Below are 243,793 nucleotides of genomic sequence, written 5' to 3'. Positions count from 1 at the left end.
CGGCTTGGATCTGGTGTTGCTGTGGCTCTGGTGTTGGCCCGTGGCTACAGCTCTCATTAGACCCCTAGCCTGGGAACCTCCATATACCGTGTGTGCAGCCCTAAAAAGACAAAAGACAAAAACAAAACAAAACAAAACACCCCAAAACCAAAAAAAAAACCCACCCCAGTATAGCAAATCCTTAAAAAACAAAATATGCAATACCATATGATCTACTAATTGCCTGACCTTTATGCCAGTGAAATGAAGATGTGTGTTCACACAAAAATCTGTATGAATGTTCATAATGCTCATAGAAGATTTATTTGTAATAGCCAAAAATTGGGAAAAATGCAGCTGTCCATCAATGGGTAAATGGTTAAACAAACTATGGTCCATCCATAGTGTGGAATACTGCAGTAATAAAAAGGAAAACTGTCAACACACACAATATTATGGAGGAATTTCCAGAGAATTATGCTCAGCAAGAAAATCCATCTCAGTTTACACAGTATAAATGATTCCATTTGTATAAAATTCTTAAAATGACAAAAATATAGAAATAGAGAAAGAATTAGTGGTTGGCAGGGGTTAAAGGAGGGGGTTGAGGGCAGAAGGAAGGTGAGTATGGATATAAAAGAACAGGAGGGATCCTGGTGGTACTGGGATGTCTTGCATCTTGACAGCATCAATGTTAAAAGCATGGTTGTCACTATGGAAAACAGTATGGAGGTTCCTCAGAAAATTAAATATAGAACTACTATAAGATCCAGCAATCTCACTCCTGGGCATAAATCCAGACAAAACTACAATTCAAAAAGATACACATGCATGCGTGTGTTCACTGCAGCACTATTCACAACAGCCAAGACATGGAAACAACCTAAATGTCCATCAGCAGATGATTGCTAATCCAATCCAAGAAGATGTGGTACATACATACAATAGAAAACTACTCAGCCATAAAAAAGAACAAAATAAAGCCATTTGCAGCAACCTTGACGCAACTAGAAATTCTCCTGCTAAGTGAAGTAAGTCAGAAAGAGAAAGACAAATACCATATGATATCACCTATATGTGGAGTCTAAAATATGGCACAAATGAACCTATTTACAAAACAGAAATAGACTCACAGACATGAAGAGCAGACTTGTGGTTGCCAGGGAGCAATGGAGAGGGGGGCGGCGTGAGATGGATTGGGAATTTGGGGTTAGGAGATGCAAACTATTACATTTAGAACGGATAAGCAATGGGGTCCTGCTGTATAGCACAGGGAACTATATCCAATCTCTTGTGATAGAACATGATGGAAGATGATATGAGAAGAGTGTGTATATATGTGTGACTGGTTCCCTTTGCTGTACAGCAGAAACTGACATATTGTAAATCAGCTATACTTATTAAAAAGACTTAAAAAAATCCTTGTGACATGGTGTTAAAGTTTTCAAGATGTTATCACTGGGGAAATCTTGACAATGATCTCATGACAAAAAAGTTTAGCTTAATTTTAAAAAGCACATACTAGGTGACCGTATAGACATGAAGTTTAAAGGCAAACTAATTCAGAGATATCAGAAATCAGAACAGCCATCACCCCTAGCAGGAAGGGACTGACTGGGAGGAACAGGAGGGATCTTCTGGGGGATGATGGGATCGTTGGCCTGTTTTGCTTTGGGCAATGATCACTGGTACAAACACATGCATAGAAATGTACTGAGCTATTGGAGTTCCTGTTGTGGCTCAGTGGAAATGAATATCACTAGCATCCATGAGGACCCAGGTTTGATCCCTGGCCTTGCTCAGCAGGTTAAGGATCTGGCATTGCCAGGAGCTGTGGTGTAGGTTGCAAGTGTGGCTTGAATTCTGAGTTGCTGTGGCTGTGGTATAGGCCAGCAGCTGCAGCTCCAATTCAATCCCTAGCCTGGGAACCTCCATATGCCGCAGGTGTGGCCCTAAAAAGACAAAAATAAAATTTTAAAGAAAGAAATGTATTGAGCTATTTACTTACGGTTTGTGTACTTTAAGTCACACGATCACATGCACAAACACACACATGCACACACACAGCAAACTGTCAGTCCCACAAATTCTGTCTATACAGTTATGTCTCAAAAAAATTCAGTTGTAAAGACCTTTCATTCCAATAGTCTAAGAAGGTCTAATATTCTTTGGATATGATTTGCTACTGAGATGATGATCATAATTTATTTCATTAAAACACTGGTGATCTTTTACCCTTTAGTGTTAAAGAGAATGCCTGGATTTAAAAAGATATGTAGATAGTAACAGGCAGAATAATATTTTGTTCTTTGTGGTTTGTAATATTTGTAGTATTTTTTGCTAGGCAGTGATCACAATGGGCCACTTTGCCAACCCAAAGGCATAACCACTTTGTTCAGCAAGTGTCCCATTAAAAATAGCCCCGTGCCTCCCTCCCACTGCTAAGGCCTGGCATATGGTGGCCACAGGACTCCCTCTGGGGCCTGACTCTGAGCTGCCACAGTGCACTAGAGCCGACCCAGCATCCCTGTCCCCCTGGAGCCCACTGAGCAGCACCATCCCTGGGGATCCAGGAGGAAGGACACACCTCGGGGAGCGTGAACTTCCTATGCCTAGACTTGGGGGTCTTGGCTCAAATGCCATCCTCTCACATTTGTTTCAACTCCAAGATCTCAGCAAACAGATGAAAAATAAAACCTTCATGGTGGGCTGAGCAAAAAGTCACCAACCCAGGGGGGTAAATTCAAAAAAGAAAGTAAAAAGGAATCAAATCAAGAGAGATGAGAGTGGTCGTGAGGAGAGATGACCCACTGCCAGAAGAAGCAGGCAGAAGCGCCCCCGGGAGCTCTCGGCAGGCTCGGGTCCTGGGTTTGTTCCTAACGCAGGGTCTTGAACCTAAACGCTTCGCTTTCTTCAGTCCACCTGGACAAGGTTGATTTTGCTTCTCTGAGGCCAGGACGCAACAGCTCTTCCCTTTGCTCCGATTTCAGTTCATCAAGAAGTGGGGGGACTTTAGCTGTTCTCACCAGGACAGATGCAGCCCCGGCAGTGAGTTGAGACTCTGACAATTCAGAACATTCTCTTACCCCTCTTCTGACCCAGGGGAGGCCTCTCCTTCAGTCTCTCCCTCAGCCATCTCTGCGAATCAATTGTGACCGACTGAAATAAAAGGCCTAACACAAAAAATCAGGCAAATATGTTTAATTTTTTAAAATAACTGATGGCAAAATAAAATATTTACATCACATCATACTGTGTAAACATGTAACGTCTCTGTACAAAGAAATATACATGCAAAAAAATGTAAAAATTTAACTGAAATAATAAAAGAAACAATACACAAATAAAAGTTGTGAGGTTACGAATACACATCCAGTTTTGAATCCAATTTCTCTTAAAAAGTTTCTGTACAATTTTACAAGAAACAAACAAAAACCCAACAAAAGAATAAATAAAATATATTGGAAGCTGCAAAGCTTAACTACGGCCAGTTTATGGCTGAAGACCCAGGTGTCTGGCTGGCTTGGGAAGCGGGCTTTTTTTTTTTTTTTTTTTTTTTTAAGTGTATTTCACACAACAAAGGTAAAAAGACAAGAAAAATTCAAGCGTGCCCAGAAACCCAGCGTCATTTGTTGAAGGCCTCCCACACCAGCGTGGTTTCTGCCACAGTGCTGCAGACGCCGACGCTGCAGTGTCTTGAGACAGCGAGTGCTTAATTGGCTTGTGTTTCTTACCAAAAGCTCAAAATCCAGCCATTTTTTTTTTTGTACAGAAAGTTGAATGTCAAAAAAGTCTAAAAAGTAGGAAATGTCCAGACTGATTTTGGGAAAAAAAAAAATAATACTTTGGCATTCTGAATAATAGCATAATAAAATTTAAAACATTACCCTATTATCCAGTTTTAGATTCAGAGTATGAAATCACTTTTTACAGTCCTCAAAACTGACAAATTTCACGAAGAGTTCAGTGTCCTTGAACTGATGGCACAGAGCTACGACCCCCCCCACCCCGCCCCCAACACACGCACAAAACCATAAAGCTCACCGTACGAAGTATGTGCTTTTTCTATATATTTATTACAGGTACAACAGAGGTCTTCATAAATAGTTGCATAAAATGTTAAAGCCACAACATTGCACATGATATGAAATAAAACCAAAAAACCCCCAGTGAGTGCATTTACAGTATTTTCATCTGACTGTATACCGCTCAACAATCTGATGGACGGCTTGGGGGGTGGGCTGTGGGGGAGGGGGGCGGGACCCGACCCGATGTCCTGCTTGGTGGCCGGGCACACCCCTCTGACCCCCAAAAGGAAGCCCCCGGGCGGTGGTCGGGAGTGGGAAGGAAGGCAGTGGGGATCCAGACCGAAGGCAGGACCAGTCTTATGTACAAGTAAGGCCTACATTTCATCAGAGCAAAATGATTCATTCTATTTTTTATGCAGAAGTTTGAGGTTGAATGAACGTTTCCGAAGCCTGGTCTGGCATCCCTGAGCGAGGCAGGCAGACCAGGCGGCTGGAAAAGCTCAGAGCCAGGTGGACCCACGCTCCTGGCGAGGCCTCTGGGACGGCCGTCCCACTGCTCGGGGCTCCTCCCCAGAGGGTCCAGTATATCTGTCTTGTTCGTTGACACCAGTGGTTGAACATAGGCATTTCGTTTCCTTGAATAAATCTTGGAAAATGTGAAATTTGCAAAATTCTATTCATGTTCATTTAAAAAAGTTTTTTATTTTTATTTTTTATTTTTTGCAGAAACCTGAATAAAAGACTGTGACACAGCAATGCTGTCTCCGCCCTCGCAGAGTGTTCGAGAAGGTCCCCCACCCCAGCATGGCTTGCAGCCCGAGTCCCAGGCACTGCCGAGCTCAGCTCACTCGGAATGCAGTTTCACACGATCAACTACGGCAGCTGATCAGTTATGTTGGTTTGTGTTTCTCTTCGGAAGTCAAATTAACAGCTGATTGGCAGGTGAAAGAGAATGAGAAAGAACTTCAAGATAGGTCAAACTCGAGGCAAAAGCCTGCTTTGTAAGAAGTTTTTGATGCTACGGATAGGTCGAACATCGTTCTGGTGTTTGCGCCGCTCAATGAAGGAGGTCAGTCTGGATGTGTCGAGGACGCCTGAACCTTTGCCATGGCCGTGGCCATGGCCCGCCTGCAGCCACTGCTCCTGGAGGGCCAGCGCAGCCGAGGGCCGCTTGGCGGGGTCCTCGTGGAGGAGGAAACACACGAAGTCCTTGGCCCTCTGGCTCACTCCTTGGAAGTAGTCATCTGGGAAACTAAAGTCTAGTCGGCAAATGTTCAGGCAGGTCTCTTCCACACTGTCGTCCAGGAAGGGGGACACGCCGCTAAGAAGCACATAGGCCAGCACTCCAACGCTCCACGTGTCCGAGGTCAGGGAGACCGGGTTCCCCAGGATGATTTCGGGGGCTGCAAATTCGGGGTTCCCCAGCAACTGGTGGATGTGGTAGGTCGTGTTGAGTTGGACAGCATCTCCAAAGTCGGCCAGCTTGATGGTTGGCTTGGCTGAACTCTGATCCACGAGGATGTTTTCGGGCTAAGAGACAGGACAAGACAGCTGTCATTCCCGGCCACCTCCATCTTAAAGCTGAAGCCTGATGCTCACCAGGAAATCTGCGAGGTTGAGGGCAGCCAACCATCCACGGGCAAGAGAGGACGAAGCCCTCAGGAGGAGGACAAAGCGCCAACACAGACGAGAGGCTGCCTGGCTTGGCACCGGCTAGGCCTCTTGGGGACTCGTGCGCAGCTGCTGTGTGAAACTATGAGGAGTTCCAGGCCAGGGTTTATCCTCCCTCCTGTCACCAAGAGCAATGCTCCCTTCCTGCCTCAGTCATGCTGCCCCAGCCCCACACCCACCCAGCAGAACTCAGAGGACCTTTCTGAAATTGCAAGAAACGTCCCAAGACCGCCAATGTTTATCTGGTACTTTATTGCTTGTGTAGGTCACTAAAGGCCAACTCCTCAAAAGAGGGATTAGAAGTCAGTGCTCCCATCCCCCACCCTGTGCTTGTCCCCTGGTGTCCCCATCCCCTGGTGTCACTGTCCCCTGGCGGCCCCTGGTGTCACTGTTCCCTGGTATCTCCTGGCCTGGATGCAGAGGACAGGCTGGGAGCTGGCCCCAGGTCCCGTGTGGCCATGCCAGGGTCAGACATGTGGCTCCCTACCCCCGGGGCCCCCCTCACCTTTAGGTCCAGGTGTGCTATCCTGCAGTTGTGAAGGTATCGGACACCTTCTAGAACCTCCCCCAGATATGCCCTGATCTTCCCTTCCGTGAGGTTTCCCCATCGCACCACACAGTCCAGGAGCCGTCCCTGGTCAGCCCTGCAAAGGAGACAATGTGCGACCCCATTACGGTGCCAGTCAGTCATTTTAGAGCCCTTTCCTGCGACACACACGTCACACCTGTGTTCCATATCAATGTCCCATCAGCATCTGGGGATCACACCTCTACCTGGAGGCACATTGGGATCAGAAGGGTGATTTCTTTTTAACCTCATCACGGGAGGTGCAAGCAGGGAACAAAACATCTGGGCCCTCAGAGGGAACTGGGAGGTGGGGCAGGTGCACCAGGCAACCCCCACCACCCCAGCAGGCTCTGGCCCAGACCCTGCCCCCCTCCCCGAAGTGAGCAAAGGACCTGGGAAGCTTCTGGGCAGTGCCTGGCACACAGCAGGTGCTCTGCTGGTATCTGCTGGAGGGGGAGTAAGGTGACAGCACCGCCCAGAGCCTTAGTCTCCTCATCTGGAGGATGGGCAACGTGAAGCCAAATGACTGAATGCAAATAAAGACACAGACAATATAGTGAGGCCTTCATGTTGGACTCCGAGTCTTCCTACTGTGAAATTATCTGTAACATTCAAAAGGTGCTTACACAGAGTGGTCCTCTACGAGGGCCTAAATGCTGTCAACTCACTTCGTCCTCATGAAAACCTGGAAAGACTGTTTTATTGTCCTGCTTTATAGATGTGGACACTGAGGCCCAGAGTAGGTGTGTAACTTTCCCACCCTCTGTAAGTGAAGGATCGAGCTGCAATGAGCTCACCTGGCCCTGGCCTCTCTCAACACTGGGCTAAGCTGCTCTTTCGCAAAACAGAATTTTATAAGAAGATCAGCTACTTGTCTGGTTATGGTGAGGGATCCAGGAGAATTTGGTAGTAAGTTCTTCATTGTGAAAATAAATCCTATCAACAGTATGATGAGACCAAACCTTTTAGCTTCTCAGTGAAAAGGAATGACAGCTGAATGCTTTGAAAATTTAAACCAGAAACCGAGGTCTTGTAGATTTCCTACAAGGATTCTAGGACTCTTTTTTCCCAGTTGAAATTCCCTGGGGAAGATGAGCGGTGGCTCTTAGTGGTCAAGTTTCTAGAGCCAGAAAGCCCCCTCTCAGGGTCAGGTCTCTGCCTGGACATCATTCCAGCCCCACAACAGCCCCTCGAGTAGCTGACATTCTACAGGAGCCACAGTTGAACATTGAGCCCCAAGTCCACTGACCTACCCCTGGGACACGCTGACCAGCCTCCCCCAGAAGGGCCCGCCTGCTCCCTGCGCTGTCCCACAGCTCAGCACATCTTAGAGACAGGGCTGAACAGGACCCCCCCAAACATCCCTCCCTGGGGCTCGGGGCAGGGTGGGTTTGGACCTGGCACCACACGGGCCCTCTGGCAGCAGCACCTGGAAAGGCTGTGGGGTGGAGGCGCTTAAAATTCTGTAAGAATATGGCTAATAGAAAGTCACAGAAAGGGCCTCTGGGGAATCCCTGCAGGTGAAGAGCCCACAGTCCTCCTGAACATGCCTCCGTGGCTCTGAGGCTGGCCCTCCCGCCTGGTCTGCTCTTCCCACAACAAGGTGTTGAGAACTAGGAAACGGTGCAAAACGTCCTGCTTTGGTCAATGGAACTGAAGTTGTAAATCAAAATAAATATGTAAAATGATTCCCCCTAAAAAGGAGGAACGGAAATTTAAACAAAGCTGGATGCCGAGATGTTTCAGAGACGGAATATTCTAAGGCAGGGTTTCCCCACCCCGTGTACTGATTCTTTGGGCAAATGATTCTGTTTCAGGCCATCCTGTGGCCTGCGGGATGTAGAGCCGTGACCACCAAAAAGCCTGCAGACGTTGCCAAGTGTCCCCTGGGGGGCAAAACTGCCCAGGGCTGAGGACCCCTACTCTCAGTTCAGGTGTTTCATATGCCTTATCTTTAAATGACTGAAACATTTATTGAGATGGCACACAGTGCCTGTAAGTGCCACAAGGACCAGGGGGGCTGTGCTGGTGGGACCCACACTTGCAGAGAGTGCTCTTTAGGTCGGGTGTTCCCTGCCCTCCCATTGTAATCACCTTTGGGGGACAAGATGGGCCCGGGGCAGAGCCGTATCCCAGAGCACTAGATATGAGCAGATATTAGTCAGCCCTCGCAAGTACCTACCAGCCCACTCACCCGTCCCTGAGCAGACACACGGCATCAGCTCAGCCTGAGATCGAGAGCAGGGGCCTGGCCTCCTGGGACCTTAGGGAACCAGGTGGCATCTCCAGGTTGGCTGAGGCCCTGAGGGAGCCTGGGTGGTGGGGGCGTTCCAATGCTTGGTTTGTGCTTGTCAGGCAGCTCAAAGTCCATATTGCCCACTACCATTGCTGGGAAGCTCCCAAACTGTGGCCTGATCGTTCTGTGATCCTAAAATCCCAGTTTCTATCCCTCTTACAGAATAAACAGCAAGACCCCTGGGAGTTGAGGTTGGAAAGAGGAGAGCAGCCAGCGTGTACATACATTTCCAAAACCAGGACGTAGCTGGTGGGGGTCTCGAAGGTGTCTAGGAGGCCAATAAGCAGCGGGTGCTGGAGGTTCTGCAGGATTCCAAGCTCGTGGGTGACCTGGTCACGCTTCATCAGCTTCTTGTTCACAAACTTAGTGGCCACTGCTCGTTTGGTGCCTTTCTGATCACATTTCTTAACGACAGAGAATCTGCCCCTGGAAGATGGGAGGGGGGTGAAGAGTGTTTTCAGAGGCCTCCGTGTGTGTCACAGAGAAGGCTGCTACTACCCTAAATGAATTGGATCCTTGGCAGCTTCTCTGGCTGGCGCCCCCCGCCCCCAGCCCATAGTGGAGGGGCGCTGCGATGCCCCTAGGAAGCCTGCCAGCATGTGTGACTGTCTCTCCCCCTGCTGGAGGCAGACTGGGTAAGGGAAGGCCATGAGACTTCCTCCAACCTCTGAACGAGGTGGCAGTGCCACCCTGAGGCTTCCCAGGCAGCTCCCACCTCTGTTCTCGTGGCAAACCTTCCTCGTGTGAAAAAGCTTGAAGGGACTATGCGGTGGCTCCTGATTACCACCCCCTAACCCCTATTTTGGATGGGAGTGTGTATTGCCTTACAGCCTCTGCCTTGCTGTTGTAGGATGTGTGTTGGGGGCGCTGGTAACTCATCTTTAGCTTGTGGTCTCTGGAGCTGCACCTGAGGAGCCTCAGTGCATCTTGACTGGATCCGGTAACAAGGCCCTGGACCTTGAGTCCGAGGCTGTTGCCATCTGGGGATGAGATGGGGGCTGGGGAATGTGAGTCTGTGGCCGGGGGTGGTGGGGGTGGGAAGGGGCGCAGACTGGTGGTTTGAAGATGGATGCAGCACTCGCTCCTCCTCCAGGACAAGGGGAGTTGTTTCCCTCCTGGAATCTGGGCTGGTTCTCCCACAGAATATGGGAAAAGAGGGGCTGTTAACGCTGAAGTTGAGCCCCGAGTGGCTGCAGCTTCTGCTTTCACTCCCCTGGGACGCTTCTGCCACCCCAGGAGGAAGCCCAGGGTGAAAGTCCACATGGAGATAGACCTGGGACCCAGGCCAGGCCACAGACATGCAGGAGAGGTGTGAGGGTGCCAGTGGACCGAGCCCAGGCGGGACTACCAAAATAACCGCCCATCAGTCGCATGTTGCAAGAAGTGACATTCCATGGCTGCTCTGGACAGCAGGGCTGTGCAAGGATCCCTGGAGCCAGGCGGCCCAGGAAGGGCTGCTGGAATGCATGAGGCTGCTGCTGGGGCTCTTGGAAAATTTTTAAAAGTGACAAGCTCAGCTGTCATGCTTCTGACCTCCTCCTTGCCACACTGGACATAACACCAGGTGTGGGTGAGTGCCGTGGGGGCCGGGGGGAGGTGCCTGGGTGACTGAGGGCTCTGAGCCCTGGCTTCCTCTAGAAGGAAACAGTCCCTCTGCTGAAGCCCCCTTAGTGTGTGGGTGCCCTCGGAATCTCCAGGAACAGCTGACACCTGAAGGACACATCCAGCCTCTCTCGACTGGGTTCGGGAGGAGAACTATGTCTCATGGGAAATGGTCTGGGTGACACCTGCCTGGATGCCCTTAGGGACAGGCTGTGACCTGTGCTGCCCTGGGTGCACAGCAGCTCGCACAGCAGCTCACACATCACGTCACTGCTGGGCCCACTGCCTTTAGCCTTAATTCTCTCTTGGAACCAGCATGAGAAACACCTGCCTTACTATGTTCAATGTAGCAAGTACAGGCTACATTCCAGACGGAGCACAGCTAACTTCCGTCTGCTAGTGAAATCCACCTTTAAGTTCCTCCGAGAGGCCATACAGAGCAATGTCTCTCGCTCTGTGGTCTGCAGAGGGGCTCCGGGTTTATAACTGTACCTGCCAAGTTCAGCCACTTCGCTGTAGAAGCAGTCAAAGTTGTCTCTCCAGGTCACAATGATGCCATCACTCCCTGGACCTGCAGGAAGAGCAGCATCTCTCTGAACCCCTCGGGGAAGGAGACCAGAGCCCCGCGCTGGCCCACGCGGCAGTCGCCTGGGGCTGCTGAGCATCTGAACTACGGCTTGTGGGAACGGAGGTGCACCAGAGGTGTAAAACCCACACCCCACGTTGGGACTTCTTCCATTCAGGAGCTGTGATCCAAAAATCAGACTGCTTCCTTTCTGTGACTTAATGAGGTTGAAACACAGGGATGAGGACACATGGGACAAAAGTTCTAAAACAGTTCCATTTACTGTTTACACACAAGGCGTGCCTGGACTCAGTTCACTTTGCAGTTTATTTATTTATTTTTCTTAGTTTTTAAAAGTTTATTTTAGCTCTTCAATTTTTACTCTTGGAAGCAGTTTCCTATACCTGGTGCAGCTGGAGGATCCATGAAAAACCTCAGCTGCCCTGGATTGCACAGCTGGGCTCCTGTGAAATGGTAGCTGGAAACTCAATTGGTATGTGTTGCTCTCTAAGCACCTTCACAAGTCAATTCCAACTATGGGAAATTCTAAAAGGCCCCAGATACGGGTTCTGTCTCCAGCAGCTCCAGGTTTAGCTGAGGAGTGAGATCAGGCCTTGCTGGCTGGGCATGGACAGAGCAAGGGCTTCAGTCCCACCAGGGTGGGCTTGTGTTCATGGAAAGGACAGGAGGACACAACTTGCGGCAGGGCTGTTAGGGTCTAGGACGGGCACAGAGCCTGCATGGGCCACACACACACTCCTTCCCTTTCTTTTTATTCTATTTTACCTGCCAGAACTTAGAACAGTTTCTCTTAAGGCTGAGGCATCAACTGAATGATAGGACAAGTGAGAAGTTGGATATAAAAATGTGTTTTGAGTTCTTGTTGTGGCTCAGTGGGTTAAGAACCTGGCATTGCTGCAAGCTGTGGTGTAGGCCGAAGGTGTCGCTTGGATCCAGTGTTGCTGTGGTTGTGGTACAGGCTGGCAGCTGCAACTCCAATATGACCCCTAGCCTGGGAATGTCCATATGCCGTGGGGGCGGCCCTAAAAAGAAAAAAAAAAAAATTGTTTTGAGTTCTAGGAGCATAGAACGTCTTGTTCCCACTGGAGGCGCACACCAGGGAACCATGTGCTCAGTGGCCGTAGGCAGAGGCCTTTGCTTTGAGGCTTCCCTGCCTCGCGGTCACTCGCCCAGGAGCCCCAGAGGCTGGTCTGCTCCTTGCAGCCCCCGAGTGACTTGTCATGTACCTCAGGCCACAGGGAATGTGGGTGGGGTTTGGGGTGCAGCTTACCTAGAACCCTCAGACTGGCTGAGGACGAGGCTGAGCCCATGTCGTTCACTGCGATGCACGTGTAGATGCCGTCGTCTTCCGTGGTCACGCCAACAATCTTCAGAGCGGCCTCTCCCAAGTCACTGCATGGAGGAGGGCATGCACGGCGTTCAGAAACACTCGGCTCCCCCCTGCTAGCCCCCAACTCCTCTCCTTCTGGGTCACAGGGAATTAGGGGCTCAAGTGCTGATGGGCAACTTCAAGAGGGATTTTAATCCTAGCTGCACACCCCAGGCATGACACGTTCCCTCACAGCAGGTGTCCCAGGTCTGGAGGTGACCCAGGATCGACCGCCGGTCCCAGTGGAAAAGGGGCATGCTCACTGACAGTGAAACCAACCCCCAAGGGGGGCTCCCTCACCTGTAGGAGATGCTGTAGTGGCCATCGTTGTTCAAGGTGTTGTGTTCAGGGCCCTTCCAGGTGATGGAGGCCTTGGGGCGGCCGCAAACCCGACATCTAAGAACAACGGTCTCCCCGGTCTCACACGTGACCTCACTCAAGGGAATGACGAATTCTGGGGGAACTGCGTGAAAAAAGAGTAACGTCGGTCGCTTGGCCTCCTTCCTGCACCCACCAACCTACCCTAACAAATGAATGAGAAGCTGCCCAGGCCCAAAGCTCCAGAAAACCCACGTCCACAGGCTACAGGAGTGTCCCGAAACTCCACTGACCTATCCTCTAAAAGCCTAGAGAAAAAAGACCAGAACTCACCGTCATATATGTAGTTGGGATTGAGAAGCTGAAATGGAAAAAGCACACAGCTATTATTCAGACACATGAGCTCTTTTGAGATTTGCTGATTTTATTCAGGGCTACCATTACTGTTGAATGATGAGAGGAAACACAACTTGGCTTGCCTGGGAATCCTTCAAAATCGACCACATTCCCATTGCCTTTGAATGCCCTGGAAAGCTTTGCGTCACACAAATACAGGAGAGTTTTTTCTTTTTACCCCCAGGACAAAAACTTAAACTCAGAGAAGTCCCTTTTTCTCATTCTATGGGCTGAGTCCAGTGGCCCCTGGAAACCCTGCTTTTGCAGAAGGGCCAGGGCCCTCTGATTCCCTTCAGGAGATACCTTCTTTTTCTCGAGGCAAAACCCACGCAGATTTAAGGCAATCTGATTGCAGGAGCAAAGCCGACTGGGGCACCCACGGAGGGAATTTGCTGCAGCCAGTGTACCTGTGTCTCGGTCTCTGATCACTTCCGCTGTGGTCTGAACCACAGCTGCTCTGAGCTTCATCTGCTACTGAGGATCTAGTCTCTGCTTCCTGTGGGAACCTAACAGGGTTCTTTGCAAGCCACGCATGTGCCCGCTGAGGTGTACACCTGTATACCTGGTATCTCAGAATATACATGCAAACCTGGGCCACGCCATCAGGCGAGCCCTGGACAAAGCCCCATGGGTCTGCTCCAGGGTAGGGGGGGAGGATCCCTGCCAGGCAAGGCCAGGCACCAGGTCCACGCCTCCTCTTGGGCCAGTACCAGCACCCCTGCCACTGCTCCCCAAGGGGCATAGGAACGCAGATTCTGGAGACACCCACGCTCACCTTCACAGATACCTTGTTGCTGAGGCCTTCCCGGGACTTGCGATAACCGTTCTCTAACTTGCCTTCCCGTTTGCCGTCTTTATCTTTTTTCTCAGATTTTTTCCTTAAACGGAGTGCTGTGTGCCAAGATGTTGACTTCCTAGGGGGAAATGACCCATTGTTAGTATTCTGCCCTCCCAGTGGTCAGCAGATGATGCCTGAAAACATCAGCGAGAAGCTGACTGATACTCCTTTAGCAATAGTTATCTCTGCTAAGGAAAACTTTTTTGCCATAACTCAATAACCAGAGATAAAGCCAACAGTTCTTCTACCAAATTTTAAGGATTAAAATAGAAAAGTGTCTGTGATGGTTTACTTTTATGCATCAACTTGACTGGACCTCAATATTTGGTCAAACATCATTCTGGGTGTTTCTGGATGAGAGTGACATTTTAGTTGATAGAGTAAAGCAGACTGCCCTCCACGGTGTGGTGGGCCTCAACCAATCAGTTGAAGGCCTCAGTGGAATAACAACAACAAAAGACTGGCCTCCCTGAGCAAGAGAGAATTTTCCTACAGGCTACCTTTAGACTTTATCTGCACCACTGGCTCTCTTGGAGCTCCAGACTGCTAGTCCACAGTGCAGATCTGGACTTGTCAGTCTGCACAATTGAATGAGCCAAATTGTTATAATAACCCAACCCCCCACCCTTCCCCTGCCCCCTCCCCACACCCTATTGGTTCTATTTCTCTGGAAAACTCTAATACAAGGCCAAAGAATATTCTTGAGAAAACAAAGTATAAAATGGGATTCTTGTACAATGTATAAGAATAAAATAGTTCCTGTATTAAGGAGGAACAGAAAAAAGGACTATCATGGAAGATAAGACCTTTGTAGCCTGAACTCAAGCCTGGATGCCCATGGGTGCAAGCTCTGAGCCCAGAGATAGTGGGCTAGAAGCAGTGCTGGAATGCTGCCCAGTCTGGGCTGCAAACCCAGCCCAGTATACTGCCGTGCTTGGGGAGGAACACAGCCACTGTCATGCCTTTGAGCCTGGTTTTTGGGGCTGAAGCTTTTGGAGGCTTAAAGATCACCATTTTGCAATGGTCCATTCCCAGGAGCCATCGGCTGGCTTCTCCCATAGCCAGAGAGATTCAGGGAAGGGCAGAGTTTGAAACCAGCACCTGAACTTAGTTTTCTTTAAAATAATGTCTAAGGCAGCAAAGTTCGTTTCAAGTGTTTCAACTGAAGTGACCTAGTAGGTATAAAGCATAATGGTAGTGGCACCACATCTATCTTTGGCTGCCGCTTACGGAATGAGCATCTTCATGGACGCACCCTCATGACGCCCAATCAGGGGTGTGGGGGCCTTGTAAAGTCCTCACCCTTCACCCCCAAACCTCTGGGAACTAAAATATCGTTGGCCTCTATCTAGTAGCTTAAAAAAGCCACATGTGTGCAAATACTTTTCTCTTATTAAAAGAACCCCTCAGAACAAACAGATGGAAGGCTACCTCATCTTCACTAAGGGACTCACCATGTACTTATGGACAAGCTTGTTTGACAGGCTTTACCCTCCAGAGCCTCTGCACTTCATTTGGGCTCGGCCCCCGCCCCGCATGGTGGCCCCAGTGGGCACTCACTTGAGAGTCCCATCGGGGTTCTCCACAATGACTGCACTGGTGTGCCCCAGGACGAAGCCCGGAATCCAGCCCTCAGCTGCGGGGCACTGGTCAGTGGCGGCTCGGAACACCAGAAACATGTTCTGTTGATTGCTGGCCAGAATTTGAACGACCTCTCCTTGATAGACGTTTATCTCATCCTCCTTCACTGCCGTGTAATCGTGTGTCACCAACATGGTGGAGATGTTGCTACTGCTGCTACTTTCACTCTGTAGAGGGAGAGATGAACAAAAAGGCAGAGGGGAACTGAAACAAGATCTGATGACAGGAAACTGCTTGGCAGCCTGTGCCATGGCATGGCGGCCCAGGGCAGGGCTCACCAGAACCCTGCACCCTTCCTCCACACTCTCTGGCTAACTTGGTGCCCCTTTTTCCATAACTGACAAATCAGGATTTCTCTAGGAAGCAATTTAGTAGCAATCTAGAAAAAAAAAAAAACAAAAAACAAAAAACCAAACAATCATGGTGATGGTGACACTTTACTTTGGAAGCATGATTATTTCGGTCTCATCATCCACGCACCAGCAAAAGCAACAGCTCATCCTCACACTGGCACCATGCCCATGCTGGGTTCTATCCATGTCGCAGTAATGTCAATGTGACCATCTCTCCCATGTTAAAAGGTATCATTAAATTAAAAAGCCGCAGAGAGTAGCTCTTTCAGTCCACCGATGATAGGTCAGATCATGGAGAAGTCCCCAAATCTGCCAGATAAAATGTTCATTGAGAACGCAGATGCCAGAATCACGTTGAGCTGCTGGCATCCTAATTTATTTCCACATGTTTGCCTTGTAGAAGAAGAATGAGCGATCGCTGAAACATCAATAAACTACTGCTCTGCTCTCAGGGACCTGCTCTGCCTCCTTCACGTGTTCCTTGGTGGAAGGCCCTCTTGTGAGCCTGTGTGATTCCAGAGTCGCGAAGGTGCTGCTGCATGGGGGCAGCCCTGGCATGAGAAAGCCTATCTTGCCCTTATCCTGGGGTCACGGTGCCACCCGATCTCCGTGGGTCACTGCTGTGTCTTTAGTGTCCATCACAGGGAATGAAATGTAGCAGGCACTCACTGCCTGTTCAGGAACTCAGTCAATGAGGAAAGATTGCAAAATTAAAACAATCATCATTTCTCAAGGCCACCTACCAGGCCCACAAGCTGAGTGGTGATAGCGGCTGAGGCAATGACATACAAATGATAGTACTTGTCCCAAGCTGTCGTTCACCGATGGACCCCCTTGTTCCAGAGGAGGAGGAGGAAGCTGAGACCACTGCCAATTCTGAGTTACATCCTGCCCGGTCCCCCTTCTCAATTGCCGGGATGTGGAAATGGCGTCAGGCACCCTGTTCCTGTCAGCTTGTTCTCAGAGGCTCTCAGCGAAGACGCCTGGACGTTCGCAGATTCCCAGTACTCCCAGGACACTAGCCTCCTCTGGGCTCTCAGACGCCTGGGGCAAGACTTGGGTTGTTGGTGTGACTGTCAGGAGGCTTGCTACACTCCTGTCAGCTCTGAGCTACTGAGTTGGCATCAGGACACACTGGAGCAGATGGCCAGCCACCGTCAAAGAGCCCGAGTGCTGGGAATTGCAGGGGCCCGGGCTGGGACTCTGGGCCTACAGTGGATGTTGAAGTTAAATACAGTGGAGTGCTGGTGCTTGTTCCTGTGCCAGCTGAGGACTCTGGTGTGTGTTCCCACCCCTTGTGGGTGCCCACGCTGCCCACGTCAGGCTTTGCACGCTCATTCATGCAATTTTACCCCTTTAGCATGTATTTTAGTATTGTGACTATAGAGCAACACCCAATAGTTTTGAGACTATAAAGCCACATTTGCTAGAAAACATAAACAAAAACCAACGGCTGTGGCATGGCTGTTTTGGGTAATATAGCATATATATAATAAAGAAAATCAGTCTCATAATTTGAATATTTTGCCACAATAATAGCAGCTATTGGTAGTTTCTGGAAACCTCCTATGTACCGGTCTTAGGCATTTAAAAAATCTCTCATTTAATGCCAGTGGGTAGAGGTTAAAAATTTGCACAGGCCACCGGGCCTCTGCAAGAAAGGTGGGCTGTACTTTTATTGCTGCCCGGGTGTGTGGGTGGGTGCAGGGAGGCCGTGTGTCCACGGGTGGGGCTGGCACAGTCACTGTCTGGGTTGATCCACAATCACTCCACTCTTGCTCTCAGCAGAACTTTCTAGAAGGTGCCCATTAAAGGAGGAAGAAGGACCTGGGATGTGGGTTAGGCACACCTTCTTGGCCGTGACCGCAGACAACTTCAAGGAAGCAGACAAGGAGGAAGGAGGCCGCTGCTGGCCCTCCCGGGGGGTGGCATCAGGTAGGGCAGCAGTTCTTTTTAAATGAAATACTCAAGAGCTCTACAGATGGTTTCCGAGGCCCATCCTAAGCCTCCAGTGGTCTTCCCAGGCCTCCAGGGCATTTCTTTAAGGCATTGGGATTCATCTAAAACACTGGCAATTCCCCTTGACAGGTTACCTACCACATAAGAAACAGTGAGAGGAAGAAATAAGAGGCAACTTTTGCAATCTAAAACCTGCCAAAATGTGTGGTGCCCACAATGGTGCTAGTCTCTGGGGAGATCCAGGCAGGGGCGCTGGCTGTGTACTCACAGGAGACCAGCACCGGCTCTGTGCTGGGGCAGGTCAGGTGTTCCTTCTGGAACACAGATTCCAAGAGCTCCTTGGGGGCTTAAAGGGAAACCGTCCATCCAGGTTGGGATGGGGTCACGGGCCGCTGCCTGACCGATCTTGGAGCGTTCAGCTAGGTGCTGGCAGGCACGGGATCATGGGGCCTCGCATCTTCCTTCAGCTGAACCCGCATTCTAATGCTTACCTGTACACCTAGCATTTCAGAACTAACAGGAGGTGTGGGTTCAGGCTACTCTGCAAGACACAGTAAGGCACCGTGGTGATGACGACGACGACGACACTGGCCAGAGCCACTGCAGAGAATGCCTGCCCTGACCACTTACTTTTGAGAATAAGACTCAAGGGTAAATAAATGTACCAAGACTTTTTTCTTGATTTCTTCCTCAATTAGATATAAAGGTTGAGGTTAACAAAATACATAAAAAACAGGAGGAGAGAATAAGGACAAGTCAACCCAAACAAGACATTATCAGAAGTCCAGAGGAAAGAGAGAGACATGCAAAAGCCAAATTTCTTTCTTTTTCTTTTTTTGTATAAAGAGAGACACAGACCCTTTTAGGGAAATGTATTTAAAAATTTATAAATCGATCAAACATACACTCATTAGAACAGTTCTATCCCCTCACACATGCCTTTAGGAAGGTGTTATGGGTCAGATCATCTGCCGGGCAGGAGAGTGAGGAAGCCACAGGATGGGGTAAAAACCGACCACAGCAACCCTTCTGCTGAGAACACCACAGTGCCAGGCGATGCCCCACAGCACCCGCAGCCCGCACTGCGCCCCCTGCTGGCCAGAACGCGGACGCTCCGAATCCAGCCTGCCTGCGCCTCCGCTCCCAGCCGCCGGCAGAGCCCAACATCCAGAGGCCCTAAAGCAGTCTCTCTCTTCCACAGTGAAACTTGGGGGGCAGGGGGACAAATATTTCCACTGGAGAGATTCCTTCCCCCTATTTGGTCAGCTTTGTTTGCTTTGAGTTGCTGGTGGAAATTTCTTGAGGGATTTTTTTTTTCAGCAGATGAGTCAAAAACGCTGCCAAGATTAATTTAAGGCATAAAAGAGCACAACCAAGCGATGAGCAGAAAGCTTAGAGTGGACAGGTTTCAGTTTACACAGGAGGCAGAGAGCAGGGACACTGACCCCTCCAAAAAGAGTGTGTGAGGAAGGCAGGGGCGTGAGAGGAAGTTCCAAGATAGTCTGCTGGTCGGAAAATGAAAAACGCTTAAAGACGCTGCATTCGGAAGGTTAAGGATCTGCTTTGCCATATTAAGGAGACACAAAGCAAGGAGCGAGTTAGTAGAGCCGAGAGCACGCCGTCCGCCGGAGCAGGAAGGGTTAGCAGGCGTCCCGCGTGTCCGCGTGGTCAGTGAGAGAGGCCGGAGGAGCGGATGACTGTGGCGCAACAGCCCAGAGACCGGATTAGTACGAGGACAGCGGCGACGACGCGGGAGGTTTAGAAGAGCCGCGGGACAGAGGCAGTGGGGCGGGCGGGCGGAGGCGGCTGGGCGCTCTTACCCCGTTGCTCTGGGTGGACTGCACGGACTGCTCGCTGGCCGAGGAGCACGTGCTCATGCGGTCCGTGTCCTTGCCGGGGGCCGCGTGGCGGTGCGCCTGCCGCTGGAGGGAGTCACTGTCCCCCGGGAAGGTGAAGGAGCCCGGCCGGCTGGCGGGGGAGGCAGGGATGGAGCTCCAGAAGGAGCCCCCCTTCTGCAGGGGGCTGCTGGGGGGCAAGGGCTCCTTGCCGAACGGAGAGGGGAACGCGGTGGCCAGAGGAGAGTTCAGAGGTGAGATGGCCCCGGGCCTGGGCTTGCCCAGCGGCAGGGAGCCCAGGCTGCTCCGTGAGCGGCTGTCGTCTGGGGCTGCCGGCGCCTCCTTGGTGGCTCCATCCTGATGGGCACCCGCAGCACTCCTGGAGGACTTCCGGGGGCTCTCCATCACCTTCATCTTGGGGATCGGTTCCGTTTCTGGCTCAGGACCTTCGGGCTCTCCGCTGGCTGGGGGCCTGCCCGGCTGGCCAGGGCCGGCCTCCGGGGCAGGGCTGCTGCTGGGAGGAGGCAGTGACCGGCCGGGAGTGGACATACCTGACATCTTGTCTGCCTCTGCCTGGCTCGAAGCTGCAGAGGAGACCAGCACGGGGGAGTGGTGTCTGACAGGCTGGGGGATCCGGGAGGGTCTGCTCCTGCTCGAGGTGGGGAGGCCGCTGCAGCTGCTGGGGCCGCTGCTGTGGTTGCTGCTGCTGCCGCCACTACTGGGGGCCCCGCCGCCGCCGCCCCCGCCCCCGCTGCCGCCGCCTCCGCTGTGGTTCCTCTGATATTCGATTGGTGATGTCAAGGCTGTAAGACACGTGTGACACAGAAAAGATTCAGTTAGGGTGCCGAGGAAAGTACCCTCACAGGGGCGAAAGGAAAAGGGCAGGATTAATGGAAGGGACGCGCTGGCTTCATACCCCAAGGTCAAGTCACAAGGTGTCCACCAGCTTCCCATCACCATGACTTAGAAACACCCACCCACGCACCCATCCTCCAGGCAGCCTGCTGACACCATCCACTGAGAAAGGAAAAGAAGAGGTCTTAACTATTACTCTCCTGTTCCTGCAGGAGTTAAACTGGCTCTCTCAAGTGCTGTCTGCACTGGGGAGGGGTGGGGGTTGGGGGAAGGGAGAAAAAATTCAAGGTGAAGGAGGAGGAGGGCGGAGGAGACATTTACTGCCCAGGAGCCGGCAGCATAGCCTTAGTGTCCCCGCTAAGTGAAATCAGTGGAATCAGCTGGGAGCAGCCTAGGCGAATCGCCAGGGTCAACCAGAGGCCCAGCACTGCTAGGGGAGGTTCATCTGAGACTCCACAGGTATCGGCTGGCTCCCTCCATGCTGAAATGTAGTCCAGACGCTGCAGAGGTCTTTAAACCAGAGAGCGGTTAGGCAAAGAAGAATCTGGTTAGGGGTGTTACCATACTCGGAGGTGGTGTTACAGGAAACCACCCTGCCCCTGCAGACAGGGCACCAAAGACAGGGAAGGGACTGAGCTCCACAAACCCTGTGGGTCATGAAGCTGCCCCCTCTCTGGGCTTTCGAGATTTACTTACCTCATCATCTGCAGGGAAATGCAGTAAACATGCCAAATAAGATATATGGGGACGCTAACATAGATTCTTAAAAGACTAAAACCTTCTCGACATACAACAATCAGATATAGCCCCTTCCTGCCCAGGTGGCGGCAGGCGTGTAAGGAGAATTCTGGAGTCACATGATACTGGAGAAACCCAGTGATGGCCGTGGCTTCTTAAGAGGACTAAGGGGAGAGCAAGGAGGGGCAGCAGGCCCAGAGCCTGTTCCCTTCCTGACTTCCTTCAACCCTGGGGACAGGTATCATCGTTATCTAGACTCAGTGTCTGGGAAACTGGAACAGCATGGCCCTCTCATGCTTGCAATTTGGGAGGCAGTTCATTTTATTTTAAAGAAGATGGTAAAAATTTAGAGATAGTACTTGCGAGGGACTAGCGTTCAATGCAGCACTTAAGAACCACACATTTAAATCTGTATTTAGACCTGTAGCTGCTCAGTCATGGGAGCAAAACTTTTCTCTGCATGCGTGGGAACCTCCCCATCCCCCACTGCACATGTAAGAAATGACCCGTCTACAGTTGGGACAGGAGCTTGGAGTTGCCACTTGGCCAAAAATGCCTTGTGACCTTGATTTTTCATTAAGTGCCTGTGCTCCTGGCTCGCAAATGTCACTCATGGTGTGGAGGTAGTTTTATCTGAGATAACAGCGTCCTACTGGACCAGGGCACAGACACAGAACATGGACAAGGAAAAGGCACTAAATGAGAATTTAGCTTCTCGCTGAATGCTCGACCCTCTTCAGTGGTCACCAAATTCAAATCAGAGCCGAAGTCAGTGGTCACAAAGAGGAGCAAGCAGGGATACAAAGAGTTGGAGTAACGGTCTGCAACATGAGGTAAGAGTGGTCGGTCTCCTTTCGGAGCAGACCTTTCCCCTGGGATGTCTGGCACCTTCCTGCTGTCCTGCGTTGGTTGCACTGTATTCTTAGTGTATTTCTCCTCCAGAATCACTCATGACATGGAAGTGGGAAGGGAAAAAGGGGTTTGTTTTTAATGAGGAGGGCAGTGTAGTGTGCAGGGTAGTCAAACACAAATTTTAAAGTTACACACAAGAATGTCTCCAACATTTCTGACTAATTCCATCTTCTGCCTCAGTCTTTCTAGTGCATTTCTGTCCCAAGACAGCACCCTGAGCAACATATGGCCGGAGAGACTCTGGGACAGAAAGAACAGTCTGGTTGTGAGGGGCACATGGCCAAGAGCCAAATGGCCTGCTCGGAGTCCAGACTCTGCCACAAACCACTTGTGGGATTTTGAGCAAATGACTATCCCTTTGTGCCTCAGTTTCCTTATCTGTAAAATGGGGATAACAGGAGCACTTGCCCTTAGGGTCACTGTGAAGATGAAATGAAGCAATTTCAAATCCACAGTAAGTGCTCGGTTAAGTCCTGTCATTATTATTCACAGGTCATAGGAGAGAGACGAGAAACCGCAATATGTACATCAGGGAAAGAAAGCCCAGAAATAGAACACACACATTACCATTTAAAAAATTGCGCTGGTTTTCTAAAATTTGGTTGATTTCATGGATCCATGTTTGCCGAACACTTGGACTGGATGAATGCAAGATGAAGGTCTCCACCACGTCACCTGTCCTCGATGTCAGAGCAAATTTGCAGGGATCATTTTCCACATTTTCCTCCAGGCAGAGGCAACTCACCTTGAAAAAAAAATTAAAGCACTATTCACAACGGCCAAAAGGTAGAAGCAGCCAAGTGTCTATCATCAGATGAATGGACAGTCCTATGTACACAACGGACTATTATTTGGCTTTGCAAAGGAAGGACACTCTGTCACAGGATACAACATAGGCGAGCCTGGAGGACATGAGGCTATGTGAGATGAGCCAGTCATAAAAAGACAAGCACTGTTACGATTCCACTTAGATGTGGTACTGGAGCAGTCAAATTCATAGAGACAGAAAGTTAAAGGGTGGCTGCAGGGCTGGGGAGATGGAGGGGGTTAGTGTTTAATGCGGGTGGAGTTTTAGTTCTGTAAGATATCCTGGAGATGGAGCACAACGGTGTGAATGTATTTAATGTCAGTGGGCTGTATACTGAAAAATGGTTCAAGACAGTAAATTTTCTGTTACTGCATTTTATGTTTATTTTTTGTTGTTGTTGTTTTTTGGTCTTTTTGCCTTTTCTAGGGCCGCTCCTGCGGCATATGGATGTTTTCTAGGATAGGGGTCTAATCGGAACTGTAGCCGCTGGCCTACGCCAGAGCCACAGCAACGCGGGATCCGAGCCTCGTCTGTGAACTACACCACAGCTCACGGCAATCCTGGATCCTCAACCCACTGAGGAAGGCCAGGGATCGAGCCCGCAACCTCATGGTTCCTAGTTGGATTCGTTAACCACTGAGCCACGACGGGAACTCCTGTTAATGTATTTTACCACACACACACACACACACACACACACACACACAACCCCAAAAAACAAAACCTTAAAGCACATTTATTCCCACTGGTCAAGTGCAAAGTAAAGTTTCTTCAAGGTCAAAATAGAAACCACTACTTTTTGGTTGAGCTGCCATTACTGCCTCAGAAATCATGATCTTGAAGCTTTGTATTGACTCTTTTAACTCAGGCTTTTAACTCATGTATGTGGAGTTTACCAGGAGCTTAACTAGCAGCTTACATAATTAATTACAAATGTTAATCTGCTGGAACCTCAGGCCTCCTCTATCTCACCCTTGGCTGGTCCCCTTTACAGGACTCAGGGCCATCTGCAAGGATTTCATTTGTCTTTTTCTTCTATCAGAGAGCAAGCTACCCCAGGGCACAGACTGCCTGCCTTGATCATGCCTACCTCCAGCCTCAGGCCGGAAATCTCCTTATTGCCTTATTGCCGAGAAGAGAAGACCGTGGTAAGCTATCTTCTCCAAATCTGTGCCTCTGAACTTAAGTAATTTTATGCACTCTTAGAGCAGGTGGAGCACAAACACTAACCAAGAAAGGTCTTCTCACCATGGTGAAAATGCTGCAGCCCCACAGAAACACGAGCAAGAATCAGTCACCGGGAACTGAGACATTAGATGGACGGCGTGAATTTAAAGATTCTGAAATGTATTCGAAAATTCTTGACATATTTAATAAACATAAGACCAGAACATGTCATCATTCAGTGGAAAGAATTTATCAGTGTAACGGGTCCTTGCGTTAGCACGTGAGAAAACACGCAAACACAAGCTACCTTGATACTGTTCTTAAACAGGAATCCCGGCATGGAGAAGCCCTTTTTTTTATCGAGTGGCTCGCTGAAAATGACGATCTGCTCGAAGAGGAACACCCGCCTTTCTTTGCATCGAGGCAGAAGCCCTGCGTCTTGGTCCGTGACCAAGAATGTGTCCTGCAAGAGCAGCTTGCCCTGGGCCACGATTTTACCCTGGAACACGGCAAAGAGGGTGAAGGGACAGGAGAAGAAAACATTGCATTTTAAGCGAAGACATAGGAAGTTCTGTTTTATTAACTTTCCTCCCACAGAATATATTTTTCTTGTATTAATTTGTGGAATATAAAATTTCTTTTTCTTTTTTGCTTTGTAGGGCCACACCTGTGGCACATGGAAGTTCCCAGGCTAGGGGTCACATCGAAGCTTCAGCTGCTGGCCTACACTACAGCCATAGCACCATGGGGATCTGAGCCTCGTCTGCGACCTACACCATAGCTCATGGCAATGCCAGATTCGCAACCCGCTGAGTGGGGCCAGGGATTGAACCTGCCTCCTTTATGGATATTTGGCAGGTTTGTTTCTGCTGCTGAGCCACACCAGGAATTCCCCAAAGTTTCTTTCATTATTATGAATCCATGACCCCAAACAGAAACATCATCTGCATAAAATTCTTGCCAACCTTTGTGTAAATCACTGGCCTCAGTTACAATCAAAGATGGAAAGTGGATCTAAGCATCTAGCTCAGTGAAAGAGCACTTTCTCAAGGTGTTCGCCAGCACCCCTGTGAACCCAGTTACAAAGGTACAGAAACCTGGGTTTCCAGAAGTTCTCAGGAGGGTCCATGTGTGCTTTTTTGAGATCTACAGCACCAGCTTATTAAACCCGAATTCTAGCAAAACAGCAGGCAAGACAAGTAAAAATTTCTCCTGTCTTTTTTTTTCTTGGCTGTGCCCATGGCTTACAAAAGTTCCTAGGTCAGGGATCAAATCTGTGTCACAACAGTAACCACATTCACAGTGACAATGCCAGATCCTTAATCTGCTAGGCCACATGGAGAACTCCCTCTCTTGTCTTCTTTACTCAGTAGTCAAATTGGGAAAAAAAAAAAAAAAAAGGATTCTAGTTCTAAATATCTTTAGGATATTGTAGGTAATATATAATCTGAGGAGTCTGGCAACTCATAGCAAGTCTAGAAACTAATGATGGGCATAGTGGCCCTGGGGTTGAGCCCCAGGGATGACAGATGGACAGGTCTCTGCTCCCCACTGCAGGCTGGGGGAGGAAACTCCGCTCCTGCAGCAGCAGAGGGCCCAAGGGACAAAGCAGAGTCCTGCCTCTTTCCAGTATGAGGGGCTGGGCTTTGAGCAGAGGAATGTCCCCCCCAAAAGCCAATCAAATGCACCAAAAGAGGTTGAAAGAAAACATCAGTCAGGCTGAAGTAAAGTGAGAGAAGGCAGAAACCCAAGCCAAAAGGTGGAGATAAAGAATTCGAGCGACAAGAAAGTGATGGCAGTCAGAGGTGAGTTCAAAGGAGAACAACCGCATTACGTCAAATCCTTGCAGCCGCCCGACGTTCATCATGTCGTTGCAGCGCTTGGGGACGATGCACATGACCTCCACGGCTCTCTGCAGGGCGGGGGTGGGGGTGGGGAGAGCAGAATGAACACTCAGTTCCCAGGGGGACACTGGGTTGCTTCCCCTTGTGCACCTCCTCCTTCTGTTCCCCCTGCTCCCTGCCCACCAGTGCGGATGAGGAGATGGGCTGTCACCCGGTGCCACCACCCCTCCCAGGGACAGGCTGCTGGGAAAGAGCCCGGAGAGCCGGGGCAGACCTGGGCAGGCTGAGGGGTACAAGTACCTCTAGTTCTGATGTATCCAGGCTGGCTTTTTTGGAGTACTTGAGGAAATCCTGCGAGGGAAATGGAGAGAAGGCCGTGACAAAGCTGATGGTCACAAAAGCAGTAATCACCCCATTTTTCTGGCTGTGCCCATGGCAATCAGAAGTTCCCAGGTCAGGGGCTGAACTTAGACCACAGCAGGGACCAAACCCACAGAAGAGACAATGCCGGATACTTCACCTTAACCTGCTAAGCCACCAGGGAACTCCAGCAGTAACATTTTTTTCCTTTTTTTCTTTTGCTTTTTAGGGCTGTACCTGCGGCATATGGAGGCTAGAGGTCGAATTAGAGTTGTAGCCACCAGCCACAGCCACAGCAACTTGGGATCCAAGCTGCATCTGCGACCTACACGGCAGCTAATTGCAAGGCCGATCCCCAACTGGCTGAGTGAGGTCAGGGATTGAACCTGCATCCTCATGGATACTACTCTGATGCTCCATGACAGAAACTCCCCAGCAATAACCTTTTTGATCACACATGACATGCCAGGCCCTGGCTAAGTGCTGGAGTCCTATTTCCTCATTTTTTTCTTCCTAGCAACATGAAGAAAGACCAAATCTATCAGTGCAGGTCGTCATTCCTATTTCAGTCCGAGATATTCTCTCATCTCTCTTTACATCCAGGTTCTAAGTTTTACACATGAAGGAACAAAATACATCTACCAGTCACTTTTCTCATGGAGAACGCTGTGACTCTACCTTCAGTTGTGCTTATGAATTTGAATCAATCACAGGCTACTGCTGAGCCAAAAGAGAGGAACGGGCAGGGATTAAACATCTAATTCAATCTGAATCTCCAGAAAGACTAGAAAAATATGTAAGGTGGACAGAGCCCAAGAAAGCACATTAGTATCTGAAGATCTATGGTGGGAAAAAAGCCCACTTTCACTGACATTTTGCTTCAGAACCTGATGTAAAGGAAAAAGTGATAACACAGTGTAAGGCATCTTATTAAATTTTGAAAAATGTTCTCAAAAATATTTAAAAATCAGAAATAACAACACTGACTCATGTTTTTTTTTTTTACAGAAAAGGCTCCTGTCACCTGCTGAACCCTTCTGTGCCCACGTGAGTACCAGCCTCCCACCAAATGCATTCCTGCGGCCAGCTGTGCACCCGGCCAGCCCCACCTTCAGCAGCAACTGGTATTTCATGATTCTCTGAACCGGTTTGATCAGCAAATCTGTGAGTTGCAGCCTGTGGCCGAGGCGCTGCTTTAAGTCCTGCGGTTTCAAGGGGAGAAAACAGGATCTTATGTGTTGTCTTTTGAAGGGCAATTGTTCAGTCCCTGAAACTGTCAGAAATGCTAACTACACCACAGCAGAAGTGAGGAGAAAAGAGGCCACACTGCACACAACCAGCCAGGCTGTGCCATCGCCCAGAGGGTTCAAGTCTTGACACCCGAAATTTTGCGAGCTGCTGTTCAAAACAGTCAAAATAAATAAGCATTTTCATGTTTGCTAAAAAAAAGAAAGCCTTTCAATTGCTTTCTTTTACTCATACAAATATTTTGTTTCTAGTCGAAAAGTTTAGCCATGAATTACTCTGAATGTGCAACGGGCTTAAGTACGAATTGATTTAAAAAACCCCTTACTTTAACCGTGACCCTAGTGCTCATTTTGCTAAGGGATCTGATCATAGCTTGAATCCACATTCATTCCTCTGGTTTATAGAAAATAAATATACTTATAGAAGCTAATTTCCTGAGGATTGCTTAAATCTCCTGGGAAACAAATGCTATTTCAATTTTTGAAAATCAACTGTAATGAAAGATGGGGAAATACTTTGTTTCTCACGTAGGTCTTACCTCAAAAAAGGTATCAATGTATTCTGAGACAATGTGCTCAGACTTTGGTTTATTTTGACAATAAACTATGTACATGTGCAACCTTCTCTCCTGGAACAAAAGGCAGACAGATGGGTTAGAACATGAGCACATGCACATGTCAGCTCATTCATAAAGGAACTTTTCTCAAAATGAAATCGTGTGGTTTAGGCTCCTGGGAGCACATTCCTGATTCCTGAGGTAGGTAAACATTTTGCTTCGTGCCAGTCCTTTGTTATCATTCCCTCAGGTAAAGCGCCCCCTACGCCATGGTGGACAAATGCCAAGACAGTGAAAGGACACAGCTCTTAACATGAGACTAAGACTCACTCCCCTGCTTCAAGCCCTGCCAATGGTCCCAGGAAGCCTGGCTCTTTTCAGTAGGTTAGAAAAAGCTCTTTAGTCTCAAATACTGAAAGCAGGGAAAAGAAGACAGCGAGGCATCCCTTCTCGTGGTGATCTTCAAAGTGTGGGGCCAACCCTGGGGTCAAAATGACACTAAGCTGCCAGCTGTCCATTTTGTTGAGCCACCATTCGCACTGACGTGCAAAACTGGAGGTGGGAGAAACTGCTGGCTGGCATCCTGGCAAGTGTCCTTCACCACCACACATGCCAGTTTCACCTAAGAATGGCCTTGAAGTAATAAAAATTCATTCTTCATTTTATCAAAACTCAACCACGGAGCAGACATCCTTTTTAAAAAGTTCAAATGTGACAAAATGGACATCCTCATGAGGCTGCTGCCGCATATAAGAGTGGCTGGGGCAAAGCACTAGTGTGGCTGAGCCACGAGCTGAACCGACTGCCTCTTTTACTTGAAAGAATGATGTTCACAAGCTATAATTATTTGCATGTGGGTATCTGGCAGACATTCTCCTGAACACAAACAAAAGAAGCCTCTCGTTTCAAGGCAAACAACTGGCAATGTCTCTTCATAATGAAAATTCGAGCTTTCAGGCAAAAATGGACAATTTTGGAAAACATGGATCTGTCCTCTCGAATGTGACAATACAAAAGACTCTTCCTTTTGCTCTTTAGGGCCACACTCACAGCATATGGAAGTTCCCTGGCTAAGGGTCGAATCAGAGCTGCAGCTGCCGGTCTACACAATAGCCACAGCAACATGGGATCTGAGTTGCCTCTATAACCTACACCCCAGTTCACAGCAATGCCAAATCCTTAATCCACTGAGCAAGGGCAGGGATCAAACCTGCGTCCTCATGGACGCTGGTCAGGTTTGTTACTGCTGTGCCACAATGGCAACTCCCTAAAGACTTTTCTGAAGAGATGCTAAGTGATGTAAACACATCCGATTTTTTGATACTGTTTATTGAAGTGTTTTAACACCTGGCAGATCTTTCTGAATCAGTGAACCAGTATTTTCCAGCAGACTAATGCAGGAAGCCACGAGCGGGTGCCAGGGTGAAAGAGCCTTTAAGGCGAGACAGTTCAATGGCTTTTAGTGCAAGAGTGAGAGAGAAGTTCACTAATGTGTTTTCAGATTCATGTTGTAACTAATTTTTCAGAAATGATCATTTGTTGAGTTTTGGTGTAGCACCTAACAAAATTATCTAAAATTGCCTGAAAAGGCTATTAAAATACTCATCCCTTTCCAACCAAATATCTGTGTGAGGATGGATTTTTTTTCCCACAAATTTTAACTAAAACAAAAAAACAAAAAACAAAAAACGTATCACAGAGAGTTCAATACAAAAATAGATATAAAAATGCATCCGTCTTCTATTAAGCCAGACATTAAGGAGATTTGCAAAAATAGAAAAGCTTTGATCACTGATTTGCTTAAAATACAATTAATTTTTCCTAAAAAAATCCCCAACAAACTTGACCACTATATGCTTATTTTATATATAAACATATATTTGGCTACTACATTAAACCCACTGCACTTCTAGGTACATCATCATCTGCACCAGATGCTTCTTTGCCCACAGACATCCCCAAATATTCCTGCTTCTGGTCTGATTCTGGTCCCCTTCTGACCATCCTGTACTATTCATGAGCTAAAGAGCCAACTGGGGCCAGGTGACCAGCAAAGCAGATCACTGACACGTAAGAGGAACAGGGGGATGTGAATTCCAACTCACTGACACTGTCTTAATATAAGCACTTCTGTAAACTATAAGCAAGTTCTTCTTTAATCTGACAAACCAATTTACTAAATATGACAATACAGAACAGATTATAAATAATGCTATTGTACTTACATGTTTAACAAAAAGGGATCCTAGTTTTTCCGGATCTTCAAGGCACTTCTCCAGCTCTCCTAAAAAAAAGCTGAAATGAGAGGAGAAATATCAGAACCATTTCCAACTTGGCCTTCTAATTAGAAGGCTGAGGTTGAAAAGAAAATCATGGACTTGGAGAAGAGACTTGTGGTTGCCTGATGGGAGGGGGAGGGAGTGGGAGGGATCGGGAGCTTGGGCTTATCAGACACAACCTAGAATAGATTTACAAGGAGATCCCACTGAATAGCATTGAGAACTATGTCTAGATACTCATGTTACAACAGAACAAAGGGTGGGGAAAAACTGTAATTGTAATGTATACATGTAAGGATAACCTGACCCCCTTGCTGTACAGTGGGAAAATAAAATTAAAAAAAAAAAAAAAAAAAGAAATGCAATAAAGGACAATTATTCAAAAAAAAAAAAAAAGAAGGCTGAGGTTTATATTTTAAAAATAGTCTGTTTTGACACGAGCAATTGGGCAATGTCAAGTACATGCACATTGAAAACATTTTGTTAGGAGAGAAAAAGAGTCACAGTTTTAAAAGGCAGTGCAGAGTGAGACACCCCTTGATTGGCCAACTTCCCTTCCTTTGGATAATCAACATTTTGGTCTCACTTTTTTAAAATGACACAAACAATAATATCTCGGCTGAATACAGGGTAAAAAAAAAAATAAACGTTTTAAAGCAATTCATCATTTTTCTCTCTAAAAACTTGGTTAACGTACCTGTGAATTTCATATTCTTTCCATGGTCATTTTTAAGAGGCTTGAATTGGGTCATAACAGAGAGAAAATGCTGAACATTTACCTCTGCCAGCTTAATAAAGTTTTCTCAAATATTGCTAAAATCAACTTCTAGGTTACAAATATTAGGTCCCATTAAGATCGAAGTTAGGTATAACAAGAGAAACAAAAGAGCTGTGGACAATTTGCTCTTGACTTCTGGGCCGTAGCTGTTATTAAGATGCATGTTCACCTGTATTATCACTTACATATGCTGATATTTGTATCTAGCATTTTACTGCCCTGCAGACTAGCAGAACACTGAGTGCTGTGTTGAACTGTCTTACATTTGGGGATTCAATGCCCCCTAGTTCTGCACACACCTAGTCAGATGCCTTACCTCTGGGGCCGTTTCTCTATCTGGCCATCCTAGGAGCACTGCTCGGTTGGCCCTTCCCTGAAAGACCAGCCTGGAGAGCAGATGACTAGATAATAGCACCAAATGCCCCTTTTTAAAATTGGTTTCGCCAAAGATTAGGACAGGTGTGGCAAGGTACTGGGACCAAATCTGATTTCCATGGGCAATCATGCCTACTTTCCCCATTAGCACTGACTTGAAACAACTCTAACAGTAATTGGTATTTATTAAAGAAGTGGCTGTGATTCTAATCAGAAACACTTACTGAGGCTAACTCTGCCGACATTGTTCTAAGAGCTTTATATGTATTAACTTGTCACAAAAATCCCATGAGGTGGGTAACCCAGGCTGTGCAGATGAAGGATGGAGGCAAAGAGGAAGAGGAAGGCAATGCCCCAGGGTCAGGGCCAGGTCAAGAAGCCAGGAGTCAGGCTGGGAGCCCATGCTCCCTGCCACCCCTACACGGGCCCCTGGGTGGACCAGTGGGAAGAAGGTAAGAGACTTGTTTGGGCCATGAAGTGCAGCCTGAAGTCCTCAGTACAGCAGCAGTGCCTTCACACCAGCTACCCCATGAGGCTACGCAGTCATGAAATGACGTGGATCAACACTCATCCTTTATCATCCGCCTGACGGGATGCAGGACACAGCACCAAGCATGCTATGGATTTTACGTACTCTCTGTGCCAGTCATAAATCTGATGGATGTTGCCAAACACGATCTTATCTTTCCCTTTCATGTCATCAGGAACACCATCTTCTTTCATAAGTGCCATGTAGCCCTGAAATTAAACATTGAACAGGTCTGAATCAAGTAATGGCTTATGGACTCACAGCCATAAAGGATAACACAGACATAGGCGCTGTCTTGAAAACCAATTCTTTATGCAAGAACAAAAATCCTGTGTGAAATGTGTCCTTAACTGCCCCTTGAAATGTAGTTACATCCACTGCCATGATTTTTCTCTCCCTGAACTGTTTCGTCTTCACAGATCAAGACTCCTCTAAGGGAATGGAAAGTTTAAATAAATGCAAATGGTTTCATAAAACAAATCATCTTCTCAGCTTGTAAATATTAAATATTTGGCCAGGGCATTTTCCTCTGTTCTCAGTATTGATCTTACATAAACAGATTTTCTTTTCTTTTTGAATTATTTATATAATTTGCTAAATAAGGATTAGCAGTATATTTTTCACAAGTTGATTCTTTCTTTTTTTTTTTTTGGTCTTTTTAGGGCCTTACCTGCAGCAAATGAATGTTCCAGGGCTAGGGGTTGAATCAGTGGAGCTGCAGCTGTTGGCCTACACCATAGCCACAGCAACTCGGGATCCGAGCTGTGTCTGAACTACACCACAGCTCACAACAACGCCAGATCCTTAACCCACTGAGCGAGGCTGGGGACCAAACCTGTGTCCTCATGGATGCTAGTCAGATTCATTTCCACTGAGCCATGATGAGAACTCCCAAAAGTTGATTCTTAACAGCAGCTGATTAACTATGCTGCTAAAATGTGGTTTAAAACTTCTATATAACTTAAATGGGATTCAGCCTGTACAAGAGCCTCTGAGGCTTTCAAGTTACTGTTAGTAATGATGACAGACAAAACAGGAATATTTAATCTTTCATGTTATACAGTTAACTATAATAGCCATCACTTCTAATGGAACATGCACCCCAAAAAGCTGCCCCATACATATTTGTAAAATGTAAAGTGAAACAAAGTGTAAGTGATCACATTTCATATGATAAAAATAGCTTTTTGCTGAGTTAAGTGCATTACTATAATGATCCTAATGGCAGGGACAAGCCTAGAGATGGCCCTTGATTTAGTATGAAAGGCGGCGATTTTGCTATGGGTACAAAGTGTGTGGCAACTTCTGGTCAATGAAAGTGGTGACACACTTACTCTGTGAAAACTACAAGCCAATCGCCCAGGGTAGCAGCCACAGACCAAGCTGTGAACCAGGTGGACTCAGGAGGTAACTGAGTCCACAGCTGGCCACCTGCCTTTTCAGCCAATGATGTCCCTGTTTCCATGGTGATACTCACTCTTATCAAATAGTTAAAGGCAAGATTTGCATATACTACATTCGATGGCTGGAAATAATATTCACAAACTTAATTATGAAAGAAGAGAGTACGTCAAGATGCACCATGCAAAAAAGAAGCCTTGAAAAGTAAATACAGATGAAGACAACTGGCTACATTTCATTTTTCAGAAATATTTTGTTGGTCGTTGTTATTTGTGTTTTGTTTTGGTCAAAAATGTTTTTAAAGCTTTTGAGGAGATATCGGCATTCAACTGTCCAGTAAAATACCCCTCTGACAACTCTGAGGGCTGGTGTGGGTTATTTCATCTCTGAAAACACACACCTCAACCACACAACCGAGGTCCCGCACGTAGTCACGCTCTGTCTCCACTAATTCTTGCAAGACGTAGCTGAAAAAAGCGAGAGAAAAGAGTGTTTACGATCCACACCAAGGAATTTCCTAAATGAATTCTTTTGCACGTTGTTTTTGTCAGGTTGGGGGACAGTGAAGTAACCTAGCAAATGTGTACAACTGGGTCTCCAATTCTTTTTATTTTTTAAATAGTTTTTTTTTTTTTTATTAGAGCATTTTGGACTTCTGTGAAAGTCCAAATGGATCGTTGTATCAAGGAAGCCACAGCCCACAGGAATGGGGTCCCCATGAAGATTATTATTATTATTATTACTATTTTGCATTTTATGGCATATGGAGGTTCCCAGGCTAGGGGTTGAATCAGAGCTACAGCTGCCAGCCTACACCACAGCCACAGCAACATGGGATCCGAACCTCATCTGCGACCTACACCACAGCTCACGGCAACGCCGGATCGTTAACCCACTGAGTGAGGTCAGGGATTCAATCCACATCCTCACGGACACCATGCCAGGTTCTTAACCTGCTGAGCCACAAGGGAACTCTTGAGTATTCGATTCTTTTACGTCTCCGATCACTTACAGGTTCATGCGGTGACCACGGCAGCCATGGGGGTCACAAGACATCTCGAATTTGGGGTGAACTCACACCACTGAACTTACCATAAGTACAATGACCAAGAGAAGTTTAGACACGGCCATGTTGTAAAGGCGTGACATTAAAGGAGGCAAATTTTTGGCTTCTGTTTTAATGCTTAAGTCATTCTAAGCTTCCCTGGACATACAAAAAAGATTTAACTCAGGTGTTTAAAGCCTTGGCTCTGTCTGATCACATCAGTTGGAAGTATTTCTTTTTGAAAGTTTGGTAACTGTTTAAGGCTGCTTCAATAGGAGACAACTACTTGATCAGTTGCAGCAAACAACTTCAATTAGCCTGAAATAGGTTCATGTCTTGGTCTGTTTGTTCATTCATTCAACCAACACTGACCAGGCCCCTCCTACCACCCCCCATCACTCTAGCTGTCTGGATATATCACTCAATAAACCACATCTCTGTACTCATGCTGCTGGTAAGTTCTTCCTCTTCTCCAAATGCAATTTTAAAACTGTAGTATTTTCCAGGGCTTTTTAAATTGAAACTGAAAAACTACCATTAAGGTATGTTTAAAAAATATTCAAGTTTTGGGGACTGTATTTAATTTTACAGTTGCCTTCTTTTTCTTCACAACCATGTATATAAATAGAAAGTATAGCAGTTTCTCACTAAAGTGACAGGAGATATTCTTGTATATTCTTATTTACAAATGAGGTATAATCCACAAATGCAACAATAAAAGCCGTGTTCTGGCTCACTGTGCCCCCCCGAGGTTCTGAGTACTTTGCAAACATGGGTGCAGCTGCTCAGTGGAGACCCCGGGTCTCATCCTGGCCTTGACTCGAGAGAAATCCCAGTCACAGCCCTGAAGATGACAAAGCTGGGAGGGAAGCCACCAAACAATGACAATGAGAACGTTTCTGCCTTACTGCCGTCTCTTTAAAGAGCTGGATTTCCTTTCTTCCATCTCATCAATGGGCGAGGAGGATGAGAGGAGGGAGTTGTCTGAAGGGTTGAAGGAGGGGCTGCTGCTGTCTCCCTGGTCCACGAGGAGGGAGCTGGGACGATCCTCCAGGGCCTGGAAGAAGCCAGAGCATTGGTCACACCTCCTGCCTACACAGCCTGTGAGGCTGAAATCAGGACAAGAAAATCTCATGAGGCAGAAAATACAGAAAGCCTGATGGTAACACTAGAGAATCTGCCTTTGTGAAATCACACAGTATTTAACAATCCCCCCCCTCCACCCCGCAGCATTAATTTAAACATTGAGTAAGGGGAGCTGCACAGAAGAGGGAAGTTAGAATGAAGAGGACAGTGAATTCATATACGTTAATATGTTCTGTTCCTGGTTACTCAATAATTAGAAACAACTGGTTTATATCCCAGTGCTGCACCCATTTCAAATCTAGCTGTTTTCTTTCCAACTATATTCCTGCCACGTGAAAGTGTGACCATTTCAGAAGCATGTGGAGTCGCTTCAATCAGGTCTGTGAACCCCAACTCACCGCCTAAAGTCCTTGTCTGTGAACTATGTAGCATCAGTAACCCGTATTTTATTTTTAACAAACTTGATGTGCTTCTTGATTGCCCATGAAGCGCTGACGTATACTTCAGTGCACACAAATCACCCAGCTAAAATCAACCTCGAGGCCTGTGACCCTCGAAACTTTCTTCTTCCATAGGAAGTGGTGGCCCTGCTTGCCTCAGTTACTTACCCAAAGCACTAGCCCCACTGGTTTCTGCAGGTGATAATTTTCATTGCTGGATTCCCTGTAGAACCTCCAACAAAGCTTTTTTGATCGATAAATCTGTGAGCTGAACTTTTTTTTTCTTTTTTGGCCACTCTGCAGCATATGGAGTCCCCTGGCCAGGGATGAGATCTGAGCCACAGTTGTAACATATGCCACAGCTGTGGGAGTGCCAGATCCTTTAATCCACTGTGCCAGGCTGGGGACTGAACCTGCATCCTGGTGCTGACAAAGACACTGTGGATCTCATTGAGCCACAGTGAGAATATTGATGACTTTTCTCTCTGGGTCGGTGTGACAATGAATAGCAACTAATTACTGTCTAATTGGTAATATCTTATTAATTTTCTAATTAATTTATAATTGGTAATATTTTACTAATTTTCTTTCTGGATTCATAAAGCTCCTGGGGGTGTAAGTATAGTTTGTTTTTTTTTTAGTTGATTTACAATGCTGTGTTAGTTTCAGGTGTACAGCAAGGCAATTCAATTACACACACACACACACATTCCTTTTCAGATTCTTTACCAGTATAGGTTATTACAAGATATTGAATATAGTTCCCCGTACTATACAGTAGGTCCTTGTTTATCTATTATTCCACATATAAGTGGGATGGTATTTGTCTTTTTCTGACTTATTTCACTTAGCATGATCATTTCTATGTCCATCCATGTTGTGGCAAATGGCATTATTTCACTCTTTTTCTATGGCTGAGTCGTATTCCATTGTATATGTGCACCACATCTTCCTTATCCATTCATCTGTTGATGGATATTTTAAGGTGCTTCCATGTCTTGGCTATTGTGAATAGTGCTGCTGTGAACCCTGGGGTGCATGCATCTTTCTGAATTAGAATTTTCTTCTTTTCCAGATATACACCCAGCAGGATTGCTGGATCATGTGGTAACTATTTTCAGTTTTTAAAGGAACCTCCATACTCTTCCCCACAGAGAATATACCAATTTACTATCCCACCAGCAGTGTAGGAAGGTCCCATTTTCTCCACACCCTTTCCAGCATTTATTTGTAGGCTTTTTGATGATGGCCATTCTGACCAGTGTGAGATGATACCTCATTGCCGTTTCGACTTACATTTCTCTAATAATTAGTGATGTCAAGTATCTTTTCATGTGCCTGTTGGTCATCTGTATGTCTTCTATGGAGAAATGTCCATTTAGTTCTTATGCCTACTTTTTTCCTTGGAGTGTTTGTTTTTTTGATATTGAGCTGTAAGACAAATATTGAACTACAGACTAAATATTGTCTCCTTTGGATATAAATCTCATTGGTCACATCATTTGCAAATAGGTAACAGTTTGAAATTTTCCAAAGCACCCCAGCTGGACATATAAAGATGATCAAGAGGTATATTAGCGACTGAACTGGGAAAATGTGACTTATCTTCAAACAAAAAAACTCCACACAAACTAAAAGAACACTTAATATTTCCTATCACATGAAAACCTCTAACACTTGTCCTATGTCCGTCCCCCTTAAGAGTAACAGGCTGAAGCTGAAGTCATCACTAAGCATGGCTTTGAGGACAAAGTCTGTTCATACTATCTGTTTACTCAAGCCATGGAGCTGTGGAAACACACCAACTGCTGCTCTCACTTATGCAAGTCAGTTAAGGCCCAGGGCTGGATGGGAGACGGCATTCCTGCTTTCAAGTCGATGGCTCTTGGCCTCTAGTGGAAGCACACTCTTCCTGGTAGCAGCACAGCCTGGTTCATGCGTGTAGGTCTTAGAGGCCTTAGGCAGGAGGCTGAAGTCTGGAGGATGAGGAGAGGAAGCATCAGAGCTGCCTCCTGCCCAGATGTGCAAGGAAACAGATGAAGCTTGTGAGATTTAATTAGTCACTGGAACAGTGAGAAAAAAAGAGAAAAGGCTCCAGATGGTCCCTGATGGGCGGCGGGGGGGGCGCACTGGACTTCCCTGACGCCTGGGAGGCCCCTGCAGGCCACAGTCGCACCTGTGCCATCCACTCCCACCTGCCCAGCCACCTTTTCCACAAACCCTGAGTGAACAGGCATGAAGCTGCCCCAGAACCAGCATCTCTGGGATTTGGATGAACTGTCTGTGAAACCCTCGGGGTTCCTTGGGGTTTTGTGGGTAGGTTCTTGTCCACTTTCCTTGTTTCTTAAATGAAGACAGAATATCTGTTCAGGCCTATCTCTTCTGAGGTCCGTTTTGGTAAATTATAGTTTCTTAAGAAGCTGCCCATTTCATCCAGGTTTTCAAACTTACTTACAAAGAGATGAACAAAATAATGCATCATGATTGTCTGAATTCCCTTCGTTTCTTTCCCTTATAATTTCTTATTCTGTGAATTTATTTATCTCTTTCCCTTATAATTTCTTATTTTGTGCTTTCTGTTTTCTTTAGGAAGTTATCTGATGTCTATAAATTTCGAAAGAACAAACTTTTGGTTTTATTTATTATTCTACTATTTTTCTGTTTTCCAACTCATTAACTTCTGCTTTAATCTCTGACTTATTCTTTCTGCTTTTAAAAAAATTGTTGTTCTTCCAATATCTTGAGTGAGATGTTTATTCATGGTCCTTCTTTCTTGTACCTCCCTTTACATTCAGATCAGATCAGAGAAGAAAACCCCAGAGTCAGATTCATTTACCGTGGCTGTTGCTGTTACTGCTTGAGGCCGGTGCTCAGGTAGCCGGCACCTTTCAACACTGACCAGGAATGTGGGGAGAAGGAGCCTTGCAATCCAGGGACACGGGCACAGGGCAGCTGATCCTTTTTGGACGGAACCCTTGGTTTCAGGGTGAGGAGCTTCAGCCCCCTGAACACAGGCTGCACGACAGGAGAACTCACTCTCCCCCGCCGCCCCCCACCCCGGCCCAGGGCGCACACTGCTTCTGCTGGGCCACAATTCAGCCTACAGACCCCATGTTTGAAGGCACAACAGCTTGAGGTCGCCAGCAGGAAAACGGACTGAGGACCCACAGCACATGGTGAGCCCTGTGGGAGGAACCCAGAGTCAAGGGGAGCAGGACGCTAACATGTTTGACTAGAGGTTCGATCCACACAGAGTAGAGTGGCTGTCCTTGGAGAGCATTAGTGACAGGACCAAGGCAGAGTTAGGTTTCCCTTGCACCAGGAAAAGAGCGCAGGATCTAGACATCGTTCCATAGAGAATGAAGACGAGATAAATACCCCCCATGAAAGGCCGTGATAGGGTTCTGCAATGGGGAGGGAAGGCACGAGGGAAGGCCCGTGGATGGAACCTGGCTGGCGCCTTACAAACAGACCCCGTCTATAACCCCACCTTGCGGCTGGAAGCCAGGCTCGGAGAGGCAGGAGCCATCAGCAGCAGAGTGTGAGCCCCCACCTATCCGATTCCAAAATATCTGACGCCCCTTCCACTCTGCCGGGAGCTTTAGGCCTGTTCACTTCAGAAGAGATGTAAGTGAGGAGAAATAACTCAGTTTCAGCAGATAAAGTTTAATTCTCTAGAACGCAAGGCGGGGAATAAGCCAGTAAAGAGCCGAAAAGAGACCAGCCATAGAACTCCTCTCCATTTGAACTCATTACACATGAACCTTGGCCCACTTACAGAGGGATCCATTCAAACAGAGGCAGAATAATGACCAGCAGGTGGACAAGGTGTTGTCTTGTAACATCCCTTGGGAAAACTATGTCAAATGTTAGACAAGAGTGATTGTAATGATGATATAAGTGATGTGTATAAATGGCTGTTAATATGCTTAAGGATGCTTGAAAACTCATTGGATATAATTTAGGCATTTTTTAGGACATTAACCAACCTGTCTCTCAAAGAGATAGCCAGGATATGGTTTAGCTCAGTTCATGCTATGATCCCCAAATGGTGACCAATGGAGTCAAGGTGATTTATCCACCAGGTTCTGGAGGCCTTCCTGTCAACGTCGTGCTAACCGCAAAGCCCACCATGTCCTTCTCAGACCACAGGACAGAACCCCACTGGGGGGGATTCAGGGCAACACCTCTGGATCTAAATTGTGGATATAATTCCCCTTTGACCTACTCAGCCAGCCTCATCAGAAGCTGCTTAGGGGCAGGAGAAGAAACTGGAGTTACGTCTACGGTATCCAGTTAATACTGGCTTTGGAAGATAAATTCCTGACTTTAAAGAAGTTGCACTAACCTCTGAATAATGCAGGGCTTGGGTCGCTGACCCCTGATACCTGGTTCCTCGCTATCTGTGGTTGCACTAGACTGCAGATTGTAGTACTACCATGTTTACTACTGGAGACAACCTGTGAATAAGTGGACCTGAGAAATTCAAACCCATGTCGTTAAAGGGGCCACTGTATACTCTTCAATCTAGAAATTCCAGTGCTGGAAATTTACTCTACAGACAGAATCATACACATATAATAAACACGGATGTTTATGCTAGTGAAAACTGAAAACAATATATTATTATGGAATTCATTTAAATAAATTTTAGTAAAAATTTATCTCTGCTTTTACTAGCTGGTCAAATTCTTAAACATTCTGTGTGCCTCAGTTTACTCATCTGTAAAATGAAAGTACAACAGCATGTGCCTACCTCACAGGGCTGCTGCGGGGAGTATATGCAAAGAAAATGCCTGGAGGGAAACATCAAACTGTTACCAGTGCTGACCCCTGGAGAACGGAATGGGAGAGAGGCTTTTACTTTAGGAGGGGGTGACTTTTAGAAGATGCAGTGGGTAGGAGGATATACGAGTTGAAAAAGTTGTCACCATCACTAGTTTTTCTATCTCATAGGAAAATGAAAGAAACACAGAAATTTATTGCTCTGAATCAGTTAGAAACACTGCATACCTGTGTAACTTCAAAGAATCAACTTCTGATTTGGGGCTTTTGTTAAATGAATCCAAGTTAACCAAGTGTCAATAGAGAGGTCACTAAAAAAAGCTGTTACAACGAGAACCTCACTCTCTCATACACTGCAAATGCCCATGAGAAGCCTCAGCGACAGCAAAAGAGACTCCCAGTGGTATCTGTGAGACCCCCTGAGCCTGGGCACACCTTCAGACAAGACTGGAACTGACCACACTGACAAGACGGTGTCAGCATTGCAGACAATGTGGGTGTAGGAAAGGACCGACCTTGGCACCTGGGAGGTCCCTCTAAGCCCTTGGAATGTCCTGCCTGATGAAGTTTCTGTTTACCTGGGGGTCTTGGGCTAAGACGCTAACAGTGTGACTTCTGGTGGGGGCTCTGGGCCATATGTTACCTTGATCTCTGGAAGGGCAGGGAACAAGGGTGAGCTGCACGAATAAGCAGGCCATCTTGTGTGGGTGATCAAACCCAAATAAAAACTCTGAACACCAAGAGTGGGGGGTTGTCCCTGGTTGGCCGAGTCCCGCACGTGCCATCACACACTGTGAGATGCCAGAAAGGTTGGCATAGCCAGCACTCCTCCCCTGGGAGAGGACATGGCGGCTGGCACCTGGAACCCTCCCGGAGCTGCCCCTGCACCTCTTTCCTGGCTCATTTTCACCTGCCTCCTTTCCTGGTCATGAACTGCAAGTGTGTTCAGTGACTGAATCAACCAATGACTCAAACTGAAGGTGGTTGGGGACGGCCCCAAACTTGTGGCTGGTCAGAAGGGACGGCCGAACTCCATCATGGGGACCAGAGCCACAGGGGGATGAGGGCATGCCACCTGCAGGGGCAGCATCCCGGCCTCAGGCCAAGCCTCGGGGAAGCCTTACCATCTTGCTCTTCACGAGTTCCTCGATGGCACTGACGAGCTCGGCTGCACTGGGCGTCTCGGAGCTGGTGGGGCGGACTAGTAACCGTGAAGAGGCCTAGGGAGAAGTTGAGAGACAGAGGGGGGAGGGGAGTGCCCCCTGTTAGTCACTGCCCGGACAGAAAATTCTCCTGCAAGCGCTGTCTCTTTTAAAAGTAATTCCAGACAAAAAGACCACAAGTTTGTCTTTGTTTGCATTTATTTAAAGCCATCTTTTTAAATGTACAATATGCTGACATGAAATAGTGAATAAGACCTGTCTGGGAGACATGTGGAAAGCAGACAAAGTCTGTTTTTAATCCGCAGCCATGTACCATCAGAATGTTTTTCAAAGAGGTGGACGGGCGCGGGAAAATCCTAACTTTTGCAACTGCTGGCCAGGCTACTGGCTACGGAGGAGAAGACGGAGAATCTGATCAACAGAAGAATGAGAGGCTGAGGGGGCCAATGAGCGACCCCTTTAAATAATCAGGAAACGGGGCCAACGAGTGACCCCTTTAAATAATCAGGAAACAAAACAGGAGACTAAAAATGGCTTTACTGTGTGGATGGGGCTAAAAGAAAGAAACAAGGAAAGGAAAGGAACCGGGAGCACTGACCAGACAGGGAAGAGGGGGACAAGCTCACCATTTTCTGTGCCATCCATTTCCCCAATGATTAGTGCAGAGGACAGGAGATCTGTGGGCTCACAAGCTATCAGATGCCATTTACGGCTAGAGTCAGGGTGTACAAGGTGGACAGGTAAGGAGTCTGGGGAAGGGGCTACTGAGTTCAACTTTCAGTAATTAGCAAACACGCTGTGTTTGCAGATTACTTGCCCCGTCAATTTGCTGGAAACTAGAAGAGGGGTGTAATATGAACCTTGCTTCATATTAAGGACAGCAGAGACGCATGCGACACACGGCTAGCTGTCCTAACGATGCAGACAGATACGGGTTTACGCGTTTACAACGAGGCTTTTACAATGTGGATCCAGATATGCACTTGGCAAAACAAATGTTGGCTTGGTCTAATGACAGCTGGAAGATGAGGTGAGGAAAACAAGGAAAAAAATTCAAATGGAGAGGTAAGGAAACTGAGCCAGAACAGACACAGAACACAAATCAACATAATGCTGCAGTGAAAGTTTACAGAAAGAGAAAACAGAACAAAACAAAATATTAGTCACAAGATAATATACTCTCTGGGAACATCACTATAGATTTTTGTAAAAGAAGAATTTCTATGGATAATACCCAATGAGGTAACACAATAACCAATAAATGATTTTAGCAAACAGAGAAATACAGTACAATCCACTCTTTAAATGGAGAAAAATACCCTCTTATTCACTAGTCCACCAGACCTGGCACCTCACTTTTGGCTAACCATCCAAATCAACAGATACCAGTTTTCTGCTTTAAAAACGGAGTTCCCGCTGTGGTGCAGTGGTTAACGAATCCGACTAGGAACCATGAGGTGGCAGGTTGGATCCCTGGCCTTGCTCAGTAGGTTAAGGATTTGGCGTTGCCGTGAGCTGTGGTGTAGGTTGCAGATGCGGCTTGGATCCCGAGTTGCTGTGGCTCTGGCGTAGGCCGGTGGCTACGGCTCCGATTCAACCTGGGAATCTCCATATGCTGTGGGAGCAATCCTAGAAAAGGCAAAAAGACCAAAAAAAAAAAAAATGCTACAAAGCAACCAAGGATCGGTCAGAGCTCTGCTTCCTGGTGGTTCTGCTCTGGGCAGTGGGGTCTGAGCCCTCAGATGCCCCCACTAAACTCCAGACTTGAACCAAGCTGCCTCCTGCTGCCAAGTCCCATGGCACCCTACTGTGTATTAGGGTCCCGGAGGAGGAGGCAGGGATCTAGAAAGAAGGGGCCTTAGCTGAAGACTAACGTGTGAGGTGCCTCGGCCTCATGGCAGGTCAGTCAGTGGGCCGGGCCGGACACCAGGTCATGATGCATGGGCCATCCAAGAAGCGATCCTGTTATAGCGCTGAGGAGGGAGTCAGGGAAGGTAAAAGGGTAAGAAGGGGAAAAAACTGATGGAAACATCTGTTTTATTCAGAAAACTTAGTTTCTGCCAAAAAAAAAAGAAAAAAAAAATCAGCAGTAATGACTTCATAGCATGGTTTTCAACACCTGCCAGTTTGGAGAAGCAGGATGGGCTGGAATGCGAGAAGATGTGCAAGCCACAGTTATCAGGTTTCCTTCTTGATATTTTAGGGTTATAGCATGGAATGTACAAAATAATTTTAGATTCTGTAAGAACTCAAAAAAACCCCCAGGAAACAAACACTAAGATTTCCTTAGTATAAACCCTCCTCAGACATTCAAAGAGGAGATTCACGGCTTTGGACTAAACTCCTGCACTGTGACAACTATTCCTACTCCAGTTTGATCCAAATGTTTGCCATGTTGGAAAAAGGAACTGGACAGCCATACAGTCTCATCTGAAAACAACACCTGTATGCACAAACACCCAACAGAGAGAAGCTGATGGGCTTGTGTGCATCTCGGACGTAATCACGCAGGCAGTATGTGACTGCTCTGTCATTTCAGGGACCCTGGTCAGTACAGGCGGAGAAATTAAACTGACTTTAAAAGTAGCTGTGACTAAAAGCATCCATAAGAAATGCACTGAACATGTTTATAAGAGCACATGTGTGGGAGACTCCGGCATATTCCTACAGCTTAGTTTAAATGGCCTTTGTTAGCCATACTTTTGGGGTGAAAACGGACAGGATTCCGCCGGGAAAAATTGACACATTTCCAGGCACCTTTTCAAAGCCCGGAGGTTACTCTCTAGGTCCGGCAGTGAGGCTGGTGTACAGCAGCTTCCACAAGGCCCCCTCACCTTGTCATCCTGCGAGTCCGGCTGCAGCAGGCTGTGCTGCTGGATGGCCATGGGCGGGGGCAGGGGCACGGCATCCGCCCCCTCCTCCCCTTCTTCCTCTCCACAGCTCTGCATGCCCGATGACGAGGATTTGGAGAGCGTGCCACTGCTCAGGCCCTCATTCCGGCCTCTCTGAAATCAGACCGACATTTGCCTGTTAGAACCCAGGCCCTGGCTGTGATTTCAGGTCACAGAAACCGAGCCCTCAGGGGTTAAATGGAAAAGCACGGCCAGGATTTCTAAACTAAGAGCAGAAATCAGGCTCCTTCCAACCCTGATGGGAGGTTTCATTCCTTCCTGCAGCCTGACTCCCCTGCTTGTCAATTTGGATGAGGAAAGGACCACTGATGGTGACTTCTAAAGGGCCAATGTTAACTGCTGGGCTCTGAACACATCTCATCTTTAAGAAGCCAATTTTAAAGAAGTTCAAAAATTTGTGCCATCCATAACCCCTCAGTTCCTCTGGTCCCCTATCATTTTACTTTTGGCACTCTGCTCGAATAAAATTCACTGAAATAATGAGGGGCATAAAGAAAAATACAATTCAAGGTGCATTTTAAGAATCTGAATTAGGTATCCATTAATTGCCCTCTGTTCTTACTTTTAGAAAAAAAGATTTCCGTTTTATTTCTAAGAGGCCACAGTCTACCAAAGAGATAGACAAGGATATAAAGAAATTATACACTCCTGTAAAAACCTGCAACAAAACCATGCCCAGGAAAAAAGCAGCAGAACCCCCCTAATCTGTAGAATAAGTTAAATGATACAAATCTTGTCCTCTCTCTGCCTTTTTCTTTTTGAGTCTGTGAGGGAATAGACAGGGTGGAGGGCAAGTTATAAACTCTAAAGGCCCATCACTGACACCACATTTTGCTGAAGGCCCATCTTGGGAATCATGAAGGAACTGCCCTCTAAAAAAGGAAATTAAAAATAACTCCCTGCTGATCTACATACGTTTATCTCTGATAACATGGGCATGATCCAGTGTTTGCTACTGGGTTAACAAAGTCAATTAACTGGGTATTTTAACTCAGGATAAGATATAAGTATGAATGTGAGGCAGGGGTGGGGTGGAAACAACTGGAGGATGCAAACATTCCTCCAGAACTTCCAAGTCTAAAACTGATGCTTTTGGGGAGTTCCCTGGTGGTCTAGTGATTAGTATTCAGCACTTTCATTGTTGCCCAGGTTCAGTCCCTGGTCTAAGACTTGAGATCCCACATCAAGCTGCTGTATGCCATGGCCAAAAAAAATAAAAAAAAATAAAAAAAAATAAAATTGGTGCTTTCCTTGCAAAATGCAGCCACCATGGTTGAGTGCTAATCTCAGGGACTGCTTAAATCTTTTGTGGCACGGTAGCACCCCTGGCTTTGTCTGTGATGGAGGTGGAGGGGGGCTGAGGCAGCAGGGCTTTGCTTCCTCCTGGTACAGGCAGGGAGCGTCCACACCTTCGGAGGGGCTCTGATTTCTTGATCAGAAGCCACACGTGGGTCCCAGATGCTAGCGGGCTGCTAGGGGCACTGAGCGGGGCTCTGACCAGGTCCTTTCCAGGAACTTAGGGGAAACAACCATGCGTGTATCTGCTGTTCCCACAACTTGGAGAGGGGCTGCCAGAGGCGCTGGGGGCCTGACCTCTTCTACCGTCTCGTCCTGTGGGGTGGCTGCACTGTCGTCCGAGTCCTTCTGTGAGCCGGCATCAGCGCTCTTGCGGACCTCCCTGCTCTTCTTGTGCTTGTGCGCCAGCTTCTTCACGTGCCCATCGGCCTTGCCGCTGCTCAGCCGCCGCACAGGGCTCGTCAACCACTTGCGAAGGGTGTTGCCGGGGCGCTTGGGGCCCGGGGAGCTCTGCGCCCCCATCATGTGGGGCTGGAGGGAGGCCACGGAGGCGGGTGGGCTGGCATCGTTGCTGGAGACGGACAACGAGTCTGTGGGGAAAGAGAAGCAAGTGTGACAGATGACCCTGAAGCTCCCGTGGTCCCAGTCGGTCCCTCTGGGCCAGCAAGCATCAGTACTGCCCAACTGAAAGCCAAGTTCAGTGGTTGACAGCTGGGAGCTCTACAAAGCTCTGCCCTGGGGGGTGGGGAGAAAATGCCCTTATCCTCACTCATCGATGTCTCATTGAGTCCTGCCAGACATGATTTTTCTCCAGAATTACTGCCCCCTCCAAAAATTCCAAGTCAACAACCCCATCATTACTGTACAGACTCAAAATGACACCATCACTTAAAATATGACAGACATTGTAGGACAGAATGGTTACATTATTCTTTTCTCTCCTTTTTTTCTAGGGCCACACCCATGGCATATGGAGGTTCCCAGGCTAGGGATCTAATTGGAGCTATAGCTGCCGGCCTACACCACAGATACGACGCCAGATCTGAGCCATGTCTGCGACCTACACCACAGCTCACAGCAATGCTGGATCCTTAACCCACTGAGAGAGGCCAGGGATCGAACCCACAATCTTATGGTTCCTAGTCGGATTTGTTTCCACTGCGCCATGACGGGAACTCCTTCACGCATTTTCTTGATAGACAAAAACCAAGAAAGAATGGCTTAAAGAAGAACTTAAAGGAAATTAAAAACCAATCCTGTTGGGTAAATATGTTGGTTTGACTCACTCCCAATGAATATAAGTACCACTACTTAATAAATAAATACACATACAGGCATACCTTAGGGATATCGTGGGTTTAGTTCCAGACACTGCCATAAAGCGCATCACACACGAATTTTTTTGGTTTCCCAGAGCATACAAAAGTTATGTTTTGCAATGAGATCCTGCTGTATAGCACTGGGAGCTATATCTAGTCACTTATGATGGAGCATGATAATGTGAGCAAAAAGAATGTATACATGCATATGTGACTGGGTCACCTTGCTGTACAGTAGCAAATTGACAGAACACTATAAATGCTATAATGGACAAAAATCATTATTAAAAAATAAATAAATAAAAGTTATGTTTCCACTATACTGTGGTCTAGTAAACGTCCAGTAGCATTGTCTAAAAAAAGTACATACCTTAATTAAAAATATTTCATTGCTAAATAATGGTACCCATCATCTGAGCCTTTGGCAAGGTGTAATCTTTTTCCTGATGGAGGGTTTGAAAAAAAGGCAAGAATCACAAAATGTGACACAGACACAAAGTGAGCAAATGTCACTGGAAAACTAGTGCCAACAGACTTGCTTGATGCAGAGCTCCCCCAAACCTTCAGTTAGTTAAACTGCATTAAATTAGTTAAAATGCGTTATTTGTGAGGTGCAAAAAAATCAAAGTGCACTACAATGAGGTATGCGTGTGTGCATGAATGCGTGTGTCTAAGTCAGTATAAATGTGACCTGGTCTGGTATTATGACACACGGCACCATTCTGGAAAGTTGAATGCCAAGGGCAAGGTTGGTAGCTGTGGGAAGTACAGCTGGATGGCTCACTGGGAGACGTGGCCCACAGCCCCTTATTCCCAGTCATTCTCTGGAACAACCCAGCATGTGGAGTCTTTGTCCTCAGCCTCAGCAAAGTTACCACACACCACCATCAATTAACAAAACAATACAATGTTTAATGAAATGTGTGAAGAGGAGACGTCTTCCTCAAATAACCAAAATGTTATTTGAAAATATATCCAAAGGAATCTTTTCACTAGATTTCAAAAACTAAGTATAGGCAACACTAAGATAATTTGTCTAGTGAAAAAGGGAGATACTTAAACACTCGGGTAACAGCCAACACTCAGCAGATCTGTGGAGCCACATGAGCTGTTACTTTACAAACGGAGGAGCAGTGAGGAGGCCCCACAGTGAAATGAAGTAAAACACCTCCCTGTAGGAAATGGAAGGAGGAAGAACATTCACTATGCTTGTGAGTTTCTTAAACCTTTTGAAGTCTTAAAAATAAATTAAAATTAATCTCTGAGAAGATTGAACAGACACCTGTCTTCGCTGTATTTACCTCTGTGGCACTGAGACCATTACGTGCCGCAGTTGAAAAGCAAAGGGGCTGATTCTTCCCAATCCTGTGATTATGTGCACAGGAGTCAACAGCAGCTTCCCACTCGCATTCCAGACGTCGGGGCTAGACGGCGGAGAGCCGTGTGACTGTGGCCCCAGCCCTTCCTTGGCCCAGACCTCGCAAGGGGAGAGGGCATAATCTTCCATAAACAGATGATGTGTTTCCAGCGGGATGGCTCATTCTTAAAAACCTAGACTTTCTCAGAGGCAGACTTTGGCTCAAAACTCATCAATATAGCATTCTGTTCAAGAGTAGCTGCCCTGCCCCGTGTGTGTGTGTGTGTGTGTGTGTGTGTGTGTTTTACAGAAGAGTTATTAAAATGTTCCCATGCCAGCCTCGTTTTCCTCAGGTACCGTCTGGATGATTTAGGAGAATGAAACCATTAAGTTATCGACATCCATGTGTAAGAGCTTCATGAGACTTTCTCAGGTCCTGACCTAGGACAAAGGGCAGATGACACCGACACGGTGACATGCTTCCAACCCCTTATGCAGTGACAGCAGGAAGGACAACAGGAAGAGGAGGGTTTGGATAACCTACGTGCCAGATAATTCATTCCGTTAAAGTTTTTCTAAGGATTAGCTATTAGCAAGACACTGCGCTGGCCACTACAGGTGACACGTTCCATACTCTGCTGGGACTCAGAGCCAAGTCCTGTACTTGCCACTGGACACAGGTGAATAAACCTACACTCTTCACCCAGGAGACCCTCTGTGCAGTGTTTTCAATGATTATATCCACATAACCATCACTGAGGCAAGACTGGGGCACTTCATGCTATGAGTACAAACCCTGGCAGAGGTCGAGAAGGAGGGCGATCCAGTGGAGGGACCAGGAAGGCTTTGAGGAGGAGGCGGTGCTGAAGCTGGCCTTTGAGCGAGCTGGGCCTGAATCACGCATGACGAGCTCACAAGGTCATCAGCTCCAGGAGGGCAGGGGCCTCACCTATCTGGTCACCTGGGGCATATCCAAGGCTCAGCATACAGTAGGGCGTCTATTAAGCATCTACTGGAAACACAGAAATCTCAGCCCAAAGAAACAGGGCTAGCTGATCCACAGCCCTGTTCTAGGGACAGGCCCTTCCTGAATGTTCGTGCACTCAGCCAAGTAACTGCACGAGACAAAGAGCCGTGGAGGTGGCCAGCCATTCCGGACCAGCCAACGCCAGGGGCAGGCCCAACAGCTCAGCTGTGCCTCAGATGAGCTAAGAGAGGTGGGAAGAAGACAGAGGCCGACTCACTTTCATAAAACTATGGCACCTTCAGGTCTTACAGTTCATCAGCAGATACTCATACCTTAGAGATGATGGAGACACTGCCTGAGCCAACAAATGAGACTTCTGTGCGTTTTTGTGCCTATGGCTGAGGACTTGGGGGGAAATCTGGCCCTGGAGCAACGCAGCACTAGGATGAGTCCTAAGTGAAGAGGGCGCCCACCAGGAGATCTGGCCGGTCTCTGTGTCCATCGAAACTCGTGGGGTGACAGAGATGTGAGAGCTCCTGGAGGGGAGAGCTGTGGGCAGGCTCCCTACACACAGACCTCTCCCGCGTCAGCAGACCCAGAGGCCACAGGAGGCACGGGGCAGGGGACTGCAGACCATCACTGACAACTTGTAGGACCTGGCTGGCTTAAAAGGATGATTCTTGGGGCATCTCCAGCCTTGCTTAGGAAAGGAGCCAATGGTTGTAAAAATGGTTCAGGTGAAAGAAATTAGAGACACCATTTCTTAGCTTCTCTCTGTGGGCTCTGCTGCATAGGATCTGGTTCTCTGCACTTTGAGAAGTAAATTCAAGAGAGACTGTTTTTTTCCATTCATCTGTCAATGGACATTTAGGTGTCCATCATGTCTTGGTTATTGTAAACAGTGTTGCAACGGACACTGGGGTACATTATCTTTTTTTTTTTTTTTTTATTTTCCCACTGTACAGCTAGGGGGGGAGGTCGTATCTTTTTGAATTAGAGTTTTCTCCAGATACATGCCCAGGAGTGGGAATGAAGGATCATATGGCAACTCTATTTTCAGTTTTTTTAGGAATCGCCATACTGTTTTCCATAGTGGCTGCATCAATTTATTATTTCTGCCAATGGATAAAGACGATGTGGTGTACATACATAAAACACATATACACAATGGAATATTACTCAGCCGTACATAAGAATGAAATAAATGCCATTTGCAGCAATGTGGATGGGCCTCAAGATTATCATATTAGGAGAAGTAACAAGATAAAGACAAATATCATATCATAGCACTCTATGCGGAATCTTTAAAAAAAAAGATACAAGTGAACTTATTTACAAAACAGAAATAGACCCACAGACAGAGAAAACAAACTTAAGGTTGCCGAAGGGGAAAGGGGGGATAAATTAGGAGTTTGGGATTAATACACACACTATTACATATACAATAGATAAACAAGGACCTGTTATATAGCACAGGGAACTAGACTCAATATTTTGTAATAACCTGTAAAAAATGGAATGTGAAGAAGAATGTATATATATGTGTATACATGTAAAACTGAATCACTGAACTGTATACCTGAAACTAATACCATGGAAACCAACTATACTTCAATTTAAAAAAATTTAAATTAAAAAAAAACCTTTTTTTTCCCTCAGCTGGCAGGTCAAGTATTATAAACACAGCCATGGCTTGACCAGTCCAGCCCAGACCCAGGACAGAGGCAGAGCTGTCCAAGGTCAGAACTCAATAGTGTGGCAGACGAATTGCAGTGCTGAGCCAATAGTGATTCCCTTCTTGAGCTGCCATTTATTGTTACTTCAGTGACATTATATCATTTTACTGGAATATTTATGACTTAGAAATATGCTGGCAGCAATTACAAACTAAGAAGGAAATTAGGTCAATTTTTACATTTTTATCTTGAAAAACAATTTCATTTCAGAAGTCTGAAGATGTACAGGGAAAATTTCACCTGTTCCTAAGATTAGCAAATATTTCGTCTTGGGCAGATCTGATATATTAGACACAAGTGGGGGTGATTAGCAATGAAAAAAAAAAAATAACCAAAACCCAAAGCAAACAAATTCTTTCTTTCTAGTTTGATTTTAACAATGATACTCAGTTCTTCACACTGTTTGACACTTTCGATAAAAACAATAAGCTGTATTTTCTTTGCAACACAAACTCATTTTGTCCAAATCAACGGATCTTAACAGTCCATTTACATGCTTTTAAATGGATTGTGACATAATGCATATATCGGTAATTTCAAAACACTTAAAAATTATATAAACTTATATCGATCCTTAATAGGATGAAATGAAGTGCCTGCTATTATTTTCAGTTCTCTGAAGAACAGACTTTGACCACAGCTCTGATGCAAATTTTAAATTACACACTATGTCCAATGGCATCTAGCAGGATTACGGTCCCCAACGTGACCAGGCCTAAGTAAACGTAAACATTAAAGAGCTTTAGATGGTCTCCTTGGGAAGCTCCTAAATTACTGGTCTGCACAAGGTGGCTTCCCTAGCTGAGCTCCAATGGCCATGATGCTGTGTCTGAAGTGTGTGGTCTGGGCAGGCCCCTTCCTCTAACGCCCCCTCTGCTCAGGCGGACCATGAGTGGTGAAGGCCAAGGACAAGAGTAACCTGGGGCGGAGGCCCATGGCCTGGGCTCTCCATCTCCCTTCCAGGACAGCACCACTTCCAGTGGGGTGACTGTCAGGAAGGAAGCCACCATGACCACAGACTCCAGGCTGCACGTGGGTGGGCGCTGGGTCTTGCTGTTTACAGCTCTGTACCCAGCTGGCACATCCTTAGAACTTAATAAGTGTATGCTGAATAAATAATGAATGGGTGAGGGTGAGTATTTCCCAGGCTGAGCTCACTGCCTGACAGCTTACACCATCCCCCAAGAATGGTGACGTGCTGACCTGGTGTTGTGTTCCCATCAGTTCTGCGATGAGCTGTAAGTTGCATCTAATTTTCATCCGGTTCGTGAGTTTGTGAATTGTGGGTGGTGACTCAGAGTAGATCGAAGCTGCTTCTGTCCTGGCCTGAGCTATGCGTTGCTTTCTGGCCAGGCAGAGCAGGGCCCAGGAGTGCTTGGTGAGGGTAGGCAGCACACATGCAGCCCCCCACACGTGTGGGGTGGGCAAGGGGGCAGAAAGAGGGTTTTTCACAGAACTGGCCAGAGAAATAGGATGGAAAACTCATTTGTCACTCAAAGAAACTGCGCTGTTCCTGTTTCCATCTTCAGTTACTGTCTCCTGTCTCTAGCCTCCCCTTCAACTCCGACTTTCTCAGAAGAAAAAAGGACTCAACACCCAGTACCGTTGCCTTTCCAGCCAGTCACCCTCTTCCACATCTACGGGGATGCCCGGGCTACATCACACCTTCTCGGGGATGTGCCTTCCTCTTTCCAGCCTGGGGAGGCACCACTGACTCCAGGTCCAGGTGAAGATCAATAAAGGGCATCAGAAGGAACTCCGGACCTGTCAAAGGGGCCAAGTTTGAGCCTGGCTCTTCCCCTCAACAGCCGTGACCCCAGGCCAACATTCTGGCATCTCAGTTTTTTCATCTCACACGGCAATAATAAGACTACATGAAGTCACGAAGATGAATGGGCTTTGCAAACTGTAAAGTGCCATTTACAAACCGATGGCTGAGGCAACCTGGGTAGTACAGAATTTACCAGATTATACAAACTGTGAGCACCCAGACCATGGGGATTTGTTTTTACCGTTCTGTAATCACAGGCCTAGCATGGCATCCAGGACTTACTCCAATCATTTGTAGATGCGTGATGGCTGAGTGAGGCAAACTAGATGAATCACTTCATTCTGCTTCCATTTTAAAAAATAACTTGTCTCTTAGTAAGAGGACAAAAGGAACTGCAGCATAGACACTACCAGCACGCCCCAGTCATTAAAAACGATGCTCATGTGTGCACCAGAGAAAGCCACGCGTGAGTTGCCTGAAGCCCTAAGAGAGGAAAGCAAAGTTTCTCTCTTCTTATTTTGAAGGGGAAAACAACCTCTCAGAGATGGTTCTTTGCTGAAGTCAGAGTTCACCCAAAGTCCATGCTAGATTTCTTCTGAAAATAAAGAAAAAAGCTAAAGAAAGGAGGGAAAGTGGGAGCCTGACCCTTAGCCCCACACAGCCAAGTTTCATCACGTGAACACACACAGCTCTGAACCGCTGGGAGAAGGGAAGTCGGCTTCTAGTCCCAGTCTCTAAAACTTGAGACATCTGTGATTAATAAAGCCCCCCTTTTTTAAGTGTAAAAAAAAAAAGAGGAACAGGGACCATATCCTGCAAGCTGCAGACTGAGAAAAGGATCACATTTCATATTAACCCTCTCCTCATTCTCACAATGGAAGAAGGCTTGAAGTTTCTAGAGTCCCAGAGTAAAGCCTGGAGTGCTGAGGATATTGACACTGAATTGAAAATGCCAGCCCTGAGTTCGAATGTGCTTCACCAACATCCATGCGGTTCCTTGCAGGCCTCTCGCATGGCCCCAGTTCAGTCCCAGCAGCATGTGGGCTCCAGGCGGGCATGAGCAGCCGCTGCTCTGCTCAGGCTGGATCTCTTTCCCTTCAAGCGAGTGCCTCATAGGTTAATGGTCACCCAAAAGCAATGGGGCAAGGGTTCTAGCCTATCCTCCTGATAGTCTCCTGATAGTGAACTGACTGTGACCCCTTACCAGGGAAAAATGCACAGAAGTGGTCTTTGTAAACATGTAGCCTAACATAAACACGAGGCAGTACTCACATTTTTGCACAGAAAAAGAAACTGCAGAAGACAAGGAAGAAAACAGGATGAAGTGGAGCAGCGAGATAGACAAGGATCCATCTGGAAGGGGAACACCCTGGGCCAAGGGCAGGAGGAAAGACCTTTGGGGACAGTAACGCCGGACCTCCTTGGACGGCTGGTGCTGCGCCCTCAGAGGGCCACTGCGTATCTGCTGCGACAGGCGCCCCCACTCCTGAGCCTCAGCCAAATGCGACCATGTGGGGCCAAGGCCAATGGCCTGTCACGTCCGAGGAGGCAATGACCACCATGCAGAGGCCCACATTCAGCCCTGGGAGCCTGTCCAACAAGCGGCTATCTCTCATTTCAACCCCTCCACAGAGGCTCCCAGAACCATTTTAGCGTTTAGTTAAAACTAACTCAACATTAACTTTAAAGAAGGATATTCCCATCTCTCTGTCCATTGTAGGTGTTCAAAAGTATCTGTCAAATGAACCCCGTGGAGATATCCTGATACAAACTCCAACCAGGGGAAGCTGAGCTGGGCACACTCCCAAACCAAAGTGCTCATGTACAATTCTGGTTGTGTGGACGTACAGAAATTTATTTAGTGGTCATTGCTAAGTGTGAGAGAGGAGTAATTCAAGGACACTATGGAGCAGCTGCTACCAATGTTTGAAAACAATTCCCTCAGACTGTTTTAGACCAGGCTGGGCAGGTCTCAATCAGGTACACCTGGCCTAGGGCGGGTTCTCAAACTCTGTCAAGAATTCAGTGCAGCAAATCACGTTTTTTATTTAGGAAATTCTTCCACTGTACTAGGAAGGTTGTTGTGTACTCGTGGAAATCAGATCTGCAGGTTACTTACAGCACAAAGAGAGGAAGTTGTTAGCTTATGATTGCTGACTAGATTGGTTAAACTCTTCTAGAGCAAAAATTTCTGGGTCAATGATTGTCATCTATCTCTATAGTTTTTTTTGTTTTTGTTTTTTTGCACCCATAGCATACGGAAGTTCCCAGGCTAGGGGCTGAATCAGAATCAGAGCTGTACCTGCCAGCCTATGCCACAGCCATAGCAACTTGGGCATCTGAGTCGCGTCTGTGACCTGCACAGCAGGTCATGGCAAGGTGGGATCCTTAACCCACTGAGCGAGGCCAGGGATTGAACCCGCATCCTCATGGATACCAGGTGGGTTCGTTACCTCTGAGGCATGATGGGAACTCCCTACTGCCACACTTTTCAAACTGGATTTTAACTCCCCGCTTTTGGAATCAAGGTAACTTTTTTAAGGGGGGAATAATAATTTAAAAAACAATGAGACATTAGAAATGTTCCTGAAGATCACAAAAAGTGAGCTCACTCTAAATTGTTCTTCCAGATGCATTTCTTGGGATCTCATCTTCCTTTCGTCTTACACAGTGATTACAATCCCCTGGGGAGGCGAATGTATTGATTTAAGACAATGGGGAGCAAGATGAAGCTGGGGTACCACTCGGAGAATGTTAGGTAACGAAGAGGAAACTGACTGCCAGGTGATATGTTTAGACTTTCGGTGGGTCAGGATACAAGAGGCAGTCTTTTTATAACTGTTTTCTGAATTTAAATCTCTTATACTTGGAAGTATCTGAAAACTTTTCTGGTAGACCCCTCATTTCTTATGCCAGTTGCCTCACTTAAGTTTGTGAGATTCCACGGTAATTAATTTGTTGCCTGGCACAAAGATGCAGCTGGGGCAGAGACACAGGCTTAGACTGGACTCGGCCTCTTCATTGAGTTACCTGCTTCTCTGCGCACACCTAGGTTCAGGTGGGCCAGGGCTTCCATCCAGGTTGTCACTTCATGGCAGATGTGTGTTAACACAGGAAATAATTTTTTGTTGTTGTTGCTTTTTGAGGACCCCCCCCACCCCCCCAGCATATGGAGGTTCCCAGGCTAGGGGTCAAACTGGAGCTGTCGCCGCGAGCCTGCACCACAGCCACAGCAACGTCAGACCCTTAACCGACTGAGCAAGGCCAGGGATTGAACCTGCGTCCTCATGGATGCTAGTCAGATTTGTTTCCATTGAGCCATGACAGGAATGCCCATTTTATTTATTTTTTTGTTAGAAGCTGAGCATGGAGGGGGATGGTAATGATTGAAAATGTGGCACAAAAGTATTAAAAGCTAGTTTTACATACTTCATTATTTAGTGCAATGGGTCCTCAATGCAAAAAATGTGAACTTTGTCTTTGCTTTCAGATATGAAGTGAGCACAGGAAACATGATGGAGAAAGATAAATTCCCCAGCTTAAAAAAAAAAAAAATCCTAGATTTAACCAGAGGTCCGGCATAGCGGGGCCATGGCTCATGCTGTAATGAGGAACACATGGTCTCTGCTGCCTGAGAAAATGCACATAAATGACCCACACATTCACTGTTCCCTGGGCAGCCCCTTCCAGGAAACCACACTCACAGGCCACCTCCCGGGCCCCCTGAATGGAAGACATGCAATGGAATCACCAGCAACAATTAAAACAGACTTAACTGGAAACAACTGGACTCAGAAGCGGCTGCTCTATCTTTTTCTTTGGGAAGGTTAAAAGCACATGTATGCTGCTCACAGAGGGCCACTGCTCTGTTCAGAGTGCTAGTCTGAGGGAGTCCTGTCACAGACAAGGTCTCCTACCAGCACCTAATGTGAGAGGCACACGAAATACAAGGCTTATAAACCTCTAACCAAACCCAACACGAAAACAGAAGTTGCTCCGGCATTTTGCTCTTTGAATCTCTCGGGCTCTCCAAATGCTGTTTATTCTTAGTGTGACTTTTCTGAAAACACCTAAAACATTACATTGTCTTTGGAAAATGTGGCTTTGTCAACAAAGGCAAAACTTCAAGCACTGTTTTTCTTCTCAAACTCACTCTTCTGAGGCAAAATGCTAACCGGTCAGAATTTCTGGTCAAATCCTCTCTCATTTTAAAGGTCTTTCTCCACTAGAAAGAACCTTACCACTTCAACTTCCCAAAAGGAAATGTGAAGAAATTCAATAAAGATAAAAGCAGATGGCATAATCCTTTGTTTGGCTAATCAGATGAACAGGATATCACATATTACCAAAGTGGAAACCTGAAAACACCCCAGAAATGAAATGATGAGGCAAGAGTCATTATTGATAGTGGATAATGGAAAGGACGGGTTAGTCTGGGTTAATGTAAAGGAATTTAATACAAATCTAGTAAACCTGAGTTATCACACCCAGAATAAAACTGGACCTGGCTCCTCTGTTGGACCAGGGATGCTCCAGGTACTAGTTACTAGGTCTGTGGCTGGTGACCATTTACAACCGGGTTGTTGGCTCCCAGGAAGAGATGAATGTGGGAGCTGCCATGCCCGATGACAAAACATTGAGAGGGCAACAAAGGCAGAAGGCCTCGCACGGCTGTGGTGTGACCTACCTGACTGATACCCCTCCCAGGGGTAGGACAGGGAGGAGCCAGGACCTGGGTCACCTGCTGACCCAGAGCAGACATCCTTGCACGGTTAAAATCACGCTGTCATAAAATGCAGAAAGTTCTTTTTTTTTTCTGCCAGGGCTTTCTCCTAATGGGATCCTTCTCTATTTGGCTTTTGTTTGAGAGTTTCCAGCCCATGTTTCTGTCTCCTTGGAATGACAGGCCATTTTCTCTGTTTTGTTTTTTTTTTTGTTTTTTAATGGGATCTAGCCCTTGAAATACTTTTTTTTTTTTTTTTTTTTTTGGAGATGAACAGCAGGCTTTTCCTGCAACTGAAAATCTATGCTGTCACAAAAGTGAAAAGAAAAACCCCATGGGGCCATCTTGCCAGTGAGGGCAGGGAGGGGCTTTGAGCTCAGCCCCGACTTTTACACAGGGACAAAAGCAGATGTTTCAGGATATCCTTGCTGGATGAAAGAAAGATGCTTTTCCAGAACATTGCATAAAATGACACCAGAAGCACAGACACAAATCTTGAGAGTTGCAGATATCAACCTTCCCCCAGGTCTCCTGACACTCTCCCAGCCCAGCTCCCACACCCCTAATGGACGGGCTCTGTCTGACGGGGAGAGTCTGAAGGGCCACAGGCCAGTTAGCATCATCCTCCAGTGGCAAGTTCTCCAGCCAGCGAGTAACACCATGGCTTTACTCCACGTGGAGTCCTGGGCAGCAGAAATGACAGAGGACACCACCCTGACCACCAGTGAGGGTGGAGGCGGGGGGGCGGGGGAGGAGGGAAGATTGCCCTTTGACTGACACCTCACCTGGCACCACGTTCCCTTCCTCCAAGATTAAACAAATGGCATCACGGAGTTCCCGTCGTGGCGCAGTGGTTAACGAATCCGACTAGGAACCATGAGGTTGTGGGTTCGGTCCCTGCCCTTGCTCAGTGGGTTAATGATCCGGCGTTGCCGTGAGCTGTGGTGTAGGTCGCAGACGGGGCTCGGATCCCACGTTGCTGTGGCTCTGGCATAGGCTGGAGGCTACAGCTCTGATTGGACCCCTAGCCTGGGAACGTCCATATGCCGAGGGAGCGGCCCAAGAAACAGCAAAAAGACAAAAAAAAAAAAAAAAAAAAAAAAAATATGGCATCAGGCCAAGCCTAGGCTGCTTCTTAGGTAGATGCATGAGAGGGCGCTGCACTGACCCCAGAGCCACCTGGGCACCGGGCACCACCACGCAGGCAATTAATGACGTCTGCTGCTCTTGTCTGGGTCTACTTAACTGCTTAGAAACCAGAAAAACTCCTAGATGTTCCTCTGTCTGGCTTTTTCAGAGGCTGAGATCCTCTGTGTTCCCCCCAGGGGCCTAATGGCTGTGCTTTTCAAATATATCACTTACACAAAGAAAAACTCTTAAAAAAGTCTGTGTCTTTCTCAGATTACTTAGTATTTCGTATACTGCTGACTTAGGGATAATGTAGTTTTCTGTGATAAAATGGTGGCTTCTTAATTCTTCATTTGGCAAAGCTATTTCCAAGGCAACAGAGTATTTATTATTGCCCCCAAATAATCACCTTTTAAGGGAACAGAAGGTGACTTTGGGGAAAAGAAGCAATCCCACAGTGCCTGCACAACACTCCCTCCACCTCATCCTGGCTCTTAGACGGTCTGACACTGCCAAGGAACACGAATGTTTAACTCGGGCAAGATCGCTCCTAACACCAAACACAACGTGTTGGTGAAGTGGAAGATTTAATCTTCTTTGAAGGAGGCTGACACTGGGAACCATATTCTTCATGGTGGATATTGATGCTTTTGGTTATCATCCTCATCTTTTTGAAAAAAATAAAATATCTTGGGCTATTCTTAAAGAGAGTACCAAAGGTTTTTTTTTTTAAGGGACAGTGGGTAGATTTTCTAACTTGAACACATCTCTAAATGAAGCCAGGGATGAGCAAAAACATTCCCGCGCAAAATGGTTTAAAAGAACATTCTACAGTTAGTGGTTTAAATCTCCTGACTGATTTATTTCAGGTGGTGACAGATTTCTCTCCATTCATATATAAATGTGTCATTATTTTTAATTAAGATCAGATCCAGAATGCCAAATGCAAGTCTTTCTCCTACATTCCAGAAAATGCATGAACTGCCTAAGAACGTATCTAACCAAAACATGCCATAAACCACGAAACTTATAAATGTTTTCTTAGACCCACATAACTCATTCATAGAGCTCTACGCTCATTTTTATGGAGCATTAGGAAACAAAAACTGGCCTTGGAATGTTCTGCAATCAGTCTGCCAAGTACTATCACTCTTCACGTCATCTGCCCGGCAGGTTAGCTGAAGTTTCAGTCTCAGGGGACAGAATATTAGTTTAGAAAGAATTGCAGCTGTGGAGAATAAGGAAATGGACGGTTCCATCCACCCAACCCCACCCCCCAGAGCACAAAGCAAGTATCTAGTATGCTATAACCTAGGGTCTGTGGTTGTTCAGTTCAAAGATCAAAGAACCAAAAGTCCTAACCAAGCAGGAATTCCTTTCACAATTTATTCTAGTAACACCTTCACCAAAAGCAAAATGCTGCTCTAACTAAAGCTAGGCACTTGAAAAATGGGATTAAAATATTCAATGTTAACCACATAATTATGGCTTTTTGTCCAATTGTGTGTGTGTACATCCTACATTCACAATCTACTTTTGAGCACACAGCGGGTTAAGGGTTTGCAGTCCCATAACCTTATCTCATGTGATTTTATATCTTGCCCCCTCACTCCCCTACAAGAACTGAAAGCCATTTAATTTTCTTTTTCGAAGGATTATTTCAGAATTTGAGGACCGCCTTCTTTTCAGGATATCACAAATGAACGCAACAGCAACAGATAACACAAAAAGAAAAGAGGGTGGGGGCAACTGTTTTTGGAGTGATGCTCGCATCCAACAAGGGAGGTGAAACCTGCACCTACGATGGGGCTCGGGAGGAGCGAGCAGGTGAGGCCAGGCCGGGGCAGCTTTCAGAGCATCCCCCGAATGCCTCATCCAGAGGTTGTCCTGTTAGCATATCCTCCCCAGGCGGGGGTTGTTCAAGCAGCTGGTAACCAGTGAGAAGGAAGGAAGGGAGGCCTGGAGTTATTCCAGGAAGGAACAAAGCGGCTCAGGGACAAAGGGAATGAAAAGAACGCCTCTGCTATGAACGCCAATTATCAGCACAAATCCTGTCCCTGGCTTTAATTGGTGCCCCTGTGATAGAGCAGCACTGCCACAGAGCAGGAGGGAAGCAGCGACAGGAGGAAACAGCCTCACAGGCGGCGGGGCGGGGGCGGGGGTGGAGCGGGGCTGGGGAAGCGCTGGGTGCCCGCTTTCTTTACAGCCCAGAGACACAAAGGGAAAAACCTCCAATTTGCAGTTCTGCGTCATAATGAGTACGTTCCATTCTGGTTATTAAAGACTCTTATTCAACTTCACATGCGCTTCTGGCCATTGGGCCACTTCTTAAAATAATCCATCAGCATTAAGAGATAAAAGAGGAAGGGGCGGGGAGGTTGTCTGAGGGTGGTGGACTTGGTATCAGATGTGTCTCAGGGGCTGCGTCCTTAGACAGAAGAATAACGCCTCTGGTCCTTCCGAAACAGGACCACTTTCACGACAGTGTGAATTGTTATTTCTGCTAACAGGAAGTAACAATAGTTATTTCCTTTTACTGTGCATTTGAGAAAACGGACAGTGGACAGGACTGAGATGTTATCTTAGAGTCAAATTTGAAAAGCATAAATAAAAGAGGCAGCATTTTTCGTAGAAAAAGACTAAAAACATGTCTAAACATTAGCGCTAGCTGCCTATGAGCATCATATGCCCCCTTCCCCCTGCTGCTCCATATGTCTGAATTTTCCTTTTTTTTTTTTTTAAGAAGAGCAACTGGCATACAGTTTCAGAGAAACAGTATATTTTGGGCTGGTACCCTCTGTTCATGTTTGTGTGGTTTTATGTGAGAACCGTAAAAACTGATGAGGAGCATCTGGGCTGTGGCTCCTGGGCCCACCCTCTCCAGTCCTGCGAGGCAGGGAGGGGAAGTGGAGGAGCCTCAGAGGACCAATTCTGAATTCCAAGGCTCGTTACCCAGCTCCCAGGCTGGGTTTGCAGGCTCACTCACCCTACCACCCCCAACCCCGGCCAACTGGAGCACCTGGAGGAAATTCTTCAGTATAAAAAGCAGTCAATTTGTGTTCCCCATGAAGCCTGGCTGGAAGAATGCACTTAGAAAGAGCACACACCAACGGAGGAGACTGCAGCTGAGGAGGAGGAGGAGGCCTAGTCCTTGTCCAGAGAAAGGAAAAGGATTCCAGAACGGGGCAAGGTCATTTGTTCTGGAGGCTCCTAACCTGGGACCTTCAGGGCACTTGGAGGGAACGTCTCAGCTGATGGTTTTTAATACTAACTTAGACTTTAATAATAACTTCAAAAAGTTTAGTATTTCAAAAAAATTTTTTTGGCCACAACTGCAGCATGTGGAAGTTCTCAGGCCAGGGATCAAACCTTTGTCACAGCAGTGACGGGAGCCACAGCAGTGACACAGCCAGATCCTTAGCCTGCTGAGCCACCAGGGAATGCCAATATTTTAGAATGTTTATATTCATCCAAAAATAAGGCTCAATCACTTAAAGTTTCTTTGCTTTCTGGATGGAAATATATATAATGTGCATGTGCAGCGGGTAACACTGTTCCTACCCCCAAAAGAATTGTCATCATAAGCTTATAGGGACAATTACATTTTTGAGTAGTCAAAAGTGAGAAAATGAATTCAAATTATTTTCATAACTGTGGTTTGGTTAAAAGGAAAAAAAATCCCTTTAATGTGGTTTTGGAGAGAATCATGATCATTGCAGCAACAGGCATACACTTTTTTTTTTTTTTTTTTTTTTTTTTTTTCCCAGGAGAGGAAACTGCAGTTGAGCAGCAAGATTAACAGGATCTGGCTCACTGGCAAGGGAGCCAGGAGAGAGTACACTGGTGGTCTGACCTGCAGCCACATGCTACTCCCAGTGTGTTAGCAGCATACCTAGTCCTAAACTCTGGATTCATTTAAAGACTTAAAGAGCAAAAAAGATCTGAGCTAAAATTTAGTTTGCATAGTAACTTGTGTGAAATAGTCTTTGTCGCTGAAACAAGAGGAGGCGGGGCAGAGGGCTTCCGTGCTTTCATTTACTCCCACGAGACACAGCCTGTGCTGTGCGCTGGCACCCCAGAGGTGAGGTGTGCCCCAGTGTGAACTGGGCCGCATGCTTTTAGAACAGGTTCACCTTCCTAGATTTCGTCTTTGAAAGATTTTTCCTTTAATTTATAAAAACTAAATGTATATTAGTGAGAATCCACGTTCCTCATCAAAAAAGAACAAAGACGACTTGCAGAGAAGGGGGTTCGGGAAGGATGTTGGGGCACATGGCTCACTGCAGATCTGGGTCTGTTTAATGTTCGGGAGGACCACTGCCTTCGTCAGGGGAACAGGCACAGCTCTGCAGTGAACCTCAGGGCCCTACACAAGGGCACACTGCTTTCAGAAGACCAATGCCACAGTTCCACCATCGTCTCAGAATAAATGGGCTCTCCCACTGGAAGTCTCTTGAAAGTTAATTTATGGTTCTTCTTGACCTTACCTTCTCTTGAGTTCTTTTCCTAACAACTGCTCAGCAGTAAACCTCTCAGGGCTTATGGCTATGTGAGTTATTGCAAATGGCAACATCTGCAAATAAAATTCCAAGCAAGACTAATTCACATTTGGAAAAAGGGAATGGAATGCCCCACTGAATATGTCAGAATGCAGAAAAACTGCCTTTTCCCAAGGCACTGCAACAAGTGAAGCCACAGATCGCTGTGGGTATAAAGAAAGGCTTTGCAATCACTCTATGTCTTACTGGGTATTTAAAAGTTACTTTGGGATTCATTTCTTGGATATTATTTAGAATCATTTTCTCTTTCCAATCTGATGCACTCACATCTATCAACTGAATAAGGGGAATCAGGATATATTAAACTATCACTCTGATATGATATTCAGGAAACTAGGAATTACTCTGAAGGTCTGGAAAGAGATGGATGGTCATATTTCTCCAGGAAAAAAAAAATCAAAATAGAGTTTTGCTTTCCTTTGTCTATTCTTTCCTGTGAATAGAAGAGGGTTTTTTTTTTTCTGTGAAAATTCCAGTGGACATCTACTTTTTCCAAATTTGTGTTAGCTTGAAAATTTTTTGTGATAACTTGGATAACATCACCTGGAGTTTCCATTATTGAGAATTACCAGAAGAAAAATACATCTAGAGGGAAACCAAAAGTATAATAAATAGCATAATGATCCTCCTGTCTTCAAAAAGCTAGTTTAACAACACCCCTTCGGAAGAATTCCTGAGGACCTAAGATACTGCGAGGATTCAAAATTCCCTCCATATGAGGAATGCCATGTCTTCTTAAAATCCGTTTCTTCTCAGCAAACTTGTTGATTAAAATATTTTGGCCTACACTTTGGGGCTGTTTATGATGCTCTGTAAAGGGTTCTCTACTGCTACTCCCATTTTTTTGCGGCCGTGCCAATGGCAGTAGAAGTTCCCTGGGCCAGGGATAGAATTCACGCCACAGCAGTGACAATACCAGATCCTTAACCTGATGTGCCATGAGAGAAGTCCTGTTACTGCCAATTTACGCACCAAGAAATGAAGTTCAGAGAGAGAAGGTGAGATTTCCTTGAGACTCAGAGCTACTGGGTGGCTGAGACTTTAAATTCGACCTTTGATATGAACAGTTGTCCTTTTCACTGCACAGATCTTATTATTTTCCATAAAGAGATCTTACATCATCCCCCTCTACCCCTCAGTGCAGCATTCCTAGTGTACAGCATCGCCAATGAGCCTGCCTAGCTTGGACCCCTCCAGAAATGGAGGCCATTTCTGAACAACTTAATTAACATAAATTGGTAAAAGTTATGGTCAGTGACTTTAAAATGCTCTGATAGCATTTTTATGAACAAAAAACATGAGTAGTATCAAAAATGACATTTACACCAACAAACTCAATATTCACACAGCCAATACTTACTTCATTTGGGGCCCATTAATCAGTGATAATTGAGTCGTTTTCCTTTGGCATTCTATAAACAAACACGTAAACTGGGCCACGGCTCCTTCAGATGTTGAAAGCACCTTCTCCCTAGTCCTTGGATCCCCCCTCCTTTGGTGGGTGATAGGTTCTTCCACCTCAACCGTTGTCCACTGAGCTCACAGTTCCCTGGAAGTGCCAGAAGTTCTTGCCACCCCTGGGCTGGTCTGCTTGCTGCCACTTCTAGGTGCACAGTGAGTAACAGTGGGTGAGAGAGTGAGGAAAACACTAAGAGCACGCCAGGCCAGGACCCAAGTTTTAGTAGAAGCCATTCCTGGCTGGTATGTGGGAGACAGCCTGTGAGAAACTCATTCCAATGGCTCTACAGTCTAGACAGATGTCGAAGGTTACGGCTGGAAAGCTAGTCTCCTCTGGAGTGATGTAGGACTGGGCTTCTGTGGGACCCACAGACCCAATTCCCTCCGTAGCTTCCTTCTTCTGTATCCTTTTCCTCAAAGTGGAGTTTATCTACTTCTCCAATGACCTTTGCAGAAATCATGTTTTCTCCTCTTGACTGCAGTTCTACGTATAGAACAGAGCCTGGTACACATACTCCTCTGAAATGGTCTGGGGTTACCGGGAGACCTCTTCCTGCACAGAACTTTACATTATATCATACAGCTGTGGTTCCTAGAGAATCTAAAAATACATGCAGGATACCTGAATAGTCTGAAAAACCCTAGACAAAATTAAACCTGAAACAAACGACCGTAAGAAGGGAATTTGCTGCACAGATTACTTGAGACTGTTTAGATGCCATTTACAAGAAAAGGGGATAGTCCAAAGCAATCCCCAGATACTAAGAATACCTTACAGCCGAGCACTCAGTCAACACATCACTGCTCAGAGCCTAGATCCCCTTTCCCAAAAGTCCCCGCAACCCCTCTCACAAGCCCCTCTCACAGAGAACCCACTTCAACGGTAAAGCACAAAACCTTCCTGTTGGTGTTGGCAAAGCCCACAACCATCACTCCAGCAGCTGCCTGGAAGGACACAGCCCAGGGAGAGTGGGCCGGGGCACTGCGGGGGTGGGTACCTAGGTCCAGGATCCAGTACTTGCAGGTGCTGGGCTCCCCGCTGCTGCGGTAGGCTGCGCTGACGGCCGAAAGCGAGTCCAGAGGATCGACGGGCTTAATTCCGTTAGGCATGGTGCGGCTGACTCCGGCTGGGGGCTCAGAACCCTGGCCTCTCTCGGCCTGCAGGCAGCCCCAGCCGTGCTCAGGGCAGGCTGGTGGGGAAAGCAGGCAGGCACGGCAGGGACCGCAGCCCCAGGGCTACCACGCTCCGCCTGGCTGCAGCGCTGCCTCCCTCGAGGCGGGTTCACATGTGGGAATGTCCAGACGGCCTGGATTGCTTTCTACCACAGTGACTCTAATTGGAGCTCAAGAAAATTCTGAAGGCGTGCTGGGAGCCAGATGTTTCTACTCTCCTCTGCGGGCCAGAGCTGCGATTTCCTGACTCAGGGAGATGTCAAGTGACGCCGCCCTCCCCTCCCCGGCTTTCTGACTTGGGCTTTGTGTGCCTCTGGATGGAGGGCTTCTCAGAGACATACAACAAACAGTGCCTCCTGATGTGACTTGATAACAAAAAGAAACGTAATGTGGTCTGCAGCCAACTGGTTACATCACTGAGCTGCAATGCTGTTCCTTGCTTATTAAAAACATATCTTCACTCTTCCTTACAAGCAGCAGTCAGAAGAGGGAAAAGAAATAGCCTTACTTGTGATCTGTAACGGCATTTTTAGCAAAGCATCTTAAACACTTATTTTTGTTCTTTTCAGAAACCGGCTATTTCCCGTAGCCTACATAAATTCTTGCTCTTTATTTGAAAGTTTCCATGTGTTTTCTCCCATCTCATGCAGCACAATGGCTTCTTGGGAGAATATACACTGTTTAACAACCACAAAGTCTGACCTTTCAAACTTCTATGGTAAGTGGGCACACTCGCTCCCTTGCCTGTTAAATCAGGGAGCACATGCAGTGTTCGCCAAACTACACTGATGGCCCAGCTAGTGCTTTGAGGCAGTCGCCTGGAATATTCTTTACATACCTTAAAACTGTAATGTGGCCTTAAGTTACCTAAACATTTTCAGAAGGGGGGGTGTGTGTGATTTGTTAAGCCTACATTTACTTTAACAAAATCATGCCCTATCTTCTTGAGTTCTTCCTAATAATAATTCTCATTTCTGCTTTATCTAATCTGATAGCATAAATGATGTTATTTAAATGGTGTCTCTTTAATTCCCTAGTTAAAAAAATAAAGTTAAACTTGGGTTCTCCCCTTCCCCTGCTCACATTTACTGCAAAGTAAATTTTAAAAATTCTCCAAGTAAAAAATGTGCAAATACAACAGACCTCTAGTTTCCTTCTCAGTTTAAGACAATTAAGAACTATAAAGAAAAGAAGAGTAAATCCAGGGCGCCCAAAGGAAGCTGTCTCTGGCACTGTAATAACTCCCTAAACCAAACTGCTACAAAGTGGGATTTGGCATTTATAGGCCCACAATAGGCCTCATATTTTTCTTAAAAGACCAAAAGCAAATCACAAGGTTGTTTTCCTAATAAATGGTCTCGTGATAGGTCCAGATGGTATACTTATGCCAGGACCAAGCAAGAGGCAGAATTCTGCACAGAGCACTTTTTATGCAAGAAAAGAAAACTTTATTACTGAATGAATAACTAACCTCTCTTGACGGCTAAAAAAAAAGCAGTAAAAATTATGTCCTAGAGGAAATCAAGTTAATTGACATTCTAGGGTTTCATTTACTACAATCTTTATTAAATATTTTACTTTGTCCCTTTCCAAAAATATAGACTGCCAAGCAAGGGTCATTAATTAAAAATTTTTTTTCAAAGCTGTCAAGGAAATTAATTACTTTATGTGTAATATATGTTCTCTATACAAGAGCAAGGGATGATGGTTAAAAATGAATGCAATAATTTTGGCTAAGATATATGAGAAATTTCCCCAGTGACTGCCCTCTTCAAATTTCAAGTGCACATCTGTCAGAGAAACACAGCATAGCAGGAACAAAGGAAGGAAGGAGCTTTTCCCATTCCCTCCTTCCTTACATTCATGGAAGTGTGATATTACAAAGAGTTACTATGTAATGTGGCACTTCATAAAAAAAAAAATAGGAAAGATAAATTATATCAAGTAAAGGCACCACTTGGCCCCCACCTGGAAGGGGAGGTGATCTACCCCTGGACAGACAAACATGGAACCACACAGAAGTGCTACTGTCAGTAAGTGAAAGGGATGGGGGAGAGAGGTTGAGGAAAAGGGAAAAGGAAGCAAATCCAGACAATTGGCAAGTTCAGGTGAGACAGACCCAAGGGTGACCTCAGCTGACCTTGGCAGGCAAAGTGTGTGGGAACCATGGCCCTGAGGGTGGGACGCAGCAGGTGGTGAGAAGGGAGGCTGGTGACTCAGGTAACCTGAGAGGCCGTAAAAGGCGATAGTGAGCCGGGACCAGAAAGGAAGCCACTGAGCAGCTCCATAATGGGTGGAAGAGTCTATCCACAGTGTGGGAATGCTATTCAGTTGAAAAAGCAGTCAGGAAACTGTGACAACAGTGCAAGACCCGGGACAGGAACAGAGTAGTGAGCTCAGTCTAGGACAGATGGGGACAGATGGAGGTGAGCGCTGCAAAGGCAGACAGACAGACCTGCAAACTGATTAAATGTGGTGGGTTAAAGACAAACCTTTCAGGCATTCGGCCAAACAGGAGATATGCAATGTAGAAATTAAAAAGTGAATACTGTGAAGGAAAACAAGAAAGTCTGTTTTTTTGGGGGTATGTGTGGTATTTTTGAGATTTCCATTTGATGGATGACAGAATTAAAAGCATCACAGAGAAAAAAGAAGATGCACTGCTGAAGACAGGGCTTTGAAGGACATTACTCCGTATTTGTCCATGAGGCCCAAAGGCAAGGGCCACTGGAAAGAAAGATAAGATGTGTCCATATGTAGGAAAATTGCTTGCTGATTCTTAGAACCACGGTTATGTTTCACAGACCTCAAAATAAGTAATTAAGGTCAATTAGGACTGGGGGTGAGTCCTCAAAATGCAAGGTAAACACAGTAGCAAATGAACCGAGCTGTTTCACCAGGGAAAACATGAACACACTGAAGAGGGTGGGGAAGAAAAGAGCTCCCTAAGGGACTTTGAAAAACAGTATTTTGAGAGCATGCTGTAAAACCAAAGGCAAAGAGAATCCGAAGTTAGTGTCACGGGTTGGCAGTGAGAAAAGGTGAAGGTGAGTCTATCACAGCCAAATCATTTTAGGCAAAGAAGATACTTCACTTCCAAAGAGGCGAACAATGGGCCTCTAGACTAGGGTTGAACAAATAAGTCAATGTATTTTGGATAATGAGATGCAGATGTCTCACTGTCAGAGTAAGAAAGGGAGGGGAAGGGGCCAGCAGGAATGCTGTGTTGTTGGACAGGAGTCTTGGAGGTTTCCACGTGATATGAACTCATGTTTCTTTATATATATATTTGCATATACATGCATATACATGGAGAGAGAGGGAGACACGACTAACACATACGTGTCCACTGAGAAGACCTGAAAGAAACAGCTGATCCAGGGCTGTGGCTGGGAAAACACAAGATGAGCTGGGAGCATCGTGTATTGCTAGAAAGCAAGGAAGCGCTCCAAAAATGATGCAGGTGTGTCCAGAGTACACAGAAGCCAACGTGAAGGTGTTCCTAAAGGCCAAAGCTGGGTATTGGATAATGACTTCTAGAATAAAATAAATACCCATGACTCCATACTGATATAAATAATTGAACAAATCAATGAGGCAGAGGGACTGCTCTTCTTGACAGAATTCTAATCGACAAATTTAAAGGGAATGAGGAAACCAGAAAAATCACCGCTAGGCAAACTCCATAGTAAGTTTCGTTTTGGGCAAGATGCACGGATGGATGCTGAAATGAATGGGTAATGGCAACAGGAGAAAGAGGATATTCACCTAGTTTGAAAACCTCTCCCACAGGTATTTATTAACTGCAAAGAGAAAAACCCTAACTTCACAGTGGGGAGGTGTGCAGACACGACCTGAATTAGGAGACTGAGGTCACCACCAGCAGCAGCAGTGAGACACTGAAAGGATGCACTGAGAAGGGCAGAGCGCCATTTCTGCGGGATTCTTGCCCAAAAGGGGTAAGCTCCATTTCATCAGGGGAAAATGTCAGATAAACCCTAAGTGCGGGACATCTTACAAAATAAAAGAGACAATACCTCAAAAGTGTCAAGTTCATGAGAAACCAAAGAAAGTGGAGGAACTATCACAGATGGAAGAAAAGCTAAATAAATATGATATGGGTCCTAACTGGATCCTGAGCTGAAGAAAGACAGTAAAGCAAAATCCAAACTCAGATCTGTAGCCTGGTTAACAGTGCTGTCGTGGGGCTGGTTTTCTGGTTTTGGACAGTGAAACAGGATCATGAGACACGTCACATCGGGGGACTCAGGCAAAGGGGGTACAGGAATTCTCAGAGCTATTTCTGCCACTTTTCTGCAAGTCTGAAATGATCTCAAAATAAAGAGCTTTTAGAAATAAAAAAATTTTTTTTTTTGGTCTTTCTGCTATTTCTTGGTCTTGCGCCGCTCCCGCGGCATATGGAGATTCCCAGGCTAGGGGTCCAATCGGAGCTGTAGCCACCGGCCTACACCACAGCCACAGCAACGTGGGATCCGAGCCGCGTCTGTAACCTACACCACAGCTCACGGCAACGCCGGATCGTTAACCCACTGAGCAAGGGCAGGGATCGAACCCGCAACCTCATGGTTCCTAGTCGGATTCGTTAACCACTGCGCCACAACGGGAACTCCTAGAAATAAAAATTTGAGTGTTAAGTTATATAAATGTAAATAGCTAAAGAAATTGAAGGTGTGAAAAAAGTTGCCAGAGAAATATAGGCAAAGTCAGAGAACTCCTGTGGGGAAAAAATATATTAGGCAAATTAATGACCTGTGAATAAAGTGATCTTTGATTTACCGAGAAAATCTACTGAATAAATGGAAAATCATTCTTTGTACAATTCTGGGAAAAATTAGGATACCCAATCTCATTCTCAAGAAAATAAAGGTATTTTTATTTTATTTATTTAAGTTTTTATTTAAATAAAGGTATTTTTATTTTGAAAAGAAATATGGCCCCTTCATTACTTTTCATGTGAGTTTCCCTTGTGATAATATTCCTCAAATATTTAAAAGAGAACTTCAGCTTTCAAGTGCTCGTTATTAATCTGTTCAGAAACCATGAGACAAGGTCATTTTTGCCTAGGGAGGTCTCAAACCGCCCCCAACCAAAATCAACAAACTACCACGCCTGTAAAAAAGGTCCATATACAAATGGTGCTTCACTAAATCAGGGCCAAAAACATACTTAAAGATATCTGAAAAACTAAAATTCGGATGAGCTGAAGAGACCTCATGTCTTTCTATTAAGATTACAGCACTTTTTAGAGAGGAAACAAACATGAATAATTAGGCAGTTAACGTGGGAAGGAAGGGTCCTCAAAAGCCAAAGATAGGATCCCTAAAACAACAGCAGGTACATTTGGGACAACTAGAAGGATTCTTATTTATAATTTCCTCTGAAAAATCAAGTGTTTCCTTGAGATGTGAAAACCCACCAAGGATCCTGATACCTTTCAGGAAATCCTGAGCCTGAGGAGATGTGGGATGCAGGTGGAGCAGAGCCTGGAGCTCGGGAGCATCCTCTGGCTTCTGCGGTCAGTGACTGGTCCTGCACCCCGACCCTGGCGCCGGGTCCATGGTGCTTCCCTCAGCACAGCTGCACTGCCGCGATGGGCTTTCTCAGGTTCCATGCACAAAGATGCTCCTGTTCAGAGGATGCTATGCCCTGAAGATAACGCCTCCCGCTCTGGAGGGGGTGGACGGGATGACTGAACCCCGTGTCTGAGGGCCCCATTCAGCACATTATTTCCTGCTGCTTTCTAGCGCAGTTGCCAATCCACAAAAGCACCTTTATTGGGGCCTTCGAGTTCTTCATCTGGGTGCCAAAAATTCGATAGGCTTCTTTTCATTGCTTTACTTACTATCTTTTCACACACGATGGGAGTTTTTCTCTCGACTTGAACAAAACCAACATTCAGGGACTCCTTTTTCCCACTTCACTTTAACCCACTATGTGACCTTCTCTGTTTCCACCAGCATGCGGATTATTTGCGGAATGGCAATACGAGATGGTAACCCCACAAGAGTGCTCCCTAAAAAACTGACAAAAACAATAGTGTTCAAAAAATTAGAGCAATGTTGCCAACTCCTGGCAGCCAATAACATGCCTTTCTTTTAAGCTCCAGAGAGCAAAGATTCAGGCTACAGAATAACCCTGGGTGGGGTCTGAGAATGGAAGGCCCAGAAGGAGGCTTATTTCCTCAGCTGTTCCTAGGAAGAGGAAGGGGGCAGATTTTGATCTTTTTTTTTTTTTTTTTTTTTTTTTTTTAGGTGGAGAGGGAGCAAAAACTTTTACTCCTGGATGCAAATTGATATAAAAAAATTATTCCCACTCTTGTGACTGGTTCTTGCATTTACTTACTCACAGCAAGCCCACTGAGGGTCAAGTTCTGAGCTTAACTCAGGGAGGAGGGAGAGGAGGGAAGCGGCCCCAGGAGAAGAAGAAAGGACAAACTTCCATTAAGGTGGCTTCTTTGGGCAGTGGAAGGCAACTGGAATTATCATAGAACTGAAATCGGAGGGTTGAAAACGGACCCTTCTCAGGGAAAGCGACTCCTGGGGTTTGGAGGGGAGGGGAGGTCTTAGGAACAAGCTCAGTTCCAGAAAGACAAATGGTCTTGAGTGTGGTGGACCTGGGAGACAGGTTCTGAATCAGCTCTTCCAAAAACGATGGCTGGCCTGTGACCACTGAGATGTCCCTTGAGGTTACAGCATCCACCTGGACCAAAGGCTCCTTCCAACTTGAATGGAGAGCAGGAGGCACTGTAGTTAAGAACTTGAGCCCCAAAGGCTGACTGCTGCTTTTAAAATCCCATTTTCCGTCACCTACTAAGCTTGGTCAAGTTAATTTTTCCTGCCTCCATTGTCTTATTATAAAATAGGGATGATAAGCGCACATCTGCCATCAAGTTTCTGGAGGATTTAACACACAGAAAGGCAGCACTGTGCCTGGCAGAGGGCGAGCCCTCAACATATCTCATCTGTTATTACTGCTAATCTTCTGAGGCTCCAACAGTCTCTTCGCTATAGGCTGCCTGTGCCCCTCTAAATTCTTAGGTTCGAGTCCTAACCTCCAGCAACAAAGAATGCGACCAGGTTTAGAGACAGGTCTTGACAAGATGATGAGGCTAAAATGAAGCTGTGAGGGTGGGTCCTAATATAATCTGACTGGTGCCCATCTGGACACACAGAAACACCAGGGAAGCACACAGCAGAAGGATGGTATGAAGACAGGCAAGAAGGGGGCCGTCTGCAAGCCAAAGGGGCAGGCCTCGGAAGAAACCGACCCTGCGACGCCCGGGTCTTGGGCCTCGAGCCTCCAGGAATATGAAGAAGCAAATGTCTGCTGTTTGAGCCACTCTGTCTGTGGTATTTGTCACAGCAGCCCCAAGATGACTAATGCACCCTCTGCCCCCGTCTGACGACAATCTGCCCCATAATCTGGGACTGAAGTGGTCTCATTATTTTTGAGACAGTAGGAAGCTAATCTGTTTCTAAGAACGGAACTTAGATAGATATTCTTTTCTTCCAGTAAATTTCAAGTTCTACAGACTCAGGAGAAGGGGCGGGGAGGGAAAGGATGCAAATGAACACACAGGGCTTCATTACAACGGAAAGGAGAAGAGAGCTCCAGAGCCACCTCGCAACACAGCCAAGGCGAGTGAGCCTGGTTACCGTTGTCCTGTAGGTCTGAAAGGGCCCTGCAGACAATAAACACACTAGGTCTGCTGTCCTGAGCTTGGCTGGAAAAGTTTCGGGGAAACCATGACCCCCTTGAATAGTCAGCTTGTGGAATGACTGAAATGTGCCAAGTATCCAGCCACCGCTGGTCAGTCCCCATTACAAGGCTGAAGCACCAAAGCATCTCAGAAGATTCCGGGGCAGAACCTGCTCTGGTCCATGCAGAACCCCAGGAAGGACCCCTCTCCTGGACAGAGCTGGTTGTGGGGTGAGAGTTCAAAGGTCAGCCTCCTTAACCCGCTCACCTATCTCTAGCCTCCCACACTCTTCCTTCCCCTCCAAAATCCTCTCAAGCATCAGTAAAGAAGGGAAGTAGGTTGGGAGAATGTTAGAAAGTTATTTTTTAAAATTCATTGTGAAATGTTCATGATTAGAAACTGAATCCTTCAGAAAGTACAGAGATTACCTGGGGACTTGAAAGCCCATTATGAAAACCACAGAAGGCACTGTCTCACGAGCATGTTTGTCACAGGTGACGGTGTGGTTTGGATTCATAAGCAGCCTTGCATGGACGGATGGCCAAACGGCGGAACCACAAAAAGCTATTTTTATACACACCGAGGAAAGTCACTCATTCTTTGGAAAGTACCACCATTCTACATTTAGTGTCTAACTCTTATCCTGCACCCCTCTGAATGGATCTGCAATAAAATTCGGACGTCAGTGAAATGTTATTATGGTTTCAACCCATCAATGCCACTCGTAGAATTCATACAGAAGGGCTTGCCTGTGAATGAAACGACATACACAGAATGATCGGCAGTGGCCCTGTTTACAACAGCAGCGGCTGGAAGTAACCCCTGGGCCCTCAGCTAGTTACGTACCGAAGCCCCACGCACATGGGAAGTTCTGAGTGTCTGTAAAAAACGATGAAGCACGCACCTCGATAAGGACTGAAGTTGTTCCCAAAAGGTATGGCAGTGACAAAGCCAGGGGCAAAGTACTCTACCTTTCACAGAAGAAAACGGAAGAGGAGTGGACACACGTTTGTATGTGCCTAACACAGTATCAGATGTAGACGCTGGGGACAAATAAAAACAATGATCGATATGTGGCCCACGGGACTGTGGAAACCAGACTTCTCAGTGTACACCTTTCTAGTTTTACTTTTGAACCACGTGAAATATCTAAAAATAAGTTTTAAATTTTGGTGTTTCTCCCCTTCTTTAGAAAAGAAGTTTGGGAACATGGGGTTGATGAAACTGCATGCAAAAGTGTTGTACTTATATGTACTTTCTTTGGGAATGGGTGCCGCTGTTTTCATCACAATTGATCAGAGACACGTGACTCAAAAGCTTCAGGGCCGGTTGCTTCAGGATGAGCCAGGGTCTTTGAAGGCATTTTCCCTTCTTGCTGTTTGCACCTCAGCTATCAGAATCTCCAGTCAAATCTTCTGAAATTCTGACTGCTGATGGGAAAGTTAGCTCCAGGCACACAAAACAGTCACAAAGTCATCTTGTGCTTCTCGGAACACAGAAAGGAATCTAGAGGCAAACACCCTTTAGTTTTTTTGGTACACACGTCTCCATGGGTGCTTAAGTGCTGTTTTATCAGGGGTCTTCAGAGCCACGACCTAGTAGAAACTATAATGATACAAGTGCCAACGGACTGAAATTTTAAGGGGGTCCCCTCCGTGTACAGCATTTATTTTCAAAATATGTAACGAAAACCAGCACGCTGTACTTTTAAACGACCTCTTACCGAACACATCATCTCCCTGTAATTTTTTCACAGCTTCTGCAGGAGCTAATTAGAGTGAATAAATTTAAAGAGAAACCCTGGTTTGTCTAATAAACCCCAAAGTCTGGTGTGTCGGGAAGGAGGCAGTTAACCTCCTTCTGTGGAACTGCCGGGTCCACAGAGCTTAGGCAGCCGCCACTCCTGCCCGGCCGTGAGTCACCCTGAACAAGACACACTCAGTTTTCTGGGCGAGCCCTGCGCGCCTGGCGACATCCCCTTCCCTCAACACTGTGTCAGGACCGCTGGAAGCAAGTGTGGGAAGGCGGCTTTCTCATTCACTGTTCACGGCTTTGCTATAGCTATAATTCTGTGATCATTAGGATGGATGGTGTCAATACCCGCTCATGGCTTTTTTCCTCTTTCAATAAACACTTTAATGTAAAGTTGGAATGTGAAAACACCTCCAGTGCGAAGCATGCAGCAGAGTCCTGGCCCACTGGTGCGGCTCCGTAATTACATGCTGCACAGAAGGTGCTCCTTAATCACAGGTCTCGGGAGGCTCACCGAGCCCTGGATCCACGGGGCTCAGGAGAGGGACTAAGTCTTTGTTCTTGGTGAAACACCCCATTCCTCAGGTTTTCTTCCCACAGGGATTTACATTAGACTGAAAAGTGCTCTTTTCCAAGGTAATTTTTTTTTAAAAAAGGTACATAGATCTTCCACTATATATTATTATTATTATTTATTATTTTTTTTTCCTTTTTGAAGGATGTGTGGGCAGATACAGGTTCCAGCATCTTGCACTGGTGTGCCTGGGGTCGGTCTATTTTCCAATTAACAGAGGCAATCCAGCACTAAGCAAATGTCTCAATACACCAGAATCAATATATTCAAATAAGATGTTTAACATTAGTAAGGCCCTTTTAATGCCTTACATTTTCCAAAAACATATTAGGTTGTTTAAAGCTCATGAAGCAGGAGACCATAGAGGCAGGAGACCTAGATTAATTCTTAGGGCAGCGGGCTGCAGGATCTGGGAAAGACGACATCTGGGTTGAACAATTTGAACCAAACCATCCCTGGTACCCGTGGGGAAACGTGAGAGGCCTGGGACCAGGAGCTCTGTCCTTGGATTCCCACAGAGTCTGCAGCGCTCTGCCCTCTGGGTGGGATGGGGCTCGGGGAGAGTGGAGGCCGGGTTCCTTGCCTGCTGTTGGGGGTTGGGGGGCGCTGTGCTGGGACTGGGAAGATGGTGGGGGAGGGGAGGGGAATCATAGTAACTGCCTGTATACTGAGCAGGGCCACTGCTGTCAAGTTCCCCTGAGCTGGGGCCCAGCTGAACCAGACGATGCACACAGGCTGGCGACAGGCAGCGAGGCCTGCGTCTGGGGTTCTAGGAGAGGACGCACTGGTGGCCTTCTGAGCCCTGCCCTCTCACTACTCGCAAACCTCTGCTAAGTCCTGTCACTTGGTCAATCTCTACAGCACGGGGCTGAGGGATGTGGGAACCGAGGGGTGAACAGTGGTGGGAGTGGGCCTGGCGGTGGACAGGAGGCTGAAGAAAGAGGCAGGTGGAGAAATGCCCCAGACGGAAGGCAACAGGGGCTCAGATACGCTGCAACTCAGGCCTTACGGGAAACATCCTCATTGGATGTCACACAGTGGCTGTGCCAGGGGTCCTAGGGAATCGGATGTGGAGCGAACCCCCCTAGGCCCTGGATCCGGGCTCACTCATTCAAAGAAACCATGAGTGATTCTGAGGAGTGACCCCTGTTGAGGATGCTGTGCCCCCTTCTGAGGACTCAGAGTAATGGCCCAGTGAATCCAACTGCCTAAGGTGCGTACCTTTAAAGGAAAAAACAGAGCAGAACCAGGCTAAGCAGATTATGACGACCCGTACTCATTTGCCATGAATAACTCTGCAGAGACAGCCCCCCACCCCAGGCCTGATTTAAAGCCCCCTGGGGCCCCCTCCTCTCCACCGCAGTGGTGGGAGGAGGCTCCCTGGCCCTCGTCAACCCTGCTGTTTAAACCTGTGTTACCTGTAATTCCTCTGTCACAGCTGGAAGCTTAGCACTAGACCTGCACCCACTGCTCCTATTAAAATGTTTTCAAGTACTCTGAACGAGTTCCTTGTGTGTCTTTAGCGGTCCCTGTAGTTCATCTCCTGGTGACTTTCTCAGCTGACCCCGAGGTAACATTTTTGTTGAAATACTTGTTAATTGCACCCTCGCCGCCACAGACTCATTGAATTCGTTCATTTTTGTTTTCCCCTGTGGGATTTTTCACTTTTCCATTTGGTGAGAAGGGACAGGAGTACCAGGGAGGGGCGAGGGAGAACCCCCCCACCCCATTACTGCAGGACCACCCCAGGGGGAGACAGGCTATGCAGGTGCTCACTGTGCGTCTCCGTGCAAGTCTTGTAGGACATGTTAGAAACTGGGATCTTACTCTATGAGCAACAGGAGATCAGGAAGAAATGTAAGCACGACTGGATTTGTGTTTTTGCTGCAGTAAGAGGCTGGAGACACAGTGGGAAAGAGGCAATGGTGGTGACAGAAAAAAGAGAATATATTTGAAATGTACCGTTTAGATAAAAGTAGCAAAATGTGGTGGGCATGTTCAAAAGGTAAAAATAGAACTATCACCTGATCCCACAATTTCACCGCTGGGTACACTCACCAAAGCACGGAGAGCAGGAATGTGAAGAGAGATTTACCGGCATTATTCGCAGTGGCCCAGAGTGGGGAGCAGCCCCTGTGTCCACCATCAGATGAATGGACACGGAATGTAATCCACCCATATGCTGGACTATTAGCCTTGCAAGGGCAGGACATTTTGTTAGGTGACACAAAAAGACAAATACTGTGTGATTCTGCTCATGAGGTGCTGAGAGCAGTCAAGCTCATACAGACAGAAGGGGAGTGGTGGGTGCCAGGGGCTGGTGTCCAAGGGGGAAGAGTCTCAGCTGGGCGGATGGGGAGCTGAGGGTGGGGGTGGGGTGATGGGAGCCTGAGGATGTGAACGCGCCTAAAGCCACTGAAGTGAGCACTTGGAAACAGTTAAGGTGGTGAGTTTATGTTTTGTGTGCATCATCACAGTTAGAATCACTCGGAGGCAGTGAAGACAGCGTCAAGTGTGTTGGCTGTCTTCTAGGGGAATCAGTGGGGCCACTTGCATTTACTTCTGGGAGGTGCTGGGAGAGGGATTCTGAATACAAAAGGTTTGAAGAAGCTGGTAGGACTGTCCAGCAGAGAGTCAAATATCCAGGCAGAGAGATGGGTGGATAGGAAAACCTTGGCAGAGAGATATGAGAGAGGCAAGAAGGCAGCCCTGGGCAGAGCCCAAGAAAAACCTACCTTTCGGGAAGTTTCTTATGAAAATCCCTCAATTTCTTAATTTTAACTTGGGCTAAAGGAAATGCCCCATTTCATTGATAACAATCACGTATCACCACATATATGAGAGACAATTACTGGGTCTTCTGAAACCTGATTTAAAAAAAAAAAAATTACAGGAGTTCCCGTTGTGGCGCAGTGGTTAACGAATCTGACTAGGAACCATGAGGTTGCGGGTTTGGTCCCTGCCCTTGCTCAGTGGGTTAAGGATCTGGCGTTGCCGTGAGCTGTGGTGTAGGTTGCAGACGCGGCTCAGATCCCACGTTGCTGTGGCTCTGGCATAGGCCGGAGGCTACAGCTCCGATGTGCCGCAGGAGCGGCACAAGAAACAGCAAAAAAAATTACATAATTTTTTATCTTATATATTTTTTAGGGCTGTACCTGCAGCATATGGAAGTTCCCAGGCTAAGGGTCAAATAGCAAAAAGACCACCTGCCACTTCAATGGGGGTTTTAACATAAGGAAAAGGGGGAGGTCAGAAACTGGCCATCATCAGACAGGTCTCAAAAGAAATATAACTTTAGACCGACAGAGCTGGCGAGGACATCAGAGATCAACACACTCCCACCCTAACTCAGGTCCAAGGCTGGAGGGCCACCAAGGCAGAGATGGAGTCCGAACCCAGGTCCTCCTGACACAAAGCCCAGACCCTGCCTGTTCAACACATCACCTCTTCTAAAGGCTCCGACCCTCACCATGGAAGGACTTCTCTTAAAGCTGAATTTCAGCAAAAAGCAATTTCGTGGGGGCTGAAAGCAATGTTCCAAATTCAACTCAAACTGGGCCGGGCGGTGTCAGCTAGGTGACAGGCAGTGCCATGACAGTCACATGGGCAGGTTTTCAGGTGTGAGCCCAGTGAAGGACATCTGGAAGTCTAGTGACGGACTCTCGTCTTAGTCTTCAGAAAGGGAACATGGTCAAAAAGCTGCCGTGATGCACTGCAGGCACGCATCCTGCACAAACCTGGGATCTACCTGCCCAGGTTACTGGCTGAGACAACCCTACTGCTACTCAGCATCCTCTATCCTGCCACCCGGCTAGGCTCTGCTGCTCAGTGGCTTACCACCTCAACGCTGGAGCTAAACACTATCACAGACGGTGGTTCTGCTCATGAAGGAAGGGCACAGCTGACCTACGAGGCCTCAGGTAGGTAGCATCAAAAAGGCAATGTGGCGAATCGGAAATATAAACATTTCTGATATTTCTTTTCTATTTACTTGCTGTGACCAAGGCTGAGTAAATGAACAGCACAGGGACAGCTTTCCAGGTTGAGACAGTAGGACAAAAAGACCCTCAGATTTTCTAAGAGATTAAAGATAATTCCATGACCCTGAATCAGCACCAACTGATCATCACACACATGGGCAGGGGTGGGGCCAATGCCTCTCGAGCTGGCTAGGCAGTGGACTCGCTGGGCACAGACCCCAGAGGCTCAGATGTGGTGGGAGGTGGTATGAAGCATGAACACAGGTGAGCTGGGTGGACCTGCGACCCGCTGATTCCTCATTCTGCTGATGTGCCTGCTGTGTGGGCGCCAGCTGTGGCCGTGATGCCGTGAGGGAGGATGGCAGCAGCCAGAGCGGGACGCCAAGGCTGCCTACCTACAGACACTGCCCGGCGGCCACCCTCCCACACAGGCCTTTCCCAAGAAATGGAAAGCGCTTTTCAACTGAATAATGTTCACACTGGAATCTAGTTTCAGACACAAAGATATCCCCCCTTGAAGAACAAACTGTGTGGCTATGCTTCTTGTTCATTCAAATTTGTTGTATTTCCATCCTCTCCCACATCACCCAGGGACACAGAGCACGATAAAGGAAGCCCCATGGTCACAAGCTGCACATATTCTCACTGTCCAGCAGACTCCCAGCTCCAGCCACGCTTCAGACCAAGTGACCGTGCAGAACACACGGACCCTTCCCGGCTGACCTGCGTATTTATACTCACAGCCACACTGCGATTCTTAAATACCTTATCATTCACAATCAAATACCTAGACATTTAATCTCAGTAGGCACTTTTTTTTTTTTTTTGCATTTGAAATTTAAGGAAATTTAAGTTGTCTGGATTGGGGAGTTATGGGAAAACAAAATGGATGCACTAAGGCTGAGAAAATTTTGCAGCTGGAGATTAGTAAACATACCTGCTCCTTCTCCTGGAAAGTTGGAGAAGCAAGAATCACAGACCTCTAAGAAACCAGCCTTAGAGATCGAGACTGAATGACCAGACAGCTCCGTGATGTCCCTGTGTTTTGAAGCGTGTGAACAGCAAGACAGCTGCTTTGTGACTTTTCAGGAGGCCCAGAGAGCCATGGACGTCCAGTTTGGGGAGGCAGACTGTACCTCACTCCTCCTTGCAGGATCCTGCAGCCCAGCATGGCTCTCAGAACGAAGAGCGCTCAGAATGAGATGCCGGGTGGCAGATGCATGAGAGGTACAAGTGACAAGCACCGACAGCCCAGCACACACCAGGACATGAACAATCACAATGCAGGCACTGCTCCTCACTCCAGGGCGGGAAGGAGGCCATGGGGCTGAGTGGGAGCCCAAGGGGATCCCTTGCTCCCCTAGGCAGCTGCGGCCTTTTGTCCTGCAGTCGCCGTGGCTTGTTCCGGGTCCTTGTTCCTTGTAGCCCCAACTATCTAATGACAAGTCTTCTCAGATGGAGACCCTGATCACCTAATTTCCAGAGCGTGGACATAGACAGAGGCTTGTTAAAGAGCCCAAACGTGCATCCTCCCTTCCCCATCCACTGCCCAAGTCCTAACTCTGCAGATAATCTCAATTCTCCTGGGAAAAAGAAAAATTTGGAAAAGGAGGAAAAACGGATAAGGTTGCAATCCTTCATCTACCGACTATCAGTTCACAGCAGGTTTCAGGCAACGAAGAAACACCTTCTCAGCAAAGCAAAGGGTTTGGGTAGGGCAGGAGTAATGTCTCAGGTGCTAGAATATCAGAGAGAAGAAGACTCAGAACAGAACGGTACTGAACCAAAAAAAAAAAAAAAAAAAAAAAAGCACAAACCCAACCTCCATAGGAAGTTTTTAGGACAAAGTCAAGTGTGATACATTAACTCACGGTTCTTTCCTGTTGGCTAGCCTGCAATTGTGAACACCAGGTAGCAAAGAACACACCACGGGAAAGGCATATATGAAAAGGCATCTTTCAGAACAAACGTTATTTGTGGCCTAAGTACACCAGGACTCCTCTGTAGATAATAGATGAACTTGGTGGGAAAAAAAAAAGTAATACTTTCTTTTCTACTCAGACTCAAGGACTTAGATATATTATGCAACTTTGGAAGTGCTCTGGTGACAGGTTAGTGGGGAGCCTGGCACAGCCCTCTCCCTGAACTCAAGTGCCACATCATGGCAAATGTGGCTCGGCTGTGGGCCCAAACCTGAAAATTCTCTTTCTCTGTGGGTCCTTGGAGGACTCACAGCCTAATTCCTCCAGCTCCTCATCGAGGTGACGCTAAAGTCATACTTAGGCCCCGAGGGATCTGGAACATGGCTGGGCCTGTAATCACCAAGCTGAGCTGATCACCAGCTGTATCCTGTGCAGCCTCCTTTAGCTCAGGCAGTGACTATCCCTCAGCAGGCAGAGGATGGGCTCCAGGACTTGGCAGGATGAATGTGAGGAGGGCAAGTATGACAAACGGAGGGAGCAATTGGAATGTTCCAGAATTATTAAGAAAGAACTAGAAAATGGCAGTACACTGATGTTCTCTCAGGATGGGTAAACAAACTACAGGCCCACAAACCTAGAAGAATCAGCCATTTGTAGGCGGCTGAGAAATGAGGACTGTGATGTAGTTGGTTCAAAGCATGTGAACTCTATCCAGTGTGCATTTTTCTAGAAGCTAAAGACCAATGTTTCTGTGAAGGTCCTAAAGCCTCGAATGAGCTCATCATTAAGATGGAAGATTAAACCAGCAATGTCCAATGGACACAGTACCAGCTACATATGGAATTAAACATTTTCAAGTAGCCACAATTTAAGTAATAAAAAGCAACAGGTGAAATTAATTTTACTCATTCACTTTGTTTAACCACACTATAAGATATATGATCATTTCAGTATATAATGACTATAAAATAGTCATACATCCTTTTTTCAAACTAGTGTGTACAGCAATGCTCCATAGTAACGTTAGTCCAGCAGCTATCATGCTGCACATTCAGGATAAACGAACTCTCGAGACTCTTGCCAAGAGCCCATGACAGAGCCATTGAGACACATGCGGAAAAGCAAAATTGCTACACTGGCCTTTCTCTAAAGGGTCCCCAAACAACGCCTAATGTTGTCTTGTTCAAATGCCCTGTTATTTCAGTTGAAAAGCACTTCTTTCGAAAGCCACCTCTCTTGTCACAGGCGCAGACCCCTGACACTGAGGCCTCCGCCAGCTTCTCGTTGGGCGGGGGGTGTTGGTCCCATCTGTATTCCTTCTCTTAGGAGTCTAGGAAGACTCAGACGCTTTACACAGTTTGTAGATGCTGTGGCTAAACTCTCAGGGCCTGTGTGCTAGACCATCCAGTGTTTAACACTGACCAAATAAAGAACCCACAATATGAAATCCTGGTTGGGGAGAGCTGAATATGGTCTCTCCACACACACATACCTGTTGTCCACATCACCTGGAGGACAAGGGTACCTTCTCTGTCTTCTCCATTTATGAATGTCTCTGGCCCTAAAAGAAACGCCCCCTTCTCCTTCTCTAACCTGCTATGTTACTACACTGTCCTGGGAAACCAGGTGATGCTTCATTATTTCTGAATGATAGGTGAAATCTTCACTCCACCTCAGCTCCTGGTGGGTCAAAAGGGCCCAGAGACACAGCGATAAAGGACTGGGGCCCAAGTGACAAGGAAGGATTGCACCTATTACAACTCAGCAAAGGTGGGGGACGGAAACACCAGTGTCATTCCAGGAGAACCGGCACTGCCATCCACGCTCCGCCAACTCCTACCTTTGTGGTTGAAGATGCCCTCCATTTCCATGCTGCTCCTAGAGTGGGCGATGCACAGAGAGCCACAGGGCACCAGGCCTTCTGCGGCGGGGGACCGGTCAGTGGTGCGCACCAGACACCAGTCAGGCTTGTCGTGGGGCCTCTCCAAGACTTCCACGGTCTGGCCGCGGCGGATGGTCAGCTCGGTGCTGTTGCAGGCTGTGAAGTCGTGGATCACCACTGTCAGCTCACAGCCGCCGGAGAGCTGGAAAGGGAGAGGGGACAGGTCAGCAAGCCCAAGCCATCGGCCCTCGGCAGGTGAGGCTGGCGACTGGGCCGGGAACCTCCTTCCACCCCGCAGCTGGGTCAGAGCACCGGGTACCAGTTGGGCAAAGGCTCTCACATTTCACTGCCCCTCAATTTAATGTCCTTTTGGAATCACACAAATAGTTATTTACCCTTTCACACTGTAGCATATAATTACGATTTTCTGCATGTGACACTCTCAGAACTTGATGGTTTTTCAAATATTTTCATGCCTGAGAGGTATCTCCCTTCTCAAAAAGTGCCATATACAGGTGATCCTTGGACAATGTGGGGGTCAGGGGTGCTGATTCCCTGCACAGTCAAAAATCTGCATGTAACTCTTGACTCCCCCCAGACTTAACTACTCGTAGCCTACAGTCCACCAGAGGCCTGGTCCATAACATGAACAGGTGATCAACGCATATTTTGTGTGTCATATGTATTAGGTACTGTATTCTTACAATAGAGCACACCAGAAAAAAGAAAACATTATTAAGGAAATCATGAGGAAGAGAAAATACACTTACAGTACATATGTGTATTTATCAAAAAAGCATGAATCAGTGGCCCTGTGCAGTTTACATTTGTGTTTGTTCAAAGCTCATGCTCACTTTAAAACTTGGGGGAAAGGCCTCTGCTTAAAGGCCTTTGGGGGGCTGTAGTGAAATGGCAATAAAATGGGGTAGAGTCAGTCTGCCTGGCGTGGGCAGTGTGGGCGCTGAGCGAGGGCTGCTGGGCACTGCTGGGCACTGCTGGGCTCGGCAGGAACAGCCGCAGAAAAGGGAGAGGAAAGGCGATGGCCAGATCCCAAAACACGAGAGGAGCATGCTCCCCTCTCGTCCCAGCCCCCAGGAGACCCCTTGGTGTGACATTCTGACCCTCTGCCAGTGACCCCAGCTCCTCCCAGGCCCCAGCGTGCGGCTCCACACACTGGCTGCATGGATACAGGCTCATGGCCCATGTGCCACCTGGCTTGAGAGGCCTTTCCCTTCTTTCCTCCTCTAAGCTCACTCCCATTTTCTATGTTCCAAGTCTTAGGCCCTTTGAAGAATATCCACGAGCTCCATAAAGAACATAAACTCCATGATCTCAGCTTGCAAAACAAGTGCATGGCCATCTCTGACCGGCTGCTCTCTGTCAGCTGTGTCTGGCCCGTCTTCCCCTAGGCCACACTCCTCAGGACGGCTCCTGTACGTGCTCGTTACCATCCCTCCCATGGAAGAATCTGTGACCAGCTCCCCATCTCTGGACTGTCCCCCCAGGCTCCAGCCTCCTGTCTGAGGGCCACCACCCCTGCATGGGCTCCGTAACCTCACCCGCTGAGCTGGGTGCTTCCAAGTGGGCATCCTGGCCGGCTGCCTCCCTGTCCTTTCAAAGCGGGGTCCAGGACGTGACTCATTATCCCCCCAGTCTGTTTCTCTCACAGTGCTGCCTTTCGGCTAATAGGGTCACAGTCAGGTGCACTGGTTTTCACCCCCCAAATTCTCTCAGATGGATTCTGATTCCTCGCTTCCTCTGCAGGCCCAGGCCAATCACTTCACTTGATGGACGGCTGCCGGGGGCTCCTGGACGGCCTCCCTGATCCAGGCTCTCCTTCCAGACCACCTGGACACCACCGCCAGAGTCACCTTTTTAAAACACTGGTCCTCCTGCTCAAATTCGCCATCCTCCTACTCAAGAACCTCAGGCACAAATTCCTTATGCGGGCCTCAGACTTCCCCGCTCTAGGGTTCCAGCCCACCTTCCAGGCACGCGCAGCTACGCCGCACATGCTCCACAGCTCGAGGTGGCCGTGACCTCCTGCTGCAGTGGCCCACACACCCTGTGTTCACGTCACCCCTTTTGCTCAGAGGCCTGCCTCCCCAGTTTCTCTAGTCCAGGTCCTGCCACTCCCCTGAGAAGCTGCTCCTCCGTCTACCATCTAGCACTCTGTCCTTAAACAAACTGTGTCTCAATTCTGACGTGAACTGGGTCTTGTGTGTGTATACGTGTCTGCCCTCGGCAGGTGTGTGCCATCCTTCTGTGACTGTCCCTGCCCGAAGTGTGAGGGACTGGCTGGGTTGTCTCAATCACCACTGAGCCCCCTGTGCCAACAAGGGCCAGCACGTGGCCTGTAGGGGGAACTGGTGAAGGGCAGGCTTTCCTTGAGGCCACCTCACGCAGCACTTCGTACCAGCTAGTGGGAAAATACTGGCTGGAGTGAAAAAGGTAAAAAAGGTTTGCTCTAAAAATGAAGGCCCTGTTGGAAAACCAAACCAAAACATGGGCTTCTCCTGTGACCTGGGAACAAGCATTGTGTTCAGCATGGGATGTGCCTGGTTTTCTGTCACCATCTGGGCTTTGGCAGAGGCCCCACGAGAACAGAAGATGGATGACCGGCTGTGGTGGGTGGAAGGAAGGGATGGCAGGCCTCCTGCTGAGAAGCACCCTCTTCCAGGGAGGCCACCAGGCCTACCCCCTGGAGGAGGACTGGGAGCTGTGCCACCTGCTGCAGCTCCTGGCCCCGCAGTGTCCTTGGCCGCCTGCCTGTGCTCGAGGCTGCTGGCCGGCCCTCTGGCCCCCTCATGCTCTTCTCTGCCCTCCTGTTCTAACAGCCTGTCTTTCCAGAGAGAGCTTAGCTCTCAGAGTAAGATAGACATGTGCACTAGACAACCACAGAAAGCAAAACAATGCAAAACTCCCCCATCAAAAAGAATTGTCTTTACGAGGCCACAAAGGACATTTTTCACAAATGATTAATCCCCTTCTAGATTTTATAAATTTCTCTGTGGAAAAGCCATGCTGAGTCTCACATTTGTCCATGAACAATCGAAGATGCTGATGTGAAAATGTTAACGGCAGAGGCCCAGCCTCGAGAAGAATTTTCCCCGTAAAACCCCAGTTATGGAAGTGGTTAATCCCTGTAGCGAAAAGGAGAAATGTGACCCGGGGACAGGCCCCTCAGGCCCCCACTTCCTACGAACCCCGCCCTTGGCCAGAGCTCTCCCAGGCGGCCACTCGTCCACCGGGCCTGACTGTGAGCATGATCCCAGGGTGTCACCACCCCCGCAGTGGGAAGTTCTATGTAAGACACACTGCCTCATCGCCAGCCCGTGCTGCTCGCCTTCTCCAGTTTTAGGCATTTTTCAGACTTGCTCAAAGCCACGTGATAGTCTGCGGATGGGGGAAGGGTGGGAAGGGAGAAGGGGGCTGCCCGGAGGATCGAAGCCAGACTTTCTTTCTGGCTCTGAGTTTTCAGCCCCTTACAGAGTAATCAAAACTATTGGAAACATCTGTGCTCCTGACAGAGTCTGAGAAATAAAAATCAAGGCTGTGCTGACAAAGAATCACATACTCAGTCAACATGCTTTTTTTCAAAGGCTTTAGAGAACTTAATAACAAAATCTAGTATCAGAAGAATCTGATTTCAAACAGTGCGAGAATTATCATTAAACAAACAAATAAAAAAACTTATCTTCTTGGCTTTACCCCAAAGAATCAACTGGCCTTTCCATAAGAATCCCCTGCACAAATCTCTGAAGGGGAGAACTAAATGAACATTTTCTAGTCCAGAAAAGAGACAGCCCATGGATTTCTGTCTCAATGTGCACATTTGAATATTTTAAACTTAGTCCAAAGCTTGTCTTTAAAACCAGGCTTGTTAATTAATAACAACAACAACAAAAACATTTTTTGGTATAAAAGACATAACTATTTTGAAGATGCAATGCAAGTCATTACAGCCTTTTATAAAGAATTAAACTCCTAATGAGAGAAAGTTCAGATAATATACATCATTAACAGGTCTTATTTATTGTCAGTGACATTTCTACCCACAGTGACACAATTTCATTACTACACTGAAAGAGTTACCATTCCATTTATCTAGTTTAAAAATTCACTTTTCCTTTCCAACCATATTTTGTGAAAGTTTTCAAATGATCATTTCCAAGTCTATATATTTTATGGACTTTCTATTGTGGGCTCTTTACAACACACATTTAGTTTAGGATTAAAGTTTATGAAAAATCTCAATTTCTATGACTCACATTAACTTGTGACATTCTTATCAGAAGAGAGTTTTCCCAATTTTTCTGCTTTTCACCTTAAAAAAATTTAAATGTGGTGACTAAAAAGCATGAAATGGACTTAACTGAAGCACGGACCACAGATACTATAACCAAACGCCTCCTCCAAGACCACCCTGGTCCTTCTGAAAGGGCTGCCGGGGGAACTCCGTGACCCAAGTGCACAATTAGCAGAATCAAACCAGGGTCCTTTTGCCTGAATTCTCTCAGTGACTGAAAATGACTCAATTGCTATGTCTCACCCCAAAGAATGCAATACTCATCTCTGGTCATAGGCAGGCAAACTCTAACAACTGCCACACACAACAGACTTTAATTACTTTTAATGTTTTCTGGAGAAACCATGTTTCATCGTTTTGCTTTTTGTCCGAACCCAGTGGGTGACAATATCTGAAGCAGAGCCAGGGCTGGGGGTTTCTCACCCTGTGGCTCCAGCACCCCTACCCCACCCCTGCGCTATAATGAGGCCCTTCTACATTACAAGAACGTCTGGTTCTTGAGACAACGGCAAACACCTGGTTCGGATCACTGCCCCCACCCCCCCGATGAGCTCTCAGGCAGAGCAAGGCAGTGCTTTACGACTGCGGGCGGATGACAAGGTCCTCCCTGCAAATGGCTGGGCTTTGAGAGCCCATGATCCAGTGCAGGTGGGGGCCTGTGGTCTAATAAAAGCCACCTTCCCCGAAAGAACAGAGTGTATCAACCTGTGAACAGTTCCAACCCACAGCCCAATGTGGTGCCACCACTCAGAAGCCTCACAAAAGGGTCATGCGGTTTGGGGAGGTTTCACACAGAAGGGACGGAGAGTGGTTCCTTGGTCAGAGGGGATTAGAAAGTACAGCTCTGCTGGTGGTCGCGGTTACAGGAGAAAGCAGCCCCTGGCAGCCAGAACAATTCCCCAAGGCGATGCTCACCACCCAGGCTTCTCCCTGGGCAACTGCGAGGAGGCCAGAGGCTTGAGCTGATCAGCAGCGACCCTAACGATGCGACCGCCAGGCCTCTCTCTTGCTCACTCCAACCCCAAGGCCAAGTTCACAGGAGGAGCCGTCACAAAATCTACTACTGGGTTCCCAAGAGGACCCCTGGGAAGGCTCTCCCCTGTGGGGGTGCAAATAGAAATCTGTCAGAACTGAAAAATGGTGAAGATGGCAAAAATTTTATGTTTCTTACCACTCTTCTAAGAAAAAGAAAACAGGAAAAAAAAAATCTGTAAGAAATGTGAGGAAAAACTCTTTCAAAAGCAGCAGCTTACCACATTTTACCCAGAAAAGAGAAACTGAGGACAGTATTCAGGGAGGTTAAGCCTTTACTCTTTGCTAATGTGACACACACTGCTTTGTGACATGAAAACAACTCTTGGAAGACTTCCTTGACTGTGACACACATGAGGTGCAACAGAAGTTAGATTATCAGGAAGCTAAATTTAGAAGAGCTAACTAAAAAGGCAAACTTTAAAAAAGTCAGGCCAACCAGAGTGAGGACAGCTCCTGTGTCAGGCCTCCAGCCTTCTTGGAAGTGACCTTGGCCAACGTCACACCTGTGCTCACTCTGAACATTTCAGCAGAGGTGCCAGACCATGCTGAGCGGGGCTGCGGGCTGAGCTGTGGTGCATGAAGGCAAAGCTTTGTGGCTGAGATGCAGAAAAAGGAAGGAGGGCTGGGGGGCAGACGGCTTGACCCCACCTGCACTTCTTTCAGTCACAGGTCCTGGAAAGCAAGATGACTCTGAGGACAGTTTAACCCAAAGGAGCCTGTGTGCTGCATTTGCTGAGTGGGCAAGACAGCCTATTATCCAGAAAAGTTTATTTGAAATGCCCCTTTTGGAGTTCCCATGTGGCTCAGTGGTAACAACCCAGCTAGCAGCCATGAGAACACAGGTTCGATCCTTGGCCTCACTCAGTGGGTTAAGGATATGGCATTGCCGTGAGCTGTGGTGTAGGTCACAGATGTGGCTCGGATCCTGTGTTGCTGTGGTTGTGGTATAGGCCAGAGGCTACAGAACTTCCATATGCCCCACGTTAGGTACTAGAAGGAAGAAAAAAAAAAAAAAAAAGAAAGAAAGAAAGAAAGAAAAAAACACCCCTTTTTTTGTTTTCTCAAGAAGTAAGGTATGATGGCCAGGTAAGCAGCTGACTGGGCCCCTCACCTGAGAGGAAGAACAACCAGAATATACACCTGCCTCAGGTCTGAATCAAAACCGTGCTGTCACCATCAGTTGTGACTTTGACCAGTACTGTCAACTTTACACTAAAAACACTTCTCCAGGCACCACTATCTTTAGAAACACTTTTGTTACATTTCTACCTAAACTTCGTATTTTTGAATAATTTGCCTCTTCTTAGAACTGAGGCTCTCTACTTTAGCAAGGGGGATTTTGTTTTTATGACGAAAGTTAGCGAGGACTGCATTCATTCTGTGGTTTTATGAGAGAACTTAAGAAGCTTGTTAAAAACTACAGAAAGCCACAGTCATTTAGAAAGAGAGAGGGGATCAACGCCAGGTGCCACCCTCATCAGGCTGCCAAGCGGGTGGTGCCCTCGTAGGGATCCGACCCTGTGAAGAGCATGGAGCGTCCTACACACACGAGGCCACAGCGTGGCGCACGTGGAGGAAGACAGACAAGTGGCTGGCAAAATCTTTCCAACAGGAGTCCCCCACTCAGTATGGGGTCGGTACTTCGCTGTTGGGCCACCAAGATGCAGAAGTCCAGGCACTAACTGAGCAAATCTGCCCTTATTTAGCACAGCTTCTAGCTCCTAACAAACATGATTAGCTTCTAAACCCATTGCACCTGGGGCGGCTCAGTGAGAGGCCCATGTGGACAGCGAACCCCAAAAGCTAGCGACCAATGTCAGGCCCACCAGGGAGGGAGAATAAAGCAGTTATCAAAATGAAGACACAGTGAGAGCTAGTGTCTATCCAGCGCTCCGTACCCATGAGGCACTGTTTCCACACGTGCCTTGTTCTGCTCACAGCCCTAGGCGGGAGGAGTGCGGTCCCCATTCACAGAGAGCCCAGTCACTTGCCCAAGGCTGCTGAGAGGCCTGGCTGGGGCGCCTCCTCGTTCTCACCCCTGCTAGTGGACATTACATGCTCTGCTTACTGTACAAGGTCGCACTCTGAGCAGAGTTGGGACTCTGATGTCTGGAATATTCTGTTTGAGGGGATCAAAACTAGGTGCTGTCCTTAGAAAGGCTTCTAAATGAAATAACTCTATTTCACACCCATGCAGGCAAATCCCGAGGCCCCAGGAGACGCAGAGCTCTGCAAGGCCAGGAGCCCAGCAGGTCCTCTGAGTTGGGCTTCCTCTTGCCTCCGGCACCTTCAGGCAGAGGGGAGAGAGGGAGCTCAAGCCGCTGGCGCCCAGTGCCTGGTGTGCAAGGAATGGGGCTGAATGCAGGTATGAGGCGTTCTTAGGTAGGCTGAACATGGGTTTCCTTTCCCAGAATGTGGATCCAGCCATTATTTTCAAATGCACTGGCATTAATTATTTTGTATACTACCTCACCATTGCAATTTACAGATATCCATTTAAGTTCCTATGGGGTAGCCTGTCACTTCACCGAGGGTGACTGACTTTAAATTACATAAAATTTCATACCCCAACACAGCACTATATGTGCTTCATGAAAAGTAACTGAAACCATTTATTTTTTAAAATGTGTGGATTCATATATTCATATCATAAGCTTTGGGCAGTTCATGCCAAGTAACAAGTCTCAACTAAACTTCTCGTTCATTACAAATAAGAACCGGGCAACTTCAGACCTAAAGAAGGCTTACACCTGGTCCCCTGCTGGCTGGGGCCACTTTTTCACAGACTGTCCCGACTTGGCTTGGTGGTATTTTCATACTGACCTCCAGATGCTGTTCTACAGACGCCTGTGCTTGATTCTCATGTTTCCTATTTTCCTTATATGTTTTTTAACAGACAAGTAATGCAGACAGAAGGAAAAAATATTAAAAATGCTTCTTTAGTATGCTAAAAATATTTAGCTCCTATTCAGCTCTAGTGTGAAATAACAGGGTCTAGACCCCACTGGGTAATTAAATCCACATTCTGGTTCTGGCTGCAGCTCCCTGCTGCTGGGTGGCCCTGCAGGGTCGTGTAAGCTCCCTCGTCTCCTCCGTGTACTGAAGGTTTCTCCTCCCTACCTCAGGGAGACGAGCTCAGGACAAATGAGATAAGGATCTGGCAAGCATTTGATTTCTTTGGAACCCAAATTACACTTTCATAAGATCACTGTATCAGCACAAGGACCATTAATATGGGGAAGAATTGGTGCTAAAGTCCCATTTGGAACAAAGAGGTGGCATATTTTAAAGCTAATGTTTTCTGGGAAGGTGGTGTGGGCCTGTGGCCTGTATCTGGGACCAGCCTTCTCTGGGTCTGCTAACAGTGCCCCCTGGAAAGAGGGCGTCTCCAGAAGCCCCTCCTTAACAGGCTCCTCCAGAACCTTCTGAGCCTCATCTGAGAGTTACCACAGCCCTGGGCAGATAACTTTTCCTAAAGAATTCTCCAAGAGGCCAAGCCAAAAACATCCCCCCACCCAGCTCCTGAAATGGAACCAAACTCCATGATAACAACTAACTCAGAACAGACATCATAAATTAAGTCAAACAGGCAGAATATGGTTAAGTAATTTCCCTTGCCAGATCTATCTTATCTGCCCGTGTCATCAGAGGCTGTTTAAGCTTGAAATACGTAGCATGGAAAGAACCTCGAGATATACGAAAAGTTACTGCCATTACAGATGGGGGGGAGAGGTTTCTTGGTTAAGCCTAGTCCAGAAAAACAATGCATTTTACAAACTGACTCAGAAAAGGAGGCATGTTCCTCAGTGTACTTTCCCAAATCACCTACTGACCCTGAAATGTTTGTTCTATCAGAAGTACGGAAAAGGAAGAGTTCCCATCGTGGCTCAGCGGAAACAAATCCGACTAGGAACCATGACGTTGTGGGTTCAATCCCTAGCCTTGCTCAGCGGGTTAAGGATCCAGTGTTGCTGTGAGCTGTGGTATAGGTTGCAGATGTGGCTCAGAACCTGCGTTGCTGTGGCTCTGGCTTAGGCCGGCGGCTGTAGCTCCTGTTAGACCCCTAGCCTGGGAACCTCCATATGCTGCGGGTGTGGCCCTAGAAAAGGCAAAACAGGAAAAAAAAAAAAAAAAAAAAAAAAAAGTACGGAAAGGGAGATGGCTACAAGAAAACCTTCTAAAAGCAGAGAACACACTCGTGCAGACATACGTGCGGTTACAAATGTGGACCTTCTTTTGTATGAGGCCTCATGGGTGTATCCCTCAAAACTCCAAAAGCTGGCTCATCTATATCAAGTCTCACTTGCTGTTTATTCTGCCAAATGCAGAGCCCAAGAACCCATGGCAGTTGTATAGTCTTAGGAAGACATTTCATCCCTTTTGTGTAGTTCTGAGCCTATTAAGGACCCAAGGTCTCAATGAGGGGTATTAAAATACATGCCATGTCCATTTAAGACAGTTGCAGAGTGTCACTACTCAAGATGGTTTAGCATCATGAGAATGGCAACCTGAGAGTAGTCACAGTGTCACCCCACCGCCCCCACCCCCTGCCCGGTAAGCACAGTGAGAGCCGAGGCTGCATTGGAGGAAGTGGCCCTGGAGGGTCTCTGAGCTATAGGCTTATGTTCAGGGAGAATATATTAGGTGAGGTAAATAGGAACTGAGGAATTATACCTCCACAGATAAAATACTTAAGAGGCTGTTCTTTAAAAATTCTAATACCGCAGTAGACGCCAAAGGCAGAATGATTAATTTCTGCAGACCTATATTTTTGTTTGTGATCTATTCATCTTCTCTCACTGGGTATAAGAATTCGTGTTTTATTAGCAACAGGTCCTGGGATAATGCCTTATTTTTCCACAGGAGTTATGCAGGCTCAGTTCCAAAGTCACATAAGCCTATTATGCTGTAACAGATCCCAAGAAGAACTAGTTAACCTCTCCCAGCTCCAGGATGGAGCCTGACCTCTGGGGCAAACCTGCGGTGACCCCCAGGGAACAGGCTGGGGACAGGCTGTCAGGGGACAGGCTGTCCCGGGCACGAGCACCTGAGTGCTCCATGGGCCAGGGGCTCAGAGTAGTGGGCTGAGAGCCGGGGGTCCCTCACCAGAGGCAGGGGGCATTTCTGGACTCTCATCACCACCTATTAGTACATAAGCCACCTGAGAAACAAAGTTGCCCTGTCTTCTTGGACCACCTTCCAGAAAAGTCTTAACACCCCTTCCAAAAGGCTGAATGACTTACATTTATGTTTCTCTAGCCATTTTATTCAAATAACTTATTTTCAAAATAAACTTTTAAACTCAGTTCTCGGGTAAACCCCTCCAGCTGGGGCAGTGACGTGCAGCCCCAAGAGTCTGTGAAACCGCCTGTCCCCTTAGCGTGATCCACGATCACCTCTGACTTCTCCTTCAGGTGGAAGTCTTGTCTAATGATTTAGGTATAACTCCATCACTTTGATTATTATTTTTTTAAAAGAAAATCATCAGGATTACTCTAATGAAATGTTTCCAATTCAAACTTTGTTTTCTCAGCCGAATGACTGTGGGTGGGGCCGCAGGGAGAGAGCCTATTAGGTAGCAAATGCCTGAACACGTCATTTATCTTATTCCTCATTATTACTACTGATGAGAAATATTTGCTGAATGCTAATACACTGAGCGCTGATCAAAATCGAATGAGACACTGTTTTTATTCCCCATCCTGCTGCTCTCAGCATTCTGTGTTCTAGGACTTATGACTCATTGAACTCAGAAAGCAGGCTGAGAAAGAGCTAACTGCTCAAATTAGAAAGGTTCTGAAAATGAAATCATTGTGGGAAAACAGTATTTTTAAACCTACTTATCTCTGTCCCGGAAACATTCAATACCACCAATTCTTCTGCTAAACCAAGTGAGAAAAGGCTGGGACTCCAAGACTTGCCACCTGAAACAGCTCCCAGTGCCACACCCTGTTCTGTCAGCAGTTGCTTCCAAATGGCAGGGCGGTCAGGACATCGAGCCGAGCGGGCTGTGGAAATGCCGTGCAAAGGCAGACTCTCCACTCGGGACTAAGGCCTCATGTGGGGAAGTACAGTGAGAAACCCTGGAATTCTGAACTATGGCAAGTTCAAGGAAACCCATATTTGTTGTCAAATAGTTTATTTTAGGAACTTGGTCTAGCATTCTAGAAACAGAACAGGCCTCCCCTCAATAGAGGGAGAGGCCTCGTGGATGTCGATGTCCCCCATTGGCTGTTACAGGGGACTCGGGCATCTGTGCATCACGTAAGCCCAAGGTTCCAACTTCTCCTGTCAGCTTATTCGTAGGTTGCTAATTCTATCAAGAGGGAATCACAGGACCCTCCAGGCCACTACTGCAGAAGGTAAGTCTGATCATCCTGGTGGGTGGCCAGCATGGCGCAGCCCAGTCCAGGGGCACCTGTGCGCTGAGAAGGTGCCTCAGGGTCAATGTGCAGATGCTGCAGCCGCTGCTCCAATCAGAGGGGCCCCACTCTTAGGGACACACAGGGGCTCTGCGTAAGATTCAATTTATAAGAATAGGGGCTTCTGCTTAAGAAAAAATAAAAAACTGCCTTAGAACTCCCTGATAGAAAACCACGTAAACACATGGGGAAGGGCAACTGAATTTTTTCTGAATCCTTAGGGCTAAGGTCTTCTCACCCTGACACTCCAAATCTTTGCTCCTGGTACCATGTCCTGGCACCTCTCTTAACCATGGCAACCGTGTGCAATGCTGATGACCAAGTGTCATTTATTGCTACAAAGAGGCTACTTCGCGTCAGATCGGAGACCAGCCGCGCTGACACTCTGGTTTACCTTGTCGCTGTCCAGCGTGTTCTGAGATGTCCGGGAGGCGATGGAAATGGTATCAGGCTGGCTGCTGCCGTCTCCTTGGCTATCCAGATCCTCTCCATCCCTGCAGACACAAAGAAACTCCTGACACCACTGGGCTTGTCTTTCAAGACCATAAAGACAAACTATCGGCTACTGGAGAGATAACGGGTTTGTTTACAGACGTGCAAATCGGTCTGCATGACTGAGGCTGCCACCGCTGTATTACTGACAGTCACTCTTCACGGAGAACCGGCTTTGTGCTCAGTACTGGGCAGAGCATCTAACGTCTATCCCACCATTCATTTTTCCCAACAATAAAACACAGTGATAAAATCACCGCCCCTTTAGAAATGAGAAGCAAAAACATTGAGAGGCTACATTAACTTGTCCAAGGTCACATGCATGACCTCTGCATGTGCACAGTTTAACACCTGGGGTGGAAGAGGAGAATGATTAGGGGTTCGCAGACAGACCCTCATTTGCTTTAGGCTGAAGGAGGCTGCTGTCTTGATGAAGCAATCTCATGACTAAGGATGATGTTCTAGAGGAACTCTATCTTTTAAAAAAGTGTATCCCTTGAACATTTGAGAAAAATGACTTTGAAGAATAAGGTAACATGGGCTTGTTCATTCCCTTAATAACAACAAACTTCCACGAAGATGCCGCGGCACTGACCTCCGTCCTTTCTGCCTCGTGGCCGGGGCGGTCTTGGGGATGTGGATGGGCTCCTTCAGGGCGCCTTTCAGGTGCACAGTCCTTTCCTGGATCACTTCCCGGATGTGCTTGATCCAGTCCTGCTTGTTTTCTATACTGGAGGCCTTGACAAGGTGTTAGAATTGATCAGGATCCAGAAGGGCCCGTTCTAGAACCTGCACTAACCACACTCACTCAGGTCTCCACATTCCTGGAGATGCCCATTTAAACAAGAACTTTTCAGCTGAAAAGCAACCACATCCTGTTTATTAATTCACCACCAAATAAATGGCCCTCATTTTGAATATTTTTTCATCAAAACTGCTTTTATTCTATGGCGTTTATGGTATTCCAGATCTCTGAATATTCTCGTAATCAGTCGCTCCCCAGTCCCAAGGCCTTTTAAGCAGCCCTGGATAAATATATAACACAGCCAACCCCAACCCAAGTGTCTTGAGACCCTTTAGGCACAGACGAGCGGTCAGTGGCCCGTGGAGCATCAGCAGAAGCATGCACATCTTGACACCTCGCCCCCCAGGACTCACGGGTCAACGGCTGCAGCTGCACTGTTTCGCTGCCTGTGTCTGTCTCCCCCCCCACCCCGCCCCGTCCGCCTGCCGCCTCCACACCCACACTGTGCAGAGTTGGGGCCTCCCTAATCCTCCTGTTACAAATGAGGACCCTCTGCACAGACACATCAGAAACGTGGCCAACGTCACACAGCGAGCAGGTGAAGAAGCTGAAATTCCTGGGGATGGACGCCTGAACCTGTGCCCTAAACTCTGCTTCTGGGATAGAGAGGGCAGCCCTCTGCCAATTACATATGCTTGATCCCTCAACTCCACCCAACGCTGGAGAAAGTCTCTGAAAACAACGCAGAGTAGATACTCAACAAGCGTTTGTTGAATGAACACATATGGCATCGATTTTTCCAGATTTTTTTCTTGCACTGTGCCTCAAAGAAGGTGCGTTTTTTTCCTCCCCTTTTTGCATGCCCTGGGCCTGAGTAACAGTTTTTAATTTCCTTATGGAAAACATCACCCTCCCATGATATAATCGTAATTCCCTGTCAATGATTAAAACAATCGTCAGTGGATTACAGATGAGATCACAAGGGAGGGGAACCCGGCACTTTCTCATGCTGGACCTTGTTTTTGAAAATACAAAGTCAAAGCCCATGCTGGGAAAGGAAATTAAAATCAAGAAGTTTCAAAATAAAGTGTTTTAACCGGAGACTGTCTTCAAAGTTCCCGAGGGGTGTTAACAGGGAAACAAATGAAGGATAAAAGGAGCCTCTCGCGCCTCTGCCCAGATCTGATGCCAAGAAAGCAGCAGAACCGATTTCTTCTGGGGTTAGGAGGCACGGGAACCGGGAGCCAGGGAGTGTGTGCATGAAGTAAGTGTCTCAGGATGGAAGACTGTGAACAACACGCAACTGTTGGCATTTCAATCCTGATGCAAACGTTTGGGAGGCGAGACACAGCAAAGGGTCTGAGGAGGAACATCTGGCAGAATCTGGAGACAACACAGGACATCTGTACGATCGTTCAAGAATAACGAAAATTCTCATAATTTATATGGAGTCAACTAATCACTACATGTACGCAGAGCAATTCTCCTAACCTTAAAGAAATTAAACAGGGGAAAAAGGCACCACTTTTTCAGAAACAGCAAGAGGAAGGCAACCCAGCTAAAATGATAAGTAAAAGGTCACACTTGGCTAAGGGAAGGGCATGATTTGTTTCAAGTTCTCAGTAGTCTCAGCCTGTTTACAAAAGGAATTAGAGATAGAATTCTCCTTTATAAAAGTAAAATGGGGTCACAGTTTTGTTCTACAAACACGAGGCCATCACCATCACTGTCAGCAGCACCATCACTGTCACCTCCACCACCGCCACCCACACTGCTGCCACACCTCTACACCTGCTACAGTCTACACCGTCATCTGTACCATAACCACTGCCACCGTGGCTAAAATACCCATCTTCACCCACCGCCGCCACCACCGCCACGAAGCAATCTCTGAAATCAATAAGTACATCATTTAGTCTCTCACTGAAAGTCAGAAAAATAACCCAAATTCCCCAGAAAACTTTCATCTAGTAAAGCCCGCGATAATTCTTATTCTTTAGTTCCATCATGAGTATTTTATTATGTCCTAAATGAAAGCAGTCCATCTCTGGCTAAAATATCTGGCGCTTTTTCTCAGATGCACCCTCTGGCATTTGTCACTGTAGCTAATCTGGATAAATACTCAAGTTTTAACGTCTTGAGTATGCATTAAAATTGTATGCCTTAGAAAAGTTCAGCTATCTAATATTCAGCTATCAGGGCGATTTATATTTTATAGGGCTTCATGACAATACTCATAAGAATACACTGAGTTGGCAATCATATGTTCATTGCAAAACAATCCATCATTTCCATGTGAATAAAGACTTTAGGGACACGATGGCTTCCAGAGTCAGTGGTCACTAAAGTACAGGCTCCGTAAGAGTGACTGAGCACTGAGCAACTCACAGTTGCTGGAAACACCTCAGAGAGATTCAGAGGAATGTAAGAGACAAAATCGCTGACATGCAAGTCCACACACCAGAGGCCCGTTAAGCTTTTGGCTTGTCTCCCAACATTCTACAAATCTTCAGCAACATCTGCCCCCAAACATCCTCAAGTCACTCATACCCTTTCCAGACAGCTCAAAAAGACAGTCCCATCTGCATTCTCTCAAACACAGAAGGAGGGACGTCTATAAGACGCCCTTAGAGCCCTCATCATTCCTAGAGAGGTTAGTACAATCAAAACCAAGTCCAAATCAAATATTCACAGATAAATTCCTCCCTCAAAGACTGTATACTCAAAAGACCCTTAGGGCTTTTGAATGCTTTAAATGATAACATCACCAAACCCCCTGTATCTGATCATAACCCATTTTTGTCTCTGTCTCCAAACCAGAAACCAACGAGCCTAGGACCAAGAAGACTCCTGGCACTTTCAACCTTGCAACTGTCAAAGGCCCTCACAATTCATCAGGTGCCCATTTTCCTCGGGAAGCCAGAGGTCAAGTGTAGAATGGGAGGTCCTGGTCCATACCGCCCTCCATCCGATTCCTACATCTTTTATGGCATCACCCAATTCTTTATAAGACTAGAAGAACGGAGAAATTCAGAAGGACCTTCCTCAGTGTGACCTTTTAGTGGGCAAGCAAAAGTTTAGCTGAAGTTTCTTCACCACTGGAACACCAAACTGAATTTTTTCTACAGTTCTTTTTGTGTACTCAATCTCAACAGATCACAAAGGGAACAAATTAAAAGGCGTGAAAACTGATATGTTCCAACAACAGGAAAAAGCCCACAGAGATACAGTAAACTTGTCACAAAGCAAATCCCCAAGCTTCAAATGGACGTACCTTAAGGACAATTTTATTATCTGAAGTTGGCGTCCTCCCCACCCACAGTGCAAATTTGCAAGGATCTCCTTCAACATGTTCTGTGACACCCAACTCTGAGGTCTGGATGGAAAGACAATTATACAATTAGATGACAGTAAAATTCTGGCAAGACATAGAACAAAGACCAAGAAAATCATTTTTGGTGGCTTGTGATCATGCTAGGTTCCAACAACACAGTTTGTTTACACTGATACATAACCCTTAGACCTCACTTTAGCTAGGACAAGGAAATTTTGTTCCAAGGCTACACATAATTGCCTTCATCACTTTCGCGTCCTCTGAGCACCTCTCCTGGAAATCCTAACGCAGGTCAACAAAGAAAAAAACCAAAATATCTGAAAACTCTATTATCTAGGAAATCCAGAGTTGACTTTTCAACCTTATAAACAATAAAATGAGTCTGTTCTAGTTGCAAAAGAGCTGCCACCATGCAATTTCATTAACAAAGTGGTTTCGCAGAGATAAATGATATTTTAAAGCTCTGCTGTTTTCCCAGGTGTTTATCAATAGCATTAACTTGCAGTATTTCACCAATGATTTAAAGGGCTACGAGACGAACTTTCTCCCTGTAGTATACGCCTTTGCATATGCAGAACACGGGAGAGTGTAGATGGAAGTCAACGCCCTGGGTCCCTCCCCCACAACCAAGTTCACCCCAGTGCATTCTCTCCCCTCCAGCAAAGGAAGTGATTCATAGTCGTGGCCTCTGAGGGAACCTTAACTTTTAAAAGATAAATTAAATGAAGATGTATCAGCTTTTAAAACAGACTAGCTTGGTCTCTAAGGACTGATTAAAGCCAGCTAGTGAAATTACTAGCCAGCAAGGCTGCATTTTTTTTCCCAGTTACAATATGATCTAAAATGATGTAAGGTGGGCCAAGATCCAAAAGACAATCTCAAACGGGATACAAGCCAGGGACATGGTATGAAAATCATTAGTTTGAACTTGCAAATTCCAGATTACTATTAAGATGGCTTCTACGCTTGGTAGTAATCTATGATTATTACTTTGGGGATTTGATTAATAAATGGATGTCATAAAAATGTATAATGCCTAAGTTGTCCAAATTCTAAATCTCTGTCAATATTTTTAAGTGGTCTGCCGTACCTTGTGAAGAGAGAACCAAATTCTAGTCTATTCTCTGATTGTGATTTTTCCTTAGTTTTGCCCAATCCTCCCCCACGCCGGACCCTGTGCAATCGCACAAAAAGAAGGTGGAGGTCAGAAAACCCATCTCAGGCTTTTCTGAGAATCGACTCATATGGTTCATATGGTTTACGGTTGCAACTGTCACCAGCGAAAAAAAGGTACCAGGGATGTTTTTCTTGCCAGGAAGGACACTGACAAGTTAAAAAAGAATTCAAGCATCACTGTGCCTACCAAGCACTTAGGGAAGGCTGTCTCAAGGTAGGCAGGGCTGTGGATCTTTAAAATTATTTTTGCTTACATACATTTTCTCTAAAAATCGTATCTTGCTGCAGTAAAGAACTGTAAATTTATGCATTTATGTATTTATTTTTCATTCCTCATCATTAAGAGCCCACAGTGAGCTCTGGGTAAGGCTGCTTAAATAAGTTCCAATGTTAGTAAATGGAAAATTAATTATAATGATATGAGAACCTCTTTAATCATAGTCTAATAAGATCAATTTATTTATAAAGCTAGTTAAGGCACACAAGAGATAAATGATTTACATTCACTTACAAAGTGTTTTCTCATCCTGCAGTTAGGATTTTACGTAATTTAGAAAAAAAAAAAGACAAGTTTCCTGAGTCTAGTGATGCTCAAACTTGCTAGTGCCCTCTAGTGGATGCAAGTCCCTGAGAATTTAACCAAAGATCAAAATGTGACAATTTCAGACTCATGTTTTAGTAATAGTTTGAGAGGTTAAATTGAAAGCAACAGACAGTCATTTTTCTCTACCCACAAAAATGTTGCAAGAGTGCCACCTTTAAATTTACAATTCTTAAGGCCTATACTTACAAACAATTTGCTTTTATAAAGGTACTTGCTTCTCCCACTGGAATCTTTCACTTCTTTACTAAACACTAAGGACATTTCAAAAAGGAAGAGGTGCCGTTCCCGACCCTTTCGAATTAAGGTTTTTGGGTCCCACACTTGGAAGGATTCCTGCAGGATGAGTTCTCCCTGAGACTCAATGTTTTCATCAAACCCTACAAAACGAAAAAAAAAAAAAAGAAAGGAGGCAGAGTCAGTTTGAAAGAATAAAAAAAAGGATGCAGGATGCATAAGGCAGAATTATGGCTACTTAAACACGTCTAAAACAACCATCCATTAAATCTAAGCACTGACCCACCTGACAAAAGATAATTCTCCCTAAAATACAACTTGGCATATATTTTCCTGTGTTCAAAAAAACAAGCGCAACTTTATTTTGTTAAGTTCTGTGTCCCCATAATTTGATATCTGCGTTAATTTAACCCCCACCTCCCCCTCAGCTTCACTCCCAGCATTCTAGCACACAGCCTCTTCCATCCCGGCCTTCCAGCAGACAGCCTCCTCCATCCTGGCATTCTGGCGTACGGCCTGCTCTGTCCTGAATAGCCCCCCCTCCGCCATCTCTCAGCTGGCTGTGACCTACTTCCGGCCTGCACCTGCACCTTGGCCCTCTCTTTCCTCAGCCTAGAACATCCTTCCTGGACTTTCTGCTGAAGTCTCTGCCTTTCTTTGAGGCCCTGTCTGGCTTTCCTTTTGGAAGACATCCCTGGCTACCCTTTCTTGGGAAAATTTCTCTCCTTTTTTTTTTTCCTCATTTTTATTTTTCATTTATTCAAATTTATTTCTATTTTTAAAAGGTGCAGAGTTTCTAAACCAAGCATGAAATCCATCGCAGCAGCAATATTAACCTAATAATAAATATGGTTTCATTTTTCAACTCAGGCTCAAAGTTTCCAAATTAACCTGTGAAGAGTTTAAACTGTGATTCTGTAACTATAAAGCTACTTGAGAGAGTGTCTAAGCAAATTAGAAGTTGAGATTTGGGAGAGAAGCAGATTAATAATGTATACTTAGTGCGCTGTGCTTAATTAGCAAACAAACTGATGTTTCAAGTTTAACATGCATCCCTTCAAGCGAGTCAGTCTCTCTGGATGCCTCTCACTGCTGCCATGAGGGGCTGACACCAAGGCAGGGCTCCCAGCTGGGTACCCACTTCTCCATGACCAGAAGCCCCTCTGTGGCCAGCGGTACATTTCCAGCACTCTCTGTGGTCAGGAGCAGCCATACCTCTGCTTGCCTCTGCAGGAGCACAACTTCTGTTTCTGCCCTTTAGCTGTCCCATCCCTGCGAGACGGAATGCTAACAGGGCACTGCAGCATCCTGCACCTGGCCGGCCAGGGGACAGCCAAGGAGCAGAAAGACACCAGCTAAATGGAGACCGAGTCTTCAGTGATGTCATGAGGGGTGCCCCCTGGCTCAGGATTTTACATCAGAGGAGATGGTGCTAGGGCTTGGCTTCTGATGCTGGGGCCTCTGTAACAAGCAGCAGCACCTCTGCCCTACATAATGTGTGTTCAATGTGACCCATGCTGATGACCCAGGCTGGCAAAAGCATGTGGGGCGGGGCTACTTCTTAAAATAACTCTGTGCAGCCTGATACTAAGAGCTAAGCTGTAACACAGAACTAGCTTTGTTAAACAGAAGTGTTCATGGAAATTCTACTTATGATGATAACTTTTTAGCATTTTTCTCAGTCTTTCTTTATCCTGGGACACACCATGTCCAGCTACCCAGGCAGGGGTGTGGTACCTGCTCTGCTCAAGGCTCTGGCAAGTGAGGCAATGGATGCAGAGATGGAGACACGGCCTTACAGGGGTTTCACCATCTCGGGGTGGATCTACCTACCCTTCCTGAGTCTGGCTAACGTGGGTACAAGTGACTCGAGGGGATCCAGGGTGTGGAAAGGCTGGTCTCCGGTCAGGGGATGAGGACAGGCTTGAACTGAGGTTGAAGCGTGTCCTTGATCCTTAAGCAGAGCCATGAGACCAATTCTTCGTTGTCATCTTTTTTTTTTTTTTTTGGCTTTTTAGGGCTGCATGTGTGACATGAAGAAGTTTCTAGTCTAGGGGTCGAGTCGGAGCTGCAGCTGCTGGCCTACGCCACAGCCACAGCCACGTGGGATCCAAGCTGTGTCTGAGACCTACACCAGAGCTCACAGCAACGTCGGAACCTTAAACCCAAGTGAGGCCAGGGTTCAAACCCGCATTCTCATGGATACAGTCAGATCTGTTTCCACTGAGGCACGATGGGAACTCCCCGTGAGACCAATTCTTGAAAGGCGGCACCTACAGCTCACCTGGCACCTCCTAACTAAAGAGGCACAAGGCCGAGACTCTGGGTGGGGGCGAGGGGCATACCTTCCAGCATGCTGAGGTGCATCGCGTCGTTGGCCCGCTTGGGCACACTGAGCATCACCTCCAGGCCGTCCTTGATCTCACCCTTCCCCTCCTCGCAACACGTGAGCAGCTCCTGTGGGAGACCAACACTATGAGGGCGCCCGAGACCACGAAACGCTCCAGCAACGAGGTCTTTGCAGAAATGGAAATCAATGGAAATCCATGACTTTCAAGACAAAAACAGACTAGTCAACCGGGCAGAGATTCTCATGGACAACGAACAATAAACCTGAACCATATCTTTATTCAATGGACGGAAGGCTTTGTCCTGCTCAAATCAGGACATTTCTTCACTTCAGGGGAAGCCACGTGTAGTCATAGTTTAAGGTGACATTAGTGTACATGTTAACTACCATGTGTCAAAAATGGCAAATAAAAATATTTAATCTGTGAGGCAAAGCATAGTCAGCCACTGAGGTCAGGCCAGAGTCCAGTTAGCACTGATCTGCTTCTCATGGGACCCCTGCATGCTTCGTGATTCATGATTCATGGACACTCCACCCCCTCCACCCCGGAGCTGTCCCATCTCGCAGCAGGAAGGCATCACCGCACAGGGACCTAAGAGGACACACTTCTCTGTGCTGAGAGGTTCCAAAAGCTCTAACGATTTCAGGACCCCTCCCTGGGTGTGATGACATTTCAGATTTACGTAGAGGGACACCTGTCATGAGCTGAGTGACAGCAGGGACAACAAATTCACATTCTGGTGGGCTCCATCCAGGACAGCTTCCCACCAGACTTATTTTCAATCAGGGACAGAAACAACAGCTTTCTGTGCCCTGGTGTGGTGTTCGACAAGTGGGACATGACCCTGCAGCCAGCTTTGGCCACACCTTGGATAGCTGGGGACAAGGCAACTGCTTGATAGACACCCCTTCTCCGGGCCAGGTGGTGTGCACCTAGTGCTCTGAAAAGCTCGGCACAAAGTGCTGTAAAACTGCAACTCACTGAGATGAGCTTCAGTCAACAGAGCTCACCACTGTTCTCCTGAAGGGCCCCTGGGCAGAGCAAAGGCAGGTTTATAAATGAAAGCAGCAGTTTAACAGTGAATGACTAGATGTGAGGTCACTAAGGAAGAGATCTTTACTAGAACCACATGCTAAAAACAAAACCCATCAATCTTGAGGACACTGAGAGGTAAATTGCCTTTGCAGAATTAGAAAGCAGAGGGCAAACGTGAACATAAACAACTTAGCCCCCTGACTTCTATTTCACATTTATAGCAACCACATATTTCTGCCGTGATGGTCATAAAATCACTTAATGGGATTTTGACATAGAAGCGCAGGAGAGATTTTCCCAGAGAAGAATGTGCCAGAATGATAACCCTTCACAAGGGAATGGAGCCACTTTTTACTGTTTCCAAACTTTTTTAACTAAAAAAAGGAAAGACGGGCTTTGGGCATTCATAACTTCATCATCTGTATTGTTGTGTATCTAGAAACATTACATGAACATCCCTTATTGTGCTTGGCTTGAACTGGGGACATAGTTGGGGTCATGAAATATTTCTACTGGGATGCAGGGGTGGTATTCTAAGGCTTAAAAACATTCAATAGCCAACAAAGTGGTAGGAGAACAGCATGAGGTAGAAGTTGTGAATTATTTTTCACAACTTGTAGTCAAGGAAATGTGTATCAATTATAATGAACGTGGTAACAACAATTCTCAGTTTTATTGACCACTCTATTGTCAAGACTAATTGTTATTTGATTTTTACAAGTGTGATTTTAATTATAATCATTCATAAACAAACAAACCGTCAGTTTGACACAAGCCATACCGAGAACAATGGTACTAAATTACCCAGGATTGACAATTTCTCTTTCTTTTCTCACTTTATGTTAGGTAGTACTAGGGTCAGTCAGCAAAGTTCAGGTGCCTAATCAAATAATACAATAAAATGTGCCAAGAAATCAGTCGGGGCAATAAGCGGCAATGAACTAAAAAATAAAATCAGGAGTTCCCATCACGGCGCAGCGGATTTGATTCCTGGCCTCCCTCAGTGGGTTAAGGAACCGGCACTGCCGTGAGCTGGGATGTAGGTCGCAGATGTGGCTCGGATCTGGTGTTGCTGTGGCTGTGCTGTAGGCCAGCAGCTGTAGCTCTGATTCGACCCCTAGCCTGGGAACCTCCATGTACCAGGAGTGCAGCCCTAAAAAAAAAATAAATAAAAATATAAATAAATAAATAAAATAATTCACTAGGTGTTATTTCCAAAAGTGAGAAAACTTTACATAAAATAAAACAATAGCAAAATGGTAATGCACAGTTCATAATATTGGGCAGGCTGAAGATGCTTCATACATACTTTTAAAAGGAGCTGATACTTCGTTATTCGCTGAACCGGTTTAATAAGGTACGAAGAGATGGAATTGGCTAATCCATGCCGTTGCTGTATCTCCTAAATTAAAAAAAATGAACACATACACATCACTGGTTAAGTCAGACAGCAGGAACTAAAAATTTATATTTATTTACTCCCCATGATGGATACACACAAACCACTTGTTCTGCAAATAAAAAGTAGAAATCACTATAGATTTTTTTAATAAGATAAACATAAAAATCTCAGTCAAGTTATTTCGAACACTACAGACAGAGTGTTTCCTCTGCACTACAGGCCTCAAGTGCAGAGATCAAGGAGGAGCCAGCAACTCCCCACGCTGACCCATGGGCCATCACTGGTCCCTGCCTGGCTGGTGGACAGACTCTCTTCCTGCTGCTCCTGAAGCTTCGGCCCCATAGGTGCTCTTGTCACAGACCACATCCCGGAGGGGAGGCTTCCTTTGTCCCCATTATAAAGAATTCCTCTCTCCTGCCTACTCTTGTTTTCACACCAATCTACTGTATCTGCAGGATCTTAGCTCTTAGCATCCTCTTTAGGGCTCAAGGTTTTTTTAAAGGACTTTAATTCCAAACTTTATATGTGCCACATGCTCTCAATGCTTAGGCCTTAAATAATTCTAATGTATGCAGCCACAGTGTTGGGCTCCACTTAACAGCAAAGTCCTAGGGTCATAGGAAATACTGAAGAGAAAAGGCCGCACTGGGCTGGGAACAGGCTTCATATTTACCAAGGTGATGTATAACTACTGGTCATGAGAATGACAACCAAAATAGGGACACCCATAGACCCGGCTCTACCTTAAAGACAGAAGCTAAAAGAGAGGACAGATGATCACACTTAGCCATGTACAAGCATAAGGATGGAAACAAGTGGCGTTCCCACTGTGGCTCAGCAGTAAAGAACCCAACTAGTAACCATGAGGACAGGGGTCCAATCTCTGGCCTCGCTCAGTAGGTTAAGGATCTGGTGTTGCTGTGAGCTGCGGTGTAGGTTGCAGACGTGGCTCGGATTCCGAGTTACTGTGGCTGTGGTATAGGCCGGCGGCTGCAGCTTCAATTCAACCCTAACCTGGGAACCGCTATATGCTACAGGTGTGCCCCTACCCCCCCAAGAAGATGGAAACTAGTCTAATACCCTCATGGCCTCAAGCACCAAATTATACATAAGCATCTGAAAGTACCTTATCTTCTTTTTTTTTTTTGCTTTTATTTTTTTTTAGGGCCGCACCTGTGGCATATGGAAGTTTCCACGCTAGGGATCAAATTGGCAATACGGTGCTGACCTACACCACAGCCACAGCAACGCAGGATCTGAGCCATGTCTGCGAGCTACACCACAGCTCACAGCAATGCCATATCCTCAACCCACTGAGTGAGGCCAGGTATCGAACCTGAAACCTCATGGCTCCTAGTTGGATTCGTTTCCACTGTGCCACGATGGGAACTTCCAAAAGTACCTTATCTTCTAATCAAAACCTATTTGGCACACCTTTGACTGCGTTCTGGAAGTCCCAAAAATATTGTTTATTACATCATAAGGCTCCATCCCCTTTTGTGCTAAATAACCTCCCTGCAACATCTTCCAAAAAAAAATGAACTACGTTTACATCAATGAGATCCAAGTTGTTACAGTGCTACTTGTAAAACTGTACTGATAGGATGCTTTCAAAAATTAATAACATCATGAAATTGAAATGGGAAAAATAAGTGATTAAAAAATATTCAAAATTATTTTTGTTTTATAGAGAGGAAAAGAAGCTTAACTTAATGGTTTATACTCATGCACAATATTACATGTAAAAAAATCAATGACTATATAAATTTTAAGTAATGACATAGATACATGAATATATTAACATCAGTTTTTCTTACAGATATACAGCTTGTAGTACTTGAGAAGAATCTTTTAAAAACAGAATATAAGAATATCTCATTATAAATATGATAAGTGAAAATGATATCTTAGAGTTCTCGCTGTGACTCAACGAACCTGACTAGCATCCATGAGGACATGGGTTTGATCCCTGGCCCTGCACAGTGGATTAAGGAGCCAGCATTGCTGTGAGCTGTGGTGTATGTCAAAGACCCGGCTCAGATCCCCACTGCTGTGGCTGTGGTGTAGGCCAGCAGCTACAGCTCTGATTTGATCCCTAGCCTGGAAACCTCCACATGCAGTGGATGGGGCGCTTAAAAAAAAATGATTTCTTAGCATCAATCAGGTGAAAGTCACGAGTCATGCTGCGTTTTACATATACCAAATGCAACTTAGAAAAACTCACAGCTTCTTTAGTAATCTATTACTTACATCAAAGTAGGATCCTGCATGCTCTAATATCAGCTGAGTAGAATCGGGTTTATTTTTGCAGTATGTGACATACATCTGAAACTTGTCTGCCTATAAACAAAAGGAAAATCAGAATATCTCTTTAGATGGCAATAAGTCAAATTACGACAAACTTTCAGGCAGAAAAGAAGCTCTGCGTATCAAGGAAATTTAAGCCCTAAATTAAAGAAACCCTACTTTATAAAGAAAGCTATTAAAGTCAGAAACACATTGGCTGATAGGACAAGCCTCCAGAAGCCTCCCCTGGTCCAGCAGGCACAGCGTCTGTTCCCACCACAGTGTGTGCAAACCTGAGCGTCACACTTAGACAGCAGGGCCTGATCACCAGGTCACCTGCCTGCCTTCCTCCTGACTGGCCAATGTCAGGGCTGGGCACCCAGGCTGACCTATGACTCCCCAGGGCCACAGGTAGGCCGGGCACAATAACTCAACGTCTATGTCAAACCATCACTACTGCCAATAAAAAGCTCGTTCAACAGTAATAACTAGCTGGAGAATGTCATTCTTTGAGATAAAATCTGTTTCTCTGTCTGCAGACACCAGGAGAGATGGTGACATATGAGAAGTTAATAGTACTCCTTCTGACTTCCCTCAAAGCCACCTGACAGCTATGACAGGACAAGCAGTGAGCTTTCCTTACCCAAGTAACAAAGCAGTGTCCAACATCCTCTGGCAATTGTTCATATTTTTCCAGCTCTTTCAGGAATATGCTGCAGACAGTAAAAATGATATCATATTCTGAAGGTGTTTTAAAACATTTCACTTGCGAGATATGTCAGAAATTAGACCAAGCATACCATGAATTCAGGCAACATCGAATGTCATTTTAATCAAGTGCCGTGAAAACTCCAGACCTTCTAGATTTTAATTTAACAAATGTGCAGCCAATTCTCTGAACTGGGAAGTTACTACGACTTTCAAACAGATACGCAGTTTAGCCTTTAAACACTTTCTGGTAGGGACATTTACCTTAGCAGCTTACTTCTTCGAAAGTGCTATATTTAATAGCTAAGGATATAATTTAGGGAAGTGAATATTCAACCCAGAGAACCAACTCAGATTTCAGCGTCTTTGTGGGGTGGCCAGCTTGGCCTGGCATCATGCTTCTGCCGGCTACATGGGCTGCAGACTCTACCTAAAAGAGCTTCTGCTAGTGGTGCCTTTTTTTTTTCTTTTGGTCTTTTTTGATCTTAAAAATAAAACCATACGCCCCTCCTGGCAAGTGGAAAGTGCATTTTACTTTGGTCATACACACATCTGTTCTAAGTTCTTCCTCTTCATTAGAAAAGACCAAACATCAGCCAGCAGCCTACGGACAGCAACTCTTTCTTTTAACCCTAGGAAGTAACTGACATAGCCGCTGAGACAGAAGTCGGGGTTCCTCTAAAACCAGTTTTCAGTTTTTCTAGTCATTTCTATAAAAAGTAAGGACAAATGAAAAGTTGAGGTGGGGTTAAAACAGACTCTCAAAAGTTAATTCTTTCTTTTAACCCTAGGAAGTAACTGACATAGCCTCTGAGACAGAAGTCGGGGTTCCTATAAAACCAGTTTTCAGTTTTCCTAGTCTTATTTCTGTAAAAAGTAAGGACAAATGAAAAGTTGAGCTGGGGTTAAAACAGACTCTCAAACGTCAGTCCACGTGAAGCATGCCTGGGGAGCTCCCTTCAAATTTCATCAACACAGCTGGAATCCATGCTTCCTTCTACAGGAAACTTTGATTTCTTGTCATGACGCTTCAGCCTGGTACCTAGATTTCCAGAGTAACTAATGAGGTCCCCAAAGATAAAGCCACTCACTTGTTGTGAAACTCATAGATTTCCTGCATGTTCCCGAAGATAATGAGCTCTTTGTTCACAATGCCGGGCGGGATCTCCTCCACACCACTGGTCATTTCCCACAGGTAGGTCTGGCCGGGAGGGAAACACAGAGTTAGCTAAAAGGCCACAGCACATTCGCAAGGAACAGCTATTCCTGATACCTGTAAATGCATACCCAGAGTGAAATGAATAACTGAAAACACATCTTAGGAATGGAATCTCTTACAAAACAACACGAGAAACTATTAAAAACAAAAACAAGAAGCCTCGGTTGCAATTAATACTTGAGAAGAGTTCCTATTCTTTCCAGCGGTAAACATATTCCCAGCTTCAAAGTGTGGAATTAACCTACTGCAATGGTACAACAAATAATCCTTAAACTACTGAGCATCTGTCCCCAAGCCAATAACGGGTCGACACAGTTCTCTGAAGCTGCTGTAAAATTCTACACAAAGAGTATGTCTGCCAGGCCATCATGTGATAAACGGAATGAGAGGATTAACGCTGTTATCATCTCTGTGGTGAGCAAAACTCGCCTAGAACCTCACAGAAGTACAGGCACAGGCACAGAAGGCCACTCACGCACACTTGAAATCTCAAAAATAACACAACGCGAGATCATTTTAATCATTGCCAGTGGGTAACAACAAACTGCTAGACTAACTGTACTCAAGCTAAATAAACAAGCAAAAAAACTTACTTACATCCATACACTCCCGGAGGTCTCTCACATAAGCCTTCTCAGTCTGAATTAGCTCAGCCATTATGAACCTTGAGACAGAGGAAGGCAGTGGGCTAGTTTAGTGCACAGTCAGGATACAGCTTATTTTAACTATTAACTTTTATGCTTCATGAAATAATAAGGTGGGTTTAAGAGCATGAATCAGTGATGTGTTCTGGAGAATTAAAGTAAGAACAGAGAAGAAGAATGAATCCAGTCACCAATTCAAAGGAAAACAACATTTTGGAAAAAATTTTGTAAAAGTACCTACAGATTGGGGTCTCTCGATTTGGCAGTATTGATGTTTGGGGCTGGATAAAGCTTTGGTGCGCGTCTGTCCTGTGCATCATACAACTTTTAGGAGCTTCCCTGTTCCCTGTTCAGTAAATGCCAGAAACACTCCCCCCTCCCCACTGTGTGTACAGCAACCAAAAATGTCTCCACATTTTGCCAAATGTCCCTAGGGGAGACAAAGCTGGCTCTGACTGAAAACCACTGGTTCGGCATCACTTCTTGTCTTTATTCATATCTAGTGTAGTTTACTAATTGGCAGCTTTCAAATACTTGCACTTGTGTTAATTTCTTCTGCCTAGCATCATTACTCACGACTTACTGATGACAAATGACACTAAAATAAGACATCAACCCCATATGAAATAGGGGCACATGGTAAAAACAACAAGGTACTGTTTCTGAATCAGGTGATCCGGGGAGAGTGGACGCAGCAGAGTTTCTACTGCAAAAACTAAGCACATTCAGAGCCACCAAGAGCATTAACACTGTTTGGTTTCAAAGCACACAGAGAAGCAAGCATGTTTGTCTAAGTGACACTGTCTTCACTTTTTCAGTGAGGGCAGGTTCTTAAAGACCAGCTTACTCTTTCCTGCGGGCAGATTTCCGTTTTTCTTCGTTAAGCTCATGAGCTGCATCGCGGAGTTTCACCTCTGACCCAGGGATGCTGGCCGGAATGATATCCAGCTGAAGACTCTTACTCTGTGAGATAAGAGAGTCAACGAATTTCAGTTAATGAAATCAATAAACAGGATACAGAGAGGAAAACGGTAATTTCTTCAGTTTGCACAAAGTAATTTACCGATTTGTTGGAATCTGACGAAATCCCCAGGGCTTTCTCCAAAGAGGTCCTGTACTTCTCCATCCGCAGAGAGAAATCTCTGTACCTCTTATCCACTGCAGTGACACATTTTTTTATCTCTGCTGCATGGGCATGCCCCTTTTCACAAAAGCCATCGGCCAGCTGTATCAATAGCTTCACTCTCTCTTTGGTTTGCTGCAAAAAAAAACCCCCCAACAACAGGAAAGTATTGTGAAGCAAATGAACCCAACTGCCAGAAACCAGAAACACAGTGGCAACCTGCCTGTAACTCTGAGCTCTGGACAGGAAAATAATTGCTGGTGATAGAAACTCAGATTAGGACCCTAAACCCACCTAATTTATTGCTCCCATCCTAGATCTTTCCTCAGCTCTTCCACAACGCATGGCATCTTATGTCCTCAAAGAAAAAGCCTCGACTATCACTGGATAATGTCTTCATCTGGCAGGTGCTCACACCCTGCAGACGAATAGGTGGAACTTACTCAGAACGGGCTCTACCTTCCCACGACTCTCTCTCCTGTGGAGGCCTAGGTACTGGTTACAGACGCCGCCCGCCTCACGGGTGTTTATTCTATGTCCCCAGTCAGACCATGAGCCCGTGGAGAGCAAGCAGTAGCTGCCTGAGATCCCGGTCTTTCGGAAGCTTATGTGGCAAAGGCTCCCCGAGGCAGACACTCCTCCGGATCACTGGTGAGGTTCCACCACATCCACCTTCGTTCCTTCTTTAATTCTCAGTATACACAGAGGAAACATCACTAGTCAAGAAGCTGTCTTCAGAGAGGCTTTGTTTTTTTTTTTTTTGCTTTTTAGGGCCACACCCTCAGCACATGGACGTTCCCAGGTTAGGGGTTGAATCGGAGCTATAGTGGACGGCCTACACCCCAGTTCACACTGAGCAAGCTGAGGGAATGAACCCGCATCCTCATGGATACTAGTTAGGAACTCCTAGAGAGGTAGTTTAAATTTGTTTCCTGCTTTAAAATTCTCCCTTGAAAATAAATTTATTTCATTTTATATGCACACAGAAAAGTATAACTTTCTTACTTTTTATGGTTAGGGATAACCATAAACACTCATTCTCATGTGTGTGTGTATATCTATACACACACACACACTTACACACACATATAAGTAAATAACTTGACTCAACTCTGATTTTTCAATGGGTCTTTCATCACATCCACTCCATCTGTTATTTCATTTACCATTACTTATATGATTTATTACCATTTCATTTATTATTACTGTTAAGATTTCCTTCAACATTCCCACTGGCATTTGAAATGAGTACAGTTATCCTTCTGCTGTGGAACCTGTTTTTCTCAGTTAGGCCTTAACTAGAAAATCTTTATGACTAACATTCAGGAAACTGACTTTAAAAATCCCCCAAAGGGAGGTCACAGGTCAGAATCTGGATAAACTCTCTTAGTTTGTATAATCAAAGTTCTGGCCAGCATTCACCAGGCAGCCTACAGAGCCAGCTCTCAGCATCCTTAGACTCTCCCTGGCGGGGTCCAGTTCGCCCTTGCCCCCACCCCCTCCCGGCCTGCTTGCCCTCTGTCTGCGGTTTCTGCCTGGAATGCTAGTCTCCAAGTGTCCCCATGGCTCCCTTTGTGTGTCTGCTCAAATGAAGGCCTCTTCTCCCCCGGCCTCCCTGATTCCCTTAAAACTGCAGCTTGCCTCCTGCCCCAGGCACGTCACCCTATCTGCTCTGCTCTGCCCCAAGCAGCTATCACCCTCCAAGGGGGTGTTTTTCACCTGTTAAAATCACTGTCCCTCTGTCACCTGGGTAAAACCAGCCAGGGACATTTGTTTGTTTTGCTCGCTAATATTTCACACACCTTCTATGTATCTGGCACATTGTGGACACTCACCAAATATTTATTGAGATAATAAATTAACATCAGGTCCTTCATGCAAGTGTATTTTCACCTGTAACTTTAATGGGTGCGGTAGTTATTCATAACTGGCATGAAGACATACTTTACAATAAAAACACACGAAAAAAAAATTAAAGGGACATTAATATCTCTGCGGAAAAAAAAATCACTACTACAAATTGTGTAAAAGCTGCTTACTGGAGAAAGTCAGTGACACTTAAAAACACTGAAAGTTTTTTAGAGTTTCCACCTTGTATGGAAATGAACTCAAGTAGAGTGAGTTAAAAGGAAAACAACTGTCAAACAAACCTTCTGACTTCTTATCACCAGGGTACCTTTCTGGTTATGTTAAGACAAGCCTAACTATACACCAAGGAAATGAGAAGTCAAAGCTTCAGACTTGGAAGCACAAATTCCAAAAGGGATTTAAGTTAGAAACATTACTAAATTTTAACATCAGAGAGAATTAATATGACTGATGCAGGATTTTTTAAAAATTAGGTTGCCTAGAGAAGGTTTTGCTACTGTCTGCTATGATATTGATCTTCTGCAAAGCACAGAAAAGTTGTGTTTTACCAGTATTTAAGCATTTCTTTGCCTGTGTCATGAATGACCTCAGTGCAGGTTACTGCAAACAGCTGACCCTTGAACTCAGGGGTGGGGCACTGATGCCTGCCTTGATTCTCACTGCTACCCCTCAAACGCAGCCCACATCCCAGGATGCAACAGGACTGTACAGTGCTGCAGTATGTATTTACTGAAAGAAACCTGAGTATAGTGGACAGTTCAAATCGCATAGTTCAAGGGCCAACTGTATATCTTCAAGGGGTTAGAAAGTTATTTCATGTCTTAAGTGGTGGGGACATTGAAGTTTTCCATGTGGAAACTTCACTTAAACAAAACTCACTAATCAGATAGTCAGAGACTTTTTGAGGAGAACTGCCGCTGCCCCTCTATCAAAGACGGCAATCCTCCCCTCCCCCATGGCTGGCTTTTCCTCTTATGATTTAACACGTATGGATATGCACTTACTCATTTATCATGTTATTGCTGGTTTTCTATTAGAATGGGCAATCCATGAGCTTAGCATCAGGAATATCCCGGTACACGGTAGTGGCTCAATAAATAATTGTTGAATAAATGAATGGTGTGATAAACATTAAAGAGGATGAGTCTGCTAATCCATGAATCCTTTATAACAGTGTATTTTAAGTCATATCTATATCTGTATCTATGTATCTTTTCTATTTTTTTGGCTGTGCCCATGGAATGTAGAAGTTCCTGGGCCAGGGATCAAACTCATACCACAGCAATGATCCAAGCCACAGCAGTAACACCAGATCCTTAACCACTAGGCCACCAGAGAACTCCAGTGTATTTTAATTTTCACTGGTATTCTTTAAATGCATTCACAAAGTTCAAAAGGTACAAAAGGGTACAAAGTGAAAAGTCTTCTTATCCCACGTTTACCTGTTACTGGTATCAGCTTCTTGTGTATCACTCCAGAGATATTATTATTATATACAAGGGAGTGAATGTATCTGTGTGTGTATTTCTCTCCCCTCCATTTTTCATACAAATGCTTGCATACATGAAAACTCAGCACCTAACTTTTTTCATTTAACAACTCTTGCTTATCCTTTACCATCAGGACACAACAGGCTCCTTATTTGTATAAGAGACTATTATAAAATCATATTATAATTTGAACAACCTCATTTATGCATAATCAAAGGACAGGAGACAAATAAAGGCAGACTGAATGCTTAACTCCTCATGCTTGAAGAGCTTTACTCATCATGTTCTCAGACACTTCCTGGCAAAGTAAGGCATTTGGAACTGGGGACACTGGCGATCAGAAGTGCAGAAGCTGTGTGGGAAGAGGAGCAAGGCTCTGAAAGGCTCAGTAAATCAGTGGGATTCAAATGCCAGTGTGCATGAAAAATCACCTGGAGAGCTTGTTAAAAGTGCTCTTTTTCAGGCCTTGCTCCCAGAGAGTCCAAGTTAGTACGTGTCTGGCAAGGACAGAAATCTGCCTTTAATACCCATGGCCTGGATGCAAGTGGTACTTGCAAAGCATTCTGAAAACCTGCTGCATTGAGCTGCAAAGGAATTAAGCTGAGGCTCAGATAGGGAGGGGAGGCTTTACTTACATTAATACTAAAAATGCTACAACATTAACGTTGTAAAAACTGGATTGGAAGATGTCACGTCAGAGAGAAGGATTCTCTGCATAACAAAAGAAAAATGGCTTCTTAGAAAACACAAAGTTAAGGGGCCATCAATAGAGAAACGGATGGAGAAGATGTGATATATATATCATATATATAATATTTTATATAAAATATATATATAATGGAATATTGCCCAGCCATGAAAAATGAAATAATGCCATTGGCAGCAACATGGGTGCAACTACGGATTATCATACTAAGTGAAGTCACAGCAAGGCAAACATCATATGAGTTCCCTAATAAATGGAATCTAATAAAAATGATAAAAAGTATTTATTCACAAAATAGAAACAGACTCGAAGATTTTAAAACCAAACTTATAATTACCAAAGTGTAAACACTGGGTGGGGGGAATGAATTGGGAAGTTGGGATTAACATATACACACTACTCGATAGAAAATAGATAAGTAACAGAGACCTACTTACAGCACAGGGAAATCTACTCACTACTGTGTAATAACCTATATGGGAAAAGAATCTGAAAGGGAATATCCATATGTGTACATATAACTGATTCATTTCTCAGTACACCTGAAACTGACACAACTTTGTAAGTCAACTATGCTCCAGTAAAATTGTAAATAATAATAACATAGGGGGACAGAAGGCAAACAGGAGCCTCATTTCAAAATGAAAAACTAAACGATGCCTCTAAGCACCAAAGCAGGTACTTTCTGATTAAAAGAGAGGCAGCCAGAAACCAAAGAAAAAATGCCAAGTAAAAAAAATTAGAGCTGTTCTTTTCAAAACCTACCAGGTCCTCTTAGCAAAACTAATTCAATATACCCAAATGAAAGAAATAGCTCTATATATTTGGGAAACAGAAAAGTCAGGTGTCACCTAGGATTTTAAATGTTTATTTTTTATAAAATAAAAGCAAAATGTTACAGCTCATTCTTCCAAAAACCATAACCTGAGTTTGAGGAAAATGACAATTTAGGAACAATGGAAAAAGCCTTTTGTACATGCTCCACTGATAGAACACACCTGCCACACTCAACTCTAGAAAGTGACATTTACATCATATTCTGTGAGTGGCACCCCCTCACTCCCTGGAGTTGTGCAGTGAACAGGCTGTTTGGCCATACACATGACCTACAGAGTGGAGCATCGGTGGAAATTTAAGTCCATGAAAAGGAGCAAATCTTAAATCTACCCTTGAGTGGTATCTTCAGCATTTTCTTACTATCTTTATAATCAAAGGATGTTCAAAGAAACAAATAAAAATCATGTAATTCACATAATAATCGTATTTATTATCCAACTATTAACAAAAGTGAGAATCACACAGCAAAGGTGTGCTGTAGCCAGAGAAAGGAAAAGACAGGATCCTTACCTGCAGAGAGAGTGCCCCTCAACTGAGCAGGTGGGTGCCCCCTCTGGGCACTCATGGCCCCTCAGGCTGAGCCTGCCCTCCCCCAAATGTTCCCGGATCCCCCACTGAGGGCCAGGTCTCTCCACCAAGCCCCACTAGACTGGGTGCTCCTCCAGGGTAGAGACCAGGGGTTCCCACAGCCCAGCACTCAGAGGCTAAAGGAAGAAAATAAACTTACAGATTGGGGTGGGGAAGTGGGGGAGCTAGGAGCAGGAGGAGTCAGAAATCGTTACAGAAAATACAAAAAAGTACAAAGAAACATAATACAGAGTAGCTGTTGTTATTCTAAATGATTAAAAAATTCCCCATTGATATGTTTTCAAAGCCAAATTAAGGGCTGCACATGAAAATCAATCTTTTTACTTTATAGGAACACTTCCTTTTAACCAAAATTATTACCTGGCTTGATCATTTACTTTCTACTCTTAAATCTGAATTAATTTCCCACTTCTAAAACCTTAAATCTATCATCAAAAACAGAGGCGCTGCTGAAAACGGTACAAAACTGTACATTCAAAACTTTGAAAAACAAAAACAAAAACACTCCAGGTTGAGAAAGGAAGCCTGTAAGCCTCAAAATTATTTTGAGGTAAAAGAAGGAATTAGTCCCTACAGATATATGTATTTTTTTAATTGGGAAAACATTCATATCAATGTGTGAATTCTTACATAATTTGCTTAAAAATTGAGTCACATATACTGCATATGCCATAAAGTGGTAGATAACTCTATTTTGAATTTCAGCAAATAAGTGAAAATGCCTCCCATTTTCTAAATCCTCGAAAAACCACTGATATGAACTCTGCCAGTGGCAGCTGCCTGACTGCACGAGCGGACAGGATGCTATCGGAACAGTTTCACTGACTACAGACAGGGAAGAAAACCGCCACGGGACCTCCAAGTCAAGCGGGTATCGCCAGTGCTCAAGAAAATAGCAGGCACTCAGAAAATACCTTGGAAAAGAAACAGAAGGAAAACAAGAAGAATAATGAAAAGGACTAAGAAGAGAGAAACATAAAGGAAGGAGGTGGGAGGCACCTGGAGAATCAGAGGAACGGGAGGAAACAGACCCAGGAAGGGACAAGGTGAGGACAGGCGTGAGAGGCCTTAGAGGTGTCACTCAGTTAAGGTCTAACAGGACGACTGGCCCGCTCTGCCCCTCCAACTTCATAAGGCATTTCTGCAACGGTGTTTTTAGGAAATACTCACTTAGACCAAGCAGACCAAGTATCCTGCTCTAGGTTATATGGGAAAAACCCAGGCCGACACCGCTGCCGCTGAGCAGATGCGCACTCACCTTTGCGGTGATCTGAAACTCCTCGTGCTCCTTCAGCAGCTCCTGGGTGTGCTGGATGCTGGAGCCCGTGGAGGTGTGTGTGGAAAGGTAGAACTCCCCGTTGTCATGGATCCATTCCAAAGCCTGCAGAGGGAAGGGCGGAAAAGAGTCACGGCCCAACATCTGACCCATTCCTCAGTATCTCATTTAAACGTGCGGGCACAAGCCCGGGCTGGCAGGCATCAAGAAACACTCTCTCAGAGAGAGACAATCTTCTGAAACATGTATTGGAATTCCAGAATTAAAACAAAAGGCTGACATTCTAGAAAACTGTAATCGTGTCACTTAGGCATCAAGGGTAACAAGTTCAAGAGTTGGTTCTATGCATGAATCTACAGGACAAAACGTGTACTCCGAAGACGGAGGAAGTGTGGGCAGGGGGTTGGGGTGGCCTGAGTCCCCCATATTGCTAAATGCGGAGACGCTCATGTCACTGGGACCTCAGAACGTTGGGGGTGGGGGACAAGCTTCTAACTGAAAAAAGGCAAGCAAATGCAAGTTCCCAGCTTTCAAATGTACAGCTTGAGGCCATTCTTCTTCCCACCTTCAGTGAGTACTCAGGTCTGCACCCACTTTACCTGCTTTCCGGGGCTCTGACAGAGGACCCTCCCCATTTTACATACGTCTGCTCTGGCAGGAGACAGGGCTTAACCTCCCAGCTTGAGGGGAGAGAGGACAGGCCCTGAGAGAAGGGGGCTGACAGGCTCAGGTGCAACAGAACAACACATCCTAACTCCTATAGTCTCTTGTGGTTTTATTTATTTATTTATTTATTTATTTTTGTCTTTTTAGGGCCGCACCTGCAGCAAATGGAGGTTCCCAGGCTAGGGGTCGAATCGGAGCTACGGCTGCGGGCCTACACCACAGCCACAGCAATGCCAGATCCGAGCCGTCTGCAACCTACACCACAGCTCACGGCAATGCTGGATCTTTAACCCACTAAGCGAGGCCAGGGATCGAACCCGCAACCTCATGGTTCCTAGTCGGATTCGTTTCTGCTGAGCAACGATGGGAACTCCTCTCATGGTTTTAGATGGAAGCCAGTTTTTTCTCCTAAGTGTGTGTACTTGAAGTGAAATCAGACCGACTTAAACATATACATCTAAAAAGGTAACGCTAGGGAAGAGAAACATAAAAACACAGATTTTATATCTGCCCTTTGTAATGTGAGTCATCTGCTGGTCTTGGAGGAGAACTTCACTGTCTCCATCAGACACTTTGCTGCATTTACAGCATCTTAGAAGGAAAACTGAAAAGGAAACCAAACTGCTTACCATGCAACCTCCTGGCTGGAATTTTACTTTTGTTGCCTGAGCATGGCTCTCTCACCTCTCAGACAATGTTGACACTGATATGAGTCAAGGCAAAAGGCCATTTTGGTCAATTAATTCAAAGGCCCCAAGTTCCTCCACTTACACAGCACAAGTACCTAAGCACCGAGGATGCAGGCAGGTGCTGAGCGGGGGGCTAGGGATGGGAGAGGTCCAGCCCTGCAACCTGTGAGGAAAGATGCAGAAGACCAGGGAGAGCTAGGGATGCCAGCAGGCCCCCAGGAGGGACTCGCAGGCTGGGAAGGGATGGGCCCTGCACAGGGCGTGGCTGGAGGCAGGGAGGCCTTGGAGGATGCAGGTGGAGTTTGGACTTTTGTCTGGAGGTGAGTGGAGCTGCTGTGTGGAAAAGGCACTGGAGTGGAGAGTGAGTGGGAGAAGCAATACCACTTAGCAGAGCAGTTCAGAGGTTTAGAGAGGACACAGCTGGGCATTACCCGTGACGACGCCAACGGGCAGGTGGGAGGGTAGATCTGCCATGGGCCCTGATGGGGGAGGAGGGAAGATGAAGGAGAGGCAGGAATCAGGTGTGATGAGTGGGGACATGGTGGATGGGGCGGGGTCCCCGAGTCCAGTTCTGCTTCCGTTAAGGCAAAAGTGGAGAGATGCTGGGCGGGAGCAAGGACTTGTAAATCTGGAGGCCAGAAATGCAGGTCAGGGATGGGAGACACCAACAGCGAGCGATAAGGCGAGAGGAAAGAGAAACAAGAACAAGCCCTGAACTAAAAGCTAGCATTCAGAGGCGCAGATAAAGGAGAGGAGGCGCAGACAGCCCGGGAGGAGCAGGCCAGGGGCAGAGTCACCTGCCACCTTCCCACCCATGACCTCAGGCACCATCCTGAAAACTGCAAGTCAGCCAGGGACCTGCAATTCAGTTCTGTTACAAGCCATCAGCATTCACTGCGGAACTGCTGTGACTGCCATGAGAGCAAAACCCAACCCAACAGGGCTGCAGGGCAGATGGACTGTCCTCTGTAACCACATAAACTGAATGATTTTATTCTTGGCAAATGAGCTGACTTTAGGAAAAAGCAACAGCACATTCCATTATTTCTCTCTGTCAAGGGAATTATTTACAAGTTTATTCTCTGTAGCTGAATGGCTCCTTGTCTTTCAACAGAGAACAAAGAAAGACATGAGAAAAGATTAGTCTCAATGAGAAATAAAACCAGGCCCCCACGAGTCTGAAATACGGTTAGATTATCTTTAAATAAAAGTTAAGAAAATGGAATTTAAACATTAAAAATCACTACTGCTGGGACTATGATATCGCATGGAGGAAAGTCAGCCGAGATGAGAGAGGACTATGAACTCCGGCTGACACCCTGGGAAACTGAGCAGTTCTGGGCAGCAGGGGCCCAATGAGAGACTACCAAGTTAAAGAAAAGAGTCCCCAAGTGAGACACCTGAAATGAGGGAAAGGCCTCTCTCTTGGACTAAAAAGATTTTATCAAATGCTTGCTCTATGTCGGGTACATATCAGGTTTCCAGGTGGACCCTGAAGAAAGCACAATTAGGAAGTGGCCACCAGGGACCAAGAGCCCTGAAGAGGCCCCAGGGTGCAGAGGACTCGAGATGGCTCACGGGGGCTCTGAGAACAAGCCCCCTCCCCCCGTTGCCACCTGACCTTCAGAATTCTAGGATTCTTATGCTACTGTTAAGGCTAAAGAGAAGTGACAGCAAACTTCGTGTTTGAGTCAGAGTCAGACAGACCTTCCCCTGGAAGGATCTTCCATGGCTGACCATCCAGGCAGAAGCCCCTGATCCCAAAATGACTTCAGAAGGAGGATGCCAAAAACATACCCTCTTGATGGCTCTGCCTTAGCCAAATGCACCAATGGTTTCTGACTATATTGAATTCTTAGAAATTCTGCCACAGTTCATACTTAATTTGAGATCAACTTATCTGAAGAACAGAACTGTATCTTGAAAATATAAATACAGCAACATAAACAAACAAACAAAAAAACCCTGCCCACTGCAGTATTTATCCAGGTACAGAACCAAGATTCCGCTTAATGACTTTTAAGCCATCACGATCACGACTGTTTGTACTTGGCGGTCTTAAACATGAGGTGAGCAGCTGGGGAGAGCCGAATGGTGCACTTATTGAGGCCAAGATCACCAAGTCACACATTTCTACAGGGTTGTGGGGTTTTCTTTTCACAACAAACTCTTAAGGAAAAGGCAAGGTTGTTCTGGTCATTAGGAAGTGGTTTTCGATCTGCTGAAATGTCAGAAGCCGCCCCTCTGACGATGGAGGCCTGGGCGCGGGGCGGGGGGGGGTGCAGCTGGGAGGCCGTGTGGTGGCTGACCTGCTTGGCACTTCGCTCAAAGACCACGTACTGCTGGCACTGGTCCAGCCGCCGCTTCCTCATGGTCCAGTAATGCAATACCCTGTTCTCCCGCTGGAAGAGTTCGTTCAAGATATCTGAGAGAATAAACAGAAAGCCGTGCGTTGGTGCTTGCAATCAATGAAAACACCTGCAAAACCCCATTCATTTTCATTTCAAGATTTTTTAATGCAGATGCCCTTTCAAGACAGAATGTGGGCTACGGACCCACACTGCCCGCCCACCCGCCTGGTGTTCTCAATACACATGTCCAGACTCTCCTCATTCTGCATCCCAATTTACTCCTATATTGAAATCGATGGACACTCGAGTTGGCCTGCAAAACCTCAGGTCAGCTGGGCCAGTGCGATATGCTACTGCTTTCCCTGACACTGGCTGCAAGAACACCAGTCTTAGATATTTTGTTCAACATTCCTGTGGAAGGAATATAGTATATGTCAAAAGAGGTCAGTCAAAATGGTGCAATGCTAGAAGAAAACAAGGGTTTTTAAAAACAAAACCCTATAAAGATCCGGTGTCACTGTGAGCTATGGTGTAGGTTGCAGACATGGCTCAGGTCCTGCGTTGCTGTGGCTGTGGTGTAGGCTGGCAGCTGTAGCTCTCATTCAACCCCTAGACTGGGAATTTCCATGTGCCTTGGGTGCATCCCCAAAAAGTTAAAAAAACAAAAACAAAAAACAAAAAACAGACAAACAAAAAAACACCCTAAATATAAACCCTTAGGAGAGGGAAGGAGAAGCTGAGAAGCATGATGCCAGAAAGGAAAAAATTAAAAAAACAGACTGAATTACATTAGAATTTAAAAAGCTGTTACCTAATAATAAACTGCCATAAAATTACTTCACGAATAAAATGCCATGAAAACCTACTGGGAAAATACAAGACACAGATCTAATTTACTTAACAGTCAACAGGAAAAACAGGAATCATCTGTTAGGAAAATGAGCCAAGCATACAAACATAAAGGTCATGATTTTTTAAAGGTAGCCACAAAAAAACACAGAGACACATTTCACCTCACTCTCAGTCACAGTTTTCCTGGCAAGGACCAAGCTGCCAAGACTGGAAGGCCCAGAGGAAACAGGCCCTAGTGCACCTGTCTTACTGAGGGAGGAAAACTGAGCACCGCTCCTGCTGAGAGTCATTTGGTGACAGGTAATGATACCGAGGTGAGCACACCCTTGAACCAGGAATTTATCTCTCAGATGCGGTGCTTACTCAAGCTTTCAAGAGGCTTTGTACAGATGCACCAACACTGAGGTGCTGATTGGAAGAACTGGCCACAACAGAGGAGTCCATCGATGAGAGGTCAGGTTAAATCTTTTACAAAGTAACTAGGCTGGACATTAAAAGCAACAGAGCAGAGCTCCAAATTCTGACATAGAAAGATGAATGAGATTATTACTAAGTGAAAGAAGCAAATTGTAGGGAGGGGAATATTACCCCATTTGGTAAAAAACTAACAGGCCGAGGGTGTGGGTGGAAGCTACGATGTTTCTACCTCTCTACATGTTTGCATTTACATGCATAAAAGGCACACACAAAAATGTCTTCACAGCATTGACACTGGCAAAGGAATCAGGTAACTTACGTACATTTGTACATTTTAAAATTCTGTACAGTGAGTCTGCTTTACTCTAAAGGTTTATAAAGTAAACAGATAAAAAAAACTTCAGAAGATTCCCAAGTCCAAAATTGCAAATCAAATAAGTGGTACTTAGAATTTAACTTTATTAGAAAACTAAAAATAATAAGACACTAGCCTCTTCCTAGCACAGCCCCTGCCTGGTCAGGGTAGTAACGGCCCTCATGAGACTGGGGATGGACACCGCCCTGGGCTCCTCAAACTCCTGAGGACTCTGGGGTTATAATGTCTCTTCTGGCACCGTCACCCTTAAAATCGACTTACTGTACTATGCGCCACCCCCCGCCCCATAAGCCCCCAAGCAGATGGTGAGAGAAATAGAACACTGTAAAAAATTCTCAGGAGTTCCCATTGTGGCTCAGCAGAAAACGAACCCGACTAGAATCCATGAGGATGCAGGTTTGATCCCTGGCCTCACTTAGTGGGTTAAGGATCCGGTGTTGCCGTGAGTTGCAGTGTAAATTGCAGACACAGCTCAGATTCCCACCGTATTGCTATGGCTGTGGCATAGGCTGGCAGCTACAGTTCAAATTTGATCCCTAGCCTGGGAACTTCCATATGTCCTAAAAAGCAAAAACAAAACAAAACAAAAATGTAGTGAGTGAGTAATGGAACACGCTCTCCTTCTTGCACACATACACACACCCATCCGTCAAACTAGTCCAACCCAGAGGGGATCGTGCAACATCTCTGATCAGAGAGAACAGAGCATGGCCACCAACCAAAAGCAATGCTGAGAAACGGGAGAAAGGAAATGATTTTATACGAAATGAGGCAAGAACACTGACCACCAGTGCAAAGAGCTTGCTGACCACAAAGCCGTATTCCCGTTGAAAAATGGTTGCTCTGTTAGTCACTCCCTTTCAAGAAGCCTGCCGATTAGTGACCAGTCCTCTCACCTGAAGCGCTAAGAAGGCTGTCCTGGTGTGACAGAAAATTATCCTGTGACAACTGACAGATGACTCAGAGGGGTGGGGAGTAAAATGTAATGCAGGAAGTTTTGCCAATCAGACTGTTTCCAAAAAAGTGTGAGGTAAATTATTTGTTAACTGATCACTGCACACTGCTTCCCATTTAACTCAGCTCTCAGGGTGCGGGCTGTGTGACCTCAGCTTCTTCAACTGTTCTGGACAAGCTCTGAGGCACGCGGTGAGGATGAAAGCTGAGAAAACAGTGCTTGAATATTAAGACTGTTTTAAACAACTCTCATTCTTTTCTGAGGATCCAGTTCCACATCATTTAAATTGAACTTATAAACAAATATGATGAAGTTTAAAGCGATATATCACCTGGATGCCCTTTTACTACAAAATATTCAATCAGAATTCTATCACATAAACATTATCAGTCTCCTTAACTCCCATCCATACCAACCCTACCTGCAGTTTAGTATAAACATTCTGAGGTCTTACCTATGCATTTATGTGTGTGCAAATCTGTGTGTAGGTACAGTTTTATAGATTTTTTAAATGAAACTGATATCCATCTATGTTTTTTGAAACTTGTTTTTATTAATAATGCTGTAAGTATATAAAACTGATCCCGCATTATAGCAATGAAATGGGTATATAATTTTTGTGATTTAAACTTTTAAAACTATTTTGCCTATAGATCATTCTGGTCTTCATTTTTTCCTGATGTATATTTTCACCCACTTTTAACAAAACAGTCAATACCAAAAAATTCCAGGCTGGAAGTTCCCCTTGTGGCTCAGTGGAAACAAATCTGAATAGTATCCATGAGGACAGAGGTTCAATCCCTGGCCTCGCTCAGCAGGTTAAGGATCCGGCATTGTGTGAGTTATGGTGTAGGTCACAGACACAGCTTGGATCTGGTGTTGCTGTGGTGGCTATAGTGAAAGCCAGTGGCTACAGCTCCAATTCAACACCTAGCCTGGGAACCTCCATATGCCTCGGGTGTGGCCCTAAAAATACAAAAAAAAAAAAAAAAAAAAAAATCCATGCTGGACACACTGCATTTTCTTCCCGCTTATATTCTTCAACTTTATTCAACAAGTTATCAACCTGTATATTTAATACTTTATTATTAAACCAAGTTAACTAGTGAGCACTTTAATGATATGATGTAGCAGATTTTAAATGAGCCCTGGACCAAGGTGCCAGAACGAGTCACATCAAGCTCCTCCTGCAGCTCATTAGTCAGCTGCCTCCTCGCTGTACTCACTTTTCACTTGCTGTTCAGGGGCCTTGATGTGTGTCACCATCCCCGGCATGTTGACGCTGTTCCTGTGCAGGTACTTCAGGAAAACGTCTGCATTCCGTCTAGCAAGTGTGCAAGCCTAAGGAATAATGCAGAGCAACTGTTCAGAGGACTCACAACTGTTCAGAGGACTCAGACAGACACGCATCCTCAGCGTACGTGGGTGACATCATTCGTCTTATTCTAAAGCGTTCCTCTGGCCAACCTGAGATCTAGAGGATACATAGGTTAAAACCTATTTCAATTAAAAAAAAACAAAAAAAACAAAAACCCACCTCTGTCCTGGAGCCCCTGCTCTGATGAAGCCAGCTGCTATGCCAGGAGGGGCCCCATGGAGAGATCCAGGTGGAAGGGGCCTGAGGGGGACTGGGGGGACTGCTGGTCCCAGAGAGGAAGTAAGCCCTTCCCCAGTAGAGGCTTGAGGTGACCCAGCCCTGGCCACACCCTGACCTTGGCCTTGGGACAATGCTAAGTCAGAGGACCTGGCTAGTCTGTGCCTGGCTTTCTGTAAAGGGCAGCCAGTAAGTATGTACAGCTCCCCAAGTCATTCAGTCGCCGTCTCTCAACCTGCCCACTGAAGGTGAGAGTAGCTGTGGATGATACTTAAATGAGAGGGAATGGACACACTTAGTCCTCAGGTCTTAGTTTGCTAACCCTTGGCTTAAGCCACTGAGTTGTGGGTGGTTTAATGTGTGCTGTTATTGTGGTGATAGAAAACTATTAGTACAGGTTTATAAACCAAATGAATAAGTTCATTAACTTATTTAAAAAAAGGTTTTATGGGAGGGGGAAGAAGTGGGATGGACAGGGAATCTGGGGTTAACAGATGCAAACTACTGCCTTTGAAATGGATAAGCAATGAGATTCTGCTGTAGAGCACTGGGAACTCTATCTTCACTTATGATGGAGGATAATGTGAGAAGAAGAATGTATATATGTATGTGTGACTGGGGCACTATGCTGTGCGGTAGAAAATTTTCTGCTATACAGTAGAAAATAGAACACTGTAAACCAACTATTATGGAAAAAATAAAAATCATTTTAAAAAATAAAGTTTAATTTTAGAGTTAAAAAAATAAATAAAAGTTTTATTTAAGAGAAAAGGTATATAAATATAAAATCAAAATGGTCCATAAAAAAAAAATCCCTTAATTATACTAGATCTGCATTTCCTAGCACAGATCTGGACTCGATCTTTCCTTCCTGGATTCCAGCTCCTCCTCCCTGTGGTAAACGGATGAGAGACCACAACCCAGGCTCAGGGGGACTCATGATCACTGGGCTGGCCACTGTGAAGGCCTTTCCAGTAGATGGAGCTGGGATACTTTCTTTTTAATTAAGAGAAAAATATAGCATGAGCCTCTATGCCTCTATGGATAAGTCCGAAATAAGCTGTCACTGAAACAGCAAGGAAGCTGTGAAGATCCCTGGGGTCACGTCCAAAGGACAAAGGAGGTCAGAGCAACTGGACTGCAGGGACTCCCAACTCGTGAGACAAGCTGAGTATAAAAAGACAAGTACGTGACTTCAATCAACGGAAAAGCACCAAATGTTAAGAACTATGATGTTACCAAAAGAACAAATTAACGATACACAGAGGTTGCTAGAGCAACAGCTCATTATCCTGAAAATCAGAAACACAGAAAAAGAATCAAGCATTGACCCCATCTCTCTCAGACTGAGCATGTCTGAGGCACTGGGGAACCCTGACATCACAGAGACAGAAAGAGAAGCAGATCATGGGAAGCACACAGTACCGCCCATCGGCTCGCTAAGTGCGTCCCACACACTCACCCAAACCTGAACCCGACCAAGGTTCTCAACCCAACAGACAGAAACTCAGGATCCACGATGGGCTAAATGACTCCATGGGATGCAGTTACCAAATCCAGAAGGTGGGAAACTCCACAGTGTAACTTTTCTTCAATAACTAATGTTAATAAAAGGGAGGGTGAGGCCTAGACTACAAGAGATTTAAGAGACATTCACCAATTGAATCAAGGTGTGGGCCTTGTTTGGATCTTGATTAAAACCATGCATAAGAGCACATTTATGGGACAATCAGAGAAATGTGAACACTGACTTTACATAAAATAGGAGTTACTGTTAATTTGTAAGATCTAAATATGGCATTGTGGTCATAGAATGGTTTTAGAAAGGTAGAATTTAATATTTAGGTACACACAGAAGTATTTACAAATAAAATGACATAATATCTAGAGTTTAAAATAATCCAGTAAAGGTGGGCATATGCCTGTGTGTTGGTAATTACTGAAGCAAGTGAGAAGTACACAGGGGCTTGTTATCCATTTTCCCAATTTTTGTACACATTTTTAAGCTTCCATAATAAAAAGTTCAAAGATATCCAACACACCAAACATATAATCTCAGTCGAAGGAAGGAAACTGGTCTGTGATTATTTTTGTTTTATAATTTTACCTAGACATCTTTCTTAACGATATTAACTTAAGCAGTCTCCATTTTTTTAAAAAAAATTAAATGGATTCCAGAGAAAAAGATGCAAATCATAACGACTCCAACTGAAAACATTTCATCAGTGGTGGGTGTTCTGTAAACTTAAATGGCAGCAACCAGTAGGGGTGGGACTTGCAGGTCCTTTTGGGGACCTTTGTTACAACTAATACTCAGAGAAGCTTCAACTGTTTTCCTACCTTGATCTGCTTAAAATGAAAATCGCTGAGGTGGAGGCTCAGAATAAGTATTTTCAAACACTTGCATAGAACTTATTCTCCCAGACTAAACAATAACTCTGTCAGGACAGATGCTCACCTTCAGAAATGAAACAGAAACTTTTAGATTCAGCAGGAAATGATGTCAGTGAGGTCAGGATGCGGGAGCTGAGAGGAAAACTCAACCTGACCCAGCAACGATGGAAAGTAAACACCACACCTATTTTTCACAGATCTGAGTGGACACCAGCAGAACCTCAGATCTTTTTCACAAGTGAATGAATGCAACGTGGAACATTCAACAAGTTCATGTTTCCAAACATTCTGACTGCTTTTTAAAAGTTAATTGCTGCAGGGAGTTCCCGTCGTGGCGCAGTGGTTAACGAATCCGACTAGGAACCATGAGGTTGCGGGTTTGATCCCTGCCCTTGCTCAGTGGGTTAACGATCCGGTGTTGCCGTGAGCTGTGGTGTAGGTTGCAGACACGGCTCGGATTCCGCGTTGCTGTGGCTCTGGCGTAGGCCGGTGGCTACAGCTCCGATTCGACCCCTAGCCTGGGAACCTCCATATGCCGCCGGAGCGGCCCTAGAAAAGGCAAAAAGACCAAAAAAAAAAAAAAAGAAGTTAATCGCTGCAAAGCACACCAGTGACTTAAGGTATGACTATTTATAAAGAACAAAGCAGGCTTGCAAAGTGCCTCATTTAAAGCTTCTCAGAGTCAAAATTTCCAGCCTGGCCTGTGATTAAATTTCTCCTGCAGGAAACATTTCCTGAGTAAGTATTAGTAACTGATACTGTGAACCACAAGGGGTGTCTGTGCTTTGTGACTACTCATTACTGGGCTCACATGTGTTCTGAGATGGTCTTTACTCCTAAAAAAGCTGAATTTCCAAAGGAAGATTATTTTCTCTCTCCCTATGTGTCTGCTCAGAATCATTTGTGTTGTAAGTTCCACCCATATCTTCATGCACACAGAGTTCTACCTAGCTCTCTCTCTGTGAAAACTACGAGTGCAGTGAATCACAACTGAAAAAGATTTTAAGATCTTCTCTGGTCAGCTGAGTGCTGATGCAATGCCACCCCAATCACTTTCCACACCAGGGGACTCTGTGAGGTGTGAGGCGTGGAGGCGTGTCCGCAGTTTTTTGGTTGACAGTACAGACACTGCCCTCCCAGGTGGACCCTCTGGGGTGCACCTACAGGGCACTGAGGCACCAGCTCCAGGGAGGCCAACTCTGTACCTTCAGGAACGCTTCCTTCTGCTCAAGGTGCTTGCTGATCATGGGCGTGACGTGGTCCGTCTCGGAATTGGGGCCCAGCTTGTCGGCCCCTCCACACCAGTCCTCTTCTCTCTTGTACTCCTGCTCCAGGCTCTCAAGGACGCTGCACACCTGTGACAGGAGAGGGTTCCAAGCTCAGAGGGACTGGCTGGCATCTGCCGGGATATCAAGCTGACCCTGGGACCAAGACCATCGCCTGCCATGAGGACACGTTGCAGGCCTTTCGGAACAAGGACGAAATAAAAGCTGAATGTCCTGCCTCTGTCTGCCTTGCCTCAGGCCACATATTTAAAAGGGAGGGAGGGGGACGTGAAAGGGGTCGTCTTCTCAGACCCTCCCAACTCCGTTACTCTTCAATACAAAGGGAAGCAGAAGTCCTCTAAATTCTAGAATGCTGCCTTGCTCTGCCTGGCCTGGAAATGACTGGGTCAGGAATGGCTGGTGAGGCAACGAATGAGCGAATGAGCGGGCTGAGCAGTGAAAGCGGCTCAGGGAGAAGCGGCAGCGGCCCCTACCTGCTCCGAGGTCTTGTAGAAGGCCACAGACGCGTTCACCAGCTTGAGCCGGTCTTCCATCTTGAGCATGAGCTGCTGCCAGTGAGAGGCCACCTTCTCGGCACAGTCCCTGATCATGTCCATGTCGTAGTGGTTGGCCTGCAGCATGGCTTCCGCCTTCTGCTGTACCTGCAGCGCGCTCTGGTGCGTCTTCTAAGGAGGGGAGAGGGGGAGGCTGTTCAGCAGGGGTGGCACGCGCTCACTGCTGCTCTGCTGGCCTTTATGGAAACAACTTCAGTTAACACTCATAGGACACTTGGAGAAACAGAGCCAACAGGTTAATTTTAAAAAAGAAAGTTTTGTATGCCTACCACCAACTGTGTTTATAGTCACTCAATGAAGGATGAAATCCATTAAGACTTTCCAGAATGGGTCTGGTTGTGGGGTTTTCAGCTTTTGAGAAATAGCAGGAAAAAGCCTTAGCAGCCAATATTCAAAAAAAGCTGTTGAAATGTTCCAAGTTTATTATTCCTATTGGTCCTTCTTTAAAAGCAGCCAGAGGCTAATGAACGAGTGAAGAAAAAGGTGGCTGAAGTAAAGGCTCTTTATTTCCCTTTTTTACCTTAAACTTTGGGTTCGAGTAAAAAGTTTTCCAGAGCTATTGATTTTTAAAAGGAGAAAGAAAAAAACATAGTGAAAAGCTAAGAATGAACTGTGTTCTCTGGAGGTCAGTCCATGCCACACAATGGATCTAGCAAAGTAATCTGACTAATCCAGTAGGAATTCCCACTCTCATGTCCTCACTAGAAGCTTCCATGAGGGAATGAGGTCAGGTTCTTGCAGGAAAATCAGAGCACCTGGCAGAGCAGCCATCAGGGGAAACATGGGTCTCTGTGGACACAGGTTTGTTTTGTTTTGTTTTTTCCCTCAACAATAGCAAAGTTTTGCATTTGGCCCAAAAAAGTCCTCATGACCCCATAAGACCTGGACCCAATATAATCCCATCCTTTACCCAGACAGCAATGTGCACTGGCGACTTCATTCATCACTAGCAGGCCCCTGGCACAGGTACGGGCTTCAGAAAGAAATGCTAAGGTCTGCCTACTGGCACTGAGGAACTGAGAAGAAACTGATCTAGGGGAGAAATTAATGGGAATGTCCGTGGTCTCTGTCGCTGGCTGAGAATACACACAGAACTAGAGCAGGAAACGGGTTTTCCGCAATGGAACGCTCCTTCTCCTTTCCTCTTCGCTTGAGACCGCCCATCACAATTATTAACCCCGCTCCCGCCCCCAAAGCCTCTAACATGCATTGATCCACATGCTGTGAGAGTGAATCTGAGCGGGCCTGGACCTGCCCCGAGCTGTTCTGTTCAAGTCCTGGCATGGCACTGACCCCATCCAGGCATGAGTGCTGCTCCCCTAGCCCGGAGATCTGTGCACAGCACTGTTTATTGGTAAGAGGGACCTGGTGGTTGGCACTGGGTCCTGCTCAGCCGCCCCGAGTGCCCTGCTTTATTGATAGCAGTACCAGGCCTACAAGACCAGTGATACGTAAAAAACCTCAGCATAGACCCAAGCTTGGGCTCCCTGGCACCGAGGTACTCCTGATGGGGGAGGTGCATCCTGCCAGGGCCTTGACAGCAGGGGGACAGCAGAGGCTGCCCCAGCCTCTGGAACCCCTGCAGGGAGGTCACCCTGGCAGGCCAGTGCAGCTGCAGCAAAGTAAGCTCACTTCGCTGCAGCTGCCAGACTGCTTCTTCCTCCTGGAACAATCTACAGGTTTGTAAGCACAGCTGTTTTGGCTCCTGCTAAATCCCACTTGGCACCCAAGTCAGTGCCATGCAAGGGGACTTAACAGGTTGGTCCTGAGGCTGGAAAGGCCCAGTTCTGAGGTGAGGCCAATGATCCTACCTCGATGGCATGCTGGAACTGCTCATGCTCCCTCTGCAGCTGCTCCGCCTCCTGCAACGAGCTGGCTGTGATGAGCCCGGCATTCAACATGGACTCTCCGTTGCGGATCCAGCCCAGCACCTGAAACACGACACAGGGAACTCCAAGCAGCGGTCCCCCACCCCGGGACAGCCACCCTGGGGGCTGCTGTGTGGTGGTCGAGCTGCTCACATCAGCTATGAAACACTGATTTCCTCATAGTCCTACTGGCAACAGCCTGCAACCCTTCAGTGGTGTCTAATCATAAGTGCCGTGTTTTATAATTAATTCTGTCCTGGTTAGTTTTAGGTGGGAGTTGAAAAAGTAGAGGGTCAATGGGACTGATCATTAGCCCACAGGTCAAAACAGACTGAGGACCATATATTAGAAAAAGTTACTGTTGCAAAGAATTCCCTGATAATCAAGAAAATACCTTTCAATCCTTTTAGTCCTCGTGAACATTTAGAATTATCCCTCTCTGATAAGGGAACTATTTCATTTCACTAATGTTATTTTCCACTTGAATGTCAGTGTTAAGACAGCACACTAAACCAAAGAATGAACTCAGCTGAACACATTAGTGTGCTCAGGATCAAAACACCAGATTCTCAATATCACAAAACAATAAATCAGTTCTGACTGTGGAAGCCACCGAGATTGTGGAAGGTAACTGGGTAGTCGTTTGTGGCAGAAACTACTTGTTACCTATCTCATACCTATTTTCCACATCTCCTTTACTAAGAAAATCCCAACTTCTGGAAACAGCTTAAATAAAGCCAGTCCTCAGCTCCTGTGACCGTCCAATTGCAGGTGACTCAATTCTAGCCACTGAGATCAGAGCAGGAGCTTCTGCGGGATCTGGAGAATACATTTCTTTTCTGATCCATGAGCTGCCTCTTTCTTGTTATGCTTTCCCCTTCTCGATGCCTGGAATGTGGAGATGATAGTTGGGGCCTGGGCAGCCATTTGGCAACCATTAATCTCCAGTCAAACTAACGCACACCTCTCTGCACAACTACCAGAATCCCATAAAGCCATAGTTCCATGTTCTCCCTGCTCATGAAATAAAACATCAGGGACATGCTGAACATTCATATACATGGAATCCTGTTGGCATTTAGCTGAAAGCAGTCCTTTCCAAATGTTTCATTTTCATTTTTGCCATGCTACCTGCGATGTGGCAGTACAGTATCTTGAAAAGGAGACCCCAAGCCATACACAGCCTGTGATCCTGGCCAGATTGACAATAGTCTATTTGGCAAAAAAAAAAAAAAAAAAAATTCATATAGCTCTTTAGCCCAGAAGCAATGTCGATGTGCTCATGGTTTCAGGTAAGAGACTGCTAATAACAAAACCAGCTGAGTGGAGGTTTCTCTTCAGTGAGCCCCCTGCTGGGCAACAAAGCCTTTTCTGCTACAAACACACAGCTGTCCAAGCACCAGCTCAATTTTCACACACTGGCTATGGCTGTGTAGGAGGTGTGTTGTGCTCCACAACAGGATAGGTAGGTTCTGGGTCAGCTCTTTACCTGCTTCACTTCAGCCTGCAGGTGGCGGAGCTGCACACACTGCTCCAGGTGCTTCCGATGCTGCTCTGCTGCCAAGTCCAATTCCTGCTGCTTTTCATGGAGAAACTCTAGCAAGTCCTGCACCCGGGTGGCCATGTCCACGTCTCTGTCGCAAAGCAGCTCCACGCCTGTGGACAGTGCAGTCAACTAGCATTTCAGCATGTTAGGTGGTGTGTATTGTACACACCACACCTGGGGATAGCCCGCCCAGCTGAGGGCCAAACTCGAGGAGGGCAGAGCCACAGAGGGTGTCTACACCTGCCTCCGAGCACACGAGTGTCTCAGAGGATGTATCTGATGTGGTCCAAAGCCAAGTATAAGGTACAGCTGGTCATTCCAACCCACTTCCCATCAATCTACTTCTATTCCCACACTGATAACTGGTGAAAATGAGATATCCTTTATAAACGTGTGAACTTTGGCTCGTTTTTCTTGTTATCCACTATGTACAGTTCACTCTCTTGGTTTTAGGGATCAAATCCACGTCCTCATGGATACTACTCAGAGTCTTTCCTCTGCACCACAATGGGAACTCCCTGATTCACTCCTAAGAAAACATCTAATTCGTACTTGAGTAACATAGTACGCACGTCGTTGCTAAGTTTCTACTACTACTGCTTTCCCTGGGTTTTTGAGCCCATAGTGACATCTGCTGGTAAAATATGAACTAAGAAAAAATTTAAGGATGTGAAAACAGTTTCTTGGGATTACATGGAGATATGGCAATACACAATTTGTAAAACTAAAGTTCACGCTTCTTGAAATAACTTGTACGACTATTAAGGGTATATACACTAATGATAATGTGATCATATAATGTAGGTGAAAGGAAGCAAAACATTTCCATTCAAAGAGCAGGCACTTAAAACATCGCAATCAGGAGTTCCTGCCGTGGCACAGCAGAAATGAATCTGACTAGGAACCATGAGGTTTCAGGTTTGATCCCTGGCCTTGCTCAGGGGGTTTAAGGATCCAGCGTTGCCATGAGCTGTGGTGCAGGTCGCAGACACGGCTCGGATCTGGCGTTGCTGTGGCTGTGGCATAGGCTGGCAGCTACAGCTCCGTTTAGACCCCTAGCCTGGGAACCTCCATATGCTGAAGGTGCAGCCCTGAAAAGGCAAAAGACAGAACAAACAAACAAACAAAAACATCGCAATCACAAGGCTAAGTGACCTGCAGCCGTCACTCTGAAATAAACTGGGCACATTCCTACAGGGACACATAACCCCACTGCCCACACGGAACAGAACACACTGCTCACCAGAGGCCTGCACTTCGTTGACGTACTGCAGGAGGTCCTGCCCTTGGTGGATGACATCGAAGGTCAGGTTATTCATGGTCAGAGCCTTGTCTGCGTGGTGCTGGAGGCGCTGCTCTGCTATCGTGAGGTCCTCCGTGTCAAAGTCATTCATTTGCTGAGAAAGCTCATCGTTCCAAGACTCAAGGTCTGAGATGATCTGAGAGAGCAAAGTGTCTGCTTAGGACCAAGTCTTAAAAAATAAATATCTGCTGCAACATCTCACTGTGCCAAGTAGAGAAGGAAGAGAGGAATGCAACTGTGTCAAGAAGTGGTTGACCAGGCTCCTACTGGCCAAAGATGGGACAATTAGACACCAAAAAAAATTTACTACAATTCAGTAAAACACACTGACAATACAAAAGTCTATTAATTCCTAATGATGTTAAAAAACAGCAAAAAAGCTCTTTGGTTTCGATTAAAGGGAACCAACCTTTATCCTAAAAACTTGTTCTTAGAGGAGAAAATTAATCATGTAAGCATAAAATGATGAAGGAAAGTTCCTCTTTGTGGTTACATTTAGCTATTAAATGCAGAAATACTAAAATTAGAAAGCTTTTTTTCTAATTAAAAAAAGTCCTAGCATAACACCTGTTTAGGTACAGGTCATCAGTACCTAGTAAGCCATCATGAGAGAGGCTCACTGAGATCAGCCCTGAAGACCACCAGCAGCATCTCTGAAGAAGTGGGGCAGGCGGGACATGCCTTGGTGACAGGTAATGCCAAGGAAAGAAACGCAGTTAAATAGCTGGAGAGAAATCAAATGAGGAAACGCAGAATGTGGGACCTGGTTCCTTTGACAACCGACAGTTATTTCAACAAGTCACAACATGGAAGAAAAAGAAGTGAAGACAGGGAGACAACGCTAGATGGAAAGACCAACCCAAACTCGGGAGCAGACCCCATATGCCTCCTGTCTGAAGCACCTTCAAAAGTCTGAACACAGGCTGGGTATTAGCAGATGCTAAGGAATCACGGTTAAGCTGGCGAGGTGCTTATTTAGGGTGTGGTTGCTTACATAAGACAATGGTCTATTTTTTATGGTTTTATGAGTGAAAGGTTATGGGCTGGCAAAGGTTTCCTCAAAAACCCTACAGCACAACAGCCAAAGAAGGATAAGAGACATTAAGGGGGGCAAACTTGTGTTAAAGTTAGAGGACAAGCCGGGGAAGGTTGCTGTACTTATTCTCACGACTTTTGTGTAGGTTTGAAACCTTTCAGAATATACTTTAAAAAAAAAGTTAAGATAAAAAAATCATGAAATTCAGAAAGGAAGAAAAGACTTCTTATGAGACAGTATTATACGCCACACCTCAATGAAAGAACACTTCCCATGGATCCTAATTTACTTTATCCAAGGGAGCAGTAATCAAGTGAGTGAGAATCAGAGTGTGAGAGAGTTTATATGGGGTCCAGCTGGGAGGTGGCAAGTAATAAAAATCTGAAGGCTTCTCCAGTCTTACTGTACAAATCCTCCTGATTTCTGCTTTGACCACCAAGGTCTGTGTAATATATGTGCATATTACATTAATTTATTAAATTATGTTAATTTATAAATTAATAATTTTAAACAATGCCATATTAGACATAAACTAAGAGGCCACAAGGAAAAAAATTTTTTAAAGGAAAAATATTGGAGTTTCCACTATGGAAGGAATCACGGGATCGGCGTCTCTGCAGCACCAGGATGCAGGTTTGATCCCCAGCCCAGCACAGTGGGTTAAAGGATCCAGTGTTGCCACAGCTTCGTGAAGGTCACAACTGTGGCTCAGATCGGATTCCTGGCCTGGGAACTCCATATGCTGTGGAGTGGCCAAAAAAGAACAACAACAACAATAAAGAATATTACTGTATCTTTAACCTTCATCTCTATTCTAAGGAGAATATTCTTTTTTTGTTTTTTGTTTCTTTGTTTTAATTTTTTGCTTTTTAAGGCCACACCTGCAGCATAGGGAAGTTCCCAGGCTAGGAGTTGAACTGAAGCTGCAACTGCCAGCCTACACCACAGCCACAGCAACACCAGATCCGAGCCACATCTGTGACCTCACCACAGCTCACAGCAACACCAGATCCTTAACCCCCTGAGAGAGGCCCGGGATCGAACCCATGTCCTCATGGATACTATGTCAGGTAACTCAGGCAGGTTCATGTCCACTGAGCCACAACGGGAACTCCAAAGGAGAATATTCTTTCTTAATATTTGTTTGTTTTCTGACACGGAGGGAGAAGAGAGTTAGGTGCGGCGGGAGTTGCAGGCTCAGGGACAATGCCTCATGGAGACAACACGAGGCTCAGAAAACACTCCAGAAATGGATCATAAACAAAGATCAATGTGCTAAAAGCAGCGGGGTTCAAAAACATTCACTGAGCACAAAGAACCCTGGCGATGGCCACGATCAAGGGTCATCAGGAAAAATCCTGACCCCACGTTGCGCATTAGAGCTTGTTAAGAACCACACAGGCCAAGAAAAGAAACCTGTGGCAAAAACAAAGCTCAAGAAAGTGGAAGCCTTTTTTAAAATAGGGAGTCTTTGGAAAAACACGCTTGAAACTTTTTTTTTTCAGTGTATCCCCAAATTTTCAGAAAGTCTTTTTCTTTCTCAATGTACCAATAGTTGTGACCATTTTCCATAACTAAACTGTTGCAGGTTGCCAGAGTAATGCTTCTGCTGTCCTTTTTAGAGCAGATTTTATTTGGAATATGTGGAGACTGAAATAGCAATATTCTCAGCCGTAGAAAACCCTGCTCCACTTCTGGGAGATGGAAATGCTCTTTCAATTGAAGTGCAAGAGATATGGGAAATTTTTAAAAACTGAGCAGGTGAAGACGAATTTCTACCATAAAGATAACTCCAGGCCTCTGTGACTCCATGCAGTTAAATGGGGCCTCGTTCCACAGGAGACGCAATCCCAGCGGAGCCTAAACTGCTCAGATGCTCACCTTTTCAGGACCATTCTACCGAAAAGAGGTTCTCAGGCTGTGACACGTTAAAAGCTCTAACCAGCCTGTGAGTGAACTGTAGGGCTAATCTCCCTAGCTCAGGAAAGCACTTATGCTTGACCAACTGTGCTGGCTTTGTTGAGGCCACAGGGAATTTTGTGGCTACTGCATGGTTTTGGTTCTTGATTTACAATTTAAAGCATTGGTTTTATGAAAGAAGAAATACAATCAAAACCTTTTTTTCCTCACTGCAATAGCATTAGTACAAGTAAGGATTTTTTTTTTTTTTTTCTTTCAAAATGTCCTGGAAGGAAAACTTCAAAAAAGGAAATATGGAAGTTCTTGGGACAGGGGTTGAACTGGAGCTACAGCTACTGGCTTACACCACCGCCAAAGCAATGTGGGATCCCAGACCCACTGAGCAAGGCCAGGGATCAAACCTGTATCCTTATAGATATTAGTCAGATTCGTTTCTGCTGCGCCACAACGGGAACTCCTACTTTGTGCTTCTTAATTGAAACCACTCAATAAGCAGCCAAGTTAAGGGAGGGAATTGCTCTGAAGTAGAGGTGAGAGAGGGAGGCAGCCTCGCTGGCTCTCCTTTTGGTTTGGCACTGCACCTCGACCCTTACCGCCCCCCAGGCCGTGGCAGGGCCACCGCGAGCTGAGACCAGCATGCATCTTCTCTACCTGCTTCCACATGGATGGGAAGGTCAAGACCAGAGCCTTTGAGCAGGCTTTCCCAGGCAATGTACACGAGGTTTAACCTGTTTCTTATCATCAACTGGTGATGACGGTGACACAGCCAAGAAGGCCTTTAAGGAAAATGCTGATGAAGTTTGAACAAGCAGCCCACCAAAGGTCCCTGTGAAAGGCCCACACACCAAACTGCAGCTAAAGAGCTGGGACGAGAGACTAGCACCCAGGCCAACTTCAGGCAGAGGGCTGTCCGCAGCTGACAAAGCCCTGCCCGTCTCTGCCTCTGGTGGCACCTGAGGCCCTGGTCCAAACATGGGACAAGTGACAGATATGGAGATGGGACGCTCTACAGATTCTGGCCAGCAGGCATGGGCCACCTGGGCGGCCCAGAGTTAACCTGGACAGGCAGCAGGTCCCTGCCAGCAGTTGCATGAAGCCCGTGGGCTCCAGGAAGCCGCCCTCACCCAGGGAGCTGTGGGGGGTTTTTTAATGTCATCCAGTCATACTTACTTCTGCTTGTACTTCATCAAGTTCAAACAAAAAAGATCTCTCCTGGCAGAGAATTAAAAACCACCCTCTTTTTGTTGAAGAAAAAGAAAAGAAACCTGTCCTTCTTTCTCCTAATCACATAGAGGGTGCAGAAGTTGATTTTTATGTAAGAATTACAGATTTTCTGAGAACACGTCTGTGGGGGACTGGATTTCCTGGGACCTAAAACATTGTTACCACAGGCTCAGGGAACTCTTACTCTTGGAGGGGGAGAAGAGGAGGAAGGAAAGGAAGGAAGGAAGGACTGAGCATCGCTGCCCTGAGCCTGTGCCTTTGCCTTTGCTTCCAGGACACAGGCAGTGCTGTACAGGGTCCAATCGAGGACACACATGCCAAGGTGACAAGGTGACGTGTGTGCAGAGCCCTGCCTGGACTCTACTCTCAGAGCTTGCCTGCTCTGCTATCCCGCTGTGCATGCAGTGTCTGCCTCCCCCAGTTTCAAAGACAGAGCCCGGAGCCGAGGCCCCAGCTCCCAGGGCCGAACCACTCTTCCTTTCCCTTCCTCTCCTCTTGCAGAGCCTGGGGGCAGGGGCGAGGGTGGAGGACTGGCCAGGGTGAGAGCTGCAGGAGGGCACACTGGGAGTGGCGGGCAGGGAGCTGCCGGTCACTCACATCGATGGCATCCCTCTCAAAGATGCGCAGCTGCAGGAAGAGCTCGAGCTTGATCTTGCGCTCCTGGAAGAGCTCCTCCATCTGGGCCTGGGCCTCGTCCAGCTGCTGCAGCACCGTCTCGATGTGGCTAATGGAGCTGTTGTGCGGGGTCTTGTTACTGGAGATGGCTGAGTCCCTGCGAAGGAGCAGAGGGGGACACGCAGAAATTGGATGGGAACGTGTCACGGTCAGAGGTCAGACCCAGCAGCTGGGGCTTCGGGGGAAGAAGCCGGCAGGAAGCGGGACTGCTGGCCTCGGAGATGCAGTCAGCTGCCCCTCCCGCCAAAGGCTTCCTCCTCCCAGCCGAGGACACGCAGAGAATTCCGCCCACTCTCTCAGGTCCTCTTAGAAGAAGGCTCCCGGTCACACAAGTCATTTCATCAAGTTTTCACCTTTGGCCATTTTCCTTAAGTAGAGAACAGATGACAGCTATTTACTACAAACAGTGGAGCACTGTCGGCTGTGAGGGGTTAAACTTTAGTGCAGCCAAGTGAGTCTTAATCGAGGCACTTCCCCTGCCTGCCTGCGCAGCAAGCATCGTAGACTGTCAGAGACAGTCTGATTAGCTGTCCTGAGTGATCTGGTGGGCGGCGGGGGGACATCCATGCGTACGCTCTCTGTGGTTCCCAGTGATGCCTCCTGCCCTGAGCACCTGAGGGGCCGAGAGGTGTCCCCGAGACTGGACAGAGCCTGGACTCCGAGAGAAGGGATGCCCGCCGCACTCCAGAAAAGCAGGCTGCTCAGCACCTGGAGGAAGAGGTCCTGGGAGGTTTAAATTCCTCTGCTGTGTAAAGAAGGTCCCATCATTACTAGGCGGGTGTTAGGAGGAAATTTTAATAAGAACTGAATCCCGGGAAGGTTTACTAGTCAATGCTGTAATGAAAAAATTGCAGGGTGAAAACAACTGGGAGGGAGAAAAATCGAAGAGAGATGCTAGTCTCCTTCGTGTGGGTGGATGGTATTCGTTCTCGAACTGCCTGGACAGAGAATTGAAGCTACGTGTTCAAAAGGTGGCGAAGGGAGTCCCTGGCAGGTCTCAGAGTGCTGGTGTGGGGAGGGGAGGAGGGGGAGAGGCAGGAACACGGGGACAGGGACAGGGGCGGGTCAGGACGGGGTGCGGCCCACCTGAGCTGCTGGATGAGGTCCTCCCCTTCCTTGATCACGTTGACGGTCACCTGCAGGGTAGTCTGCTGCTGCTGGCCGAAGCGCTTGATGAGGTCCTGCACCGCCTCCACCGACTCCGCGTACACGTCGTCCAGCAGCTCCTTCTGCAGCTCCTCCAGCCACGTCCACAGCTGCGGGGACAGCGCCGTGAGGCCGGGCCCTTCCCTGTGTCCCGCGAAGGCCCCGGGCCGGCCGGGAGGGGGCCGGCGGCGTGGCTCCAGGGAGCCGGGAGGGAGGGGGCCGGGGGCCCAGAGGCCGGCGGAACACACGGAGCAGGACGCGGAGCAGGACGCGAGGGGAAAAAACAAACAGGCAGAGCCCAAGGGGACTGTCACAAAGGAGAGAAAGGAAAGGGGAGGGGAGTGACTCTTCCCAGGCCTTCCGAGACTCACCCCAGAGCAACAGGAAAGAGAAAAGACCCTCCACCAACAGCAACATCTGCTGAACACACACAACGGGCATTTTCTGCCGCATCTTCTGACTCTTAGCAGAGGGATAGTTTTATTTTCTTTTTAGCAAGGACATTATAATACATTACTAATTATCAACCTGCTCCTCAGACACGGGGGCTTTACATCCCTCAGAAAAGGAAGCATGAAGTGTGGAAGAATGGATCTGTCACGGCGACCCGAAGGAGTGTGCACATGGCCCCGCCAGGTCCCCTCAGCAGCCCAGGCCACTGCCAACCAGCCCCCACTCAGTCTTGCCACGAGAGGTATACACACTGGAGACCCCTCAACGCCTCCACTGCCAGGACCATCAATGCTGTGTCTGCGGACATGGATCCAGAACTGCCCCAGCCTTGGGGGAACAGGGCACCCCGCTGCCTGCTCCGGGTCTCTGGGGAGTGGCTCTGTGAACTGACAAAGAGGGTTCAGCAGGACGAGCAGCCCTGGTGGCTTCGAAGTGGTTTGCAAGCAGAGAAAATGCTTCCTCGGGGATTAAGAATCACCTCCTGTGCCTCGTGAGGCCACCACAGACAGGGCCTTGGCTGTGGGGAGGGGGTCTTCCCCCCACCTGCCAGCCACAAGGGCCCTCACGGCTAACACAGCACAGGCAAACCGCACAGACTGAAGGTGTATGTTTGAGCAGTTCTGACACATGTGTACACCCATGCAGAGAGCAATGCCATGGGGACAGTGAATGGCTCTGTCATCCCGAAGTCTTCTTATAACCTGGGCAATCCCCCGCCACCCAAGGCCATCACCATCCTGTCTTCTGCCACACAGTCTGTTTACATTTTCTAAAAGAAGATTATATACATGGAATTTGTATAATTGTATGTACTCTTTCTTCCGGTCTGGCTTCTTTCAGCATAATTAACGCTGAGATTTCATCCGTACTACTGTGTTTATCTTTTTGTCACTGAGTTGTATTTCATTCTATGTTGATGCCACAATATAGCCACTCAAATGCTGGGTTGTTTCCAATTTGGAGCCATTATAAGCACAGCCACTATGCACACTGGAGTACAGGCTCGTATGCACCTGTGCTTTCCTTTCCTGGAGGTGAATATCTAGGTGTAAAGGGGCTGGATCATATGGGAGGGGTATGTTTAACTTTTTAACAAAATGGCAAACTGATTTCCATGCTGGCTCATTTCACACACACACACACACACACACCCCCCAGCGGTGTATGAGGGTTCCAATCATTCCACCTCCTCACTGATAACTCGTAAGGTGGGTCTTTTTAATTGCAGTCATTCTAAATGAGTGGTACCTCATTAAAGTGTTAATTGGCAATTCCCTAATGACTAATGATGGCACATAAAAGCTCACCTTTTAAGAGTTTGTTTGTTGTAAAATGTGTATTTAATGGAAATCAGAGTATTGCCAGATGGCTCCTGTCAGGTCGGTAAGTATTGTTAATAAGACAGGTAAAACTGAAGAATAAGGGAAGTGCTGACAAAGGACGTACTTTCAGCCAAGTTACTTGGGGTCCTAAGAGTTGATTTTACTAACAATGTTAAACCATTTGTCAACCTGTGTCCTATTATTTATCCACATAAATTTCACATCATGCAAGAATTTTAACTAAAGGAATTGTGATTTTAAAGAAAATTAACTTTTAGAGAGAGGTTGGCTCACCTCTCTGATCTTACAGATTAAGGAAAAGAGGCCCTACGTGATAAACTGCATGACACGGGCAAACCTGTTAGCAGTGCCAACCCACGGTCACCAGACTGTACTTTACAGCCACGGCTTATTCATTTTATACCTTCTGACCCTCTACACACACCCACCTCACCTCTGGCAACTACCAATCTCTTCTCTGTATCTGTGAGTTAGGTGTTTTGTTTATTTAAGTTTTTTGGTTTTTTTTCATCTTTTCAGGGCCACATCCGTAGCACATGTAAGTTCCCAGGCTAGGGGTCAAATTGGAGCTGCAGCAGCTGGCCTACTGCACAGCCACAGCAACGTGGGATCCAAGCCACATCTTCGACCTACACAGCTCATGGCAACACCGGATCCTTAACCCACTGAGTAAGGCGAGGGATTGAACCCAAATCCCCATGGATACCAGTCGGATTCGTTTCTGCTGAGCCACAATGGGAACTCCTGTTTAGGTTTTTTGATTCCACATATCAGTGAGTTCCTGTGGTATCTGTCTTTCTCATTCTGACTTATCTCACTTATTAGCATAATGCCCTAAGATCCATCCATGCTGTACTGAATATTTGAAGGCTGAGAGAGTAGATGTTAGAAGTTTCATCGTTAGCAAAAAAATTTGTAACCACTTGTAATGATGGATGTTAATTAGACTTATCGTGCTGATTATTTCACGATCTATACAGATACTGAATCATTATGCTCTACACCTAAAACTAATAAATGTCAATTGTATCTCAATAAAAGAAGTGTTTTTAGCCACAAATAATGAAAACAAAACACGTTTCTCATAATGCAAAACACTTTTCTCACTTTTCTCCTAACAAGTAAGAGTGTGGGATCTGAAGCCAGATTGCCTGAGTTCAAATCCTGACTTAACATCTCCTAGGGTGTGACTTTGCGGCAATTTCCTTACCTGTCAGTGTTTTCATCTATAAAATGGGTATGGCAATAATGTCTACCTCAGAGAGTTACTGTGAAGATTAAACAAGATGATACACATGAAGTGAAGAAATTAAGTATATGTTAGCCACTATTCCAGTTTTGTTCCTATAAGAAAAATTCTGATTAAAAAAATCACAGCATTTTAAAAGTGTTCTTTCTCTGGAAAAGAACACTTTCAAAATATGTCCAAGTTCCTACCAATTGCTCAAAATATGTCCCTTAGTCTGGTAAACTTAACACCATCCCATATTTAAACCTTCCTACAACTAAAAATAGTGCAGTATGAGGAAAAGATGCTGGAATTGGTCCAGATTCTACAGAACTCTCTTCCCCTTGCTTGCAGGGGAAGTGCCAGGAGTATCTGTGGGTCAAACCCTTTCCTTACCTCCTGGTAAGTTCTGAAAGCCCTAGCTTATTCCCTTAACACCCTGGACACTTCAGCACACATCCATGCTGGTGGGTGAAACATGGCCAGCTGAGGGACCAGCAAAGGGCTGAGCTATGGAGTCCACAGGGGTCGATCCCGGGATCACGCAATTGAAAAGGGAAAAATGACAGGTGGGAAGGAACAAGGCTACATTTACATTCAAAGTTAAAATGCCCATAGTGCCTTTGCCCCTTTAGATTATTCTCATTCAACTTGGAGGGAAAAAGTCTCAGAGAAAGGTCATTTCTAATGCCGACTGATGATGAACTGAAACATGTCATGATACAGTATGATTCAGGCAAAGTCTATTTTTAGGCTTTTAAAGTGGTACATATGATGCCTAAAAGAACTTCTGAATAAAGGAATGAGAAAAAGTCTTTAGAATGCCTGTGAAATTTTCACTATAGACTTCCTAAGGGTGAAAAAAAAAAAAAACTATGCTTCTGTGCATACTGTTATGTTTTACAAGAAAGCCAAAAATCTTTGCCTGACAGGCGAGAGGACTTGCATTCTATCCACATTCTCAGCAGTGCGGATCGGCTTCTAGGCAATGCTGCCCCCTGGAGGCCATCCGGGTAGTGGCCAAAAGCACACCACAGAGGAGAACTGGAACACAGCCCAGACTAGGGTGCAAGTGTGCACAGACTTGGGTCACTGTCCAGCATCCACAGAAGAGGCTGGCTTAGGAGGACACATGGGATTCTGGGGAGAAAAGTCCTATGATAAAGGTGTGGGAGAGCCTGGTCGTGGATCCAGCACCAGGCTAGGTCTGACCCAGGTGGAGCTCCACCCTAGCCCCTTCCCCACACCTGGGTACTGGGTGAAGCCTAAAGAGGGAACTGCAGCTCTGAGGGGAGAAAGCCCCTGAAAAGCCCTTTCCTCACTAGAGAGAGCTCCAAGAGGAACTCACTGGGGTAGGGGCGTCCTGGGAAAGGGATGTTTCCACCAGGTTCAGCGGGTGGTGGGATCGAAGCCCTGAGATCCAGGGGTTGCTCTAGCTGCAACCTCTCTTCCACACAGTCTGAATGCAGGATCAAGCCTCGTCCACGACAAAGTGGGAGCACAGCACACCAGGCGAGGGTCCTCATCCCCTGAGTGACCTTGGGGGAGTCCTCGGAGTGCACTGCCTTCAGTTTTCTCGAGGATGAAGCGGGGATTACCATGTATGTCTTCCCTAAGAGGCAAAGCCAGTCTGAGAATCAAGTGAAAGGACCACAGATGTGTGGGAGCACTCAGCAAACAGAAGCTGCCACCACTGGTGTCCATTTCCCTACTCTTGTTTTTGACAAAGACAATCAGGTACTGTTGGGGATGGGTGAGCCGTAAGGCCAGCATGGGAAGTATAAAAAACCAGGAGCAGAAGTAGGCGGTTTCACTGGCAACTTGCAGGCGGAATTTCAAGGGCACCTGCTGTGCATATAAAATGTGATTCCGTTTTAGGGAGAGGAAGCAGGGAGCAAAGGGGAACTCTTCCAGGCACGAAAGGCATGTTCTTCAGGCTGAAATGACCAACTGGTGCTTTGGGGCACATGCCTGTCACCTGACTAAGGAGTAAGAGTTTTTTTACTCTTGAGTGGGTGATAAAGATGCTTTAATGTGATGAAAGGAAATGTACGAGGGATGGGGGGGGCAAATCAACCTCAGAATCAAAGTGCTATTCCTCTCAAGCTCTTCAGATCTCTGAGACAGTGCCCGTCTCTGCAGCCTGCCCTCCCTCTCTCGAGCCTTCATCCCTTGCCTGCCAGCCCTGCCATCCCCACCAGCGCCAGCTCGCTCCTCTAAACTCTCCTCCCTCCCAACCTGGGGGCTGAAGCCCTGAAGGCAGCACCACACGTAGTGCAAGCAGGCGAGATGACCATCTCCCGGTCATGACCCTCCTTTTACTCTGTCACCCTGGGCCAGGAATTATCATGGACACTGTCCACGAACATGTGCAGGAATAGTCTTTGTTAGAAGCGTGCCACTGCCACCCCTGTGGCCCTACCTCTATAACCTGCCTACTTCTGATTCGAAACAGACTCAGATTTTAAAACCCACGAACGAAACGTCTGTGACCGAACTGGACTTACTCTTGCCGGGATCTTTTCAGATTCTATTTTACCACCTGACATTTCTGGAAGACCCTGGTCTAGACTCTGATAATCCTGCCCTCCACGCCAACCTGCCCACTACAGGCCTTGTGAGTGCAGAGAGAGGTCTGCAGTGGAAACGTCCCCCAGCCCCGCTGACGTCATCCACTGAGCAACACCCTCCATGGCTGGTCTCACTTACAAGGTTTTTAATGGAGCCACAATTATTTCTGCCTCAGTACCAAGTCTATGCTGGCTCTATGGCAATCTTACCACTTTCAAGATCGACATAAAAGTTCTGAATATGTTAGTGGAGTCAGTTCAAAAACATCTGCACAGGTTACCCCCCTATAGAAGGAGACACTGGGGATTAGAGCCATCAGCCTGTGGGGCCTCAGGTCCCTCTGGGGTGACTGATCTACCATCTCCCATCACCCGCTTCGTCAGCAAGCTGATCCGATCGTGGGCCTGGGCTGGAAATCACTTCCTTATTCCCATGCTGTGAATGAGTAATGTCTCACTATCGCAAACACTTTCTCCTGCACAGTCTGCTCAGAGACCCGTATGGGTGAATAAGGACAGCCTTGGTCTTAGGTTAACCAACATCCACAATGGATTCTTTTTCACAGCCATTCAGCCCCATTCTATCTTGAATACAAATTGATTGTCAAACGCCTGGTCAGACGCCCGCTAAGTCCACTGTGCCACATACTCTTCATCAAATCAGTAACTTAGTAAAGAATGAGCTAAAGTTCCCATGGTAATTTGCTCCTTTCCTTCCTGGAGGTTATAGACTGTCTTTTCTAGAACTCTGCTTAGGACTGACCTCAACCTGAGTAATAGGTGAAATCTATCTTCTTAAAAATGCTCAAGTGCATTTTTGGCCTTTGGGTCATCTCTTCCTTTTCCACAGCTCCTTAGAGATCAATAACCAAATTTGGTGATCTGATTATCAAGTTCTTTCACTACCCAGGGATCTAATTTGTCTTGGAATAGAGGCTTGAACTCAATTAGAAGAAATACGTTTATTCTTATAAAACCTTCATCCATTTCGGTCATTAACTTGTATTCATCAACATCATCAGTCCCAAGCAGAAGGCCCTTCCTTGATCTTGTGGTTCTGAGTTTTGCGCTTTAAAAAAAAAAACCAGACAACAAAACCAAAGAAGCCTTTACAGCCTCTACAGGCCCAGCTTACCTAGAGCTTTCAAGCTTTCTGACAAAACAATGCTGGTGATCAGCCTTTCTACCACCTATTCAACCAGAACGACAACAGTCAGTAACAAAACAGTACATGACGGAGATACACATACAGTTTAATTCTCTTAATTAGCCAAAGCTTTATCACATTTAGTTTATGAAGCTAACAAAATAAGAAATTAAGAATATTGGAGTTCCCGTCATGGCATAGCAGAAACGAATCCGACTAGGAACCATGAGGTTGCGGGTTCGAGCCCTGGCCTCACTCAGTGGGTTAAGGATCCAGCATTGCCATGAGCTGTGGTGTAGGTCGCAGACTTGGCTCAGATCTGGTGTTGCTATGGCTGTGATATAGGCCAGCGGCTACAGCTCCGATTAGACTCCTAGCCTGGGAACCTCCATATGCTGCAGATGCAGCCCTAAAAAGACCAAAAGAAAAGAAAAGAGAAAGAAAGAAATTGGGAAGATTAAAAATGCTCTCTTAAAAGAAGTCAAACAAGTAAACATGATGACACATACATCCATTTTCAGCTGGGCATTTTAAGACCTATAATGTCATGTTTCCTGAGCTTCTGTAGAAGTGCCTCACTTCTTGGTTACCTTAATTGAGGCTAATTTACAAACAATTAATTTTTTTTGGGGGGGGGGGCACACCCACAGCATATGGAGATCCTTAACCTGTTGCACCAGAAGGGAATTTCAAGATAGCATATTATTAATTCATTCACTCAATAATCTCCACTAAGGGGCCTTCTGTGTCAGATATATTAAAGTTCTCTGCACTTTTACACACTAACTTCTAATTTCTCTATTGATCTAAAATTCTTCTATACCTGAAAATATTGGGGAATAAGAAGAAACAGAAAATTCATGAATTTAAACCAGTTTTAAACCATTCTCTAGGAAGATAAAGTAATGTTTTATATGTATTAATTAAAACTAAACTGAAAAAAGGCTTTTCCTTTTAGGTAGTGACATCCCTCTTTCCCCAATGGCTAAACCCAAAGCTTTTACATATTTATTTGGTGAAAAAATAACAATTTGTTTATTTGCAGCTTCGGCTGGAAACAAAAGCAGTGAGTGATGTGAACAAAGCAATGTATGTCAACATGAATGGAGCCACGAGCAAAGGTTCCCTCTAACAGTCTCCTCTGCTCTGAGGATGGGGTCAGACACAGAGCCAGGGGCCTCACACCCAGAGAGGCTCTGAGCACTGCTATGAAGGTTGGAGTGAGGGGCTGGCTCTGATCAGACACAGAGTCGGGGGGCCTCACACCCAGAAAGGCTCTGGTTGCTGTTGTGAAGGTCGGAGTGAGGGGCTAACTCTGAGAAAGTGCAATGGAAATAGATTAAGCAGCTCTTACTGCTCAAAGATGAGTAAGGAAGGTGTCAGGATTCATACCTAGGTATTTACACCTCTCTGTCTTACACTGAAATCTGTATTCTGGTCAAGTAAGTTGCAATGCAAATGAGGAGGCAGTGCAGGCATATTCACTGGCAGCTACAATGGTGAGTGTGAAATTTCACTTGGTCCACAGCCCTCAGAGGTGTTATTCTCAACTCTGTGGTGAGAAAGCTGCGGTGGCAGTGCAGAGTGGCCTACCCCAGGGCACTCAGCCACTTCAGTAAGGGGATGTGTTACCCTGTAATATACTTAAGTATTTTAATAAAGACTATATTTTCATAGAAAGGAAAGCATAAGTGACTAGACTTATTTTTTTGGACATTTCCAACTATGAGAAGACCTCCTATTTTTAAAAATACCACATACCACAAATGATGTGAAAACATAGTTGTTAAACCAGTGGGGAGCAACTGAATGGCCAAAGTCAAATCTAACCCCCCATCTTGCAAGGACCAATGACACAATGGATGTCTGCAGGCCATTAACTTCCTCTTCCCTTCTCTGGTTTGCGGCTACCTGTTTGTGTGTGTCCATATCAGATAAATAAACTGAGGAAAACAAAACTTTAAGACCACATTTAGGGAGTTCCCACTGTGGCTGAGTGGGGTAAGGATCTGCACGGCTACGGCTGTGGCGTGGGTTGTAGCTGTGGCTTGATTTTGATCCCTGGCCCAGGAACTTCCATGTGCTTTGGGTGTGGCCGAAAAAGAGAAAAAAAGAAAGAGTGCATTTAGAGAGTTCGTCCAAGGAACTGCATATTAAAGTAAAAGTTATTGAGATTTGATCATATAAGGTAAACTTTACATCCTGAAATGTTGTGCATTTATCTTACTTAACCTTTCCCACTGACAAATACATCAAAGCAATCCTGGACTCCTGAGATGCTAAAAAGCTAAAGATCACTCATACATTTCAAGTGGGAGTGTAAAATGGTATAACCATTCCGGCAGTTTCTTTTAGAACAATAGGCATTTACCAAAGGACCAAGCAATCATACTCTTGGGCATTTATTCCAGAGCCATGAAAACTTGAGCATGTGCAAAAAAACCTGTACATGAAGGTCCCCAGCTTCTCTGGTAAGAGCCAGAACTTTAAATGGGAGTTCCTGTCACAGCGCAGCGGCAACAAATCCGACTTGGAACCAAGAGGTTGTGGGTTCGATCCCTGGCCTCGCTCAGTGGGTTAAGGATCTGGCATTGCCGTGAGCTGTGGTGTAGGTCGCAGATGCGACTTGCATCTGGCATTTCTGTGGCTCTGGTGTAAGCCAGCAGCTATAGTTCTGACTAGACCCCTAGCCTGGGGACCTCCCATATGCCGCGGGTGCAGCCCTAAAAGGACAAAAAGACAAAAAAAATACATAAATAAATATTAAAAATAAAACTAAATGGTTAGAGAACCGTGATATATCCATCCCATGATGTTCTACTCAGCTATAAAGCACTGATACAGCAATAACGGGGAATTTTGCTAAGTAGAAAAAGCAATCTCAAAAAGGTACATATTGAGTAATTCCATTTATGTAACATTTTCAAAAGCATTCAGAGATGGAGAACAACAGGTCAGTGGTTGCCAGGGATCAGAGATGGGGTGGCGGTTGGGTTTGGATACAAGGAGGCACAAGGGAGCCCAGTGGTGATGGGATGACCCTGGAAGCTCAAAGTCGTGGTGGTCACAGTAATACACACAGGATAAAACCACATGAAATTACGCCTGCGTACCCACATGTGCCTGTGTGTGTACACACACACACACACACACACACACACACACACACACACACCATGAGTGCATGCACATCTGGGGAAACCAGAAAAAACTCTGGGGAGCATGGCAAAGTCACTTTCCTGCACTGTGCTTACAAGAGCTGTGACTGCTGGGGGATGCTGGGAGAAGAGTACAGGGACCTCATTTTCTGTTTTTTCCCCAATTTTCTGTGATTATAAATATTTCAAAATAAAAAGTTTTTAAAAATGAAGCTGGGAAATGTGTTTAAAAGGTATCATACATCTATAGGAGTGAACAAACAAGCAACTTATTTTAGAGACCATGGACAGATGAGTCACCAGCAAAAGTAGCTGAGAAGGTCAAAATAAATGGCTTGAAAGTCAGGAACCAAATTTTAGAGACCTCTGCACAGGAGACACAGGGATCTGGAGGAATCCGATGCTCCAGAGGCTGGGATCACTCAGGGTTCCTCCTCTGCAGAGAGGCATGCTATTCAGAACAGACGCAGGCCTCCTATGGAAGGTCACGGCTAACGAGCAGGCCTGTACAGAGATTGCCAGTGACCACAAGATCCATAGAGGGGCAGCTGGTCTTCTCAAGGAGCAAAGCTACCTTGGTCAATTTCCCGGAATCAGTTTAACCACCAGATGCCCAACTGGTTGTCCTCTCCACAGGAAGAGTGAAAAGGATCCGGCCCTTTAGGCCATGGCTGGATGGGAGGGTGCTGGACAGGTTTTCACACTCGGTGAGGATGGCAGGAGAGGCATCTGGGAAAGCTCCACACCCCAAGGAGCAGGGCTCCCACTTTCCAGTGACCCTCCAAAGACCACAGAGCAAAGCCCCACGGCTCTGTCCCTGCTCCCCAGGGAGAGCTTGGCACAGGCCTGAGAGTAAAGAAAGAGGTCTGCCTGCTTAACCACGAGGCATGAAAATGAAGCCAGGCTGGTGTGCTGGGACCAAAAATCTCCAGGTGGTTGGGAGGCCTTTATTTCTAACTTCTGAATAAAATGAAAGGTTCCTCTTCTCCCAGGCATCACCCCAAACAACAACTCATCCCAGTTCACTGTGCTGTTTGAGAAGCAGAACCAAAAGCCTTCTTTACTTAACCCAGCAAGAATCGCAGCCCGATTCAAATGGGAGTGATCTTTCCTGGGAAACCAGGGCTTCTGGGAATCAAGGGAACAAAAACCAGCTCAGGGCCACGGAATCAATTCCAGAAATACACTCTGGCTGAGAACTCAATGTCACCACCTGGTTGCCTCATATAACCCATGCATTTCAAAGGTAATTATCAATTAACTCGAGACCTAATTTTGAGAATGGAAGTTGAAGAGTACGAATGGATGGAAATAATTATGCCTTTGCTATATTTGAAAATGGAACGATGTCCCTCTATCATTAAATCTCCAAATGACGTGCTAGAAATAGGCATCATTTGTTCCACAGGCTGAGTATCTGCTAAGTCTGGGAGGCAGGCTATGAAGATAAGTGAGGCATTGTGCCAGGCTTCAAGTAACTTAACCTCTACCAAGAGAAACAAATGTGTAAAATACCTATGAGATATACCAAAGCAGAAGGATGTTCTTCTGTTGGTCACTCATCTTTGTCTTCCCTTCCTGTGTGTTACACTTGGCTTGGGAGATACTTTGGAATGAATGAGTGAAAGAGTGAAGGAAAGTAGGAATGAACAGTGGACAATGCATTAAAAAGGAAAGGAAGACAGGTAACAAAGGCTTGATCACGGGAGAACTGCAATCAGAATCGATGTGAATAAAATGCTACAAATACTGAAGGAAAGAGAGATGAAGAGGTAGAAGACAAAATATAAGAGGGCAGTAACTCTCTTAAAATCAAATTTATGAAAGGCTGATCGACACTCCTTTTAAATACCACAATACTCCTTTAAAAACTTTAAAAAAAAAAAAAAAAGAGAGATGATCAGTCTTCAAGTCTTCTGAAAGGAGGATAAACATCTCCTGAATTCCTTTCAGAGGGGAAAAAAAAAATGAGGAAAGGTCCCAGAATACTTCCAAATCTGGGTTTAAGGTGAAATTGGGGCTGATCCTCCATCAACCACCTTCTGTATTTAACCTCAAGGTATAAAACATTGTCACCTATGTGAAAAAACAGTTGACCCTTGAATAACTCCAGGATTAAGGGCACTGGCCCTCGGCATGGTTGAAAATCTAGGTACCGTTTAAGTCAGCCCTCTGCATCCGCAGCCCCTCTGCATCCACAGATTCAACCAACTGCAGAGAGCACAGTGTTGCAGAGTTTACGACTGGAAAACATCCACGTACACGTGGACCTGCCTGGTTCAAACCCATGCTATTCAAGGGTCAACAATGTTTCCTCTTCTGTCTCTTCCCGTGTTCAAGCCCTGAATGTTCTGTGCTCTGGGGGTAAGACAGTGCGGTCCCATATCTCCACACTGAACCGCTTGGTCTGAGGTAAGACTTACAGCCACCAACCTTCCTCCAGGTGTGACCTGAAAAGAACACCTGAGCCAAGGCTGGGCAGATAACACCTTGATCTGGCACCTTGGCAAAGCTGGCTGTTCATGAGATCACCTTTGTATTACTTGCTTCTCACAGAGCCAGAAATTTACTGCAAAAAAGAGAGAGCTACGCTCCATAGAAACTGAGAGATAAAACCACTGCTGGACACCTGGGAGCGAAGAAGGCTGACCTCCCTGTTGGCAGCGCCTTTGACAGTTAACTTCTAAAAAGCTTCGTACATTTGCCTAAATGAAAAAGGGCAAGCTGCTTTTCCAATCTCCCTCTGTATAATTTTAAATTGTATGGTCTGTTTGAGAAAGATTAATTTCAATAACTTAAACTGTTCAGCAATTTTTTACTCATCTGATATGTTAAAATATTTAGTGACTTGATGAAAACACATTTAATTAGCATGACTTCCTCCTCTTTGCTCTTCTGTCATTTTTAATTTTGTTTTAAAATTTGTAATGAAATTCGTTCTAAAGGAATCTGAGTTTTCTTCCAATGGCCTGTTTCTAAATGCAATGACTGGAGACACCACTCCTTCCTGCATAAAACTCTGCGAGTCTGAGGGCATTCATGGCAAACCCTCAAGGAGAGAAGGGGAGACTGAGGAAGATTCTGGGGCTAGTCAGGGACAAATAAATCTACCGAGAAAATGCTTGGGGCTAAAAAAGGAAGTTCAAGCAGAAGGCGGGGAAGACTGAGACAGTCCGCTCTGAGTGTGGCCAGCGTCCCTAAAAGTCTGCCCTCCCAGTCCCCCGGCATCTGTGTGTCCTGCTGGGCACCCCTCCACCTGTCACCAAATCCCTCCTGGGCCAGGTCACTCTGGGGGCACACGTTTAGGAGGAACCAAATCATGGTAAACCTACCAGTTTCTCTGCTACTGTGATGGTCTTTCACATAAAAAGAGAAGAATGGATGCGCTGAAAATTCTCAAAAAGGAAAGGTGAACCACTTAACCTTTCAAACAAAATTAAGCTCTCCTTAGTTTACAAATTTCACATGTACAATTGGTTTCTACAGCGTTAAGTCGAGAAAACAAAATGCATTTTCCCTTTTCAGTGAATTTCCAAATCCAGTGAACAGATAGACTCTACAGTTTGCTACCTGGAATGTTTTCACTGTAAGAGCTTCTGCTTAAAAATGCTGTTGATGTTACAAAATCCAATGGTCTCTGAAGAACAGTTTTTGTAGAAGGCTTTCTTCCTAGTTTCCTTTAGTGCCTGCGTTTTGAGAACCGTAACAAAGGTGGAAAGGTGATGTAAGTCATAAATTCTGCTTCATGGGAAAAGCCTTTTGGGTCCTAAATGCAGCTAAATCTTCACAAATCCTGCTAAAAAATATTCCGAAGGCATGTCACACAAACATCCTATTACAAACACCTGCTTGTTCTCCAGACAACAGGCCTGCTGCCCTGCCATTGCCCTTTCCCTCAGCTCAGTGTGTCAACATTGCCAGGCAGCCAGCCCTTCCTCCCTGTTCCTCCCAGGGCCACAGCGCCCCCTGCAGCCCGAATAAGGAACGCCAGCCGCCACCTACCACGCTTCCCTCCAGAAGGTCCAGGCTGCTTTCTGTCTGTCAGAGCCCAATGAACACAATCTGCATTTTCACACATCATCTTCTCTCTCTCATTTAGGGTGTAAAAAGCATAAGAGAAAGAGAAGCCAGCATACCAATACTAATGGAAAAGAGGAGTAACACACAACTATACCAAAATGAGACAAGTGCTAGAACAGGTGCTACAAAGAAAGTTTTAGAGAGATATAGGGAGAACTGCTAACTCTGCCTGGGGAAGTGAAGGGAAGCAGTACATCCAACTGTGGACCAGACCACGTGGATGCTGTGGGATGTCAGGCTGGTGCTCCACACCCACAAAGCATCACTGATGGTTCAGAAGCAAGGGCCTGTCCTACTCAAATTTATATTCCCAGGGGCAGGGCTGCAGGAGGCTGGGAGAGAATGGACAGAGGCCAGGAGACTAGCTGCTGGTTGCGGCCTGATTGGAGCGGAGTAAAGAACTGGTGACATGTGCACCGGGCATCAGACACTGCCATGGACCAACGTCCACTTAACGTGTGTCCTTGGGAAAAACAGTTTCATTATAATCACTCTGACGTTTATTTTAGTCGTGGTGTTAGTAAAGCAGCTTTCAGTTTTAACAACCACCCAGGGCCCACCAAGCACCAGCCCCTTTGCAGAAGGGGCTCAGGGTCCCAGCAGTTTGCCGAAGATGCCTTCTAAGCTATCTTCCTGGGCTCACAAAGTTTCAGAGGTGGAAGTGGGGGTGGTACACCTGGAGGCAAACTTTCATGCTACAAACGGCCAGGTCAAGGGTTGACTGACCAAGATCCTGGACCTGGCAGTGAAGCTCTTTTCCTTTAAACAAATTCATTGGCCCCTGATCAATAAAGCCTTTAAAGAAGGCAGGCCAGGCCGAGGCCCCTCCAGTCTCACTCTTCCAGATCCTGCTTCCTAGCCTTTACCACAGCCTTCAGGAACTTAACCCCACATAACCTAAAAGGGCCCCTCACATCCAATTTATAAAGAGCTGTGAAATGGAGAATCTTTTTTCCTTAGAAATAAGAAGCAGTAAGTTGACATCCTTACTCAATTTGAAGTCCTACTGAAAACTTTAGTTTTTATTATAAAGCTTTCTATCTGAAAAGCTATATAACACCTTCTTCGACTGTAATTTTTCTAGGATTTTCACTAAGAATAACATATACATAAGGCATAATTAATACCCACCTGCTTTCCACATACCAAGTAACATGTTATTTCTTATTCTGAGGCTAGTTTATCAGCAAGAGCTTGCCTATGAGAGTAGCTTTAATATTATTAAAAGTAAGGCCATGCTGGCTTTGGTATGTTTAAGTTCAACATGTACAATGCACTTCCACGAGGATCTGAGAATAGCCACACAGCCTGATAAAAACAGAAGGTGGCTGTGACTTCAGCATGTGACAGGCTGACTGGCAGAAAGGAAGTGCCACAGCTCCAACCGCAACGTGCACGGAGCCGATTCCTGCCACATACACTGGGCGAGCCCTGTTGCTCTCCAAGGTAACGGGATCCCCTTTACCTCCTGTTCTCCCTGGTCCCCTCCGGATCCACAGCTCCCCAGCCACCCCCAGCCTCACGGTCCGTCCTGGCAGATGTCGCCTCTGCAATGGCACACATGCACCCAGGTGGTGAGGAAGCCGGCAACAAGGCCAGTTCAGCTCCCACCAGTGCAAATGGACCACGTGTCCCCGCTGGCCACCTCTGGTTCACGGTCTCACATCACAACCGTCCCCAGTCCTCCCAGGGTGTTCAAGGCCCTTCCAGCCAAGGCTCCGGCCTGGCCTCGGACGCCTCCTCACCTCTTTCACGTGGGTGTGGAAGGACACCGACATGTCCAAGAGGACCTTCCGCTGCTCCACTCGCCGTACAAAATCTTGTATCCGGTCCTCCAGCTGATGGGCAGCCTGGTAGATCTCCTCTGGGTCACACTCCCCAGTCTGAGCCAGCTGCTCTGCCGCCTCCAGTAGTTTATCCGCATTGGTGTACGTGTTCTGCACGAGAGAACATTCAGAGACACAGGAGGTGAATGAAAATCAAACTGGCCAGTCTGGGAGCCGTAACTCTCGGCAACAGTCAGTGTGTGATGCCCCCAGTTATTCCTGTAAATCAAACGGAAAGATGGGATGGGAAGAGACGATTGCAGGATTCAGGACAGCCTTTTCCATTCTTCTTCTAGGCCGCTACATGTCTGAAGTGGTGATGGGGTACCCGTGGGCAGCTGCTGGCTGGCCCGTGACTCATAAAGGGCTTTCAGCTTTTTGCTGCCACGCGGCCAGGAGACGGAACTTAGCCGCAAGTGCCTGCTTCACTTTTTCTCCCAGTTTTATGACAGAGTGGAGAGTTCCAGTTTTGTGTCTTTCAGTATGATATACTGCTTTATGATAATTCCCCAAGAGACAGTGAAAAGGTTAACGTGCAAACAAACATAAGTTGCTGTCTCTTTTCATGTGTTTCTACTTATCAGTAATTCCGTGCTTATCTCTTTTCTACTCCAGGGAATATATTTTTTTTTTAACAAAAAGGAAATGATAATGATAATGGTTATAAAGCAGCCAGAGTTCTAAAAAGTTGAGAATTAAGTGTAAATGAGTGTCTAATATACTCTGAAAATTACTTTTATTTTTATTTTTTGCTTTTTAGGGCTGCACTCACAGCATAAGGAGGTTCCCAGGCTAGGAGTTGAATCAGAGCTATAGCTGCTGGCCTATGCCACAGTCACAGCAATGCCAGATCCGAGCTGCATCTGTGACCTACACCAGAGCTCACAGCAATGTTGGGTCCTTAACCCACTGAGCGAGGCCAGGGATCGAACCCGCAACCTCATGATTCTTAATCAGATTTGTTTCCACTGCACCACAAAGGGAACTCCTGAAAATTATTCCATTTTAATTGTTGATAAATGAAAGGATGCAAATGGGTTCCTCAAATAAACAAGTATATCAGAGACCCAGCACTGCTGAAGGGAACCACCAGGGAGAGGCCTGCCGTCTGGGGATGGGGTGCGGATGGGACAGGCTGGAAGGCCCAGTTCAGGAAAGAACAGAACTCAGGTCTCCGAGAAGCCTCCCCCTGAGAAACAGGCTAAATCCATCCTCCATCTCCTTTCCCAGCAGTTCAGTCCCACGGCCAAGCAGATCAGCATCTCCTGGGTGAGGCGGTGGTGGCCAGGAGTGTGGGGAGGGTGCCCCTGCAGGGAGTTTGAACCCCAAGGGGCACAGGGCACCCCTGCAGTGGGCAGCTTCCCAGGTGGAGACTGGACTTCCAGTGGCATTAACCCCAGAAGCCATACACTAAGGATAACGAGAGGCAGGTTTCTTGGTTTGGAGAAGGGAGTCACACATACGCAGAGAGGACCACCGGAGTTAACCCTGGGCCACTGGACTCGAGTTGGGGGAATAATGTGAATATGTGGTTTCAATAGACAAATGTGTAAACGTGCATGTACACACTCACTCACACTCGTTCCCCTGCCCCGATCCACCAAGAGGGCCCAGTGGTGGCCCAGGAGCAATAAGCCTGCTTGCGACCCGATCCCCACTTGTAGGCCCTACCCGCCTCGGAGGGAACCAGGGCTCAGGGGAAAAACAGTGGGTTCCGGGGTGGGGGATGGAGCATAATATGCACCACAACATCTTACTGTGCCCCATGTAAGGAGAGGCCAAAGACAGTGTGGACAGGATAGGACGGAGAGGCCAGGCTGGGAAGGCGCATGCTGCCATGTGAGGGACAACCTGAGCATCGGCATAAATGGTGATGGCCACAGAGCCCAATCCACTCAGCAGGAAACCACAAGTTCTAGCTGACACAAGTGAGGAGGGCTAGGTGACAAAGAGCATCTTTATAGCACCTTCCCCCAAAGCACTTACTAATTATGAAGGGGGGACAACTCCCTCTACAAGGGAGAAATCAGGCAGACACACCTTAACCCAGAGGTCAAAGTGAACCCTGTATCAACAGGACATTAAACTACGCCACTTGACGGGCTGGTGTGAGGAGGACATGACAGCCCTCCTGTGACACACCTGCCGAGAACCAGAGCATAATTGTGAGGAAACACCAGACAAATCCAAAGTGAGAAGCATTTTCCAAAATAACTGGCTTGGAATCTTCCAAAATGTTAGGTCCCAGGAGTTAAGGAAGGACCAAGGAGCAGCTCCAGGCTGAAGGACACTAACATGTGACAACTAAACGTCACAGATGATTCCTCACTGGATCCCTTCCCTGCGAAGGACATTGCAGGGCCTGAGGGCCAGTTATCTGATTTTGATGGCGGTGTCATGGTTGTACAGGAAAAGGTCCTTTTTTTTAGGAGATGCTCATTAGAGTCAACAGTTCAAGGGAAAGTAAGTTCTTTGTGCTCTAATTCCAACATGCCTGCAAGTTTAATCAATTTTAGAGCAGGTATTAACATACAGTATGATGGGCATGAGGTGATGTCAGCCACGATGACACTGACGCACACTTACAGGGCAGGTGTGCCCTCATGTCCCAAGCGTGACAACATGGTGGGGACGGAGCAGCCCACCCTGGGCAGGCAGGGGACGGGAGGTGGGGCAGCGTTGATAGGGGATTTAAAAGCGAAAACAAAGCCCAGTGATGGGGGTGGGGGGTGGGGGGGGGCCTGCTCTTCACCACCAGCACAGGCTGACTGCCCCCTGCTCTGCATGTGCCCCATCTTAAGTACCTACTCTGCGTCAGGTCTAGGGGCCTCCCCACACAGGGCCATCCAACCCAAACCACAGCCCCGTTACACATCAGGAGCCTGAAGCAAGGAGGCTGTCATCAGCCTCAGTGGACAAGGCCAGCAGGCGATGAAGCAGGACTCCCCAAGGTCTGACTCAGGACCCGGGCTTACAAGCGCCCAGGGAGTTGTTGCTCAGCATGTGGGTCCCCACAGCAGAGTCTGTGCAGCCCTGTTGCTCACACTGCAAGGCTGACAGTCACCCCCCTCTCCCTGTCTACTTGAAAAACCATCTTCTGAGGACTTTTCGGTACTACCCAAGTCTCATGAGAATGGTCTCAATTCTACTAACGAAGGGCCTTTCAGAACTCTTTCTAGAAATGATGGGAGGGACGTCAAAGAATCCCTTAAGACTAACATGGCCGGACTCAGGAAAGTGCTATGTGTACACTTTCCATCTTCTTTGGAATCGATTATGTGAAATAATTTGAAAAGCACAGTCAGTTCTCAATCTGACTGCAGAACCTGAAAACACAGTTAAAAAACACAGTTTAAGTCTATATACGTTCGCTGTGACCCATCCGGCACCTAAGTGATAACTTAGCAGAGACACTGAACTGCCCACTTCAAGAGCTCTAGAACAACACAATCAGATTTCACAAATGTCCACTCCCTATCCTGTGCAGCCCCAGTATCTACATCCCCTGCGGGGCAGTCTGGCAACCTGCCAGCAGTGACAGGGACAAGAAGCCCTCCACGCAGACTGGCAAACCCCCTCTGAGCCTCCGAGTGACGAGACTGAAAGACTCTCACGTCTGGGGCCTGAGCCTAAGCCCTGTCCTGCTGCCGCCTCGGGGACCGCAGCCTCAGGCTGCAGCCAATTACCCCTCCTTGTGGATGAATGAGGGAGGAGCTTAAACTACCGATGAGAATCACAACAGCGCAGCAGTGAGAGCGGAAGAGTGAAGATGCCATCAACAACAGGAACAAAAATAACAATGACCAGGAGTTTCTGTCGTGGCACAGCAGAAACGAATCTGACTAGGAACCATGAGGTTGCGGGTTCGAACCCTGGCCTTGCTCAGTGGGTTAAGAATCCCGTTTTGCTGTGAGCTGTGGTGTAGGTTGCAGATGTTGCTATGGCTCTGGCGTAGGCTGGTGGCAACAGCTCCGATTAGACCCCTAGCCTGGGAACCTTCACATGCCACAGGTGCGGCCCTAAAAAGACAAAAAAAAAAAAAACAAAACACCCACAAACAAACAAAAAAAAACCAATGACCAGAAGGTGTCAGAGCCCAGGGGGCCTAAGGGGGCACCACGACTAAATGCCACATGATCCTGGATGGGACTCTGGAACAGGGAGAAACTAAGGAGACCTCCACAAAGTATGGGCTTCAGTTAGTCAGTATTAGGTCATTAATCCTAACAATACAGGTTCAAAATTACATTCACATAATACTATGTAATATTGATATCAGATCAATATTAGTTCATTAGTATCACAAGCTATCCTATTAATGAAGGATGTTACTAATAGGGGAAACTGGGCACAGGTATGAAACCCCGCTATCATCTTCACCATTCTTCTGTAAATCCAAAATTTGTCTAAAAACTTCTTAAAAATATATGTGTATATATGCACACACAGATTTTTTAAAAACAGCCCCCAGCTAGGGACCGGTTTCTGAGCATGTTCCCCGGAGGCTGTCCCCAAGTCCTCCCCTCCTAGAGTGGGGCCCAGAGACAGCCCTCGTGGCTGTGGCTTGGGGCCGCTGTCAGCATCCACGTTCCTGCCATACAGGTTCTGCACACATGTGCCCACTAAGGCTCTCTATTCAGCAGAGGCTGCACTGGAAGTGACACGTCTGGGACAGTGGCTCTAGGGAACACAGGCTTCCCTCCCCCAGAGCTATGCCCAGCAGCTCCGAGCAGAGCATCATGGGACCTCAGTGTGGGTGGAGCAGGCAGAGTACCAGGCTTTAGGCTGCACACATACATTTTTAAGAGCAGAATCCGGTTTTCTCAACAACTGTCACTACAGCCATGAAGTTGCTTACTTCTCGTCTTTGGTAAGTGGATCTGCAGGTGACAGTGCCTCCCAACAGCTAAGCATTACACTTCTGAAAGCTTTCTACCTCTTTGCCAGCAGGTAAAGACACTAAGTCAATGTCCCAAAGTAAGAATTGCATTTCTGAATTTCGTGAGACACTGACAGCATTTGCTTTGTCTCACTTCTCATTTTATGCTCGAGGACAACAAGCCAGTACGAAGGGCCTGGTGGCTTCCCCTGGGCACAGCAGTAGGAGCTGGGGGAGTCAGGGTCAGTGGGGCCTCTCTGAAACCCAAGGCCAAAGCCTCCCCATGCGCAGAACCTGCCCTGGCTCCTTTTGCCAGGGACAAAATTGATTTCGTGTGTTCATAAGCAGACTGATGAGGGAGGACCTGTTCTGTGCCCACAGCGGCCCTGTGACTAGGACACCGGGACACAGAGGGGAAGGAACCCGCCCACCAGTCAGGAGAGCCTTAGCCACGGGTCCTCTCAGAAGGGCAAACTGAGTCACAGACTCTGAGACTTCAAGTGGGGAGGGGGTGTTTGGTAAAGGAGTTACAGGAGACCACCAGCCCCTCTCCCTCCCGAGGGTTCTCCCCTGCACAGGGCTCCTGGCCTGTGCAGTGAGGTACTGATCTCTGCAGGGATGATGACGGAGACACTCCAGGGTAGGCCAGGGCGGGAGCCCAAAGAGTTTCCTCTTTTTCTTGAGAAGTAAATTAAAACTTCATAATCGCTAGGACTCAAAAACCACGAGAGCCTCTCAGAAGAGGATCAGACCTTCCTCTCCTACAATCCACAGCAGCTACAGCCTGGGTCTTACCCAAGACAGTCAGAGGCTGTATTCAGAACCTGGTTAAAAAAAAGACAGGGTTTCCTGATCTCAGAAAAGACAAGAAAGGAGGAGAACCCACGTCAGGCCTGAATTTTGAGCACACTGCAAGAGCCCACGTGCTGTGCTCAGGGCATCCTCCTCGCAAAAGATAAATGAGTTCAGGAGCGATGCCAGGGGTTAGAGAACCAGCCTGCTTAGCTTTTGAAAATCTAGAATGAGCGTGTAAGGTCTGCTTTCCTGAAAACCACACTTTTTTGTACTGGAAGACAAGATAATTACATGGCACGTATGAAAAGTTGCTGACAGAAATGGCTTCCTGGAGAACAACTTTGTGACAGGTTATGTCTCTAGAAAATGATCTGAATCCCAAAGGACCAGCTGACAGGAGAGCAGGCCCCCCTGGGAGGATGCTACGTCAGAGGAGTACTGCTCACATGAAAGAAATCTGTGCTCTCGAAACCAGCGTCTTCTTTGAACCAGAGTTTTCTTGGTTTTACTGGCTGCTGTATTCGGTGCTTTCTAAATCTACAAAGGAACATTAACTTGGATGACTACTTAGAAGGTAAAAGAGGAGACAACTGTCAAAGACCATCTTTCTTCCCCACAATCATTTGCAAAAAGTTTCATGTGCAAAGCATTTTTAACTTCTTTTTTAAAACTCCTGCATGAACATCCAATGTGGCAGCAACTGTCATGTCCCAGAAACTCACTAGCAAAGATTCATTCAATAGGATTCATCTACTCACAATCAGTGTACAACATAAAGAAGGAACGGATCTTCAGAGTAGCCTCAAGGATGTTCTTGGCTCTGCCAAACCGTGTGCAAAAATGGTCCAGTGCTTCCTAATGTGGCTGCAGCAGGGTCTGAAACAGCCCAAGACACCCCCTCCCCCGCAGTGAAGTCGGGGGGGCTGCAGAAGTCGCATTAGCTCCACGACATGCCGCCACCAAGTAAACACGAGGCTCTTTTCCGGTTCCTCCTTCTCAGAACACTACAACTGTTACAGAATAACCTATACTTAGTATGTTTTAAATGAATTCAACCGTCCGACTTTCACCACTTCCTTTTTGAATCTCTGTTAATTACTTCATCCTGCCACTTTTGAAGAAGTTGACTTTAAGAAAAATTCATTACATCAATTCAAAATCTCAAAACTGGACACAATTTAGAATTCATTTTACAAAGGATCCTTTAAAATACAACCCCAAGACACACACTAAACCACCTTCAACTTCACTGTGAAAAGGAAATCTTTTCTCCCTAGACCCAAAATCTGTTTGACCTTTGTATGTTTCAGAAAATGAGATAAGCCTCTTTCTTAAGTACTAAAGACGCCTCCGTTCCCATTTTTCAGTGCCTCCAAAGGCCATTCTGTCCAAAAAAATACATAAAGCTAAAATATGACCTTTGCTCTTCCTCCGCCCTAAGACTTGTATTTACTTTGGGCGGAAAGCAGTCAGAGACAGGAGGGTGGAGAAGGAAAGCTGTGGAAAGCATTCACTCCACACCCCCTGCACTTCAGCAGACCGATGTCATCTTCTTCTCTGGGAAGAGCTTGAGAGCTTTCCACAAATGAAGCTATGAACACAAAGTGTAATTTGGCTCGATAGCCAGGCCGCTGTTTGTCTAGATCACATCTATTGCAAGTGGTCTTAGCAAAGCCTAGTGCCTTCCAGAGCCACCTCACAGCCTGGAGCGCTCTATTAAATAGGGTGGGGAGCTACCAATAAGAGTCCATGCTCTCTCTTCAGGTCCTATGGGCCCCTTCCGACCCAACTGTGTTTAACTGTCCCTATTCCGTAGGGCAGTCCCTCTGTGACCGCCTGGGGGACTCTGCAACGGAGGGAACTCAGAACTGGCCAGAAGTGGTCCAGTGATGCTCACATCCCCCTGCCCATGGCTGCATGCCTGGATTCCAGAGCTCCGTCTCCAACCTCTCAACACACACAAGGTGGACATCACGTGTGTGTGGACAGAAAGGATCAGAGACTTTCACTGTGCAGCAAGTGGGGGTGGGGGTTATGTGCATGGGTGGCTGGCCCCAGGTCACAGTCAAGGATGACAGACTGCTGAGTGCTGGCTCTGGGCAAAAGCACCATGCTGCCTGCCTACTGGTTGGAGTTTTATCAGCCACAGTCACATAAAGCTGGACTGCGAGTCAGAGGGGTGTTGGGGAGGCAGAGCAAAGTGGCACAACACTCTTTCAAAACCAACTGGTATCTAAAAAATACAGAAGAATTAAGCGCCATTCTTCAAGAGAGGGGAGAGTATGTAAATATTTCATGCCTGAAGCAAAGAACTAAGAGTAGAGAAGCTGGAGATGCTAGGAAAAGAGGCCAGAACTAAAGGGCCAGGTCCTGGCAGTGGGGCTGGTGGCAGGGGTGGGGTGGTAGAGCAGAAACTGGAGATGAGGGCGCTGCCAGGTTCAAGGTGAAGAGCTCGCTTGGGGTCTGTCCCTGCCACCCCCACCTCATGGCATGTTTGCAAAGGAGAGAGGCCGGCAGAGACGAGAGGCTGGGTGTCTGCTCGGGGCTCCCAGGCCCTGGCCGGTTGGGCCCTCACTCCAGCCTTGTAGGCCAGGTAGCCGCGCTGCTCAGCAGACCCATCTGCCCTACCCAGGCCTGCCTCTAACCACCTCTTCTTTCTTTTTTTTTTTTTGTCTTTTTGCTATTTCTTGGGCCGCTCCCTCGGCATATGGAGTTTCCCAGGCTAGGGGTCTAATCGGAGCTGTAGCTGCCAGCCTATGCCAGAGCCACAGCAACGCGGGATCCGAGCAGCGTCTGCGACCTACACCACAGCTCACGGCAACGCCGGATCGTTAACCCACTGAGCAAGGGCAGGGACCAAACCCGCAACCTCATGGTTCCTAGTCGGATTCGTTAACCACTGCGCCACGACGGGAACTCCCACCTCTTCTTTCTTCATCACTAAACTGGATTCTAATTTCCAGGTCTTGGTTTTACACAGTGGGAAATGCCCGGCCCTCTGACAGGTAGCCACACCTCATCGGGAGCTCTAGGCCTGGCCTACTGCGCCCCACCCCCAGTGCTTGGCAGAATGTATGGCACACGATCGGTGATTATATGAAAACTAGAGGGAGAGAAACTGGATACAGATGTTTGCAAAGTGAACAAGAGATGTTTTTTCATGCATGGCTCAGATTTGGGCTTAAGGACTTTCAACTTAAAGGAAAGCAGATCAAGTACCCCTTAGAATCCCAGGAGCAATGCACCAAAGATGACAAGAAAGGAGTGAAACCCAGCTGGGGAGAGGCGGGAGCAGATGAGTCCCTCCCTTTCTCTGAACCAGGAGTAAAAGGTGCTGCTTCAACCCCTGGCTCACCCCAGAAACCTCAAGGCAGAAATATTCTCACCGAAGACAGTGTCTGATTCTTGCTGCCCCATGGGTCCCTGTGTTGACAGCTCTGACGGTCACCTAGGATTTGAGGAAGTGGAATTTACCAGGAAAAGACAGCAAGGCTGGCCACGGAAGAGGCTTCCCTAACTGAGAACAGAAGGAACCATGGGAACTGGAGGAGGGGACCCACGGGGCGCTGCACATGAGGACGCTCAGCAGACCAGGCCTCCACACTGCACAGGCTCAGGGAGGTGAGAGGCAGGCACCAGGGGGTTGAGCCCAAGGTCACGGATGAAGAGACTACTTGGGGCGGGAGCCCCACTTTGGGGCTTAGCTGTTTTGTTGTCAGGCCTCTTAGACTCTTTGGTGCCCAGTCTTCGCTCAGAGGATCCAAACTCCCCACCCATCCTCAAACTACAGGGCTATAGAGATACCTTATCTTATAGAAAAATTAAAGGGAGATACGAGCACATTTTCCACATTTCTTCTGCTACAAGAGGAAGGCAAAATATTTTCCAGCAAGTGTAAGTAGGGCGATCACATGTAACATAAAAAGAAACACCCAGAGACATACCCTGGGTTCAGCAAGGCTGCTAAATACACCACCTCTTCCACAGCAGGGAGGCCGGGCTGTCACTTTTACTTTACATATGAAGACTGGGAAATGGGTAACTTTTTAAAGGCATTTTCACTGTTCAGGACTGAAGTACGGTTTGCTTTCTTATCTCATGACGCTGTCTCACATCAGTTCCCTTCTGAACCCAGTGGACAGCTGAACCATCTATTGTGTAAAACCCACGGACAGACATTGCTGAGGTTTATTCCTGTTTATTTTTATGTTACAGATTTTGAGACTTAACTGCTAGATGTATGCTGATCCGCTCCTTTTTATAACTGAAGGCTCGCTTTACTTTGAATAATGTTTTTATTTATGCCTTCAAGTCTATTTGCTTAATACCAATATTCCTAGATCAGTTTTCACTTGGTTAATATGTGCCCAGTGAATCCTCCTCTAATACTTTATATACTTTCCAACTTTCTGGGTATTTATGTTTTAGGTGTGGCCTTTGAAAACAATACACAGCATGATTTTTTTTTTTAATATTCAAGCAGACAATCTTTTGCTTAACAAGTAAATCTATTCTGCATTTACTGTAATTGCTGCTCTTTAGGGACAACTTACTTACGATATCTTGTTTTGTGATTCCTAACATGATTTTTGTTGTTCTCCTTCTTTTTGCTTCCCTTAGACTTACTTCCATGAATTTGTATTTATCTGGTTTTCTGCATTCCTGTTCCCTTTATACTTATGGGAAGCAGTGTTTTCTATCCCTGTACTTTTAGTGGTCATTCAAAAATACTAACATGCACACCTGAGTTTACAAATCTAAGACGAACAACACCTCTTTCCATCCTCCTCAGGCCACCTCTCCACCTCCTCTGTTCAAGGGCACTGCTACTTCTCTCTGTCAAGTCTTTAACGACCCCCCACTCAAATACACTGCCTTTGCCTAAATACAAACACATTTACCCATTTCTATGCTCATTATGGATCCCAGACTTCTCATCCTTTCTTTTCATTCACTTCACTCATTCTACAAATATTGGTGGACGCTCAGCTGCACCACATCAGCCTCGTTGTAGGGGCTAGTGACAGAGAAGCAAACAAAACAAAGTCCCTGCACTGGTGGATCTTAAACCATGGTGGGAGCTTCCACTACTCTGACTAAACTACCCACCTCAGTTGTTCTGCAAGTACTAGAATGGTAAACCCTTTCAGTCTTGGTCTACATTTCAGCCTCACTGTTGAATGGTAGCTCCACTGGGTACAGAATTCTGGGTTCAGAGTTACTTTCCCTCAGGACTCCATCCCACTGTCTTCTAGAATTTGTGGTTACTGGTGTGAAGTCAGCTGTCTTTCTAGGAGTCATCCTCGCAGCTGTCATTTTATCATTTCCCTCTTCTCGATGTTGAGACTTTGATGTTTCTCAGTTATACTATAATGCGTCTCAGTTTGGAACCATTCTACAACTTCTTTTTAAAACAACTTTTGGGAGTCCCCGTTGTAGCTCAGCAGGTTATGAACCCAACAAGTATCCATGAGGATGCAGGTTCGGTCCCTGGCCTCGCTCAGTGGGTTAAGGATCTAGCATTGTTGCAAGCTGCAGTGTAGGTTGCAGATGTGGCTCAGATCTGGCATGGCTGTGGCTGTGGTGTAGGCCGGCAGCTGCAGCTCTGATTAGACCCCTAGCCTGGGAAGTTCCATGTGCTGCAGGTGCAGCCCTTAAAAGCAAAAAAATAAAAAAATTTTAACAAAAAATAAAAAGTAAAACAACTTTTACCCTAGCTCCTACAGCACCATGTTTATATATCATGTTATAAAAATAATTATAAATATACTTATCTCTTTAATATTATAGATGATATTATTACACATGATAAAATATGATACCATATTTCATCCCACCTTCATTTATCTTTTTTTTTAAAATACAAAACAAATGAAAGGCACATTCACCACACAATAGCGAGCTGTGGGAAGGACCTGGGCCGGCTACCTTACATCATGTCATTATACACCTTGCTTCCTCTCAAGCAGCCCTCAATGTGCCTACTTATCAGATAAGAAAGTTAACCTCAGAAAGGTGAAGAGACTTTTCCAAAGCCACAGAGCTGGTGAGCTTGAGCCAACATTCAAACTCCACAAATCCCAGGCTCTGAACATACCATATCCCCTGCCTCCTGTTTCTGACGCACATATACTGAAAGAAACAGAAAAGGGACAAGAAATGCTGGCCCTTCATCACAGAAATGCAAGTAGGACTGTTATTCTCTGATTATGAATTGGAATTTCACAAACTCGTCAACAGACCCTGGAACAATAAACATGGCAAAAACATCCAAGACATCTTTCTTTTTTTTTTTCTTTTTATGGCCGTACCTGTGGCATATGGAAGTCCCCAGGCTAGGGGCTGAATGAGCTACAACTGCCAGCCTACACCACAGCCCGCAGCCAGATCCTGACTGGGGCCAGGGATCGAACTGAATCCTCAGGGACACTGTGTTGGGTTCTCAACCCACTGAGCTACAATAGGAACTCCGAAGACATTTTTCTGTTTTAAGAACATTATATTTTACAAAAGGATCACCTGACTAAATCATCTTTCTGCCCAGGCAATGACAGCTTCACTCTGAAATCTGGGCATCATCTCTGAGTCGCCTTCAAACACGCCTTGCTAATGTTAACTCGGCTCAGATGGGGTTAAAACTAATTCAAAGTTTAGGCATTTGCGGGAGGAAACAGTGAAAGCCATTGTTTTACCTGTGCCACCTCTTCAAAATCTTCATGACGTTTCTGCAAAGCTCTGGCCCGATGGAGAGACTTTCCCACACCTGTATGTTTGCTCAGAAATGCTTCTCCGTGGTTCTCAATCCAGTCCAGCACCTGTAATGAAATACAGATACAGATGCCATAAAAACAATGCCTGCTTTATTCAGTGTGTTAGGCCATCCTCTGAAGATACATCTATTACCAAAACTCTGTAAGAACAAGAAGCACAGGAGAAAAGGAAGTTGGGAGCAATGGGACATTAATCTAACATGTTGAAATTAAAACAAATTACATCTTCTGTCAGCTTTCCCACCATGATTTTAAGCTCTTACTTTAAAAGTGCAAATCTATCCATGTATAAACCTTGCATGAAATCATGATTAAATTAAATCTCACCTCACTTTAGGCATGACTGGGCCACCAAAACTGCCTGGTTTTGCATAAGACAGAGGCTACCAAGCCACAGAGGAGCGGGTTAATTCAACACCATTATAAGGCTCAAAACTTCACAGCAGGCAATTCAAGTTTAACTACAGAGTTAATGTTTTTCTCCTCTTGAGAAGACTCAAAACATTTAAGTAAAACCCAGGAAAACAAAACACTTAAATGCCTCTGTCTTAGTCTTTGAAGATAATTTATTCTATAAACTAAGCTGTTGTGAAAGCTAAGCATTGCATGAACTTAATTACTTGTAAGTTCTTAGTTGAAATTCACACTAAAGAAAAGGAGTAAAAGTAAAGCAGGGAAACCCAATGCTCTTATTTATTGGGGTGGGGGGAGATGCCACACCCATGGCATGTGGAAGTTCCCAGGACCGGGGATCGAACCCATACCAGGGCATCAACCCATGCTGCTTCGGTGACAACAAGGATCCTTAATCCACTACATCACAAGAGAACTCAAATCCAATGTTTTCATGTTCGCAGTTGGGACTGAGTAGTTCACTGACTACCGTACTTGAAAAATTGCAAAACACTATCAAACAAAAGATTTACACTACATCAAATACACACTTTGTCTCTTTCTGATGGAGACGGGATAACTAGCAAAAAACTAAGTCAGTAATGTCTTTAGCTAAAAACTAAAAGGTATTATTATCTAAATATCTGAAGACATTTGTTAATGTGCTGCAAAACTACTGAAGGCCACCTCGAGGTTACAGCAAGGTTACAGCTTATAACCATGGTAACTAAGCTCAGAGATCAAGATGATTTTGAACTATAGAACTAAGTAAGGCTGCACAGCTAGGACAGTGTCCAGACAGCTAGGAAGTGGACCAGACACACTACTCCACTAACAGCAAAATGAAAGAGGCAGTAGGGTTGGGGGGTGTAACTTACAGCATAAGGTGTATAGTCAATAATATTGTGATAACTCTGTTTGAGGAGAGGTGGATACTAAATTTATCATGGTAATCATTTCATAATGTATGCAAATGTTGAATCACAACACAGTACACCTGACACTCACCTAGTATTGCATGCCAACTCTATTTCAATTAAAAAATAAATAAACGGGGCCTTCATTTGAGGTTCGTTGCTATAAAAAGAATCCCTCGCCCTTTGTTCCCTGCACTGTAGAGAGATCAGCTGTGCTGACAGACAGCAAGAGGCAACTGTTAAAGCCAGAGCCTGCCATCCAGGGACAAGTGGATTGGTCCTTCTCTGCTCCAAATCAGTGATCTTTCTGGTCTGACTGAAGGACCTCTCTGCATAGCGCTGAGCAAAGGCAGTAGTTCATGTAAATAAAAAGGCTTGAGAACCTGAACAAACCTCCAGTGGTCCTTGCAGAATGAGCAAAAGTGTGAGTGTAAGTATGTGTGTGTGAGCACGCCCACGTGAGGGCGGGGTACGGAGGTCAAGCCTTGCAGTGAGGGCTCAGGATAAAGGTGTAAGTTTACCTTGTTACTAGAGTCCACACCTGAACTTCTCTGTCAACACCACCATTCGGCTAGTCAGCAGGGTCGCACTGTCAGAGTAACTCCTACTGGATCTCTTCGTATTCCATCCATCAACCCAGCCTCCATCCTCCTGAAAGCTCCCTGTTTACCCTTTATGTTAGCCTCCCTGCACCACAGACATAGGCTATCCTTTCTGAGCTGCAGCTTCGTAGCTGCTCAGGGGGGACTGGAACGCTGGGAGCTGTCAATTACATCTACATCTAGCACCTCAACATCCCGTGTGGCAAGAACATAGCACACATGCCATCGGCACCCATAAACTGGAACGTGGCACTTTCCATCTAATGTTAAGCTCTTTGCAATGAGTATGCCATTGCATTTTAAATAGCACACTTAGTACTTTTCTTCCTTGAGATCAAAAAGAGAGAAAGAGCATTCAGTATGACCAGTATGTAGTACTGCCACATGCACTACCTGACTTCTAGCTGCTGACTTGTTGGTATGACAGTCTCTCAGTACATATTATAAAATGCAGGTCCCATTTCACTCCTAAAGAAATGCCCAATGGCAACTTCAAAATATCTCAACTTAAAGAACAGATACAATTATTGGAATGTGCCTCTGGGCATGAGGCCAGTACCAGGCAGAAGACAAAGATCAACTATATTAAGACTGAAAAGAGATCAGAGATAAACAAGTGCACTCATGCTCTGTCCATGTCACATCTGCAGAAAGGGCTAGGAGACTTTTTTTTTAATCTACGCCTATAGTAGGTTTTGTATATTTCTCAAAAGTACTGTAAAAAGAAAAATCAAGGTTTGGTAAACAGCAAACCTGATGATTACTGATCACTCAATACAGACTTGAAATAAGGGCACAATTTCTAAAAGAAACACTATTTGTAGAAAGTGCTAGAGGAAGCAAAATATAGCCTTCTTTAAAAAATAAAAATTTGTTTTTTAAGCAAAAGAAAAATGTTTCAGGAAGCATACATTGGAAATAACAGCTATTATGAACCAACCACTCAGGATTACAAATGGATTACAATTTTTCTTTTATTAGATGTTCCTTTAGACAGAATTATAAATACCAGGTGAAATTATATTTCCTACAAACATGAAAGTAATTCAAGGAACAATGTACAAATTCCACGCACTTTTTAAAAACAGTAGCAGACAATTATGAAATCTAGCTCATATTCAAAACCAAACTTCCCCTTAAGGCTTTTGCTTCTCTTAAGTCTGAGAACATTTCCCAGATGGCCAAAGAATCCTGAATAATGGACTAGACATGTCCAAGGAGCATTTGGAAGACGAGCTCGTGGGATCTTACCATTTAAAACATAAAATATTTGCAAATCAGGGGCTCCTCCCTGACTGGCTGTGACCTCCACCCAAGAACAACCACGTTGGCCCAGGACTTGCTCTCTGCTGGCTCCAGGAAAAGGGCGGGAGCTGGTCCTTCCTGCGGGCTGCTTGGTTCCTAGGCAGAGGAGTAAGGCCAGAAGGCTGCCGCCGCCTCCTCCCTGCTCAGAGGACACAGGTGAGCTGGTTCCTCCGTACATCAGTGCCCTCCAATGGGTACCACCAAGCCCCAAGGTCAAGGTCATTTCAAAGTGAGCCCCCAACTCTTAAAACACAGATAACCGGAGTTCCCGTAGTGGCACAGTAGAAACGAATTTCGACTAGGAACCGTGAGGTTGTGGGTTTGAACCCTGGCCTCGATCAGTGGGTTAAGGATCTGGCATTGCCCTGAACTGTGGTGTAGGTCGCAGACGCAGCTCGGATCTGGCGTTGCTGTAGCTGTGGCATAGGCCAGCAGCTGTAGCTCCGATTATACCCCTCACCTGGGAACCTCCATATGCCTAAAAGTGTGGGCCCTAAAAAGACAAAAAACAAAAAAACACAAACATAGATAACTGTCTCAGCATCTAAGGCAGGAAATCTCACAGACTGTTCAATTTATCTCCTTACAAGGCTGAACAAGACAACAGCAAGGATGACGATGCTCCTTCCTTACCTAACACTTGCTCTGCTGTCTGAGCACCAGCCACTGAGGCAGGTGCTGATTCACTCAACACCTTCCACCCTTACGAGAGCTGGGTTGGGGCATAGCATGACCCTGCTTCACAGTTGAAGCCCGGGGCCCCCAGCTACCATGTGCTACAGCCAGTCTGTGGACTGGACCCAGGAAGCAGGGTCCATTCTCTTAAGCTCCAGTCTACACGGCCTTTTCCCATCAAGGTGGCACGGCTGTTGTATGGAGATATAAAAAGCAAGAGCTGTTTTTGCTTCAGATCAGCTCAGGCTTCAGGGCAAATTACTTCTGACGAGGTAACACTATCACAATAGACCGCAAAACGGGGGGAGGTGAGCCAGCAAACACTACCCAGTCTGGGTCACACGCCTGAGGAACTGGCTGCTGGTGCCATCTACCCCACTCACGTGGCCGGGTCTGACGGTCTTGAACACCCTATCTCTAAAGTGGTTTTCTGTAATAAGCCCCCACTGCCCAATACTGACTATGTTTGTTTGCTTGTTTTGTCTTTTTAGGACCACACCCATGGCATATGGAGGTTCTCAGGCTAGGGGTCAAATCAGAGCTGCAACTGCCAGCCTATACCATAGCCAGAGCAACGCAGGATCCGAGTCGCATCTGCTACCTACACCACAGCTCATGGCAACGCCAGATCCTTAATCCACTGAGCAAGGCCAGGGATTGAACCTGCGGCCTCATGGATGCTAGTGAGATTCGTTAACTGCTGAGCCACGACAGGAACTCCTCAGTACTGACTATGTTTTGTAGACTACTACCTATAAGTAATTACTATTTAACAACGTGATTAAATAAATATTAAACCCTCGTCAAAGAGGAAACTGATTCTCAAGGGCCTGAGTCTCTACAACATGCAAGATGAAGACCAATGTAATGACACTTATCTTTGAAAAGCTGGAGATATTTGTTTCAAATACTTAGCAGAAGCCTTCTGCCATCCCCATGCACCATGGCATCGCCCCTGGCATCATTTATGATCATTCTGTGCTGTTTGGGGGGGCAGTACACGTCCAAAACCCCTTATCCACAAAAAGCTAAAACAGCTCTGAAATGTCAAATCTTTTTTCAACACTTGGTCACTAAAATTCATTGGCAGTAAGACCTGGCCTGAGACTATTAATAGTCTTGATGGGCCCCTTAGTGTGAGCCTTGTACATCTGGCTGCAGAAATCTCCACGTGCTTGATTGCGGGGGTGGGAGTAGGGTGGGGATGCTGCCCAGCCACCGCCAGAGTGCTGTGTATCACAGTGGATGCACTCTGTTATCTTTCTCACCTTTGGGAGATTCTTAATTCCACACATTTGTCCCCAAGGCTACAAGCAAAAGAGTGGATTTTATTATTACCTCTGATAAGCAAGAAATGGAGGCTCAGAAAAGTTAAGTGTCCAAGAAAGAACACCTAGAAAAAAGAGATTCAAACATAGGTCTTCTCACTTCCAAACATCAGCATTTACCCATTACTACACTGTGTTACATTATGGATCGTAAATACTATAGGAAAACATTTAAGATACTTCTACCATTCGAGTCCCAGCATTAGGATTTGCTGTCATAAAAACTATACCTCTGACATAAAACCACAAAGAGCATATTAAGCTAGTCTATGTTTATGGGAACTCTGGATGCAAAGAGTATTCCAGGAAAACATACAAACATCTGTTAATTTTAGCTACTGTTCTAAAGAGACAATACATAGTGAAGGTTTCTGTCATAAGAAAGTACCCACCACATCAGATTTTAAGCACAGGAAAACGAAACAATTAGCTCCTCTGATTCTATATTCGGTTTTAAAAACTATGATTACATGAAGGAAATGAAAAAGGTAATTCTAAAATATTATGAATTTGTTCTTTTTTGTATAAAACCAGATCTTACAGCTACAAAATATGAATTTTCTCGCTGCCCTACCCTATCTTCCCTATAAAACCAAAATTAACCTAGTTTCCCTTATTTTAGTTGCTTCCTTGTTCAACCTGTTGGCTGTTATTTAAATCACCTGGGATGTCAGTCTAGAAATGGGCGTACTGTGTTTCCAGCTCTGGTTTTAAATTAGAGCTCCTGAGAAAAGCATTTAGATTAGAGCTTTCTTGACTATCAAATCAATGGTACTTTAGTGACTATAACCAAAGGATGATGGAACAACTAAGGGACATATGTGAAATCTGCTAACCTTAAATGGGAGGCCAAACAGGAGGCTGCTCTTAGAGAACTTAACTCTTGTTAAGGCTGGTGTGAGGAGGATATGCTGTTAAGGACATTTAGCCCAAAGTTAAAAAACAGAGAAAAAGGAATCCACATGCTCAAGCTATCCCGCCCGCCTGAGACTTTTCTCCTGAATGTGTACATCATATTTTTCTCCTAAACCACTGTCTTGGTTGTGCTCTTCCCTCTCCAGGGAGGCCAGGCTGTACCTCCACGCTCAGAGAACACAGGCTGGGCAGTTGAAGGGCTGAGCTGGGGGTGGTTGGGGGCTGGAAGTCAGCTCTCCCTCTGCCCTCTCCATTCCCCTCAGCCACTCCCGAGGTGAATGTGATGGTGAGCAGAAAGGTGAAATGTGAGGACATTAGCCATAAAAAAGAACAAAATAATGCCATTTGCAGCAACATGCACAGAACTTGAGACTCTCATACTAAGTAAGTCAGAAAGATAAAGACAATACCAAATGATATCACTTCTATCTGGAATCAAATATATGGCACAAATAAACCTTTCCACAGAAAAGAAACTCATGGACTTGGAGAAGAATGGGTAGGGGGAGGAACTGGGATGGACTGGGAATCTGGGGTTAATAGACGCAAACTACTGCATTTGGAATGGATAAGCAATGAGATCTTACTTTATAGCACTGGGAACTATGTCTAGTCACTTGTGGAGCATGATGGAGGACAATTTGAGAAAAAGAATATATATATGTATGTGTGATTGGGTCAATTTGCTGTACAGTAGAAAGTTGACAGAACACTGTAAACCAGCTATAATGGAAAAAATAAAAATCATTTTTAAAAAATGTGAAGACACTTCAAAAGTTTCCTTAAGTAGCCATTTTCCTTTGCAGTGATGGGCAACTGTAACTTCTTCAACAGCCCCTTCCCTGGGCCTGAGAAGCCCCACTGACACATTCCTTCTCAAGAAGATGTTAGTTTTCCTCTGTGATCAGCTCAGAAGGGACGCACCCTTCTCAGGTCAAGAGCAATGAGGCAGTTAAAAAAAAACCACTCGGCTTCCTGCAACTCCAGCCAAGCCCCTCAGCTTTGTTCAGTCTGGGGGTTTCAACTTGGAAAATGAAGGGACTAGTCTGAGATGATCACAAGGGTCTCTGCCTTCCAGTTCTGTGATGTTCGTGGCATACCATTTACAGTGAAATGAAACAGACATAAAATTTAACACGCGTCTGTGGGCTTTGGGGGATTGAGGAGGAACCTTTTACGTCCAGCATTCACAGCTGCCAGGCGATAATGATGGTTTCCTCCCACATTTCTTTCTCTCCAGTGCTGCCAAACCCTCTGTTTCTTCACTCATTGTATTTTAAAATTAGAATTAAGTTTGTTCTAAAAATATAATTGCCTAAATATGGCAATGCCTTTAAAAAAAAACGGTTGCCAGAACATTCCAAAGTATAGTAAGCCTAATGTTCATTTGGGAAAAGAAGCTACTTAAAGAACAAAAAACAAACAAAAAAACAACCTCAGTCAAGTTATACACAGCAAACATATGACACGGAACCAAACACCCTGCATTGTAAGAACGACTTCCACTTAACTCCCATGAGAGTGTGTGCTCTGCACACACTTTCTTGACTGGAAGGGAGCACAGGCAAAATCAGGGAAGAAGGGCTCACAGAGAGGCTGGCAGCTTTCTCAACTTTTACATCATCCATCCATCTTCTAAGAAAATATATAAATCATTTCTAACATTACCCTGACTTTAGTTACATAAGTACATTAAACTTCTTAAGGAAAACAAAGAAGCTTAGAAAGGGAGGGGGTGGAAAGAAGGTAGGTAGGTTATTATTCATATACTTTCACCTTGGATATTCCCATCAAACCCCAGCCAAACCATCACTCTACCAACAGGAGTTGGTCTTTTTAGCAGTTTCCTAAACTTTTAAAAATTATTTTTCCCATTTTTAGTTTGGAAATAAATATAGAATAGTCCAAAGTTGTCCAAGAAAAATCTTGATGTGTCCAGAAGTTACCTGGGAAGCACGTGCAGATGTTATGTATCACTTAGGTCTAGTTCTGAACTGCAGAAATACATGTGCACACACAGGTATACAGGCAGGCAGTCTTCCTTGACCAGCTAATCCCCGGGCACCTTCTTCCTAGGGGACCTGGCGGGATGACTGGCACTCAACAATGGGGTTTGTTCACGGCTCTACCAGCTCCTGGTCACCCTGACCCCTGAGTGTGCGTGTCCTCCAGGGCTTGACGACCTCCCTCCCTGCTCGCTTCTGATCTACCCTGGTCCCCTGGGCTCCCAATTCCTGTCTCCCTGGCTGGCGGTGCTGGCTCTTGCACCCTGCATTCCTGGACTGCGTCCGCTGTGGAAAAGAGACTCGTCCATTTTCCCACCTTTTAACTGCCTCCCCAACTGAACTGTCAGCTTGCTCTGGGCTTTGGTTACCAAGATGACTCTGACACTCAAGTCTCCTCTGTACTCCTATGACAAAAGGTCATGAAAGCTGGCTCCAAACCCAGTAGGAAGGTCACAGTCAGCCTTGAGCTACTCCCAGCAACTTTCCCAACCCCTAACCACTCACCCTAATTCTAGTTGAGAAACTCTCAGGAAAGATGGCAATCCTCTAAACATCCTTATCAGGAGGCAGATTGGAATGGTGAGCGTGGGAACGTAAAGAGAAGCGAATGTTAAATAGCTAGGGCTGTAGAGTGATTCTGAAGAGTGGGATGAGAAAAATCCCTCTTCTGACTTGAATTAATGGGTGAAGGACAAATGAGGTTCAGGAACCTTCCCTTACGAGCTAGATCCCCGTTCAGGTGGGACCTCTGTGTCAGGCATCACAGAAGGATGATTTTACTGGCAAGAGGCTAACAGCCTAGGACCTGATGGAACTGTGAAACAGCTTCTCTGTGGACCTGAAACCCACCTGTATTCAAGTGGCCAAAATCTTTAATATTTTAAAGATCTCACAGACTTCTGAAATTCCCATGCACTGAAATTACCTCTTCTCTCCTCAGCCACCCCTACCTCGACAACATCAATCAAAGCTCTGGGTTCCTACACGAAGATCTCCCAGTTAAATGACTTGATTCTAATACAAGGCCAACCCACCTGCACTCCAGAATAAATGGAGAGGCTGTTAAGTCCAAGTAATCTTAACTTAGCAAATGTGGGGAATTCCTTAAATGTCTTCATCTACTCATCCATTCATTCAGCAAATACTGAGCATCTACTATGCCAGATCCTTGGGAAACATCAGAGAATAAAACACAGACGGCTGCCCCGTGGACCTTCACGTCTGTTCTCTGAGACACTCCTCCCACCCCGCCACCTCCAACTTTCCCAGAGGCCACGATGGAACTGAGCCCATCTCTTTGCCTGGAATCTCACATGGCCCTCTGCGCCCTGCAATCAGAGCCCTCTTTCGAATGCAGGTGGGATCCCATCCCCCACTCCCCAAGCATCAAGTCAAGTTGTGCAGCCTACAGGCCCTTCCTGGCTTGATCTCCCTGTGACGAAATGGGAACAGTGCCAAGCCCTCCCCAGACCAACTGTGAGCTCTAAGGGAGGAAGGAAACTTATGGGCTCCTGCCACACAGGGGTTCCCTCACTTAACCCTCACAGCCATGCACGAGTCCCCCCAGGTCCTGGTGCCAATCCAAGGCACTCAGTCAGGGTCCCTAGGTCGCCTCACCAGTGTCCCAAAGCTTACACACTTCCAAGCCTCGTAGAGGTCACATTTCCAGACCTGCCCCAGCTCAGCCTTCACTTGTCTCATCCACCTACATAGTCCACCTGCTGCTCTTTGGCCAGGCCCCGCCCTTTCTCATTCCTGCAGCAGGAACTGCCCAATCCTCAACGTCCTGACTTTGCACCCACCTGGCAAAGACCAGCTCTCACCCTGTGTCTCCCAAGAAGGCTTTCCTGCTGCCCTGCCAACTGTCACTCAGACCTCTGCTCCAGGAAAGTCTTCACCTTCTTTATACACTGCACCCCTGATGTTTGAGGATACAGACAAGGCCCCCTGTAACCCCCACATCTGCACAGATTATTACAACACAGACATGTCTCCTTGAATTGCATGTACAAGGTAGGCAGACAACATTGAGCAGGAAGGCTAGTTTTATTTACTCCCTCACCTGGGAGGCACCTTAACAGGCATGACTCACATTCATGCTGTGGCAAAATCACACCCACACCCTACAACAACCAAAAACATGAACGCTAGATCTGCGCACGGTATGGGCTAATTTATGAGACTATTAAACCATCTACCCTCACTAAACTACAATTCCTTGAGAAAAGGAATGCTGAACTAGTCAACGTGTTTATCTCTATACCTCTCAGAATATCACACATTCAATTAAGATATTTTGAAAAGAATGAAGGGTGGACGAAAAGCATCTAGAGTCTAGATATGCTGGGCCCTTACACACATGAAGGGCTGCAGGGGGAGGCGGCGAGGGGGAGCAGAGCAGGAGTCTTTTTTAGGAGAAGGTCGCCCTGTCTGAGGGGCTTCTTTCTGGGGAGTCAGCTGCTTCATTCACCTTGCCTGACATGTTGGCACAACTAAGTCCCGCCAGTCCCAGAGCAGGCAGGCGGCACCAGTGAGTCTGATGGTGTCCTTCTTCCAAAACTCTCATCCCATCTGAACCAGAGCAGCAAAAATAAATTGTGGTCCCAGTCAATGAAAGCAACACTTAAACTGAAAAACACGCTTGGCAGAAATATAAGCATTCATTCATTCATTAGACCAAACCTCCAGTGGGGGGTTGCTCTGACAGCAAACAAAAGGCAACAGGCATTATGTGTATTATTTGGTCATCAAGAATATTTGGCAAATGATATTAATCTTATTTCTAGGCTAATGATGACAAAGGTCAGTATTGTTCAGTAGCGAGCATGTGTGGGGGGCACGTCTTCAGCAAGTCTTCCCACCCTGCCCCCCCCATCCTTTGATTTGGACCCATGACACTAGCTTTGAGACAAAAGCTTCACCCCGCTCCCCCACAGCACCTGACTCCCATCCAAAACAGTGTCCATACAGAAACCTGACGCTGCCTTTGCCTGTTATAAAAAAAGCTAACTCGCTAAACCAAAATTATGCGGGTTTTAAAAAAATCAAACTCCCCACACCACTGGCACCATCCCCTTTCTCACGGCTGAGGCTGTTAAGGGTCTCCTCTTGGAGGGCCTTCTTCACAAAGGCGTCCTCACCCTCACCTCTTCTAGGCTAAGCTGCTTTTCTTTTTCCTCAGGAGTTACAGATGCCCTTTCATGACCCAAAACAGCCGAAAACCACTTGCGGTATCTCTAATTGGCTTATTGTGTGTCCGTGGGTTTTGACTGTTTTTGTCTTTACGAATGTTATCTTCTGCTGGCGAGACTATTTTCTTTTCACTTATCCTCAGCCTACCTTCCCTGCTCTGTGCTCAAGGTGGCAACGTTTCTCCATGATTGTGATTAATTTCTTGCATTTCAGAAATACATTTTTCTGTTCTGACATCCTATGGGCTCCCCCGAGGTAAATAAAGTGTTTACTGTGCTTAATCTTATCAACTCTGCTCCTTTCTTCACCAGTCAGGCCACCAGAGCAATTCCCTGTTTGCATAAGTCCAAACCATTCCTCGTCATTTACTCCACCGAAATGTTTCCCTTAAAGAGCAATTATTTCTACAGAACGTTAATAGGGCCACAGACTGCAAAACATTCCCTCCTGCTGATATTCAACCCTGTTCTTATTCTTGAGGAAAAATGCCAGCTTAAAGAACTGGTCTCATAATTATTGTAATTACCTTTCTACACATAAAAATTAATGTTTGCTGCTTTCAAATTCAGGCACAGTAAGTACTTGGCACCACACTAGATGGTTAGACTCATCAGCCTACTCCCCAAGGCTTCCTCCCCTGAAGGGAGCCACTGGCTTATTCTTACGCAACTGGGCACCCCAAGGGCGGTGGGGAGTGCCCTACACAGCTGCTGTTCCAGACACAAGTCCAGAAAGTGTGCCAGCCTGTGGACACACAACGAACAGTTGCGCCAAGGGATACAAAGGTAGATGGGAAAATCCTTCAATAATTACATTCAAACCATTAACATTTCATAGTCTGTGACAATTTGGGGACAATTAAGAAAAACTAACATTGGTGCTTTCGATCTCACAATTTCAGTTCTCACAGTAACTCCGAGACCCTGACTCCACGCTCTACACTCTTTCCCTGGCAATTAGCTTCTTGGGCTAAAACGACCCTGTGAGGAAGCACACGTGGCACCACCGTGATTGCTTCCAGGGCACTCTGTACCTACAGCCTTCAGAGAACTCACAAACTGTCAGCAGAACCAAAGCCTACGACGTGAGAATTAAAAATCTGACAGCAGTTAAAAGGAGGCAGAACTCACCAGATGGGCATTACATGAAGGCTGGTGGCCAGCCCATGTGGACAGGCTGCGTGTCATCAAGACACAGCACAGCTTTGGGGTTTCGGCCCACCCTCCAGAAACCCCCTCGCCTTCAGGTGGCACTTGGGGAGAGTGAAGCTGAGCTCCTACGTGTCTGAACACACAGGACCCTCAGGGAGGGGCATGGGTGCTGTGCTCGACCCACGGCCCGCCGTGGCTTCCTGCCCACTCCCCTGATGCCACTGGCTTCCTTGCACCCAGAACCCCTCAACCCCTAGTGACCCCTCACCCAGACCCTTGCTTTCCTGTCTGTTTTAGGGCAAAGACACAACTATTATATTATTTATTACTAAAGCTCTATATTATAAGCCCCACAGCTTCAATCCTCAAATCCCTGGTGGGTTTCATATTAAGGAAATAAACAGTATGGGAACTGGGCTTACTCTTACTTTTGTAACAACAACAAAGTCGATGCCTAGAAATGAATGCTCATCAAAGCCCACATCTCACTAATTAGACAACTATATATTAAGCCCCCTAAGCCTTTCAGCCTACACTACCTACCCAGTGGGAAAAGAAGCGTGATGAGCTTATTATTAAATAACTGGATGGCAGATAAATCTTTAACAGCACCCCCAGTGTAGGCATTCTCACAAATAGATAGAACTGGGGATGACCAGCTTCGAGAACAAAACTGAGAGGCTCTGGTTTAGGCCCCACACCGCCTCGTGTGTCCCAGGCATGTGAGCTCCTGGTGGAGAACAACCTGATCAGGCCAACTCTCAAAGCGGGGTTTTCACTAACAGTAGGAAAGGAGCTGCATCTGAGTGTACCAGTGGGTGTGCGTATGGGTGTGTGTTTCTCCCCCACCTGCCAGCATGGCTGTGCCCGCCCCCTACGTCTCTGCCACCTGCACCCCCCAGCCCCACCCCTGTGAGGCAGGCGCTCCCTGAAGCTGACCTGCTGAACATCCTGCTGGAAAACTCGCAGCTGCAGCCTCTGGTGCAGCCGGACCTTGCGGTGCTGCCAGATGTTTTCAAGCTGCCGTTGGTGGTGCAGCACCTCATGGATGACGTCCAGGACATGGTGCACGGCCTTGGAGTAGTTGGCAGAGGCCGTGAGGGAGTCGGAGCTGCCAGGAGTCAAGGGCCGCTGGAGCTTGTCAAGGAGCGACTTCCCGTCCTGGCTCACCTGCCGCAGACAGAAAGCGATTAGAAACGAGCGGCTCTTCCAGACCTGCGGCTTTGCCCGGGCCACAATGCAGAGTTTGCCCTCTGATGCATGTGTGCACATCTGCACATACATATATGCACTCATGTGTACACACACTCACACACAAACATAAGCTGTGGCCTTACTCAAAGGCGTATTTCTATAAAGAACAAAATGACGTTTAAAACAAAGCCTTGGTTTTTTCAATGAAATCACAAAACCAAATATGGTAAAACACTGAGTTAATATTTTAAAGAACATTCATTATCATAAAACACTGTAGTAGATGCTAATCTTAATATATGGAATATTCTTTCTCAAGTGACATATCAGCTGATATAAAACTACATTGCCTGGATAACTGCAAACTAAAATTTAGAAGTAATACTTCTTTTGAGATATGTTAGAGACAATACAGCAAACAGAGCAAACTTCTAATGCTGAATCTTGAAATTTCACTTTAAAAAAATTAATAATCTAGCACCAGGCAAAGAACAGGTACTTTAACTTACTTTCATAGCTAGACAGCAATTTTACTTCAAAGAGTCAAAGGGGAAATTAAAAAGTGCCATTTTATCTGGTTCATTAACTTTAAAAAAGTAGTTTTAATTAAATGCCATCATTTTTTAAAAGAGACTTCAGTGCTATATCACAGCAGTTAACGATCAAAGTACAATTGAATGAAAGCATTCAGATTAAGCAAAAATATAAGAAAAGGTCAAAGGTGGAATATGAAAAGACAAAAAATTCTTTTTACATTTAAACATATGAATGATTATGCCAGATACAGCAGAAACAACATGCTCAGACTGGACAAAGAAGAGGACGATTCGCATAGTGTGAAGGGCTGTGTGTGAGATTCCTCATCACCATGGTCCTTCTGCTCAGACACTTCTGAATCTGAGTCTCCCTGGGCTACAGGAAGGAGGAGCACCCAGGAGCCTTGTTAACAGACACAAACAGGGGTCGGAGGCCAGCCCTTAGGACAGAGGAGAAGGGGGAGCAGGGGAGTGAAACAGGCCAAGGGAAGCCCTTTAGCAACCAAAACTGATGGTGAGCGAGAAGCTTGTGGCATTTTCTAATCTCCTCCTTTAATCCTCTTACAACTTAAAGACCTGCTGGAATAGAACGTGTTTGTTTTCTAACACCCGATTCTGAGACCTCTGTTGGAAGTGCTGGCTACTCCTCGTGAAGCCTGCCTACCAGCTTCCGTAATTAAAATTGAACTACGACATCAAGTTAGCAAAAAACTGAAGCGGAAACAAGCCAAGGTGATATAACCAAAGCGAACAGGAAAAAAAAACCAACTGAGCCACTGAGCAGTGTCAGGCACGTGTATAGGCAAAAACAGTGGAAGTGCCAGTCTGCAAAAGCAGGGAGGAAGCCTCAGGAGTCACTGAATCGTTCATGGGCACTTCTGATACAAAGATTGGGGGGGTGGTGCGCAATGACTGACTTGAGAGGAAAGGATTTATTGTGACAGATTCAGAGGGGCAAGATACCATCTCGAAATGAAGAAGTGCCCTGTGTTTTGTATAATCTGAGCTAGGCTCTATTTAACATACAAACATGACTTTTTTTTCCTTTTCTTTTTTTTTTTTTTTGCCTGCTTCTATCATAAACTGATTTTTCCAAGAATACAATTATCATGTTAATCATAGGAAGATGGTGCTTGGTTTTCTTCTGGAATTTTTACAGGAGTTACTCACTATTTCAAAATATCAGCACAATAATACCATTCTCAGCATTTAAGTCACCATAACACGATGGTTTTATATAAACAGCCAGCATCTGAATATCTGATTTTTCTCTTTTCTTATACATGTTCCTAGGAATTTATAGACTGAAACACATTTTATCAGAAATCACCTTTCTTTCAGCTCTAACTTTCACTGTACATGTGTGTAATTTATACGTGTACATATATAAATTTTTGTGAAAACAGATTATTACTCATACATTTTATTTCAGCAGACGCCATAAAATTTCAGTTAAACAATGGGGTACAGTATTTCTGAGGGCTGAGAACCAATACTCCAAGTTACACAGGTCACATTTGTACTGAGTCTAGGAAGAATTCCTTATAAATATTTCCCCTAAGTTTTACCTCTTATAATATGCACAAGTCAGGGAGTGTACAGCAGAGCATATGACTCGGAGAATGTGTGTCACAAGACTGTAGCTCAGAAGGTGTGGCAGAAACTGATAGCTGCCTCCCGGAAGTCCACTCACTCCACCTCTTTGACAGCCAAACCCCTACAGTCAGGATGGAAACACTGCAGCCATCAAACTGCATTTCCAGCCTCATTTAAAAGGAGAAGCCAACATACAGAAGTAAAAAGTGTTGAATGAGGCTTCCAGGAAAGTTGTTTAGGAGGCTGAGTATGTTCAGTCCCCCTTGTCTCCTTCTCTTCCCTGCTGCCAAGAACTTGAAGATGGCTGGAGCTTCAGCAGCTACTGATGACCTTGAGGCAACCTTAAGGCTGTCAACCCACCTGCTAAAAAAAGGTAAAACAAAAAGACAAAAGGATCCAGAGATCCTCTTACTAATAGAGCCCTGGAATGTAAGGCCTGGAACTACTACAACGGCAGAAAGCAAACCTCTCTCTTAAGCCACTGCTTTGGATCTTAAACCACAATACAAAATGACAAACGAGTTCCCTCTCCTATCAACTTTCCAAAGGCATCCATGTGACACCATTACTATTCTACTACCGAGACTGAGTAAATAAGCTGAGCAAGAATATCACATCTAATCCTTCTTGGATGTCTATGCCACTGTGTGACAGAGCTCGAGAGAAGATGTCATTACTGGGTTTAGAACCATATGCCTGCTCGTGGTGGAGGGGCGGTGAGCAATGCCTGAGAACATGGACACACAATCACCTTACTCCAAGGGAACACAATGAGCAAAGCTCTGCCTTCTGGGAACTCCTAAGCAGGGATTAAACAAACCACCTCTGTTGATGCTGCTGCTGGTACTGTCATTTGGTGGTACAGTGCGTGACAGGAGAAGTGCCTAGAAAAATCCCAGGCAAGAGAACATCTGTTGCACCAAAACTAGACCCCATGGAACACCAAAATGCAGGTCCATGTGTAGCAATTCTCCAATTAAACTTTCAGAAGTAATTCTATTTTATTTCTGTGTAGCTTTCACAGATTTGTCATTTTAAAAGATATTATTTAAGCTTATGAAGGATGCCATATATATTTTAATAACATTTAGCAAATGCCTTTGACTTCTAAGTATGGTAGTACTAATGTGGGGAAAAAAATTCTAGAATTTTATGAAGAGGACTGTCCTACTATACAGAAATAAGGATTTTTAAATGGTACAGAATAAACCAGGAGAAAATTAATGAAAGAAAAGACTGAAAATAGCAGCCCAAATCCAAAATTGTATCACATACTGTAAATACACACACACACACACACACATACACACACACATACAGTTCTGGATTTTTTAACTATAGGTAAGGTGAATTTAAACTATAGTTAACCAGGTGAACTAATCTACTTAAGTTACATGTTTTGTCTAAGAATGTGTTTTTAGCTTTCAGGCAATCAAACCCTGTCCCACAAAGAGACAATAGCTAGAAAAAAAGAAAATCAACCTCTATCATCAAAAAGGACTTAGAGTCCTCTCATGGCTCAGCAGGTTAAGGATCTGGTGTTGTCACTGCAGCAGCTTAGGTCACTATCGCTTGAGTTTGATCCCTGGCCTAGGTGTGATGCAGGGGTGGCCAAAAAAGAAAAAAACGAAGAACTTATACCTATCCTCCCTAAACTTTTTTGAAAGGCTGAAGAAGACAGAACACTCCCAACGACATTCTATGATGCCACCATCACCCCAGTTCCAAAACCAGACAAAGATACCAACAAAAAAGAAAACTATCGGTCAATATCTTTGATGAATATAGACACAAAAATTCCCAACAAAATTTTAGCCAATTGAATCCAACAACATATAAAAAAGATCATATACCACAACCAGGTGGGATTCATTCCAGGTGCACAAGGATGGTTCAACATACGCAACATACACCACATTTACAAAAGAAAAGTCAAAAATCATATGATCATCTCAATAGATGCAGAAAAGTCCAACATCCATTCATGACCAAAAATCTTACCAGAGTGGGTATATATATATACATATATATATATATACATACACACATATATATATACACATACACACACACACACACACACACACACACACACACACACACACACACATATATATATATAGAGAGAGAGAGAGAGAGAACATACCTTAACATAATAAAAGCCATTTACGACAAACCCTCAGCAAATATAATACTCAATGGAGAAAAGCTGAAAGCCTTCCCACTAGAATCTGGAGTAAGACAAGAATGCCCACTCTCACCACTGCTTTTCAACATAGTACTGGAAGTCCTAGCCACAGCAATCAGACAAACAAAAGAAATAAAAGGTATCCAAATAGGAAGAGAAGAGGTGAAACAGTCACTGTATACAGATGACATGATACTATATATAGAAAACCCTAAGGACTCAAGCCAAAAACTACTTGAACTGATCAACAAATTCAGCAAAGTAGCAGGATACAAGATTAATATTCAGAAATTGGTCACATTTCTGTATCCTAACAATGAAATATTAGAAATGAAATAACAAAAAATACAATACCTTTTAAAATTGCACCCAAAAAAATCAAATACCTGAGAATATACCTGACCAATGAGGTAAAAGACTTATATGCCAAGAACTATAAAACATTAGTCAAGGAAATTAAAGAAGATACAAAGAAAGAGAAAGATATTCCATGCTCCTGAGTTGGAAAAATTAATACTGTAAAAATGGCCATACTACCCAAAGCAATCTACAGATTCAATGCAATCCCTATCAAATTACCCACAACATTTTTCATAGAACTAGAACAAACAATCCAAAAATTTATATGGAACCACAAGAGACCCAGAATTGCCAAAACAATCCTGAGAAACAAAAACCAAGCAGGAGGCATCACCCTCCCAGACTTCAGGCCACATTCATCAAGACAGTGTGGTACTGGTACCAAAAGAGACAGACAGACCAATGGAGCAGAATAAAGAACCCAGAAATAAACCCAGACACCTATGGTCAGTTAATCTTTGACAAAGGAGGCAAGAACATAAAATGGGAAAAAGACAGTCTTTTCAGCAAGTACTGCTGGCAAACCTGGACAAATGCATGCAAATCAGTGAAACTAGAACACACCCTCACACCAGGCACCAAAATAAACTCAAAATAGCTGAAAGATTTAAATATAAGACAAGACACCATCAAACTCCTGGAAGAGAATATAGGCAAAACATTCTCTGACATCCATCTTACAAATGTTTTCTCAGGTCAGTCTCCCAAAGCAACAGAAATAAAAGCAAAAATAAACCAGTGGGACCTAATCAAGCTGACAAGCTTTTGCACAGCAAAGGAAACCCAAAAGAAAACAAAAAGACAACTCACAGAATGGGAGAAAAGAGTTTCAAATGATGCAACTGACAAGGGTTTAATCTCTAAAATATATAAGCAACTTATACAACTCAACAGCAAAAAAGCCAACGACCCAATTGAAAAATGGGCAAAAGACCTAAATAGACATTTTTCCAAGGAAGATATACAGATAGCCAACAAGCACATGAAAAAATGCTCAACATCCCTGATTATTAGAGAAATGCAAATCAAAACTACCATGAGATGCCACCTCACACCAGTCAGAATGGCCTCATTAAGAAGTCCATAAATAACAGCTGCTGGAGGGGGTGTGCAGAAAAGGGAACCCTCCCGCACTGTTGGTGGGAATGTAAGCTGGTACAACCACTATGGAGAACAGTATGGGGGTACCTTAGAAATCTATACATAGAACTACCATATGACCCAGCAACCCTACTCTTGGGCATATATCTAGGCAAAACTTTCCTTAAAAAAGACACATGCATGTTCATTGTAGCACTATTCACAATAGCCAAGACATGGAAACAACCCAAATGTCCATCAACAGACAACTGGATTAGGAAGATGTGGTATATATACACAATGGAATACTACTCAGCCATAAAAAAGAACAAAATAATGCCATCTGCAGCAAAATGGGTGGAACTAGAGACTCTCATACTGAGTGAAGTAAGTCAGAAAGAGAAAGACAAATACCATATGATATCACTGATATCTGGAATCTAATATATGGCACAAATGAACCTTTCCACAAAAAAGAAAATCATGGACTTGAAGAATAGACTGGAGATTGCCAAGGGAGAGGGGGAGGGAGTGGGATGAATTGGGAGCTTGGGGTTAATAGATGCAAACTATTGCTTTTGGAATGGATTAGCAATGACATCCTGCTGTGTACCACTGTGAACTATGTCTAGTTACTTAAGATGGAGCATGATAATGGGAGAAAAAAGAATGTATACATGTATGTGTAACTGTGTCACCATGCTCCACAGTAGAAAAAAAAAATTGTATTGGGGAAATAAAAATTAAAAAATTTAAAAAAAGGAAAAAACATAAAAAAGGAGGATTTATCTGCTATAATTTTTGAACAGATCAAACTGGCTCATTTTTTCCACATTCGGCACACTGTTTTCCTCAGAATACACTGCAACATATTACAAAGAGTAACATTCTATATATATATGAACTAATAAGCTCTGATACCTAAATGAGTAAAGAAAGATACAAGTGCTAAATAAAGCTTTAAAAAGGAGTTGAGGTTTAAAATTTTACTGTAAATAATGATTCCTAATATTTAATAATATCTAATTCCTAATATTTAAGAGGAAATTTAACTATTTAAAAGGTAAAACACTGGTCTGGTTCATGAATATTTACTTTTCATCAAACTGCACATAAGACCTGTACCTTAAGTTCCTGTGTGCCACCCTAAAAAAAAATTCTGCCAAACCTCACAAATGCTTGCCTATTCTTATTTCTGGAACTTGGCTCTCTACATTTCCCACTAAATCCGATCAAAGCTCAGAATCTCTAATAGGAATATTCTCTTGCATACAGAATGCTGCTCTGATCTACAGAAAGAGACTACTAGCTGGAGACTACTGCTCAAGGTTTCAAAAACCACCACGCAAGGACCAGGTATGTCCTGTGACAGGTCTTTCAGGTCCAAACATGGTGCTGTAGGTCTAATAGCCAGAGGACAGCATTTTCAAGATACAGGCAACTAGGCAAAACACACAAACTATATAAAGGCACATTTAGAAGTGCATCCACTCAGCATGTCATTAACAAATTGTGGTCTGGTCCTTCTTCAAAAGTTCTACAAATGGAACTGCACTATTTGCATCGTCTCAAACCAGCACTGTCTGCTTTGACTTCTTCCTGGAACCTGGCTCACTGTGGCCTACAGGGCACAGGCATCTGGGCTAAGCCTGGGAAGGCCTCACAGCCCCACCTCCCTCTCCAACACTCATGAAGTAACTCTCAAGTCAAGGTCCTACGAAAGCAGGGAAGAGTTGAGAAGGGGTCAGCATGAGCACCCAGATTACCCTGAGGTCGACACCCCTCAGCCAAAGAGGTGACAGCTGTGTCTTTGAGTCGGGACCGCAAGCCCATCTTAAGGCAGCTCCACAAAGAAGAAGCCACTGCCAATATCACAGGCCAATGACCGAGGCTGTGTGCTGGCAGCAGTACATTCCCTGCCCCCTGCCCCTAGGATGCCACCCAACATCCTTGCCTTCAGAGGTCGGGGCCCCCCTCCAGAGATGGTCCTCCTTCTGGCAATGCTCTTAGGAGGGAGCTGTAGAGGCTGCTTCCATTTCTTTAAGCTATGTGATTTCTTACTCAAAGCCAGGTCAATCCAACCATTTCTGGCTCTCTGACACTTCTACCTGGGATCTTCAGAAAGAGAAAAGCCAAAATAGGACCCAAACAGGAAACTGCTGGGATAGCCCAGCTGGTTAAGTCAGCTGTATGCAGAGAACACACATGTGCTGTGGGTGCCAGGTGGGCCTGACTTTCATTGTTGCTCCTGTGTGTCAAGCCCTGGCAGGGCCTGGAGTTCGCTGTATGGTCTGCCGGCTCTGATGCTGAGCCAATGTTGGCTACAGCACCTGCCCATCTCTGGCGATGCTGCAGTACTTAATGAGGCTTTGAAATAACCACTTTGAAGAAGCTGCTCTAAGGCAAGGTAGGTGAGCTGTCACACACCACAGACAGAATTTGGGTACATTTACTATCAAAATTAATCATTTTGCTGTTTGTTTCTCTATGAAGCTAATAATGCTCATCATGCCATCATCCACTTGGAAGGCACCTTAAAAAAGGAGCTCAACCAGCTGGGCAGGCAGCAAATCAGTCATTTCCACAAGGCCCTGTAGCAGTGTGCTGTAAGTCAGCACAGCTGTTAAACAGAGAAACTGATGCAGACGCTAAATCCTCAAGTCAGAGCCGGCCACGGTGGACGTGGCATTTCACTGCCTCTGCTCTGAGAATAGCCGCCCACAGCTGCCATGGCAAAGACCTGGGCAGGCGAGTGGACACACAGTACTCAGGTCACAATTCAAATAGCTTGGGTTTAGGTTTACAGCACAGCAGAGCCATACTCCTGTCATAAAAAAATCACTTCTATACATTTATGTTACTGAGAAAGTGGTGGGCAAGTTTGCTTAAAATAAAATGTTGAAGACAACTACTCGCCCTGCTGTTTCCAAGCTCCAGCTTATCCCAGATGTTAATGCTGCCTCACCCTCCTGTCTTCAACTACAACAGAGAGGACGAGCCCCAAACCCAGCAAGCTATGGCAAGCCAATGTTTTACAAGGTGCGGGTGTGCTCCTGTTGCTATAACACAAACAAGGACAGACATGGGACCGGTCTAATTAAAGCACAGAAAAGCAGTTGTTTGTGTCTTGGTGGGGGGAGGTTTCCACTGCAAAATTTTCTCCCTGGAAACTAGAAACCATAGCATATAAAGGAAAAAAAAAAAAAAAAAAACTATGGAAGAAAGGAAGGAAAGAGGGTAGAAGTAAGGAGAAAGGAAGGAAAAGCAGATGAAAGGAAAAGGAAAAGCAAGCACAGGCCCTGCCTGCAAATATTCCTCCTCCTAAGTGACCTGCATCCATGGCTGGGGCTCAGCAGCTCTCTGCCGGGTGAGTGCCTCCTGGGCAGGCCTGCAGCTCTCAAGGGCTAGGTAGGGAAGATCCCCCTGTGTGCAGGCTGTAAGACATCTGCATGAGAGTCCCCAGGTCATTAGGTCACTAGGGAAACCCATGAAAAACGAAGAGTCACTGTCTCTGTGGATAGAGTATAACCAGCACACTCGAGTTAGAAAACCCCTCATTTAGGAACAGGAAAAAAAAAAAAAGAATGGTCCTTCCTTTCCCACCTCCCTTCCCCTAACCCTCCTGACACAGAGAAAATGATGTCAGACTCTGAGGCAGTGAGGAGTGAAGGTGCCAACAGGCGGCCCCAGGCTAGGCTTTCGAAGGAAGTCGGCACTGGGGGTGGTCAGAGAGGCCAGAGAGAATGGCTAGGGGATTGAGAAAACTGAGCAAGTGTAGTAACTGAACAAACAAGTTAATATACTGAGGATCAAGGCAACCAGGTCGCTTTGTCTGAGAGGGGATTTATAAACACAGAAAGGGAGAGGCTGGTATTGGATTAGAAACGCAAGTGCCAGAATGAACACGTGAGGTTTTACAACATAGACAGACACCAACACAGCAATGGCTGTAGATGGATGTGGATGGGTGAGTGGATGGATGGATGGATGGATGCGTGGACGGGTGGGTGGATGGACGGGTGGGTGGAAGGGTGGGTGCATAGGTGGTTATCTATATACACATGCTTCTTGTCACCTGTTGGCTCAGATGCCCTGGAGACACTGACATCCCACAAGCAAATAAGCACCCTTGAGCACCCAGGTCCTTGTTTCTAAGTACCACGCAACACCACAAGGAACCAGAACCTCTTGGTGCAAAGGCTAATCTCAGGGATGAGGCAGGAAAGGAACAAAGGCCTGGGAACACCTTGTTATGGGAAAAGTAATGATCAAAAATGATAAGGACAGATCAATAAAAAACAGAAAGGGGCTCCTGCTGGCCAAACCTGGATAAACTAGTCATCAAGACAGAGCACTAGGTTATAACCCACTGAAATAATGAGATTTCACAGATTCACACTGAAATAACAAATAAATAAATACATGAGGAAGAAAGGAATCAAGTTCTTCCTCAAGGAAGAAGGTCACATAACGAATAAGGAAGGAGTGATGCAAATAAGCGCCCACCATCCAATGGCATCAGAGTGGAGCTGATGCGGGCAGGACTCACCGTGGATGCTGAGGCCATGGGAGACGTCTGATGAGGTACAGACATCCCATTACATCCTGGAATCTCCCCACAACATGCTTATCAAAGACAAAATTTTAAATGGTGATTTCACGTTAGAGGCACTTACAGACACCCACCACATCAGGTGTTCAGGGTTAACACCATCAGTTGTGGGAGGGGTCAGCATCCTGTACCCCCTGCTGTGACACTAGGGTGGGGGGTGGGGTGGGGAGAGGGTTGTGGTGGTAGGGGTGCCGGCAGTCGGCCCACAAGGAAAACTTCATGGACCTGGAGGTTGAGAGTCAGCCTACAGAATGGAGAGCCTGTATTCTCTAAGACTGTCAAAGACATGGGGCAGAGAAAGACAAAGAATGTTCCAGTGTGAAGGCAGCCAAGGCCAACGAGATGTGTCCACTAATGTCCTGCATGCATGCTGCCGGGCCAGGAAAGAGAAAGAGCCAAGAGCTGCCACAGGGGGAAATACGAGTGGTCCATGAGGAGGCTACTCACCCTGTATCAGTGCTGATATGATGGCTGGAGAGAAAATGGGGGTAGAGTTCAGAGCAAACGCAGTAAAATGTTCACAACTGGGCAGTCAGTCAAAGAACTCTGGGGGCTCTCTGTTCTAACAGTTTTCTGTAGCTTGAAACGTTCAAAATTTAAATAATTTAAAAGGGAAAAAAACCTCCTTCTCTTCTACCAAAAACCTTCTCTATTTATCCAGTTCCAATCACTGTCTCATTGAATGTACTGCTCAGTTGCAAACAGGTTCTTCGGCTAAAAATTGTGGTTTAGGACCTCAGCCTGGGGAGCTGTTTACCTGCCACAAAATTATTTTAAATTATTAGCACCAATTTAAAATCTAATGAAATTGTACCATAAGTTACCTATGTTTCCACATCAAGGTGCCCCATTTTTAAAGCAGATAGTGGAAACACAGAGAGAATTCTGTACTTGGCTGAAGGGTCAGTCAAGTCAAGGATAAGGCCAGCAGCTGAGAACTGCAGCCTAGTCCTGCCAATCACCTTGTGTGTGAGCTACTCAATCCCATAGCAATCTGGAACCTACCACCGCAATTCAAAAGCAGCTGCTAATAAAATCATCAGTAAGTAGGTGAGTGAAGTCCTAGTTACACCACAGATAACAGGGTCATTTATTTGCTTTCTACGTTACAGGTTCAAATTAGATGATGCATGGAGATGGTATACTAGGAGAAAGATCTTAATGCTTTTTGAATCACTATAAAAAAAAATTACAGATCTGTTCAATTTTCACCTTTACATTTAAAAAGCTATCACTTATACAGTTCCTATTAAACTATACAACCAAATTAGCTACCAAACACTGGATGCAAAATTAAAAGGCGTAATACGGAGTTAACTATTTTTAAATTCCATCTTGTTAAGCAAAGATGTGCCTAGAGAAACAAACACGTAACCATCAACTTTCCTGGGCAGGAGGTCAGACCACATTCTGGAACAAAAGTGACAGCATATCATATGTCCACTTAATTTACCTGTGGACACAACAGGGCCAGGAGACTTGGGCCCAAGGATGTGAGTGTGCCAGCTGTTTGGTGAAGCAGGATGTATCAGGCTGAAAAGCCAACGGCCAGACAGCTTTGGCAAGTGTGGATGAGATTTGAATCAAGGAAGATCTGGATCTAAATATGGTCATCCCTTACGGTTCTAGGACCCTCCATGGATGTCAGAATCAGTGGATGCTCAAGTGTCTTTCTTACATAAAACAGTGTAGATCAGTCAGTCCTCTGCCTCCACAATGCAGGCCCACAGATACAGAGGGCTGACTGTATTTCCTAAGTGTCTACTTTGTGCCCAGCCCTCTGCCAGGTGATTTGAGGTATTTCCCTATTGAAGTCTCACAGAATCTTTCACATCAGCACATGGTATTATGGATGCTCACAACAGATGCAGAAAGCAAGCACGCACAGAATTCCTACCCAGGAACCCTTGCCTCCAGGAACTTATTACCCCATATCATAAAGGCCAGACGACCATGACAAGGACAGAAGTGACACGCCTGGACCTATGCGTAGTGTCACTCTCAGCACAGTGGTGGCTGAGAACACAGAGGGGGCCTGCCTAGGTTCATGTCTCTGCTCCACCTCTACAGCTTTGATCAGGCACATGTCACCTCACCCCTGTGCTGGGCTTTCCTCATTCGTCATGGTGGGTTAGTAGCAGTACCTGCCCCAGGCTGTGGGCTTTGTAGCGATTACATAACAGTCTTACAACAAAGCCTGGCACAGAAGGAGGCAGAACATAAAGCAGGGATATGCTGAGTAATTAACTTATGATAATAAAGAAACACTCCACTCAGATTCCTAAAACAGTGAGGAGCTTTAAACATTTGAAAAAATAGCAGGTGCTTTGTAATCCAGAACACGAGGCTGCATCTGGTTTCCCTCTTTTCTAGAAAGTTTTTTTCAGGAAGATTACACTGAACTTGACTAGACTAAATACGTATTTTCTAAATACACGTAAACAACAAGATTAAAATTTCACCTATTTTAGCAGATGACAATCTAAGCACTTCCAAGAAAATCTATAAATGCCACAGGGCCATGAAAAGTCTAATCTCTGCCCTTGTCCTGTTTTACTTACCAGCCCTCATTCGCCACTGGAGTTCAAGTTACAATGAAATTGCAGTTTAACTCAAAACCTGTAATTGTTTTTAAGCTAGCTGAAACTCTGAGTTGTTCAGCTTTCGGAGCTATGACACAAAAATAATGTTGCTATACAGGTGACCACTCACAACCAGGTAGCGTGGCCAGGCAGTCTAAGGTGCTGGATTAAGTAGCGACCACTCACCTCAGAGTAAGCCAGGGTGATGTGCTCATAGATGCCCTGGTGGTGGTGGATGGCGTCCTCCAGGTCCTGCAGCTCGGAGGGAAGGTCCACCTCGCCGCAGGCTTTGCACCATGAGTCCACATTGCTCATGTACTTGGGAGATTGAAAAAAAAAAAAAAAAAAAAAAAAAAAAAAGATTATGTCTATGAACAGCACTTGATGTTGAGAAGTAGCTATTTTTCAACAGGGCTTTGAAATAAGGGTGATTGAGAAAGCATCTGAGAATAGAGCATGGCTCAGCCTCCATCCCAAATGGCATTAATGAGAACTCTCAAACCAGGGTCCTGGACTCTGCCCTCAGCTCTGCTTCTGGCAGAACTGGGGCTGGGCCCAGGAACCTGCATTTGAAATGACAGCCTCCAGTGGCTGAGGTCCCTCCTAGGAGCACCTGTGCCCTGCATCAACTGTCCTGGGCATCCTGGTGAATTCCCCCATTCTACTCCTGAATCCTTGTTTCCAACAGCTCTGTGCTGCAAGCCAGGGAAGGCAGGGAAGCCTCGACACCTGACACCCAGCCCAGCCTCACAGCAAGGGTGCCACCCCTGGAGATGTGGTCTAGCCCCCAGCCCCCTGCCTTCCTCTCACACTGAAATGGCAGTGGAAGTTTCCTGAAGTCATCTACCTATCATCCAAGAGCAGAGGGTCCATTTTTCTACCTTTTCCAAAGCACATACAACACACAGAAATTACAAGAGACCGAGCAAAGGGGGCCTCAGCTGTGCCCACCGTGAGAAAGGGAGGCTGAGGGAGCCCACAGAATCACTGGGTGGGGGTGGGGGGTCTTCCCGCTTCACATGTAAACAGAAGAGTCTGGCCTGCAAGGTGCAGTCCCAGACCACTGATGCTGATCTCTCCTTAATTTCCTCCACTGCCACCCCCACATCCCAGGATTCATCAATAGCTAAGAAATCACTGCCAAATTTCCTAGGGAGATCCTATCAGCAGCAACCATCACCGTTAAGTGTCCGAGGCAAGCAGCAGAAGGGCCAATTAAAGACGCTAATTCAATTAAGCTAAACAGACAGCAACACATTTCCCGGGATTTAACCTCTTTTACTCTAGTTCCTTGTCATCTTTCAACTCATGAGGGAAGGCAGAGGGTGACTATTTAAAGCGGAGTACCTGACTCTGCCAGACAAGAAATGGGCTATAATTGCCCTAAAATAATTATGAGAATAACATCCCAAGGACTTACGACATTTTTAGGAACTTAAAATAGACAAGTCCCTCAAGTAATAACTGCTTATAAAAATCCCCTATTATTAACGTATTGGCTCAGAAAAAACACCTGTATGCAAATCTTAGGGCTTGATACCAATTCACACGGTATCACATGTCATCTGATAACATGCGGATTGTGATGGCTTTAAACATGACTGAATGTGATGCAGGCACGGGGGGGATGTCCTAACACCCTTCCCTGTGGTGCCTTCCCAACATCACTGAGGCAATGGGCGTAGTAATAAAATGACCTTAACCTCTCCCCCTCTGCAGAGATACATGTCTGACTACTTAAGCATATTTCTAAGTATTTCTGGGGTGGAGTGGTCTATAAATGCCAATCAGGCCAAGTTGATGATTACAAGTATTCTTGATCTCTGTTTTACTCTATCTTCTTACATTATTGCACTTAATGATTATTATTAAATTACTGTAAACCTTTTTCAAATACCAAATTGACTGAGGTTAACCATCATCATTAATAAATCATCGGGTCAGGTCAGCAATTAACTGCTCCTACACACTGGCCACAACAAAATTCCCAAAACAAAGCAGAGCAATATATTCTTAAGAAGAAGTTAGAATGCTTCTGATGTAACAAGGTGAATACAAGTTTTAGTTAAATAATACTTTACAATAAGCAGAAGTGTCAGACTAATATATTATTTTATCAAAATGACTACCAAAATATGTTCAACCCCAATTTTGAAGCAATCAGTAAAGAGAAACATTCAAGCAGTTTTATGTATGCCTTACAACTTAAAGTATCCTGAGGGATATTGATTGTGTTTCCCTGCAAAAATGAAGCCAGGTTCTAAAAACAAAGGGCAAGACGGCTTATAACACGGAAAGCTTGTGGAAAAAGGATTCTGCACATGTAAATTCACTAGGTGAAAATATCCCAATAACAGAAATAACCTGGCCACGGTTTTACAGGGACCTTTGCATGGGCACAATTTTTGTCTTTTATTTGAGATGGAAGCTCTAGATTCCAAAGGGCATGCGCCAGGCCCTAAATGCTCTCTGAAGGCTCAGCACCCAAAGGACCTGAATCCCATGCCACCAGAGCAGCAATCCCCACTCAGAGGGCCAAGGAAGAGGGTGTTAAACCAGCATTCCACAAAGAAAAAGCATCCTGGGGTCAAATTTGGCGTCCAAGTTCAACAGGTACCTATAAAATAGAACCTCCTAAAGCCTTTTGATATGATATGTGCACTGTGAATATGGGAAGGTGGGGGAATGCTGGTATGTCTGTTCAAAAACCACTGTGACCAGTCTACGGCATCCCCCCCAACACACACACACACACACACCTCACCATCTTAACAAATACGGTTTGGGGAACATGTCCAGCACATAGCCTGATACTTCATGAAGGATGACAACAGAAAGTGGCTGCTGTGCTCTGACCAGAGCACCAGCTTAGTCTCTGATGCTTTAAATGTTCCAATGTAGACCTAGATATGTGAACACACAGCACGTGGCCCGCCTGGGGATAGAGGCAGGAGGGTGCAAGGGAATTCAACGCTTCTCTGCGAATTCAAATCAAGAGTGTACAGGAGTTCCCGTCATGACGCGGCGGAAACAAATCCGACTAGGAACCATGAGTTTGCAGGTTCAATCCCTGGCCTCGATCAGTGGGTTAAGGATCTGGTGTTGCCATGAGCTGTGGTGTAGGTCGCAGATGCGGCTCCAATCTAGTGTTGCTATGGCTCTGGCACAGGTCAGCAGCTGTAGCTCTGATTAGACCCCTAGCCTGGGAACATCCATATGCTGCAGGTGCGGCCCTAAAAGGACAAAAAGACCAAAAAAAAAAAAAAAAAAAATCGAGATTGTGTATACATACATATATATTCCTTTCCATTACACAAGCATCTTGTTTTTGTTTTACTGCAAACCAATAATTGCAAACCAATAACCTATGCTTTCAATAAAGTGAAGCGACATTAAAATGGGAACACAATTACATTGTATTATTTGCCTTAGAAACTCAAAAAGGAATATTAAAGCAGTATCCATATTATTTTCCTATAAATTTCAACACAGGCTTATGATAAAATTATCCAGATGATAACTATGACATAGTTACAATAAATGTTACTTCTAAAATCTTTTAGGGAAAGTGAAATTTTATAAGAAAATTAATGCAAGTGCTTTGTGAAACAGTGTGCTATTACATTACAAACAAAAGACTGTCATGTACAAGGATGAAAGTCCCAGACGGGGCAAATCGCTCCTGGAACAGAACATAAGGGCAATGCCACCACCAGCCCCATCTACCTCACTGGGCTGATATAAGGATGAAATGAGATTTTGTGTTGAAGAGCTCTGTAAACGTTAAAGAGCCATAAAAATACTGGTTGTTATTTTGTTCTTGGCTATTATCAGATTATATGGGCCCTTACAGTCATGGATAAAATGAGGTGATCATATTTATGGCTCACGGTGAAGGTACACCTCAATTAGCATTCACAGAACTTCCTGCAGTCATGGAAATATCTATCCACGTCACCCAAGATAGTTCCACACCCTGTTGCTGAGCATCTGAAATGTGGACACCGTAACGAAGGATGTGAAATTTAATTTAATTATATTTTTTATTTCTCAAATTAAAAAAAAAAATTTTTTCTTTTTAGGGATGTACCTTGCGGCATATGGAAGTTTCTGGGCTAGGAGTCAAATCAGAGCTGCAGCTACGGTCTATATACCACAGCCATGGCAACACCGAACCTGAGCTGAATCTGTGACCTATGCTGTAGCCTGTGGCAATGCCGAATCCTTAATCCACTGAGCAAGGCCAGGGATCTAACCCACATCCTCGCGGATACTATGTCAGGTTCTTAACCTGCTGAGTCACAACGGGAACTTCAATTTAATTCTATTTTTAAATTGTTTTATTAATAAATTTTATTTAACTTTGTGTAACTTCAATAACCACATGTGGTGACTGGCTACCATTCGGGACAGTGCAGCTCTAACAATTTTTTTTGTCTTTTGTCTTTTGAGGGCCGCATCCACGGCATATGGAGGTTCCCAGGTTAGGGGACTAATCGGAGCTGTTGCTGCTGGCCTACGCCAGAGCCACAGCAATGCCAGATCCAAGCCGCGTCTGCAACCTACACCACAGCTCACGGTAATGCCACATCCTTAACCCACGGATCGAGGCCAGGGATCAAACCCACAACCTCATGGTTCCTAGTCGGATTCGTCTCTGCTGAGCCATGATGGGAACTCCTAATAATTTTTTAAATAGCAAAAACTGGAGATTTTAAGGTGTAGTAAAAATCAAGTCACTTTAAATTCTCTGATTTATAAAAAGGTAATTCTAATGCAATTTACTGTGGAAGCTTCTTAATACAAAGGGATATAACACATGATCAAAAAAGCTGGAGGCTGAAGCCCTAAACACCGTCTGCCTGTAAAATCACTAACAGTGTGGTCATGTCTCCAGATCTGCAAAATGAAGTTCTGATCCCACACACGCCCCCACTGGAGGAGGGTGCAGGAGCATGAATGGCCAAGACATCTTTGGAAGGCATGGTCTATGCAATGTCGTTCTCATCCAGTTTATAAGACGACAAGGGAATACAACACAAGAAACCCTCAGACACAGAGGAGCAGGCTGGGTGCCAGGCGCGCACACCTGCCAAGCCAGAGCTCCCATCCTTCCAGGCCGGCTGCTTCCTTTAGTAAGGCCATTAGACACAGGGCACAAAGTTGACACTCCGTCCCCCTAACCAGACTCTTCAAGAGAACTCTGGATGAGGTTCAAGGAGGTGGTATGATGGAAACCTGTGCTATGATGTCCAAGGTCCAGTCTTTCCCTACTGAGTTTATGAAAACAGCTTAAGTTGTTTAAATTTTTAAAAAAGAGAGGACCCTCTGTTTGGGAAAAGCATCTTTGAAACTTGTTTGGAGACCAGCAATTTCAGAGGACTGCACTAACCACTGTCTCTAGACCGCTACAGATCCTGGACGTGAGCTGCAGCGGCCTCCAGCTAACCTAGCTCGTTTCAGACTGGCCCCCACAACCTTCAACTGGCTCTTTCCAATCCTGTTACTACCGGTCCTGAAGTCAGGGGTTTTTGTAAACTGACAGACTCCTTCGTCTGTCCTATGTCTGAAGTCAAGGGGAGATTCTGTCACTAACCAAGGACCTCTGTTCAGTCCTGAGCTTTTCTTCCCCTTGGAGGGCTTGTCCCTATACCTGTGTACAGAGGTATAGTTATTATACCACTCCTTAAGTTTTGTTAGTATTTTATGCTGTGTTTCACACTGCACCCTTAAAGCTCTGTCCACATGTCTTTATTTCAAGAATCTGAGCATAAGGCATGGCCAGCATTGTCAGTGAAGTTTTAAGTGTTAATAAAATAGTATTACACCAAAAAGGGGAGGAGGGGACGGAGTTGACCTATTTGGAGATTCCTCTGCTGGACAAGTCAACTACTTACTAGGTGTGATCTTCTTTGCTGCATCTGAAACTCAGTGGAGGGGGAGATACACACTTGAACCTGAGGGAAGAGAGTGCTTTCCGAAGCTGTCCCCTCTGCATGCTTCAGCTGCCTGGCACAGGCGGACTGCCTCAGTCAGAGTCCCTCTGAGATGTGAGCCTTCCCCAGAAGGCCACTCTGCCTCTAAGGCTATACTGGCGTCTCTGGCCCCTGATGTGTACGGGGACCACATGCGCCGTTAGAGCTCACTCAGGATCCCAGGAAATTCTGTTCACAGATTCATCCAACTGAGTTTCCTTCAAATCCATAAATTACCACCATTCATTTTATCCAAATAAAACCCACCAGGCTCTTCCAACTTTGCTGCTGTTTAAAATTTTTGATAATAAAACATTAGTGGAAAACACCCCATGGCACTCACATTTCTACATTATTTTCAGGCAGTTCAGAGCAGCAATTAATCTTCTGGGTTCATTTGTAATTCTGAATCCTGCCATTATGAGAGATTTTCCCTACGTGTTACTTTGTTTCAGACTGTCCATCACTCCCCTCAGCAGCTAGCGCTATTGCAAACTTTTTTTTTTTTTTATTCCTTTTTAGGGCTGCACCTGTGGAATAAGGAAGTTCCTAGGCTAGGGGATGAATTGGAGCTGCAGTTGCCAGGCAAGCCACACACACAGCAACACTGGACCCGAGCCGCAACTGCGACCTATGCTGCAGCCCTGCATGCAGCAAGGCCGGATCCTTAACCTACTGAGCAAGGCCAGGGATCAAGCCCACATCCTCATGGATACTAGTGAGGTTCTTAATCTGCTGAGCTGCAACGGAAACTCCTCTTTATTTTTTTCCCCTATTGCAAATGTATTCACATCATCTTAACTTACCTCTCTGGGGGCCCCCTGCCAAGTGACACACCTCCAAGCCCTGGGGGCTGCTGTACCCATACTATGCTACCACTCCAAACCGCACCTGAGCAGCCAGGGCCGCATGGCTCATCTCCCACCCATGGTAATATCCAGGGAGCAACATCACCTGGACAATGACAGGGACCAGAGGCAGCCACAGAGAAGTGTTGACAGTGCTCTGTGCTGAAGAGGGCTCCTGCTACTTTAAAACAAACTGGTTTTGTGGGGGGGCTCTTGTTTCTCCTTTATCATAAAACTAGTTAAATTCATTAGATTAGTAAGCAGAAAAATCTTACCACTAAAACTTAAATCCCCACTCACAGCTTTCACATGAGGCTATTAAGATTTTTTCCTCTTTCTATCCCACTCTGTTTCCTCTCTTGCTTCATACTTTAAAGGTTTCTGGAGCTGAGATCACTACTGATTAGCATCTCATGCAACATTCCAGCTGCCTTGCTAAGATCCTGCCCTCCCTCGCTGCCTCAGCGGAGACTGTTTCTAGATTAAAAGGATACTATTTCTGTTTTAGAAGCATCAGTGCAAATCCCTATGAATGTAAGTTTTTTTTCCCAAAAAAATTATCCCTGAGGAAGCTCTACCAGTGTTTTTCCTGTAACTTAAGGTAACCATGTGTCTCCTTCCCACATGCCTTCCTAGTGGCTAAACGTTCCTGAGCCTTCTTCCTCCACATCTTGACAAGGTGTTTTACTGCCTGGCCTCCACCACTAGCTTCTGAGACACAAGCAGTTCACTTTCCTTTGCTGCGTTCATTCGGGCAGGTTAACCTGTCTGGAGTGTGGGGAGTGTTACCTCTGAGATAAGGTATCATGACCAGACCATCAGCAGATGAAGCCAATGTGAGGTCCAAATGCGTACAGTAATCTAACAACTGTGAGAGACCTTGCAGACCACTGACCCAAAAACCATTTTTCCAGCCCAGCCCTTGCTGGCAGAGCCTGCTCACTGCTGGGGAGGCGGAAATCCTAGCCCTGCCCTTTCCCACTTTCCCTCCTGTGCACCCCACTCCTGGCAAAGGGGACCGGGGGGAAGCCTGCTGGGCTGGAGGGACCTTCTGCAAATCATGTTGCCCTGAGAAAGTGACAGGAGAAGAGGCTGAGGGCCTTGGCGCTAGGGCTGCAGCATCCACCTGTGACCCAACCACAGGGAAAGGCCAAGCCAGGCCAGGAGCCCCCCAGCCCCGACAGCTCCATGCGGCTGGAACCCCCTATACTTCGCAACTTTCTGTTCTGTGAGAAGAGCCAACCCCCAGAGTCTGGCACTCCGTTACTCACACCAAAGTATCCTGACTGGAATTCTCAGGTGATGACCATGAGGGAGAAGAGGAGTGGGAGTAGAGGGCATTTATGGCACCTACTGTACAGAAGGCACCGTGCCAGGCACCCAATATGATTACCTCCTTCACACCATCAAACAGCCCCTTGGGTAGATCCCTTCATGTCCACTTCGCGAATGAGGAAAGTAAGGAACAGAGAGGTGGGGTAAGTTCTGAGGTTGCACAGCGGGTGGGGACCTGCCCCAGGCTGGGAGGGGCTGGAGGAGGAGGGGTCGGGGTTGGGACCGGAGCAGGCACTGACCTTCTCAGCCTTCTGGTGGAAGACAGAGGACATGTCCAGCAAGGTGCTGCGCTCGTCCAGGGCCGCGGCGAACGCCTTCCACTCCTGCTCCAGCTGGTTGGCGATCTGCTTGATCTGCTGGGAGGCGTAGTGGCCCGACTCCACCAGGCGGTTGGCCACCGACATGATGCGGTTGATGTTCACGTACACGTTCTGCGAAAGGAAGGAGAGAGGGCTGGTCGGGCGAAGGCCCACAAGGGGCGTCTTTCCAAGAACGTGGTGGTGGGGGGGGGGGGCGCTTTCAGAAACAGCCTGGGAACTTAAAAGTTACATTTTAACAGCAGAATCACCTGGCGGGTCCCAGGACACCTGTTTTGCTGTTTGGATTTCCGTAAACTCCAAGTAGGAGTTTCAGTTTCTATTTTTAAATGCAAACCTACAACTCAACCAGCTGAGAGAGAGGCAGGCACGGAGCAGTGGCACACAGATGCGAGTGCGCACGAAGGTCTGTGACTCACGTCTTGGCCTCAGAGCCTGAAAAGGGCCCAGATGGTAAGCAGTCACCCAGAACTTTGGGGACCCACCACTGCAGTTTGTAACTGGAACCCAGAGACCACAAACTATGTACTTAGCAACCAAAGGCTATTTTGTATGAAAACAATCTCTTCTTTCTATATAAGCCCAAGTCATCTTGCTGGTGCCAACAAAAAATCTTCTGTAAATGGATCCACATTCACCAAGGAATGTGAACTGGGCTATGAAGAAAACAATGCTGCGTTCAAACTTTAAATTAAGCTTTTCCACTCTGTTGACATCACTGTCTTCAACTCCATTAGTTTATTGCAAAAATAAGGGTGCAAAAGCATTTTTCTTGTAAGAGAAGTTCTTCTTTAAAGTTCCTATTATAGCAAATGCATACCTTCAACAAATCGCAGGTTGTTGTCCCTCAGGTAGTATCACTATTATTACTATTATTATTATTACTACGGACATCACAGCACTGCACCTGGTAATGGGTCTCCCCAGATCACAGACTCATCTTTGCTTCCTCCCACTCTTGCCCCTAAATCATATCTAACTTCCCAACCTGCCCCAAGGCCTCTACATTTTTCCTCCCTCTCCTCCCCTGTGGTCCTCTGGGCCAACCTCCCACTGCCTCCCACTCAGAGCCCTGCCTAAACCTCGTCACTGTCACCTGGTCTGCAGCCCACTCAAGAAAGTGTCCTAAAGAACACGCTGGTCCAGTCTTTCTCTGTAGCTTCATTTCTTTTCCTCCATTTCTGACCCAAATCCAAACTAGATGGAGTCACCTTTATCTGGGATTAGAGAGCCACAGACTCCAGCCTCGGAGGTACTTTTCTGGGCTTCAGGCTGGAATCAGCTAACAGATGACCAGATGTCTATGCAGCAAGGACAGAGGGTACTTTATGAGAATGTGACAGTCAGTCAAAGCCACAATCAGTTAGGAACTGGCCCAAACGCCATCAGTGTGCTAACTGGCATCCTTTAAGTCCACAGCTAGGTCTCCCTTCTCACTGGCAATCTCTCTCTAGTGACAGGTGACCAGATTCGCTAAGTTTTGCCTCCTCTGCATCTAAAGAGGAAAATCAACCCAAAAGCTCTGCAGGAAGAGCACAGGCAGATGCTCTCTGTAAGGACCTGGAGGAGAGCTGTCCACTTGGACAGCTCCATCGTGGGGCCCGCAGAGCGGGCTCCTTCCTACCCAGATTTGGTCACAGGGGCCTGCCTTAGTCTCCTCCCCTCAAGCAGACTACCCGCTACACGTAGAGTTGTGCTCTATGCACCATGCCCTGTCCACACCTCTACCACTTCCAGCAGGAGGGCGGATGTGGTGGCACAGAGCCCAAGTGAACAGTGTGTCCCAAACACAGCAACATGCCATCCCCCACCTCAGAAGGACCTCCACCTACATTCTTGCCATCATGGCCTTTACAAGGACCTGTGAGGGAACTCTTCTCCGTACTCTGTAATAACCTACATGGAGAAAGAATCTGAAAAAGAATGGATATATGTACAACATATGACTGATTTACTTGGCTGTACACCTGAAACTAACACAGCATTGTATGTCAACTATACTCCAATTAAATTTTTAAAAATAAAGAACGAAAAAATGAAAATAAATACCTGCGATAGGAGAATGGGCACAACTGCTCATGTTCCTTAATGTGCTTTCTTTAAGACTATGAACTTGCTTACCGACATCTAGTCTTTTCATTTTTTTTGTCAAAAGAAATGTTTAAAGCACTGTAGGTAGTACAGGCAAGGGCTGAAGGCTAACAGGCCCCGGTTCTGGACAAGTAAATGTCCTAGACAGACACTAAGGACTCGTGAAGGTATGGAGAACAAGGGGTGGGCAGGCCTGGAAAACTCTCCCAACAGCTGTCGCCCCTCAGTGTCCAAGGCACCATAACCCTTTTTAATTAAAACTTTTACTTAAAGAAACGAAAGCAATGTATTATAGAAAATGAGAAAATATGCTTAAACCTAAAAAACAAAAGTTTCACCCATACTTTAAGAGTTTTCTACTTACTACACACCCTGAAAATACAAACACTATTTTTTTCTTTTCTTTTTAGCATATGGAGGTTCCCAGGCTAGGGGTCAAATCAGAGCTGCAGCTGCCAGCCTATACCACAGCCACAGGCACACCAGATCTGAGCCACCTCTGTGACCTATACCACAGCTCAGGGCAATGCCAAATCCTTAACCCAATGAGCGAGGCCAGGCGTTGAACCCACATCCTCATAGATGCTAGTCAGGTTCCTTTCCACTGAGCCACAAAGGGAACTCCCTTTTATTTAAAAAAAAAACAAAAACAAAAAACAAAAAACTAACAGTAGTTTTAATGACACTGATAACTTCACTGATAGTAACTACCATTTATCAAGTACTTACTATGCGTGTGCAGCTCTCTGCTTAGTGTTTTACATTACATGGAACACCATGTTAAGGTAGAGCTTATCCCCACTTTAGTGGCTCAAAGAGATTCAAAAGACTGCCCAAGATCAGAATTAAAAACCTCTACATTCATAACCCACACTCCTTTAGCCACATATGCTGCCTCTTCTGCTGATTCCAAATGTGTTACTAATAAGGTGGGGGGTGGGGGCTTTCTGTCCATTTCCAGTTTTTCCAAAATACATTTTAGTATTTCTAGTTTTTAAAGCACATGATAGAGTGGACTGAATGTGCCCTTTGCCACTAGCTGAAGTTTCAGAATATTCTGAAAAACTGCTAGGAATGTTTTAGGAAGAAATTCTTCTAAGACACTTGCTCCAAAGGCTCACATTACAGTGCTCTTCATCTAGGCTCTGGTTCAATCATTTCGACCAAAAATTCTCTTACCTTCAACTCAAGAACATATATCAAACTTTTTGGATGGTGTCTATTACAAAAAACGTTACTGCTAAATCTTATCTTGGAAGCTGCCTCAAGCAGAGCACTTTGCGGACTACACTTTAATTAAATGGCACCTTACTGAACCAGTTTAAACAAAGACTGCGTTTTCTACTGCTTCAGTACTCTTTAACAATGTTACAGGCTAAGAGCGCTCGTTCTCACAAGTCTGGCTCAAAGTCCACACCAAAAACTTTGAAGTGAAAATTTCTAGAAGCTTAACTGTCAACAGAAATAACCATATGTTCTACAGAACAACATACAGTTTCATTTTAGTTATATTAACTCCAAAAATGTAATAAAAATGCTACTTCAAATTCATCATTGGGTTGTTGTTTTGTTTTGTTTGCACTGTGGTCTTATAGCAACCCCTATCGAATCACAACAGGCCAAGGGGGTCAATGAGAGACAAAGAATCCCAGGCAAGGCTGATGTCTGGACCCCACTCTCTAGTACAACTTGAGAGGAATGCTCATGTTTTAGGAGACCTGGAGGATGCCCTTGAGAAGAGCAGCAGACTGGCTACTTTCCTCGCCATGAAGGGCAGTCAGCAAATGGACAGTGGGGTTAGTTCAGGAAACTCACTTGGCCTCTGGAGTTTTCTGGAGCCCCAACAGGCTCCCAGGAGGTATGGCACAGAAGCCAGGGTTAAAACGTGCATGTCTAACTGGCCAAATAATTGGTTCAAGTTTCACCGGTTTGTTTATTTTTGCTTTGTCTGTTTACAACTTAAAACAAGCTCCGTACACACTGCTAACCCCGAGACCTTCCCACACTACCATCAAATCCTCAGAAGGCCCTGCACAGCCTGCTGGCAGGGAGCCAGGGTGTGGCCCGTGTAAACACATCCCATTCATTAGGATACTAGCACAGACAAGGCACCGCTGTTCTGACGGCCTCTTACCATGCAGTTCATGGCAAAGTGGTTGTGCTGTGTCTGAAGCTCCATTGCATGAGGGTGGCTGGTCCCAATCTCGGTGTAGCTGTTCAGAAACAGGCCCTTGTTGTGTGTGATCCAGTCAAACATCTACCGGAATGAAAAAAAGACAATCTGCAGTCACTCGGGAAAAAGAAATGAGAGACACAGCCCAGGAAGGGGACCAGATCAAGAAAGGGCAGTGTCCTTCCCCCAACAACCTCTCAGTGCTGAGGCCCGGAAGATTCTCGACTTCTAAGAAGTCAGCAGTTTTGAAATTACAGGATCTACAAGAAAAGCGCATCTGATGTGTTCCTTTGTCAGATGACGAATTAAGGAGTAGATACATAAAGAGTCCCCCAGGCTAATTAAAACCCTAAGTTTCTGACACTCAACCCGGCTTTTCTGCTATACTCAACTATATAATTAGCCACAATACTCTTCAAGTAAAGATCCGTTAGGTGAAATCAGAAACTTGCAGGGCTCTGGATGGGCTATGCCTTGCCTACGGATTACTGATAGCAATTCCAATGACCAAAAGATTATGCTCTTTACTGCAAGATGTGTATATATATATATCTATACATACACACACACACATATACACATATAAAAACATCTGTGCAAATGCAAACAATAAAATTTACCTCTCTTAAGAGTCAATACAGATGCTACTTAGAAAAGAATGTTAATTACATTGTTCCTAGGAAAACATTTAAGGAAAAAAGAAAATGATTATCAATTAGTACTACTATCATGACGTGAACCAGAAGTCCAGGACCGTCACCTGTTTGTCTAGTAACTGAAGGGAAGATTTTCTAGTGTCTTTGACAAGGCAGCTGAACCTTGAACAACATGGGTTTGAATTGCATGGGTCCACTTACATGGAAGTATTTTTCAATAAATGAGGTACCTATATTTTCATTTGACATATTTTTATATTAACTAAGTGTAGGGGAAAGTTGTGTTCAACTAGAGATCATAATATGTGGAATTAAAGCACTAGGGTTGGAGTCCTGATTCTGTCCACACTGTTTCAGCTCCCTGTTCTCAAGTGAATCACTTATCAATTACTTTTTTTTTTTTTTTGAGACAAAGGTAATAGTGGATTCTCAACAGCTCCAACTCCCATGTGGTTCAAGGTCAGCTGTGCTTTAAACATAAATACACTGACAGAGAGGTGAAAAGCTCACCAAATAATAGTACTCGACTGTCACCTTTCAAAAGGATTTTGAAAATTTCAAAACTCAAAAAATTTTAATGTGGTTTTTTAACTTTACAAAATATTTTCCTGTCCATGAAAAAACATCCAGTGAGCTCAAATTAAGAGGGATCAATTCCCCCGGATTCATGGCTTGCAACAGATTTCTCTAAATAAGTGTCCTGTTTTCACATTACTAAGACTGAGTTAAGCCAGTGACTGACAAGAGTTCCCTTTGGCCAGCAGGTTTGAATGGAGCGCAGTAAGAAAACATGAAACTATAGGTAATTTCTGCCTATGTTTCCCAGAAGTTCCTATTTCTAATGCGTTATCCACATTTTACTTTAAAAACATACTCCGTAATAGATCTAAATGGAGTTTTCTCACTGGCTCTTGTGAGCAGAAGAGCAATTATTAGAAAGGTACATGGATAATTATCACTATTGATAATATACAACATTACATAACTTTTAACTGACAGCACCATTCTCGTCTATCTCACAGGCATTCTAAACCACACTATCGGTAATTAATAACCCTAAGTTTCTAGAAGAAACTCTATGGCACAATGAGGAAAACTGGAAAGCAGGGGAGGGGAGGAGGTCCATGACCCGACCCTGTGGGTCTCTAACAGATGCCCCGAGAGTAGCTCACCCTCCCCAGCCCTTCTGCTCTGCCCTTTCTCCTGACCAGTGTCTGGGGGGCCCAGTGGTCCAGCAAACTGCCCTCTATGTCTCCTCTTAGCAACCCTCCCCCGTTGTCTACCTTCTCAGCATCCTGTTCAAACAGCCTCAGCTGAAAACACTGGTCCAGCTTCAGTTTCCTCACGTGCCACATCTGATGCAGATGCTGCCGCGTCGAGTGCAGCCTGTCCAGCATGGCGGACACCTTGGGGAGGAGGCTCTGCAGGTCTGCATTGCCAGACCCCGAGTTCTTCTTAGGAAAGCTGTCGCTGCTCTGAATCCTCTGCAGCAGCTTCTGTCCCTCCAAATCCAAGTCCTCGATGGGGGCCTTGATCACCTTCTTCTTCAGCTGGGAGTGCTCCTCGATCATATTCCGAGCCCCCTCCAAATCCTGAGGCAGCTCCTTCTTGGCGAGCATGTCCTGAAGTTCCTCCAGCCGAGAGAGCATGTGGGTTGCATTGCTAATGTAGTCTTCGAAAGCAACTCGGATTTCAATCCATTCTTCATGGTTGTACTCGAGGCAGCCATCAAACTCGGGCGTGAGCTGAGAAGGATCAACTACTTTGGTAAGGCCTTCTAAAGAGACCATATTTGTCTTAAGGGGAAAAAAAAATCATGTATGAGAAGATGAACCAATTTTATACAGTCTTATCATAATGCAGTTTGCAATGCTTAAGCAATGATTTTCCAACTTAAAGCCAAGTAGTCCATTTATAGAAAACATAACATACCTTGTTCTGGCCCCATAAAAACACATGTAAATGAAAGAAGTATTAGTACAGTCAGTGAAAGAGAAATCCATTAAAGCAAGACATATAGGTTAGTTGGAATACCTACAATTAGAAAACTGCATGTATGGCATGTGCATGAGAACTAAAGAAATTAGATTTCTTTCCAAGAGTGTGGAAATTAATCCACTATCTTAGGCACATCATGACTGACTTTCTTAAAATGTAGAAACTTCAATGACTTTCTTAAAATGTAGAAACTACACACAGGTTATTAGCAAGAAAGCTGACAGAAGAGAGGGAATGTTTCACTCATTGCAAGAGTCTGCAGCGATTCTGGGCACCATCTAATACACTCCAGTCTAACAGTGACAACGTTAGGCCACTTAGGTCAGTTACAACCTAAGCAAGAAACCTTCATTCCACCCTATCAGAAGGGCACCCAAGGTTAATATCAGTATCATTCCTAAGGAAAACATAAGGGGTAGGGAGGTTAAGTAAGAAGACAAAGGAAAAGGAAAAAGATGTGTGGCCTAGAACCGGAAGATAAAACTGAGAAAAGCTGGTTTGGAGTTCCCGTCGTGGCTCAGTGGTTAACAAATCTGACTAGTATCCATGAAGATGCAGGTTTGATCCCTGGCCTCACTCAGTGGGTTAAGGATCCAGTGTTGCCGTGGCTGTGGTGCAGGTTGCAGAGGCGGCTTGGATCTGGTGTTGCTGTGGCTGTGGTGTAGGCCAGCAGCTGCAGCTCCGATTCAACCCCTAGCCTGGGAACATCCATATGCCGCAGATGCGGCCCCAAAAAGCAAAAGAAAGAAAAAGAAAGAAAAAGAAAGGCTGGTTTAGCCCACCTGTCACCTCCAGCCTTAGAGAAACCTGGAACTGCATCTCTGCTCACTGGCCTAAGAAATGGCAAAAGGTGGCAGAGCTAGAAAGAGGGGCAGCTCCTAGTCTAGCACTTTTGCCTGAAGGGTGACTGCGGGTCCACTCCTATCTCATGTGCCCAGACTTTACTAATGTCCTGGAGGCAATCACATCACAATAATGTACAGACAAGCTGAGCAGAAAAACCAGCGTAAGTAACTTTAAAGGCTCAGAAGGAGAGAGCACAGCTAGATGAGCAAACACCCACACAGATTATATCACCAAACTGTTGTTTCTGCTTAAAATGCACGTCATTAAATACAACACACTTCACATTCTGCATCAAGAAAATAAAACCCAATAAAATGTCCTCTGAAATTACTTCTTACTGGGTGAAGGTAAAGGCTTGGTGGTTTCCCCTTTCACCTAAACTTCTTGAGAGCAGTTTCAAATTCAAACTAAATTCAGACTTCAGGTTGAAAATCAGTATCAAAGAAGAAAATTTTAAAATGCAAGTAATGGAAAAACTGTAATTGTAATGTATACATGTAAGGATAACCTGACCCCCTTGCTGTACAGTGGGAAAATAATTAAAAAAAATAAAAAATAAAAAAATAAAAAAAAATTAAAAAAAATAAAATGCAAGTAATGTACCCAGGAAAAGACTTTGAAAGGTGTAACATGCAACATGAAGCTTAAGAATTAACACTGTGTGACATGTTTAATACTACTGCTGTTATCTACCTTAAAATACGTTAAGACATTCATTGAAACCTAACATTTGGGCAAAGTGGCTAGAAGTAACCTATTCACCTAAAAAACCATTATGACTTACTATTAGAAAATACTTAAATTTTATTACAGCATACGGCATGAAGTTTCCAGTCAGAATACTTTCCTCCCATAATCACCTCATGAAACCAACTGCATCAAAGCCTAGTCAGAACCCCGGCAGCTGTAAGGAAAGGAGGTTCTAGTGGGAAGCGGAGCAAGTCCGCGGGCTGAGGTTTATTTCTACACTGAGAGACAGCGACCTGTGTGCTAAGCGAATCCGGGGCTCTGCATAGGTTTTAAAGGAATCTCTTCCTCCTCACACACGAGAGCTGATGTGCGAGCTACACGGCAGACCGTTCTTTCCAGGACCACGGATGGGATGAAAAGTCAGTTTCTTCCCCACACTTTCCTCAGGAAATCTGAAGTTGGGCATTTCCCCTCTTTTCAAGACAGAGGTGATGACAATGACTCTGAAGCCACAGAAGGCCACTTGCACTCAACAGGAAAGCTACTGTATCCCGCGAAGTAAAAGGAAACAGGCATCTCTTGCTGAGACACATGCCTCACACCCGAGCAGCACCCACCACCCAGAGACACAAGGAATCTAATCCCTGAAATCTAAACCCACCCCCGGCCAAGACACCAACCAGGGTAAGGCGATAAACACATCCGACTGTGTTATTTTACGCAATAACAAACTTGACAGGTCCTGTGTATGTAAGATATGCGGTTCCTATTGAAATCTATTACTAGCCTAAAATGATGATGAAAATGCTTTTAATAAGCCACACCTACTGGTTTAGTTGGTCTGGCTACACAGGGAAGTTACCTCAAATTCAAATTTAGAACTGCCAAAATTAGTCCTCTGTTTCTGCCAAAAGTTGTCTGGCTTGATTATCAGTGCAACGTGAATGCAGCAGGGGAAGGACTCCTGTAAGATCTTCAGCAGGGGCTTGATGGAGTCCCACTTGGACCCACGCATGTCCACAATCACCGTGAATCCTCTCTTGCAGACTTCTTCACTAGAGAAAAAGAACAACCAGGTTGAAACCACACAATCCCTGCCACTCTCTCTGGTCGGAGTCCTGCTGGGCGAGGCTGACTTGGCCTCTGTCATCCAGCTGCCCGTGGGGCACCGCCTGGCTGGTCCCCACCAGGGAGCTGGAGATGTGTTACCAAGAGAGCTGAGAGATCACCGCAAAAGGGGCTTTCTCACCCTCCTGGTACTGCAACAGAGTAGACTGACTGTATATGCCAAGGGTCACTTCAAAAACCTCTGAAGTTTCTACTTTGTGTCTATGGTTTTATGTCTCGTCTTCTCCTCAGGAGAAAAGCAATGACCCTCCTGCCCATTTCTCTGGTCTTCTGTGTGTTCACTGATCACATACATTGTCCAGTAACTCGGAGGGCAAGGTTGCTGGCAAGGACTCAACAGGGACAGATACCCCCACCATCACATGCGGGGGCGGGGGGGGCGGGCAGTCACAGACCTGTGAACAGCAGTCTCCTAGGACTCCAGGGACACGGGAGCTGAAACCATCATCAGTGTGCTGGTGATAGTGGGGGCTTTTTGAATGTCCCCATTTATTCCCCTCAATTGTCCCAGGCCCCAGAGGTTTTCCAGTGTGGCCTACCAGCCCTTGGGGATCCTTGGCAACCTCCGGTGGGGTCTATGGGGTAAATCTAATTTTATAGTAATACTGAGACATATCTGTCTTTTTCAGTCAGCTGCAGGGATGGTGTCTAGGCAATGTGGACACTCCTGGCCCCTCGCACACATTAATGCGTTGCTAGAAGACACTGTTTTCTTCCCCTCCACATTCTAGCTATAAAAACCAACAAAAGGGCCAGTTTCTTTTAACAATGACCTTGATAAAGAAATAAAAATTATTAACTTTATTAAATCTTGGGAAATAGTAAAGCACCTCTGCAATTTAAAAAAAAAAAAAAAAGTGTCAAAGTGTTCATAAACATAGGTTTAAAATCCAGGAGTTCCCATTGTGGCTCAGTGGTTAATGAATCTGACTAGGAACCATGAGGTTGCAGGTTCAATCCCTGGCCTTGCTCAGTGGGTTAAGGATCCGGCATTGCCGTGAGCCGTGGTATAGGTTGCAGACACAGCTTGGATCCAGCGTTGCTGTGGTGCAGGCAGGCGGCTACAGCTCTGATTAGACCCCTAACCTGGAAACCTCCATATGCTGCAGGAGCGGCCCTAGAAAAGGCAAAAAGACAAAAAAACCAACCAACCAACCAAACAAACAAAAAGTCTAGAAACAATAAATGCTGGAGAGGACATGGAGAAAAGGGAACCCTCCTACACTGTTGGTGGGAATGTAAACTGGCAGAGCCCTCTGTGGAGAACAGTGTGGAAGTTCCTTTAAAAACTGAAGATAGAATTACCATATAATCCAGCAATCCCACTCCTGGGCATATATCCAGGGGGAAAAAAAAAATGAAAACTCAAATTTGAAAAGATACATGCACCCCAATGTTCCCAAGAACTGGAAACAATCCAAGTGCCCACCAAGAGACAATTAATTTAAGAAATGATATGCACACACAATGGAACATTATTCAGCCATAAAATGGAAGAAATATTGCCATTTGCAGGAACATGGATGGACCTAGAGATTATCACACTAAGTGAAATAAGTCAGGCAGAAAAAAACAAATATCATACAACATTACTTAAGTGTGAAATTTAAAAGATAATACAAATGAATTTATATAAAAACAGAAACAGACTCACAGACATAGAAAAAAAAGTCATGGTTACTAAAGTGGAAAGGGAGAGGGATAAATTGGGAGCATGGAATTAACACATACAAACTGCTTTGAGTCAAAGAGATAAGCACAAAGATGTACTGTATAGCACAGAGAAATACATTCAGTATCTTTTAATAACCAATAATGGAAAATAATCTGAAAAATATATACACAACTGAATCCTTCTGCTGTATACCTGAAACTAACACAATATTATAAATCAAAATTTTTCTACTTAAAAAAATCTTTTGGCACAAGAGAAACTAATCTGACTAGGAATCATGAGGTTGCAGGTTCGATCCCTGGCCTCGATCAGTGGGTTAAGGATCTGGCATTGCCGTGAGCTATGGTGTAGGTCGCAGACGTGGCTCAGATAACGCAATGCTGTGGCTGTGGTGTAGGCCAGCAACTGTAGTTTTGATTTGACCCTTAGCCTGGGGACCTCCATATGTCATGGGTGTGGCCCTAAAAAGAAAAAAGAAAAAAAAGTTAAATAAAGTTGGCCCATTTTAGACAGAAAAAAAAAATTCATAGTCTCAATTAAATTTAAGACAAAATTAAAATCAATTTCATGCTCTTCTGCATGAGTTTACTCCTCTTCCCTCTCCTTTTCTCCCACTTTCCTGCCCTCCCCATCTCCACACATGCACACTCACACCCTGATTCATATCATCAGACTAACTGACACTCCAAGTTCCTGTAACAACTACATCAGTATAAGAGGCATGTCACAAAAATATTCTCCCAAAAGTCTATGGGGATAGAACCTGAGTACATGGCGGTCACAGCTAGGAACATGATGCTGAAAGCCCTCAGAGAAAACAGACCGAACAGCAGCCTGGCTTATCACTCCAAAGGGAAAAGGAATGATTGAACTTCTGTTAACTACTCCTGTATGAACACGAACTTAAAGAGTTAACACTTGGCTCAACACCCCTCGTGCTATCACTTCTGTCTCAAGCAGGTCCTGTGGGCCATGATCCAGGGAATGTCTGGGCCTCTTCACAAATCCTTAGAAGCAACTGGGGCACTCCCAGAAATGGTTCCTAAAATCTCCCAAGTCACTGAAGTTCAGCATTCTGGACTTCCTTGGGCTAATGGGGTTTAGCCCCAAGGGCTCCAGGGGTCCTCAGGGCTAGACCAGCCTAAGCAGGACATCCGACACTTGCTACCCAGAGTCAGATCCTGCCACCATACACCAAAGAAAGGAGGCTGGCACACCACAGCCATCAGTTTTACTGTTTTATTAGCTGCTGTTCCATAGGCGGCACTTTAAGCATCAGTCTTCACCATCTCCAGGTAAATTCCCTGGCAGCCTGTCTTTCTCCTCATGTGGCCCTGGCCCAGTGTGTATATACAACTACAAAGCCCCTCCACTTGACAGGGGCTTAGAAGGAATCCTGAGTAACTCCAGGCTTAACAACTGGAACACGCTGGGGAGAGACAGAAGCAAAAGGTGCCCTGAGCTTGCACCGTTTACAGAAGGATTAACCAGTCACCTGCCCCAGAATCCAAATGTTACCACCCAGTGACTTCCAAGTAAGGCAAACAGCATGCTAACTGGGCAGGGAGAGCACATCCAGTCCCCCATCTGTCTTTAACACATTAAAAGCCAGGCATTTTAGAAGACAGTGACTTGCAAACATCCCCAAACTCAGTTCCGTTTCTGAGCATCCTGTGAAGGTTGCTACAGGAGAAGGGCTCCGTGCCACGCCTCGTCCTTCACAACACCACTCACTGGAGAGTGTGACTTATTAAACAAGTATTTTAACAGTTTTACCTAAGAGCCTCGTTTGAAGCCGTCAAATTTTTTTTTTTTTAATGTAGATAAAACTAAAGTCCGTTTTGAGTGCAGGTCTCTAGAAAAGAGAAACTCTCCTTAGTTCCTAGATGAAGAAAATACCTTTTTATACCAAATATTCATGAATGAATCAACTAAAAGTTTCACATTATTTCATGGGGGACAAAAGAGACGTAGAGCGGTTTATCCATTTAGCCACTAAAAATCACTCTAAAGGCAAAGTGGTCTAGAATGTGGTTAGTATAATTCCAGCAATAAAAGCAATAAACACCTAGAGACGTATGAAGACGAATGTGGTTTTCATCGCTCTGAAGCATCCTGATCACGGCAGCAAGAAGTGCTGCTGAGGCTCTTCTAGGCACATCTACTAGAAAGTTGCCTTACAAATTAATCACAGGAAAATCAGTCTATTACCTTGTGGGTTTTTGTTTGTTTGTTTTTAAGAAGGGAGAGGGAAGGGAAGGCGACCCAAATAACAATACTCAAAACTAGTCACTGCTGCTCAGACCACATGTACGTTTAAGTCAGGAGGCCACTCAGAGGAACACAGGGACGATGATCTGGCAAAGGAAAACAACTGAAGGGAAGGAAGTGGAGGAGTGACTATGAAAGACGGGCAGAACCACACTCCTCCTGAGGCAGCTACAGCGAGTCAGACACTGTGCTGGGCGTGTGCATAAATAATCTTACTTAATACAGTGATCCGAGAAGTACAGATTAGCATCACATTTCGAAGATCAGAAAACCCATCAAATTAAGTAACCCGGTCACTCCATCTGACTATGACCCCATGCCTTCCTGGAGGGCACAACTCTCTACGCCCAGGCACATGCAGCCCTGTGACTGTCAGCAGAGGGGCAGCCAGAGGCCACCTTCACTTGCAGAGAAGAAAACACAGGAGAGATGGACAGGAAAAGAGGTGGACGGGGGAAGGTGAGGAGGGGTGGGACTGTTTAGATCCCTCCAGAACTGTAACAGCAAACTATTAGACTCAGATATTAAGTACCAGCAAACCTGCAAGCCCCCCAAAATTCACACACCATTAACCTGCTGCTGATGATCACTGATCCTATTGTTTGGTTAAAACCAAAGCAAGCTCCCACCTCTGAGGCTCCAGGGAGGTAGCCTCGCTCTTTATCAGTCGCTGCAGGACCTGGGTGCCCATGGAGAGCACTCTCTCTGACGCCACCTCTGTTTGAACCACTGTAAAATTCTCCTGTGTCATCACATGGCAAACACATCAGGTAAATGCTAACCCCACCTCATTTTTTTTTTTTTTGCTTTTTAGGGCCACACCTGCTGCATATAGAAGTTCCCAGGCTAGTGGTCAAATCGGAGCTGCATCTGTGACCTCCACAGCAGCTTGCTGCCACGCTGGATCCTTAACACACTGAGCAAGGCCAGGGATAGAACCTGCATCCTCATGTATGCTAGTCGGGTTCGTAAGCAGCTGAGCCACAACGGGAACTCCCTAACTCCACCTCTCTTATTCGCTCATTAACCAAGGACAAGAAAATGGCACTTCCTGCCACCTGGAATTGAAACTACAGAAGCAAATCAAGGCAATGAAGTGAATGGACTGTGCTCAGTGGTTGGAGGGTTGTCACTCTACACGCTGAAGTATTTATGAGAGAAAAGAGAGGATGTTTGGGATTTGTTATATTTTCTGGGGGAAGGTAGACAAGATTGGCAGAAGCTGATCCTCACTGGAGCTGGATGCCAGACACGTGACTGTCTGTACCAGGATTCCCATGACGAAGTTTTGTGTGTATTTTTTAAGTGATCCAAAGTATACCTGAAATAATATTTTTATAATATCAATGAAAGGAAAAGTAATTTTTAAATATTTACAGTCGATGTGTACTTCAAAACCAGAAGCAAGTTGCCAAAGTTATATACAGAAGTCCAACTATGTAAAAAAAATTTTTTTTTAATTTTACTGAAGTGTAGTTGATTTACAGTGTCATGTTAGGGGAGTTCCCATCGTGGCTCAGCAGTTAATGAACTCTCAACTAGCATCCAAGAGGACCACGGGTTTGATCCCTGGCCTAGCATAGCAGGTTAAGGATCCGGCATTGCAGTGAGCTGTGGTGTGGGTTCCAGGAGCAGCTCAGATCCCACGTTGCTGTGGCTGTGGCGTAGGCTGTGGCGTAGGCTGGCAGCTACAGCTCCAATTCGACCCCTAGCCTGGGAACCTCCACATGCTGTGGGTGTGGCCCTAAAAAGACCCCCGCACCCCCGACAAAAAGTTGTGTTAATTTCTGCTGTACATCAAACTGACTCATTTATATATATTCTTTTCCATTATCACAGGATATTGAATACAGTTCTCCACGTTTTTTAAAAGATCACCTGGATAAAATTCAATTCGTTTTTCATTAAACTACATGACAAGCATCATTTTGGGTGGCAGGAATTTATTTATCTTTTTACACTGTCCTTTGTATCTATTTCTTTTTCCATCATTAGCTCAGTACATGGCACATAATACAAGCTCAGTAAGTGGTGGCTAGAAATGATGTTATTTATAAGTGGCAGTGAGCCGTAAAAAAATTTTTTTAAATTTTATTGAAGTGTAGTTGATTTACAATGTGTTAGTTTCGGTGTATAGCAAAGTGATTCAGAGATATACACACAAAGACACTCACACACACACATATATAATATATAACATATATATATTCTTTTTCATATTCTTTTCCATTATAGGTTATTACAAGATACTGACTAGAGTTCCCTGTGCTATACAACAGGTCCTCATTGTTTATTTTATATATCAGAGTGTTTATGTTAATCCCAAACTCCTAATTTATCCCTCTCTCCCCTTTCCCCTTGAGTAACTGTGAGTTGTTTTCTATGTCTGTGCATCTATTTGTTTTGTAAATAAGTTCACCTGTATGTATATAACTTCTAAAATTCATTCCAACTCCATGATTTCAATAGTTCAAACAGTCGAGAAAATACCAGAGTAGGAGGAAAGGGAAATTCTTTTCCATAAATTTAGCCAGGGACCCAGTAATGTCTTACTGATGACAGGATGTGATCATTTCCTTATTTCCCACAAAGAACACCCTACAGAGAAACCCAAGGACTTCCTCTGAAGGTCAGACCATTGACACCAAAACTGATTGTTATCAGCCACAGGGAGGATGGGTTACAAAAGCACAATGCTGTTTCTGTGGCTGGTGCCAATCTAAAGAGGTCAGGGGAGTCACAAGCCATGTGCTGGGGGAGGGGGACCTGTGACAGTCACCTCAACCTCTAGACTCCATTATGCTGCTGCCCACCGTCTTTCAGCATTCTCTGGCATACCATGATCCTTACAGTTCCCATTTATCTACGGAATGACCGAGTTTCCTTATCTGTGGTATGACCGAGTTTCCTTGTATACATGCTCATTTGGTCACCTAGGAAACTCTTCTTCATTCTCCCACGTCAATCATGCCCTCCTTCAGCATCTACCCTTCTGAAAAGAGGATTACCTATTCCTCCCAGGAAGCACCCCTCCAACCCCCAGCTCACAATCCCTTATTCCTGGCTTGGCCATATCCTTGGATTAGGGCAAAGTATCAGAGATTTCTATTTTCTAAAAATAATCTGAACAATTACATGGAAATATTAATGTAAGGGGCAGGGATTTCTCCACCAGTTGACAGCTAGCTCTGTAAGTAAAATCACAATACTACATTTCCAGAGCAGAAGTAAAGATTCTAAGCTCTTCGAGGAGACACACAGGCCAAGTCCTAGTAAGAATGCCTCACTTCAGGGTTCCCCGGAAAATAAAGCCTTGCCTATGCCTGCTGTTCCTCAGCATCTACACTAAAAACCCCATTGGCTGTCACAGTGGGGTCGCCACCAGGATTTAGGTTCCCAAACTCGATGTCTGTGCCTATTAGCTGGTAAAGGATATTAATGCCCCTCGAAGTTCACACACAAATCAACAGAGCACTTCGAGAGAACTGAAGCTCCGCACAAGAGAGAAACCGCACCCCACGTCTGAACTTCAGTCCACTGGGTCTTGGTACCAGAATCATCAACCGACTCTGCTTTCCTTCTCCCTCGGGCACCACCTCTAATGCCCCAGCCTGGTGGACATCCCTCCCACCATCACCAAACAAAGCTCTGACTCAGAACACGTCTCTGCTCACCCCTCCACCCAGGAGGGTCCCAAAAGGGAAATGTGGAGGAAGACTGATGGAAATGTTATTCTGCTTAGTGAACCTGGAATCGAGGCTCCTGAGAGCTGCTCTGGACAGAGCCGCGCCGCCCTCTTGAAGAGTGAGGACCTACCTGGGGATGCAGGCCAGGTAGGAGATGAGTCTCCTGAGGTCCTCCTGTCGTATTCTGTCGTGGTTGCTGCGGGCCGGGAACGTTAAAATGGGACCTCCTCGCTTGTCTCTGCCACCTGGAAGCAGATATGTGGAAGAGGCTCAGGCAAAACCAGGACAAAGTGGCCCCTGCAGGCCACCCAAAGCCCACGGCACCACCCACCCGCTCAGCTAAGCTGGGCCTCCATCCCTGCAAGCGGGAGGACCACGTGTCAGGCCAGAGCTTTGTCTCAGCTGAGACCCGAGGGCATGTCACCCCTCCTAGGACTCTGAGGTCAAAGCCTGAACTTGGCACGTCACATAGATGGAAGGTGTCACAGAAGGCCATGGCCCCTTCTTCCAATGTGTCCGTGTACACGGCCTTCTTTCACCTTAAACCACTGTCCCCCTCATGCCCACTCCCTCCCTTTCTCGGTCTCTCCTTCTGGACATGTCCCTCTCCTTCCTTCCCTCATTCTAAGCGCTCTTGTTACTACCAACCAAATTGGGTTTTAAAGCTTGAAAGGGAAAAGTCAGGAATGGTCTTCAAACTCTGCGCTGGTGACCACCTTACATAACCTGGGGTCCAGGGCCTCTCCCTCTCTCAAGGGCAGTACCCGACCCCAATGGTCAGGCTTTCCCACTCTCTCACACAAAGCCACACATAACAAGGGAAAACAAACAAACAAACAAACAAACAAACAAACAAAAAAAAAAAAACGGAGTTTCCCGGTGGCGCAGTGGTTGAAACTCAGCGCTTTCACCACTGCAGCACAGATTTGATCCCTGGTCTAAGAACTAACATCCCACATCAAGCCACTGAATGCTCTTGGTCAAAAATAGTTGTTTTTCTTTTTACTTCTACACCTGTGGCCTATGGAGGTTCCCAGGCTAGGGGCTGAAATGGAGCTGCAGCTGCCAACCCGACACAACAGCCACAGCAATGCTGGACCCTTAGCCCACTAAGTGAGAACAGGGATCAAACCCACATGCTCATGAAGACTACGTCAGGTTCTTAACCTGCTAGCCACAATGGGAACTCCTAAAAAAAATTTTTTTAAAGAGAAGAGGAGTTCCCACTGTGGCTCAGCAGGTTAAGAATCCAACTAGTATCCATGAGGATGCAGGTTCGATCCCTGGCCTTGCTCAGTGGGTTAAGGATGCAGTCTTGACGCAAGCTGCAGCATAGGTCGTAGACGCAGCACAGATCCCGAGTTGTGGTGGCTGTACCATAGGCTGGCAGCTGCAGCTCCAATTCAACCCTGAAGCTGGAAACTTCCATATGCCACAGGTGCGGCCCTAAAATAAAGAAATAAAAATTTAAAAAAAAATAAAAAGAGAGAAAGAGAGGGAGAGGGACTGAGACTGGCATTCCAGAATTTTAAAGCAGAACTAAATTAGCTTAAGAAACTGCTGTCTTTATTTTATTACTTCTAGCAGGTTTTTTAGAAAAGAAAACTTTGTTTTCTAAGTGTATGCGCTTCATTTAGTTTTACAGCTCTGGTTATCTCCTTTCAGAAGTACAGCAAGAAGGTCTCAGAACTCATGCTACACTATGAAGCTCAATTACTGTCCCATCTTAATTATTCACCTTGTCAGAAGAGGTAAATGAAAAAGCAAACAAGCAAGCAAACAAATAAATCCAGATTCTTTACTTTTAGAATGACAAAAAAAAGTCTTAAACAGAAGATGCTGGTATTTTAAAAACACATGGATCTTTACACTTTCCAGGAAGATTAACACGCCCTCGAAACAGCAGTGAAACCTAATGCCCATTCTGAACACTTACTCTGACCCACAGGTACTGCAGTCATGCAGTTCAGAAAAGTATTACATTATTCATAAGTCCAATAATTCAGGTATTAAATGGGACAACACTAAATCGCAGCTGACACATGCTAGGTATGGCACCAAGTGCTTTACACACACTCGTCTGATCGTCACAATAATCCTGTTAGATTTCCTCATGCCAGCTTTATCATGAAAGACACTGGGGCTCCAAGAGTTTAAATACAGACAAAGGGACAAGGCTAGCATATCACAGCAGGGTCCTGCACCCTGGCAAGAACTTCCATAATTTTCACACTAGTGGCTTTAGTTCTAAGTAATAAAAATACCAGAAGGACCACTAAATGATGGGTTCCTAGGCCTTTATTATGAATGAAAGGTACTATGAAAAGGGAGAAGCAGTAAATGACAGAATGTCATCAGGAAATAATCTTTTAAAACATTGGATAGTATTTTTAGGGAAATATCAATGTCTCCAGTTTTGGGGAATACCTCTTGTCCCCAGGATGAGAGAGGTAACAACTGCAATATTTTATTTTATTTTATTTTATTTTATTTGCTTTTTAGCGCCACACCTACAGCATATGGAAGTTCCCAGGCTAGAGGTCAAACTGGAGCTGCAGCTGAAGCCTATGTCACAGCCACAGCAACGCCCGATCCAAGCCATATCTGTGACCTACATCGAGATTTGCAGCAACTCCAGACCCTTAACCCACTAAAGTGATGCCAAAGACGGAACCCATCCCAACGGTAATAGTCAGGTTCTTAACCCGCTGAGCCACAACAGGAATGCCTATAGTATTTTTTAAATTTTCCAACACCATTCTTTCTCCCCAAAAAAATAAAACACAATCTTCTTGATCAAAAATATTATATACATCAACACATATTACAGAAACCTGCATTTTAAGAAATACAGTATATTTGTATTAAAACATTTGCCCCACTTTTGGTAAAAAGAATACCATCTCACATTTTTCTGGACCACCATTCTGAATTTTTTAAATGCAACATAATGTGTTGCTAAATGCTCATGACCCCTGCTCCACTGTCCTACCTCTGGGATCACTGTATCTCCCAATGGGAGGGAGATGGACTCCAGCATAGTCATGAAAAACAAAACCTAAAATCTGCCCATTAGGGACACCCCACCAGAATCAACAGGTGTGCACACTGCATGTGGCCATTCAGTTCTCTACAAGAGTGAGAAGGAACTGCAGTGTGTCCAGAAGCTCTGGCTGCCTCTGTAATGGCTTCATTGTCATCTAGAGATGCCCCCGAGCTGGCGGCACTGATGGGAAGTCCCCTGGGACCTGCTGACAAGCTTATCCACCAAACAGGCTCTCATCTGTCTCCTAGAAAATGCTCACTTAAACTTGAACTTGAATTTTAAGATTGGGGGGGGGGGATCATTTTGCCTTTTCCCCCTTCCCAGAAGAGTTTCAGAAAACTGACCAGGATAATTTTAAACTTCATCAAAAATCACTCATGGGAGATCCTGTCGTGGCTCAGTGGTTAACGAATCCGACTAGGAACCATGAAGTTGCGGGTTCGATCTCTGCCCTTGCTCAGTGGGTTAAGGATCTGGCGTTGCTGTGAGCTGTGGTGTAGGTTGCAGATGCGGCTCGGATCCCGCGTTGCTGTGGCTGTGGTGTAGGCCGGTGGCTACAGCTCCGATTGGACCCCTAGCCTGGGAATCTCCATATGCCATGGGTGCGGCCCAAGAAAATGGCAAAAAGACAAAAAAAAAAAAAAAAAAATCACTCATGAAGTAAAAAATGACATATTCTTCACTAAATAATTTGATCATTTGTTTTCACCTGCTAACCTCCCTGCACAGAGACACACCTTCCAGCCTGTGCTGTGTCACAGTCAGTGACAGGCAGCTGCCAACCACCCATCTGAGGATCCTTTCCAATAAGTTTAAAAAAAAAATCTTAGAATTGATGAAATGTATTCATATTAGTTCAGACGAACATTGTCTCTGAACCTCAAGGAGCTTAAAAATCAACTCCACAGGTGTCTGTTTACATTATCTTCTCTAAGATTTAACTTGGTGCCACTATCATGGAAGGTACACAAATGAAAATACTGGAGTTCCCATTGTGGCTCCAGCAGGTTAAGACCCCAACATAGTGTTCATGAGGATGCGGGTTCAACCCCTGGCCTCACAGGGTAGGTAAATGATCTGGCTGTAAGCTGTGGTGTAGGTTGCAGATATGGCTCAGATCTGCTGTTGCTGTGGCTGTGGCATAGGCTAGCAGCTGCAACTCCAATTTAACCCCTAGCCTGGAAACTTCCACGTGCCAGAGGTGCAGTCTTAAAAAGAAAATACTAACCAAGTGAGATGAAGCAGAAAAGCCACAAGTTCACGATTCTTGTTCATTATCAATAAAAATAAGAGCCGCTTCAGCTACCAGGTACACTCCAATGTGGCTGATGTCAACACCCTGCCTCAAGGTGAGGCAGGCACGGCAGAGGTCAGTCCCACTTTATAGAAGGGAAACTCAGCGCCTTAGTTCTTACAATGAAAAGGGCAGGAAATCCACTTCCTGCACCTACCAACGTCACAGGATATCTACGCATGAGAGAGTTTTAAAGCTTCTGGACCTCTGTGTGTCTGGAACTGGAAACCAACAATTCATTAAGGTTGTCTGCTGATCCAAATGCTGGGTTAATCAAAAAACAACAACGAAGTGAAGTTTTTGCTCATAATGACACTGTTTTGCTTTCACTTCTTAAAAAACCTGCCTCCTCTCTGCCATTCCTCCCTCCATAGCACATTTCATTTGTTTAAGTCATCCATCACCTTCCAGCAACTATACCCTTTACACATTCTTGTCTGTCTCCCTTCCAGAATGGAAGCCCCCAGAGGCAGGCTTCTGTGTTCATTCACTGACATCTGTATACCCTCAGTGCCTAGTAACATGCTGGCAAATAGAAGAGATTCAATCAATATTCTCTAAATGAATGGATTCTTCTCTTATGTTACAAACATAAGTAATACAAATACCTGCTATCGGGTATCAGGAAGTTAAAATGGAAATGCCTGATGAACATTCCTATAGAAACATAGATGCAAAATGAACCAAGCTTTATTTTAATATTAGGAAGAAAGCTGGAAAAGGGGCCTACAGAATAGCTCTATGAGACACGCCTTTCCTTAAACCCAGTGGCACTCACTTCCTTCTTAAGAAAGGGAACTTCAGGGGACCTGGTCTCGTGTGCAGTGTAGCCCAGAACCGTGTGCAGTGTAGCCCAGAACCGACCACAGAAACAGCTAGATTCAGAGTCACCCTTTTATCTTTAAATGAATTTCTTTGACCCAAAGAAATTCAACTCACCTTTTACCCAAGAAGAATTAACTTCTTTTTCCTTTTTTTTTAATTGAAGTACAGTTAAGTTACAGTATTGAGAATAAATTTCTTTTGTAAGAAATGCACTCTTACTTTGAGAAGTATTACGTAAATTTCAATGAACCAATACAACACTACAGATCAATTATACTTCAATTAGAGAGAGAGAAACAAAAATTTTCAATGAACCAATTTTATTTTTCTGGGCTTGACCCTCATTTGAATTTCTGGTTTAGAACACCACTGAAAACAGTTCTTCACTCCACGCCGAGGAACAGTAACTCACTAATCATGAAGAGCAAACTTTTCCAAAGGAAAGCTCTGAAAAAGTGTGGTCTGTAAAGAGAAATTTATGGCTACTATCTATTATGTCTGCTATCAACCAACAAAATTTTGCTAACAGGGTGTCCACTGGGCCCCTGCTCAAGGCCAACAGCTGGCCAGCCTTGACCTCTACATGCTCACCAGCCCGGTACCTCGCTACTGGCTAGTGTTGAAGATGGAAATTTGCTTACAGAATCCTGCCAGTGAAAGGACCTGGTCCAGCGCCTGAAGGCCTGCAGCGGAACCTGGCCTTCCAGTCCATCACGACAGCCTCGGACTGTGCCAGATGCCAACAAGAATACGCAAAATGATGGGAGGTCCCCCTTTCCTTCCCAAGAAATACAGAATTTTCTGTAAAAACTGAAACAAAGAACTAGGGACAGTGGTCCCAACACTTAACAGCAAACATCTGGGCAACCAAACCCTACATTCGGATCAATCCCCCACTTAGAGAGGTGACTTTCACCTTGACCTCTGCAAAAAAAAAGCTGCTCTAAAACAGTAACTCTGACGTCCATCAATCGGCACCTGCTAAGGTGTAGACACAGCAGTCACACACAGCTGTAGGAAGGACGGGCAGCTCCATAGGGACTGCTATACACTGCTGCCTAGGATGTTGTTCAAGGTGAGAGAAGTAAGGCGGAGAGAATGGCGCATACATAATACATTACTGCCTGTCTGGGTGAGATGAGACTACAGGGATGGAGAGAGACAGAGAGTGCTCTTATTTTAAAAGTATAAGAACTAAACCAAAAACTAAAGGAAAGCAAAAAAGGTTACTTACTAGATAGGGAAGGTACAGGGTAAAGGAGGAGAGAAACTAGACCTGCTTTGATCACGCCTTATCTGCAACTTCTTTTTAGTTTTTAACCCTCAAATGAGGTACAAATTTTACTTAATATTGAAGCAAGATTAGGTGGTTGTTTTTTTAAGCCTTAAAAAAGTTAAGTAAAGTGAGACAAATGATCCTGAGTTTCAGGTTGGAAGGAACCTGATCCACTTGGGGAGGAACTATTTTGTATGACTTTAACACACAGTAGCAGGGCTACACATTCCTGGTGGCATATTCGTTTAGGACAGCAAAAGAACAGAAGTATTAAGTTATTCTGGCCACAAAATAGGAAATACTATAAAACTGTGTACCTACTAATTCCATTTGCTAACACAGCTGGTACAAGTCCTATCATCTGTGATATTTCAAAACAGTTCTGAACTGACTTACTGCAGTGCAAAACTTCACTCCCCACTAAAGACATCCAACTTTAATTAGCCTTGCATAATTTAAGGTTTCAGTAAAGACTCATGATAAACTCTGAAAGGTTGACTTTGTTTCTTTGATTGGTTGAAAGAGAAACAGTTTAGTTTTGACAACTTACATAGAAATGCCATCTATTAATATATTCTGTATTAAATGCTTAAGAAAAGAATGAACACAAAATAAAAATCATCCAACTTAGCCGTTCTTTACCTGCCACCTCCACTAGCTCACAAGCTTAACGAGAAGAAGGTGGAATAACACAAGGTTTAGGAACAAAAGAAAGGACAGAAGGAGCAGGTGTCCTCATCAAAGCTGTAGGCTTTAAAACAAAACAGTGACCAATGTGTGGGATCTGCTTTCTTTAGGCTTTTCTTACTAAAGCCTCCAATACTTATAAGTAGGTCTTTTTATTAGTACAGCAACATTAAAATCCACCTGTGAACTAGTCAGGAGTTCATAAAACTGGCATGAGCCCATATTATGCAGTTCGTCAGTAAATGATTAGAAAACAGCCAACACTACTTTGAAAACAGTATATTGAAAACAAAGGGCTGTTTTTTCCTTTCATTTTTTTTTTTTTACCATAGTTTTCTAACAATCTAAAGCACCTTTGTCTTTTCATGAATTTCTTACTCTTCTATTAACCTTCTATTTTGAAGTAGATACACTTGAGTAAAATCACCAAACTGTTTTAACAGGGGCCAAGAAACACTTTTGGACAGAATGCAAGATAAGCTGGGCAGAAACACCACAGGAAGCTGCATCCCAAATACATATCAGTCCCTCATGCTAAACAGACCCACGGAACATATAAAAGTAGTCAGCAGTGTCACAAACTTAAAATAAAAATGTGTTCAAGAAGAGACATCAGATCAGCAGAGAATGCCTGACTGAGAAAGACAACAATTTATCAGGGAAATACACCCAGGAAGGCCATCTAAAAGCATGCGACAGTCTACAGATTTATTTCCTACTAAAACAGGGCAGAAAACTGCAAACCTTTGTTTCGCAACAAGTGAACTGGTGCTAAGAGGTGTTATACCCAATGCTGTACTGTTCATGGGGCAAGGACTCCTTGAGGAGACAAGCAAAAAAGCCCTAAAGCTCTGTGCAGAGGAGAGGGCAGAGAGTCTGTCCCCACACCACAGCATGGCCAGGAGACCCAAGGACCAGCTAGTAGAGGACAGGACTTTCAAGGTCCAGGACACGGTTTCTAAGAACTCGGGGACCAGAGCACAAGAACCAAAGGTAAGGACACATCTACACATCGTCACATTCATACCCCTTCTGCTGAGATGAGAGATTTTAAGAAATCAGTTTTTGGAGTCACTGCTGTGGCTCGGCAGCAACGAACCCAACTAGTATCCATGAGGACATGGGTTCAATCCCTGGCCCTGCTCAATGGGTTAAGGATCCAGATTGCCATGAGCTGTGGCAAATGCAGTCTGGATCCTGCATTTCTGTGGCTATGGTATAGGCTGGTAGCTGCAGCTCTGACTCAACCCGTAGCCTAGGAACTTCCATATGCTGCAGGTGCAGATCTAAAAAAAAAAAAAAAAAAAAAAAAAAAAAAAAAAAAAAGTCTTTTTACCTAAGTGTGATAAAACACCCAAATGTTTGTTAAATGACAGACATGAACATATTTTCATCACCAATGCTATTTGACCTATGATGTGCCTGCCAAGGTAGAAGAAAATACCCAGGGCACTAATTTTTAAGGAAAATGCTACATGAATAAAGCAGTTAAGAATCCATCAAAATGCCAATGCTTTTATGTGTATAACAGGTGAGCCAGTTTATAGTTTAGTATTTCAGACCCTCACATTGTATCAAAGCAGTGAGAAGGAACAAAAGCAGATTAGAAAGTTAAACTTTACCTGAAAGGTATGCAACTTTTTCCTTTAAAATTGGCAAAACATCCATAGCTTTCATTTCATCATTTTTTCGAAACCCTGAAATACATAAGGAGAAAATAAGATTACCAAGTTGCTTGAGTGTCCTTTAATTTCTGAACCATCCTAGCTCAAATCTCACCACAGCTGCTTTCTTCACACCCATTAAATCAACTGGAGAAATATCATTATTTGAAATCATTTGAATTCTTTGAAGGAAAGTCTCTGATCACAAGACCACTTCTATTGTAATGCTCAAGAATGAGCTACAGACCCAGACCCAGAGTCTCCCGTACCCAGCAGGCTCTCGGTCATTTCTATATTTGGTCCCCAAAAAACAGGATATGAAATCAGTCCAGGCAGTTTCCAAAATATTCATTTTAATTTCATAGATTAACATAAACACTGGCAAATAAAGCAGTAATATTGTTTATAAAAAAACCCATTCATGGCACACCTGAACCTCTAGGGGGAGCTCAAAGCCTCCTCCTAATAGACTTTCCAATCCAGTTAAAAATAAACATTGTCAGGGAGGAGAGCAGGGATTATAAATAGCTGGGGACTGGCCACTGCTCCCTCCTGGCTCTGTCCTTCCAGGTTTTCTGGGTCATGCCCCCCTGGAGGAATGTCACTGGTTAATGTGGTCAGATGGCCTGGTGTCACCCGCTTCACAGGATGGCCAAGGTCCCTCCTTCTCACATCAGGCCAATTCTCCCCAAGCCCCAGCATCGTAGAAGGCCAAGTGGAAATACTGTGGCAAGGAGGCACGCAGCAGGCAATTTAGGCCAAGCCAATATCCATCTAAACAAAAGGAATTCTGGCAGCCCAAATACGGCTGGCCCAGCACTTCAGGGCAAATGCCCACGTGGGAGGTTGGGGTCAGACACGTTCATCCTCAGCATTTTTCTCTGGGACAGCTCCACCAGAGGTAATCTAGGTTTGGGAGGCCAGCCATCCTCATCAAAACCAGTGACTATCATTAATGGCAGAGCCATCTCTAGAAAGAACTAAAGACTGCTGCCCCATCTCTATTTTCCTGTCTGTTTTTGCCAAAACAGTACAAGGAAGTCTTTATTGAAAATACTTGTGAACTTGTATTGTAAGCCTGGGAACAACTGAAGCAAGAGACAGACCCAGAATTAAAAGCAAGAAAAGAGCTCTCAGTAAATGACGGAGCTTCCACTAAGGTGTCCCTGAGCAGTTCCTGTGGACCAGCCCTGCCGCAGGTTTAGCTTATAAAACCCACTGTCTAAGGAGGGCACAGGAGGGTGACCAAATGCACACACCAGGAAAGAGGAAATGACTTTAAAGTTCAGCCTGAGGGTGGGGTCCGGCCTAAGCCACCTGGGGCTACTAAAAGCAAGTCAGGACAGGGCAACCTCGGCCGCAAGAGGAGGAGAACCAAGAGGAGAAACTGTGGAGAGAAGGGGAGCCCCAGATTCTGTATATAAACTTGGCCCAAACCTCTGGCTGCCCACCGAGCCAGCACGTTGGGGGCAGGTTCCAAGCAGCTCCTGCTCCACATGAAGGGTAAGGACCTAAGTCCAGACTGGAATGGCACCCACTGCAGAGCCCAGCAGGCAGAAACAAGCCCACAGACTGCAACAAAACCAGCACCTTTTGGAGGAATCTGACAGAATCTGGTCGCTACAACATATTACTGAACAAAACAAAGAATGGGTAGATCAGTAACCATCCTTTCCATGGACGACTTAACACAGGAATGAAGGGCTCTGTGTTAAGGATGCAACCATGACACTGACAATCATCAGAGACTTTGTGCAAAGATGGCAGCAAACACATCTGGACGCTGACCCTGAGGTCCAGGTCCAGGGCCTTGGCAGCACTACCCAGCCGGCTGTGAAAGGGCTCGGCAACCCAGGCCTCCAGATCGCCAGGCCGGTTTGCTTTCCAATACACCATGCTTTGTGCTGGCAGCACCCCAAGCTCTTAAAACAGTGGCTATTTATAAAAGGCAGAACAAGAGCCAAGGTTCTGCAATTTCATCCTTAAGGTTCCTTCAAAACTCTTGAATGGACACAATGTAGTCTCAGCAATTCATCACAGGTCATTGGGTAATCCACTCCATGTGTCTGCAAAGACTGATTACACCTCAACTCCAACCGAGGTGGAGAGAGATGGCAGTGGGGTAAATGCAAAGAACAGTTAGGGGAGCTCCTGTTGTGGCTCAACCAGTTAAGAACTAGACAAGTATCCACGAGGATGAGGGTTTGATCCTTGGCCTTGCCCGGTAAGTTAAGAATCTGACGTTGCTGTGAGCTGCAGTGTAGGTTGCTGATACAGCTCGGATCCAGTGTTGTTGAGGTGTAGGCCTCAGCTGTAGCTCTGATTTGACACCTAGCCCAGAAACTTCCATATGTTGCAGGTGTGGCCATTAAAAAAAAAAAAAAAAAAAAAAAAAAAAAAGGAATTAGGCACCAGGGCAGCCCTCACAGAGACAAGCTCATAAATACCTAGAGAAAAATGTACAGTATGAAAGACTCTGTAAGCAGCACAAAGTACTACAGGACCCAGGCAATGGAGAAAGCAGATCAAATGACAGAAATACTGGGAAGGAGGAAGCTGTAGCTGTGATCCCAATCTACAGGTATTTGAAAATATCAGATAAGAAAATGCATGCTTCCTACTGGTCCCTCGTAGCCTATGCCCCAAGATGCCCTGGTCAGAACACAGCAGAACCCTGGGACTCTGCCAACTCGGAACTCCACCTATTTATTAACACCCCTGATGGAGTGAAGGATGCTAGTTAGAGAGGCTATGTCACAGGCTATCCCACAGGAAGAATATCCTACCGATGTGAGAACAAAGTCAAGAACACAAAACTTGACAATGAAAACCTCCATCTCCCACATTCCACTGTTAGCTACAGACTCACTCCCATGTATCCTTAGTTTCTTTAAAATGTAGTTGCTTTTGCCTGTCGGTCCCTGAATTGCCCTCTGAAATTGAGACTCACAGTTTTCTAGAGGAAGAAAGGCACATGACTCAATGGCTACATTGGTGTTGAAATGCATTAAATTCTATTGTGATATATGTACGTGCCTGAACATAGACTGGAATATAAATTCCAAATGCTTTTACCACATATTTTTGCTAAATATGTCACAAAAAAGAGATTTTTGTTTTGTTTTGGCCTAGAACACAGCATGCACAAGTTCCTGCGCCAAGGATGGAACCTGAGCCACAGCAGTGACAACACTGAGTCCCTTAACCACTAGGCTGCCAGGGAACTCCCTAGAGAAATTAATTTTATTAAAATTGAAGATGAAAACTTCTAAAACAGAAAATAAAATTTAAAAAAAAGCAGAAATAAAACTAACCACACAAAGAAATAGTTTGTGGCTATTATTAGGCTGGTCACCTAAGTATTATTTTCAATCTTTTTTCCATTTTTAAAAACACACCCAACAGGGCAAAGACTGAGGAAGCCTGTACATTTACTAAAGCTAGATTAAATATATCACATAACTTTCAATAAAAAGCAGGAAGAACTCAGCTATGAAATGTCCTCAGATCAAAAGGCAGATCTTGTTCCATGCCCTGAAGAGCTATTTATGAAAACAGAGTGCATGACTACAAAAAAATTACAAATAAATGCTCCTGTGCTATTCCGGTGACTCTAGATTACACTGTAGATAGGACAACTCCCACTGTGCTCTTTCCTCACACATTAAAGGATCGAGCTGTGGTCCTGAAACTTCTGGAACAAAAGGGCACACTGGGCGACTACCCAAGAAGTACACACCTGCCCCCACCCACCCAACCATGCTCATGGAGAGGGAAAGGACTGGCAGATGCCACCTTGGAGACACCTGTGAGATCCTAGACCACGTCTGTGCCACAGATCAGGAGTCAGCAGCACTTTTACTTCCCAGTGTCATCAAGCTTAATAGATGGCACAGAGAGAATTTCAGTAAAATAAGGAGAAAAGGGGCAGAAAGAGAGGAGCAGCATGAAAGGTGATAACTAACAGAGGTAAACGGCCAAAGTCAGAGGACATTTAGCTGTACCCATTTCATGAATTACCTACTTTTAAAATTACACAGGCCTATGGAAGTGTGTGCAGAGGGACTGGATACTTGGTACAATTTATAGTAGATTTTTCTATCTGAGACAAAGAAGCCAAAGCGAATTTTAATGAAAGGCTAGCTCAGGGGACAGTGCACAGGGCACAGGATGTGGTCAGCCGCCTTAGTTGCCGAGGGCGTGTCCCAGGGGACTCCTAAATGGAAGGCAACAACTGCTCTTTCAAACCAAACCTGAAAGAAATTTGACCGGAATATTCACGTGCTAACATGTGCCATTACTCTCAGACCGCGACATTAAAATTTGCTGAATGCTATTGGGGGGAAAGGGTTAGGGTTTAAAATCTGATTTTATCATTGTTAATAAAAATGTGCAGTTAGTGGCTGATGATTTTCTACCCTCTTTCCCAGTTTTAGTCAATACAAATAAAGGCCTTTTTCAAAAATAATCAAATTTGAAGATTTAAGGGTTTTAACATATTCACTTAAAAAATATCTCAACCTCCAAGGTTCGGCATGATATGACTTGCCAAGCTGCATTCTGCTATCAATCTTTCCTTTTCACACTGCTGTTTGGTTCAGCAGTGCTGTCTCCCTGAGGTACATTTTAACCCCTCTCCCAAATCATTCACATTATGCTGCCCATCAAGGGGACAGTTCTTCTCCCTCTTCCTCTAAATCTGCCTGCTGGCCAGAGGATGGGTTTGCTTTGTTCCCCACTGTGTCCCAGATGCCTAGGACAAGGCCAGGCACTGGGTGGCCAATAAACATGGGTTGGCTGGATGAATGAAGGAATGAAGGAATGAACTAATAAATTAACATACTTCTCCCAGCTTCTTGCCCCTGAACCCAATGCAAGCACCTTGATGTTCCTTAGCACTTTCCATTTCAGGGTGATAGACTATAAGCTCAGTATTGTCCAGATGGCCTCTAGTATGACATATCTATTAACAAGGAAAATTAACCTCTCTGCCCTAAGAGGAAATATTCCAAAAGTTATTCAACAATAGAAAATCTTTTAGTTGAATCAATGGACTGAAAACTTCCAACCTCACTGGTCAAATCTCTTTCTCATTTTTTACCCTGTGACTCTGCCAGGGGGTGCTGTAATATTATCGTTGACAAATACCTTTGGAAGCAAGTCACTGCTGACCAGAATGCTCACACACTTGGTCACTTCCTTGGCATCAGAATTTTTAGAAACCACCCATCCAGAAAAGGAACCACCCCCCCCCCAACTATTTTTACTTAAGAGGGAAAAAAGCACCACAGAAATTTTTACAATGAGCAAAAAGCTTGTATGCAACACATTATCCAGATCATCGGGGTTTTTTTTTACATAGCTGGTTTAAAGAGAAATTAAAATTAAATAAGTCAGTTCTTAAACAAATCAAATTTTAAAAATTCTAAGTTAAAACAGTTAATTCCCCCCACCCCCACATTTCTCCCAGGCCTCTGGCAGATACTAGAAACTTGAGACTTTACATAATCCTCAAGTTAAGTCAATTTTTTAAAAAGTAAAAGCAGGAGTTCCCGTCATGGCTCAGCATTTAATGAACCCAACTAGTATCCAAGAGGACGCAGGTTCAATCCCTGGCCTTGCTCAGTGGGTTAAGGTTTCTGCCTTGCTATGAGCTGTGGTGTAGGTCACAGACACGCCTCAGATCTGCCCTCGCTGTGGTTGTGGTATAGGTCGGGGCTGTAGCTCCGATTGGGCCCCTAGCATGGGAACTTCCACATGCTGCACGTGAGGCCCTTAAAAGACAAAAGACAATAAAATAAAAAGTAAAAACAGTGTCAGAAAAGCAGCAGCTATTTCTTCACCATTTGAGCTGAACCAAATGAACTGTCACCTTGTTCTGAACAGTCTGCCTCACCTCCTGCACTGAGATTTGTCCTTAAAAGACAACTGGGCTGCTCATCCATTTTCAGAGATCTCCTCTGCCTGTCAGCTATGCTACAATAGTATTTACTAAATGAGGAAACAAAGTGGGAGAGGTTGAAAAAATTCCTATCCTTAAAAAAACACCGGTTGTAGCAGTAATAAAAAAAAATGTGTTAATAAATAAAGCTACATTTTGAAAGAACAAGGAAAAGCAACATTAAATCGCAGTGGTGGAGGGTTACCATTGGTACTGAGTCTTGGTGGTAATTACCGAATTTTACTCATTAGTTTATTTAGGGGAAATGCGCGCGCACACGCACCCCTGAGCACAAAGAGCAGGGTGAGAAATCGCTGCACCAGCAGCCCCGAGCATGCGCAGAGGGAGGTGACGTCACCCTTTCCAGGCAGACCCGCCGCAGTTCCAACTCGGGACCTTTTTCTGCAGTGCCTGCAGGATTAGTCACGGATCATGGGGAGCAGCCCTGTGGGGCGGCACAATGTTTGCGCTATCCAGGGTTTTAGTTGGGCAAGCGGTTAGACCAGCGTTGCATAGGAAGGAAGCATTTTCTTTAGCCTGGATCCCCTCTGAAAATGTTTAAGGGGGTGTAGATACAGTGCTATAAATCAAGCTGTTTTTTTTACTAATACATAAAAAATTGAAACATAATAGAAGGTTTATATTACTTTTACATAAATATATAACCACATATAAAATGATTATAAAATGCATATAAAGTGAAGTAGGGACTTATACCAAGACTATGGACATGTTCACAAGCCACCACACAGGGCTATGGACGGAGTTTCACAGTGCAGCATTACAATTTTTACTTATAACCTTTATGGTTATAATAACTGTCAGACTGGTTGATTTATTCCTTCACATAATTTTAGAAGCAATAGCCTGTAATATCATACCTCTAAGGAAGAAAAAGCAACATAAGTTTGATCGATTCAAGGCAGTGAAGGGCATTTCAACTTTAAATAGCTCTGGCTTTTAATGTCTTGAGCACAAAACAGAGGACAAACCCAAATCACCACCCCACCACCACCACAACAAAATTTTCTATTACATCTATTTTACTGTGATGAAACAATCTGCAGAATTTTTAACATTTGATGATTTAATTACATAGTAACAATGTTAGAAGCTAATTAAAAAGCATAACAGACCAATGAAAAAGAAATATTTCAATAGTCAAAAAAAGGAGGAGGATTACAAAAGGGAGTTCTACTTTCTTACAATTTCATAAATCAAAAAAGAACCATGTGCCCAGATGTGCTAGTCATCTTTGCACCCCCAGGGATCAGCACAGAGCAACTTTATCCACACTTTGTCTAGTGCCAAGAGAAAGAAACTTCCTGGGTGTTTGTGCCCACACAGCCTGTCAGGAGATGCCTCCGGGGGAAGCTCACCCAGGCTGCACCCTGGAACCTAGTCACTCACCCTAAGCTACACACACACACACACAATACTTTCAGCTGTGTATTGACAGACTCCAAGTAAGATCTTTACATGAGAAGCAGCCTCTCCAGAAAGCTATTTAAAAACTTAGTGTGTAGCAAAGGAGTAGCAGTGATGCAGCTGTACCAATGATTTGATTTATATCAAATGAGCCAAGGTTGACTGCTCAAAGAAACCCTGCTTACTCATTACATCAAACACTTCATACATGGTAGCACCTTTTTTATTGCACATTTTTTAAATGCACATCACAATCAAATCAAATTCTTTAAGAGGCTTTGGAAAAATAAAGCTATATGGTAACTTTACTCCTTTTCCTTTATATAAATATCTTTTTGATTATTACCTATAGAAAGGCTTTCAATTACTCAGACGTGGTATAAATTGGTGGTATTAAACACTTCTCCCAGTGTACTTGCCCTGATTTGGGGGTGACTTGAACATCAAATATAATCTAGGGTATTTGGTAAAGCAACATGTGTGGTCAGTTTTGTAGAATACAGACACACTGTGGAAAGACCCGGGTCAAAGGGATCAAAATAAAAGAGAGCCTATAAGATGTAGGATGATTTGTGGGAGAGGGGAGAGATTTGTAGGGGAGAGATGATTTGTGGTTGATCTTGGCTGCTGAGCAGGAGGCTGTCATCACTGGAACAAAGAGGAGTCATGAAACCTGCATGCCTACAGTACAGCCTTCTTCACCAGAACATCTACCCCTGAACTCACCCTGATCCCTCCACACCTGCTCCCCACTGTGTGGGTCCCAGCACAATACCTGGCCCCACAAACCATCCCCCCAGAGCCAAATAAGCAACCCAAGCTTCTCCCCGCACCCACCCCAGTCCTCTCTTGCATTCCTGCAGACTCCATGACTTAAGAGCACCGTGTTTACTGGCCAGCATCTCCTTGTGTGTGTTCACCACACACTCTCCGGCAGTCTCCTAATGGATGTTCGTGACTCCCTCTGATCCACTGTATCACTCTCCCCGAGACACACATCTCATCTTTTCACTCCCTAAAATTCACGACTGGCCTCTCTGTGTCCTCAAATAAAGCCCAAACTCCCCTGACAAGTCCCCCAGGGCCTGATGTCCACGTACCCCTGCAGTCTCACAAGTTCCCCTATTCAGTACCCTCCCCACACCCACTCCAGGAATTCTAGTCACCTGTAGGCAACATACACCCTTGCTCACACTGAACCTCCAAAAACACTGCTCCCCTACCAGCCTGAAACACCCCCCACACCTCCCAACATGCACGTACTCGTATGAACACACACACACGCAGACACACACACAGCACTCTCCCATCTCCTCCTGAAAGACCCAGACCAGACCCACCCCATCTGTGAGGCCTTGTGGGGCACCCCCTCCACTGCTGGGCAAAGCCCCGTCCTGCACTCCCACAGCACCCCTAGTCCTTACCATACTGCATAGGAAACACCCATCAGTGCCCCCACAGGAAGAGAGGCTCCTTGAGGGAAGGGAAGCTCCTGTATCTCAAGGCCTGGCAGAGTGCTACAGGAAGGGCTCCAGCCCCAGCTGCGTAACCGTTGAGGTTCAGGGCACTTCAAGCAGCTGGAAGTTTTAAGTGGCACTTGACAACGTGAGGTTCTGGGCCAAGTACCCCTCTCATCCCAGACAGTCAGCAACAGGCTCCAAAGCAGACAATCTGCTCCAAACACTCATTCTGAGAAGGCCACAGTGATGCATGAGTTCTCTGCCTAGTACACAAAATTACATTTAAATACTCAGTCTACATTGCTAAGTAGAAAAAGTTTTACTTTGGAATTTTCGCAACATAGTTAAAAAGTTATTTTCTGCCCCAGCCACAAAGTATAATTAATTATGAAAAGCTTCCCTGATGGGAAGAGCACCAAGTGGCTTTTAGTTCCACCGGCCATATACCAGCCCCTAGATAGTTAAGATGCATAATCTAAAGGAAAATTTCATTGACGCCAGATTTGTGCATCATACCAGACAAAGAAAAGCACTAAAAGCATTAACTTGAGAGTCTGTTCTTTATGATTAGCAGTAATCTTTTTATGCCTCACTAAATGTTTTTCCCAGCAAAAAAGTTCATATATATCCTGGCAGAGGAATCTGAGAGGCTGTCTCCTGGGCTATAGTCCTCAGTAAGGTCGTCAAATAAAACTGAAACTCACTTCTCTCATTCTGTGTGCTTTTTTTCAGTCAACACAAAGACCTCCACCACCAAAAGGAACACAAGATTTTAAGGAAGTGGTTTCTAAGTAGGAAACACAGGCTTGTAGCCCTGCCTCTTTGCAGTTGACAGTGTCTTCACCCAAAAATTCAGAGTTATGCCAAAGTGCTTTAATTAGGAGATTTTGTAAACAGTGTAGACATGAGGAAAGCAGCAAGGCAAAGAAACTTGACACAACTCAAAACTGAACCTTGCTCTTTCTTTTTAGCTTGATGTGGTCTTAAGCCCTTCAATACCAGCAGGCGAAGTGCAGCCTGGTGCAGCCTATGAAAACACTCCTGTGACAGTGTTTTTCGACACATTAATTAAATGCAAGTTAAGCCTCTGTGAGTGTCATATATCACAACGTAACATTCAGAGCACCTGCAGTATGTCAGCTACAACAGCCTGGCTAGTTACTGACTGCAGTATCAAGGGGGGGGGGGGGGGGTGCAGAAAAAACAGTAAGCTTTCCAGACAGTGTCTGCATTTCAATAGGATAAAGAGGCCTGACTCCTATCTATGAAGCAAGACGTGAGTTTAAAATTTGGTTGATTCCAGCTTCTCTCCACATCCACCACCCCAGCCTTCTTTCTGCCCATCCTAAAATGCTAATAAGGCTCTGCTTCTGAATATGTCCCACTGCTCAGATAGATGAGAAGGGATGAAAGGCAGCAAAGGCGCCAAAGCCCCAACCCTCACACAGGGGTCTTCCTCCTGGCTCCTAGGGGCTCAACAGCAAACGCCTATCCATCCCTTCTGTCTTCAAGACACTGTTGATTAGTTTTCCATCCATGGAAATGAAGTAATTAGGCTGAGTATCTTGATAAGCTACCAATTAACTTTAGTATCCAGTGATTATATCCAAGTGAAAAGACTCTATAGACCTTTCAACTTATGATGGGGCTATGTCCTGACAGACTTGTCATCAAAGCTTAATATATCTCAAGTTGAAAACACCTTTAATACACCTAACCTACCGAACATCATGGCTTAGCCCAGCTTGCCATAAATGTGCTCAGAAGCTTACAGTAGCCTACAGTTGAGCAAAACCATCTAACACAAAGCCTATTTTATAATAAAGTGCTGAATATCTCATGGAATTTACTGAACACTGCACTGAAAGTAAAAAGTGGAGAGGCTGTCGGGAAGGGAAGAGTTGTAAGTGTATGGCTTCTTGACCCTCGCTGCCACCGCCAGGACCACCAGGGAGCATCTACCGCCCATTGTAGCCACAGAGAAGATCAAAATTCAACAGCAGAGTACAGTTCCTACTGAATATGTGTGGCTTTCACACCTTCACAAAGTTAAGAAATCATTAAACCACTGTAAGTCACAGGCCAGCTGTATTTAGAGAAATTAAATCTCTTTCACACACTCACACACATAAAATATCAAAGTTTCTGCTGAAGCATTCAGCAAAGTTAAGATACAATATGCCCATTTCTGCTTCAAAAATCTTCAGTTGGAGTTCCTATTGTAGCACAATAGAAACGAACCTGACTTTTATCCATGAGGTTGTGGGTTCGATCCTCAGCCTCACTTAGTGGGTTAAGCATCTGGCGTTGTTGTGAGCTATGGTGTAGGTCGCAGACAAGGCTCGGATCCCAAGTTGCTTGTGACTATGGTGTAGACCAGTGGCTACAGCTCTGATTTGACCCCTAGCCTGGGAACTTCCATATGCCACGGATGGGGCCCTAAAAGGCAAAAAAAAAAAAAAAACCCAAAAAACAAAACAACAACAACAACAAAAAACTTCGGTTAATTCATTTACCTTTATTAATATATCATATAAGGTAAATGACATTAAAAAAACAGAATTTTTAACTGAAGGACTGAAAAGGTCACCTTCATTTGGATTTAATTCCAACATCAACTCACTAAAAAGATGTATCTTCAATAACATCAAAGAATTGTGGCAGAACTTTCTACCAGCCAGTCCTGTGATAAAGCTTAGAATCATGTTTTTCATCACTTGGCATACATAAAGGGCATATTTACACACAAGTTCTATTAAGCCCTAGAGATGTTCCCCCTAGTGACAGTTCTTGATTTTAAGAAGCTTATAATCTAAAACAAAATAAAA

General features: G+C 45.6%; 1 protein-coding gene across 3 annotated transcripts; it reads right to left on the bottom strand.

The window, feature by feature from the left end:
* Window positions 3,166-233,889, bottom strand: TRIO (trio Rho guanine nucleotide exchange factor). Of its 3 annotated transcripts, none has more exons than XM_021077142.1 (56): window positions 232,095-233,880; window positions 223,475-223,589; window positions 215,447-215,639; window positions 212,334-212,846; window positions 210,356-210,478; window positions 206,053-206,244; window positions 197,842-197,973; window positions 184,447-184,677; window positions 170,946-171,068; window positions 158,499-158,690; window positions 142,715-142,884; window positions 141,551-141,725; window positions 136,714-136,909; window positions 135,460-135,580; window positions 133,868-133,913; window positions 131,976-132,167; window positions 131,422-131,571; window positions 127,455-127,569; window positions 123,587-123,702; window positions 119,905-120,027; window positions 113,097-113,291; window positions 112,881-112,996; window positions 111,987-112,053; window positions 111,262-111,371; window positions 110,106-110,175; window positions 109,427-109,516; window positions 107,084-107,176; window positions 104,734-104,845; window positions 102,341-102,531; window positions 100,315-100,416; window positions 96,891-97,033; window positions 96,198-96,297; window positions 83,996-84,239; window positions 46,314-46,606; window positions 44,643-44,813; window positions 41,770-41,865; window positions 35,243-35,391; window positions 33,690-33,756; window positions 31,994-32,097; window positions 30,153-30,222; window positions 27,910-27,999; window positions 27,233-27,325; window positions 26,064-26,114; window positions 25,754-25,831; window positions 24,227-24,418; window positions 22,512-22,689; window positions 19,425-20,242; window positions 15,212-15,459; window positions 13,589-13,727; window positions 12,751-12,778; window positions 12,400-12,562; window positions 12,001-12,122; window positions 10,637-10,715; window positions 8,768-8,968; window positions 6,184-6,322; window positions 3,166-5,537 (listed from the first exon to the last, which is right to left on the bottom strand). In XM_021077142.1, exons 1-56 carry the CDS (start codon window positions 232,147-232,149, stop codon window positions 4,983-4,985), a joined length of 9,030 nt encoding a protein of 3,009 aa, XP_020932801.1. In that variant the 5' UTR covers window positions 232,150-233,880; the 3' UTR covers window positions 3,166-4,982. The 3 variants fall into 3 exon arrangements, with proteins under 3 accessions (XP_020932801.1, XP_020932800.1, XP_020932802.1); XM_021077141.1 differs by having other exon boundaries at window positions 133,868-133,987; window positions 135,414-135,580; window positions 232,095-233,879; XM_021077143.1 differs by lacking the exons at window positions 3,166-5,537; window positions 6,184-6,322; window positions 8,768-8,968; ... (4 more) ...; window positions 13,589-13,727; window positions 15,212-15,459 and adding an exon at window positions 15,794-17,738 and having other exon boundaries at window positions 133,868-133,987; window positions 135,414-135,580; window positions 232,095-233,889.

The sequence above is a fragment of the Sus scrofa genome, chromosome 16 (assembly GCF_000003025.6).
Source record: "Sus scrofa isolate TJ Tabasco breed Duroc chromosome 16, Sscrofa11.1, whole genome shotgun sequence".
Lineage (NCBI taxonomy): Eukaryota > Metazoa > Chordata > Mammalia > Artiodactyla > Suidae > Sus > Sus scrofa.
The sequence above is the reverse complement of the archived record's forward strand: the minus strand, read 5'-3'. Positions and strand labels throughout refer to the sequence as shown.

Bases quoted from the DNA above. Each gene is read 5' to 3' on its own strand.
- TRIO (XM_021077141.1), bottom strand. From the start codon at position 232,149: ATGAAAGCTATGGATGTTTTGCCAATTTTAAAGGAAAAAGTTGCATAC. The intron at 28,000-30,152 runs GTAAGTACAATA...CTTTTGTTCCAG, and splicing joins GATCCCTTTTTGTTAAACAT to GAGAGAAGGTTGCACATGTA. The intron at 6,323-8,767 runs GTATGTACACGC...TCTCCTTTGCAG, and splicing joins TACGTCCTGGTTTTGGAAAT to GGCTGACCAGGGACGGCTCC.